General features: G+C 45.8%; 1 protein-coding gene and 1 non-coding gene across 6 annotated transcripts; both read right to left on the reverse strand.

Moving 5' to 3' along the window:
- Positions 1 to 60,426: 60,426 nt before the first annotated feature.
- RBM47 (RNA binding motif protein 47) lies at positions 60,427 to 226,004 on the reverse strand. Of its 5 annotated transcripts, XM_088450560.1 has the most exons (7): positions 225,912 to 226,004; positions 225,485 to 225,712; positions 126,916 to 127,115; positions 72,676 to 73,841; positions 66,962 to 67,168; positions 65,420 to 65,595; positions 60,427 to 60,780 (listed from the first exon to the last, which is right to left on the reverse strand). In XM_088450560.1, exons 4-7 carry the CDS (start codon positions 73,808 to 73,810, stop codon positions 60,541 to 60,543), a joined length of 1,758 nt encoding a protein of 585 aa, XP_088306686.1. In that variant the 5' UTR covers positions 73,811 to 73,841; positions 126,916 to 127,115; positions 225,485 to 225,712; positions 225,912 to 226,004; the 3' UTR covers positions 60,427 to 60,540. The 5 variants fall into 5 exon arrangements, with proteins under 5 accessions (XP_088306686.1, XP_088306688.1, XP_088306685.1 ...); XM_088450562.1 differs by lacking the exons at positions 126,916 to 127,115; positions 225,485 to 225,712; positions 225,912 to 226,004 and adding exons at positions 69,643 to 69,717; positions 113,955 to 114,036; XM_088450559.1 differs by lacking the exons at positions 126,916 to 127,115; positions 225,485 to 225,712; positions 225,912 to 226,004 and adding an exon at positions 113,955 to 114,036 and having other exon boundaries at positions 66,962 to 67,165.
- A 28,054-nt stretch (positions 226,005 to 254,058) lies between these two features.
- LOC148501376 (U5 spliceosomal RNA) lies at positions 254,059 to 254,174 on the reverse strand. Its single transcript, XR_015870051.1, has one exon. It is a non-coding gene; the product is annotated as a U5 spliceosomal RNA (small nuclear RNA).
- Positions 254,175 to 288,358: the final 34,184 nt, after the last annotated feature.

Below are 288,358 nucleotides of genomic sequence, written 5' to 3' on the forward strand. Positions count from 1 at the left end.
CAGTACATGCTGCTGTGTGCTAGGCTGCAGTGGGTCCATGGAGGCTGCTCCAACAGAGAAGACTGATATTAATGGGGGGCACAGGGCAGGGAAGGCTAAAAAAGCGGGGGCACTTGGCTGGGAAGTAGATTGGGGTGGCAAAGGGCAGGGAAGGTTGTTTTGGTCTGGGGGGGCAAAGGGCAGGGAAAGCCAGCTGGACTAGGGGAGAGGCAGGGCAGAGACGGCTGGCAGGCTGGCTAGACACAGGGGTGCCGCTGGGAAGACTTGCTGGATTAGGACAGGTAAAACAGGCTGGTTGGCTGGACTAGAAGGGGGATGGAGTGCAGGGAAGTCTGGCTGAACTGGGGGGGGTAGACAGGGAAGGAATGCTGGCTGGACTGGGGGGTGGGCAGGGAAGGATGGCTTTCTGGACTGGGGGGGGTAAACATGGAAGGATGGCTTGCTGGACTGGGGGGGTAGGCAGGGAAGGAAGGCTGGCTGCACTGGCGGGATGGGCGAAGGAAGGCTGGCTGCACTTGGGGAATGGGCAGGGAAACAAGGCTGGCTGCACTGGGGGGGGGGGCAGGAAAAGAAGGCTAGCTTCACTGGGGGGAGGGAGGTGGGCAGGGAAGGAAGGATGGCTGGGAAGGAGAAGGCTTAGGGAAGGCTGGCTGTAATCGAGTGGGGGCGCAAGACAGGGTCAACTGAAACAAACCTGAGAAAGGGGCCAGGGTGGCAGCAGCGAGTAATGCACCAGGTGGCAGGCACCAGGCTGAGAAAAAGAGCATTTGGCTGTGTTGCGGCATTAGAACTATGGAGCCAGCCGCGAGCCAATCATAGCTCGTGTAACGGCAGCCAATCAGGAGCAGCCGCTTCTGAATGGCTGCTGTTCTGCGAGCTGTGATTGGTTTGCGGCCAGCTGAATACTACTGAGCTGGCCGTGAGCCAATCACAGCTCGTGGGACAGCAGCCAATCAGGAGCGGCTTCTCCTGATTGCTGCCATTCCGCAAGCTTTGATTGGCTTGCGGCCGGCGCTATGTTAGTTGTTCAAATGCCGCAGCACTGATGCTCTTCCTCGCCGCTGCCACCCGGGCCCCATCTCTCTCTGGGCCCGGGACAGGAGGCCTGGCAGTTCCCCCCTGATGGCGGCCCTGTGGACCCCCCCCAGATCTGCACCTGACTGAGGGGTGCACCCATGCAGGTCGCAGTGCATCGCATACTATTTTTCTTTTTATAGGGAGTGTGGCCATGCTTCCACGATTAGGCCCTGTATCTAGGTTTAATACTAGGGGGCCTATTCATAAAGCAGTGAAAAGTCCTGTTTAGCTGAAACCAGTACTTTTCACTGCTTTTGGTGATTCATAGTGGGGGTTACCGTGGAGACTGTTATTCCCTCTCCAGCGGCACTCCCGCTCATGTATGAAACGCATCATAGGCAAACGTAGGGGGGGTATCCGTCTGCCTGGAAACCCCCCTCCCCAACACACACCATGACCACAATAGAAATAGTAATATAATAGAATTTTACTAGTGCTGCATGTTCTTCTCAGTATCACAAATTAATTAAATTAAATAATTAGCACCACCTGTGGATCTTTTAACATGTATCAGCCAGTAACAAATAACCTGTGCACCAACTAGGAGATCTGGAAAACATTCACTGTTAGGGATGTGCTGCTATAGAGCCCAATATGTACATATATGTCCAGGGCAGTGCTAGGTTATTCTGCTGCTCCCCCAGGCTCCCGGACTTGCTCTAATACTCAGGAATGGTTCTCACATCTAAAATAAAAACATTCAGCTCAGGCAGGATGGACCTACTGCCGCATTTAATGGCTTACTGTGATCACTGGTCCTCTATATGCTGGAATTATGACACACAATATACTTTGTATGACGCATATTAAAGCTGGTTAAGTGCTAATTCTACCCTTCTTATGGACTGGCCACACTCACTCTAAAATCAAGCATTTGGAACCCCCCTCTAGAAATCCTGCGTTTGCCACTGCGCATCACCATACTTTTGTATGGTGAGTGCAATTCACAGAAAGCTCGTCTTTCCGTTCCTCTCCTGCGTACAGATTTGCCATCTCAGGATGGCGTAACCAATACCGCAAGCCAAACAGAGCAGGGAAGTTGCACATTTCCTTGCACCCGGCACTGGCCCCGCCCCCTCTTACCCAGCGTCAATTGCAACAGGTCTGAAGGGCTTCGAAAGCACCCAAAGACGCCGGACATGTAAGTCTACATGAATGGCTAGTAAACATCACTATATATAGCATCAATGCGATATATAGCAATATTTTTCAGTAGCCACTTCATGTTCTACATGAATAGACCCCTAGAAGTAGTGATGAGCGGTTCGGATTCTGAGGAATCCGAACCGCTCCGAACAGGTGGAATCCGAGTCCACCCGAACGCAAGTTCGGGTGTTCCCGCCTGACTCGGATTCCACCTCGAGGCCGAACGTCACCCGTCCGGCGTCGGATTCTCGCGAGAGCCGAGTGACGTTCGGCCTCAATAAAAAGGCGCGGCGCCCGGCAGTCGGCGCCATTTCTCGCGTGACGCGTAGTTAGGTAGTTAGCTAGTGCGCTGTCTGTTCTAGTGTTAGATAGATTAGAGTAGGCAGTGCTCTGTGACTTTATTGGGCATAAGCCCTTGTGTGTGCTCCGTGACTGGGCATAATAAGCCCACTGTGTGTATGTGTACTCTACTACTCACTGTATTATACAAGCTCCGTGACAACTGACAGGGCATAGCCCACTGAGTGTATTATACAAGCTCCGTGACAGGGCATAGCCCACTGAGTATTATACAAGCTCCTTGACAGGGCATAGCCCACTGTGTCTATTATACAAGCTCTGTGACAGGGCATAGCCCACTGTGTCTATTATACAAGCTCCGTGACAGGGCATAAGCCCACTGAGTGTATTATACAAGCTCCGTGACAGGGCATAAGCCCACTGAGTATTATACAAGCTCCGTGACAGGGCATAGCCCACTGAGTGTATTATACAAGCTCCGTGACAGGGCATAGCCCACTGAGTATTATACAAGCTCCTTGACAGGGCATAGCCCACTGTGTCTATTATACAAGCTCTGTGACAGGGCATAGCCCACTGTGTCTATTATACAAGCTCCGTGACAGGGCATAGCCCACTGAGTGTATTATACAAGCTCCGTGACAGGGCATATGCCCACTGAGTATTATACAAGCTCCGTGACAGGGCATAGCCCACTGAGTGTATTATACAAGCTCCGTGACAGGGCATAGCCCACTGTGTCTATTATACAAGCTCCGTGACAGGGCATAGCCCACTGTGTCTATAATACAAGCTCCGTGACAGGGCATAGCCCACTGGGTCTATTATACAAGCTCCGTGACAGGGCATAGCCCACTGAGTGTATTATACAAGCTCCGTGACAGGGCATAGCCCACTGTGTCTATTATACAAGCTCCGTGACAGGGCATAGCCCACTGAGTGTATTATACAAGCTCCGTGACAGGGCATAGCCCACTGTGTCTATTATACAAGCTCCGTGACAGGGCATAAACCCACTGAGTATTATACAAGCTCCGTGACAGGGCATAGCCTACTGTGTCTATTATACAAGCTCCGTGACAGGGCATAGCCCACTGAGTGTATTATACAAGCTCCGTGACAGGGCATAGCCCACTGTGTCTATTATACAAGCTCCGTGACAGGGCATAAGCCCACTGAGTATTATACAAGCTCCGTGACAGGGCATAGCCCACTGTGTCTATTATACAAGCTCCGTGACAGGGCATAGCCCACTGGGTCTATTATACAAGCTCCGTGACAGGGCATAGCCCACTGAGTGTATTATACAAGCTCCGTGACAGGGCATAAGCCCACTGTTTCTATTATACAAGCTCCGTGACAGGGCATAGCCCACTGAGTGTATTATACAAGCTCCGTGACAGGGCATAGCCCACTGTGTCTATTATACAAGCTCCGTGACAGGGCATAAACCCACTGAGTATTATACAAGCTCCATGACAGGGCATAAGCCCACTGAGTATTATACAAGCTCCGTGACAGGGCATAAGCCCACTGTGTCTATTATGCAAGCTCCGTGACAGGGCATAGCCCACTGAGTGTATTATACAAGCTCCGTGACAGGGCATAAGCCCACTGAGTATTATACAAGCTCCGTGACAGGGCATAAGCCCACTGTGTCTATTATACAAGCTCTGTGACAGGGCATAAGCCCACTGTGTCTATTATACAAGCTCCGTGACAGGGCATAGCCCACTGAGTCTATTATACAAGCTCCGTGACAGGGCATAAGCCCACTGAGTATTATACAAGCTTCGTGACAGGGCATAGCCCACTGAGTGTATTATACAAGCTCCGTGACAGGGCATAGCCCACTGTGTCTATTATACAAGCTCCGTGACAGGGCATAAGCCCACTGAGTATTATACAAGCTCCGTGACAGGGCATAAGCCCACTGTGTCTATTATACAAGCTCTGTGACAGGGCATAAGCCCACTGTGTCTATTATACAAGCTCCGTGACAGGGCATAGCCCACTGAGTCTATTATACAAGCTCCGTGACAGGGCATAAGCCCACTGAGTATTATACAAGCTTCGTGACAGGGCATAGCCCACTGAGTGTATTATACAAGCTCCGTGACAGGGCATAGCCCACTGTGTCTATTATACAAGCTCCGTGACAGGGCATAGCCCACTGTGTCTATTATACAAGCTCCGTGACAGGGCATAGCCCACTGAGTGTATTATACAAGCTCCGTGACAGGGCATAGCCCACTGTGTCTATTATACAAGCTCCGTGACAGGGCATAAACCCACTGAGTATTATACAAGCTCCGTGACAGGGCATAGCCTACTGTGTCTATTATACAAGCTCCGTGACAGGGCATAGCCCACTGAGTGTATTATACAAGCTCCGTGACAGGGCATAAGCCCACTGAGTATTATACAAGCTCCGTGACAGGGCATAAGCCCACTGAGTATTATACAAGCTTCGTGACAGGGCATAGCCCACTGAGTGTATTATACAAGCTCCGTGACAGGGCATAGCCCACTGTGTCTATTATACAAGCTCCGTGACAGGGCATAAGCCCACTGAGTATTATACAAGCTCCGTGACAGGGCATAGCCCACTGAGTGTATTATACAAGCTCCGTGACAGGGCATAGCCCACTGTGTCTATTATACAAGCTCCGTGAAAGGGCATAGCCCACTGTGTGTATACAAGCTCTGTGACTCCAGTTCATAGTGATAAAGTAATATGGATCACGAGAATGAACTGAGAGGAGAGCAGAAACAACATGTAAATGCTAGCATTGCAGCGGCTGGAAGTCCATCACTTTTATCTAAAGCTGATGCTCAAGGGCGTAGAGGCTTTAAAACCTTAGGGAACCTGAAATCAAAAAATTTAGATTTTACAGGGGTAAAGACAAAAAAAAAACCTCTAAAGACTACTACTTTTGCAGAGAAACAGAAAATTGGCAACATACCATTCACCACACGTAGCGGCAAGGAAAGACTCAGGCTTTGCCCTTTATTTCTGAGTGGTGGTTCTGCAGCTGTCAGTGAGGCATCTTGTGCCTCTCGTGATGATAAAAGACCTTTTCAATCAGACTATAGAAGTGTGAAAAAATTTAAAACCAATAAGGCAGTCGAACAAACTGTGTTTTTTGAAACACAAATGTCAGAAATCCCTGAGGAGAGTCTAAGTGGGTCCACAAGTGGCATTTCTATGTGTAAGCCTGACCTTTCAGAGAAGCCGCCCTCCATAGTTTCTTTTCCATCTGTAGTTGTGGGGATGAGCAGTATTGCCGAGGACATAGAAATTGAGGATGCCACTGTGGAATTGCAAGAGGATGAGAGGAATATATGTGCAGCTGATGCTGGCACTAATGAGGATGTTGAGGATGAGGATATTATTTGTATAAGTCAGGCACCAGTGGAAGCAGCTCTTGGCCAAGATAAGAAGGCCATTGCCATGCCTGGGCATAGAACCAAGAAATCCACATCTTTTGTGTGGAATTACTTTTACCCAAACCCTGACAACGTTTGTCAAGCCATTTGTAGCCTCTGTGAGACCACAGTTAGTAGAGGTAGGGACGTTAAACATCTAGGAACCTCTACGCTATTACGTCATCTGCAGCGAGCTCATGACAGGTGTTTGATAACAGAAACTACTGCAAAAAAAATAACAACAAGCAGTCCAGCATTAGCTAGATGCCTTCTCTCTACTAAATCCCAGCACCTGCAATCTCCGCCGACAACACCTTCCTCCTCAATATCCTCAGGAATGATCAGTGGTAGTACAACATCCAATTTATTAGTGCTAAGTCACGGTGACTCCTCCAATTTCCAGGACACCTCAGAAGAAACTGAATCTTTGAGCGCTAGGCCTGCTGCTGCTGCTGCTGGTGGATCTTCATCCCAGAAGTGGACAAAGAAGACTACTAGTAGTATACCAAAAAAACAATTGACTGTTAAAGAATCTCTTGCAAGGGGAAGCAAGTATGACAGCTCTCACCCTGTCGCACAGCGGATCACTGACGCCATGACAGCTATGCTAATATTAGATCTGCGTCCAATATCCTCAATTAATGCAGTGGGATTTACACAGCTAGTTGAGGTCATGTGTCCCCGGTACCAAATTCCATCTCGGTTTCATTTTACCCGAAAAGCCATTCCTCGGCTGTACCAGGACGTTAAACAGAACCTAATTATTGGTCTGCAAAATGCTATTGTACCCACTGTCCACTTAACCACAGATATGTGGACAAGCGGTAGTGGACAAACTAAAGATTACATGACTGTGACAGCCCACTGGGTGGGTGAATCGCCTTCAGCAGCAGCAGTATCTAACAAACAACACCAGCTCATTCAGAGGCAGGCAACTCTGTGCATCACCGGATTCAATAAGAGGCATACCGCTGACAACCTCTTAGAAAAACTAAGAGATGTCATAGAAACATGGCTTACCCCACTTGGACTCTCCTCAGGATTTGTGATTTCTGACAATGCTACAAATATAGTGAAAGCATTACAGCTGGGTGAATTCCAACACATCCCCTGTTTTGCTCACACAATAAACTTAGTGGTGCAGGGTTTTTTAAAAAACGACAGGGGCGTTCAGGAGATGCTGTCTGTGGCCCGAAAAATTTCGGGACATTTTCGGCATTCAGCAACAGCGTGCAGGAGATTGCAGCACCTGCAAGAGCAGTTTAATTTGCCCTGCCATCAACTGAAGCAAGAAGTGGTAACGAGGTGGAACTCAACCCTGTATATGCTTCAGCGGATGGAGGAGCAGCAAAAAGCCATCCATAGCTATATGACAAGCCATGACATTGGGAGAGATGGGGGAATGTACCTTACCCCAGCACAGTGGAGAGTACTTTCTGTCTTGTGCAAGGTGCTCAAACCATTTGAAGTTGCCACTTGTGAAGTGAGTGCTGACACTGCTAGCTTGAATAAGGTGATTCCCCTGATTTCGCTTTTGGAAAAGCAGCTGGAGAAATTGAAGGATGATATTAAACAAAGTGATTCCGCAAAGTATGCTGGACTGATAGATCAAGTCCTTTGTTCGCTTCGCCAGGATCCACGGGTGGCCAAGATCTTGAAATCTGATCATTATATTTTAGCAACCATTCTTGATCCTAGGTTCAAGTCATATGCTGTGTCTTTCTTTACAACTGACCCAGATCTTAAAAGAACCAAAGCGCTCCTGGTGAGCAAGTTGGCAGCTGAAGTGACACATGGCACTACGATGACGTCTCCTCCTTCGGTTTCTGCAGCAGCAGCCAGAAAAAAATGCACCTTTTCCAAAAGACCCAGTGGTGATGCAGATAAGTCAAGTCAACATTTTGACATCTGGTCGGGTCTAAAAGATTTGCCCAACACCAGTGACACCTCTACCGCAACTCCATCTAATACGATTACCATCCAAAGAATGGTGGAGGATTATTTTCAGGACACCATACACGTAGACATGTCACAGAGTCCCTTCGAATATTGGAAGAAAAAAAAGGCAATTTGGAGACCCTTGTATAAACTGGCTTTGCATTATTTAAGCTGCCCACCCTCCAGTGTGTACTCGGAGAGAGTTTTCAGTACAGCCGGGAACCTTGTGAGTGAACGACGAAGGAGGCTACTTCCACAAAATGTAGAAAAAATGATGTTCATTAAAATGAACTGGAAATTTCACGAGGAAAACCTTTCCCACCAATCACATCACAGTACAGATACTTCTGTAATGGTAGATTCCAGCGGGGATGAACTGATATTGTGTGAGGAATCGGATGATGTACACACTGATGAGGGTGAGGATGGCAATGATGGTGACATCATGCCACTGTAGACCTGTTGCCTTTAGTAGATTGGAAGATTTTTTTGTGGGGGCCCAAACAAACCAAGCACTTCAGCCACAAAGTGGCAGTACCTGTCGCTGAAATGCTTTGTTTGTTAAAGTGTGCATGTCCTTTTTAAGATCCAACATAAAGGGTGGGTGGGAGGGCCCAAGGACAATTCCATCTAGCACTACCTTTCATTTCTGCCACTGCTGTGTGGCATAGTTTCATAGATGTGCTTTAAACTGTGGTGTCTGTGCCACTGCGCCGCTGCTCTGACGCTTGGTCACCAGTCAGCTCACTGCAACCTTTGGCCAATAATGGTGAAACCAATAATTTAAGCTGTGAGGTGGTCTAAATTAACTGTAAATGACTGGAAATTAATGTTATTGAGGTAAATAACACTCTAGGAAGAAAAAAAAGCCCAATTTATGTAATTTTAGCTTTTTTTGCCAATTTTGGCAAAAAATCCAAATCCAAATCCAAATCCAAATCCAAAGCCAGTCACCGCAGTTTGGCAAATCCAAATCCAAATCCAAAGCCGGATGACGAATTAGAACCAAATCCAAATCCAAATCCGGCAAAAATGGTCCGGCGCACATCCCTAATCCTAAGGGATATGCACTTTACAGAAGTTCCCTTTACTAAAATGCCCTTGGTTGGACCTCACTACATAAAGGGAACAGTTCACGAAAAAAAAATATTTATAGCTTGTTTACATTGGCAAATTAATTGGATGATAAAAGTAATAATAATAACAATAATCTCTTTCAACTGTGGGGAAAATAAAGTTTTTACTAAGAAGGTAGTAAAAGGACAGTTAATAAATGGTCACAAATCTGAAGCTTTGGTTTAGTTATCTTACATTACATTATGATGAAACTTTTTCGACATTGGCTTTGTTGACATAACAGATGAAGCGGAACTTAGCAGCACAGCCAGGAACAATTAGGAGTTTGAGTGACATGTGAAAACTATAGTTCCCATCTGCTGCCAACGTGGCATTTACAGGAAGTTTATAGCAAATGTATGCAGGGAGTATCAGTGAGTCGGGCATTTTGGTTATGATTTCACAGGAAAGGGGCCAACAACCAAATCATCAGGAATATATGTAACGCTTTTCTAATACAATAAAGTTACATACAGTGGTTTGAAGTGGGGGTATGGAAAAACTAAGGTTGTACTTATGCGCGTGTCAAAAAATGGGGGATGGGCACTCATCAGTGTAGTGTACCCTACCATAGTAACAGTTATACATATTATGCTACACAGTAGTAGTGCCCCTTATATAATGTGCACAATAGTAGCGCCCCCTATACAATGCCCACAGTAGTAGTGCCCCCTATACAATGCCCACAGTAGTAACGCCCCCTTTACAATGCCCACTGTAGTAGTGCCCCCTATACAATGCCCACAGTAGTAACGCCCCCTATACAATGCCCACTGTAGTAGTGCCCCCTATACAATGCCCACAGTAGTAGTGCCCCCTATACAATGCCCACAGTAGTAGTGCCCCCTATACAATGCCCACAGTAGTATTGTCCCCTATACAATGCTCACAGTAGTAGTGCCCCCTATACAATGTGCACAATAGTAGTGCCTCCTATACAATGCCCACAGTAGTATTGTCCCCTATACAATGCGCACAATAGTAGTTCCCCCTATACAATGCGCACAGTAGTATTGCCCCCTATACAATGCCAACAGTAGTAGTGCCCCTTATATGATGCTCATAGTAGTAGCATCCCCTATACAATGCGCACAATAGCAGTGCCCCTTATGCAATGCCCACAGTAGTATTGTCCCCTATAAAATGCCCACAGTAGTAGAGCCCCTATGCAATGCCCACAGTACTAGTACTCCTTATAGAATGCCCACATTAGTAGTGCCCTTTATACAATTAAACAGACTGCATTGTACCAGCGCCAGCAGCAGCTGCAGAGGGCACTTGTCCAAACAAAATTAAAGCCACAGGTGAAGAGGTGGGCATGGGGTGGAGGCAGACGGGGAAGCGGGTGCATAGGTGGGAAATAACAGCAGGTGGTTGAAGAGTCTGAGATAGGCGAGGATGCATGCTAGTAGCTGGGAGAGGACTGGAGGTGGGCGAGGACTAGATGCAGGAGAGGAGACGAGAGGGTAGAAGGGAGTGGACTGGAGGCAGGTGAAAAGGCAGGCAAGTAGGCAGGAGATGACTAAAGGCAGGTGAGAAGGCAGGAGGGTAGGTGGTAGAGGAGTGGATGGGGACAGGGAGACGGATGTGGAGGAGGCATGCTGGTAGGCAGGAGAGGACTGGAGGTGGGCAAGGACTAGATGCAGATGTGGAGACGAGTGGGTAGAAGGGAGTGGACTGGAGGCAGGTGAAAAGGCGGGTGAGTATGCAGGAGAGGACTAAAGGCAGGTGAGGAGACAGGAGGGTAGGTGGGAGAGGAGTGGATGGGGCAGTGAGACAGATGCGGAGTCTTGCTGGTAGGCAGGAGAGTACTGGAGGTAGGCAAGGACTAGATGCAGGTGTGGAGACGAGTGGGTAGAAGGGAGTGGACTGGAGGCAGGTGAAAAGGCAGGCAAGTAGGCAGGAGAGGACTAAAGGCAGGTGAGGAGGCGGCAGGGGTAGTTGGGAGAGGAGTGGATGGGCACAGGGAGACAGATGCGAAGGCATGCTAGTAGCTGGGAGAGGACTGGAGGTGGGCAAGGACTAGATGCAGGTGAGGAGACAAGTGGGTAGAAGGGAGTGGACTGGAGGCAGGTGAAAAGTCAGGCAAGTAGGCAGGAAAGGACTAAAGGCAGGTGAGGAGGCAGGAGGGTAGTTGGGAGAGAAGTGGATGGGGATAGGGAGTCAGATGCAGAGGCATGCTGGTAGGAAGGAGAGGACTGGAGGTGGGTGAGAATTGGAGGCAGGTTGGTGGGTAGAAGGGAGTGGACTGGAGGCAGGTAAGGAGGAGGTTGGGTAGGCAGGAGAGACTAGAGCAGGCATTAGGCAGTGAGAATGTGGGTGGGATATGACTGGATGGAAGCAGGGAGAAGGGCGAGGAGGCTTGCTAGTAGCTGGGAGAGGACTGGAGGTGGCAAGGACTAGATGCAGGTGTGGAGACGAGTGGGTAGAAGGGAGTGGACTAGAGGCAGGTGAATAGGTGGGTGAGTAGGCAGGAAAGGACTGGACGGGGACAAGCAGACAGGTGAGGAGGCTTGCTAGTAGGCAGTAGAGCACTGGGGGTGGGTGATGATTAGGGGCAGGTAAGGAGGAGGTGGGTATGAGGGAGTTCAGCTTGTAAAGTGAAAGTAAAAAAAAAGTCAAATTTCCAGATGCTACCTGTCTGGATTATTAACACTTCGGATAGTCCGGAAATCAGGTCCTCTGAGTAGTAATAATTACTCACCACAGTGTGTCAGACCTAAATTGCAGCTCCCTGTGCACTAATAAGCTAACGCCGGTGTCAAGTAGTGGCTACAGCTCCACCGTCTCTCGCTCGTGGCCATACTCCTTCTCCCCCCTCCCCCTGCAGCCATACTCCCCACTGCTCCTGGCTCTACTTCCTCCCCCCGTGGCTGTGGTCCCGAGTTGCGACCTCCCAATTCCCCCCCCCTTCATGGCTGTGCTCCCAAGTCCCGACACCCCCCCTCCCGCTCGCAGCAGTACACACTTGCGGAGGCAGGCAGTATAGCACAGGCCACCACCGCTATCAGGATGCAGGTAGCTGTGGCATGAGCAACTGGCTTTAGGGGCTGGGGCTTTACTACACTGACACTCTGACATGATAGCCTATGAGCAGTGTCAGTGTAGCGGGCGGAGGTATGTAGCTCTCCAGCTCAGCACTGAAGCCACTCCTCCTCAGCTCTGCTGTTCTATGGTTGAAAAAAATTGGTTTAGTGCTCGAAGTGCCGGTATGCCATACCATCGTATACCGGCACACGAAACATTATGGCTTCAATATGTTGGGGGAAACTTATCAAGCAGCAATTCAGTGAAAGCAACAAACTTGGGGGCTTATTCATCATTGAAGGCCATATGGCCTCCGATGATGGATTGCTCGCTGCGAGGGACACTTAAGTATCCAACTCGCAGGGGGGCAAACGTGACAAAGAGCGGTTGACAAAAAACGTGACAAAAAGCAGTTGTCCCCTCGGTTAGTATCGCAGCTACAGATGTATTACCTGCTCCCCGTCATCACGGCTACGCATGCGTGACCTCGGGTCACGCATGCGCACAGCCGACGGGGAGGTAGTGAGGAGGTGTCAGAGGAATCCGCTCGAATCCCTCTTCGCATCCGCGGAACTCCTTCCCACAGTAAGCAGAGGGGATCCGAGAAGAAGCGCTGTCCGAAGATGGAGCTTGTTCTCGGCAGCAAACTTCCTGAATACCAAGGGGGTCCTATCGGACCCCTGATGATGAAAGGCCTGGTAACTAGCGTTTCTGCATGGTTACCGGGCCGTTTGATGAATAGGCCCCTCGGTAAGTTACAAGCCTCAGGATTTATCATAGCCATATATAGCCAAAACTGACACTTTCAAACCAGATACATGGCAAATGGTCATCCTTATAAGTTAGAATACAAAACACCGGTAGCAGCATGATAGACCCAATGGGGAAACCAGAATTTCATAAATTTACCACATTGTCTTCAAATCTTTACTATCTCATGTCCTTCTGAGATTGTCAGCTCTCTTCACACCAGCAGGTATAGATTAAATGTATAGATGGTGCAGATACCATAATCAGACCAGCAAATACGTAATCCGTGTGGGGCAGTATTGCCTAATACTTTTGGGATGAAGCGGAAGAAAGCGATGCAGGAACATGGCATCTCCTGACCCCATAGCAAAAGTTGGGAAAGAGCCCATTTATGCTGATCCACCCTCTTCACTCAGTCACGGGGCTGGTATGGGCATAGTAAGGCCCCAAATGGACCATGAAGAGGGGTGCATGACCATTCAGTGGCCTTTGGGTCTTGTTCTGTAGTTTTAATGGCCCTGTTCTGCCCCTTTATCTTGTACTTCAATGAAAGTGCATTTTCAGGAGGATTCTGTAAAATGTAATCAAAAGCTTTGTTCACATACACAAACTAGCCACATGTGATAAAGGTCGTCCACATGTCACCTGATTCTCCTGATTCATGTATGCCATAAATGAGAAGTGTATCTGTATTTCTTGAAATTGGTGGTAATAAAGTGGAAGGAGGTTGGACAATGATATGATAGTTACACTTTGGCACAGTGCACGTTTGGAGATTTTCCCCTCACATTTGGAGACAGGTCTAGGTTGTGGAAACATCTCCTGGGATGTGCACCTCTAAATGCACTAGGTGGACTATACAGGACTCCAGTGCAACTGGTTTTGCGGTACATATAAAATGTGCCTCATAAATTTCCTTAGTGTATAAATAATTCTGAAATATAGTGATGATTTTACCATAGATGAGGTATGTTTACTTCCAACGCGACCACTGTAGTGAAAGATAGTAACCTTGGTAATTGCAAAAGTATTATTTAAGAAAACTGGTGATGTCAAGGATTGACAAAGCTAAGGATATATTTCACAGCTGTTTATACATTTATTCATACCTCTCATATATTATAGATATAGTATATATTGGGGGGTTTTCTTGTGGAAGGATGGTGGAGGTTGCAGGATAGATGGTGGAGGTTGCGGGATAGATGGTGGAAGTTGCAGGATAGATGGTGGAGTTTGCAGTATAGACAGTGGATGTAGCAGGATAGATGGTGGAGATTGCAGGATAGATGGTGGAGGTAGCAGGATAGATGGTGGAGGTAGCAGGATAGATGGTGGAGGTAGCAGGATAGATGGTGGAGTTTGCAGTATAGAGAGTGGATGTAGCAGGATAGATGGTGGAGGTAGCAGGGTAGATGGTGGAGGTAGCAGGATAGACAGTGGATGTACCAGGATAGATGGTGGAGGTAGCAGGATAGATGGTGGAGGTAGAAGGATAGATGGTGGAGGTAGAAGGATAGATGGTGGAGGTAGCAGGATAGATGGTGGAGGTAGCGGGATAGATGGTGGATGTAGCAGGATAGATGGTGGAGGTTGCAGGATAGATGGTGGAGGTAGCGGGATAGATGGTGGATGTAGCAGGATAGATGGTGGAGGTAGCGGGATAGATGGTGGAGGTAGCGGGATAGATGGTGGAGGTAGAGGGATAGATGGTGGAAGTTGCGGGATAGATGGTGGAGGTTGCAGGATAGATGGTGGGAGGTAGCGGGATAGATGGTGGAGGTAGCGGGATAGATGGTGGAGGTTGCGGGATAGCTGTTGACGGTTGTGGGCATGGATCTCCGCAGTGATAAGAGGTGTGGTGAGTCATGACAGATATGGAGGAGAAAGGAAACATTTTTTGTAATAGTTCTCTTGGGCACAAAAATCTACGTCACCCTGTTGTTTGTTGTTGCCGCTAATTTTCATGGCACACGTGGCATACTCTACTGCCAGAATAAAACAAAAAAAAAAATCCCACAAGTATAAAATCCCTGATAGAGGTTGCTTTCACCTACTTACCCCACTAAGCATAAGCTGGGGATGCCACTGTGGCCGGGAAGAAGTGGCGTCAAGAGTCGGTGGTGAACTCGACCAAGGTAAATTGCAGGGATGGGAGCTGACAGAATGTGCAAAGGAAGGAGAGAGAACGGAGAGAAAAAAGACACCCAGGCTGCGCCGGGCACAACTGTTAGTGCAGTATTTCTTTTAGTCAGCATTTTATGATAGTATCTTTCACAACATGGCATTATGGGCCTGATACAGAGTTGAAAGCAAATCAGCGATACCTGCTCCTGCATTGCATGTACCGAAATAAATGCACATATGCGGGGAGCTATTCAACTAGCCGCGATAAGCCACTTTTTCGCAATAAAACAGCTTATCGTGCACATTTGTATTAAACGGGCTATCCTATTAGCCGCAACTTTTTTGCTGGTGCAAATTCTCCATAAAATTTTCCACAAAAAGTTTTCACTACTTCCTGAGTAGGTGAAAAGTTGTGCAAAACCCCAATTTTGGGGCTAAAAATGTTGGGACTTGGGCCCTCATTCAGAGCCGTACGCTCTGAGCAGAGCGCACGCTCTGAATGAGGGCCGGGCTCCATTTTCATGGAGCGTCCTCCTGGACGCTCGTATAGCTGTGGGTCACCACCCACAGGCTATACGAGCGTGCTTTGTGATGGCCGCGATGGTCGAGACCATCGCGACCATCGAAATTGCGAGCCGGAGCCTGCGGTTGAGGTTTTCAACCGCAAGCTCCGGAGTGATTTTGGCTCTATCAGAGCCAAAATCACTCCCACTGACATCACTAGTGATGTCAGTGGGCCGGCTTCTGACGGGAGGCGTTCCCGTGGGAACGCCCCCATCAGGGAGGCACGCCCCCGGCACGCCCACCAAAGGGGGCGTGCTGTCAATCAACATTGACAGCACGCCCCCTTTGATCGGACACAACGAGCGAAGGACTTTCCTTCGCTCGTCGCGTCTGGCGCATGCGCACGACGGAGCTCCCTCCGTCGTGCGCATGCTCAGTGCATAACATCGACCCACTTGCGAGCGGACAGCCGCTCGCGAGTGGGTCTGAATCAGGCCCTTGGTTCAGGACCACTAGGACACCCTCCTTAATGACTAATTAGGCAAAAATAAAGTTTTTAATTAGCTTAATTTGGCCAATAATTACGTCATTTTTTGGGTGAAAAAGTGCAAAGTGCAGGAAAATGCTATATGAGTGGGACAGGTATACAGTATGTGGTTGCAGGGGTTGGCTGGCAACTTTCAGCCTGGAGGGCAAAACAAGCATTTGGCTCCTGCTTTTCTACCAGCAAACTGAGGGCCTGATTCAGACCCGCTCACGAGCGCTGAGCGCTCGCAAGCGGGTCGATGGTGCCCTAGTGCACATGCGCATGACGGAGGGAGCTCCGTCGTGCGCATGCGCGAGACCCAGATAGCGACAGCCAAGCTGTCGCTCCGGGTCTCGCACCAAAGGGGGCGTGCTGTCGATGTTGAGTGACAGCACGCCCCCTTTGGTGGGCATGCCGGGGGTGTGGCTGCCAGACGGAGGCATTCCCATGGGAACGCCTACCGTCTGGGTCCGGCCCCACTGACATCACTAGTGGGCCCCACTGACATCACTAGTGGGAGTGATTTTGGCTCTGATAGAGCCAAAATCACTCCAGGGCTTGCGGTCACCGAGACCCTACCGCAGGGTCTCGTCGCAAGCCCGATGGTCACGATGGTCTTGACCATCGCGACCATCATCATGGACGCTCGCATAAGCTGTGGGTGGTAACCCACAGCTATGCGAGCATCCAGGAGGACGCTCCAAAAAAAAACAAAAACGCCCTGATTCAGAGCGGGCGCTCGTTCAGAGCGTCCGGCTCTGAATCAGGCCCTGAGATGGAAAAATTAGTGTATCGAAAATCTTGCAGGAATGGTTTATGTGAGGTGGCTTTTGGCTTATGTAATGTGGGCGTGGTTTATGTAGTGTGGCTTTTGGCTTATGTAAAGTGGGCGTGGTTTATGTCATGTGGTCATGACTTTTGTAATGTGAGTGTGGTGTTAAGTAGCAATTTAAATCTAAAAAAAAAGACCTATAAACAAATAAAAAACCTGCCAGCCCCAACTGACAAAGTAGGGACTATTCTATTGTCTAACACATTTAAAATCAGACTCCAAGGGGTTCTAACACTTGACACTTCTGATCGTGTTAATGCTTTAAATTTAAAAGGGCAATTCCCTTATTAAAAATAATGCACTAGATTAAACCTCCCCCCCCCCATACACACACACACAAGCACACAACTCCATTATTAAAAAGTAAATGTCGCAATCCCGACCGCCGGCTTCCCGAATCCTCTATCCCGCCTAGGGTTAAATGACAGGCGTCTAAAATCTAGACGCCTGTCATTTTCCCGATGCCGGGAGACAGGAGCCCGGCATCCCGATCGAAGGGATGCCGGGCGCCGCAGGCGCACAGCCACGGGGGGGGGAGGGTTAGGTTTAGGTCACCCAGGGGGGACTTAGGGTTAGGCACCCCCCGGGAGGGTTGGGGTTAGGCTAGGGGGAGGGAGGGTTAGGGTTAGGCTAGGGCAGTGTTGGCTAACCTTGACACTCCAGCTGTTATGGAACTACATAACCCAGCATGCACTGCTACAGTTTTGCTATTAGGGCATGCTAAAACTGTGTCAGGGCATGCTGGGATATATAGTTCCACAACAGCTGGAGTGTCAAGGTTAGCCAACACTGGTCTAGGGGGAGGGAGGGTTAGGGTTAGGCACCTCCCCGGGGGACTTAGGTTTAGGCAGCGGGGAAGGGGGGCTTAGGGTTAGGCACTTAGAGGGGGGAGGTTAGGGTTAGGCACTTAGAGGGGGGACTTAGGGTTAGGCACCCCCAGGGAGGGTTAGGGTTAGTCTAGGGGGAGGGAGGGTTAGGCACCTCCCCGGGGGTACTTAGAGGGGGGAGGTTAGGGTTAGGCACCCCTAAGGAGGGTTAGGGTTAGGGGGGTTGGTTAGGTTAGTTTATACTTACCTTAGGGACGATCGGAATTTCCAGCGCTGTCGGGCTTCCGCTGCGGAGCTCTGCTCTTTTGTCGGGCTGCCACAGCCGGGAATCGAACTGCCGGTCATGCGGCAGCCGGGATCCCATACCGAATGCGTGCGCATTTGCACCAGCACCTGAAACAGGTGTATTTCACTTCACACTAGTCCATATGCACTCTCACTGCACTTTGCTTATGTGAGTGTTGGAGGATGAAAGATCGACAAGCAATAGGTCGACCAGGGCCGGCTCGAGGCATGTTCGACCAGTGCGGTCAAACAGGGGCGCCACCCCATAGAGAGCGAAACCCCTCACAACCATCCCAATTTCAGCGGGACAGTCGCGTTTTTCTGCCCCGCTGTTCCATCCGCGGGCCGAAGTGTCCCGCTGGTGGTCGGGAGGTTGGGCACCTCCTCCACCGCTGCTGTGCGGTGGTGTGGCCCTGGGGAAGAGGAATGGATGCCGCACGCATGCGCATGGCATCTATTCAGTGCAGGGAGACGGCTGGGGGCAGCCCAGCTACTGACGGAGTACTGGGCTCGCCCCCAGCCTGATGATAAATGGGAGGCGTGCCATACATGCACACCCCCAAATAGCGTCATTTAGGGGACGTGGCCTATGGTAATTTTTCAGGGTTATGGGCCGTCGGAGTCCCTGTCTGCACAGGGCGCAGCTCCTGCTGGAGCCAGCCCTGAGGTCGACCATTATTATGCCGATGCCCTGTCGACCTTTTGTACTTACATCCATGTCAACCTTTTCCGTGACAACCTTTTGTACCTGTCGATCATTTGCCCATGTCGACCTATTGACTGTCGACCATCTGGTGTAGACCTATTGACTGTCGACCGTTTTCCTGTTGATCGCGCCCTATGTGAGAGCACCCCGTTTTAGCTTAGATACACCTTAGTAGCAAGCGGAAATGTGACTGAAATATGTACAACTCTGTGCAACAGCATAAAATAAATAAGTGCAGAGCTTCCAACATGATCCATTGCAGTTGGTACACAGCTTGCGTATAAAGCTGATGTAATAATTTTTTTCAGCCTCAAACAATGAAAGCTGTACAGGACAGTGCATTAGGGAAATAAGAATAGACAATATACTGCCATTGTGTATAGAGTGAAATAGGTCCTGTTCTGCCAGAAAGTGCAATGAGAGGCTAAAGCAGTACAAGGATTGCAGATTATGTGACGCTTCATGTGGTCGCTACTGAACCGGAGATTAGAACAGGTGCAGCCTCTTACAATCTCATGTGTAATATGTGCAAACACAGGTGTGGTGAATGTCCTCAAACATCCTATTAGTTTTAACAAATCAGCAATATCCAAATAAAAGAGTATTTAAGTAACAGAAACCACTATATTATATTATATAATTTAAAATTTATGTTTCAAAAACATTTATAAAACTGGTTACATGCACCAATTGTACTCCTATGTGATATGTATTTCTTTCAAAATTGAAAGCAGATTAAGGGGGCAATACAATTAGCCACGAAGGGTGCGAGTTAAAAAAGCCGGCAATGGCACCGCAACTTACACCCCTCGTGACCCTTTCCCAACCCGACTTCGCTCAAGCAGCCAGTATATACCCTGCATGCAGGGTGCAAAGTTACTTGTTTCGATTTTTTATTTTGCTCCCAACTGAGAATCAGCCCCCACACGTACAACCATAATGATCCAGGAAGTGATAATTTGATCATCTGCCAATCTCTTCAATTAGTGCTTGTGTCAGGAACATATTTACCAATGGCAAACCCCCCTTTAAACCATATGATCAGTGTAGCATTTGCAGAGTTTGGATTGCAATGTGCATTGAAACTTCATTAGGCAGGAGCGGCAGTGTAAAGGTACGTCTTGTCTTTGCCTGAATACTTTGAAAAAGTATGACAGGCTATAGAGCTCTGATGGCTACATGCCAAGGTCTCTTTTAATACATAAGGAAAGAAGGGAGACCTTAAAGCGCACACTAGAATCTCTTGTCTCGTAATAGTGCTGGAAGTGGGTGTGACGTAGGTCATACTTGCCTACTTTCGAAAAAGCATTTCAGGGAGAATGTGAAAGTAACACCTACAGTATGAGCGTGGTGGTAAAGTGGGCGTGTACTGCTACATCTGAGAGGCGTGTCATAACACTGACTTACATCCAAATATAACCGAGCCCCAAACCAATTAGTAAGATCTACTTGTTGATGAAAACTAGGGATGTGCGCCGGACCATTTTTGCTGGATTTGGATTTGGTTCTAATTCGTTGTCCAGCTTTGGATTTGGATTTGCCAAACTGCGGTGACTGGCTTTGGATTTGTATTTGTAATTTTTTTTACAAAAATTGACAAAACAAGCTAAAATCACATAAATTGGTCCTTTTATTCTTCTTAGAGTATCATTAACCTCAATAACATTAATTTCCAGTAATTTATAGTCAATTTAGACCACCTCACAGCTTATAATATTGTTTTCCACATTATCGGCCAAAGGCTGCAGTGAGCTGGCTGGTTACTAAGCGACAAAGCAGAGGCACAGATACCACAATTTAAAGCACATCTATGACACATTGCCACACAGCAGTGGCAGAAATGAAAAGTAGTGCACCCACCCAGTTGGGTACGGCCAGCAGAATCACAGTACTTGTTTACATAGTGGGCTACGGCCCAAGGAGTCACAGTGCACAATCTTATTCACATTACACCGCACATAGTGCCCCCAATTCACATTACACCATAAAGTAGTGTCTCTTATTTGTTACAACACACAGCAGTGCCCCTTTTACACAATGCCTACAATAGTGCCCCTTTTACACAATGCCCACAATAGTGCCCCTTTTACACAATGCCCACAGTAGTGACCCTTTTACACAATGCGAACAGTAGTGACCCTTATACACAAAACCCGCAGCAGTAATGCCCCTTATACAATGCCCACAGTAGTAGTGCCACTTATACAATGCCCCCAGCAGTGGTGTCCCTTACACAATGGCCCCAGTAGTGGTGCCCCCTATGTAGTCCCCTTAGTAGTAGGGCCCCCTATGCAGTGCCGCCAGTAGTAGTATGCCCTCCAGTAGCAGTGCCCCCATTAGCAGGCCCCCAGTAGTAGTGCCCCCATTAGCAGGCCCCCAGTAGTAGTGCCCCCATTAGCAGGCCCCCAGTAGTAGTGCCCCAAGTAGTATGCCCCCCAGTAGTAGTGCCCCCATTAACATGCACCCAGTAGTAGTGCCCCCATTAACATGCCCCCAGTAGTAGTATGCCCCCCATTAGCAGGCCCCCAGTAGTAGTAGTACCCCCCCTTAGCAGGCCCCCAGTAGTAGTAGTGCCCCCATTAGTAGGCCCCCAGTAGTAGTATGCCCTCCCTTAGCAGGCCCCCAGTAGTTGTATGCCCCCCCTTAGCAGGCCCCAGTAGTAGTATGCCCCCCACTAGCAGGCCCCCAGTAGTAGTATGCCCCCACTTAGCACGCCCCCTGTAGTAGTATGTCCCCCAGCAATGCCCCCTTACACACACATTAAAAAAAATAAAAAAAAATAAACTTACCTGAATCCCCGCTCCCGCCACCGCCCGCTCTGCGCTGCTGTATAACACGCGGAGGGAGCCGGAAGACGGAGATCATGAGTGGGCTCCAACCGGCTCCCTCCGTGCAGCAGCTAATGAGAGTCTGTGTGACTCTCATTGGCTGCTATTACAAACACACAGCTGCCGCTGGCGGCTGTGTGTTTGTGTCTGTGTAGGGCAGACCGATATCACAGCAGTCTGCCCTACACTAGAGGAGCCCTGACGTCGGATTCTCTCGCGAGAATCCGACATCAGGAGGCTGCGGCTCGGCCTCGAACGGGGATCCCAGTCAGGCAGGGAACACCCGAACAGCGTTCGGGTGGACTCGGATCCCCAATGTTCGGAGCGGTTCGGATTCCACAGAATCCGAACCGCTCATTTCTAATGAAAACACACTGATACTTTTCAGAAAATACATGTAGCCATAGGGATCATTGGCCCTGATTCAGACCCGGATGCAAGTGGCCGGTCGCACGTTCGGCGTACGTGCAGAAAAATGTAAATTCAAGCGCTCGCTCGTAATTTCGTACGCAGCTAATCTTCCGCCCTATAGTCTCCCAACTCCTCCTCTAGCTAACGAGCGAGCCAAATTGCGACCGTACATCTCCAATTTTGCATGCAGGGAACGCTCGCACAAGTCCAAACCGGAAGTGGGTCTGTCAATTTTCGATTACCTGCTCGTTCATTCTGCATACATCCTTTAATCGTATCATGCCAATCAAGAGATCAATTAGCTTAATTGCTCTTCACATGTTTGTTTTTTTCATTTTCAATAAACTTTACTCTTGTCAGTGTTTGTTTTTTCACGCAGAATACGTACGGATTAAACAATGGTTTCCTTTATCCAAAATACATGTTTGTGTCATTTTTCATATTGTTTTCCGTGTTTTGTCTAACGCATATTTTACTTGTTTCATTTTTTGATTTAAATTAGCTAACGCATGTCACTGCATTAAGCCAATCATAACTCACATTAGATTTTTAAGCCTGTCGAACACATGACTCATACACTAACCAATAGAATGTTTCCTGTTAATTTTCCAAATACATTAGCCAATCAAAATAATTTTCTTGGCTTTATTAAAACTGTTTTTTCCTAAATCCACCATTGCCATCATGAGAGCCTCTACGTTCACCAGGTGGGAGCTTCTAGTACTGACGGAGGTAATGGACCGGCGGATAACCAGCCAGCCTCCCCCATCACCAACAGAGAGAAGCGATCCGCCTATGCGGAGGTTCGCCGCCACCTGCGCTCCTTCGGCTCACGCCGACAGATTGGCCAGCTGGAGCGCAGGTGGTCGGATCTTCAACGCCGCACGCCACGCTTGCTGGCATGTTTCAGACAGCGGATAGCTGAAAGTAAGTTTTTTTTTTTCACTTTCCTTTTTTATTTTGTGGCCCTATTTGCGTGTGCATGTTTTCCTTCTTGCCCTGTTTGTTTATTTACTACATATCTGCGTGTGCATGTTTTCCTTCTTGCCCTGTTTGTTTATTTACTACATATCTGCGTGTGCATGTTTTCCTTCTTGCCCTGTTTGTTTATTTACTACATATCTGCGTGTGCATGTTTTCCTTCTTGCCCTGTTTGTTTATTTACTACATATCTGCGTGTGCATGTTTTTTTTTTTTTTTCGGCTCTAAATATTTTTGGAGGATGTTTTCAAGTTTTTAAAAATTAATCCAACCTTAAATTGTTATCCATCATTTAGGGGCAGAGCGCAGAATACGCCATCATTGGCAGCGACGCCGTCGGCCACGTCCCCTATCCCCAACTCCCAGCCAATCCTCCTCTCCCCACCCTACCCCTAATTCACCCTCCAACCCAGCATGGCCAGACCCAGACGCCCCTCCCTCTAGTATACTTCCCATCCCTCAAAATTCCCCCTCCCCTCAACCCCGCCCCTCTCTCTTTTCATCACCCTCCCCTCCATCCACCCCTCTCTTTTCCACCCCCTCCCCCCCTTCAGAAATCACCCATCCTCCTACAGACCTGCATTGGCCTACCTCCGAGGAGGACGATGGTGGGGCTACAGGTCCAGGCGGCATTGTCAACGGTATGTTTCCCTTTTACCTTTTTTTTTTCAATTTTTGGGGGGGATGTTATCCTTTGCCTGTGCATTTTTAAAATTTGACTTTTTTTTAATGTTTGTTATATATATCTTGTTTTATATATGTCTATGATGTTTGGCCCTTACACATATCACACATGTCCAAACACTCATACTTGTATCTCTTGTTTACGGTACCCACCAAAGTAGTTATTCGGCGTATTTCTCATTTTTTACAATTTCTAGTTTTTGTAGTGTTCATTTCGAATTTACTTGGGCAAAGAATGTTGGCTTTGAATTGTAATGTTTGTCCAAATTGACACTTTTTGTAAAGTTGCATTTCCTTTGGCAGTTGTTTCTCAAACAAAATTACGTTTTTTTTTATTAAGAACCTCAATTTTTTAACCCACAGAGGACCAGAGGCGGCTGACGGAGGCAGCAGCGTGTGTGCAGAGCCTGAGGGGCCATGTTATAGGCATGCTGGTGGTCCTCGATCACATGGCAGGGATCCTGCGGCATTAATTTTTTCAGTTTTCAAAAATTTTGTCAGTTTTTCAAAAAAAAAAAAAAGTTTCGTTTGAAGTCTCATTCCTTCTCTGTAAATATTATATTGTTTAACCTTACCTAAGTTGACTATTGCAGCAAGTTTGGTAAAGTAATGTAACTCAGATTCTAGAAAGCTGAATTAGGTAAGCTGGCACATTCAACACCTAACAATAAAAATTGTTTTTTTTTTTTGTTTTTTTTTTTATTTAATTTATTTTTTGGGGGGTAAGGAAAATATTAAATGAAACCTGTTTAGGCCGAGAATCCAAAACATACTGATTCACCATAATACCTTGGGGTGTTTGATTTGAGCCACTAAGCATGGTAAAATACTGCACAATTTAAATCATTACTGGATTAGCCCTTAATCAAGTTTCCATTTTGGGAACCAGGTTACACTTGCATGTAATTTAGAATGGAAATGTTTTTTTTAACGTAACAAAAATTTATTTGATAAAAATTTAGAAACACAAAGTGAATAAGGACAATCAATACACACAGTGAAAACACTCTTCAAAAATCAGCCTACACCAAAAATATTAAAAAACAAAACAATCAAGAACTGTTTGACGAAGTAGCATGCCAACATGATTCCACAAATGAGTTGACGACAAATTTGGTCCCGAAGTTAAATCCAATGTGTCCACATGAAGTAATTTTTTACGAACAGGTAGTAGTCATGGTTTTCACGAAAAAAATTATGGAATAAAACACACAAACAAAACAAAAATTAAAATTGGTAATTACATTATTACATGTCTACATTGTGTCATCTAACTTCATGTGGGACAATAATTACCTGAAAAAACGGGCCACAACATCATCGTGTATGGCCCCCCCACATACAGACCTCCGACCAACCTCGGGGGGGCAATCCTCAGGCAAGGCATCCTCTGGCTGCATTGGGACACCACTCCTTATGGCGATGTTGTGAAATATCCCACACAGGACCACAATTTTCGAAACCATATCCGGCAAATACATGAGCTCGCCACCAGAGTGGTGGAGGCATCTGAATCGGCCTTTTAAAAGGCCGATACAGTGCTCCACCACTTGCCTGGTGGCTGTAAGTGTGGAATTATACTCACTTTGTGGCCCTGGTGTGGGAGCCAAAAAAGGAGTGAGCAGCCAGGGCGTGCAAGGGTAGCCACTGTCTCCTGTGAACAAGAAGTTACAAAATCAGGATCACTGTGTATCAAGCTTTGCATTGGTATTTAAAAAAAGGTCTCCACTTACCCAGAAGCCACGCATCACCAGCTTGTAGGTTGTTTAATTTATGCCAAATCCCTGATTGACGGATGACGAATGAGTCATGTGCACTCCCGGGTAATTTTGCATTCAGGGACAGGATCTGGAGGGAGGCATCACATACCACCATTACATTCAGTGAGTGATAGTGTTTTCGGTTCCGAAAAATGGCCTCCAGCCGTGCTGGAGGCTGAAGTGGTATGTGAGTACCATCCACAACCCCTATGATGTGTGGGAAGCCAGCAATTTGGTAAAAATTTGCCTTGGCCACACTAAGGGAACCCATATCCAAAGGCATTTTAATAAAATGATGGAGGTGCTTGAAAAGGGCCTCCATCACTGCCCTCAGGATCCTTGAAAAGGAGGATTGGGAGATTCCCGCAACTATTCCCACCGTGGTTTGAAAGGATCCTGAGGCACAGAAATGTAACACCGCCATAAATTGCGTAAGTGGTGGTATTGCTGTAGGACTGTCAATTTGCCGCTCAAGATCACTCTCTATTAATGAGAGAGTGTCTATGATGATTTGGGGCGGAAGACGGTAGCGCCTTAACACCTCATCATCGGGCATTCCAAAAAGGGTGACATGTGTTCTATATATCTGGGGCCAAGCACACCTACGATGCCTACGCCTGGGACGAGATTGAGGTTGGTCGGCTTCCGGCAGCATGGCCACAATAATACGACCAACATCAACCTGAAATGGTAAGAATTGTAGTTAAGGTAAAAAAAAAGTCAAAAAAATAGTTATCTTTACGATACAATCCAAAGATGCTTACATGCCGGGGTATTGTCATGATTTCAAAAACCTACATTTCAAAAGACCAAAAAAAGTTTAGAATTTGGGGTGGCCATTTTGTAATCTTGTTTTTTGAAAATGCACAAAAATAAAGGGGGTAAACACACATTTCGAACAATAGTAAACCTACATTGAGAGGACTTCCACAATTTGGCCCAAAAAAAACAACCAAGAATTTGAAAGCTAAATGGTTCGCATTTTTACAAGGGGAATCAAGCCTAAAAAAGTGCGCTAATTGGTTCGCATTTTTACAAGGGGAATTAAGCCTACAAAAGTGCGCTAAATGGTACGCATTTTAACAAGGGGAATTAAGCCTACAAAAGTGCGCTAATTGGTTCGCAATTTTACAAGGGGAATCAAGCCTACAAAAGTGCGCTAAATGGTTTGCATTTTTAACATCCCCAAAAACCCAGAAAAAAACCTTAATGACCCCAAAATATGCGAAGAACAATACATGAACATTTAACAAACAAGTTAAAAACAACTTACCAATACACGATAAATAAGTCACAGAACAAAAACGTCGTTGGGGCACAGCCAAAAAAAACCTACAAACAAAATTAAAAAAAAAAAATATTTTTTGCCCCCCCAAAAAAAGGAGATCCATATTTTACACAAGGATGACGGGAAAAAACTTACACAAAAAAAACACCACAACTAAAAGAACCACACCAAAAAATGCGAACGGAAAGTTATAACAAAAAAACGCCTCTAACACAATCCAAAAAACCTCCTCCAAACACAACTCCCTCCAACAATACACTCTGAACCATGTAACCTCCAACAAACAACACTCGCCACCTCGACTCGAGTCGACAAAAGCCATAAATAGTGTTTCTTTTCCCGCTCAAATTAAGGACGGATCATAGGAACGCACAATCAATGATGCGGCCGAATAATAAGGACGCATGTATAAATACGTCACGGAAAAAAACAAACGGTCTGGTGTAGTTCAAGTTTTTGCATGAAAAATGGCTACAGATCAGCCAAACAATGGCCAAGAGGCGGCCGGTAAGTATTTCTCACATTTCTAATCAAGGATTATTTTGAACCAGAATATAGTGAAAGATTGACATCTAAATTAAAATTAATTTAATGTAAATAGGTGTTGAGGATGACATGGAAGAGGCTGCTGGGCCCAGTATTCCGGCCAAAGCTGGCAAAAGAAAAGGCAGCCACAATTCACAAGAAAGGAGATGGAGGTTTTGGTTCAGAAGTGTGTGGACATCCTGCCACAGGCAGACAGGAATATGGGTGTAAGCCAGAAGTGGAGAATGTGGGAGGAGATAGCCAGTGCTGTCAATAGGGTGGGTGATTATGTCCGTCTAGCCCGGGATGTCAAACGCAGGTAAGTAAAAACTTCAAAAAACAAAAACAAAACAGGGTCAAATAATGCAGGAATAATGCCTACTTTTTCACCCACAGATGGCAAGACTTCAAATATCGCCTGAAGCAAAAACTGGCTGACAGGGCTAGGCATGCAAGGGGGACAGGTGGGGGTCCCACCCCTGTGTCATTGGAGCTGAATGATTTGGAAGAGCTGTCACAGGGGTATGTGGAGGTGTTTGGCGTGTCCAACATGGATACGGACATGCCAGACTTTGCGGCTCCTCATGTTGTCACAGGTAAATGTTGTGATGTAACCAACTCTGAAATGTTATTGTGACAATATGTAGATTCTAATGTTCCTCTTTTCTCTTTTTTCTCACAGAGACACAGGCGGATGAGTCTGCTCCAGAGGGGAGCCTTGGCTGCAGAATTTCTGCTGGCTCTGCAGGGGAGGAACCAGTACATCCGGCTGAGGACCCTGCAGAAGCCAGTCCAGGGCAATCCCCCTCGCAGGCAGTGGCACTCCTCACAGACCTCAATTTTAAATCTGATTACCATACGGAGATTCTGCAGAGGATGGACGCCAGTCTGCTACGGGTGGCTGAGGCCCTGGAGCAAAATGCTGCAGCCAACGTGACCATTGGTCAGGCCCTGGCTGAAAATACCAGGGCCAACATCAGAATAGCCAATGCCCTGGAGCAGCTCGTTCGCCAGCACATGGTGGAGCCGACCTCCCTTCCTGCCGGAACATCAGGATCCTCCACTTCGGGCACAACAACAGCCATTCCTCCAAATGTGCCTAGCCCTGTGCCTAGTCCAGAGACCACAACATCTGCCTCTGGACAGGCCAGCCAGAGGACATCCCGGACCCGGTCTGGCGCCCACCCTACCCCAGCCAAACGGGGAAAAAACGATGACAGCACTGGCTACTTTTCCCACACTCCTTCTGTGCTTGCCCCATATTCCTTTAGGGCCAAAACTTCCCTCTCCTTTCTTGTGAATTGTTTTTAATGTGTTTGTTTAAGTTGGCCAACACTGGTAATATGTTTTTCAGCTTTATTTACGTTATTATTGCCTAACACTGCCCAAAAAGTGTATTTGCAAAATGCACCCCAAAACTTGAAAAATTTGTGTCTGAAATTAAAACTTTGAAAAATGTTCTCCATTGTATTGTGACATTATTTAAAAAATGGTTTAGAGTTAATCCTGGCCCACAAGCCAAAAACGTCCTCCCAAAAATAAAAAAAAAGTGTTTTTTAAAAAAGGCTTCTTTAAGGAACACTGTAAAATTAAAAAAAAGATGCAAATTCTCCTTGCCAAAGCAAAATGGTAAAATACACACAAACATGATGACATTATTGTTACAATAGCACAAAACCAAAATCCCAAAATAAAAACATTCAAACAAATATACGCTAATTGATTGTGTTATCCTGAAATTAGCAGCTGAGATTTTCACCTGCGTACGGTTTTGTACTAACCCAAAAAACTCTTTTCAAAACACATTACAAGCTGGTTTTCAATTCAAAGTTGATTGTGTTTCTGACAAGCCGTGATAAATCGATGAAACATCGAGGAGGCCCGGACCGGAGGACAAGGCCATCGCCATTGTGGTCGAGTAATCCACACCCCAAGCTGTGCGAGCAAGTTGAACGGAAAGAGGATCAGCCAGTGACGTATGACTTGGTACGAACACATTTGACGTACGCATCTGAAAATTTATGTACGCCCCAAAAACGCCTCGCCACGCCTGCGTTTTTCCATCTCCACCCACGTCAACGCCCAAAAACGGCCTGTTCTGTCAATCACATTTGACATGTCACTTCCTGTTCGCTATTTGACGAACGAGACAAAAAAAACTTGCAATCTGCCGTACGCACATGCGCAGTGTAACACCGGCGCATGCGTGGTTTCACAACATCGGAACGCAACGAGCGTACTGATGCTAACGAACGGCTCTGAATGAGGTCCATTGTGCCTTATAACCAATGCAGGGAAATTATACTAATGATCCCATTTGAATGTATATATCTCTGTTTTTTTTTTACTATAACATCTTCTTAATAAGGTGCAATCAGGGAGATTGCTAGACTTTTCAGGGACTCAGGGAGATTGCTGCTAGTTCTGGGACTCTCGCTGACAATCAGGGGTAAATTTACTAAGATGGGAGTTCTATTTAAGAAGTGATGTTGCCCATAGCAACCAATCAGATTCTACTTTTCATTTATCTAGCACCTCTAGAACAGAGGTTCTCAAACTCGGTCCTCAGTACCCCAAACAATGCATGTTTTGTAGGTCTCCTCACAGAATCGCAAGTAAAATAATTATCTCCACCTGTGGAGCTTTTAAAATGTGTCAGTGAGTAATGTATACACCTGTGCCCCTGCTGGGTGGCCTGTAAAATGTGAACTATGTGGGGTCCTGAGGACCGAGTTTGAGAACCACTGTTCTAGAAGATAATACCAGGAATCTGAATGGTTGCTATGGGCAACATCACTTCTTAATAGAACTCCCATCTTAGTAAATTTACACCTCAGGGAGAGTTGGCAAGTATGACTTAGGGCTGTATTCAATTAGAAGCGAAAAGCCGAGATCCGCGAAAAAGTATCGCCAATTGCGACTTTTTGCCTGTCTGAAACTTATCTCTGTATTCAATTCCATCTGCATTTCGCGTACGCAGAAAGTCAATGCAATGTAATAGGCAAAACTTATTCGCCTCTGAATAGCAGGAGAAAAGAAGTACATTTTTTTTATTTTGGGGAGCAAAGGTGGGGAAACCACTCAGAACCCTCGGAACAGGTCCCCAAAGGATAACTGCATAAAAAAATCCCTAAAAATAAGTAAGGAACACCCCAAAAAGTAGTTTGAATTTGGGGTGAGAAAGTACATAAAAACATAAAAAGTAGCGAAATAGACTTTTTGGGGTCTGCAAGTATGGGTGAGGTGTTTTTTAGATTGCAGGTGCTTGCTTCAGGTGCATTTTTTTACGTTTTTTAAAACTTCACTTTAGCAACTTTAAAATATGCTAGCACCCATTTTCAAGTATCCCAAATTTGACAGGACTACTTATTTTCTCCAAAAAAATTGCTTAATGCTATTCTTCACCACTTGTGCAAAGATGCTAATTAGAGGCAATTGTACCCCAAACAGTTTAATTAGGGCTAATAGGGCACTACTACATTGATCCCCAATGTTTCAGCATCTTTTTGGGGGGTTCAGGCTGATTTCCCCGATTCTGACAACACTTTCCGCCTGTTCTGACTTCAAGTGTCGCAGTTTTTGCGTCTTTTGGAATTGAATAAGGCAAATAGCAGGAACTCGCACGATAAGTTTCCACGGGCTAAAATATGCAATGTAGGCAAAAAGTCCAGCAGGCGAAACTTTATCGCATACGCGAAACTAATTGAATACCGCCCTTAGATGGAATGTAGGTGTAGCTAGAAGATTTGGCGGGGCATGGGGCATTTCAGAGGTGTAATTTGGTGTAGATATTGGGTGGGGCTTATTTTGCTCAGATTTAGATTTTTCTTGCTGTTGGGAACATAGGGCCTGATTCAGACCCGCTCGCAAGCGCACAGTGCTCGCAAGCAGGTCGATAGTCCCCCACTGCATATGCGCACGCCGGAGCCAACTCCGGCGTGCACATGCGCGAGACCCGGCCAGCGACGGCCGCTCTGTCGCTACGGGTCTCGCACCAAAACTGGGCGGCTGTCGATTTTGATTGACAGCTCGCCCCGTTTTGGAGACGGGCAGATGGGGTGGCTGGCCAAACGGAGGCGTTCCCGAAGGAACGCCTGCCATTTGGGGGCGGCCTCAGTAGTGAGCTTCCGGCTCTATTAAAGCCGGAAGCTCACTGGGGCTTGCGATGGACAAGACCCTACCACAAGGGTCTTGTCGCAAGCTCAATGGTCGCGACCATCACCTGGCTGCTCGCAAAAGCTGTGGGTGGTCACCCACAGCTTGGCGAACGGCCAGGAGGCCGCTACAAAAAAAAAATACCGCCTTGATTCAGAGCGAGCGCTCTGAAAGAGCGTCCGGCTCTGAATCAGGGCCTTAGTACAGTATATTTTCAAACTCACTTTATGTAGATTGCTAAAAACCATCTCTTAACTAGCAGTATGGCAGCAGGTGTCTGACTAACTGGATGTCAAAGCATTGGGGAGGGTTGGGGATGCATGGAATTAAGGAGCTGATTCAGACCCGCTCGCTAGGATGCGAACGCTCGTAGCTGGCGATAGTTGCAATCTGCGCATGCGTATGCCAGTGCGAACGCTCGGGAAGCAATCTCTTATTGCGCATAGACAGCCCAGCAGAGTGAGTGACAGGAGAAGCCATTTGTGGGTGGTGACAGGGGCAGTCCACTAGAAACGGGGGAGTGGAGGTGCGTGCATAATTAAAAGACGACGTCATAGTACACGTTACCTGGTTGTATTTCACACTGAAGTGATCGCAGTGCTTGCGGCAGGGTATAGTCAACATCAAGCGTTGCGATCGTATCCGATGGTGCTCGATGTACCAATGTATTCATGCACTTCCAGGAGATGACGTGCGCAAGTGGGCGTCTTATGAATGGCTGGTGGGCGCTTACATACACAAAGTGAACGCACGCCAACACGATCGCCTGCCTTGCTGGGCGTGTGCTGGATTTGCATACGCAGGCTGCGAGCGAACGCATCTAGCGAGCAGGTCTGAATGAGCTCCCAAATGCTGATACAAAATGAGTGAGATGAATAAAGAGAAAAAGAGGAAGTTACAGAAAAGCCCAGTACCCCTGTTACTTCTAGGATCGTGCCTATGTGACCCTTACACAAGGGTGGGCTTGGGAATGTATGTGAATGTCACAGTGTTATCTTACCTGTTATTTTAATGTCATCTACTGTACAAAAGAGTGTCCCCTCCTGCACACTGCAGAACAATCCTGTAGTCTGCCCTTTTTGCGGCACTATTTGTCCTGCCTAGGTGTAACTCATTCTAGCTGTCACACTCACTGTCACAAAGTACACAATACAGATTTCTTTCCTCTTCAAAGGTCTGGAAAATTACTAGACCTTTAAACTTACTTTTTCAACTTTTCTGTTTTTCAAGCACAATGTCCTAAATTGACTTATTAAAAATAAACTGCAGGATCCACATTCCCGGTTTTTACTTTCACCTGTCTTATAAATTTCCAAAAAAATATGTAGAATTTACCTTCATAAACTGCATTAATGACCATGAGAATAAACCAATGGAAACTGAACCAGAGATCACATACAGGGCCTGGTTGTGAGTCACATGCAAAGTCAAAGCGGTTTTAGTTTTGTGCAACTGCGCATCCGAGGAAAAACCCCTATGGCACATATATTGCACAGTGTGTACGCACAGAGTCGCAGTTGCAATCGCGGCGCACACTTGGGTGTTGATTTGGAGGTGGCTAGAAATGTATGTAAACATGGTTCATTCAATGGGCGTGTTATGGGAGTGCTACAGGCGTGTCAGTGAAAGTGGCTGCATACACAACCCTACAACTGCGGGCATAGGATGCCATAGTCAGACAGAGAAACTGCACCTGCCATAAGGCTGGTGTAAGTTTCAATTGTGCGACAGATGGTGGCATATAAGGATGCACCAATCGGTATTATTGCATGTACGGAAGTTGAAAATGGGCATATCAGTCAGCCGCAGGGATGTACACAAGGGAAGGCATTTGTATCTGCTCTGATACTTGGGGTAATTAGCTTGGTAGACTAGTGTCAGTGGTGCAGTGATTTAGGTGCAGAATCAGATTCCACACATGGTATTCCAGTAAAACAAATGAACGTGGTGCTTTACTTCCAGCATAATCAGGAACAAACAGAAAATAATAATCGCCTAGCCCTTTCTTAGGGCACTAGCTCACTTCTTGAACCCTCTCTACAGAGGCAGCTACTCTGCATGAACGTTTCTCACAATCTCTGAGATTGTTGGTCCTCCCTGCCACATGCAGAACTGGACACTGGCCTCCTGGCCTGGTATAGCTTCCTTAGCTTGTTGGCTGCCACCTCTCACAGTCTGGCCTGCTTCCTTGCAGGTACCATAGCTCAGTCCCAGAGTTGGATAGCCTTCCCTGTATCTCACAGGTCTAGGCCCAGACCTCCTGGCCCTCACTGGCTTGCTAGCACAGTGAGCTCTGTCTGACTGGTCTGCATCAGTCCTCCCTGGACTGAGTTCACTCGGCAGCCCTTACACCTCTTCCCAGAATCCTTTTCTTCTCTGTGTGGGCGGATCTCTCCTGCTCCACACAGAATCTGCTGCTCACCAGTGCCATCTCTGGTGATACTGCCACACTGCATTTGCATTAGGTCGCAGATGGCCAACCGCCAATAGACGCTGCAGCCTGCTATTCTGCATCCACCTCTCGATCAGGCCCAAGTGCAGACTCTATGCGGGCCCACTCCTCTCTTTGCAGCGCAGTTACGAGTAGACTCTGGCATTGTGCCAAGGCTACTGCTCAAATGTGCCAATCTCCGGGGTAATGTCGGCAGCTCCATTTTCCTGGTGATTTGTGTAGTGCAGACTCAGGACTCCAAAGAACTAAGGGCCTGATTCAGAGCCGAACGCTCTGACCAGAGCGCTCGCTCTGAATCAGGGCCCTCCTCCCTCAACTTGGAGCGGCCTCATGGACGCTCGCATAGCTGTGGGTTACCACCCACAGCTATAGCGAGTGTCCATGATGATGGTCACGATGGTCAAGACCATCTCGACCATCGGGCTTGCGATGAGACCCTGCGGTAGGGTCTTGGTGACCGCAAGCCCTGGAGTGATTTTGGCTCTATCAGAGCCAAAATCACTCCCACTGACATCACTAGTGATGTCAGTGGGGCCGGACTCAGACGGTAGGCGTTCTCATGGGAACGCCTCCATCTGGCAGCCACGCCCCCGGCACACCCACCAAAGGGGGCGTGCTGTCACTCACCATCGACAGCACGCCCCCTTTGGTGCGAGACCCATAACGACGGCTTGGCCGTCGTTATTCGGGTCTCGCGCATGCGTATGACGGAGCTCCCTCCGTCGTGCGCATGCGCAATTCGGCACCATCGACCCGCTTGCGAGCGTCCTGCGCTCGTGAGCGGGTCTGAATCAGCCATAAGTATACTAAATGGGTGCAAGGTGTGTGGTGTGGGCCCCTGCGCACGGGATACGCCACTGGAGAGCAATTTTTAGATGTAGAAAATAAACATGAACATAAAAATTACAGTATAAACGGGAGGATTGGAGGGAGGGAGCAAAGTTGTGGCTCACGACAGGATCTGAGAATAGGTTATGTGTAGAGATGAGCGGGTTCGGATTCCAGAGTTCCGAACCCACCCGAATGTAGCATAACCGAGTCGGATACAAGCAGGCTCGGAGTTTCCCGCCTTACTCGGATCTCGAAACCGAGGCAAAACGATAAGAGTCTGAAATCTCGCGGTTCGCAAGCTTTCGTCTCTATGATCAATGTAGTATATAAGGGACCACGCAATGGACGCCATTTCACTTCGGCTGTGTAGACTGAACAGGGAGGATGGGTAGTGTAGCGCTGGGAGAGGTGCTGGTGCTATCTGCTGTGTCCTGGGCTGGTGATCCATTCTGGTCTCTGGTCACGGTGCTGTCACTGTCACTGTGCTGCCTGCTGATCCATTCTGGTCTCTGATCATGGTGCTGTCACTGTGCTTTCCGCTGGTCCATCTGGGCTGTCTGCTGTGTCCTGGGCTTGTGCTATGTCCATCTCTGGGCCCAAGTTGTGGACTCCAAAAAAAAAAGTAAAAAAACAAAAAAATCAAAGTGTCTTATATTTTTTTCTTCTGTGTGTGCTCGTGGGTGTTAGGCTTAACCGAAGTAGTGTACAAGAGCCAGCCAGCAATCCGCGTTGCAACCTTGTGCTGCCTGACCTACAGTCGTGCTCAAAATAAAAAACAATAAAAGTGTCTTATATTTTTTTCTTCTGTGTGTGCTCGTGGGTGTTAGGCTTAACCGCAGTAGCGTACAAGAGCCAGCCAGCAATGCGTGTTGCAACCTTGTGCTATCCAACTCCAGTCGTGATCAATTGGTGCTCTGGACCCAAGTTCTTCTGGAGCTGACAAAAAATTTAAATCATCATTTGTCTTTTTTTCTAATATTTTTCTGTGTGCGCACGACTGCACATGTGTGAATTTTTTAACCGTACCTTGGCTACACTATTGATGACCGTGACACTGCTTCAAGACTGCAGAAAATATGGAGGGCTGTCACATGACAGGAGAGCAAGGCCAAGAACCACATGTTGTAGCTTCAGCCAGCAGTGCAAGGCCGTCAACTTCCTCATCCTCTAGGAAGGCCCATGCCCCAGGGCTTAAGTCACGCCATCGATATGGTAAAGCAAGTTTTACTGGAGTTAAGAAAAAAAAATTGAAAGGATATTTGCCTTTAGATAAACAAAAAATTGGCAATATGCCATTCACTACACAAAGTGGAAAGGAAAGGATAAGGCATTGGCCTTTCTTTATGAAGACTGCTGATAGTCCTTCTGCTTGTAGTAGTAGTGGTGGTGGTCCAATTAAAAATGTGAAAGTTGTTAAGACAGCTTCAGGAAACCAAATGTGTGCCCTGAGAAATTGAAATCACAAATCCCCGAGGAGAGTGCAAGTGTGTCCGCGGTTGCCATGTGTGAGCCCGACCTAAATACTCGTGTACAGGAGGATCCTCCAAGTTCCAACATTTGTGTGCCCTCTGTAAATGTGGGGAAGGGCAGTCAACATCTTGCACACGTCATTGAGGATGCTTCTGTGGCGTTGCACATGGAGGAGGAGGATATTTTGGTAATTGAAGGTGCTAAGGATGATGAGGATGTTGGTGATGAAGATGTTGGTGATGAGGAAGTTGATGCCGAGGATGTCCTTTGTGTAAGTAAGGCAACAGCTGTTGCCCATGGTTTGAGAAAGCCAAAGCCCATTGTTGTCATTCCCATGACAAACGACAAAAAAATCTACTTCTCACGTGTGGAATTACTATATTTCCATCCCGATCCGGACAACGGTTGTCAAGCCATATGTGCCCGTTGCCATGCAAGAGTGAGTAGAGGAAGGGACCTAAACCACCTAGGAACCTTCTCCTTGTTACGTCACTTGGAGCGCATTCATCAAATATCAAAGTGTACGTCGCCAAGTTCCAAAACTCGAAACGTAACAAGTCCAGTGTCACCTACCTGCTCCCTCTCTGTGAGATCCAAGTGCCTTTGATCTCCAACACCAACACCTGCATCATCAACATCCTCATTCGTCATCGGGAGTAGTCCTGCTGCATCCAATGTTGGTATTCGAAGCATGATTGACTCCTCTCCTATCCGTGATTCCTCAGAAGGATCCTTGATGACTACGCCGGTTGCTGCTGCTGTTGCTGTCAGTGGATCTTCATCCCAGAAGGGGACCAGGAGGAAGACTACTTGTAGCGTATCCTCCATAAAACAATTAACTGTCAAACAATCGTTTGCAAGGGCAAACAAGTATGACAGCAATCACCCATTTGCACAGCAGATTACTGTTGCCATAACAGCTATGCTGGTATTAGATGTGCGTCCAGTATCCGCCATTACTGCAGTGGGTTTTCAATAGTTAATTAAGGTCCTGTGTCCTCGCTACCAGATTCCTTCTAGATTCCACTTCGCTAGAACAGCAATTCCAAGTCTATATAAGGACATTAAAAAAAACCTTATTAATGTCCTCAGAAATGCAGTTGTACCCACTGTCCACTTGACCACTGATATGTGGACAAGTGGGACAGGGCAAACTAAGGATTACATGACTGTGGCAGCCCACTGGGTAGGTGTATTGCCTACAACAGCAACAGCAGCAGCAACATCTCCCAAAAGACAGATGATACAGAGGCAGGCTACTCTTTGTATAACTGGTTTCACTAAGAGGCATACCACTGAGAACCTCTTAGAAAAACTCAGGGAAATCATTGCTAAATGGCTTACCCCACTTGGACTCTCCTCAGGATTTGTGATTTCAGACAATGCCACCAATATTGTTAGAGCATTACATGTGGGCAAATTCCAACAAGTCCCATGTTTTGCTCACACAATTAATTTGGTGGTGCAACTTTTTTTAAAAAGTGACAAGGTCGTGCAAGAGATGCTCTCGGTGGCCCGCAAAATATCCGGACATTTTAGACATTCGGCGACCGCTTGTCGAAGATTGCATGACTAGCAGGTACTGTTAAATTTGCCCTTCCATCAGCTGAAGCAAGAGGTAGTAACTCGGTGGAATTCTACCCTCTATATGCTTCAGCGGATGGAGGAACAGCAAAAGGCCATCCAGGCCTTTACAATGGACTATGACATAGGCCGTGGAGGGGGAATGCACCTTACTCAAATGCAGTGGAGAATAATTTCTGTGTTGTGCAAGGTTCTCAAGCCCTGTGAACTTGCCACACGTGAAGTTAGTTCAGACACTGCCAGCTGGAGTCAGGTCATTCCCCTCATCAGACTTTTGCAAAAACAGCTTGAGAAACTGAAGGAGGAGCTGAAACAGAGCGATTGCGCAAAGTATGTCGGACTGGTGGATCAAGCCCTTGATTCACTTCACCAGGATCCAAGAGTCGTCAATCTATTGAAATCTGAAAAATATATTTTGCCCATCATTCTGGATCCTAGGTTTAAGTCCTACCTTGTGAGTTTTTTTCCAACAAACCAAAATCTAAAACTATGCAAAGAGCTGCAGGTCGAAAAATTGTCAGCTGCAGCCGCATGTGAAACGCCATCATCTCCTCCTTCAGTTTCAACAGCTGCCAGGAAAAAACTCAATTTTCCTTACAAAATGCCTGCTGGTCATGCAGATCGTTCACCAAAAAATGGCATCTGGTCGGGCCTGAGAGAACTGCCTACTAGTGACATGTCTTCTATCGTGACTAAGTGTGATACGGTTTCCATTCATAGAATGGTGGAGGACTATTTCAGAGATAACATCCTAATAGACATGTCAGACAGTCCCTTTCAGTACTGGTAGGAAAAAGAGGCAATTTGGAGTCCCATACACAAACTGGCTTTGCATTACTTAAGTTGCCCACCTCCAGTATGTACTCCGAAAGAGTTTTCAGTGCAGCTAGCAACCTTGTCAGTGATCGGCGTAGGAGGTTACTTCCTCAAAAACTGGAAAAGATGATGTTCATTATAATGAATTACAAATTCCATGAGGAATACATCTACCAACAATTACATAAAAAAATGGCAGAGGCATCTATGGTGGATTCCAGTGGGGACGAATTAATATTGTGTGAAGGAGAGGATGTACACACTGACTGGGGATGACGAAGACTAGGACGAGGACAACTTGTAATGTAAAGCCAGTTTGTGTATGGGATCAGCTTGTTTTATGGGGGGTCCAAACAAAATAATCATTTCAGCCACAATTGGCAGTCCTTGTCACTGAAATGAGTGGTTTGTTAAACTGTCCTGTTTCGTATACAACATAGGGGTGGGTAGGAGGGCCCAAGGACTATTCCATCTTGCACCTTTTTCCTTTCCATTATGTACTGGTTGGGGCATTGCTGCCTGACATTTTAAATTAATGTTATGGTTGATTTAGGAACCAATGAATTGTTTTTAAATTAATTTATGATCAATTTAACAGCCAGGGGCTGCACCCAATGAATTGTATTGAAATTCATTTATGATCAATTTTAACAGCCAGGGGCTGCACCCAATGAATTGTTTTTAAATTACTTTATAATCGATTTAACAGCCAGGGGCTGCACCCAATGAATTGCTTTTAAATTAATTTATGATCAATTTAACAGCCAGGGGCTGCACCCAATGAATTGTGTTTTAATTAATTTATGATCGATTTTACACCTGGCTGTCACTGTCATCGGCGTAGCTGTGCAGGGGTGCTGTGCTGCTGTCTGTCAAGGGGCTGCATGAATATTGCAATGAAAACTTTTTTTTCAAGTTATTGGGTTACAAAAGTTTTTTTTTAAATCTTAAACATAGCAGAAATCTTATCCTAACAGCTAATAAAGTTATATGCTCTAAAAAACTAAAGCCTATATTTGTAAAAAACGAAAGCCTAATTCTGCCAAAAGAGAGACTGACACCACGGCTAAACATGAGTCACCTTCTGGATGTGAATTGTCTCATTTGCATGGGGGAAACCCAACCCTCAGATGAGATGGATCTCAGCCAGTGGACAACATTGAAATCACCATTAAAAAGTCACAATGGAAGACTACAGTGTGGAGAATCTATCTTAACAGTCAGGAGAGGCATCAGAGAACATGAAAAAAGATGCTCTAGGTGCTGAACTTCAAGGGATTTCTCCATCATGTTCTTTAGTGTGGAAAGGTTTCATTCACATGTTTTCTATAAAGCAGTTCAAAGTTACAGCCTTCAAAGTGTCTGGCTATGACACCCACCTTTGCCAGGAATTACCAAAGATTATTGCAAGCAAAGGATTCATCCGTCCGGAATCTGTCTGGGAATTCATGGATCATATTTCGCCTGAATGCACTAAGACATCCAGTGATTCTATCACTGTTTTGTAGTCCACTTTATTCCTACCTGAATCGTAAACTGAAATACGGAATAGTAAGCACAGACTTACTTAAGGAGGCCTTTGTTATTCCGCTGAATGCATGCCAACCAATACCTCCCAGACTACACCCACTGGGGGACCAGGTCTTGATAATGACCATCCCCATCTGTTGCTAGACCTTCTTCTTCCAAACCATCCATGCTGGACTTCCTGTCCAAAAAGGGTAAGCAGGGTGCAGAAAGAGGAGCTAGATGTCGCCAATGACATTTTTTTTTCTATCATAGATGATGTGGAGAGCTAAGAGCTTCAGATGTTGGAAGTACAGGGGCTCCCACCTATTTGGCTTCCCTCCAGAGAAAAGAGCTCTGTTCTTCAGGAAGTGTCTATGCCTGAGCTGATAGGTAGATAGTCTCTGTCTGTTGGTAAACACCCTTCATTAGATGGCAACCCAGAATAACAACAACTATAATAATGTGTCCACTGATAACCAGCCTGATCCCTTAACAGCAACATACCCCATATGGCCAACTCATAACATGACACCCAGTTTGCAGCCTTCTCTTCCTTATGACACTAATTCAGTCACCATGGTTGAGCCATGTGTGGTCCACCCAATTTTTGGCTTTCCACATTCTAACATTCACATATCTAAGAAGAAGTGGACAGTGGGAACAATGGCAATTTGAAGGCCACTAACTAACTCTGTTTTTTTGAATGTCCCTGTACAGGTTGGAAAAATTCCGTTATAGAACAGAAGGTTTGCAAAGAATTATTTAAGTCAATTGTCTATTTATTTTTGGAAAGCACGCTTCCTGGTCCCCTGCTGGGATGAAAAAAGCAACTCCCAGCAAGCAGGCATGGCGCTCAAGAAAGAATTCCCAAGAAAGACACAACGTAATACTTAAACGTTAGGTCTGGAATGTTCCGCTTGTTCACAATATATCTCATTTGGTTAAGTGGACAGTGGGAACAACGGCAGTTTGAAGTCCACTAACTAACTATGTTTTTTTTATGTCCCTCTACAGGTTGGGAAATGCCTTTATAGAAGATTTGTAAAGCATTATTTAAGTCAATTGTTTATTTAATTTTTTTAAAGCACGCTTCCTGGTCATCTTGTGAGGTGGTCAAAATTGACTGGAAACGAGTGGAAATAAATGTTATTGAGGTTATTAATACTGTAGGAACAAAAAAAGTCCCATATTATGCGATTTTAGATGTTTTTTTTATTTTTTTAAGAAAAAATCCAGATCCAAAACCAAAACACGGAGGTGAGGTTTTGGCAAAACCAATCCAGATCCAAAAGCAGGGGAGATCCAGATCCAAAAGCAAAACACGAGGGTCGGCGCACATCTCTAGTTATGTGTTAAATGGGAGGTGCACTGTGGATGGCAATTAGGTGTGTATGCAAGGTGTACTTCAAAGGGGGCTTGTACTGGCAGGGTCGGAAACAGAAATCTTGGGGCCATGTACTCTGATCGCTCTGGGGGCCCCACCTCATCACCGCTCCCAACCCCACCACCTTCGACCCCGTACCCACACATCCCTCCCCTGCATGTGTGCTGTGTGAAGCATGTTAATGTTAATTGAAAGATACACTATGGCTTGCCACACTGTCTCTGTCACTAACGATACAGGCTGTAGTTCTGCCGTCTCCTCCACGGTCTTCAGTGCTGTGGATGCCTCAGCAAGAGCGCCGAGAGGGGTGGAAGCGGGTACAATTTCCCCGCGCCCGGGCTTCCTGAGGGGTCCGATGCCGCCCCCCCCTCCCTCACAGCAGCCCAGCACACAGCGTGTGCTGAGCTGCAGTGGGAGACTGATTTTGGCTGCTGAGCAGCAGCCACAGCAGTCCCCTATGTCTGTGGGGGGGAGCGATCACACTGATCGTGCCCCCCCTGGCTTTGCGCCAGGCTGAGGGTGCTCAGAGCGCCCCCCTCGCCAGTTTTGCAATGCTGCTTCGCGGCGCTGAAAATCTTTTTCCCCTAAAAGGGGCATGGCCATGCCTCCCGTGATTAGGCCATGCCCTGTTACCCGGGTGCGCCGCGGCTCTTGGCGGGCCTGTGCCTCAGGTGTAGGAGGCATGGTGTCTGCAGTCAGCCATCCTCAGTCCCTCAGCACCTTTGTCAACCCTCAGTCCAATCACCTTTGTCAGCCCTCAGCCTCTCATCACCAACCTCAGCCCCATCATCTTTGTCAACCCTCAGCTTCTCATTACCATCCTCAGTCTCCATCACCTTCCTCAGCCCTCATTACCATACTCCGCCCCATCACCATCCTCTGCCCCCATCCCCAGTCCCCATCACCTTCCTATGCCCCCATCCCCATCCTTTATTATTATCATTTATTTATATAGCGCCAAAAGTGTTCCGCAGTGCCTTACAAAGTATATAAACAAATAGGTGACCAAAGACTTACAGTACAATACTATACAATACAATGCAATGCAGGACAAGGGGGATGCAGTCGGGATGCCAACGGTCTAAATGCCAACTGTCGGCATCCCGACTGTATAATCCCAGCAACTGTCTAATGACCGGTGTCGAAATCCCGACACCTGTCATTAGACCTACGCTGGGAGCCCAACACCCGGCTTACCGATTGGAGGTAAGCTGGACGCGGACAGCAGCGGGGGGATGGGCGTTGGGGGTGTCAAAACCGGATAATTGGCAAAGACAGAATCTGTTTGCAATCAGACGCACAATGCAATTCAGTGCTGTTTTCCCCGCATACATACATTTAAAAGCAATGGTCCCGTAACGCAAAAAGGATAATTATTACTTGTTTTAAACGCAATGTCAGTATATAAAGAAATGTTTTCTGTAACTATGGCTTAGTAAATGACAATTGAACTGTGTGTGGAACCGTACTGATCGACTCTGTTTTCACAGCGTTCCGGTGACATCAATATGAAGATCAGAACATGCGGCTAACCCTCTGGGTTATTATAGCTGAGTATAAAATGTGCAATATTTAGCCTATTTGGGTGTCTGTAGCTATGTTTGGTGTTAATCTGTTATTAGCTTAGCATGGTGTGTGGTTTGTAGTTTTCTAAGGATAATCATGGGTCTGTGTTGGCATGCAGTGGGTGATGTGTTGTCTGGTCTGTGCTTTTCATCTGCACTGTAGGGTACAGTGGTCTGTTGTCAGCATGCAGGAAAGGGATTGATTGTGGAGTTGTCGTGATATTTGTGGATGATTGATGCTGGTTGATTGAGACCCTCTGGTGTGTTCTGTGTTGCGGCCTTGCCATGTGTTCTGTGTTGGGGCCTTGCCATGTGTTCTGTGTTGCAGCCTTGCCATGTGTTCTGTGTTGGAGCCTTGCCATGTGTTCTGTGTTGGAGCCTTGCCATGTGTTCTGTGTTGGGGCCTTGCCATGTGTTCTGTGTTGCAGCCTTGCCATGTGTTCTGTGTTGGGGCCTTGCCATGTGTTCTGTGTTGCAGCCTTGCCATGTGTTCTGTGTTGGGGCCTTGCCATGTGTTCTGTGTTGGGGCCTTGCCATGTGTTCTGTGTTGGGGCCTTGCCATGTGCTTGAACGGTATCTCTGCTTGGGAGAGATGGGCTTGGAGTGTGTTGTATACTCATGAATGTGATCATAGGGTGGTGTCAGTGTTGTATCGTGGAGGTTGAATTGATGGCAGCTTTGAATGGTCGTGGGTGGTTGCCGTGTGGTGTTGTGTGAGTCAGATGGGTATGTTGTCTGCGGTTTGTCGGAGATGGCTTGCCTCCATGTGGGGTGAACAAGGGAAATTGTGATTCTGCCCAGTTGTGGTGTTGTGTGGGTCAGATAGGTATATTGTCTTTGTTGTGGTTGTATTTTGTCGATGGATGTATGATTTGCGGAGTAGCAGCTTGGTGCAGGATGAAGTTTGCCTTGGGATCATGAGGCTTGCAAACAAAGGAAAAACATGTGCTTCGGCCCTTCCCCCTCCCCACGGTCTAGTGACTACTGGATGAGGTCTGTAGTAGGATGGTATTGTTGTATATTGGAATCAGCTTGTGTGGTACATGTTGGAATATTAAATGGTGCAGTGTTTGCCTGATGTGTTGGCATATGATATCCAGCGTGCATATTTAATTAACTATGGCATTATGGGAGATTTCAATGAGGTAGCTTCATAATGGAGTTTGTTTGTAGACCATGCGGTTTGGACAATAGGGCAGGAAGCATTCCCAACCCCCCCTCACACACAAACAAACACACACACACACTCCATCACCAGCCATCTTGAACATGTGCTCTCAGCAGATATTGATATATCTCTCATTGTATTTTAATGTGTCTCTCTTTCTCTCTCTCTCTCTCTCTCTCTGTCTCATATTGCTCATTGTATTTTGATCTTTAATAACCGTTTCATGTATTTTAACTATACCTTATGACCTAATGTTTGTACAATTTATTTGCGCTCATTATTAGATCATAGCGTTGTAACATCTGTACTTTTACCTGAATAATAATCTTTAGCGCTTCGGAGCTATTCTTGGTCTTGGTATTTCATTAATAGTATAATCAAAATAGCGACATCTTGTGGTTTTAGAAGGTACAGGCAGGTTTTGTCTTAGAGGTTCTAGGCAGGTGAATCTTAGAGGTTTATAGGCAGGAATGTATTAAAAGGTTTATTTACAAATTTAACAGGGGATTAGGTTAGGAGCTCCCGGGAGGTTACGGTTAGGCTAGGAGATGGGAGGTTAGGGTTAGGCTGTGGGGAAGGGGGGGTTAGGTTTAGGCACTTAGAGGGGGGTTAGGGTTAGGTATTTGGGGGGGAAGGTTAGGGTTAGGCACTCATAAGGGAGGATTAGGGGGGAGGTTAGGTTAGTAAATAGAAAAAATACTTACCTGTCGGGATCTTCACTGCTGGGATTCCGCTGTTGGGATTTGAACCGCTGGCCATGCGGCTGGTGGTAAATCATACTGATTCCAGGACAAGGACATGGATAATATACATTGCTACATTAGCAACCATAACACCCACACAAGTAGCACAGCTTAAACAACCGAGTGTTAGGTGCCCTAGTGGGGAGTAAGAAGTAGATGAAAGTAAAGTAGAGAGAAGCACAAGAGGGTAGAGGGCCCTGCTTGTAAGAGCTTACATTCTAAAAGGGACGGGCAGACAAACATGTGTGACACAGGAGGTGGTAGACGGGGAGGAAGGAGCATATAGCAGCAAGTTAGGATGAGAGCTGGAAGGCTTTAATGAAGTAGTGGGTCTTGAGAGCCTGTTTGAATGATTATAGAGAGGTGGAGAGTCTGATGGTCAGAGGGAGATAGTTCCAAAGCAGCACGGGCAACATCTTGGAGGTGAGAGGAAGTAATCAGTTGGTATGAAAGGCGGCGTGCATTAGATGAACGAAGAGGGCGGACAATGTCAATTTATTGATAGGCCATAGTCCTTTTTGGGTTGAGAAATTTGTACAGTGGTTCCTAAATTGACACTTTGTAAGGTATCTGTTGTACTATCCCCTGCGCTACTGTTTATCTTTGTGTAAGCAATTCTTGTCCATTTCTCATTTAGTTTCCCAAATGTATGCCATTTTATCAACCCTTAATAATGGTCCTTCTTCATGAGATTAAACTATGTGGATTGCTATACCAGGGCCGAAACTAGGATTTCTGTCACCCGGGCAAGAAAGTAATTTGGCTCCTGAAAAGGGTGTGTGGTTTCGTGACAGTAATGCCCCATACACATTATGCCCACTAAGTAATGCCTCTTACAACACATTGTGCCATACAGTAATGCCCTTTTCACATTATACCACAGTAATGCCCATTATACATTATGCCAGTAATGTCCCTTACACATTACAGTATGCCACACAGTAATCCCCTTTACACATTATGCACCTCCAGCAGCCTCTTGCTCTCCCCCTCCAGCAGCCTCTCACCATCTCCATCTAGCAGCCTCTTACCTTTCCCCTCTCCCCCTCCATGACATTACTGTGTTGATTTGGAGCCGCACTGGCAGCCAGCCGTCCGCAGCTGATAGGGCTGCCGGTCCGTGAGCTCCTATTGGTTCGTGACCATTGCCACCTTAGAATGACTGCATCGCTGCGTCACTCTCTCAAGGGCTCTGTGGGCGGCTCCATATCAACAACTGCAGCAACCCAGGCACCCGGTCTACTCTGCACCCCCCCCTTCAAGTCCGTCGCCTGGGGCACGTACCCCCCTCCAATTGCGGCCTTGATATCATAGAATGTAAATAGTCTGAATGATTTCTGCCCACTCATAGAATCACCATTAGACAGATGACGCTATACTATAAATTAATCCATAAGGTAGGTAGTATCTCATTGGTAATATCACTCACTCTGCAGTTCTCATGTGCTTTAGATAAGACATTGAACCGGGCAGTAGGAGGGGTTGGATATGAGATGCCGGCGCTTGGGATCCCGGCGCTCAGAATCCCAATGCTGGCATCCCGACAGTTTTAGGATACCGACCTGACCGGACATAGTTTTTCGCATAAACTTGTTAGCAAGCTTGGAATCAGCCTTATCATAACATTTTTCGGTAGCTTCTATGAATTGGCAGTTTTTTCCCAAGAGTATTCAGCTGGCCTCTAAGAGTGTCAATTTGATTGAGTAGGTGCGAGGTGGAGGACTGGTTATGTTGGGTATGGAGGACACTATCTCCTGTGAGATCTGTTTTTTAATGTTTGAGACAATAGTGGCCTTATGGGTCTCCTAAATTATTCTGTGCCAGTGTAACATCTAAGATGTAGAGTGTCATCTTGTCACCACTAACAGGACTGAAGGGGAACTTTATCAAGGTTCAGTAGTGTCAAAGTCAAATAATCGGATATGATCGCTTTACAATTATTATCTGACGATATAGTTGTCTATGGTCGGATGACGTGTTACTAGGACGCTACTTTGCGTCGGTGCAATCCAATGCGCACACATGCGAATCCACCACATACATACACTGACGCACATTTTCACATACATACAGGCACATATTTGCTATTTCAATACACAGACGCACATATGCGAACGCATACATATAAAATGGTTCCCACACATTATAGTTAATAACCAGAATTATTAAAGCTATTGTTAGCTAATAATTATGATGTAATATGTACTTAAAAGAGATCTAAAGTTCAGAATACAATGGACATGTCATGTTTGGTATCATACTAAATCCTTGTTTATTTGCAGACATCCGTTTCTATCGGCAAAGAAGTCTCATCATGCGTCCGCTAGTTATGGATGATAGGGAGTTATTGTATAGAATGTTATAACTTGTATGCAGTGTTTAGCCAGTTTTAACCAGCTGTTCGACAGGAAGCTACACAATGTGACCGATGGAGGATTGAGCCATACCCCTGATGACACCGTATGAACTGACCAATGACCAGAAGCAAGAACCAATGAGAACCTATCAATTTGTCCCTTTGTTAACTCTGAAACCTGTAAGGTATATAGGCTGTGTCCTGACCTCAGTGTACACACATCTTCTTGCGACCGCAGACTTCTGGATTGATGACTGTATACTGGGACCAGTGCGCACGCGTATGTATCGGCTGTACTATTTTCATTGCTTTTTACTCTAATTGTGCTTTGGAACCACACGATTGGACTGGAAAGCAATTCTTTCTTAAGCGACTTGCGGCGCTAAATAACGACTTATAGGAATCAATAGTAGGAAAAAGACACCCGCGTGGTCTGTCCAGGAGAGAGGAACAAGGTGCAATTTGTATGAGTATTGCATGAACAAATGTCTGTTTTTTGAATATGGCCAGCTGAAAAGTAAAATAAGCTAAAATAGGCTCAGCACAGGGTTGAGAAAAGCCTTCGCAGCAAAGGGGTAAATACAAGCCCAAACACATAATTAATAACAATGTATACAGCTGGGTGCTGATTAGTGACAATTTTTTAATCTGGAGAACTGCTGCCTCAGAAAAGAGCGATTACCGTAACCCTCTACATCAGGGATGTCAAACTCAAAATACCAAGAGTGTGTGGGCCGCAAAAAAAAAAAAAGTATTCTATGCAATTTTAAAAGGTTTATTATTGCTAAAAACCAATGCAGTGCCCCCTGTATTAGTGCCCCTTATACAAAGTCAACCTGTATTAAGAGCCCCTTATGCAATGCCCCCTAAAGTTGTGCCCATTATGCAATGCCTCATGTATCAGAGCCCATTATGCAATGCCGCCTGTATTAGAGCCCCTTATGCAATGCCACTGTAGTTGTGCCCATTATGCAATGTCCCCTGTATAAGAGCCCCTTATGCAATGCCCCGTATTAGTCCCTTACGCAGTGCCCCCAGTAGTCCATTATACAGTGCCCATTATGCAATGCCCCTAGTAGTGCCCCTTATGTTGTGCCCCAAGTGATGCCCCTTATGCTGTGCCCCCTCCCAGTATAGAGCAGGCCCCACTTTCCTGTGCAGTACGTACCTTTCTTCACACTGGCCACTGGGCTCCGCTCCAGTCCATGCCATCAGCACTCCCACGTATACGCTGCCGCTCCTCTCATCGCGGCTAACATCATGACATCATCTGCGAACTGCATCACTGGGAACGTTGGCCTCTGAAGCGATCAGAGTCTTCTTTAGTCTCTGATTGCTTCAGAGACCATTGGGCCTGATTCAGACCCACTCGCAAGCGGCTGTCCGCTCGCAAGTGGGTCGATGGTGTACACTGCGCATGCGCACGACGGAGGGAGCTCCGTCGTGCGCATGCGCCAGACGCAACGAGCGAAGGACTTTCCTTCGCTCGTTGTGTCTGATCAAAGGGGGCGTGCTGTCGATGTTGATTGACAGCACGCCCCCTTTGGTGGGCGTGCCTCCCAGACGGGGGCGTTCCCAAGGGAACGCCTACTGTCGGAAGCCGGCCCACTGACATCACTAGTGATGTCAGTGGGAGTGATTTTGGCTCTGATAGAGCCAAAATCACTCCGGGCCTTGCGGTTGAGAAACTCAACCGCAGGCTCCGGCTTGCAGTGGCGATGGTTGCGATGGTCAAGACCATCGCGGCCATCAACCTGCATGCTCGTATAGGCTGTGGGTGGTGACCCACAGCTATACGAGCGTCCAGGAGGACGCTCCATAATTATGGAAGACGGCCCTCATTCAGAGCGTGCGCTCTGCTCAGAGCGTCCGGCTCTGAATGAGGGCCTTTGTTCACAGTTTAAATAGAGCACACACATATATTATGCGGGCCAGTCAGCCCTGAAAGGGGTGACTGGCCCGCATAATGTATGTATTTGGGCCCACACTGTTGGGCCGCATAAAATGTTTATAAGGGCCGCAAGTTTGACATGTCTGCTCTACATGTAACAGGATCTATTGAATAAAATAAGAGGCAATGTTATCCGGATTAATATCATTTATTAAATACTAATAATAACAATACTTGAAAATAAAAATATACACAACACATATTTGGTGTAAATTACAATTAAAAAATAATTGTACCAACTAAGGAGAGTAGAAAACTCAGAGCATGTATAAGCAAAATTAGTACATAGTGATTATGCATAATCGGTCGTCTGTATAGCGAGCTTTTGCAGTTAGTTGCAGGCTCTTACATATAATGGTTAGTAGCAAGTTCAACCACGCAATCCCAGGTATAACCCAAAATGTTATTATAAATAACTCTGTCCCAGCCTTGTAAATTTAAACTATAGTACTTCCAGCCGCTATCTCTGGTAGGCTCCTTTGGATCAGATACCGGTACTTTATGCTATTCATCCTATGGGCTGCACTATTAGGATCACAAGCAGCTGGGGCGATAAGAGACATTGCTGTAATTATTATATTTATTGGAGCCGGACGGGCAGCTACTGGGGGAGATGTACTAAGCTTTGGAGAGAGATGAAGTACCAATCAATCAGCTCCTAACTATCATTTTGCAGGCTGTGCTTGAAAAAGGAGTTAGGAACTGATTGGTTGGTACTTTCTCCACTTTATCTATCTCCAAGGTTTATGGTGGGTACACAGTACACACTGGGCGATATCACTGAGCGACTGCACGATTACGACATCGTAATCGTGCAATCGCTCAGTAATCGTGCACAAATCGTGCACTTTTATGTCGGATCGACCAGCGATGCGCACTCCCGCTGGTCGTTTCCGACATTGTCCATCGCCTGAACATGCAGCACAATCTGACGATGTCGTCAGGTTGTTGCATGTTCGGGAATGGGGGAGAGAGCCCGGCGCTGAACGATATCGTTAATGATATCGTTCAGCGGGTGTGCTCAATGTCATGAACGACATTGAGCACACACTGCCGGGGACACACTAGACGATATCGCTCAGGGAGCATATCGTCTAGTGTGTACGCACCTTTAGTACATCTACCCCTCTGTGATCCAAAACTGGGGTATTGATCTATTTCTCCTGTGGGCTGCAATATAGGCAGAAGCTGGGAGGTAACAAACATTGTTGCAATCTAAATATACCTTGAAGCTGGATGGGCAGCCATTATAAGCCAAGCACGCAGCTGGATGTAGTATATCTTGGATTTTCTCTGGGAGTCCTTGGACAGAGTTATACCTAATTACATTTTGGATCATACTAACCTGGGATATGTTGGCACACCAGGTCCAGCAGGGATCTAGGTTGCCTAATGGTTGATGCGGCACTGGAGACTCTCCAGTTGAATGTGGGCATGCTTGGATCAAGTGCATGGCTGGGAGAATCAGGGTTATGGCCAAATTCTGAAGCTGCAATATGTGCAATGTGTTCTCCGGGATACATTCTCCTCCCCTTTCCCCCTCCCCTCTCTGTACATAGTAAGAACATCCTATTTAAACATTTCCTCACAACAGCTACAGCAGTGATTCTGAGGCACCACTGTGTATTCCAAGCACTTGAAGAACTGGTTGTAGCAGTTTAGGCAGAAAAGTTCAAAACCATTTGTGTCACATGGATCCTATTTATGGATTCTGGTTAATGTAAAACTTTATATGATCAGTGGAAATTTTCAGCATTTGTGCTGTATCCTCTCTACTCCCATAATCCTTCATCCTGCGAGGGGGCAGGCGGTGGGAAGAGAAGCAATGATGTGGACGGCCCCCTTTAAGTCCAGGGTTGACCCTGATAATTACTGCACTGCAGATCACTGGCCAAGTGACATAGGCCCCTTTCCTCTGTCCACCGTAGTGTACGGTTATTACCATGTAAGGCCTGATTCAGAGTTGGTCGCAGTTGAGCAATTATCAGTAAATTGCGCATACGTTAAGGTACAGTACCATAGCCGCTCGCAGCGCAGACTTACTCGCTGTGTGACTGAGTCAGGCAGGGTTTTGGGGGAGGTGACGGGGAGTGGCCACTAAGAACGCAGGCGTGTCACCACCGTTTCGGGGGCATGTCACATCTTTCGACTGCAATCCCGTACACAAGAAATATGGCTCCAGCATCTCATTTTCCACGGCCATTCTGTGGGACATTTTACGCAGATGCTTGGATTTGCAAGGTCACAGGTGGCCGTCTATACACATCTCCCGGTGGCTGCAACATTTGACATTATACGAGTACAACTAAGGCCCATAGTTAATAAAACACATTGCATGCTTCATAAAATCACCACTCCGGGTGGCTCTGCAGCAGCGATACTAGCTGCAGGCTTCCATTCTATACACCCTGCTAGCCAGATGCAGTGACCTTGGTGCATAGACGGTGCCGGCCACAGAGCCCTGCACTCTGTACATTGGCACCACTCGCATACCCTAGGGATGGCCCTGTTTGTTGGTGTATGCTACCATCTGGGCTTAAGATCCTGCAAGTGGAATCTAATGTAATCAGGTAGAACCGTTCAGAATTTCTATAGTTTGATGATAACTCCGGAAGGAATGTCAGGAGCACACTTTTTCCAACATGTGTGATGTTCACTCTCACACTAAAGTATAATTCCAGCCCAAAGCATCTATTCTCCCTAACCAAAGGCACTTTCCCTTCTAAAGACAGTGTTTGCAGTTGCAGATGCACAGACCGGGAGACACTGAGAGGAGTGTAGAGCATGGCGAGCGGCCGCAACAAGAGACTGTGCAAAGTATTATTGCTGAAGTGGTGAGGTGACAGAAGCCATTGAGTACCTGCTGATGGTGCAATAAAGTGCCAGCTGAGACTGACAGTGTGTCAGCACTGGGAGCCATAGTTTAAGATCTGTGGAGACCGAGTAAAAGAGCGGTAGAAGGGAGGCATCCTTGATGAGCCGCAGTGCTAATGAGAATTGTTTAGCAGCTATTGACAACTGCTTGAGAGCTACTACAAACTGTGTTAAAGCTATTGTGAAAATATATGAGAGATACTGAGAATTATCAATATACTGAAAATTGCTAAGAGCTACTGAGATCTGCTATATTTCAAGTACTGTGTAATAATGACTTGTACAAGAGAAGTACTGAAGATAATTCTTATATATGGCAAGTGGAACTGTGTTTGTTGTGCCTTATCATTGGAAAGCCAAAGCTATTACTCTCTGGAATCAGGTTTAAACAGCATTAGATGTTAAGCTTATTGCTATTGCCAATTGTGGATTACAAATACAAATGTTATAGATCAGTGGTTGTCCAGCAACAGACTACTCCAAAGACAGAACATTGTGTGCACTTTAGAGTAAAATACTGAACAGTTTTGACATTTTTGCTAAATCTGTTATATAATAATCTGTGTTGGTTTTACTAAATATATGTAGTGAAACGATTAATGTGTGTTTAAACTAAAGTATATTGAGGCAACCAAGAAATTGCCCTTTCTTTTTTGTCATAGCTAAAGAGGTGCTGCAGCAGCAAAGATAATGAAACCTGTTTAACTTTTGGAAAGAGTTATTGCTCAATGGCAATTCACTACTGTATTGTTAACTATTGTGTTTGTATTGATGATATATTCCTTTTTGTGCTGCAATATCTAGTCATACATATGATGATCATATTATCATACAGAGTACAGTGACCTGCCCAGGATCTATAGCCTCCTTCCCACCTTTAAAAAATCTACTTAGTTATTCTATTTACCAGGCTGTAACATTATGTCATTTTACTGTGTGCATGGTGCTAGCCTACCTGCTACAGCCTGAGGTGGATAAAGCTTGTGGAGTCATTGCCAAAGGAGAAGGAAGCTCTGCTGGAGCTGCCATCTCAGCTGTAAGGTACTATCTACACCTAACTTATCTGTGCCCACTACAACACACAGGTTACCACAGATACATTTACTGAACTTGGCCAAAATATATATATTTTTTCATTTTGCACATCTCACTTCATAAAATATAAATTTGGAAATCCCCGAGGATACTACTAGATAATTAGAGCTGCATTTAGTACACAGAATACAATTACCAGTTATTTATATAGCGCACACATATTCCGCAGCGCTTTAAAGAGAATATTTGGCCATTCACATCAGTCCCTGCCCCAGTGGAGCTTACACTCTATATTCCCTATCACATGCAGACAGACATACACACTAGGGTTAATTTGTGTTGGGAGCCAGTATATTTTTGGTGTGTGGGAAGAAACCGGAGTACCCGGAGGAAACCCACGCAAGCACAGGGAGAATATACAAACTCCACACATTTAGGGCTATCATGGGAATTGAACCCACAACCTCAGTGCTGTGAGGCAGTAATGCTAACCATTACAGCGTCTGTGCTGTATAGTAAAACTATGTAACTGGGATCTTTAGAAAAAAAGACTGTCCTTGAAAAACCTGTTCAATAAGCAATTACGCATTTTACACATTTGTTTAATATTAACCTCTCTCTGGTAGCATGGAGATATAGAAGAGAGGTCCATTTCTGGAGTAGCTACCAAGTATTGCTGGCCTTTGGGCCCTGAAATCTACAACCTTACACACACCCCAGAGCTGGTCAGCATGGGTTAATCCTATATTTTAACAAGAGCAAAGGTATCACTGTCCATCCTAACCACACATGTATGGAGGACACTTTGGCAATACAATCCCGTTAGAACAATCAGAAGAATACCAACTGTACACACACTTCTGTCTGCAGACAGTATTTACCAACGTAATTGACAATGATCTGATTGTTTTTATCTGGCATTCTGGGCAATTTGAAGTAACACACGTTTCAATATTTTTGCCAGTTGCCTGATATTGGATGCGATATTGCATTGTGGGTGGCCAGCATAACGGATTATAAACCGCCATACTGTCACAGTCTTAAGGTGCCTACACACTTGACGATATTTTGCATGATTCGCCAGATTTCAACACATTGCAATGACAAATCGTGTAAAATATGTCCAAATTGTGAGTGACCACTCACGATAACTATGGCAATGCACGTATCAGCGGGTCGTCCGCTGTATCTTCAGATCTTGCCTACAGCAGGCAAGATCTGCCAATCTCGTACATGATGCACTGGATATTTTTAAGTATGCACGATAGATCATTGGTCAGATTGGACACTTTTAAGCACCTTATCGTGTCCTGGAGTGCCGGGGAGAGTTCAAGCGAAATCGTTCACGATATTGCATTGTGAGCACATCGTCGTCTAGTGTGTACCCACCTTTAGGATCATTACTCCTATAACAGTAAGCTAGCAATGCTCACTCAACTAAGCAGAAGCTGTGATAGAACACCAATTTGTTTGGTCAGAGTGTCGGAGTATTGCCTGCTCTGTAGGCTTAGCGCAAAGCTGGATAACCAAGCGACCCAGCATCACGATGTAACAATATATTGCTGTACACACTGCACGATCCATTGTACGACGGTGCGATATATTATCCCATCTGATGTGCAGCACCACCCATCATATGATGAATTGGGTAGTTTTCAGGGTACACACTATACAATGGTCGCTCCAGTCCGTCGCGGATAATATTTTGTATAGTGTGTACCCAGCTAGAGAGTCATCTGAGGGACCTTTCTTTTCCCATTTTGACCTGATGCACAAACTATGAAGTACTAAGCAGATATGTAGATATTGCACAATGAAGTCTCCTTAGAGGCCACATAACATTACCTGAACTATTTCAAATCTTCTTGGTTTTGAGTTAACTGAGGGCGGTGACTGCAGGACATATAAGCTGCCTCCTTTCATTCTGGCCATAGTTTGGATGGTGATGTAGACTAAAAAATGATCATAATACTATGTTGTTTTAAAGAATGCTTTATTTTTCTACACACTAGAAATACATAGCAAATATAGCAACAAGCTCACATTGAACATAAGGGCTTTTGGAAACACAAATACCTGTATCTGAAAAAGAGCGGGAAAAAAATAATAAAATTCTCCTAACAGTCAACACTCTGTGAAAACAAAATAAGGCACATAATATTTCCCCATTTCTCGTGTGCATTTTTGTTCTAAAGCAAAATAAGCTCACACTTCAAGTTTATATATACGTATACAAATACATTTTACTTCAGTAGTGTACATGAAATGGTTTTAGAGCAAGTGAAACTGCACCTTTAATCATATTTACTTAGAAGAGTTGTAGGTATCCATTTCAGAGAGTTTACAGAGGACAACAAATTAGCACATTTAATTCAGTTATATTGGAGAGGATCATGTCGTTCTCCAGCAGAGCCAGCCCTTTTTCAAAAGTTTCCTGGCTATTGTGCTTCTGTGATAATTTGCTTTGGTGCGGCTTCATGCCTTCAGCACAAGCCCACATCAGTAAGTACAGACTGTTCACACATGATCGCAGGAGGATTGTATGAACTGTATGTATCACCATAGGGATCAGTTACCCCTATCGCTTATAAAAATAACCATATTATAAGATATTTTTAAAAAATTAGATTTTTCGTGTAAGATTTTTTTTTTCCTATGCATTAAAGGATTCCTATCAAATGGGCTACCGAAGTACTGCCCACTGTTTCTAAGCCAGAAAATGAATGATAACAGAGAACAATACCTTACACTCAACTGCACAGAAAAATAGAAATATCAAATGTGGAGACATTTACATATATATTGTCAATGTCATACTCTCTCTTTTATGTAAGGCAATCTGACAATTCAGGTTTCCTGCTCATATAGGAGCTCTTGCCGACTCACACGCATTTTGCATTTGCTATTTTGACACATTTTACTTTGTGATTTAGGTGCACAGTTCACCCGACTCTACACGAGCCACATAATGGCCGATCCCCTTACTAAACAGGACAACAATGTGCTTATTTTACTGTTAAAACCCCTCTACTTATGAATCGCTAAGAACATGGCCCTGTATCTGCATTCTGTTCTGTAGATAGTAAACCTTAAGCAATAAATAATGCTGGTATGGAATTCCATACATAGTTTGCGTTACTAACCCAGGCATAATACCAACATGATCACAACCTCATTTCTTCACTTAACTTAGTATTACAAAATAATATTATCACTTTGATACACAAAATGCCACACAGCTAACTCCCTACTTATATACATCACAGCCTCTGGTCCATGTGGCCCATTACGCTGGGCGACATATGTGCGTTACTTCTTTTCCTATGCTCCTAATGTCCTCTCTGATGTGCATGTATAAAACTTGCACTAATAAAAGTAAAAAAAACTAACATTGGAATACCCTGTGGGTGCCAGTAGGAGTGCTTTGTGTTATTAGATTTTAAGGACACAGATAAATGTAAAACATTTAAAGATAGAAAAAAGGAACCAAAGGCTAGGCACATAGCAGGCATGCGTTCTCTCCAGCGTTGGAATCTACCCAGCTCCTAGTTTGCCGTAATATGGAGTAATAACACAGAATGAGCACAAGAATGTGATCAATATTAAAGATGCCTAAAGTATCGTGGTGCTCAGACAGGGGCATTTTAAGAGCGGAGGGGGCCCTTGTACAGACTCTGGGCCTGATTCAGAGCCGCTCGTAAGCGGCCGCTCGCTCGCTTCGAGCGATGTTCGCACATCTGCGCATGCGTATGGGTCGTTATGCGCATGCGCCAACCAGTCATTGCAGTCGGAAATCGTGCGCTCGCAAAACAGCGAGGGCCCGCTAATTTGAGTGATAGAATGAGGCGTTTGTGGGTGGTAACAGGGGAAGGTGCTTGAAAACGGGGAGTGGAGATCCGAACGCAGGCGTGCCAAACAGTCAAAACGGGCGTTTAATGGGAGTGCATAATTAACAAAGCAGCGTCATCGACCACGTCACTTGGTTGTCTTTTAACCTGAACTGCTCGCAGTGATGGCGGGAAGTAAAACCTACCAGAAGCACTGTGAGCAGTTCAGACGCCTTTCAATGTACTCGATTAATCTAATAAATAGTGGAGATGACGTATGATGCGAACGGCCAGGGGGCGTCTTTACAAAATAGCGAGCGTATGTTTCGTTCGCTCGCTCAGACATAGAGGCGTCAACATACCGCAAAGAGCGAGCGCTCAATTTAAATAGTTGGCCCCTTTTTCTGAATGACCGTTCGCAAATAGTGTCCGGCTCTGAATCAGGCCCTGTGTGCGGTCCCCCTCCTCTCTCCAACGGCAAAGCTGCACAGGTCTCCATTTTCCCGGGAATAGTAGTACTGCGCATGCGCAAGACACCAGGAAAATGGCCGCCACCATTCTCACAGTGATTTTGCTGCTCTGCAGTGCCCGGCTTGGCGTTCCAGAGCAGCACTACGGACAAGTAAGTATAAGACTATATGGGTGCAGGGTGTGCAATGTGGGCACAACCTGCACCCATTATAGATAGGCCCCTGTGCTCAGGATTCCCCCTGGTCACCTTTATAAATTGCTGCAGCAAAAAAACAAAAACAAAACAACACAGGTCTTTTAGGAGTCATAAAAGAGGTTACATATATGGCCATGTGCTAAATTGCACAAACATTCAGCAAGGAGCTAATTGTGGAGAAAAATAAATAAACATAAAAAAAGGATAATTCTATCATATTCAGTTTGTTACTTCAACACAGAATTATGGCACAACATGATGTGTTACTAAAGTGAAAAACATAGATACGAGAAAATGCTGCATTCACTCAAAATGTTAAAACATCTTAAATATTGTTCTAAAAGCCTTTAAACAGGCCATCAAAAAAAACAAAACACAACAAACAAACAACAGAAACACTGCAACAATATAATGACTTTTACTAACATAACAAAACCTGTCTTAGAACATTAAAATAAAATGGTATTAGCTCTGAGACAGGCAAAAATGCATGATATCTAAAATAAAACTATAAAGAAATACATCTGTACACAAACCCTATCTATGTCTTATGCCCTTCGCAATCAGAAGAGTGCAGCAACCCTACTGCTCAGCAATTGGTTGATGATATCACCCTTTTGGCAGACAAAAAGTCATAGTTATATTAAAAGCCCCCAACACCCATAGTATGCAATTTAAGAAACATGATATAAAAAGGGACTAAATAATCCAGTTTTAAGACTTCCCAGAATATAACTACTGGCAGCAAAGTAGTAAGAAAGGTCACTAAATATAATCACAAGCTGGAAAGAAATAGATTAATAAGACTTTAGGCCAATGGCTGCTGGTGTGCTATACCTCATACATCACAACTGGGACAGCTGGCCGGAGATATAAGAATGAGCAACCCCTGAGTTGTATACTGCATAGTAATCTTTTCTAAATATGTGTGTTGTTACTACTATTATACACTAGACACATAAATACATGTGTGCAGATATAAACACAAAATTATAAATAGGCACAAATGAATTATTTCCAAGATTTCAATTTGAAAGCCAAGTGCCTGGTGCACCTTTTCTTCTTTCATTACTTTTCTGCAAAGCTTAGAGATTTTACACCAAAGTTTACTAGACCTCAAGGGGGTCTTAGTAATAGAACAAACAACTTGTTTCAAATTCTACTGGCCATCAAAGCTCCCAATGGCGACTGCTTATAGGGTTCTGCCTGTTTCTTCCTAAATCTGCCTTGCAAAGAGCACATGGCACCAACATTTATCCTACATGAGGATAATACACTGTTTGCTTTCTCCAGTTATGCAGCAGAGCAGTAGGAGGAGCCTATGGCCCTGACTAAGTGGTGGATGCTGCTGGGAGGGGGTAGGAAAGCAAAGTAGGAAGCACCATTGTGTTAGTGTATCCACTGCGTGCCAGGGTGTCCACCAAGTGTCAGTGTGTGCACCGCGTGCCAGTGTGCCTACCATGTGCCAGTGTGTCCACCAAGTGTCAGTGTACCTGCCATGTGCCAGTGTGTCCACCGCGTGTCACTGTGTCCACCGTGTGTCAGTGTGTCCACCAAGTGTCAGTGTATCCACTGCGTGCCAGTGTGTCCACCGCGTGTCAGTGTACCCACCGCGTGTCAGTGTGTCCACCGTGTGTCAGTGTGTCCACTGTGTATCAGTGTATCCACCGTGTGTCAGTGTGTTCAATGCATGCCAGTGTGTCCACCGTGTGCCAGTGTGTCCACCACATGCCAGTGTACCCACAGCATGCAAATGTGCCCACCGATTGCCAAGTTAGTAGAACACATTATAGATGTGATTAATTTCAAGATTGTTACGCTAATCTATATGTAATATTCATATACAATTTTATATCAGCAAAATACTAGTGTTTACCAAGAGAATTTACGTCATATACTGAATACTCCACATAACTATTGTGCTTCATTGCTCTCCATCAGGCAGAAAATGGGATTGATTATTTTAGCTATTGTTATATCTGCCATTATGCTTGGTCAGCATAAGATTGGCATTATAGTTACCAGGCCCCAAACCCATATAAGCTTCTATAGCACAAGGAAAATATGGGAAAAGCAAGAATAGTTCCCTCTTATACCAGAAAAGTCATTAACCAAATTAATCATACTGTACATTATTGTGTATTTATGGTGTCAAATCTATTATTCACCCCTCTACAGTGCAGCCTTGTAACTGCATTTATTGGTGTGCCCTGGTATAAATCATTCCGACCCTGTATTTGGCCAGGATCTGGAGGTTCCCCCAGGCTGAGCATTGGGAGTGGTGTGTTACAGCTATTGCAGCGTTGTCATTATTTTTAGGGCTGTCTTGCTAAAGTAATATACCTACTAAACTATGAGCCATTTAGTCCATCCAATCCTAGGCAATAAACAGCCTCCTCCCAACTGCAGCATGACATCACTGTGTATGTAGAAGTGCTTTGCGGCAGAACATGCGCAAGAAACATTGCAGCTTAAGTTTATGTTCTAAGGATTCTGCTGACATCACACAGATAACCCATTGGCACTAATATTATTCTCTCATCACTGAGACTGTGTGTGAAATGTATTATAGCAGAAGCCATATTTTCCTAGTTGTTCCCAAGATGTTCCAGTATAGCTTTATAAATAATGTACCATCCAATAAAAATGTATATAATCTACATATATCTCTTAAATATGCAATATTTACTCTTTATGCTATAGCTGCTCATGTATGTAATTTTACATACATACACATTTAAGTATTAAGCATACAACAGGATACACACACTATATTATATAATGAAGAATGTGTACTTCTATATTTATAAAAAAAACAATAAAACAAAAACACACCTTTATACCACATATGTTGCCTATATATTATTAAGAAACTAAGCAACCAAACCACATAATATAAATCTACAAGGTTATAGCATAAAAATCCAAGGAGAAATGTATGAACAAATGTATATATCCTAAAAATAGCCTTTTTTTTTTTGCAGAAAAAATTCACATATATAAAATATTCTTCTAAGAATATATTTTTAGGTTTTTTTCTTCATAAATATTAAAGAGTTCCTTGAATATATCCCCTCTTGAGATGAGTCTTAGTATGTATGATAGATGTCATGCAATGGAACCTGGAAGGTTGCAGCAGGAAAAGCTTGAGGTATATAGCCAGCATATCCTCCATACATTGCTGCTGCAGCGGCGGCATTCTTCTGTAGTGTGGCTAATGTGGCTGTAGTAGGGGCCGCAATGGGGACGTAGCTTGCGCCATAAATCCCTGCAGCAGGAATCCTTTGCACATTTGGAGCCATGGTGTACACTGGCGTTATTGGACGGCCCTGGAAGTCAGAATTCAAAGGATTTCTTTATTTATACGTTAAAATAAATAAACAAAAGGCAAACAAATATATTAAAACATTGTTTCCATGACTGTTACCCCTCTCTGTCATGAGTTAAGAACTATATTAAAGCTCTAATGCTGGCCATACACTAGTGCGATTTCGGGCTGATTGCCCGATTTTCGATGCGTCGTACGGTTAATCGCGTCAAAATCGTGTAGCATCTTGGTAGAATATGAACCGATGCGCGTTCCCGCCATTCTTAAAACGTATCATATGATCAAATGTGCAGCCCATCATATCTATCGTAATTGTATGGAGAGCGTGTGTGTTAAAAAACACCAAATCGTGCCACCGGGACTGCCGAGGCGTTCAAGGGAAAACGTACGATGAATCGCACCCTACTACATCGTACTAGTGTATGGCCAGCATAAATCACTGATATCTAAAATGGTTCATCCATGTTGGCTCACAAAATTGGATGGATCCATCCTTCGTGCATGCTGAACTAATAGAGCCTATTAGTGCAATTTGGCAATGACCAGACAAATTGGTGAAGAATGGTTACCAGTTCAGGACTAATAGTTGTTACACACACTAATATTGACAGTAACATTAATATGTGTCTCTTTTATTGCTAGGAAAGAAACCTCTGTCAGTCAATCGCAGCGTAACATTTCCACACAGTTTAGCGGAATCCATAATGAATGTATGGGGAGCAGACAACCAAGGCTGAGAGCAGCTAATGAAGGGAATTTCACATTCACCATCACTAGGTGTAGTTTGCAATAACAGACACAGCTTGTTATTAGCTGGTATATCAGTTATCGCTAGTTCCAGGTTACACAGTAGGTCTCAGAGCTGGCAATAGAAAAGAACTATTGAAGTCTCCTCTGGTTCATCACAACATTAAAAATTGCCCCAACCTCCAGAAAGTACAGCCCCGTAGCCCATCCAGAGTGCTCACCCTGAGATTCTTCCTAGGGATGAGGAGCCCAGCAATCAGATTATTAGTTTTACTATTTTAAGGTGCGTACAAACGTAACGATTTTCTGGACGATTTGTCGTTAACGATCTCGTTGTCGTTAAGTCGTTCAAAAAATCGTCAGGGGCAAAACGATGAACGATAACTACCAATGCGCGCTCCCGTTTGTAGTTATCGTTCATCGCCCATTCTGACGATTTCAGCTAAGCACAGCCGTCATCGTTGATGAAATCATTGTGAAAATCGTTCATTTCATTACATAAATTCGTTCTATATTTCAAGGGAAAATCTGTAGGGAAATCGTTAACGAAAATCGTTAACTACACAAATCGTTACGTGTGTAGGCACCATTACATTGGGAAAAATAGTAGAAGGTGTTGCCTTCTCACACACATACCCTGTTGAGTCTGTTTGCAGCAGATAATACAAAAAGGCTAATTAGCCTGTTATTGTGGGAGGGGCGGAGCTCTAAATACTCTCCTGTTATTCTCTCTCGATTGGTAGCAATTGATTCTGGTCTTTCCTGATTGCTTCTGTTGTTTTCCTTCTACACTTGTCCCCATATACAAAGCGTTCCATTCATTAATTTACCTCCGTACCGTCAGCACTCGCACAATCGTTCAGTCATTCCCTTATATACACCTATACCCCATGTAACAGCTATCTAAACTGTCATTTTATAAAATATACATCACTGCAAAGCTGGAAATCCGCATACTAGCAGTAACCCACATGGAGCCAAAACTTAATGGTAGTCGGGATGGCCTCTTACAGGAACTTGTGTCCCGGTGGTTTAAATGAATGCATTAGAAAAGAGATAAAACATTCTTTAATGTAGTGTGGCGATGAAGATTAATTTTTTTTTTTTGGGGGGGGGGGGATTTATCTAGCTGCAAATCATAATAAATATGCCCCTTAATGTTAGGTATCCTGCCCCCTTGCCTTTTCTTCCATTTAAACAACTTGCTACTCAGTCTTCACTATGTAAATACTGCATTCTCACTTTATTCGGTTCTTTCATTCTGTTTGCACAATTAACATTAGACTAAAAATAAGGAAATAGCTGTTAAAATCAATTATGACATTTAATGGTCAACCTGGAACTTCTCACATTGATACACAATACCAATGCCTGGTCCTTCATTTCATTCTATCATCCCCCTGATTTACACCTCATTGACTATTCCTTAGTCATTCCTAATACCCCAATGAACCTTACTGCTTTGATTTAAGACCCTCAGTCCATCTTTTATTCAGTCTTACCACCTAATTAGGCCATCATTCATATGAGACTATACATTAATTCATTAATTCTAGTCACATATTCCTTCAGTTGCATCATAATATTATTTTTACTAAACACACACACACGCACGCACGCACGCACGCACGCACGCACGCACACATTTCCCTGGGAACTTGTTACATTTATGTCACTAATTTAATCCCATTATACGGGATGTAGTATAAATCCCCGGCTGTTGTGACGCCGGCGCTCAGAATGACAGGACTAGAATCCTGACACCAGTCAGAATCCCGGCACCAGCATCCCAACCGCAGGCATCCTGACGGTATGTATTGGGTTAATGGGAGGGTTAGGATTACAGTTAGGCATTGGGGTGGGGAGTAGTGTTAGGCACTAGGCGGGGGGCTTAACGGGGGGGTAGGTTTAGACTGCAGGGGGGAGGTTAGGCTCAGGCTGTGGGAGTGTAGGGTTAGGCTTAGGTGCAGGGTTAGGATACTTACCGACAGGTGTCCGCCCAATATACTGTAAAATGTCCATATTGTATGACAAGGGTTGGGTATGAAATCCTGTCTGTCGGGATGCCGCTGGTCAGAATACCGACAGCGGCATATCGACAGCCAGAATCCCGAAGAAACGCATGGCAAGTATTTTGCAACCCCTACCCTAACCCTTCCTCCCCAGTGCCTAATCCTGACTTCCCCCCCTAGTGCCTAAGCCTTACCTCCCCCTCCCCCACCCTAATCCTAACACTCTCTCCCCAGTGCCTAACCCTAAACCTCCCCCTAGTGCCTGACTCTAACCCCGCACCCTAATCTCTCCCTAACACCCCGATACTTATCTTTGAGATGCCGACGGTTGGGATACTGGTTCCGGGATCCCGACCTATCGTATTTTGGCGCCGGTATTAGACCGGGATGCCGACTACATCCCGTATCACAAAATGGTCTGAGCCTTTGGCTGGAGTTGCTCTGAACTCTAAAATAGACTTTTTGTATCAAACACCCAAGCAAGGCTCTTCATGTACTAAACCAGAGGTACACCAGTGAGTTACCTATTGTAGCTAATCACTAAACCCATGATACTACAAAAGTACTCTGTCTAAGGTTCATGCATCCCTGAATAATTTTTTGTTTTATTGTCATTTGGATCTCTCCATATATTATAATAATTAAAAATTCTTGCAAAGGTTTCACTGTTCCTATCACTTGCTATTTCACACACATGGTGTATACTTTTGTTCAGCTACATTTAGGGCCTGATTCAGAGCTGCTCGTAAGTGGCCGCTCGTTCGTTCCGAGCGATGTTTGCCTAACTGCGCATGCGTACGGATCGTAATACGCATGCGCGAACCAGTCAGTGCGGCCGAAAATCGTTTGTTCGCTAAATAGCGAATGCCTGCTATTTTGAGTGACATGAAGAGGCGTATGTGGGTGGTAACAGGGGAAGGTGCTTGAAAACGGGGAGTGGAGATCCGAACGCAGGCGTGCTTAAACGTCAAAACGGCCGTTTTATGGGTGTGCATAATTAATACAGCAGCGTCATTGACCACGTCACTGGGTTATTTTATAGTCAGAACTGCTCGCAAGATTGCAGTAGGAAAAACCAACCACAAGAATAGCGAGCAGTTCATACGCTGGCCGATGTACTCGATTAATCTAATAAATAGCGGACATGACGTAGGATGCGAGCGGCCAGGGGGCGTAGTTATCCAAAAAACGACCGCAAGTTTTGTTCGCTCGTTCAGACCTAGAGGCGTGAACAGACCGCAAAGAGCGAACGGTTCATTTGAATAGCCACCCCTTTTTTCTGAACGAACGACCGCAAATAGCGTCCGGCTCTGAATGAGGTCCTTAATTTAGAACTTTGGCAATTTAGCTCCACCCATTCCAGTTTTACTGTCAATTATGATCGTTTTCCGAAATACAAAACAGGCAACAGCCGAATAATATTTAAAACCTTTTGTTTAGTTCAGCTATAGGTTCAAATCAATTAGTTATTCCCCCCTGCACACAGTCTGATCCAGATCTCACCTCTAGCAGGAGTGGAATTCCATTGGCTGCACACTACATAGATATGCCAAGTGGACGAGAGGTAAACCAATGATCCTGCCCAGAGACTCTGATTGTGGTATAAACATAATCACAGCAGCCTGGCAGCATCCTCTATTTTCTTCTCAGGTGCAGCCATGCCGTGTGTGGCCCCAGTAACATACTGATTGGTGGATGGGGCTGGTCAGCAACCAATCTGATGTGAGTTGGACAAAACATCTTGCGATCAGCTCACATCCAATTCATTGCTGTCCTTAGGTAAGAGGGTGGTCCCACTACTCCGCCAACGCCGGCACCCATGGTTAGTTCACCCATATACAAATCATTACTAATTATACATTCCTTTAGCAAATGTATTACCTGAAATGGTGGAGGTGTTGACACCGATGGAAGGACTGCAGCACTTGCGGGATCAGTCTGCACAGCGATGGGATTGATCATGTGTTCCATCCCATGGATTTTACCCTCTTCCATCAACTTTGCAGCCGACGCAGCCTGAAACATGGAGTACTGGGTGCCAATGGTGGGAATGGCCACTGAAATGTAGAAGTTGATCAGTAACACGTCTCACTGTTGAGAATCGAGAATACTAATATGTATAAGGAAACATCCTATCAATTCATTAGGAAATAGTAACGTAATAATAAAATAAAATAAAAATACTAATACATGAGGCCCTTCAGTCATGTGATCTGTTTCCTAATAAATTCAAAGGATCTATTATCCTCGTTATACTGGTCCAGCACATAGAATGGTTACTTCCTCTGACATTTGTCACTATCTGGTTCCAGCCTGTTCATAGGGCAGAAATGGATGTAGTTCTGCAATTCCCACACATACATGTCGCTTACTCCTATACACACTATTATATAAAATATATATATATATTTTTTTTTTCTTTATAAAATAAAATTCTACGAGCTACAATCATTTTTCTTTGCCAAGTTTCTTTACTGTTACATTGTGTTAGTCTTAGCAGATAAGAAGGCATGAATGAGTGATTTGGGAAAAATAATCAAGTGACACAAGATGATTGATAAATCTCAGTTACAAAGAGAACTATGTGTATAGATTCTCAATGACAAACACAATCTGGGCTGATTTACGTAGCAGTGTTGGCACATTTGTATTAAGTATAGATTGTGGAGTGATTTGTGAAGCATACAGCTGTATGTATGGAAACGCGGCGCTCTCTATTCTAATCTACAATCAAATGTATCTGTATATAAGGACGGTCTATCTGTTTAGAGACAGGGGTCTTTTTACTGAGCCTTGGATGGAGCTAAAGTGAACGGAGATAAAGTACCAACCAACCAGCTGCTAACTGTCATTTTTCAAACACATCCTGTGAAATGGCAGTTAGGAGCTGATTGGCTGGTACTTATCTCCATTCACTTTAACTCCATCCATGACTTAGTAAATAGACCCCAAAATAAGTAAATTTACACATACTGGTTTGGTGCATGAATGGCTCATCTACCACACTTTAAGATGGCCAAAATTGGTGGCTGGTAGACAAGAAATAGTTATTTACCAACACTGGTCAAAGGTATTTGCTCGAACACAAAGGCAACCCTATAGCATTTAGCTTTTATCTGCCTGGTGAAAATTATAACTAGACTGCAAGAAAAATGTCTGACTCACTAAACTCTGGTTGTTGTAGAAGTGTTAATATAATTAGGGATTAGAGATTGTGCATGGATGTATGTATAATATGTGTGTTTGTGTGTGCATGTATGCGCGTGTGTGTGGGTAGAAGACTATCTTCAAAGATGTAGAAAAATGTATTTACTCCAATTTTTGTTCTTTCTCACTTTCACAGATGTCTTCCAATGTGTCTGCCCTGAATGGATAAATTCACTAGTTAGGGATCAGTGTACAATGTCAGATATTAAGACTAACCTGTACCAGGTTTAAGAGCAACTGGATTGACCGCTGGTAATTCCAGGTTGGGTACAAGTTCAAAGCCTTTTTCTTGCTGTTTACCCTTCCCTTCATGATATCTGCTATAAATGCCACGGCCAGCCGAATATCCCCCCAGGTACGTTCCCCTGGGACCAGGAGCTCTGTTGCCAGCTGCACCTCGCCCTCTGCCTCTTATGCTGCCTGCTTGTAATACCAACACAATACAATCAGAAACCACAAGCGATCACGACTAAAGATCCTATAGAGTATATACTGAGCAAAGGATCTGAGCTTCCATTTTGGGCAATGACGCACTTTAAAGAACAAAGTGCCAATGTTCTCTCAAGGTTGTCCATCAAATCTTTTCTTAATTGAAGCCCATCAATTAGGGCAATTTCTCAGTGCCCAATTCTCTGCAGCCTCCCAGGCCATTTCAGCATGTTGGCTTAGAATTTAGGCGCTCGGTCTATAGTATGTATATATTATGTGCAAGGTCAATATACATTTTAAAATATATCACTTCCAAAATGGAAACACAGCTGAAGGAATACGCAGTTTCAGTATGTGGCTTAAAGGTAGAGCTAAAATACAAGTGAAGTAGAGCTAAAGCTTGTGATATTTTTGAACAAATCAATAAATTAATTTTAAAAACAGCCATATCGTGAAAGAATGTAAGATATTTGAAATGTTCTGTTATATCCCAGTTATCTAGTGAAAAACACTTTTGGGGCTGCAAATGACCATTTTGTGGGCTTAACCAATGGTCACGAAAGTACATTTTATTTATTTGCTAAGAACTTCTTTGCCCCGGTTGTGTCAGTAGCTCCTAGTGCATTGATAAGCTGCAGTCAAACTGGTTGTTCTTGAAGGTAAGAGGAACGCAGGAGCACTGCAAATCCATGGTACACATACATTTCAAATATGTTGCATTCTGGCAAGATTAATGATTATACTTATATATGTGTGTATGTTACAAAGTACTCTTACATAGATGATCTTGTATTTTAGCTGAGATGTGATTTATGACTTCAGTACAGAAGCATGAGGTAGAAGTACATGCTAGGCATAAGCCCCTATAATCACGGTTGTTTTACTGACATGTCAGACGCAGAAATCAGGTGACAGGCAAGGATAAACTGATAAGGGAGAAATGACGTGCACTGTGACCAATGGCAGAACGTAATGAGAATGTTCATGTGACCTTGGTAAGGTTCTCTTATCAGCTCTGGTCACACAGGATGAGGACAGCAGAACCTTTTGTACAGTGTTCCTCATGTACTGAAGCCTAATGGCTCACCTCAACTGCAAAATCAAACTCAAGGGGGGCAGTAGTTTTGGAGCTGTTGAATGTGCCATGTATTACACATGGTACCGACTACATACAAGTATTCACATTTTAAGACATTTATACAGATGGGCAGCTCATGCTCCTTAGGCAGTGGTCCCCTGCCAACCACCGCTGGATCCCTGTGTTTTTCAGTTCTTCTGGTTGGAAAACTGGAGACTGAGAGAAAATCTTCCCATTGGCTGCTGGACATGCACATGACCCCACCTGCTACGAAATGTCACCAATACCACAAATTTTAATTTACCAGCATAAATAGATTGCTATTATGGTACATGCACTTTGATGATGTTAGTGACATGGGGGAGAAGTGGACAAGTACAGAAGTTGCCCTTAGCAACCAATCAGCTTCTAGCTATCATTTTATAGAATGTGCTTGATAAATGCTACCTTAAAGCTGACTGGTCGCTATGGCCAACTTCTCCACTCTTTACACAGTTTGGTACATCTCCCCTGTAATGTGGCAGGGAGAGGCTTGTTGGCATGATAAGTAGCTGCTCGTAGATGCTCTGTTCTTCAGTCCTCCAGCCAGTTGAATTGAAAAAACGCGGTGCTTTGACACAGATATCAATGCCTTTCGCATAGGGGCATCCAAACGTACAAGTACAGATGTGTCCTCATACATCTAGCCTCCTTGCGCGTTACACAACCCTTCTAGTCGCGCCATGCTGTGTCGTGATTCGGTAGCGCTGAGCGTCTTTTTCGTGCGACTTTTCCCTTCAAATGTGTCTTATTTGCACGACATACATATTTAATCTGCTGATTAACATGATATGCGACATACCTATATTCTGCATGCGAAATGCTACGCTGCAGTGTCAGCGGCACACAGAATATAGGCATGCCCCATATCATGTTAATCAGCAGAAGCTGTGTGTGCATCTTATTTGTACCACTGTGCGAATAAGACTCATTTGAAGGGAGAACGTTGCATGAAAAGACGTTCAGTACTACCGAGGCACACAACGCTCATGCGTTACGTGTAACGTGACTTGTAGCGCACGGAGGATAGATGTATGTGGATACACCTGGATATCACTGTCCGCTAAAGAGCAGGAGATGCCCAAAGGTGGATATCACAATTAACTCAACGTCAGTTTCCCTCACAAAGGTGAACGCCAGTCACATGGAGTCTTGCCATGAGCAGATGGGTCAATCCACAACACAAAAGGAAACATTTAGGATGCATAAAATAATTTAGAATAATTGTACGTTCAAAACATAAACTCAGTTGGTATTCTTACTGGCCGTTAGCTTTTGTGTTGTGAACATTCTACCAGGTAAAGGCTGATCTGGCCATGTGTATTTATTTATAGAGTATAGGGAGACCTACTGATTGACGTGTGACATCCCATTTGGAAGACTCTCTGATCAGTTTTCTCTGAACCATGTGACCACAGATTGGAGGCTGGGGGGAAAGACGAAAAAGCGTTCCAGCCATATAATTTGTGAATTTATACTAATTCTGTTACATCTTAAATTAATAATACACAAAAGAATTTAGTGGTTTAGAAATTATATTAGTCAAGATGAAACTGCACACTCGAGCGTTATGCCAGTTCTGCAACAGAACGTGACACAATTACAAGGAAAAGTGTTTATGAAGGTAAAATGAAAAGTCATCATATCTCATTCTGTTTTAATTATGCATGTTTTGAAAACTGCCCAAAAGAACACTCAATTGTTCTTCTGGGATTTTGTGCAACTTTTACAGTATACAGTATACTCTCCGTTTTGAGTTTGACAATAATAAAATAAGCTAAACTAAAATTAACCAAAGTGTCAGCGCCTTAATACACCTAGCTCTAAAGCAATGCCAACTAAGCGCTACCACATAAGTAAGAGAAACAAAATATTAGAAAGGTATCACATATACCAATACACAAGAATGCAATAAAACAAAGTTCACCCGACAGGGTATATAAACTCTTATATCTTCAGACTGATTTTCAGAAACAAGGATATCTTTCCATGTGGTAGCGCTTAGTGATATACCCTTGTTGTTATATCTATGTAGGGGTTCTCTAGGGACTCCATTCTATCACTACATAGCAGCAACCGAGTGAAGCGCAGGTCCCTAATAAATGTCTGCAATGCCAACTAAGCGCCTGATTCAGAGACGGACGGAATTGTAAAGCTGCACACAAGCAGCTTTGAAATTCCGTCCATCTTAATGCAAATGCAGAAGCAGGTGACCAGTAGTTGGTCCTTTGGTCAGGCTGCATGAGCTGAAGCTTCCTGTAGCCTGACTGGATGCTGGTCACTTCAAAGGCCAGGATGCTCCAGTTTCGGGGACCGGGGACCATCCACGCCCCCGTCCCCCCAAAAGCCACAGTATTTCAATCATGCTGCGGCTTGGGGGGTGTCTGCGAGCGTAAATTGCAGGACCCGTTCGGCACATGCGCAGAACGGGTCCTGCTCAGACGCAGACCCCTAACCATCGGAGATGTACGTTCATCAGATGAATGTACATTTCTGAATAAGTCCCTAAATGCAATAGATATGTGTGTGACTACAAAGGTATGATATGTATGAAACCAGAAATGAGGTACGGTATATAGAAATGGATTTGCTTGCTATGAAGAAGTTAAACCCATTTTCACATTTAAATGATGGTTCTAGAGAAAATGTTTATTTTATTTTCTGACATGGCGATTAGGCTGGGTAGTATAATTTGCTACTAAAAAAAATAAAACCATTTTCTGAATTCTTTTAGCTGCTACATTCTGGTCACAGTGCACTACATAACCAATGAGAGGCAGCAATAACGGAATGACTGGTCATGGCAGTAAAATGTGTGGATCATGTCACAACAATGTGCTTGAAAAGTATATTCTAGACTACACACATTCTGGAGATTTGTGCTCTTTAGAAACATTTGAGATGATCTTTATAAATTAGCAGAAGAAAAGAGGGAAAGATTTGTTAGACAAAAACAATTACCGCATATCAAGTTCTGATAGCATACAGCACCCAGTTATTGCCAAACTACACTTCCCATAATGCCCTGCCTCCCGCAGGGCGCCAGTCCCGGGAAATGAAGTTTAGTAAAAACCGAGGAGCATGACATAAGACATACCTGAGCAACACTACTATTATACACTGACCAGAACTTAACACAAACTCACATAACGAGATATGTGTATTTTATAAGTATATTTCTTATTATTATGCTTTGTTAAACAATGAGATAAATAATAAAATCGATGCAAAGTTAAAAAAAATGATGTTGCCCATAGCAACCACCTAGATTCTGTCATTCTACTTAAAGTAAAGAATTCTATTGATTGCTTTAGGCAATACCCTTTTTCCTGTCCAAATTTTCATAAATAGCCCCACTGGAGCCATACGTACAAATATATTGTAACCCCTAGCAACCAGATGTTTGCTTTAGCTTTCTTTTAAATAATTTTGTTTATTTACATTACATTTTTGCACAATTTTATTAATTGACCCCATAGATAATTACCATTTTGTTATATTACTTAAATTAATAATATAATAGTAATTATAGAATGCAATGAAAGATTTATTCTAGCATGTATCTATAATTAGGATTGGACTATCTAAAGCTAAAATATTTCTCACCACTCTTAAGGAGGAGATGTATCAAACCTTTGAGAAAAATATAGTGGAGAATTTGCCCATAACAACCAATCAGCTTATAACTGCCATTTTATAGACTATGCTAGATAAATGATAGGAAGAAGGTGGTTGCTATGGGCAATGTCTCCAATGTATCTCTCTTGAAGGTTTGATACATCTACCCCATAGAATTTAAAGCAGCAATCCTACATTTCTTTAAACAGCAAATGAAATACCTTTTATGCTGGATACACACTCGCAGATATATTGGCTACTCAATTGATTGGCCAATATATCGTGTGGCCGTCTACCAGTGTGTACTAGCAATATGACTGTGAACGACGTTGTCCACAGATATATCTTGTCGGCTCTGCTGCACAGCTGATGGCAGATATATCTGCAGATATACTGGGGAATCGTGCTACGTGTACGGGCGGTCGTACACTTGCAACAGAGACTGTGGGAAAGGGGGGGCAATGCGAATCCCGGCCAGCGGGACCCATGGCCACATGACAGATGATGGTTGGTCAGTGTGTATGAACAACCATCACCTGCAGATCAGTCGATCTGCAGATATATTTCTTAGGTGTGTACCCAGCTTTAAGCATGCATCAGTTAGCTATTAACTGTCCTACAACAAATCATTATCTCATTTTCAAATTCTCTCTGAAGGATATACAAGCATGGCTACCAGACACCTCTGTTTTTTATGGAATTGCTGCTTTATCTAGATAATACATAGTCCAATAAAAACATTAACACATTTGTTACATTTACCAACCTTTAACAAAGTAATCTCTGTTGGGGCCAATCAGGGCATTGTAAGGATATCCGTAATATGCCAGTGTGTAAGGATCACATGAGTAAACATAACTAGGCTGGGTGACTTCAGTGGGAGTAGCCGTTGCAGGTGCCCCTCCTTTAGCAGCTTTCTGGTAACGTGTGTATTGTTCCTTATCAACAGGCTTGGCCAACGTAACTTCTATACAAGATCCTTCAAGTTCAGCCCCATTGAGGTTCCTCATGGCCTGGACAGCATCATCCCGGCTGGTGAAATGCACAAAAGCATAATCACGTATTTTCTTAACCCGCTCAACACACCCAGGATTGTACTGTCCAAAGATCTTTTTAATTACATCCTCAGATGTTTCAATCATCAGATTTCTCACGTAAAGAATTTTGACGGTCTCCATTACATCTTCATCTACATCAATCTCTGGTTCCGCCCAGTCAACAGCTATCTGGTGGCCCCACAGCTGGATTCTTCCTGGCATCAGTTTCCTTCTGGCCATAGCAGCCGCTCGGTGGCTTTCATACTCTACAAAAGCAAAGCCTCGGTTTTTCATCTTATCAGCAGCACTAGCATAGACAATGACATCTAAAACCCCTTCTGTTACTTTAGAGATTTCTTCCAGAATCTCTTCTCTCTTCTTCATTTTCGGAATCCCCCCAATAAAAAGCCGACAGTTATCTACACTGCAGCAAACCCCTAAAAGTCTCCCAGGCCTGATTTCATAGTTATTAAGTTCTCTAACTGCCCTCTTGGCTTCATGCTTGAGTGTGTACATGACAAAGGCATAGCCTCGGTTCTTTCCATCAAAGTCCATCATCAGGCGCATTTCGTAGATCCTACCTACGCTTTCAAAGGCTGGAACAAGCTCATCCTCATACACATCACGGGGTATTTTGCCTACAAACACTTCACAGCCACGCGGAGGATGAAGCCCTTCCCATCCAGGTGGTGGACCTCCATATTTCCTCTGTCCATTTTCTTGGACCATTGCATAACCTGTACGTTCCATGAGTGCAATGAGAGCAGCCTCGTTTGGTGCACCAGCCACTCCTTCTGTGATCTTTGACGCCGACATGTTAGAAGGATCGTTACTCATCATAGCAATAGAATCCTCTGCTGTCATTATGCCAAAGTGATGCAGTACTTGCTGAAACCTATTAAAAGAATGGACATAAAGCATTAGAACATGCAATAATGCAGGGCACTGCTACAGAGTAAAATAATAACATTTCAAATAAATATTTCCTTTCCTTCTCCTTAAGCGGCTTCCCAGAACAAATTAGTCATGTAAAAACTTGGCTTAAATTAAACTACATGAAAAAGTAAATGAAGAAACAGCAGATACTCCAGTAGTCAGAAGAAAGACACTCCTTATCATGCAGTGACTTGCACAATATAAAGCAGAAAACCTTTACCCAACTGTTATAACAGGAACATACAAAACTTTTAAACTAGATCTTAATTCATCATAGTCTATATCTGAAACACATGGCTAAATAATGCAAAATGGGTATAAATATATATTCAGATATTTTTATATACACACCAGGTTAATTGAGCAAAGCTCCCTCCAAATAAAAACTAGCAGTGTCCTATATTTATATGTCTGAATTTCATACACATTTTGTAAAGATTAGTCATGAGTGTCACCAGGGGTAAATAGGCTACTAAGGACTTAATTTGTTCTATATATGTCACAGCGCTAATAAACATTCCACAGCAATTACTACTGTATACACATTGATATGTATGAAATACGTGTTACCAGTAATGCTAGCTTACATAAAGGCTGTCAGTTTTTATCTTTAAAAATCATATAAAAACTTGTTAACATTTCTCTATGACACCTGAAAGAATAGCATCAAACTCTACATACAGTTCCTCCACACTCTGGGGGTGATTCAAATGTTTTTTTAGGTCGTGATAATTAATGAGTGCCCAGTTTGCTATTCAATTGTTCTGGGCGCTCATTAATTATCGCCCTCTTCTATGAGACGAGATCTAGACGTGTAAAACGGCTAAACCCGTCTAAAATTCTGGTTAGGGCGCGCTAATTGCGGTTAGCACGCCCTAACCAAGATCACACATTTCTGTTCGCACCCTCCTGACTGCGTGCAGAAATGCCGGCTGCTATCGCTCCCTGACAGAGCAACAATTGAATTGCTCTGTCGGGCGTCTTAAAAAAAAAAAGCCACCGGCAAAACATTTGAATCGCCCCCAAGGTGTTTCTCCTGTGTCCTAAATGGAAAGTGCTGCCAGAAACCCTTAAAGGAAACCAGACATGATAGAGATAAATTGATGTCTATGCCATACCAGTTATGTTGTCCACAAGGACAGCAGTCATGTATGGCACAACGGATGTGGGCAGCATAAGTGGCACATGATAAAGCTCATTGGCTTTCACATCCTATTTTCCAAACAGTTTTCTTGCTTTGAGTTTCATTTAGAATGCAACAACATGCTCGTAAGACCACTCAGTCGTTTTATGCCCTGAGGCATTCCGTTATTTAGTGATGTTTGAGAGGATTTTTGAGTTATACTGTATATTATATAATGCTGCAAAGCGTGTGTCAAGCAGCTGCACAATAAAGAGCTACAGGGAAGCTCCACACCCTTCCACTCCTCACAGCTCTCACTGGCTGCCTGCTGGATACAGCTTCACTTTTCCCGCAGCCAGAGCTGTCAACGAATGGTGCCGATGACCCCATCAACCTGCAGTACACCCTCACTCACACAGCCCCCCTCCCCCCCGCAATCATGCCCCCCACTAGTGGCTTTGAGACACAGGATGCATGGGTCTGGAGAGAAAGAAGTCGGGGAAATGATGCTTGCGAGATACAGGGGGTGCATGAGGCTGGAGGGACACGGGGAACCATGAGGGTTGAAAGACACAATGGGGAAATGTGGTTGGAGAGGCACCAGTGGAAAGGGCAAGTGGTGGGGGAGATCAGGTAGGTTCAGAATGTAAAGAACATTGAGGAATGGGGCTGGTGAGACATACGGGGGATGAAGCTATCTGACAGTCACACTAGCCAGCAACCTGTCGAAAGACATATCAATAATACTAGTATTACATTATATATTACAAGAATGCATGTTTATTTCTGATTAGACTGACTGTGTGATGCTTAGTTCCAACTTTATTGCTTAATAAAGAGATGGATACTGCAATTTTCCATGATAATGTGACACTATGGTACTGTTATGTTGGAATCTATGTCATTTTACCAAGACAGTAAGCATTGTGACTCCCCCTTCTAATGGGAATTAACACAATAAGAAAAATGAGGTTCTGCCTACAAGCCACAAGAAATCTAAATGTCAAAAGAGCCATTAGCAGATCTTCTACTTATAGTCTATCCTATATTGTCACTCTGATTCCAAATTCAGGAACCATTGCAGTTCTGGAGCATAGTCTGAGTACGGAGTAAAGTGCCCAGTGACTGGTAGAGGATGGATGCTAACAATGTACAAGTTAAGGAATAAGGGGATTTCTATTATATTATTATACTGCTTTGAGTTTTACATTCAATGGCAGTGTTTTCCCAGTTCTGTGCTATTCTAGGGAACCATTACAATCTCCTTGATCTAGATTCCTACACAAATGCACACAGCAGATTTGGATCACCAGCAAACTGTTGTCAGACAGGTTCTACTGGCTTGAGGGCACAATTACTTTTTAATTTGTTTGTTCGAAAAAGGTTGTCATGGTGAGTGCCACATAACCCAAGTGCCAGCTCAAAAGCATAGGAAGTCCTAAGGTGTATAAGCCTTAATAATCTTTAAAGACTGTTTTGCAGAACTACGCAATACAGGGCAATACTTCCCACCAAGCAGATATTATACCAGTAACAAGAATCCCAAGTAGAAGAACGGGGGTTTCTTAGCAAGAAATGGTGACCTTCATGTCCAGCTGTTAATAAACTATAACTCCCAACATGTACTGCAAGCCTGACATTTGTCAGAAGCGATTCAAGGTAACAAATCCCTGCTGTTGTGCTCTGTTTGCGTATAGAATGGTATATAGACATATTTATCAGAGTGAGAGGTTGCATTATACAAGGAGGAAGTAGACCATGAATTATATACATACTTCCCTACTTTTTTTTTTTTAACGAAATTTATTTTGCATTTTACATAAGTTAAGGTACAACAATATGCGCATGGATAAGAGAGATATTTAGCATATTACACAGATAAAAATATAGGATAATAAAGTATCCAAAATACACATATAGCAAAAAGACCAATCTGAAAACAGATAAAACATAAAAAGATAAAAGATTGCCATACTTCCCTACTTTTGAAATAGCATTTCAGGGAGATTGTGAAAGCAACATCTATGAGCACGGCGGTAAAGTGGGCGTGTACTGCTACATCTGAGAGGCGTGTCATAAAATTGACTTACATCCACATGTAAATGATCCCCAAAGCAGTTAGTAAGATCTATTTGTTGATGAAAACACACTGATACTTTTCAGAAAATGCATTTAGCCATAGGGATCATTGTGCCTTATAACCAGTGCAGGGAAATTATACTAGTGAATGTACATATATGTGTTTTTTCTTTATATAACAGCTTCGTAATGGGGTAAGGTACAATCAGGGAGATTACTAGACTCTTCAGAGTCAGGGAGATTGCTACTATTTCAGGGAGTCTCCCTGACAATCAGGGAGAGTTGGCAAGTATGATTATATAATACATATGAAAAATCTTTAACAACTATAATAGGTCATTTTATGGAAACACCATATTTATTTTCCCTGTTTGGCCTATTCATGATCCCTTATGGGCCGTATTTTTTTGTAACATGTCCCAAGGAGGTCACCTAATATTCAGCAAACACAGAAAACTTAGGGGTCTAACACTGCTTAGTAAAAGCAGTGTTAGGTCACAGAGTGAAAAGGGATAAGGTGCCAGCCAATCAGTTCCAAACTGTCATCTCACAGGCTGTATTTGAAAAAATGACAGTTGGGAGCTGATTGGCTGGCACCTTATCCCTTTTTAATCTGTCTCCTAACACTGCTTAGTAAATAGAGCCATTAAGTTTTCTCAGTTTGCCAGGGGATTGCCAGTGGTTTCCGAAGCCCCACTACTTCCTATGGGAAGGAGGGCCGTCTTGTGTACAGTAATCTGATCGGATCCCTCAGTCACTGCGTGTTATGCGGCTGTGCGCATGTGTGAACTCAGGTCACACATGAGCAATGTGCTAGATCGGAAGGGGTAAGTAACACTGACACTTCGGTAGCAGTGTTAAGCTGGGTACACACTGATAGTGATATCGCCCGCTCGTTTAAAGGGCGATATATCAATAGCGTGGGTGTGTACAGAACAACGCCATTCACAGATATATTTGATCTGCTGTGCAGCACAGCAAATGGCTGTACACATGCTGCAGCACCCGGTGGTGATTGACAGTTCAACTGGATGGGCAATTTAAATGCCCGCCCATTTGAGCTGTGAAGCCCAGCACATCGGGCAGACGAATTGGTAAGTGTTTATACACTTGCCAATTGACAGATAGGTCGGTCTAGTATGTACCCAGTTGTAAGCACTGTGGGGATAGCTGCTTTTTAGCGGTGCAAAACAGAATCGCTCTGGTAGTTAGGTATCTACATCTGCAACTCGCGGCAAGTTGATTACTTAATTATCGGAGGCCAATAGGTCCCCGATAAAGTACAGGCCTCTTTATACCATATGAGAAAAGTAAAAGTTATTTAATAAGAGGTTTTTTTAAATACTACATTGTATCACAAAAACTAGCAATTTAATGATGTCTCAATACGCATTAATGGATGCAGCAAGTAGCTTTATTTTTTTATTATAAGATCTCACCTGATAATTCTGATTGCATGTGGCATAAAATCTCAGCGGTTTGTTTTTGAGAGGTCTATTGACACATCGTTAATAGGTGAACTCTGTTTAACCATATATATTGTCTCAAAAAAACATTGATACTTGGGCCCAAGAGCTTACTGTTAATTTGGTTTCTGAAAATTAGATATATTTCTCTTGCATGAACTTTGAACCCAGAACTGAAATTGTACATTTTAAACAATAAACGATAAATAAATGAGCTTAATCTTAAGTCACTTGTTGCCAAAAACAGCCCTGTTGCCTATGTATACAGCAACCTGCCTACCACATTGTCCATAAAGGTCATTCATTTATGGCCTTTAGTGCTGTTTTCCTTGTCTTGCCTATAAATGACCTATATTAGTTCTACTATCCAGTACATCATTAAAGGCAAAATATTCCATCCTCTTGACCCTACGGCAAAATATCCCAGTTCAAACTGGATTTTCCCTATATTACTCTGATTGAAAACCAGCAGAGCAATACCTCATGGCTATGCAGATTGCCTAATTACAGGACCTGAGTTTTACTGGAGGTAGTCATAGAATATTCTCACTATTAAATTGCAAAGATCGCACTGCAATGGTAAATCACCAACATATAAATACAATATTATATATAACAAAAATAATATATATTTCATTTGCCTTTTCATTTGAAAATAAAATATATATTTTTTATAATAAAGCCATTTCACTTAAGGTTAGGGAAACTAAACCAGCCCCAAACTCAACCCTACGTAAAACTTGCAAGAACACCTAAACGCCTAGACCAGAGGTTCCCAAACTCGGTCTTCAAGGCACCCTAAAGGTCCAGGTTTAAAGGATAACCATGCTTGGATACATGTGACTTAATTTAGTACCTCAATGAATCTGTTTAACCATCTGTGCTCTATCATGGATATCCTTAAAACCTGGAACGTTAGGGTGCCTTAAGGACCAAGTTTGTGAACCTCTGTCCTACACTGACACTAAAACTTTTGGTCTACATATAACAATGGTCATAGGGTGTCCAGGTAAAAAGGAGTTTGGGAAAATGTTTCTTTAGTCACTGACTTGGAGTCCATGGAGTTTTAATGTCATCTTAGGAGCACAACACTAATTATTAAAACTGAGGCTTATACTGTATTTTCCCATCTCATGCATGCACTCACATCTGACCTTTCCATCATACACCTTGCTCTGTAATAAGCAAAGTTACTGATTAATCTAAGGTACCAATGACTGACTCGTACAAATCAAGCATTTAACCAGCTGCTGATATCAGTGTGTATGTGGGGGGAGGGTTCAATCTTCATATCTGTATTTTTGTCACATCGACAGAACTGAGCTGCAAAGTGCGGCAATTTGTGAGTGACCTCTGATCTGCGCTGTTTGCATAACCCTTTTATAGGAATTGTGAAATAAAGGTTTACAGCGATTGTCAAGGAATATACAGATCGAGAACATTCATCGACTTCTGCACAGGGTTAGTGTAATAAAAATATTGAAATGTTTAACTAGGGTTTAGGGCGAAGCAGGAAGATCTTTGCACTTAGCACGATTTGGCAAAATTTATAGCATGTAATCATACTTGTCTAAAGGGTAGAATAATATTGCTAGGTCAGTGCAGGTGGATCTGTTACAGACACCTATCTTACAGACGTGTAAACTCTCATGACTGATAACCCTTTCACTGCCTCCCACAGAATGGTAGACACAAGCAGTACCATTCTAAAACATGCCCCAAATAAGAATGTACATTATAGGCATCCAATAAAAAGTAGTGTGTTACTGACAAGTATTGGTTTAGAATTCCCTAGCAAGGACAGCACTGAGTTATGATTTGTTAAGACAGATTTAACCCCTTTTAGCAAATGCAGTAGATGCCTAACACCTATTATTCCGCATCCAGAACAGTAAAAAATGAAGCAGTCCTGGGCTCATAAAGAAGAGCACTCAGTTTTTAAGCGTTCGGGGTTGATCAGTGGTTTCCCCGACACTGGGATCATAATGCAAGCACAATGTGAGCGAATTCTGAGTAACGGCGCGTCTGAGTGAGACTTCAATGGCAGAAAAGTCATGAAAACAAGCTCTTATTGGACATCACCCTGAACATGAGTTTTCTTACAACTTTAAATACTAGTTAAACTGTATGATCAATACTGCACACAAACAGTTAATGTTCCCATGAAAGAGACACTAATAGCGCTTTTATACCGAAATTCCAGGCCTGACCCAGAGGTTGGAACAGGGTTCCAATCCGGAAGATACCCGGAATTTCCCCCGCGCCAACCCAGGATATTCCAGAGTCAGTGCCATTCACACCGGAGCCGGGTCTGCAGAGACACGGCTTTTCCGGCATTGAAGTGGATGCTTGGAGAAGACGTCATCTCCAAGCGCCACTGAAGCCGGCCAATCGGCAGGCAAGCAGCACGATCCAGGTCACAGTGACCCGGATCGCGCTGTTTACACTGCAGGGTTTCACGGGTTATTCCCATGTTAAACCCTGCAAGTTACCTGGGTTGGATTGCCAGGTCACTCGACCCAGCAATCCAACCCTTTCCCTTTTTACACCAAGGAGCTACCCGGGTTAACCCTGCAATTGCAGAGTTAACCCGGGTTTTAGCTCTGGTGTAAAAAGGGTATAAGAATAGCCAGATTAATGACATGATTACTCCCGTCAGGGAAAAACATATTTGGGAATAATGGATGGATGGATAAATAAATGGACTTATATATACTTTGTCCCTCGCTTGCCCCCAATATATTTGGTCCCTAGGCAATCACCAGAGTTCATCTAATGACATTGTTGGACCTGCCTAAATCAGATCAGTAGCAGACTGGGAGTGCTGGTCCTTATAGTGCTTGCATTTTTGGAGGCTTCAGGTAAATTTGCTGTTAAATTAAAATTACCTGGATACATGCCCTATTAGAATCTGATTGGCTGCTTATCTCACTCCAAGGCTTGATACATCCTTCCCCCCAATACGGAGACACTCAGGGGGCCATATGGCTCCCGATGATGAAGTATTCACATCGCCGCGGGGGATACTTATCACCTGAGCAATTCATCATTACTCCGGTGTGGGACAGCTGCGCTGAAAAGCAGCTGTCCCCGTGAATAGTAAAATTTCTACAGAAGTAGCAGCGTTACTTACCTGTCCCCATCTTCTGCACATGTGTGACCTGACTTCACGCATGCGCAAAGCCGCTGGGGAGGCAGTGAGGAGACACTGGAGGGATCCCTCTTTGTATCCCCCAGAACACCTTCCCCTATGAAGGAGATGGTCTACGAGAACAAGCTCCATCTGAAAATGGTGATTGTACTCACAGGCGGACTCCAAAAACGTTAAGTTTTCAGAGTTTGCTGAATATCAGGTGGTCTTATCGGACTCCTGATGATGAATGGCCTGTTACCTTAAATATGAGGAAACTATAGAGTTTCCGCATATGTGACGGGTCATTTTAGTGATGAGGAATAGGACCCTCACCATTAGGACCATCCTATTAGTAAAAGTGCTGTGAGCGCTCCACTGCTCGTATTTTCCTGAAATATAGATAGAAGACCAGAGGCGGTTTAAGAGAGGAGGGGGCCTGTGTGCAGGCTCCAATCGGGCCCCCTCCTCTCCAGCGGTGCAGTAGACTCTGGTGTTGTGCAGTGTTCCCAGGACATCTCTACTGCGCATGCGCAAATCACCTAAAATAGCCACAATGGCCATATTCCCGGTGATTTCTGCAGCCAGCGCCGGGCCGACGGAGCGGTAAGTATATTTATATGGGTACAGGGGGTGCAGTGTGTGGGCCCCCTAGACCCAGGGGCCCATGTGCACCACACACCTTGCACCCATTACAGATACGCCCCTGAGGAGACAGTATTAATTAGGCCGCAGTGTGCACCTATTGTTACTTATTTAATAAGTACTGTATATTTATCGAACAACATCCACTTACTATTTATATTTACTTCCTACACCAGCTACTGTTTTGCATGTCATCTATAGGTTTTGTAAGCTGCTGAAGAACTACAAGTCCAAGAATACACTGGCAAGCAAAGGTATATTTATATTTCTGTCAGAGGGTAATTCTGCAGATTTACATTAGTTAAACAATATGCGAGCTATAAGTCACTTGGCAAAGAGGGACTTTTGGTTCTGAATAAAACAAGGGCCCTCATTCAGAGCCGTTCGCTATTTGCGGTCGTTCGTTTAAAAACAAGGGGTGGCTATTCAAATGATCCGTACGCACATTGCAGTCTGTTCACACCTCTAAGTCTGAACGAACGAGCAAAACATACGCTCGTTTATTTGTTAAAAACGCCCCCTGGCCGCTCGCACCATACGTCATGTCCGCTATTTATTAGATTAATCGAGTACATCGACCAGCGTATGAACTGCTCGCTATTCTTGTGGTTGGTGTTTGCTACCACAAATTTGCGAGCAGTTCTGGCTCTAAAATAACCCAGTGACGTGGTCATTGACGCTGCTGTTTTAAATATACACACCCATAAAACGCCCGTTTTGACCTTTAAGCACGCCTGCGTTCGGATCTCCACTCCCCATTTTCAAGCACCTTCCCCTGTTACCACCCACATACGCCTCATTCTGTCACTCAAAATAGCAGGCACTCGCTATATAGCGTACAAACGATTTTCGGCCGCACTGACTGGTTCGCGCATGCGTACTAAAAAGCGTACGCATGCGCAGATGTGCAAACATCGCTCGGAACGAGCGTACTGCCGCTAACGAGCGGCTCTGAATGAGGGCCAAGGTTTTATGTCCATACTTTCTACTCTACAAAAAACGGCCTGGTGATTTATATATTAATATCCCCTATAAATCACAGTGAACAAACATTATTCCAAATGATCTTTTCGGTTTATATGGTTGCAGGACTGTACTGAGCAGCTCAGCTGGGTCTGAGATCTCTCTCTTCATCTGTCAAACATTATAGTGTAACATTGCCTGGACTGTCCCCTGTTTGCTCTCTTCATTAACAGAGCCGACACTGACGTCAGTTACTTACGAATGTAAAGCAGACAGAAATACAATCAGTATGTTTAATACTGGATTCATAATGTAAAAAGGGGGCAAGTGTAGTACTAAAATGCTGTGATAAGTTTTTTATTATTTAGTCATAAAATCTTTATTGACATTTCTGCAATTGTGGTTATGAAGGTCAGCAAGTGCCAATATTTATTATGATTATTATTATTTTTACATAAAATGTGTCTAATGCAGTATTTTCAGTTATGTCTGTCCCGAGATGAAGCCCTTCTGCTTCCACATTACAGCCCATCCTAAACAAGACACAAAGGGCCTGATTCACTACGGATTGCAATACTAGGTACGCATGCAGTGCAACTGCGATAGCAAGGCACTCCACTGCGATCGCAATCCAAACTCAGCACTGCATAAGGACGCCCACTTTACCATACGCACATCTGTAATACTTAGCAGAATAGTGAAACCATCGGTACAATCGAGTACCATCGGACCCATATGCACACTTGCACGAGCCCTGAGCTCCCTCAGACCTATGAGGCTGCGTATGGCTTCGCAGTGGCTAATTTCTGCACACCCCTGAAACGGCGCGCGAACACACTGGCACACCTGCGTTCAGCCGACCATGCCCCCATTACCACCCAAAAAAGGCACTTCCTGTCAATCACTCTGCGATGAGTCTACGTAGTCACTGCGATCACAATCCCAATTGCAATAGCTAGATCGTGCACTGCGATGAATACGCATGTACAGAATGCAACAATCGGCCAATTACATGCGTTCCTCGATGAATCAGGCCCAAACTGACATTGCAGTAAAACTTCATATACTGTAGCATTTGACTTAATAAACAGAATAAAAAGAAAAGATCGGACGTTGTAATGAGAGTACAGAACATATCAGGCCATGCTACAATATTATTGCAGAATGCCATGCTAACAAACATTTAAATAGGCCAAACAGTGTTTGTGTTCAAACAGACACAAACACACAAACGGCTGTACAGTTTTGGAAACAAATCACAATAAATACAAATTTATTATACACAGCTACAACCCCAACAATGAGCTAAATGTAGTCACTATCCACAGAGTAGATCATTTGAAAGAATTGTGGGGGCAGGGCATCATTCTGACCCAAAGCAGGGACAGTATAGAAGAAAAGAAGGACAGGTGGGGCCGGTTGGAAACAGGTGGAAGGAATATAGGAGTTAGATATAGTGGTCAGACAACTACTTCTTCACCACACAGCAGTACTTGCATGACCTGAAAGCCTACAAGGCAGAACAGCCATGAATTTCTCCAACCTGCTGTGAAGCTGAAAGTGCGAGACGTTCCGACCACAACATCTAACAGTCTTAAAGGGCAGAGACAGGGGAGACATATAATGGGATTAGGCTGAAGAACAATGCATACATTGTCCCTCTTAACCCCTTCACTGAAAAGAAAGGTAAAGAAACTCTCTGCAGCACAAACTACTGTCCGGCCCTCCAATTGGTGCCAATGAGAAAAGAAACACCAAAAACTATTTACCATGGAAAAGATTTAGCCAAATTAAAGCAGAACTGAATCTAATTAAAAGATTAGAACGTTTACCCCACCTCAGATTAGACTGGTCTCCTATCCATCACGTAATCTTATCTGTTATAAAGTGCAACACCATGTAAAATCAATCGCCATAGACAAACACGTCTCGTGTACTCCATGTACCAGGCACTCCCCAGGATCCAAGGACCTTTCCTGGTCATGTATTCACCTGCCGCAGTCTGTTCTGCCAAACTGTATTATCGTTTTATACGTAGCCTGGGTACAGAAGTTTCTGCACACATACACAGGCGTTTCCATCTATGTACTGACCGAAGGAGCGTGGTCTCCTTACGCAAACATATGAGATTAATAATAAGAGATCAAGGGGCATATGTATCAAAGCTTGATGTGAGATAAAATTGTGAGATATAGATCACCAAACAATCAGCTTCTAGCTTACATTTTGCAGGCTGTGTTTAAGAAATCATAGTTTGGAACTGATTGGTTGGTGATATATATTTCACAATTTTATCTCACATCAAGCTTTGATACATATGGCCCATAATCTACTTCAGTCAGGATCTTGTGATTTAATATGTGCATATGTACAAGTACATTACAGTAATACGAGGATGGACATGGCCACCAAAGAATGCATCAGAAAGTTAATTATATGACTTGTTCGCCAGTTATAGTATATATTTTACATATAGTTTCCATACCTCTATGTACTATCCCGTTATGTAAGCACCACCTGAATTACAGAACTGCTTTCTCACTATGTCAGACAATTAACATATTACCTGTCTAGCAGGTTAACACATCAATGGATGAACTAGGGCAACAAGTATACAATTTAAGCAAGCTTTTCTATATAGTCACAAATAAAGTAATACAATGACGTTCATTAAATTAACTTAGGTTAAGTATTTAAAAGAACATGAAAGGTCAACTTGCATTTAAAAAAAATAATAATAATAATAATTTTATTGGTTTAATAGACCAAAGAAAGTAAAACAGCCTTATCAGAGCCTTGTGTGCCCATATTATAGTGCCTCCCATCGGCTTCAGGTCAATGTTTCAATAATGAAATCATTATATAAATTTATCAATACGGAACAGTCACTATGCTATTGATGAAGATTGCACAGTTGCACATAACAAAATCATTAAATGACAATGTAATCCTCTCTGGCCTCTCGGGTTCTCACTGTAGCAAGTAAACAATTACTGCTGGACTAAACACTCATACAAAATATTCCTATAACACATATCTGTTTTAGCAATAGGATATCATTAGTGATTGCATTTGTTTAAGCGTTTGTACGGTGAACATTATATGATTTATTAGTTAATATACTAAAAAAATAAAATGAACCAAATGTTATCATCCTTAATTACACCTAAATACATTGTTAGATTTTTTTTTTCCTTTTTTACCCCCTGACATAACTGTTTAAGGATTTACATGCTATGAAAGCTAATACAAGCTAACAAGAAGGATGCAGTTTGATAAAGTAAGTAACACACCTTATAATGTATAAACTTTTCCATACCTCTCAAGCCTTGCTGACAGGTCAGGAGTACGTACAAAACACCTTTGGTACAGAAGTCACTCTCAGTCACAAGATTTGCAGCTCATGCATATGTTTATTGGTCAGCAGCAAAGGCCCATTTACATTCCTTGAAAGGTATTTGCTCAGGGCACCTGAAAGGAGTCCAGGTGGGCGTGGCTTACAAAGAGGAGGCGGGGTTATCATCTGTAGGTCTGTGATGCTGGACAGCTCAAAAGCTCTTTCAAAATAAATGTGCAACTAAATGATTTTGTTTTGCTATTTTGGCAGAAACAAGAGCCACCAAATTTCCCACTGAGCATAGAATTTAGTATAAATATACCCTTTCAAGGCATAATAACTAGCAGCAGGGGAGTGATTTAAGTACAAACAACTTCACCTTAGCACAAGGCGTTGTGCAAACAGTCAGTGTTACCTAGTAGATAAGATAAAGCCTCCCATTGCTTGGCAGTGCAGTACTCTGAAATACATGGAGATTTAATGGAGAGAACTGTTTAGGAGAAACTATACCATCATTCTGAAAGTATGCAAATGCTATTGCCTGTCCCCTCAGCCTATTACTGACCCACAAATACTAACAAAATCACCGGAGCAATTCAACAATGCTTCGGTGCGGAGACAGCTGATCTGAAGCTCAGCTGACCCTGCGATCCCTATCACCTCTCCTCTGGTAGCGATCGAACTTAGCACTGGCGAGTCTGAATCGGCAGTGTTACCGCGCATGCAGGAATCAGCGCCATCCGAAAATGGTGAAGGTTCCTAATGTTGAGCTCCGAAAATGTTGTATATTCGTAGCTTGATGAATTTAGTTGCCCATACTAATGTACGGGGACAGTGAGCCAGATCGGGACTGAAAGTTAAGCAGGAGATATCCATGTTAATTTCACATACATTCGCAGAAATTAAAGGCCCCAACATACTACACGATATTGCTAATGATTTGGCCCATTCCGACGCATCGGAATGACAAATCGTTCATATCTTGCAGTGTGTATGCAGTACATCGTGTAGTGCGTGCTCCCATGGGTACGTCAGCCTCATCACCTGAATTTTTTGTACATGCACTAAAAATCGGGCAATACGGTTAACGATCCCAAGCAGCGCTTTGCGGCAGGGGCCGGCATATCGGGCACCGGATCGTCCAGTGTGTACGGACTGCCTGATATGTCGGCCAGTCGGCGCGGGGGTCATGGGTCGCATCGCTGGGTGCACAGTCGTTTAGTGTCTACCCGGCTTAAGGGATAATGAATAGACCCCTAAAAATCCATATTGTATCATTTTGCTGAATACTGCGTCCTTCTACAAGTTTTTCAAACTGGCAAACTACAGTAGAACCTTAATCTGCATATTGTATATATCAGTGATGCATGATACGTGGCCATAAGACCACATGTGGACCACCATGCGTTCACTTGCATCCCCCAGCTTTATGCTTTGATTTTGTACATTTGTTTGTTGTAGCTTGTAATGCTTGTTTAAAATAGCTGCTGATATATTATTACTGATGGGGGTCTCTTAACTTTATCAAATGTATTAATTTAATATACAACTGAAATTAGCAGCAAGGTGCAACCCTTTTGAAGGTTAGAGTATAGCCCAATCCGCTCCCCGATATATATCAGGTTCTCTGTCAATGATATACTGTATATGTATATATAAGTTCAATAATAATGTGCCTTATAAAATTAGAAATAAGCCAGAATGTGAGTAATAAGTGTAGTATGGTAATAAAATGAATGTGAGAGCCTAGATAAATAAGACAATTTATCATATAGCTCCTGGAACCTCCATGTCACACGTACTATAACAGCAGGGAAGTATACACCTGGACATTTCAACGTTTATAACGATCAATAACAGTTTACGATCCAATTGGCGTCATCACTCTCTGAAAATTATAATATCGTTTTTCATCTACATTTGAGAAGATTCTATCTGACAAAAGTTTTTAAAGGTTGAAGTAATTGGTGAATCTCCCAGCATTGGACATATATACACCAATAAATGACCAAACAGATGAAGACCGATCGTACAGGTCAGTTGTATCTATTGTTTGCAACTAGCTTTAGGTCTTGTAAATTCATGCAACCCAAATGTTGACTGAAATGCTCAGTATTAGGCCAAAATAGCGACAAATTATTGGATTCACAGCATCTCTAGTGTCAGGGAAAACATCTCAAAACTCATAAATGCTGTTTATATGTGTTCTAAATGCCAATCCATGTCATACTTGCCCACTCTCCTGGAACGGCCGCCACCCGCCCGCACACTCCCACACCTGGCATTCACTTTACCCCACGCGCAGGCGCCCACTTATACAATTCTTTGTGGAGCCAATGATGCGGTTGTGTCATTGAGGCCCCGCCCCCTGCTGCTCAATTCCTAGAATCTTAGCATCATGTAGCGGTGAGGGGCCATGATGACGCAATCACACAGTCACGGCCTCAGAGGAGGCAGCCAGGTTGTCAGCGAGTACAGTGCATGATATATACGGGGGCTAATTCTGAGTTGCAGGCAAAGTGGCTGTAGTGCTGGCAGCAGCGGAAGCCTGACTTACTACTTTATGCTAATGTGGTAATCCATTCAGCTAATGCGCAAACCCGTGCTGCCCAGTGATATTATGCCAATCACTGCAACCTTAGTATCTGCACTTGGCCCCAGCCCCATGCTAAGTGCAGGAGATCCGTCAGATACAGGCTTCCCTTCTCCATACACACAGCCCAGAGTCGCACGGAGCTTTTGTTACACACCCACAACACTCCCACATATCCAGGTGGTTGCGTATGATGGCATTGTCACCACCCAGTTCACACCCTGAAACGCCCTACTTCACGGAAAGACAGATAGGACCAAGTTCCATCCGACTCAGAATAGGATGGACTTATGTTAATGTGTGTAAATTTGCGTCTGCCAATTCGCTGTGTGCAAACACTCGCCATTTACATCCGTGTACAGAGATCCCTCAGACTCAGAAACTTCCCCATGGTGTGCAAAATAGTGTAGACGTCAGGAGCCAGCTAGTCAGAACAAGGAGCCGTGAGGAAATATGCATGCGCTGTAATAGACCACCTGCCTCCTAGGAATGGCCCATTACTGATATACATTTAATTAATTTTTTGAAAGTGCACCTGACATCCTCACACAATGGAGGCAGCCATTTTGTAAGAAGAACCATTTTGTCCCTCGTGCTTTACTGATGTCACTTATGTTCTAGTGAATTGACTGGCTGCATGCTTGTGAATATCACTTTAGCCCACAGAATGGCCTCATCTAGGTTTGTGAGTGGTGGGTCCACTTTTAGGTGCTGTATTCCTAGCTAGATAAAAGCATGGAGCCGTTCTCTGTGCTGCTCTTAACAAACAGTATAATAATGCATTTTTAAAAGCAACTCTCTCAGGTAAGTAAGAGAAAGTTAAAACAAAACTCTAATTATTCTGTAAGACTAAAAAAGTTCTACTTTTTGTTTCTGTAAATTGCATTATTATGGCTACTGGTTTCCCAGACACTGTTGAAACATATGGTATAAACTCAGATCAAATCCCTCTCTGGAACATTTGCTACAACATAAAGTAAATAAAAAACCTGCTTCAGCTCTGCTCTCAAAGAGGACGGAAAAGAGCATTAGTTCTCAATAGTAAAAGCTAATCAGTACATAACAACCATGTGGTCCTTGGACGCACTTAGGCAAAGTAAACAGCACACCTACACAAAACAGTAAAAATGAATTGAAAAAAATAAAAGAAAAAGAAACACCAACCGAAACTATCCTCGTGAAGCTACAATTTGTCAGTTCAGCGGGCAGTGCATCCAACCAGCGGGAGAAAAGGAAAGGGGTGTGATCAGCACTGTAATTAATAGCTGGGAGCCCCGCTGTGACCTAACAAAAATAAACGTGAATGATGGACAGTAGGAAAAGGGGCAGGAGCATTTGTGAATTGTTTTCTGTTTATCATTGAAGTCATCTGAAGCTCATTTTAAAGCCTGGTCCTTACCTATTATTGTAACATTTTAACTGTCTATGGAAACTGGGTCACACACACGCATCACTGAGTAGAAAAATCACTTATTTGTGTGTGTATGTTTGATATGTAATTTAGATTGTCCCGATGGATAATCTGTGTTAATGAATAATTAGATATTGAAGTATGTGTGCTGTAATTGTTTGATTTAGCTCAATGAATCCTGCACTGCGCATTGTGAAAACAGGCGTAATTACGTATACACACAACTCTGTATAGTCCGTGACTCCGCCAACATGCCCCGACTGAACTTAGCCTGTGGAAGAAGAACACCCCGTTAAAACCCAGTTACGACCCTTCAGTCGCAAGTGGAGAGGTGTTTGATGTACAGTACTTGTCGTGTAATTGCGTACACTTAGGTGCGGCACACCCGCGTGGTACTAAAGACAGGCGTCGAAAACTAACCATAACCATACGCCGGAAGACAGATGCCCGGCATACCGAACGAAGGTAAGCCGGGCGCCGGGTGCGGATAGCTGCGGGGGTGGGGAGGGTTAGGTTTAGGGCTCCCGGTGGGACTTAGAGTTAGGCACCCCCTCGGGAGGGTTGGGTTCAGGCTAGGGGAAGAGGGGGTTAGGGTTAGGCACCCCCGGGGGGAGGTTAGGGTTAGGCACCCCCCACCGGGACTTAGGTTTAGGGAGTGGAGAAGGGGGGGTTATGCACAAGGAGGGGGGATTAGGGTTAGGCACTTGGGGGGGAGGTTAGGGTTAGGTACCCCTAAGGGAGGGTTAGGGTTATGGGGTAGAATTAGGTTAGCGATACTTACCTTAGGGAGGATCGGGACCTTCACTCTTGCCATGTAGCCGGCGGTAATACCTACTACACCCAATAAAAAATTGTCATTAACAAAAAAGAAAACAAACAAAAAAAACCTCCAGTAAACACCACTTTTTATGTACAGTTTCCTAAATGTCACCCAATGTTTTCTAGTACAAACATGAGCATGTGCTAAATGTTATTGCACCCTAAGAAAACAGTTATGGGTGAAAGGGTGAAGCTGCGGCAGTATACACTGACCTAACACGGATACTTCATTTATGGAGCCAAGTAACGGACTATGATTCAGCAGCGATCACTACTGCGAATTCGCACAGAATGTAGCTGCCAAACTATGCTAATGCCTACCAAAGCACTGCCGACATAAAGCCAGTACCATTGACACACATCGACCACTCACGCAGCACACACATGCCTACTCTCCCGGAAGTCGCGGGAGGCTCCCGATTTTTCGGGTAACCCTCCGCACCCCCGGTACAGTCGGCATTTCTCCAGCATTCCTGCCCACTTCCTAGTGAAGTTGGCAGAAAGGGGAGAATTTCCGTGTCGATCGTGGGTCTCCGTGTAGGGGACAGGGCTTAATGACGCAATTCTTCATGAATGGTGACATTTGGCCATGCCCCCTATTTACATTTTAACCAATTGAGGCAATTTACATCGATGGGTGGGGGTTTAATTATGCAAACCATCAGGATCCGCCCCCCATCGCCTCTCTCCTGCTTCTCCTCTCCGAGCTTCTCCCGGGGAGAGAAAAACAAAGGTAGGCAAGTATGTGCCATGCAGCATTTACACCAGGTCTGACCAGCCACAGACACTGCAAGTCTCTTCGCACACAGTGGGCTCTCAAGATGTGCATGCAACAGCAGTGGCTAATTTATGCATTCCCAAGCAACGGCGTTCAAACGGACAGGCACGCCTGCGGTTTTCCGACCACCCCCCTGTCACCACACCCAAAAGCCACGCGCAATGAGGCTTATAAGCATACATAATGGCTAACAATCTCTCGATGTGCATACGTAGTTGCATTAGCAATCACTGCTGAATCAGGCCCTTTATACTTACTGAGTATACAGAGGGCCTCTAACACTGATGGGAAAGTATTACTGTACAGCTCATTCTTCTCACATACATATCAAAATATTAATCTCCCGATTGGCTCCACTGTTAACATTCAAATTTCCCACTTGTGGTTTACTGCAATTATTGTAGCACTGAGATATAACTGGTCACACAACAAGTGATTTGTATCCATGAACAAACAATATGGGGTCTATTTACTAAGCAGTGTTAGGAGACAGAGTGAAAAGTGATAAGAAAGTGATATGGTGCCAGCCAATCAGCTCCCAACTGTCATCTCACAGGCTGTGTTTGAAAAATGACAGTTGGGTACTGATTGGCTGGCACCTTATCACTTTTCACTCTGTCTCCTAACACTGCTTAGTAAATAGACCCCTAAGTTCCTTATATGGGATGGGTATGAAATTCTGACCCTGGAAGCTCAACTCTTCACTCCCGGGGTGGTGCCTAACCCTAAATTCCCCCCCAGGGGTGCCTAAGCCTAACCCCCCTTCCCGCACACTAACCCTCCTGGGGGGGTACCTGAACCTAACCTCTCCCTGGTCGTGCCTAACCCCCCTCTTCCAACCCTAAACCTACCACCCCCCCTCGCAGCTAACACTTATCTGGCTCCGGTGTCTTACGATCTGGATGCCGGCTGTCAGGATTCCGGCGTCGGAATTTTGGCCAAGCGACGCGATGCCGGCGTCAGTATATCCATGGCCGGCATCTCGTTTGCCGGTATATACACTACATCCCCCTTATAGATTACACAATTTCCTGCAGTGCCTTTTAGACACATGGAAGCTCTCACTTGCTTATCATGGAGCTGAAAGTATATATATATATACAAAAAACGTGCACTAACAAATGCACATACGCACTTGGTCATCATGGTGCACTTGCACCTGCCCTCTACTAGGTGCAGATACACGCCTCCTAACAGGCATATACTGGTTTATGTCCATATCTGCAAAGGCTGAATTTGCACGCACATGCCCTTCCTGAACCTTGCCTATGTGAGAACTCTGCATCACATCCACGTTTCGCCACTCCAGATGTGTGTAGAAGTGTAGATGCAATCAAAATGCCATGACTCTGCCCTGCCCATGCTTGCATGCTCCCATTTTTGGAACAGGCACAGTGCAAATTCACACAAGACATTTTAACCATGTCGACATAACTGTCAACATTCTGGTTTCAACATACTTGGCACAAGCAACTGCTGTAAATGTTTTCATTATATTGAAGTATTGAAGCTAGTAGTTGACATTGGGCCTAATTCTGAGTTGTACGTTACTGCATAGCCACAGGGAAGCGACTGTACAATACCGTACAACTAATAGGCTAATGCATCAGAAGGCATCTGGTGTAAATAGATGCCTCCTGACTGATCCGAGTGCTACGTCCTAAGATGCAGCATAGGATCTTCTGCGAGATTGCTCCTGGCAGCTCCGTAGTCGAGGTCAAGGAATCTAAATCGGAAGACGCAGACCCTGAAATGGAAGTAGGCCTTGCCCATTTCCTGCCCCCAAACGGCCGCTGCCTGTCAATCAGGCTGCGACTTTGGGGAACTGTGAGAGATCTTGCAGTAGAAGACCGGCGCATGCACAGTACAGATCCTGCGCATGGGCCGATCTTCTAACATCGGTGTAGTACGCAAAAAAAAAAAAAAAATTAGTTCACTTTGGTTTTAAAACCCCTCATTAAAGATCATTTTGATTTTTCACAGTATTTTAACACTAATGCAAAAAAAAACCAACCAAACAACTAAATATAAAATTGTGCAGGTAAAATTAGACGCAACTACAGTGTAACAACATTATGGCACATGAGCTGACCTTTATCCAGAAGATGCCTCTGAACCTGGGCCCCACAATCCCCACTGTGACATAAACAGTCTCTTAGTAGATGTATCATGAACACAGAATGATATATAGATATGGACAATACAGAATGTTTAGGATTTTCGAAATAAGGGGAATTTTCTGCAATTTGGAGAACTCTGTCTAAAATATACAGAATAAAATAATATTATTAAACGGTCTAGCAGTGCTCCTCACAGTACCTACAAAAGGAAACAATCAGTGCTCGTGTTTGTGTGTGTGACATTGTCACTGAGAAGCAGGAACTATTCACAGCTTGTCTGGATAGCAGATTTCCGGATCAGACATCCTATGACTGTAGTCACACAGCAACCACCTACAGTATTACACAATATAACCAGAAGCACTCCTAGATTTAGTTGCTGGCCAAGAAGATAATCTCTCAGTAGAAAAACAGCCCTGTTACCAAGGTGAGTTTGTGGTGTATTTGGCAAGTGTAAAATGGAAGTTATAGCGAAAAGTTATACAGGCAAGCATACAATTCCTCTACATTAAAGAGCTTCCTGTGACATTCGCAAATGTATATATTAAATGTGGCAATTATTGCTGTACCTGCATACATCAAGGGACATGATCATTTCAGGAACCAGTCAGAGAAGTCTGCAAGCTACTGGGTTATTTTTAGAAGCCAAAAAGTTGAGATTTAAAGGAGTTGGGTACCCTAGGTAGGTTTTAAAGGCAAGCAGGTGCCTGTTCCCATTTCCACTCCATGCTGAGCCATGCATCTAACATGCTACAGTGTCTCCATGGATCTTGGAGTACTACAACTCCCATCATGTCATGTATAGGGAATGTGATTCTTAACAGACTTTTTTTGAATGCTAAAATCTACTTTACTGCTATAATTATTAACTTGTAAGTTCTAAAGAAACGGATGGATTTACAGTGCATCACACAGCATTTCAGGTCCTACACAACTGGAATATGTATGTATTTTACCATAATCAGACACTTGCAGTAAACAGAATAAACATACGAGTTCATTATTTGAGAAACAGGCTTATAGCGTTTTACATAAATGTTTTCTGGGACAAAGGGCCTGATTCGGACCCGCTCGCTAGATGCATTCGCACGCAGCCGTCAGCTGCCAAAGGAGCTCACTCAGACCTGCTCGCAAGATGCGGCCGCTCGCTGGCAAAAAGGGTCCGGATATTCAAATTCCACGCTCGCACTGCGTGGCGTAAGGACGCCCTCTATGTCTTAGTGAGCTAGCTGCACTGAGCGCTCGCTAGTGTATAAAGACGCCCCATTTCCACTAGCAATACACGTCATCTCCTGGAATTGTAGGATTGATCGGTAACATTGAGAGCCATCGGAGCTGCTCGCAGCCCTTGAGGTAGCCTTACCCGCCGCAAGCACTGCGATCAGTGCTGGCTGAAATACATACAATGACGCTACTTTGCTAATTATGCACTCCCATTAAACTGCATTTTGACGGCCTGAAACGCCTGCGTCAGCAACACCACTCCCCCGTTTACAAGCACCTAACCCTGTTACCACCCACAAACGGCACTATCTGTCACTCAAAGTAGCGAGCAGTCTGTGTACTACAAGCGCACGATTCCAGATCAATAAGACTGGCTTGCGCACTAAGCAACAATCGCCTGGCAGCGAGCGATCACGCCTTAGCGAACGGCTCTGAATCAGGTCCAAAGTATGCAAATACCGCGATCGCATGGCAAGACAGCACGCCCACTATGTCTTGCCGTGCGTTCACGGTGTGTATTTAGACGCCCACCAGCCTGTCATAAGACACCAACTTTCCCTTAGTAATACACGTCAACTCCAGAAGTGTATTCAACAATCGGTAACATCGGACACATACGCAGCACTTGTGGCTGACCATACCCTACTGCAAGCACTGCGACGCTTGCTGTGTGTAATTCAGCCATGTGATATGTATTATGATGCTTCGTCTTAATTATGCATTCCCCTGAAATGGCGTTAAGACGCACAGACATGCCTGCGTTCGCACCACCACTCCCCCGTTTCCATCGACATCCCCGTCACCACATACAAATGGCTCGTTCTGTCACTCATTCTAGTGAGACGTCTATGAACAGGGTGCAAATGTTTCCCCATCGCATGGACTAGTCCGCACACGCGCACTGCGTCTTGTACGCATGCGCACATTGCAAACATCGGCAGGCTACGTGCGAACGCAGCCTAGAGAACGGGTCTGCATCAGGCCCAAAATTCACTAGTGCAGTGGTTCCCAAACTGTGCGCCACGGCACCCTGGGGTGCCTCGGGACACTTGCAGGGGTACCTTAGGTTGGTGGTCCAGCACCAAATCAAATTCTTTATGATCAATTTAATGTAAATATGTGGACAAACAGAAGCACAAACCTGTCCACCACCACATAACTGAGCCTAAGGATGACAGGGGAGCACAATTTACTTTACTACTTCACTGCATTTCTTTCTGAATTTCTCAATAACAAACTTTTGGCTTAGGGGTGCCATGAAAACAATGCTGATACTCTAGGGAGCCGTGATTCAAAAAAGTTTGGGAACCTCTGCATTAGTGAGTGGAACAAGTATTATGTTACGTTATATGGACAAGGCATTGGGAAGGTCACCCCCTCCCCCAGACACTTGAGGAGGCCTAGATACAACTCATAGGCAAGGTGCTACTGTCTTGGCACAGTATACCCAATGCCTGACAGATTTCTGGGCAGATGTCTCCTAGTCTTAGTGTGTGCAGACAGCAATGGAGTTAACAGTGGTAGATGTAGCCCGCCATAAATAAGGTAAAACTAGGGGCGTAATGATGGCGGGGCGAGTGGGACACTTGCCCTGGGATCCATGACAGGCCCAGCAGTGGGGTGCGCCGCCGGCAAGAGAAATGTACAATGTGGAGATGTGCTTCACACTGTTGCAGCCAAAACTGGGACCAAATGTGTGATCCCAGTGCCGGAAGTCCTTCAGCCTGTTGAGATGTGTTCCCAGCAAGACACATCAGCGGCGGGTGACATTTGGCGATGACCGTGAGCTGGGTGTAGCTCATTGCAGCGGCAATTTGAATTTTTGGCGCCGGCTGCGAGCCAATAACGGCTCACGGGTTAGCAGCCAAAAGAAAGCAGCAGGACAGTTCGTCGGTGGGTGAAGGAGAAGGATGTCACATGCAAAATCTCCAGGCAGCCGCGGCAGTCCCTGGCCAGGACGGGCCAGCGGCAGAAGAATGCAGCTGAGTTCCGGTGAGTGCTACAGTGGTGAGAAAGTAAAAGAACTAACAAAGCTCCCCACTGCAGCCACTCCCACGGCACAGGTAGGCCCTCTATGAGTTGTAGGATGGGTTTTTCTAATGGGTGGTTTGAAAAAATTAACATCAAGCAGAATCAAGCAAAATCTCATGGTGGCAATGCATTTTGTGGGGGCTACCGTACCTGTCAGAAAGGGCTAGCAGAAAAATAAATGTCCCCATCCACCTTAAAACAGCCACAGAACTGTGAAGCCTTTGTTGATTACCACTAAAACAGACGTTCAAGTAGGGAAGGGTTTCCACAGAAAACTGCTGTAAATATGTAAATTGACTTACGTTTATAGGAACTTTATATGATCTTGATGCAAGTGGGACATATGTCAGTATAAAGTGTATTTTGCATGAAATCGCACAGAAAGTGGGTACAGGGCAGGCATAGACAGACTAGCACAATTCTACCACTTATGCCCACCTGGAGAGACGGAACAGAGAAGAGCAGGGGTCAGTCTAACTTAGGCCGAGTACAACAAAGATATATAAGTCCGGTAGGAAGCATATGTTTTGCAACTGATACAGTGCAGGTGTATATGTTGTGGAAGCATCTAAAGTTTTGTATGTCTCTATATGTGTGCGGAATATGCTATTTTTCCGTACAGTACACACATTTTGATGACAACTCTGTATAAACCCCTAATATGTGTTAAGTATAGGAGAGCACCAAAGGCTTTCAACTTTTTGGTTTCGCTTAGTGTGATTGGAAGAGAGGGACACCCTTTAGGCCAAACAGCCAAACTGGTTAGTGTCAAAGAGTATAGCAGTCTTTGACCCTACATAATATGTACTAGACGCTATATATAAAGACATGCTAAGGCAATAGGAAGGAAACACCATACATTGCAGTATAAAACATGTTTCATCTGTTTCCTTAATGTGACTACTAACCAACCATATACTGTGATTTACTGTAAAGTGATGAAATAAAAACAATGACCGTATTATTGAGAAACTGAAGATTCTCTGCATAGCACAAATCAATCCCTGGAGAACAGACGAGATGATTACATTGGAACTTGTTTCCTTTCCACAGAATCAAAATAAAAGATTGTGACACCCTAGAAATTCGATATGCACCAATTCACCTGAATTCAGCCGCAGGATTTCCGCTTTGAGCGTGTGAATACGCCTCGGTCAGTCTTCCATTGTTTTTGCAGAGTGGAACTGGTCATATGCCCTTTTCACAAATGTACACTCTCTGCCCCTCTCCATCACTTTAAGGGGCTGATTCCAGAAAGCTATACCCTGCTTTTGCAAAAGTCTCCAGAACTAAGCTGTTGCGAACTTGGCCCTCTCCCTTTTGACTTCTCTACATAATTATGCTAATTGCTCACTGTAATTACTGTATGTAACAATTCATTTATGTAAAGTTGTGAAATGGTCTTTATCCGTTTGTACTTATGTAACGTGTTGCAGTATTCCCTTTGTACCGTGCTGCGGAAGCCTTATCGCTCCTTTTCCCATTGGCTACATGCACCACTATGTGAAAAATGAGATGAGGATGATAGACATAGAGCCGGATTCAATTAGAGCCAAAAAGCAGAGATCCACGATAAGCGCAATGTTTTCACCTCATTCGCCAGTTTTGAGGTGGAGCTATCGTGTACTTTCACACTGCGTGCTCCCGCTTTTCGCCCTATTCAATTGCAAAACAGGCGAAGACGCGGATGTGCGAATTGCGAAACTAGCGAAATGGACTTATTTTGTGGGGGATATCAGTCTGTACCCCCAAAAAAGCGTAAGGGACCATGGTAATCAATATAGAAATGTATTAATAGCTGTAATAAAAGTATTTTGGGTTCCCTAATTAAGTCAAATGGCTGTTATATGCACTTTTGCATTACCGTGAAAAAATTATATAAAGCAATTTCTTTGGTGAATAAAAAGTGTTGTAGTTAAATTGGGGGTATATGTAAATGGGTGCTAGTACATGTTTGTGTTTGAAAAGTGATTATTTAAAAATTGTTACAAAAACACCTGTCCCATCCATACAGCACCTCAAAATACCCGACCCAATACTTAACACCCATTTTCAAACACTTTTTACATTTTCACCCCAAAAATGACATTGCCTTTATAGGGGGTATTAAGATAATTTTTTCTTTTTTGTTTTTGCCTAATTAGTCATTAGGGGGGTGCCCGATGGGTTCTGAACCAAGGGCCCGATTCAGAGCCGCTCGCTAAGAAGCGCTCGCATGCAGACTGCCGATGTTTGCATTGTGCGCATGCGTACACATCGCAGTGCATGAACCAGTCTGAGTGAACGGGAAGCGCATGCTCGCTGCACATAGACTGCACAGCTGAGTGAGTGACAGGAGAAGCCATTTGTGGGTGGTGACAGGGGTTGGTCTATGAAAACGGGGGAGTGGAGGTGGGAACGCAGGCGTGCCTGAGCGTCTCAACGCCGTTTCAGAGGTGTGCATAATTAAGATGCAGCATCATAGTACACGTCACCTGGGTGAATTTTACACTGAAGTGCTCGCAGTAGGGTATGGTCAACCACAAGTGCTGCGTTCGCTTCCGCAAGCGGGCGTCTTAAGGCAGGCTAGTGGGCATCTGCATACACAGAACGATCGCACGCCAAGACATAGATGGCATGCTTATGCCTTGCCGTGCGATTGCCTGCCTTGCTGTCACATAGCCGAATTTGCATACTCATCTAGCGAGCGGGTCTGAATCGAGCCCCAAGTCCCCATATTTTTACTCAAAAATAGAGATTTTGCACTTCTTTTCTCCATTCTTTGGGTGCAGAAACTTTTTTGCCTACTTTTACCTATGGAAACGTCCTGGAATTGAATAGGGCGATACTTCGGAAACAGGTGAAAACCGAGGTTCGCGGCTTTTCGCCTCTAATTGAATACAGGCCTAAAACTGAATTTTGTGTTGCATCTTTGCCTGTCAGAGATGACCTACTAAGTGTTCAGCAGGGTTCTGGAGACATTTGTAATTTTCAGTTTAACATCTTGTTTTATACTTTTGTGTAATGACACACCAGTGATGGTACAGTACAATGTTTACATATCACAGGTGCAGATGGTGGTAGGGGTAAATTTAGGGGTTTTCCAATGTTAAAGACATTTCTGCAGATAACTTACTGTGCTTTCTGGTTACCATCAAACTGGTAGCATTGAACCCACATTCAGACAATACAATGGTTTTAAATTAATCCACAATGTAAGTAAATCCGCTAGAAATGTGTCCTATTGTATCTATCCCTTTATCTCACTCTGCAAAATGGAATATCGTGTTTGCACTACACTGCAGGTATCGTATTGCAGTTGTGCTGCCAATAGCAAAACTACACACTACACAAGGCTACTGAGCAGCCACAGAACTGGATAACACACCTGTAACAAGCCAAGCAAGGAGTAAAACCTACCAAAGTATTTATCCGCTCCCCTATTGTGGAGATATATTTCCATATCAGGGCTGTCTGGAAACAGTGAATGCCGTAGATCACTGCATCTGTTTATATTACAGCACTTAGACTATATGCACAAATCACAATGGGACTTCTCTGTGTACATGCTCCCTGGATAAACAGAGAATCAGTGCTTTGGAAAGTGCCAGGTGACAAGCAATACGTCAGTGCTGGGGGAGGTGTACATGGAAGAGGTAATGACATGAGGGCGCTGGGAAAACAGGAACACGAATGAGACAGGCAGGGTGAACGCAGTGAGTGAAAATCTGCAAACATATGTTCTGGTTTTGAGAGAAGGGTTTAATCAATGGGATCAGTATGCTGGGTCCCCATGTATACCGTGCTACAGATAAGTTATCATAAAGAAGATTACTCTCTCAGCCTTTGGAATACTGCAAATGGCTGACAATGTCCATCTGACACATACAGTACCACACAGAGAGATTCTGAGTTGCCAGAGAAGAGAACGCAGCCTGGTCTATTGGTTGTCTCCCATCTGTAAATGCTGCTACAAACTCCTTACCTCGTGTACATCTGTGCAGCCGAATGTGCAAGATCTGAGTGGTCCACATTTAGAGTCCGTGCACGATACAGGTTTGGTCCGTCCTTACACGCCACCATCAGTCGCACCATTGAAACTTGCACCAGATCTATGAATGCAGCCACTTGCACTGACGCGCCTGCGATACTGCTATAGCACGCCCACTGAACGGACCATTCTTGCATGTCACTGCCCGGGAACGCCCATCACTTTGGCACAACATTTCTGATACCGTCCACCTCGATCACAACAGCGCCCTTGTGCGCACGCCCTGTGTAACACGTGCTCCATAGGGTTTTTTAGAAATTTTCACACATGCGCAGATGCAAAAAACAATGTGCAAAACGATGCGAACATCAGAGATTGCATCAGGCCGGCAATGTGACTGTAATAATGTATGAAGGCAGGGACGGACAGGGGCTACTGAGCAGCCCTGGCAGTCCCCCTGTGCACCCGCAAAAGGGTCGTGACCTCGCAGCAAAAGGAAGCGCACGAGGCTGGCCTCGCGGCACCCCCAAGCCCCCCGTCCCCCCGTCTTTCGGTATCCCCGGCCGAGCAGAGCGACAGGAGGCGGAGCTGCTCAGCCGCGGTTTGACGCCAGACCGGCCCATCTGGCATTTGCCAGAAGTGCCAGATGGGCAGTCCGGCCCTGTATGAAGGTGTCAAAACTACTTAGCTGATTCAATAACATAAAAAGAAATAACTGTACACAGGACTCCCGTTACTATGAAGCAGAAAACAGTCCATAAATGCTGTACCTACAGTATGCTATTCCTTCTCCCATGTGGGACTAATGGCTGCGATGCACACAGAGATCCTGGCTACTTATGTGAAGTTAGAAGCATCAAAATTAAAAATTCTGGGGGGAAAAAAAAAAATTACACAAAAAAGTGAGGAAAAAGACAGTTTAGGAGCTCTATGTAAATATCTTGCTATATGTAAAACCGCTTAGGGTAGGTATACACTACACAATGTGTGTACCTAGCATTGTGCAGTGTGTACAGACAGCGCGATGTAGCGTTTGAACACACTGCGCCATGCTGTGTACAATGAAGCGTTGTGCCGTTCCATGCTGCATTTAGCAGCATGGTGTCGTTCATTACATCGTCCCGTCTGATGTGAGATGGGGTGATGTAATGAGTGACATACGTCAAAGCGTGATAGAGCGTACACACTATGCAATGTGAACGATATGTCATTCCAATTAGCTTCAAAATGACATATTGTCCATTATATCACCTATATTGTAGCCAGTCTTACTTATCCAGTCAATTCTATCTTTGATGGGTCTAATTATCAATATGGCTCAAAAAGGAAGACTTTCTACCTCCATCTACAGTATAGCAAAAACAAATATCTTTGCCAGGGCAGCTGAGCGTACTCATCGCTTCATCAGCCAGTCCAGACAGGTCACCCATGCACACTGCACAGGAAGCATTTATTTGGGTTTACAATTGCAGATTATATTGAAAAAAATCAACAACCTCCCTCTCTCTCTATTACTCAAAGAAGAAAAAATGCTTTATTTTAGTAAATAGGTGCAGACACATGCACAATAATGTCCAGCTGCACTCAATTCCACCACTTCAGTTCTGCCGCTGGTTACAGCACATCACTCATCTTTGCACCGTTATCAGGCTCTAGTGTCATTTTATGTGCAGGTTCTGTTTAGAACATACTCGTGTTTGGTATTCCCTATTTGTGCTGAATGACCATACTGTAGTGCATTATTATCCTGGAGACATGAGGCTGGGCACAGTTTTCGCAGCTCTACTTTCGGCTGTCCGGAGTATGCCACTCCTTAGTAGTTGTGTTTAAACAGAAAAAGAACTACAAAATATGATGAGAGCTTGCCATCAACTTCATCTTAGAAATCACATTGCACAAGTACACAATAAGTTATTTCGTCACAGACGTTGCACAAGCTGGATCATTAGTGATCTGTTGTCAGGTTGTGCAAACACATATATTTAGGCAGGTGAAATAAGGACAAAATAATCCTCACCCTCAATCCACCCAAACTCCACATTTGACAAAATCGGAACAGTTGGGGCATTCCTAATGTAGTGTTCTATAGGCAGGAGAGTAAAAGGACAGAGGTGTAGATTTAATATCTGCTAATTTATAATACGTAGCTTTTGATTCTGTAAATGGTTAAGAAACAAGAAGTGGGAGGGGTTACAAAATTATGCAATGTGAATTAGTCATAGAATAAATGGAACAGACACTGTTCTGCCCATATCAATAAGCATGTATACTAAGCTATCTAAAATACAGCTGAAGGGGGTGCTGCTAGCTGGCAATACATCAAATAGGCAGTCTCACTGAATGTACAGAACACACTTTACAAGCATAACCGCATCCAAAAAGATTAGGCAAGGACTCCATGTATGCTGGGAAACATCGAAGATCTACATGTAGTGCAACAGGATCATCTCCAAAGAAGAAGAAAACACCTTAACAACTGTAATTATGTGTGAGCAAGAGAAATACAGCATGAAAAATATAAATTGCAGAGCTTTTTGATTTATTTAATGCATTTAACATGTTATAAGTTATGAATTAATTAAGATATACAATGACTAGATCAGTAGATTTACTATGTCATAGTCTGGCCTCTGTAACAAAAGACACGGAGGGAGAAGGTGCCTGATGCACCTCTCAGGAGCTCTGCCTTGCAGGAAATGAGCCCAGGGACTGATCAGCTGACAAATAATTACAGCTCCAGCCCACAATCTGCTTCTCATGACCTCTGGAGTCAGCACTGAGAACACTGTCATCTGTAGCTGTCAGGAGAGGTGAACGTGGCTTGCCGTACAGGGCTGGTGGTTGAAACAAAATGAGAGCTAGACTGTACCTTTTTTTTTTTCTAAATCCTTTTAGCAGTTTTCTAAAATATAAAATAGCACATCCATTGGAAATAAGGGAGGTGACACGGGGAGTACAAAATGTTACTTTCAATGACAATATGTGACACGCAGATTAACATTCGTCATTGACGCAATACCTTGAATAAATTCTAATGTGTGTACTTCCAAAGTATATTATAAGCTGAGATAGCCACAATAATATGAGCTATCACCCACTACTTATCAATAATATATCACCAAGGCATTTGAGTGATACTGAATTGGCGATACAAGCTGGAGCGGTGATATGCGTATGTGTGACCCGGCTAGTCGATTCATATATGCACAATGGGACTGAAGGCCCAGACATGGGCTTTCAGTTCCACTAATAAAAACAATAATAGTTTAAAAATATCTAGTTTTTACAAAGAAATATTTAAAAAAAATATTCATGACTGGAAAAAATGCTTTATTCACGTAATTAAGAGTTGCTTTTTTTATTAATTTTTTCTGTCATTGCCATCCTGAGATGACGAAAACAGGACAAGGATTGTGATGGTCTTTGTACTGCAGCGATAGCAGTGCTGGGGCTGACGGTAACCCCTCATTATCTCTGCTGAAAACTTCTGGCTTCACCAGGGATAGTGCGAGTACACATTAGGCGATATATTAGACGATATGCCGCTCTGAGGCAAATTGGAACAACATATCATCCACATCACATAGTTCTCATCTGATGTGCTGCACGTCAGATGGGAAGATGTCATGAACGATGTACTTTGTGCACGCTCAACCGGAAGACCACAAGATATATTGGTCCAATATATCCTCGGAAGACATCACCTGAACTACCAGTGATCTACACAATGATTGCATAGTGTGTACAGGAGAAAAGATTATTACTGGATACAATACTCCGACATGTTTTATCGTGCCGTCGTTTGGAAGATAGCATAGTGTATATGCTCTATATCGTGTGTTCTGGGATAAAGGGAAATTAGAACGACCATCGCATCTTCCTGATGTGTACCTGGCCATAGAGTGTGTTGCCATTAAAAAAATTGAACCCTCAGAATTAACTTCCAGTACATTTGATAAAATGAATCTGATTTCTCTTCTCACAGGCAATGTATTGCAGCCTTTCCACGTAGTTCCCCATTATCTCTGTGACAATTAATAAAGCAGGGTACACACTATACAATCTATCGTCTGATATATTGTTTCCCTGTGGATCGGAATTATATATCGTACACATCGTATAGTGTGTACGCCCAATCCGTCGTTCATTAAATTGTCTTATCTGCTGTGCTGCACATCAGATGGGACTATTTCACGGCCAACGCTGTGTTGTTACATGCAGCATGTGATCATACATTGCGCCGGATTATGTAGTGTGTACGGCCACACAATGTAATGTTACATATCAGCCCCTCAGTCACTGACATATGTTAATAGAACTATAAAGGTGGCCAAGCACCTGCCATAGCTGCGAAGGTCCAGAAACTAACCAGATTGTCGTCCCACTGCAAGACAAATAAAACATATTGAGGTCGCTATGAGAGGCAGCCGTTTGGCTCAATCCCTTACAAGAAGACCTAATACATGTGGCTATCTGAAAGCTGGCCACAAACAGCGAGATACAGCCAGTTAATTTAATCTGCAGATCCCGTCACTCTAGGTGAGTGGCCAAATCGCTCATAGATCTGTTAATCTGGAATATAATCCAGATAACAGCATTGCACTGTGAAAGACCAATTTAGTTGTAGGAAAAAATGAGATAAAGAACTATGGCCCCCATTTATCAAGGAAGCATAACCCCTTTAGCACTCGCTTAAGGGTTTATGCCACCCTTTCTGGATTTAACAAACTAAGATTACCGCTATTTGTCACAGCATCGCTCTCGCTATCTTTTAGATTGCGAGAGTGATGCGGTCCCCATTCACGGCAATGGGGACCTGGCGCTGCCTTTCCGGCTTCATCCATCCAGACGGACCGTCGCACATGCACATTACACCGGCGCCCCATCGCTGGCAGCGTTAGGCTGGCAGCAGCCCAGCGGAGGACCTCCCAGAGAAGGAGGACTTCGCAGGACCTCGCCGGAGGGGTAAGTACTGATAAATACCAGTGGATTTTTCGTTTTTATCAGTGATACTAATGAATGGTATTTGCCTTTTGTTGATAAATGGGGGCCTAAGGGTTCTCTTGACACAGGTTCTCCTAACATAGTAGCTTTGTAAAAGTGATGGAATTTAGACATATTAAGACAAACTTAATTTTGCTTCATCCAGGTTTGAAAACTGAAAATGTACCTATTTAAACTTTTTTTTTGCTTTGTAAATTATATTTTTGGTGTGTGAAAGATTAATATACCCAAACCTTGAATTTCTATTTTGTGTAACTAATACTGATGTTTACTCACATTCTAATCTCTAAAATCTAGAATTGCGAATCTAAAGCATATAATGCTGGCATCAGTTTTAGAACTGCAAGAAAGTGAACCATGGAATCCTGATAAAAATTAGTTTATAATGGAATTACAGTCAGACAGATCATTTCACACTTATAAAATATCACAGATCGCCTGTCTTGCAATATTAACATTTAAAGGAATATTACACAGTAACAAACACACTAGAGGATGTGCTCACAATGCGATATCGTGAGCAATTTCCCTTGAACTCTCCCTGGCAGCTCCCAGGCTCTCCAGGACATGTTATGGTGCTAAAAAGTGTCCAATCTGACTAAAGATCAATTTGCAAAAAATCTATCTATTGCACCAAATAGTGTATGAGATTGGCAAATCTTACCTGCAGTAGGCAAGATCTGAAGATGCAATGTACGACCCACGGGTACGGGCATCGTTATCATGAGCGGACACTCACAATTTGGACATATTTTACACGATTTGTCGATCCGATGCATCGAAATCGGGCGAATCGTGTAAAATATCGTCTAGTGTGTAAGCACCATAATTGTACTATGAAAGAAATAAATTTTGTATTGTTGCTCTTGACAAACATATGCTTTGTTGAAGTGTATAATAATAATAAAATCAGGAAAGTATTTTAACATTTTGATAGCAGCGACCACTAGAGGCTCTGTTTATTGAGGACATTTAAATTCACTTCAGATATGAAGTCATAATAATGAATATATAGATGCAGATATACTATATAAAGACTCCGGACCTTATTCAGAGGCAGCCGTACGGTCTACGACCGCACAGCCGCCTCGATGTTTTGCCAGTGCGCATGCGCACGAGGGAGCCGGCTCCCTCGTGCGCATGCGTGAGACCCGCTACGACCAACAGCGCCGGTCGTAGCGGGTCTCTTTCCAAGGGGGTCGAGCTGTCGATGTTGATTGACAGCTCGCCCCGTTTGGAAGGCGGGCCGGGGGGGTGGCAGCCCAAATGGAGGCATTCCCACGGGAACGCCTGCCGTTTGGGGGAGACCCCACTGACATCACTAGTGATGTCAGTGGAGAGCTTCCGGCTCTGACAGAGCCAGAAGCTCTCCGGGGCTTACGACAAGTGAGACCCTACCCTAGGGTCTCGTCGTAAGCCCCGATGTTCGCGATGGTCTCTGACTATCGCGACCATCACCCGAGCGGTCGTTAGAGCTGTGGGTGTTAACCCACAGCCTAACGACCGCAACAGAGGCGGGCGGTCAGGATGCAAGTGGCCGCCCAGTTTCTGAGCGACCGCTTGCAACCTCCGACCGCCTCTGAATGAGGCCCTCAGACTCAGCATAGAGAAAGCCCGATGTCTGTGCTTTACTGAAATGATATACATAAAATAAATCATACATACTGTATATCCCTATACCGCCTCATACTTGCCTACTCTCCGGGAATGGCTGAAAGGCTCCCGAAAATCGTGCTTCATCACATCATCGTATCCCTACACTCGCTATACAATGCCTGTTGTTTCGGCACTCTATAGCGAGCAGAGGGAGCACGATGATGCCACGCCCCCTGTACAGACCCCTTTTCCGGCCATCACGCCCCCTCTGTGCTGACCTGGCTCCCCTTTCCCGGAGGACGGGGCGGCAAGTATGTTCCAATACACTGACTCGCCTTATTTTTCTACCAGAAATCAATATAGAAGGCATACACTAATCACCTCTGTATATTTACTCTTGGAAAATAGCCCCGACGGCCATGCTTAGTGTAAGAAACTGTCATGACACTTTATTTATTACCAGTTATTTATATAGCGCATGCATAGTCCACCGTGATTTAGAGAGAATATTTGTCCATTCAAATCAGTCCCACATGCTCACACACATACACAGGGTTCATTTTGTTGGGAGCCAATTAACCTACCAGTATATTTTAGGAGTGTGGGATGAAACCGGAGCACCCCCGGAGGAAACCCACGCAAGCACAGGGAGAATATACAAACTCCACACAGAAAGGGCCGTAGTGGGAGTTGAACCCATGACCTTAGTGCGGCACCTTGACTGCAGCAAGAGATCACTTTTTGAATAAACCAGCTTTGTAACATGTATAATTTTTTTTTTTAAATATATACTCTCCATATAAATGTAACTTAAAATGTTCAGATAATCTCAGACACCTAACATTAACTGTAGAATATGATAATTCACAGTCACAGCCATCTCTCCAGGTTCTACCCACTCAATTTACTCAACCTTTGATCATTGAAGGGATCAATGGAAAGGGCAATCAGCATAGCTTTTAAATCAGCTTAAGATAACAAATCAGACCAATAAATCAACAGTTTAAGTGGTACAAACATACAATACACAACATCAACTTCAACATTATTTTAAAAGGCTAACAATGACCAAATGAAATGATCCCTCAACTGGCAATAAAATATCCCGCAATTAATTGTTTCTAAAAAGGACTGAAAATGAAGTCTAACTTGCCTAAGTACACCTAGGCTTGTTGGATATAGACTGTACGCTTGTGAGCAGGGCCCTTTTATCTCTTTGTCTGTCTGTCTTTAGTCTCACTATATAAATAACTGTTAATAAATAAATAAATAATACATCATCCGTTTAATAACACCTATTATACGTTACTAGACAGTCTAGTACAGTGGTGGACAACTTATAGCCGCCACATGGGTTTTATGTGACCTTCCTAACTGGAGTCATGTCCTCCATTTGTCCTCTATGCATGGGTGAGAACAATTTGTACACATGAGAAGAGAGATAATTTAGTCACAGGAGCAAAGAGTTGATATTTAGGGGGAGAAGTACAGTATCGAGCTTTCTAAAAGTGGAGAAGTAAACAATTGGAGAAGTTACCCAAGCAACCAATCGGCTTCTATCTAGCATCTATCAAGTACATTCTGTAAATGATAGGTAGACGTTGATTGGTTGCTATGGGTAACTTCTTCATCCCTATATTTTAACTTGAAAATATGAGGTGTTTAGGATTCTTGTTACAGATTTATAACTATATACTAAACATATATAAAACAGTATGATAAGTTAAAACAATGCTATGCCTCAAATGTTAAATTTAAACCTTTAAATATTTATTGATGTTGTACAAGGCAGATAGAGATAACATTGAGATTGTGGCTGGGGTGGGGGGTAGTGTTTTCCCCTATATATAGTATATTTACCCGTAAAGGACACAATCAATGACTCTCTCTAAGTGGTCTGATCAATCCAATTGTCTGCGAAGGGTGGGAGTTGCCGTTGCGTTAAAACGCCGGCAACGGCACCTGATCTGTCTTAAAACTTTGGCTATCTTCAGGTGCTACAGCCATCCCCATTCAATGCATTACAAGGTAATTGGGTTTCGACAGAAGTAGCGCAAATAGGTTTTCAACCAATGGACTCACTTACTACAAGGAAAGGCGGATGTAGCTTTTTATAAGCAGTTTCTAATGGGCTACTTGGATGTATTATGAGGAGGTCTCATTGACTGTTGTTGGTTTGTTTATAGATGGTTTGTTTGTATATAGGGGAACACTTGCCTGTAATAAATAGAAATCACTACATTCGGGGGAATATTGCAGCTGTTTCAGTTAAGTACATTTTTGGTTCGCAAAGATGTTCCATGACCACTCAGTCACTAAGAGTTTAGATTGCTCTCTCTATCTCTATCCTAATGGTAGCTAGATTATTATTATTATCCTTTATTTATATGGCGCCACAAGGGTTCCGCAGCGCCTTACAAAGTACAGAAACAAATGAGCACACAAGACAACAGTTATTAACAGTACAGATAATGCAGGACAAGTACAAGATTTATAAACAATGCTGCATAACACCTAAATAAGCAACAGGGTGTCAGTAACACAGTTTTAGGTGCCATTGTAAATGAAAGTAAAAGTAAGGCAAGAAGAAGCACGTGAGGGAAGAGGGCCATGCTCGCAAGAGTTTACATTCTACGGGGAGGGTCAGACAGAAAGGGGTGACACAGATGGGCTAGATAGTGAGGAAGGAGCATAGAGTAGTGGGTTAGGATGAGCGCTGGAAAGCGTTGAGGAAGAAATGGGTCTTGAGAGCCCATTTGAAGATTAAGAGCCAGGAAGCCAAGTGATGGAGGAATTTTGAACGAAGGCCAGGGAGACAAAAAAAGGCAGCTACTCGAAGAAGTTGGAAGAGGCAAATGTCATTAGTGTCGAATAGAAAGAATGAGATGGAGGGTTCAGAAGGTAAGACTTGGTAGGAGTGACCCAAGGATAGCAGGATCCCAAGACCACCACCCTGGAAACCTCCAGGCCAGGGTGTGTGAGAGAATGTGAGGCCCCCAAAATGAGATAGCTGCAGGAGCAGTGGTGTCAGATGGGTAAATCCAGGGTTTGCTAGATGTAAAGTTATGGGTTTTTGGCCATTAAGGAGAGCATTGTTGGTAACTCCATTAACCTCAATGCATTTAACTTGCACTAAATGCACTGACAAAAGGAAGAAACTGTGAGGCAATTGCAATGTACCAAGCCTGGGCGCAAGTAAAAACCCCAGTGTGTATACGGATGTTGTAAACAGTCCCAATGAGACCTTTTTACATGCTTAGTACTAATGTTAAAAGCTATTTAAACATGAGTGGGTGTAAGACCAACCTTCTTCCTTAGTTTAGCCGCAGTGCTGGCAAAAACTGGCAAATCAATGACGTTTGCTACTGTAAAATGGCAGCGTTCAGTTGGGAGTAGCTTGTGGTTGGCGACTGGCACTTACACCAATCTGGTTTTTGACATGGGCTATGAGAAGAACTGGATTGGCTCTAGCTATATTTGGAAGAGAGAGAGAAAGAGAGAGACAGAGAATACACATGTCTAGTACAGATGTATAAATTAACTTCCTTATTTTTGAGATTCACTTCAGTATCACAAATAAGCAGTTTCATTTCCAAACCCTAGCTTCCTCTTCAGGAGACATTTTTTTTCCCAAGACTCATATTATGCACTTTATCTTTTAAAAAATCAAAGGTCAAGCAAAATACTGTAAATGACATTATTTGCAGCTGGCTATTACAATCTTACCCAAAACAACAAGTTGAACTACTACTGAATGGTAAGCGATAGCAAGGCCAAAAAGAGGAAAAAAAAACATAAAATCCCACACAAAGTAAACGCGCAAGAAGCCATTATCTATAAATGGTTAATGGTACATCTGTTGAGCAATGTTTTTTCCCCAATTCTCATCAAAAACATAATACAGTAAAATAACCGGGTTGGCCATTAAAAGGACAGCAGACAATGAGTATATAGCCTAGTACTATATACAGGCCCCTAACTTTCAGGGTTAGTTGGATTTTGCAGGATTTGTTGATGACAGATTCCATTATCCCTACTTTCCAATACTGTTTCTGTGCGGGAAGCAGTGACCAGGTCTGTGTAATAGTCTGTGCTCAGTGATGAGTGGAATAGACCTGCTCCTACTCACTTGCTGCCACTAACATACATGGCAATAGGGCTGGCTTTCTATCGCCGCTAATTGCTGCAAAACATAAATACCAATAGCCATAATTTATCAACGCGATCTAGCTGAGGCAGCTGAGCCATACTGGGCTGCGTCAGTTGTACTGTCCCAGAGTGGTAAGGGTTCATTTACTACATTGCTGGGTCAGGTCTTGGAGAATATGTTTCAGGCATGATACAGCTAGTCGGCTTGGGCTTTCAGTTCCACGTTGTGAGTGGTAATAAAAAAATATATATTTTTTTTAAAATGTTGAGAAATGCTTTAAAAAAATATTAAAAATATAAAAATTATTTTTAAATAATTCCTACTTGTAAAAAAAAATGCTCTATTTAAATAACAAAGATTTTTGTTTATTGATTGTCTTCTGCTATCACCATCCTGAGATAACCACTTGCATTATAGCACCTTGATGTCCTATCTGCAAAAACACCCATTGCCAGAGATACATTTTCATTGTTTAATAAATAAATGTGTTGTTTCCATGTCTCCTGAAATGGAGACGGCACAACCTGCCATGCCAGCACACCTAGATTAGTGCTGTGTCTCAGTGCTGCCTTGGTGGCTGTATTCACTATGGAGGACACAACCTTTCAGTGAGCTGGCCACACCCCTAGCGGCTACTGCCCGGGGGCCAGTGCAGTAATTACAACCTAGTTATGACTCTTCTATGAGTTATTAATAGTTACATCGAAAAATAATAATTTAGGGCTTATTCAGGCTTCAGAGGCCACAATTTAAAAACCCTGCATTCTGTTATCTAAACAGATCATGTTATGCTCGCTGGCCAAAATTATGAAAGTATCATGCTGTACCCTATGTATGTAACACATATAGAACCCCAAAGCATAATTATTATTTATTATTACCAGTTATTTATATAGCGCACACATATTCCGCAGCGCTTTACAGAGAATATTTGGCCATTCACATCAGTCCCTGCCCCAGTGGAGCTTACAATCTATATTCCCTATCACATACACACTAGGGTTAATTTTTGCTGGGAGCCAATTAACCTACCAGTATATTTTTGGAGTGTGGGAGGAAACCGGAGTACCCGGAGGAAACCCACGCAAGCACAGGGAGAATATACAAACTCCGCACAGTTAGGGCCATGGTGGGAATTGAACCCACGACCTCAGTGCTGTGAGGCAGTAACGCTAACCATAATGGGGCCTATTAGTAAGCATGCAACACGATGATACACGGACAGGATGAAAAATGTAATGACATTTATAAGGAAGTGAATGCATTTTATGATGTACCTTTCCTTGTACATTGACCTTCTAGTTGCTCAAGCAAAACACATGTAAACACGCACACACACACACCACAGTGACCTTTTAAAGCAACAGCGCCGACGCCGTTAAGTAGTGGAGCGTAAGCGCAGCAGCTGGCGTAATTGGGGCACAAACGCTGCAGCGTTGAGAGAGACCAATGGAACCACACCTCACATACATTTGCTACCTCTGTATATTTACACATTTGACTTAAAAGGTTTTGCAGAAAGATGACAAAAAACCCAGACCATTTAAATATACTTTCATACTTTAAACAGAACATGTGCAAAGAATGAATTATATCAATGGCAATAGTAAAAGTCCAGATAAAAGCTACTTACACTACACTGTGCTCCATTCCTGTTGATGAGAAGTGCTCTCTTCTTTATTACAATCATGTGTGTGATTCTATAGACTAGAGATCTATTGCACTGTATTCTAGAAGAGCAGCCACAGGAAGGATCCCCATGCATGCAGCAAACCAGAGAACTCCCACCTTCATGTCAGAGAGCCCCACAGAGTTTCTCTTTCACATCCCCCCTTTGTATCCCAGCCTAAGTTTCTGATCCCAGGTGAAGGGATCAGCCTAGATAAGATCAGTGAGATTGCAACGTCAGTTACAAGATGTACACAAGATCAGACCTACCTGCTGGCTGCTCTGTGTTTAGGTCTTCATTTATATTGTTCTCATGCAAACGATAGGACAATGTGTTTGCAGTTGCAGAAAGGGGAAGCTGTCAGGGCTCTCCGCATTGTTTCCAAAATCAGGAATTGTTGAATTGAAACTAGCCCTGAGGCCAATAGGGCAAGTATGTTTTGTACATGGCCTTGAACACAAGATACTCAGTGGGAGATACAGACAAAAAAAAAGTAACAAGCTGGCTGATTTCACAGCAGTACATTGTTTAACCCTTGTCAGCTCGAATTAAACAGCCAACATATTCATCCTCATAGCATAGATGCTGTGGGGGAACATTTATTACTTGAAAGTTACTTTGAAGTTTCTACTCTTCTCAAATGCTGTTAAAGATCTCTGTGATGATATAGTGATTTTAGGAAAAGTATGATTAGAAATTATGTTTCACACATGGGAGCGCCAAGAGGGGGTATGTGTATTAGGGACCCATTGCTGGCCCCATAATGCCAGTGTGGCACAGCCATGCCCAGGTTGTTGTGAGCACTCTCCCTACAGTGGGTAGGACATACATATTCAAGATCTGGTGTGGCTATAACCCCTTAGTACATGTTACATATCACCCTTTTGTAGGGATGGCCAACAAATGGTTCACCACTGATGATGCCATGAGTGATGCAATGGCAAGAAACCACTAATAGAAAAGCATTGATGGTTTGAACCGTCAGTCAGCAACACAAGGGAGGACAGTTGACAGCAGCGGGCCAATCAAAAGCTGGGCTAAGGGACAGACAATGGAAGGGCGGGGCTAAGGAACGTGCGACATAGGTAATAATAACATTTCTGCATCACCATCAAAATTGTCATCGATGCAGAGAAACGTCAGACCTCCATAATCGATGGCAAAACATCGTCTGTCGGCAGAAAACCATCAATGTTTGCCAGTCATCGATTGTCGATGTCCATCCCTACCCCTTTGTGTCACATTGCGTATTAAAACTGAAAATGCAGAATTTTGGAGCAGCAATGATGAACGTTCCTCTGCTAGAGGGCTTATGGTCAACAGAACTGCAGAGAATAGTGACATTCAGCAAATACCTTTTCTTTCATGTGTAACTATTACCAGTAGAACAAGATTGGGTACATGGGTTTGTTTGTTTTCACGTGTGCCTATTTCCCTACCAACTAATGGGCTAACAATGCAATTCAATGATAACACAAGCCAGGTCCTCCTTATATATAACATATGTTATAGGTAGAGTTATGTATCATGAGGGTGGATGTAAGTAATTATATTGTTATACATTATGGCACATTTCTGGCAGAGTGAACAGAAAGAGAGATGAATGGTGCCAACACATAAAAAATATGAGATATGGTAAGAACTTACCCTTGTTATCTCTATTTCTACGAAGTCCATAGGGTTCCACAGGATACCTTGGGGTATAGGTGTGACGTCAGTCGCAGGGCACCAAAGAGTTAAGCTTTCAGCCTCCCAGGATGCACTAGGTCCCCCTCCTATACCCCGCCCCCGGGCCAAGGCACCTCAGTTAGTTACCAAGCCATAGGCCGGAGGAGGAGAAGGAAGAGAGAGAAGAAAGATCTGGACACATACAAGAATCACATTCTCACCAGAGGGAGACGGAAAACCGGTGACCAGAGCAAAGCCCATCTGCAGCACAGGTGCGACAGGGCGGGAGTCCTGTGGAACCCTATGGACTTCGTAGAAATAGAGATAACAAGGGTAAGTTCTTACCATATCTCATATTTTCTACTTCAGGGTCCATAGGGTATCCACAGGATACCTTGGGGATGTCCCAAAGCAGTATCCTTTAAGGGTGGGGACGCTCCTGTGCAGAAAGGAGAATCCGCCGCCCGAAGGAAGCATCCTGAGAGGCGAAGGTGTCAAACCTGTAATACCTCACGAAGGTATGGACAGAAGACCACGTAGCAGCCTTGCAGATCTGAACTGCCGAGGCACCACGTCGAGCTGCCCACGAAGGACCCACAGACCTAGTGGAATGAGCCTTCAGAGAAGGAGGGACCGGTAGGCCTTCATGAAGATAAGCTTCAGAAATAGCCATACGGATCCAGGCTGCCAAAGTTTGCTTTGAAGCAGGCCAACCCTTTTTACGGAAGCCATAGAGGACAAACAAAGCGTCCGACTTCCTAAACGAAGAAGTGCGGTCAACATAAGTCCTTAAGGCCCGCACAACATCCAAAGAGGCCTCACCCACGGAAAGACCCGGTGAGTTAAAGGCCGGAACAACTATTTCCTCGTTAACATGAAACTGGGAAACAACTTTGGGAAGAAACTCGGGCCGAGTGCGGAGCACTGCCCTGTTCCCATGAAAAACCAAGAAAGGGGGTCTACAAGAAAGAGCCCCTAACTCAGAAACACGTCTGGCCGAAGCAATGGCCAGAAGGAAAACAGTCTTAGCTGTTAGCCATTTAATATCCACTGAGCCCAGTGGTTCAAACGGCGGTCCTTGGAGAGCCCTCAGGACCACAGCCAAATCCCAAGGCGCCACAGGTGGAACAAAGGGCGGCTGAATACGGAGAACACCTTGCATAAAGGTGCGCACATCCGGGATTGTAGCAATCCTACGGTGAAACCAGACAGATAGGGCCGAAACCTGTACCTTCAAAGAAGCAAGGCGAAGCCCATGATCTAGTCCCGCTTGGAGGAAGGCGAGAATCCGAGACAGACGAAACTCCCGCGGTGCATAACCTCTCGGTCGACACCACTGGAAGAACGTATGCCACACGCGATGGTATATCCTCGCGGAAGACGGTTTCCGAGCTCGTAACATGGTACGCACCACAGAGCTGGAAAACCCCCGGGACCTCAGCATGGCCGTCTCAACAGCCACGCCGTCAAAGACAGCCGAGTCAGGTCCGGGTGAAGGCAAGGACCCTTAGACAGAAGGTCCGGTCGTAGCGGCAACCGCAGAGGACTGTCCACGGACAGACCCTGAAGGTGTGAGAACCAGTGCCGTCTGGGCCACGCGGGAGCTATCAACAGGAGCGTCCCTCCTTCCTGTTTGAATTTCCGGATTACCCGTGGAAGAAGGGAGACCGGAGGGAACAGGTATGCGAACCGGAACGTCCACCGGACGGACAGAGCATCCACCAGAGACGCCCCTTCGTCTCTTGTGCGAGACCCGTACACCGGCAACTTGTTGTTGTGCCGGGACGCCATGAGGTCGATTTCTGGAAGACCCCACCTGTCCACCAGTAGTTGAAAAACGTCCGGGTGCAGGGACCATTCCCCTGGATGAACGTCCTGGCGACTTAGAAAGTCCGCCTCCCAATTTAGCACTCCCTGGATGAAGACCGCTGATATGGCCGGAAGATTGCGCTCCGCACAAACCAGGATCCGAGAGACCTCTACGAGAGCCGCCCGACTGTGAGTTCCTCCTTGCCTGTTTATGTAGGCCACGGTGGTAGCGTTGTCCTACTGGACCTGCACCGGGTGACCCTGGAGAAACCGCTGTGCCTGCAGGAGAGCATTGAAGACCGCACGGAGTTCCAAGATATTTATTGGAAGCTCCGCTTCTGTCGGCGTCCACCTGCCCTGGAACAAGTGTGGACCCGAAACTGCTCCCCAGCCCCGAAGACTGGCGTCCGTTGTCAACAGGACCCAATTTGGAACCCAGAACGGACGTCCCTTGTTGAGGTGGGTCGTCTTTAACCACCACGCAAGGGACAGGCGAACCTCCGGGGTGAGCACAATCGTCTGGAACTTCAGAGACTGAGGCAGCCCGTTCCACTTGGACAGGATCAGGTGCTGCAGAGGTCTGGAGTGAAACTGGGCGTATTCCACCATGTCGAACACCGACACCATGGAGCCCAGTAACCTCATCGCCGCGTGTAAGGACACCCGGCGGCTGTGTAGACAACTGCGCACCCTTGACTGTAAAGCAGAGATCTTGTCCTCCGTCACGAAGATCCTTTGCTGTCCCGAGTCCAATAAGGCTACAAGATGCAGAATCCTCCGAGACGGGATTAGAGTGGACTTCTGCCAGTTGATTAGCCAGCCGTGCCGTTGCAGCAGTGCAATGGTCAGGTCCAAGTGGTGTAACAGGAGCTCTGGAGATCCTGCCACCAATAACAGGTCGTCCAAGTACGGCAACATGCGGACTCCTTGCAGCCGCAGAGAAGCCGCCATGACCGCCATCACCTTGGTGAAAACACGTGGTGCTGTCGCCAGGCCAAAAGGTAACGCCCGAAACTGGAAGTGGTCGCTGCGGATTGCAAACCGAAGGAACTCTTGATGGCGCAAAAGAATAGGGACATGCAGGTAAGCGTCCTGTATGTCCAATGACACCATGTAGTCCCCAGGTTCCAGCGCCAGAATGATGGACCGTAGGGTCTCCATCCGAAACTTCTGGACCCGCAAAGACTTGTTGAGTGCTTTGAGGCTGAGAATCGGACGATAGGACCCATTGGGTTTCTGTACCAAAAATAGATTTGAATAGAAACCCTGGCCCCTCTGGGAGAATGGAACAGGCACTATAACTCCAGCCTGGAGCATAGTGTGCAATACCTTCCGCAGCTCCGTAGCCTTGTTCCGGTCTGATGGTAGACCCGTGGTGAAGAATCGAGCCGGGGGTCTGTGCCGGAAGGAGAGGGCGTACCCGTGGGAGACCACCTCCAGAACCCAAGTGTCTGTCGTAGTGAACGACCAACACCGGGAGAACTGCAGCAGGGGTCCTCCCACCCTGGGATCCCCCAAAGGGAGGCCCGGACCGTCAGGCCGCAGGCTTGTCATCTGGCTTGGGGCCGGACGTCTGGTACTCCATGCCTGTTTCCGGGGCTTGACCGATTTCTTAGGGCCAGCCTGTCGAGGAAACGACTGTGGTTTGGGCCTGCCCTGGGCCCTAGATGACCGAAAGGACGATGGTCCAGAACCAGAAGGAGCAGCGGCCGACGGGAGACAAGCAGATTTGGCTGCCGCCAGCGTGGCCACAATCTTATCCAGATCCGGACCGAAGAGAACTTCTCCGGTAAACGGCAACGCTTCCAGACCTTTCTTGGAATCTGCGTCCGCCTTCCAGGATCGCAGCCACAAGGTGCGACGAGCAGCTACCGCTGCTGAAGAAGTTCTAGACACCAGAGTACTAATGTCTAAAGCCGCCTCGTTGATGTAGGTGGCCGAATCACGGAGATTGCCAATCAACTCCGCCTGTTCGGCCGGACAGTCGGATTCAAAAGAAGCCTCTAATGAATCCGTCCAGCGCTCCATCGCTGTGGCAACCCAGCAAATGGCCATAGCCGGCCGTGCTGCCCCCCCTGCAAGGGAATAAGCGGACTTCAGGCAGATTTCTACCTTGCGGTCCGTAGCATCCTTAAGGGAGGACATGGATGGCATCGGCAATGTGGCACTACGGACAAGACGGGTCACGTGAGAATCCACCTGTGGAGGGGATTCCCACTTAGCAAAATAATTATCCGCGAACGGATAAGCCACCGCCAGGCGTCTCTGCGGCTGGTATCTTTTGCCAGGTTGTTTCCACGCCTCCTCTAAATGGTCCACCAACTGACCCGAAAGAGGAAAGACTGTGGCATCGCCCTTCACATCTTTGAAAAAGGCATACTTAGATTTAGCCGCTGGGGGAACTTCGTCCTGAATCACCCGAATAAGTCCAGGAATATATACTTTGGACTTAGCATCAGCGTCCTTAGTATGGAGAGGTTCCTGATCGTAAGGATCCAGAATCTCCCCATCATCAGACGTCCCTTCGTCATCCTCATAAGGAGCGGACAGAGACGCCACCGGCCTTTTATGAGGCCGCATCACAGACTCCCCTTGCAACACATCCGACAAGTGCTGTACAGAACTCGTCAGGGAGTTAACCCACGCTGGCTCCTGAGAACCTGGGAGCGGGGAAATAGGGAGACTGTGGGGTACCACCAATTGTCGTGGGAACCCCTGCATGGGTGACGACACCACAGACTGCTGGGACAAACCCATCGGAGTAAACGTGGGCTGCGGAGCTAACTGGCCCACTAAAGCTGTTAACGCCTGAGCGAAACAAGCCCAGGGCGGCTCCTGTACCGGTGCTGTAACCGTAATAGGCCGCGCCATGGACAAACACTGCCGGCAAAGGCCCTCCGCGCTACCCTCCCCCTCCGCTAACGGTACTTTGCACGTGGTACACTGTAGCCGGAGGGGAAAATCACTTTCAGACATGATGGCACCACGTATGTGACCTCTCTCACCAATTAAGTATTAAATAGGCGAGAGACCACCCTGCAGCACCGCACTGCAAGGGCTTTAGCAGAAAGAACAGGGACAGTAATAAAGCTGACAGTTTTGAGAAGATACAGTTACAGGCAGCAGCGCTAGCACAGTCACATACAATGCAGAGAAATAACAATTCCTGCACTAACAGCGCTGATCACTCAACTACACAGACACAGGGCCTGGTAGGACACAGCGCTGCATACACAGACCTGAGCCACAGCGGAGGAGAGGTATGCGGGGGGACCCAGACCACGATGCTTCCTTCCAGGCTTCCAGCAGCGTTCACCATGCGTTGCAGAGAAGATGGCCGCCGAGGAGCAGAGAGAAGCTGGCCTGGGGGAGGAGCGCTGACACAGGACCAGTCAGCACAGTGCAGAGAGGGCTGTGTGCAGCGGGGGAGGCGCCGGCTGTGAGACAGGGAAGGCGCGCTCCCCTGGCATGCATTTAACCCCTGGGACGCCGCAGCGCTACCGCTCTGCTGCGGTCCGCTGTCCCAGGGGGTAGTGGAAAGCGCAGGTTCAGTACCTGGCTCCACGCTGCAGCCAGTCCCCAGGGAGCCCCCTGCCTGGGGACTTAGGACCATGTGACCAGCGGGGACCCACTGCGGGACCCCGCTGCTTACCTTTGTCCCCCTTGGATCCGGCCATGGTCCGGAACATCTGGGGTCACCGCTAGCTGTGACCCCAGATGCTCACCAGCATCCCCGGATCGGTACCGGCGTTCTGGTACCGGCGGGGGTGTAGGGAAGACAGCATGGACGTCAGGACTGACTGTCCATGCTGTACATCCAGATGTGCAGCCACAGCTGCACTGAAGAAAGCTTCAGGGGCTCTTCTAGCCCCCACTCCGACAGGTGCACCCGACGCCGGCCGGGCACCAAACTAAACTGGGGTGCCTTGGCCCGGGGGCGGGGTATAGGAGGGGGACCTAGTGCATCCTGGGAGGCTGAAAGCTTAACTCTTTGGTGCCCTGCGACTGACGTCACACCTATACCCCAAGGTATCCTGTGGATACCCTATGGAGCCTGAAGTAGAAATCGCATTAATGTTTAGCATACTCCAAGTGCACTTTGGAGATATTGGGGCTTTGATGGCATGAATTTCATTACTGTGCCTCACCCTCCCCTGTAGTTGCCCCTTGGACTTCCCCTTTGTGTCCAAGGTCCAAAATGTGGACAGCTACTATTTCATTTCCGTCATTTGATGCACAATGCCAGGGCTAACATGAAGGCCAACTTTCAATACGTTTTTGTCCTCTCTGCTGGAGAAACTCCTCATGCCTAGCATGGCAACTTGCTGCAGGGAGGTAGCAATTATGTATTTTATATTATTCATTTGGATAATAGGCAGCCCTTCAAATATATTAATGCCAAATAATGGTTTTACTTATTTACTTAGTAACAGTTATTTATATAGCGCACACATATTACACAACACTTTACAGAGAATACATCAGTCATTCACATCCGCCCCTGCCTCAGTGGAGCTGACAGTACATATTCCTTACCATATGTATTCATACACACACTAAGGGGTAAATTTACTAAAGTGAGAGTTTTTAGAAGTGAGTTTTAGAAGTGATGTTGCCCATGGCAACCAATCAGACTCTACTTAACAATTAACTAGCACCTTCTAGAAGATAATAGCTATAATCTGATTGGTTGCTATGGGCAACATAACTTTTAAAACTCACTTCTAAAAACTCTTACTTTAGTAAATTTACCCCTAAGAGTTAATTTTTGTCAGAAGCCAATTACCCTAAAAATATATTATGGCGTTGTGGGAAACTGGAGCAAAACATGAAAACACACAAACTCCACATTGATAAGGCCCTGGCTGGATTTAAACCCATGACCCCAGTGATTTGATGCGGCAAAGCTAACCATTGTGCTACCATGCTGCCAAAATGGCAGCTTTATAAAGGTATCAGGGAATCCACCAAATCATCTAGAGCATGGGACTAACTACCATAGGTACAAGGGGTGCAGCTGCTATGGGGCCCAGAGCGGGGGCTCATCTTCCTTGCCAAAGTTACATGTGTTATATACTGTACATTTTTCACCGTTGGATGGTACATAGGGGGCCTTACAAACTTTTGCTATGGGGCCTTCAAATACCTAGTTACATCCCTGGTCTAGAGCACAGGTAATTAATATTTCTTATTTTATCTAACTTAAGTCCCTGAAGAATACATTTTGAGTTTTTGGTGAAATTAATCTTTGAGAAAATTGTAATATTATATTTATATTTTAAGGGAGGGCTAGTGACTTACGGCTAAGTTGTTAACTAGGATGTCCTATTCTTTTGTAAATATGGTTATTTACAAAAGACCATGGGCTGATTCAGACCCACTCGCGAACGGCTGTCCGCTCGCAAGTGGGTCGATGGTGTGCACTGTGCATGCGCACGACGGAGGGAGCTCCGTCGTGCGCATGCGCGAGACGCAACGAGCGAAGGACTTTCCTTAGCTCGTTGTGTCTGATCAAAGGGGGCGTGCTGTCGATGTTGATTGACAGCACGCCCCCTTTGGTGGGCGTGCCTCCCAGACGGAGGCGTTCCCAAGGGAACGCCTAACGTCAGAAGCCGGCCCCACTGACATCACTAGTGATGTCAGTGGGAGTGATTTTGGCTCTGATAGAGCCAAAATCACTCCGGGCCTTGCGGCTGAGAAACTCAACCGCAGGCTTCAGCTCGCAGTGGCGATGGTCGCGATGGTCAAGACCATCGCGACCATCATCCTGCACGCTCGTATATGCTGTGGGTGGTGACCCACAGCTATACGAGCGTCCAGGAGGACGCTCCATAATTATGGAGGTGGGCCCTGATTCAGAGCGAGCGCTCTGGTCAGAGCGTCCGGCTCTGAATCAGGGCCCATATTCCATGCAGGAATTGCTGTGTCCTGTGACCTTTATAATTATTAAAATATAAAAGTATCATAATATTCTGTTTTATGTAAACACTGAATGCCGGGAATGCTATTTGCACCTGTTTCGTGTTAAATGTTTTGTTCTAATGTTCAGAAACAGAATTCACTGAACAAAGTAATGAAACCTTGTTGTACTAGGGACGTGTCTTTCTGGTCTTTTTACCCTTTTTTGTTAGTCTATTTTCTAGCAATGATTATTCCTCTCACCCTGTTACTTCAGAAAACAAGTCTGGTAATGGAATGCCCTTCAAACTCACGGTCGATTGCTTCTAGTAAATGTTTCACTAGACACTAAACAACCCCTGTGTTCCACCCTCAGTGCAAACATTGCATGAAGGATGAAAAATAATATTCAGGAACAGTCACACAGAACCTTGGAGGTGGTAAAGACACAGAAGGTACAATCTGTGAGAATATTAAGGCAATCATTCTTTGTTATTACATTCATTCCAATGTTATCGTGCATGAAATTCAAGATTGCCATAAATCAAGCATTGTTTTTTTCTGGAAATGAATATTTTATCAACATGTACTATATATCATAGATTAGGCCTGACACCCATATTATTTCAAATCTAGATGAAATGCTTAAGAAGCTGAATGAATTGACCTATATGCAGTTTTGATGGTTATTCTATAATTGTGTAAAAATATAATTGAATGGATAGAAGTTATGTAGAATCCTCATTGCTGCATATTGCAGCAATAAGGATTCTTTTTATGGGGGGGTAATGTAACAATTGAAATCGCTCTGACACAAGGTCCGATAAGAGATTGTCCTGGTGTTCAGTAAGAAGTAAAGGGATCGTTTTGGACCCGGTCACACTATCCAGCAGCACATGAGCAATGCAAAGAAGACACAATGCTAATCGGGATCTCCTCCTGCAATTTTCATATATATTAAGGACATGTGGTCTTGATATATAGGCCCTTATGTGCCCCCACACTAATCTAAAGGAGCATATAAAAGAAATATGCTGTCCTATCTGGACCGCAGATTAAGGGTCGTGTCACACCACAGTAACTGAATGCTATGCATGGTGTGCCTTCCCAGCTGGGAAAGTGCAGTGTTCAATAGTTTAAACCAGTGGTTCTCAAACTCTGTCCTCAGGATCCCCAAACAGTTCACATTTTCCAGGTCACCCATCAGGTGAACAGGTCATTACTCACTGACACATTTTTTTTTTAAATCCACAGGTGGAGCCAACTCTTTCACTTGTGATTCTGTGAGGAGACCTGGAACACATGCACTGTTTGGGGTCCTGTGATTTAAACTGTAGTGAAGGAGGAAAGCTCTTCCCTGTCTGAGAATCAGCTCTGAAGATGCTGGAAAAGTGCAGTGTTCTTTCATGGCATACCCCCAACTGTCCCTATTGCGGCAGTTCTGATTTGCGGGGACTGCCCTACGATAGACACCTTTGCCCAATTAGTGGAAAGTTGTGCTATTTTTTGGTAGGGGCTGAGGGTGGCCGAACACTTCAGAAGCGCCAAGCACACCAACTATGAACTTTACGAGGGAAAACATGCAATGTGCTGGAAACGCCATTCCGCATCCACTCCACTCCAAATTTAGGAATGATTGTCGGGTTTCCATGCCCTAAGCCTGAGCATCATTTTCTGCACCCCACTGTTCCATTTCAATTAATTATTTTCTTAGGTTTTACGATTATGGTCCGAGCTTCTCACTGTATTCAGTTTTCACCTCCTGCTCACTCGGAATGTCTGCCGGTTTTAAGTGGGTGGGGCTAGAACAACCTGTAGCCAATTAAATCATCAGAATGTTTGCAGCAGTAGAAGATGGAGGGGAGATTGATGTGATTGTACTGGATAAAACCAGGCTTGGTGGAAAAGCTACATGAAACAAAACTCACAATCCAATTTTTGGAGATTTTATTACTTTACTTATGGCTGCAATTAAAAATGCATTTTTAACATATATAATTTAAATTATTATCGTCATACAATATTATATTAACATAAAAATATAAATAATAAATGTGACGAGTACAGGAACCAACATTACATAGTATGGCAACATATTTTTTAGGGTCCAATCCACAAGTTAAAAAGCTATGCTTTAACTAGAAATTCAATGTCCTGTATTTCATAGTTGCATACACTTCGGGAATATATTAGAGACCTCCCAGGCTCTTGAGAGAGTGGGAATTCCTCCCAGAACGCACTTACCTTCCGCAATGTGAGCTGTGACATGGCGTAACCCAGTGGCGTAAGTTCATACCAGACGCCTGGAGGCAAGTTATAATTTGGTGCCCCCCCGTCACAGTGTGCAATTGACACTGTGAAATTTGCATGCAGACAGGCCACAGATAGACGAAGGCAGCAGCTGATAGTCTGACATGGAGCTCTCCACTAGTGTATGGTGGCTTCTTAGGTGCTGAAAAGGGGTGCCATGTATTAGGTGGCCATGACGTTACACTCTGGGTGCACAGTTACAGCCCTAAGTGGGGAGAATATGTTGTGGACAATGGAGAAGGTGCCCCCTTCAGAGCTGGAGCCCGGCGGCAGGCGCCTCCGTTGTCTCCCATAGTTCTGCCCCTGGCGTAACCTGAGTGAGTCATCATGTATTGAGTTATCTATTCACTGGCACTCACTGAGATGAGTGGGCTTGATGATGGGATTATTTTACCATTTGATGAAACGCATTGTATCATGAAGCCACACCCACTTATTTCACTACCCTGCTACCTCATCCCTTAGAAGGGAGGTAGGAAAAGTAGACCAGCATAATTTTTCAGCACCTGTCATACAGAGGAAGAATTACAATACTGTGGAGTATATATAGAAAGAGATTAGTCATGTTTTTGAGCTATTGTTAGATGATAGAGAAAAGGTGTGCCTGGCAGTAAAGAACAACTGTGAGGATTGGCTTGTGAATTAATGCCATTTTGTACTTTGGAAACAGGCCTACACCTAGAATGACAAGCCAGTAACATTCCTACACCTACATGAAGATAAACCAGAAATAGCTACACACAGCACTCACTGGTGCCAGTGCCATAACAATTCCTGCTCTAAATCTGCCAAAGTTTAAATGCACATTAAAGCAGAGGTGGGCAATAGGTGGCTCAGCAGCTGTTGTCGAACTACACATCTCAGCATACCCTGTCAGAGTATTGCTATTTGGTCATGCTAAAATGGTTGCAGGGCATGATGGGATGTGTAGTTCAACAGCAGCATGACGGACACTTATTGCGCACCTTTGCATTACAGGATGAAACAAACAAGAATCTCATTCTGACTACCCAGAATAAACCTAGGCACCGTCCAAAGGTTAAACCACTAATTTGCCTTTTGGATACATATTTGTTAAACCATGACTTAATACATTATCAACTATTCATACTGTGCAGCCAAGAAACCTGCAAAGTGGGTAAAAGGTTATGTTCTAGGAACCCAGTACGTGAGGAATACAAGAAGGCACTTTTCAGAGGTCCGTATACCTGATTAAAGTCACAGTTCATGGTCAGCATACCTGTTGGCTGGCGGAGAGCAGGACTGGAGGCTGCGGTACAGTAGCTCCTGTGCTTCCTGGCTGATTTTCTCAAGTCTACAGAACTGTATTGCTCAAGAGCTCCAGGGTATCAGAGGATTCCAGTGTTTGCTTAGCGCTGAGTGAGGAGGTGCTGTCACCACACAGCTTTACCTGACGGACCTTTGTACTACCTGGGATGCCTACAAAATAAAATAAACGTTCCTTAGAAGTACAATTCAATCTACAAGTAAAATTCAAGCACTGTGCCCATTAGCGTGTATTTAGTAACACTTACAGACATGAATCTAAACAGTTCCATACTCTGAGAACAGATCTATTCATTATCACTACATTTCTACAAAAGCAGGTGAAAATGTACATTTATCAGGCCACTCAACAAAAAGGTAAGGCAGGAGATATTACAGATATCACCTGCTTACCTTTCACTTCCCATGTGGCCGGCTGTCCCCATAGACTAGCATGGGGACCTAAGGTCACGAAGGCGCACTAGCACTGCAGAGTCGACTCGGCAGTGCTAAGTATCACAGGATACAGGAGGGAGGCATTGATTGATGTGCCCCTGCTGCAGCGGCTGTGATACATGGCGCTGATCCCTGGGGAGCTTACCTTCCTGGCAGACTACAGGCAATATTAAAAATAAGTTTAAAAGGTACAGTTGGCAGAGCTGGCAACTGGAGGGTGCTGCATGCTGCCTCTGAATCTGTTTTACAAAAAAATGACATTGTACTAGGCCAGTCTAGTGGTGGCCACGGGTCAAACCAGCAGCAGCCACCGCTGTCAGTCACCTCACTGGTCTCCTCACCCTGCCACGTGCGCTCAGGCTGCCAGTCAAACTGCCAGCACTGACATGTGCTTCTTTTGAAATGAATCACCCCTGTGGAGCTTGCCCCCTGGCCTGCTCTTCATTACCTTAGCTACTCTTCTTCCTTTCAGAGACGAGGAGCAGGGCTGCTGGGCTGAGAAGAATCAGTCAGATTTCACTTCATTTTCGGTGCTCCTATCTACAAGATGTATGACCGGTCAGTGGCACCGACTGTTCCGACAGCTGCAGCTATCGATTTCGACAGCTGTTGTTGCCGTATGCACAGCATTGTCCCTGGCTGCAGCGACTGTGCTTTGGGCTGTGCATGGGAGATCTTGCGATGCTGCTGAGTTTTTGTGCATGCCCACTGGAGCTGGCCAGGAGGTGTCACAGCGCAGCAGCACTAGACTGATGCACTATGGGATCTGGCAGGGTTCGCTGGAGGTGGGTGTTTTCACTCCCTCACTGATAATTAGGGTTATGTTTTATCTGGCCCCCCCTCTGCTATTTTTGGTCTGCCCAACTGCGCAACCGCCACTGGAACCAACCAATCAGCTCCCAATGGTCTTTTTCCAAACGCAGCCTGTAAGATGACAGTTAAGCTGGGTACACATTAGACGACCTGTGTACCCAGCCGACCAACGATGATACAGACGACATATCGTGCGGTCATTTGACACCACATGATCTGATGAACAGTCGTGCGATATGTCATTCACCACCCAAATCCACAAGCATGGGGTCATTCAGCAAACTGACAAATTGAGCAGCATGTTTTGGTCAATCTGTCGATGTGATGAACAACCCTGCTGGTACACATTTGCCGATGTGGACGATATGTTGGAAGGATCTGCTGGACTGGGCAACATATCGTCTAATGTGTACCTACCTTTAGGCACTGATTGGTTGGTACTTTATCTCTCTCCATTTTATCTCAATCCAAGCTTTGATAAATGTCCGCCGTACTGTCACACACACAATGACTGCAGGACCGACGATGACAGTGCAAGTAACTGTCATATGCTATCATATCATATTGATTTATGTTGTTTGGTTATGGTCAATGGGCACAGGGCATACTTGTCTACCCCCCCGAAAATCGGGTGCCACCCCTGACCTCCCGGGAAGGCAGGCAATCCTCCGGGCTGCCGCCCACCCCTCCTATCCCCCCACAATAACCCCTGCAACCCCCGCAGCGGGGGGCGGTGACGCGATTCACGTCATTTTGGCCCTGCCCCCTGCTTCACAATGCCTATATTATCAGCATTGTGTAGCGGGGGCGGGGCCAAAGTTACGCGATCACGTGGCCCCGCCACGCCATGCCCACAAGTGCCTTTCACCCCCCCCCCCCCTTGTCCCGGCCACGCACCCCCCCCCCATCTGGCCGATCTGGCAGCTCCCTCCCGGAAGGAGCAGCCAGAAAGTCGACAGGTATGGCACAGGGAGCTCAGCAAGCCTTGCTCACAGGCTCTCTAACTTCTTAAATGCTTCTGCTGCTAGTCGTCTATCAAATTCCCTACCAGTCATGAGTACACTCTCCTTAACCTTCTAATCTTTAAATGCTCTCTGAAAACCAGTCTCTTTGCTACTCACATTGGTACCCCCTCACTACTGTCACAGTCTCCACATTCAGCCCTTACTACTCTTTTTCTTGTCATCGTTTTGTATTTTATCTGCTTTGTATATATTTGGTTTTCTCAATTGTCCAGCATGGCAGACAAATTGATGATGATGATGATGATAATAAAAGTAATAATAAAAATAATAAAATTTATAATAAAATATAATCTTTCTGTGTGACCGTTAAAGTTATATACATACAAAGAAAAAAGGGAATCAATTGTATTACGGGTGCACTCCAACCCTAAAACACCCCAAAGGACCGCTGTCTCGGTAAGAGCGCTTCTTTGCGATAGAGGGACTTCCTGTATGACCCAATAGCCCCTTTGGTATCCTTCTGCGAGCACGCCGCAGGGGGTGCTGGGAGGGATCTGATTGGATCCCTCTCACAGCACTCTCCCGTTAGAAGCCCATAGGCTTCTATGGGGTAAAGCCATCAGGAAGCGGGGGGGATCCATCAGGAAGATGGTGTTACCCATCGCAACCAAGTCCCGGGGCTTGGTGCATATGAGAAATGCGGTCAAATACCCATTTTGGGTGTTTGACCGCATTTCTCCCTTTGCTGCATCCCGCCCACTATGTCTTCAACAGCACTGCAAAAGGGTACATTTGTGCCCCATAGCAGCTGATCCGCCCCCTCCCTCATGGCACCCTCCACGGCACCCCTGCTGACATTGGCAGCACGTCCAACTCAAAATCAGTCCCTTCATGTCCTTCCAAGTAAGAAGTAATTGGGAAGTTGAGATTACTGTATGCTGTTTTAACCAACTTAAATGTGTTGTGTCAGTTTGAGTATGCAAAAGGGCGCTAGTGCAAGTTGCACAAGACTAGTTCAAACTTTTTTTATTATTATTATTATAAAATGTAATTTCCTGTGTCTCTTATCCATTAAAATACAATCCTGCTTTCATCCCTACCCATCACCATTTAACTAAGATACATGCTAGGGGCCCCTTTATCAAAGTAATTCTGTCCTTAAAACATGACCATGAACAAAACATTACGAGTCATCAAAATATGCAGCAATATAAAGGTTTCAGGGGGTCACCCCAAATGTTGGTAAATATTAACCCCCATAATGAGAGCAGAACTCTCAAATTTGAGAATTGATGTAAATTGTAATTTTGGCTGCCAGGTCACAGAGCCAACAGTATAACGGTTGTATAAAGTTCAATCTATGACACATTTCTGCATTGCTAGTTATTTGCACAATCCTGCATAAGAAGCTACATTCTTCTCACAAATTTACTTAAAATGTAATGGGAAGTCTCCCTCGAGCTCTGGGTGGGCACAATGCCCCCTGCAAATACCCTTTGTTCTGACACATTTGTTTCTTCACACTACATCATTTCATACCAGGCACCCAGGCATTTGTTTACCTCTCTCCATTGCTAGTCCTGTCTCCCCATCTGAACTCCCTGTACCCCCTATAAAACACCACAAAAAATTGGATCATGAGTTCAATACTGGATTTCTATGTTTCTAAAGGCGCACATCCACATGCTGATAATACTTAGCGATTGCACGTGCAATTGCTCAGCAATCGTGCACAAATCGTGCACTTTTATGTCAGAAACAACCAGCGATGTGCGCTCCCGCTGGTCGTTTCCGTCATCAATCATCGGGTGAACATGCCAGTCAATCTGTCAATAATGACAGATTGGGCATGTTCACAGATGATGGAGGGCGCCTACACTGAACGATCAATCGTTCAGTGTAGGCACAGCACAGACTGTGAAACGACTGCACGATTACAATGTCGTAATCGTGCAGTTGTTTTTTGGTCTGCTAGTGGATGTGCGGCAGTACTGTGTCTTCCTGAGAATGTACTGTAAAAAGGTTTACATTTACATTCACATTTGCATTGATTCATATTCCATTTTGGTATAGATTTGCATTGTTGTGTTGCTTTAATAATCTCTGTTTGTAATGAACCAAATTAAAGAATCATAGTATATATATATATATCTATACTAGGGGTGAGCGGGTTCGGTTTTACCCGGATCTTTTTATTGGCTGTCGCCGAACATGTGTTTTGGATAGCGAATGAAATCGAGCCAAAGTTGCGGTAAAGTGGCGATAAGAACCGAGTAAAACCGAACCCGCTCACCCCTAATCTATACACACATATACATACGAGGTATGTCTATAAAATAACGAGACTGTGATTCCACCTGGTAAACAAAGCAGTCAGAACCGGTTCTAATTGCATACGTAGTAACCTTGAACTTGTCTGGACCTGCATGACAAGCAGCAACACTCTATGATGTTCGGTTGACTGTGAGTCGCCATTTAATTTGGTTGTGTTTTCCGTAGAGTGCCGAAAAAATGCCAAGTTTAAAAGTTGAACAACGTGTCAATTTGAAATATTTAGTAACATTTTTTCGATATCAAGGGAGTAATTTTGCAAGAATGGGTTCCAGAAGGCACAACAGGTAACCAGCATTATTATTTTTGGAAAAGCTGAGAGAGAGTCAGAAAGAAACGGCCCCAACTGTGGAAAAATGGTTTCATTCATCACCAGGACAATGCGCCTGCTCACACAGCACTTTCTGTGACGCAGTTTTGGACAGACAATCACATTACTACACTTGAACATCCTCCATATTCGCCCAATTTAGCACCTTGCGACTTTTATCTTTTCCCAAAAGTTAAATCAGTGCTTAAAGGGACACATTTTGAATCAGTTGATGCTGTAAAGAAGAAAACGGCAGATATGTTGAAACAAGTAACAGAAATGGATTTGCTCCATGCCTTCCACCAGTGGGAAACAAGACTACAGCGATGTATTAGTGCAAATGGGGAGTATATTGAAGGGGACAAACATTACATTTGTAATACCAATAAATAAAAGATGAGTTATTTAATCAGTCTCGTTATTTAATAGACATACCTAGTGTATATATATATATATATATATATATATATATAATGTGACAAGAAATCACATATACTGGATGAAAGTCCAACACTCTTTATGCCAGAAGTTTAATTAATTAGATGACAACTGATGGAGGCAACACCTGAACTGAATCTTTCAGTCCTACTGCTTTTTGCTCTGCCAAACCTGAGATATCTGGGCATTACACATTCACATTCATCCACATTCAGTGGAATTATGCTGACCCTGCCACACTATATATGCTTCTGAAACCCTCAAATTTACTAAGAAGTTAGTTTAGCTGAGATCGAGTTGGCCGATGGTTAAGCAGATCGAGATATTTCCCCCGAGTAGCAAGTTTAGATAGAGATTACTCACCCGAGTTTGCAGTGTTTTCTCTCTGCCAAACTCTCCCAAACAAGCAGCCTGCACATATCAGTGAGCTATGTGAAGGCTGCTTGTGTGTTGTACCTGTAAAAAAAGGTATATATTTAAAAAAAAAATTACGTAGGGTCCCCCCTCAAAAAAAAACAGCTTGATCTGCCCCAGACTGCTCAGCCAGTCCTGGTTCCTAAAAATATGATGTAAAAATGTAGTAGGGTTACCCCATATTTTAGGAACCAGCATTGGGATGCTGAGCCTGTACTGGTTTTAAAAATAAGGGGGAAAAAATGCTTAGGGGTCCCCCTATTATTAAAACCAGCACCGGACTCAAATCTGGACGGGGTGTAATGCCACAGCCAGGGGAACCTATCACCGATCTCCCCAGCCAAAACATTATCACCCCAAGCTGGTCATCCCAAGCCGGGTTATATCAGGGGAGACCAATAAAGGGGCCCCCCCTCTCCCGAGCACCCCAGGCTTAGGCTGAAGCCTGGGGCTCTTCCCCGTATCTCTGGGCTGTGGGTACTGGGGTAATAATAGTGTAAATAGTAAGAAACTATTGTTTTTCACCATGGAACTACAGGTACCAGCATGCCTGCCCTTTAGCACTTGTGGAACTAAAAGTGCCAGCAGGTGACCGGCACCCGTACCCCCGCTGTAAAAAAAATAGTTAAAAAACCACAACACACACATTGTAGAAAGTATAACTTAATTACATACACCTGCCTACCTACCCCACTCACACATACTTACCTGTTGCCCGATGATCAGTCCACTTCTGCAAGTAGAAATCCAATGAGAATACCTGTGAAAAAAGATGCTATACTCACCACCATCCTGGCGCCGACCTCCGTAGCATCCCCGGGTCTTGGCAAGAAAACAAACCGGCACCAAGACCATACACTGCTGACCAGCTCCTGACTGACTGACCAGCCCACATGGGAACTGTGAGGAGCCAGAGCCAATCAGCGGCCGCTCTACAGTTAACGGCCGCTGATTGGCTGCCGGCTCCTGATAGTTCACAAGTGTGCTGAGCAGTCAGGAGCCGGATAGCGGTGTATGTGGTCACACACATACATCGCTAATTTAAGTGTATGGTCCGGGTGCCATTTTTATATATATAGTGTTGCTATGACAACCCACTGAGTCCGGAATGATGTCATCATTGGAGGACAGAGAGGCCGTGCGCGCGGCACTGCCTCCACCTGCCAGCCCTGGCCTGCCACAGCGTGCAGCATGGAGAACATTATTTAAAGGTAAGAAACCTAGCTGTATCTTCTTATTTGTTATTTCTATATTTGTGCAACGCCAACCTTGACAAAAGGGTCTTGCATGGCCCTGAAATGTCGGCATCTTTAGGCATGCAATAAATTATCCATTTGAACTTTCAAGTCCGCGAGGGTCGCTGTTTCTTTGCCAGTATATCCAATTACTTCACAGAGGGCAACCCGGCAGGATTACCTGATTAATGGAGTGCTAGTTCTACACTATATACAGTCAGGTCCATAAATATTGGCACATTGACAGAATTTTCATATTTTGGCCTCTATTCACCACCACAATGGCTTTGAAATGAAACAAACAAGATGTGCTTTAACTGCAGACTTTCAGATTTAATTTGAGGGTAATTACATCCAAATCAGGTGAACGGTGTAGGAATTACAACGGTTTCTATATGTGCCTCCCACTTTTTAAAGGGCCAAAAGTAAAGGGACAAACTAACCAATCCTAAATCTAACTTTCACTTTTTAATACTTTGTTGCAAATCCTTTGCAGGCAATTACAGCCTGAAGTCTGGAACGCATAGACATCACCAGAAGCTGGGTTTCATCCCTGGTGATGCTCTGCCAGGCCTCTACTGCAAATGTCTTCAGTTCCTGCTTGTTCTTGGGACATTTTGTCTTCATCGAGTGGAATGCATGCTCAATCGGATTCAGGTCAGGGGATTGACTTGGCCATTGTATAACATTCCACTTTTTAGCCTTAAAAAACTCTTTGGTTGCTTTTGCAGTATGCTTCGGGTCATTGTCCATCTGGACTGTGAAGCGCCGTCCAATGAGTTCTGAAGCATTTGACTGAATATGAGCATATAATATTGCCTGAAACACTTCAGAATTCATTCTGCTGCTTTTGTCAGCAGTCACATCATCAATAAATACAAGGGAACCAGTTCCATTGGCAGCCATACATGCCCACGCCATGACACTACCACCACCATGCTTCACTGATGAGGTGGTATGTTTTGGATCATGAGCAGTTCCTTTCCTTCTCTTCCCATCACTCTGGTACAAGTTGATCTTTGTCTCATCTGTCCATAGGATGTTGTTCCAGAACTGTAATGTCTTTTTTAGATGTTGTTTGGCAAACTCTAATCTGGTGTTCCTGTTTTTGTGGCTCACCAATGGTTTGCATCTTGTGGTGAACCCTCTATATTCACTCTTATGAAGTCTTCTCTTGATTGTTGACTTTGACACATATACATCTACCTCCTGGAGAGTGTTCTTGATTTGGCCAACTGTTGTGAATGGGTTTTTCTTCACCAGGGAAATAATTCTTCTGTCATCCACCACAGTTGTTTTCTGTGGTTTTCCGGGTCTTTTTGGTGTTGCTGAGCTCTCCGGTGCGTTCTTTCTTTTTAAGAATGTTCCAAACAGTTGATTTGGCCACACCTAATGTTTTTGCTATCTATCTGATGGGTTTGTTTTGATTTTTCAGCCTAATGATGGCTTGCTTCACTGATAGTGACAGCTCTTTGGATCTCATATTGAGAGTTGACAGCAACTGATTCCAAATGCAAATGTCACACCTAGTATCAACTCCAGACCTTTTACCTGCTTCATTGATAATGAAATAACGAGGGAATAGCCCACACCTGTCCATGAAATAGCTTTTGAATTGATAGTCCCATTACTTTTGGCCCCTTAAAAAGTGGGAGGCACATATAGAAACCGTTGTAATTCCTACACCGTTCACCTGATTTGGATGTAATTACCCTCAAATTAAATCAGAAAGTCTGCAGTTAAAGCACAGCTTGTTTGTTTCATTTCAAAGCCATTGTGGTGGTGAATAGAGGCCAAAATCTGAAAATTCTGTCAATGTCCCAATATTTATGGACCTGACTGTATATATATATAAATATATATATATATATATATATATATATATATATATATATATACACGGAACTTGTCAAAAGTCTGAGCACAACCCCTGAAATCGAAAAGAAGCTTGTTTATCATACATTCTGCTACTTGTGTATGAATGGAGTATGATCAAAATAAAAATAACTAAATATATTATTTCCGAACCGATGCAACCCGGAAAATTTATAAAAATATGTAAAAAAAAAATTAATATACTATAATAATGGCCACAGTAGCCGGAATAAAAACTCCACTTAAGGTGCCCACACACATACCGATGTGCTCACGATACGATTTTTTGGCCAATTTCCTCATGAACTTTCACGGGAGCTCCCTTGCCGTCGTGATCGCGATTTTGGAAAAAAGACACCCAATCTGTTTTACGATCTCATGATCTATCGGATCGTAAGCATCGTGAGATTGGCCATAACAAATCGTGAGTTTAAAAAAAAAAAACCAGACTCTTGACTATTGGTGGGAAAATTAAATAGTCAAAACAATGGGAGGGGCTATCTAGGGAGTATAAAAAGCAAGCACCCTTTAAACTCTGTGTACATTCTGCTCTGCTACTAGATGAGGCTAGGTGTATTCCTGTTGAATCCAGTACATTGCTACTGTGCTCTTTGTATTTGGCTTGCCTTTTACAAAGTGTATTCTACCTGCAAGTGTCAGCTACCTACCTGCATTCTATCCTGTTCCTGAATTCTGTACTGATGCGTCCCTATCAGTATAGAGTGTTGGTCGCTGAAGCTGGGGTCCGGGAGATTAGGAAGAGGGCCCAGCGAAGAAGGACGAGAGCATGCTGGACCAAGGAGTGGCTTCTACAAAGGGATACCCGCTCTCACATGTCCCTGCTGATGGAGATCAAGGAGAACAACCCGGATGACTATCGGAACTACCTGCGCATGGATCACGCCACCTTCCAAGAATTGCTGCATCTGGTGACCCCCCACATCCAGAGACAGGACACAAGGTGGCGGAGGGCAATCCCTGCTGAAGACAGACTGGTGGCTACCCTAAGGTACCTGGCTACAGGAAGGTCATTTGAAGACCTGAAGTTTGGGACACTCATCTCACCTCAGTCCTTGGGCATCATCATTCCGGAGACCTGAAAAGCCATCGTAAAAGTGCTACAGTACCAGTATTGCAAGGTAAGTTAAAAAAAAACACCACACATTGGTTTCTTGTTTAAAGAAATTTTTTTTTTTTAATTTTTACTCAACATAAAGCAAAAAATAGCCTTCATTTAGTACATATGTGCACTGACTTGCAGGCAACTGAAAGTGTGCACTAAACTGTGTGCAATATACTTTTTTTGTAACAAGTTCACAAAAGAACATTATCACCAAATTTTATGAATCCAAATAGGTAGCCGGCTGTATGTGATAGGGTGGGTCAGACGCCAGTTTGAACAGGCCAATACAAACATGGCACAAGTATACATTGTGGCCCCGGCTTCCAGCAATGTGTACTTCTGCGATGTGCGTAGTGACCTTGTCCAAATGGCGTCATCACCACCCTATCCCATGCAGCAAGCACCTATTAGAATTCATAAAATTTGGTGACATTAAAAGCAAGAAAAAATTTACATCTCTGTATATTGGGGCGATTCATCCGCTGCATCCAGCAGAGCATTATACAAGGTCTTGCTGGTGCTTGGTGGGGAATTAATATCTAACTGGGCAGGGGGGGGGGGACATACCTATTTGGGGCAGGGGAAAATAGCATTGGATCTGCAATGTATGTCGAATTTGTGAGATTTTTGCTCATACAGCGACTCAACAGGTCGTGGGTTGACCTTAGAAAATTTCTTTGGATATCTGTATCCAGATTTCTCAATGTGCTGTTCACATGAGCTGTGAAATCATCTACTGCATCTGGGGGTTTCTGCAGCAGCCGTTCTGCGTTTTGGAAAAAATTGTCCTCACGTTCTGTAATATTCTCCTTTCTCCCTTGTTTTTTTTTCTTTTTTGGGGGTTGTTGAGAAGATGAGGGTCCAGGTGGAAGTGGAGTTTCCACTTGTGTGGTATTCTCCGGCTCACTGTCACCACCGAGCAGACTGAGGTCTGGTGTGGATGATAAATCAGGGTGTTGGGTGGGAGTCTATATAGGAAAAAAAGATATAAAAAAATATTATAGTCATGTTTTAACCCCTTTTTTACTATTTTTACAGTTTCCTAACACCGTGGAGGAGTGGACCAGCATCGCGGAAGATTTTGAACAACGTTGGAATTTCCCTAACTGCGGAGGAGCCATCGATGGGAAACACATCCGCATCAACCCACCTGCCAACACCGGATCATATTACTACAACTACAAAGGATTCTTCAGCATCGTTCTCATGGCAGTGGTGAATGCCAACTATGAATTTCTGTTTGTGGATGTCGGCAAGAATGGGCGTGCTTCGGATGGTGGGTCCTTCAAAGAGACGGCTTTCTACCAGAGACTCGCCAACAAAACCCTCAACTTGCCCTCACTGGACCAGACAAAGCACAGCCTAAATTACGTTTTCGTTGCAGACGAGGCTTTTGCATTACATGAACATGTGATGAAGCCATTTGCACACAGGGGCCTGACCAGAGAGAAAAGGATCTACAACTACCGTCTATCCCGGGCACGGCGCATTGTGTAAAATGGGTTTGGAATAATGAGCAACCGCTTCTGCATTTTCCACACCACCATCAATCTACATGTGGAGAAGATAGACTGGGTCGTGATGGCGTGCTGTGTGCTGCACAACTTTCTGCGAAGAAAATCTACTCAACGAGGACCAGTCCCAGCTAGACCAGAAGATGTAGGACTCCTGGAGGACATTGAACATTTGACATGTGTGTCTGCACCACCAACTACAACGACATCCACCGCACGTGCCAAAGAAGTGAGGGAGGAGTACATGACCTATTTCAATGGACCAGGTGCTGTACCATGGCAGGAGGACTATCTGTGAACTACTGATAAATTGGACAATTTGGATTTAACAACAAAAACATTAAGGATTTTGGTTTAAACTGTGTCACTACTTACCAAGACTTCTGCAACCTCCTCTTCTCCCTCACGCTCAGACATCAAGAAGATAGATTCCCTTTGAGGCTCTTGTTCACTGATGAATTACATCATTTGGTAGTACCACAGCGCAGGAGTATATATTTCATCTGTGCCCGCTCCTGATTTTTTGGAGTCATCCACCTTCTTTTTTTCTTTGATGTACACTGTCCTGAGATTTTGAATCTTTTGCCGTACAGTTTTCAGGTCTGCATCAGATATGTATTTTTTCGTATACACTAAAAGTTCCTCTAGTGCGGCCAACTTGTGCGACTTATTGTGGTACTTCCGAGAACTGATCTTCCACAGACACTCTGTCGAGTGCAGGATTTCAATGAATCCTGTAACGAATTCACGTTCAGAATCCATGGACATTAACTATGAATAAGAAAAAAAAGGACATTTAAATATTTCTGTATATAGTTTTGTTAAATGTAATGTTGTTATAGTTCACATTTTTAATGTTTTAATATTTTCTTTTTTACAGGTTTTTAAAGGTTTGTTATGCTATTCTAAACGTGTTTTCTTTTACAGGAATGTCATGTGTTCATTGCTTGGTAATATAATGTTTTTCTTTGTTTGACAGTATGGGTTTTCCACCTTTGGGCCTGTCGTTGTGGTAGAACTACAGATCCCAGGATGCCCTAAAAACAGTTTCAAAGGTGGGTGGCAGGTCATCCTGGGATCTGTAGTTCCACAACAGCTGGAGACCGAAAGGTAGAAGACCCCCAGCTTTAAATAATGTGTGTTTTTAAATGTAATGTATGGTGATTATTTTGTAAAATACGTGTTTATTTATTTTTTTGTTATATTACACACATTGGTGGACAGTGGGGGAGCTTAATGCATGACCCAGCCACCACCCGCCTCAATACGGCGGGCGGTGGCTGGGTCATGCATTTATTACCTGGGGGCACACATTGGTGGGCAGTGGGGGAGCTTAATGCATGACCGACTCAGCCACCGCCCGCCTCAATACGGCGGGCGGTGGCTGGGTCATGCATTTATTACCTGGGGGCACACATTGGTGGGCAGTGGGGGAGCTTAATGCATGACCGACTCAGCCACCGCCCGCCTCAATACGGCGGGCGGTGGCTGAGTCATGCATTTATTACCTGGGGGCACACATTGGTGGGCAGTGGGGGAGCTTAATGCATGACCGACTCAGCCACCGCCCGCCTCAATACGGCGGGCGGTGGCTGGGTCATGCATTTATTACCTGGGGGCACAAATTGGTGGGCATTGGGGAGCACATATTGGTGGTCAGTGTGGTTGTATTTAAACTGTACCAATACTCACCAAAAATTGTCCAAAACAAGAATCCAGTGTGCAGGCTCCTCAATGTGCGACTGTCTTGCTCCATACACGATGCTGCACAAGATGGCAATGGGGCGTGTCCAGGCTTCTGTCAGTCAAATTCCGCATTGTGTGATGAATCGTACAATTCATCATGAGGGAAAAAACCCTCACGATCGGCTTCTATCGTGTTCATGGTTGGCTAATCTGCCCTACAGCACGGCAGACCAGAAGATGCGATATACGGCGAGCGGGGACGCGCATCGGCATCGTGTTCGTGAGTATAAACTCACGATTTGTACTTTTTTTACCCGATTCGTCTTCACGATTCGCCGAAATCAGCCAAATCGTGTAAAATGTCGCTATGTGTGTGGGCACCTTTATACACATAATAATGCTACACACATGCAGTACACACACACACCACCACATATATACATACACAGTACACACAGTACATATACAGTACACACACCATTCATACATTACAGTATACACACATTAATCGATGCTACTTATCAAGTAGCCATTATAGAACACTTTACACAGTACCCGGCTTTATGAGGCAGCAGCAAACGTAGCAAAAAGGTACGCATGGGCTAAGAAGCATAAGGATTGGACTGAGGAACAGTGGAAGAGGGTGCTTTGGACCTACAAATCGAAACGTGTACTTTTTGGCTCGCATCGCCGGGCTTTTGTGCATCGTCGTCCAGGTGAGCGCTTTCTCCCAGACTGTGTAGCGCCAACAGTTAAGCATGGAGGAGGCAATGTGATGGTTTGAGGATGTTTCGCGGGCAACCAAGTTGGTGACTTAGTCAGAATCGACAGAATAATGGATCAAAAGGTGAACAACATATTAGTGCTTCATGCGATTCCCTCCGGAAGGCGACTTGTGGGTCAGAACTTCGTTTTTCAACAAGATAACGATCCAAAACATACGTCCAAGTTGTGCACTAATTATTTGCAAAAGAAACAAGACGCTCAAGTCGTAACAAAAATAGAATGGCCACCTCAATAACCAGATGTTTCACCCATCGAGCTTTTGTGGGAAGACACGGAAGTCCGCAAACAGATGCCTACCAACACTGAGGGCCTCTGGGAGGCTCTTCAAAGCTGCTGGAGTTGAATGGATCGCCAAAAGCTGGAAAAATTTGTAAATACAATTTGTAAATAGGATGCCATAGATATGCAAAGCGCTTATCAAAGCTAGGGTCGTCACTTCAATGAAAGCAGACTACACAAAACTATCTAAATAAACTTGCCTAAAAGTCAAACAAGTATTTTTTTTTGTTTGCTTATTGTTCAAACAGTTGTTTATTTTGTAAACAAAGCCAATAAAACAGGTTTTATTTTGTTAAGGAGCATACACACTAGACGATATGCTCCCTGAGAGATATCGTCTAGTGTGTCCATGGCAGGGTGTGCTCAATGTCGTTCATGACATTGAGCACACCCGCTGAACGATATCATTAACAATATCATTTAGCACCGGGCTCTCTCCCCCATTCCCCAACATGCAGCAACCTGACAATATCGTCAGATTGGCCTGCATGTTTACCCGATGAACGATAAAGACGTACGGCCTGCGGGAACGCGCATTGTTCGCCGTTATCGTTCATCACTTAGGTAAAAAAATGGACGATAAAGTGAACGATATCGTTATCGTTCAGTCGTCCACTTTAATCGCCCAGTGTGTACGCACCATTACTGTGCAGTTAAATTGAAAATCCCTTCAAATATACTGGCGTGCTCAGACTTTTGACAAGTACTGTATATATATATATATATATATATATATATATATATATATATATATATATATATAGGCCCATTTTTATTTGAAATCCATGGGCTAAGTCATCATATATTAGCACCGGTACCAGCAACTCACAGGCTATTATATAGTGTTAAAAAACGTCAGAGGTCATTTACACAAATGTTTGGGGAAAATAAAAATGCCTGAAGGTTATCATTCACTTTAACGTGTTTGCCAAGAACGTTTCATGCACTGCACTATTACAAATACATGATGCATGAGAAACTGGGCGTGTTGTGTTCTAATGCTGGGTACACACTTGGCGATATATATGTCACTCATTCTATCGCTGAGCGAAATATGTATCATGAGTGCATCGGTCCTGTGTACACCCAATATGTCTGTGAACAATGTCGTTCACAGACATTATGGAGACCCACCGCCCGCCTGTACACTTGATGCAGGGACCGTCGACCCTGAAGTATCAACTGCCCGCTCAGCTGAGATGTCAGCCAAGACACATCGAGTGGCCGATTGGTAAGTGTGTATAGCTTACCAATCGGCCACTCTGATGATTGTCAAAGTGTGTACCCAGCATAATATTTTATCACACTGGTCATGCATTTAGTAATATGTGAAAAGCAAAAAACCTTGGTTCTCCTTTTTCAGCTTATTTATACTTAAGAAATTCAATGATAGGGCATATTATACATGAAACATTGATTTATTACAAAGCAATATATGTTTTTGCGCGCTTCCAAGAAGTAGTGTTCTAAAGTTACTCATTCACTCAAGGGCAATCAAGAATTCCACTGTTGCCACCAGGGGCGCTATGCTACTACAGTATGCATGGCAGAGCCAGACTTACATGGGGCCCTATGCAGCATACTTGTTTAGGGCACATTCCACCTGTCCATTTGAAATAAAAAACAAAAACATAACAAAAACAACACCTAAAAATAGGTTACAGTTATCCGGACATCTCCGTGCCCTCTGGGCCCTAGGTGGGCATTTTCACCTGCTTTAGTAGAAATTAAGTGTCCGGGTGATTCATCAAAAAGGTAAAGCAGGAGATATCTGTAACTTTCACTTGTGATGTGGCCTGCTGTCCCCATACACTGGTATGGGACAGGAATTCATCAAGCACCGAAAATACAATATTTTACAAAGCTTGACTGCGGGAGCATTCGCCATTTTCAGATAGCGTTTGCTTCCGCTCGCAGCTCACACCCCACTTTTTCCCTATAGAAAGGAGTCCCGGATTGTGAGGAGAGATCCTTTTGTATCTCTCCACCCCTGTCCAGTTCTTCCGCCGGATGTCAGTGCTTTGTGCGCATGCGTGAACTTGGATCAGCTGTCTCCGCGCCGGAACAATGATAATTTTTTTCCGGCGCTCGCAGCGAGTTAGTATGTTAATTATGGAACCACAATAATTAACATAATGATTAGACCCCATAAAGAGGCTATAATTCCATTTCAATAACTCTTTATAACTTGTGCTCATGAGCTGAGAGATTGCAGGCCAGTAAAAGAGAAGTGTAGCTGATGTCACAGCTATCTCTTCTTGTTTATTTAAAGTGAGGAAATATTTATTGGTGATTTTCCTTTGTCACACCGTGCTGTAGTGTGAAGAACTCATGGATATGAGTCAGCTGAAGGCGGCAGGGGTTTCGGTAAAAATAGCACGTTGATAAAAAGTCTGCTGAATCCGCAATTTTTTTCCTGGCTTTTATCAGCGAAATGTCGCGTGCTTTCCTTTTGTCGATTAAATTTTGTCAAGATAACAAAAAATGTGAAACAACAAGTACAATGTTTGTAATAATCAAATCCTTAACATAAGTGTTTGCTTTGTGCAAGCTGTTAAGGCCATTGATAAACACATAGTAACTCAAGACTAAATGTACCTTTTTGTTTTTCATATGTACAATTAACCTCTTACTGTAGGTTCCAGAGCTGTTTGCCAGAGCTGCACCTACAGGACCCTGAATGCTCTGGAATAGCCTTCGATGCTCCCTGTGGTAGATGCAGACATTACAGGACCACTGTATGCCCCAGCACTGAGGAAAATGGGGTTTAACTTTTTCTGGTTAATTTAAATGACGGCCACAAGACTGGAGATTAATGCTGGGTACACACTGCATTATATTGATCGGCCAATATATTGTGTGTGTGTCGGCCAGTGTGTACCAGCGATATGTCTTTGAATGACGTTTTTCACAGATATATTGCGTCGGCAGTGGTGCACAGCCAATGCCAGATATATCTGCTCATCGTGCTGTGTGTACGGGTGTACACTTGCTGCAGAGGCCACAGGGGTGGGGGACGCAACTTCCGGCCAGCAGGACCCGCGGGCAGTTTTAGGTGTGTACCCAGCTTAAGAGGAGGCCCCCAGAACTTCCAAAACTGCCAAAGTTTAGGGAAAGTTAGGGAGACTAGACTATTTGTGTTTATCAAGTATCTACATTTAGTAAATGTCAGTGTGTTATGCTGGGTACACACCGACAGATACATTGGTCGATCAATTGATCGGCCAATGTATCTGCTGCCCGTCGGCCAGTGTGTATCCGCAATATGTTGGTGAACGTCGCTGTTCACTGACATATCGCATTGGCTGTGCTGCACAACCGATGGACAGATATTTTTGCAGATATATCTGTCAGGTGTGTACCCACCTTTAGACCTCAGAGGACAACATAATCATCTTATCATTCAGATAAAATAATAAAACAATAGCAAAGACAAGATTGGTTATTTTATCTCTACAAAGAACAGAAATGTGGTTTAATCACAATATACAATGAGCTTACTATCTGCCTGATTGAAAGTTATACAGAGTCATTGTATATGTAGAGAAGTACCTGAAACTGCAATGACAAGAATACTCTTTATTGCAGGTTGTATAGACAGTGTGCACTGGGGCAATGAAAGTGGCCTGTTCTGATGAATCACGTTTTCTTTTACATCATGTTGATGGCCGGTGTGTGTACATTGTTTACCTGGGGATGAGACGGCACCAGGATGTACTATGGAAAGAAGACAAGCCGGCAGAAGCAGTGTGATACTCTGGGCAATGCTCTGCTGGCAAAGCCTGGGCCCTGACATTCATGAGGATGTTACTTTGGATTCGGTATGGAATCCCGGCTGCCGCATGGCCGGCAGTTCGATTCCCGGCAGCGGCAGTCCGACAGATCAGCAGAGCCCGGTAGCGGAAGCCCAACAGCGCTGGAAATCCTGATCGTCCCTAAGGTAAGTATAAACTAACCTAACCCCCTAACCCTCCTTAGGGGTGCCTAACCTTAACCTCCCCCCAAGTGCCTAACCCTAATCCCCCCTCTAAGTGCCTAACCCTAACGCCCCCTTTCCCCGCTGCCTAAACCTGTCCCCCGGGGGGATGCCTAACCCTAAGTCCCCCCTGGGGGTGCCTAACCCTAACCCTCCCTCCCCCTAGCCTAACCCTAACCCTCCCGGGGGGGTTCCTAACACTAAGTCCCCCTCTCGGGTGCCCTAAACCTAACCCTCCCCCCCCCGCGGCTGTCCGCTCGCTGCGCCCGGCATCCCTTCGAACGCGCCTGTCTCCCAGCGTCGGGGAAATGACAGGCGTCTAGATATAGACGCCCGGCATTTCACGGCTGCCGGTATTAAGGCAGCCGGTTTCCCGATTGTATACCGTTACTTTGACACGTACCACCTACCTAACATTGTTGCAGACCAATTACCCCCCTTCATGGCATGATATTCCCTGATGGCAGTGGACTCTTTCAGCAGGATAAAGCGCCTGGCCACACTGCGAAGATTGTTCAGGAATGGTTTGAGGAACATGACAAAGATTTCAATGTGTTGTCTTGGCCTCCAAATACCCCAGATCTCAATCTGATCGAGCATCTGCGGGATGTGCTGAAAAAACAAGTCCGAGCCATGGAGGCCCCACCTCTCAACTTACAGGATATTAAGGATCTGCTGCTAACATCTTGGTACCAGATATCACAGGACTCCTTCAGAGGTTGTGTGGAGTCCATGCCTCGATGGGTCAGAGCTGTTTTGGTGGTACACAATATTATACAGGTGGTTTTAATATTATGGCTGATGGGTGCATATAAAAAGAAATGCAGGTAGAACCTCCTCACACAAAACTATTTATGGCTGTACGCATACCATACAAAGAAAGAAATGAAGCGGACCCTATAAAATCATATCATATCACACTTTATGACCATGATATGGAGGTAAGCTTGTGCTTTATCTCACATTGCCTCCTAGTAATACAAGGTTGTGTTACGTCAAGGCACGGACTTTCACCAAGCTGTAAAACCCTGGGTCACATTCATGTACTTTTGCTGATACAGACACTTCTCCTGCAGAGAGCAGCAGCTTATTGTCATTTTCACATAAATGTTATATTTGGAATTCTACAGTAAACGAAAATGAGCTACAGGAGCAGAACATTGCACAAATAATATGTTTGGCTCCTATCTACATGTCTACATGTGTCTCAGCTTGGAGGAACTATTTTCTGCTACTTAGTACTCAGTGGCCTGTTCACATCAGTACTAAATAAAGCAAATTCACAAATTCAGTGCTTAGACGTCTCTTGAAGATGCATTCAGTCGGTCAGTCAACATTACTTTCTGGCCAGTGTAAGTAAACAAGGCCTCCAATATATGTCCATTGGAAAATGAATGCAGACTTCTCATAAGCAGACAAAGGGAATGATGCAAAAAAAAAAAGAAGGAAAATAAGCAAAACGTAAGAAAAAATATGCAAATATACAAATTGATATACAGTATGTCTACATCAGATTGATTCAGCTTGATTTGACCCGAAACAGGTAGTCCCAATTGATCATCACCGACAGACCCAGATTGGAACTGCATGGAGATATCCTGGGCAGTGACAGGGGTGGTGGCTCGAGGCGGTGGGCATGTCGGGGGTGTCACGGTGTCAGGGATTAAGTCAGAAGACACAGTTCTCTGACCCCGGTGGACAAATTCTGACAGACATTCTGAGCATCCATATGGTTGCTCAAAAGTCAGATGGTGCGGCTGATGTCCGCTCCATGGTGCATAGCACCATGGGTTAGAGTTGCAGCCGGTGGGCTTCTCAATAGACAGCCCATCAGATGTAGCATTAGCATAATTTTGCAGTAGCAGCTGAGACAAGAGTCCAAGGACCAAAGCTGATCACACAGTCTATGATTTGGTCCTCCGACATAAATATCAACTAAATGGATCTTTGGCTAATTTGACCAGATATATAGGAGCAAATAAACATGTATGCAGGGTACATTACTCTTTAGAAGCTGCCTCTTCAATGCACTATGATCATACGTATAAAAGAAGATAACATTAAATAGCGTAATACAGTTTTGAGGTATAAGTAACCCAGATGTGTGTGTATATTTTCGCACATCTATGGGAGGCAAAGCTGATAGATATGGTTGTATGGTTGGTAAGACAACCAGAGGGTTTGCAGGAAACAGAATGTGACCTATTCAGCAGAGACTGGACCAATAGATTTATCACCTTTGAAGATCTTTCATCTGATGAGGGTAAAGTTTGATCAGACTATGCAGGTGTCTTTAATCTACAAGGAGCGGCTTCAGGTCAATTCCACTTGAATGGACCCATTTGCCAAACAAAATCTCCAGACCAGCATTAACATGATACAAAATCAGTAGTGCTGAAAGTCACCAATTCTACAGTGTCTTAAGGAGGATCAAAATAAATTCAATTGTACCATATTGCTCAAAACTGAAAATCAGCTCAGATGACAGCCCCCACTGGTGCGTATGTGAGAAGAATATGAGCTGACTGAGATGTAGCAAGATGACCTATTTACTTTATAGTTTATTCCAGAGCTTGAACAACTTGATTTGTGCAATATATACCTGTATCTTTGGGCAGGTTGGGTATGTTATGCCGGCAGTCGGGATCCTGGTTGTTAGAATCCCTACACCGGCAACCCGACAGGGCTAGCATACCGACACTTGTTGTTCGGTATGCTAACCCTCCCCCTCTCCCTACCCTAACCCTATCCCTCCGTCTTTGGTGCCTAACCCTAACCTCCCCCTAGTGTCTGAACCTAACCTCCCCCTTCCTGCACACCCTAAATCTATCCCTTCCACTTTAGTGCCTAACCCTAACCTCCCCCCTAGTGACTAACCATAACCTTTAAATCTAACCCTCCCCCCACCCCTCTACTAACCTTCGGTATCCCGGTGGTTCGGGATGCCGGCGTCGGTATTGAGAGGCGTCAGGATTCTGGCGCTGGTAATATCAGCGCCGGCATCGCGGACGCCGGGATATTGACTGTATCCCCTTTGGGCATTTGCACCAACAATGTAATCAAATGACAGGACTGAGTGTGCGTTGGCGCTAATCTGCTCTAATTGATTTCAAGTAATTTAGGTCATAAAATAATTCAATGTATCAACAGCTCCTAAAGTAATTAAACAGTTTGTGTACTTCAATGATTATTGACTACTCCAATACAGAAGAATGGTCTTTGTACATGGTAGCAATTGCATTCCAATATTCTATTTATTAGGATGCAGGCTTGTTCCAACACAGAAATCCCATCTACAGCAGCATTCAACCACAATCAAATACAAACTAAGGGCCATATTCAATTGCCGGCGAAAAGCTGTTATCGGCGATACTTTTTCGCCGATGAAGTCATTTTCGACGCTTTCCAGTTATCCCCGTATTCAATTGTTCTGACTTTTCGTCGGTGCGAAAAGTCAATGCATCGGGACCTGCGAAAAAGTATCACCTATGAATAGGTGGCGAGAAAAAGTGCAGAATTGGGGTTTGGGGGTACAAACTTCCAAAAACCACCCTGCACCCCTTGGTATTGTGTCAAAATTTTTTTTAAAAGTACCAGGGGACACCCCAAAAAACTACTTTCGTTTTGGAAGTGAAAAAAACAAGTTTGCAGATGGTTGCGGCAGATAGATTTTTCAAGTTTTTTTAAAGTTCACATTACCCACTTTAAAATATGCTTGCACCCATTTTCAGGCACCCCAAATTTAATGGGACTACTTATTTTTTCCCAAAAAACTTGCTAAATCCTATTCTTCACCACTTTTTCAAAGACGCAAAATAGCAGCTAATCAGACCATTTAAACATCCCAAATACTTGCAGCAGGGTTATTCAGGGGGTACCCATAGTGAACCCCCATGTCAGACCATCTTTTTGGGGGTGTCAGCCTGATTTTCCCAAAAATGACAGCACTTTTCGCTCATTTCATTTTTGCTGGGTCCCGTTTTTGCAGATTTGGAATTGAATACGGAGATACGCCGGGACGAGCGCGATACATTTTCACTCTGAAAAGCGGCAATGACGTCAAAAAGTCCGGCAATATGGCCCTAAGGGGTAAATTTACTAAGAATCGAGTTTGGGTAAGATTACAATCTCACGTGAGTTTAGGCATGTTTTTCAACTTGCAAATTTACTAAAGACAAACTCGAGTGAGATTGGAAGAGAGTTCTCTCTTTTCACTGTTAAAACTCGTGTGAGATAGCAAACTCGAACAAAACTCACCATCGGCCAAACTAGGAAGTACTTTTCATGAAAAAGATGCAACTCGGGAATTTAAGATTCGAGTTTACAATCTCGGGTGAGATTGTAGCAAACTCACTGAACATTGGAGTTTCAAATAGACCACCTCCAGAGCTGCAAGTTTGCCAGAAACATACACAGATCAGTGTGATTTGTGTATGTTTCTCCCTGTATACCTAATGTAAAGGTTTTTTTTTTTTTTTAATGACGTAGGGTCCCCCCCCCCCCAAAAGCCATAACCAGCCCCGGACTTCTCAGCCAGTCCTGGTTCCAAAAATTACGGAGAACAAAACGAGTAGGGTTCCACCATAATTTAGGAACCAGCACCAGGCTGCAAGGCCAGTCCTGGTTTTAAATATAGGGGAAAAGATGCGTAGGGGTCCCCCTATATTTAAAACCAGCACCGGATCCAAACCGACCAGGGTGTAATGCCACAGCCAGGAGACCCTATTCCCGGGTCTCCAGGGCCAAAGCATTCTCACCCCAAGGCAACTGATGGTGTGTCAATAATAATGTCCTCTTTATTGGTCAAACAAGGTGTTGGCTCAACCTGACCAGAGGCGCAGAGTCTAACCCACTTGGTGGTCTTCACCAGTGACACCTCCTATTGGGATTTGGGTTTCGCCGCACCAAGTGAGCAGGTCGCGGCCCTCTGGTCAGATACCTGGGAGTCACGAGAAGATCGGGAGAATAGCGGGAATGAATACGCAGGATAATGAATGTAATGAGTACTGTGAGTTCATACACTGGACTACAACGAAGGGAACTTGAAATTTGAGAACACAGGAGATCCCAGCAAGGGATTGCACTAGAGAGTATCTCTGATGATCCGGACACAGGACTGTATAGAAGAGCAGCACTAGGATTCAGTACACGAATGCTGTACTGAGTACACATGCTGGTGACCCAGACGCAGGCACAGGTACAGGAGAATGACACTTGGAATCAGTACACAAATGCTGTACTAAGGGCCTGATTCAGAGCCGCTCGTAAGCGGCCGCTCGTTCGTTCCGAGCGATGTTTGCACAACTGCGCATGCGTACGGATCGTAATACGCATGCGCGAACCAGTCAGTGCGGCCGAAAATCGCTTGTTCGCTAAATAGCGAATGCCTGCTATTTTGAGTGACAGGAGGAGGCGTATGTGGGTGGTAACAGGGGAAGGTGCTTGAAAACGGGGAGTGGAGATCAGAACGCAGGCGTGCTTAAAGGTCAAAACGGGCGTTTTATGGGTGTGCATAATTAATACAGCAACGTCATTGACCACGTCACTGGGTTATTTTATAGTCAGAACTGCTCGCAAGATTGTGGTAGGAAAAACCAACCACAAGAATAGCGAGCAGTTCATACGCTGGTCGATGTACTCGATTAATCTAATAAATAGCGGACATGACGTAGGATGCAAGCGGCCCAGGGGGCGTAGTTTTAAAAAAAAAGCGACCGCAAGTTTTGTTTGCTCGTTCAGACCTAGAGGCGTGAACAGACCGCAAAGAGTGAACGGTTAATTTGAATAGCCACCCCTTTTTTCAGAACGAGCGAGCGCAAATAGCGTCCGGCTCTGAATCAGGGCCTAAGTACACAAGCTCGTGATTCAGGCGCAGGCACTGACACAGGAGAATAACACTTGGAATCAGTACACTGAAGCTAAACTGAGTACACACACTGATTATTCACAGGTACAGGAGAATGACACTTGGAATCAGTACACTGAAGCTAAACTGAGTACACACACTGATGATTCAGGCGCAGGCACAGGTACAGGAGAATGACACTTGGAATCAGTACACTGAAGCTAAACTGAGTACACACACTGATGATTCAGACGCAGGCACAGGCACAGGAGAATGACACTTGGAATCAGTACACTGAAGCTAAACTGAGTACACACACTGATGATTCAGGCGCAGGCACAGGTACAGGAGAATGACACTTGGAATCAGTACACTGAAGCTAAACTGAGTACACACACTGATGATTCAGGCGCAGGCACAGGAGAATGACACTTGGAATCAGTACACTGAAGCTAAACTGAGTATACACGCTGCTGATTCAGACGCAGGCACAGGTACAGGAGAATGACACTTGGAATCAGTACACTGAAGCTAAACTGAGTACACACACTGGTGATTCAGGCGCAGGCACAGGAGAATGACACTTGGAATCAGTACACTGAAGCTAAACTGAGTATACACGCTGCTGATTCAGACGCAGGCACAGGTACAGGAGAATGACACTTGGAATCAGTACACTGAAGCTAAACTGAGTACACACACTGATGATTCAGGCGCAGGCACAGGAGAATGACACTTGGAATCAGTACACTGAAGCTAAACTGAGTATACACGCTGCTGATTCAGACGCAGGCACAGGTACAGGAGAATGACACTTGGAATCAGTACACTGAAGCTAAACTGAGTACACACACTGGTGATTCAGACACAGGCACAGGAGAATGACACTTGGAATCAGTACACTGAAGCTAAACTGAGTACACACACTGGTGATTCAGATGCAGGCACAGGAGATTTATAACTAGAGATTCAGCACACACACAGGTGGTGAATTAAACACTGGAGAAGTCTGACGTTGATTAGTGCTGAAGAGTTAGCATATTGACAAGTACAGAAGGAATCACTGGAGAAGTCTGATGCTGACTAGCACTGGTAGGAGTCACTAGAAATAGATAGTAATTAAACGACTAATTATGATGCGCTCCACTCAGAGGAGGGTTTCAATTGCCTGACATAAAAAATTATTACCATGCAATTCATTTAAATAGGGTGTTGGATTGGACCAGGAGCCGGACGATTAAGCAATGGGTGGAATTGGAAGGAATACACACCCAGCAATATCCCGAAATTTTCCCATGGCTTCCGACCTTGCCGAAGCTTCCTTATGCGCACCCGACTATCACCCCGACTCTTTCGGTTTGGGGAGCTTTATGCCGCATACCCGACATCTCCTCAGTATTTGGTCCCCTAACTTCATTTTTAGCCAATGCTGACTTTTCCCCTGGTATGACTCTTTCACACTTTTCGGAGTGGGCGGTTGAGGGGCTCTTTAGGGTAGGCCAACTGATGACTTCCAGAGGTGTGAAACAGTTCTCAGATATTAAGACTAAATGGAATATCCCACAAAAAGATTTCTGGAAGTTTTTACAGATCAGACACTATCTCCAATCGGGGTCTAGGCTTGCACAGGCTTCTAGGGAGATGACACAATTCGAAAAGACCTGTGTAGCTCCTTTAAATCCTACGCATACAATATCCACTATATACAAATTATTACAACATCAATGTTCTCAGACCCTTCCCCACTACACAGCTTGGAAAAGAGACCTAAATTTAAATTTATCATACAAAGATTGGGAAAACATATTTCTTAAGGCCCATAGTAGCTCTGTTTGTGTTCAGACAAGACAGACCCAATACAAGATACTGATGCGTTGGTACAGACATCCTACTTCATTGTCACAATATAAAAAATCACTGCTTCGCCACTTAGGTAACGCTGCTCGAGCATCGAAACCCACTCTGTGGAGGTCATCTGTCCCCCATACTCGCAAGACATGGTTCTCTAGATTAGAGTATTATATGTTAATGGAGGAACTTTTTATTTCTTCAATAGATAAACGGTCTGTTTTTATGTCAACCTGGTACCCCTGGTTTGAATATAAATTAACAAATACATATACCAATTATATTTCTACATGTGCTGACGCAAACTGACTTGTAATGTAATAAAACATACAATCTCTCGATATTTTTATAAAGATGTCCTTTAAGGTAAATTACCCCCCCCCCTTTTTTTTCTATTTTTTCCCTTACCCACTTATTCTTTCTTAGCTTCTTTTGATCTTACGTTCAGAAACTTGATGTGAATACTATTTTGAATGTCTCTTTATTTGCATATTGTTATGTACAGTAATGCTATTTTATCTCGCTGTGCCGAGACTTGATATAATGTTGTGTAAACAGCATGTTTTTCTATCAAGACTGAATGGAAATTGTTATGTTTTATTATTCTAATAAAAACAGAATTTACAAAAAAAAGAAATAGATAGTAAAAAGCCAGGAGCAAATCCAGACTCTAGGATATAACATTGGTAGGAAGGAACGTGGAAGCTGGAAAGCTGCAACAGCTAGAATTCACTGGAGTTAGCTTCCTGTTCCTGGAGTCAGACTAAATACCCTTAGGTAGTAATCCATTGGAGGTTAATGTCAGCTGACAGCAACCAATGCTACCATTGGGTAAAGGGCTCATCAGGTGATGTAGACTGTCATGGCTGTGTCCATGACGGTAACCTCCGAAGCCAAATCACGGAGCAATGAATGGGTGTCCTAGCAGACCCTGGGGAGAATACGGGAAGGGAAAGCCAGCGCAGTGGTGAGTATCGGTTGATCCCAGGCCGCATCGTGACAGGCAGCAATTTGTTTTCAGACAAACCAGGTTTATATTGCTTTACAATAAATTGTCACTTTAAATCTGTGGCTACAATGCCAAAATCTCACCACTGCCCACATCTCGCCACCAAGTTTTTACCCATTTGACAATATCAGCCTGTGTGGCAAGCATATATCAGATTACCGTCGCTATACAAGAACATGCCTCTATAAGAACATTCTGCAGATATCATTTATGTCTTACAGTTAAATAAAAACAAACAAACAAACAGATATTATCTTTATAAGTCTAGCTAGCACTAGACTGATTAAAGCCAGTGTCCAGTTGGCTGGTACTGAGCTGAATCCAGCATACAAACAATATGTGCCATCTTTGTTCTCAAATCTATAATGTGGTTTAGCAATATTGCATGTGACTGTATTAAGTTCTTCCCCAAACAAACCATTGTTTGTAAAAGCATACAAGTAAGAGGATTACCAAATCACAGCTTGCATAATCTGTCAGCTTCCAATGAGAACATAAGGGAAATAAAATGTTCAAATCACGCCACATGATCACATTGTGGGTTGTCTATCTTGTGGTTGGAGATACTATCAGCAGCTACATAATGTGCAGACACAGCCTGTGTTCCAAGTGACCCACACTCTCTGCAAGCACGTTCCATTCATACATAACATATACTGTAGTAGGGAATTTGTGCCGAACATTGAATAATCTTAGCACATATAAAAAAAAAAAAAAAGTTAGAATAAAAGATAGCCCCCCCGGCACCGCCTACCTCTGCCGCATTACACCCTCCCCTCGCCCCGCAGTGCCGTCCTGGCAGCCACCTTCTGGTGGGGGCAGCCCAAAGGTTGGTAAGTAAAATAAGAATATTGACATAAGGTTAACAAATGGATACATCATTTTCTCAGGTTGATATAATGGACCTGATTCAGAGGTGGACGCAACATCCATGTCGATCGCTGTAGAGTGATTTTTAGGTACTGCGCATGCGCCAAAGCCGCACTACGTATGCTCCACGTTGGGTTAGAGATAGCGGTCGCATATTGAGTTACAGATAGTAAGCGCTTGCGGGAGGTAACGGGGAGGGGGCCAGCTGCAGATACACAGGCGTGTCGGGACAGATCTCTAGTGTGCCCTAGTGAGCCTCTGTGCCTTTGTATGCAGCTGCAGAGGCCCCGGAATCTTAAGTGAGACGAACATTCTGAGAGAGCATAGGGGCGCTCAGATTTCAATGTGCGACCAATGTTACAGATATTTTATCTTTTGTACGCAAGCGGAGGATGAGAGAAGCAGGAGTGTTAGTAGTCTGTTGTCATTTGGCCAGCGCTACCAATTGTCTGGTCTGTCATGGGCTATGATGTCTCATTCAAATGCCACACTCACACTCAGAGGTGAGGATTCTGCTTCCAGAAAGGGTACCACGTAGAGTACCCCAAGGGCAAACGCCAGCCCTGGATATTATGGTTGGACTCCCAGTATCAGTGTGTCACTGCTTTGGGACATCAAATAAGGCTGCACCCAACTGAATGTATTGCATATTTACAATATGGAAACATTATACAATACTGCAAAGGAGGCCTGACAGGAAATAAATAAGCCTCCTCTTCCACCTCTCCCAGGTCAGATTCCCCCACACCTCTTGGGCAATACCAAGCTCCCAGTGGCCCTGTTCTAACCTAGTGAAACCTTGATTGAAAGTCATATTAAGGATCTATTTGACCCTTTACACATGGACCCAATTTCAGGAACCTATTTATTCAATTTTACCTATTGTGGGAATTACACTTAGCGATATTAAGATTAAAATATATTTGCATAAATAATTTATGTGTCTGAAAAAGTTACAACCTGCATAGGTTTCAGCATAACGTATCAGTGTTGCTTTGCCAATCTTATTTGTTGCAAATTAACTAATTTCAATGCGCCAAAAAAATGGTAATGTCAAAATCCAGCGTAAAATCCAACTGATATACTGTAGATTGAAGTACAAAAATAAATAAAAACTTTTTTGAGGAGTAAGAAGGTCGGAGTCATGTGAGGAATAGCAATTTTTCAATTTGTCACCCCAATAAAAATGTACACTTTCTCCACTGCAGGCTATAAAGCAGGAAGGAGCACGGGAATACTTACTTTCTAGATTTGTGACTTGCAAAATAGGCTGTTAGGGTCACAAAACATTCCTAATTAATAAATACCCAGCAATTACGCACACCTTCTATGATGCACATGTTCTAAAGGTAAATGTTTCATAGAATAAAAATAACAAACCAATTATCTGCTGTTCAAAGAATTACAATTCTAATTAAATACTTATGCAAATGAAGCCATAATTAATAATGTTGTTAATATCCATTGGAATATTTGATTATATTAATTTACGTAACCATGTTGTACCATTTTACCCTCTCCATAATCAGCATTATATATAAAATTAAATAAAAAGTATAAAATAAACGAACGTCTCCCTGCACCTGTCAGTGTTTGATGGATCCCTAAATTAATATACTGTAGTTATTATTCCTATTTATTTCTTATACAGGAATACTTAATAATGATTAGGCTATGTTACAAAGCTTGGTCAGGTCATGGTATAGATTAACCATTTGCAGACTGTCTGGGGCCCCCTCCACAAGGTTGTTACCCAAGGGCCCCCAAAAACCTTAATCCGGCCCTGTTCTTACCGCATAATTCCCCGAGAGGGCCCCAATACGATATTTCCTAGTGTCCCCTGCATGCACAGTAGGACTCCCGGGTCATAAACCCGGAAGTCCTCACACCGCAAAGAACAGCTCTTATTGGAAGAGCTGTCCTTTGTCGTTTAATCACATAAATGCTGCTATGTATGAGGTAAGTGGCGGGATGTATCACCTTCCAAATGTGGTGCTTGATGCGTCCCGACCAAAATCACTAAAAATGTGCCAGAATGCCAAATATATTCCTCCAACCTCCAGGCCTATCCCTAATTATTTGCACTTTAAAGACTTCTACACACAGGTGCATTAAACCCATGTGCACTGCGAACATAGTATGCGGGTAACATAAAAATTAGGAACTTTGTCACAGGACTCAATGGCGTAATGCACAAACATAAGGCCTCATAACTAAATGTGGGCGCTCGTTAGAGCATATCTATTTCATACGTATCTACCATCTATTTTTTTTTCCCCTCTAGGAGATTCCGGAAGGGAAGGCAAAGGTTAGACGTGCAGTAGGCATAAATAATGACATCATCGCTGCCCTGCTCCCCCTCCATTGCTCAGTTCTGTGATTTGCAGCATCAGGGTACAACAACGCATTTCACCACAAATTGCGTCATCAAACTCCTAGACTACTGCTACACTGGGGAAGTGGAGCAATCCGAGAGGCTGGTCTGATCTCCCTGGAGAGCGACAATGATATTCTGGAAGTGTAGGCAAGTAGGATGTATACTTTCTGCACTTTCTTGTTCTGCGCGATAGAGTGTACATGGATATATATGTACAGTAGAGTCCCATTTTGACACATCGCCAGGTCCCCCTCAGTAAAGGGCCCCTTGATTTATTGTCTCTACATAGTGGTGTAAATATCACCAGTCATTTAAAAACAGACTTTTGACCTAATTTTTCCTACAGAAAATAAAAAAGATAGAGGCCCTGATTCAGAGCCAGACGCTCTGACAGACCGCTCGCTCTGGATCAGAGCCGGCCTTCTTGTTTTTTAGAGCGGCCGCAGCTATAGCGAGCGGCCAGGAAGATGGTCGTGATGGTCAAGACCATCGCGACCATCGGGCTTGCGACAAGACCCTTGTGGTAGGGTCTCGTTGCCGCAAGCCCCAGAGAGAAATCTCTCCCACTGACATCACTCATGATGTCAGTGGGGCCGGCCCCAAACGGAGGCGTTCACATGGGAACGCCTCCGTTTGGGCAGCCACTCCCCCGGCCCGCCCACCAAAGGGGGCGTGCTGTCACTCACCATCGACAGCACACCCCCTTTGTAGCGAGACCCATAGCGAAGGCTTGCCCGTCGCTATCCGGGTCTCGCGCATGCGCACGACGGAGCCACCTCGACCCGCGATCGTGTAAAATATGGACAAATTGAGAGTAAATCGTGAGTCCCCACTCACGATACGATGTGCGTCCCCGCTGGTTGCACATCGCATCGTCAGATCTGCCGTGCAGTAGGGCAGATCTGACAATCTGGGACACAATGCACTGGAAGAAAAAAAAAAAAGTTAACATGCAAGATAAATCTTAAGTCAAATTGGATGCTTTTTACTCCAAATAGTGTGTAGGAATGCCGGGGAGCTGCCAGAGGAGAGTTCAAGGGAAATCATACACGATGTCGGATCGTGAGCACATCGCTATGTGTGTGGGCACCATAAACCCTTTGCTTTTGCTGACTTTGCCTCTGTATGCAGACATCACTGCTCTCTCCCAGGAGCCTATTCATCAACACTAATGGCCCGGTAACCATGCAGAAACGATAATTTCCGCATATTTTAGTTACCGGGCCTTGCATCATCAGGGGTCCGAAAAGGACCCCTGATATTCAGCAAAACTGAGAGTTTTTGGAGTTTACTTACGAGAATAAGCGCCATCTTCCAGTGCCGTAACCAGACTTTGTGCCAGAAAGAGCTATCAAAAGTAGCAGTGTGGGGGCGTGGCCTGGCCGGTAATTGAGGTGGACGTGCGGCACCTGAGCTCTGGCTGTTGCGGGTCTCATACCGCCCCCCCCCCCCCCTGGCCTCATGGGGAAGGGCCAGGTAATAAATGAAGGGGCCAGGAGATGCTGGGGATAAAATAAGAGGACGCTACAAGTGAGAATGGTTATAAACAGATAATTGAAAGGCTCGAACAGCGCCCCCCCCCCCCCCTGCCCTGCGGTGGCACAGTTCGCACTACCCTAGTTACGGCCCTGCCATCTTCAGGCAGCGCTTGTTCTCGGATGATGAATTACTCCGGTGTAAACTATCCCCTGCTGTGAGATGGATACTTAAGTATCCTTCGCAGCGAGTTCAATACTTCATCATAGGAGGCCATACGGCCTCTGATGATGAATAGGCCCCCCCCAGTCTCCTCACTCACAAACATAACAAAAACACAGCACTACCGCGCAGCTCCGGAAACACATGCATCACAAAGCACGTCCTTGTACAGGCACTTAAATCAACCAGCATCGGGAGAGGACAGTTACCCGCGTACTGCCGGGAGTTGTAGTTTGGCGTAGGCAGTGGAGCTTATCGCTACAGTACACTGAATCTTGCTCTAGGACTACAGAGACCGTGATAACAGCTCACAGGACCCTACTCGCACCTAATAGGGTTGAGCTTAGTGTATGCATCCTGCTATTCCCTGTATTTCAGTGTATGCTCCCTGCTATTCCTTGTACTATATACACACACCACTGCAAATATTCTGTAGGTATAAACCAAGAAAATAAGACAAGGATGAAAAACAAAGATACATATCAAACGCCGCAAACTTTGCTCCACCAGGCTGCTCTATGTACATACATGAGCACACACATATAGTGACTACAACATCAGACTCCACCCAAATACAGAAATAGGGGTCTCGATTCAATTCAACGCGAATTGAATAGCACCAGGAGGGAGCTCCTGGAGCAATTCAATTCTGCTCGCTGTTTTCTCAGAGAATGCCGGTTCTCGCGGCCCTCGTGCCTTAAACATTGTGTTCAGTCGCGAGAACCTCCTACTAAACTGCCCGTCGAAATCTTGTTTCCGTGGCGCTAAGGGCAGAAAACAGCATCGTGCCAGGAGTTTTGTCGGATTTCTGTTTGCACCCCAGGAGGGATGCGAGAAGAAATCCTTTAGCCGGGGTTAACAGCGCGCTGAATTTAATAGCTCCAGGAGATCCCTCACGGCGCTATTCAAATCATCTAATGCAGCAAATATCATGAAACAACTAAATTGCATTAAGTTTAGCACAATAGGTGCAGTATGAGTTCGGTATGGGATGCCGGCAGTCGGGATCCCGGCTGTCAGAATCCCGACGCCGTGATACTGACAGGGCTAGCATACAGACACTTGTTGGTTCGGTATGCTAACACTCCCCTCCTCCCTACCCTAACGAACAACATCAAAATGTTCTTAGAAAAAAAAAAAAAAACATCCAGACTTCAGTAGGATATAAATAGCTGCACATTTAAGTTTGTTTTGTTTAGTCCTATTATTAGAGGAGGTGTCAATAGTATGCACTGATTGGCAAATATGGTTAAAAAAAAAAGTATGCAGTCATTTTCCCTAAACTTTATCCTCTAGTGCACAGGTTCTCAAACTCGGTCCTCAGGACCCCAAACAGTGCATGTTTTCCAGGTCTCCTCACAGAATCACAAAGGGAAATAATCAGCTCCACCTGTGGATCTTTTAAAATGTTTCAAATGAATATGTGAGTAATGAATACACCTGTTCACCTGCTGTTTGACCTGCAACACGTGACCTGTGTGGGGTCCTGAGGACCAAGTTTGAGAACCACTGCTCTAGTGAGTCAGACATGTTACATACAGGTGCATCCAACATAGTAATTACCTCACTGCTTCTGTTCATTACAGGGGGCTTCAATCTTCCTGAGCATTCAGCTGCCTGGCTCTGATGCATTCCTCCCTCCCATGAGGCTGCTGCTGATCTCCTCCACGGGTCAGACAAGCATGTGATGAGCTCCACCAATCAGAGCTCAGAACATGCCAGCCCTGACCTTTTGTGCCAAGCTTCATGGGACTCAGGGCCTAATTCAGACCCCCTCGCGAGCGCAGAGCACTCGCAAGCGGGTTGATGTTGGCCCAGTGCGCATGCGCACAATGGAGGCGGCCCTGTCGTGCGCATGCGCGAGACCCGGATAGCGACGGGCAAACCGTCGCTCCGGTTCTCGCGCCAAAGGGGGCGTGCTGTCGATGTTGAGTGACAGCACGCCCCCTTTGGTGGGCGTGCCGGGGGTGTGCCTACCCAGATGGAGGCGTTCCCATGGGAACGCCTACCGTCTGGGGCCGGCCGCACTGACATCACTTGTGATGATAGAGCCGAAAGCACTCCAGGGCTTGCGGCAACGATACCCAACCACAAGGGTCTCGTCGCAAGCCCGATGGTCACGATGGTCTTGACCATCGCGACAATCTTCCTGGCCGCTCGCTATAGCTGTGGGTGGTCTTCCTGGCCGCTCTAAAAATTAAGAAGGACGGCCCTGATTCAGAGAGAGCGCTCTGTCAGAGCGTCCGGCTCTGAATCAGGGCCTCAGCTCCAGTGTGTTCCTGGCGCCTCTCTGAAATGTTTGGGGGATAGACGAGATGTCCCCTTGCCCCCCCCTTCCCCCTTTCCGACGCCTATGCTGCCTCACCATCAGAACTCGACAGCCAGGTCCAGGAAGTCTGTGTCTGACGATGCTGACCCTAGGCTCTGCACGCCTCTGTAAAATGGAACAACAAGTCCCCGTTTTGAAGAACGGTCCTTTTGTCTGCCCCTCATACGACGCAGCATGTCACTCGTGGTGCAGCTAAGGGGGTACTGTGATGGATCACGCAGGGAATGGGCCCTGTGCATGCGCAGTCTCCAAGAATTGGAGATGTACGCAAACCATTGGACCAGAGTGGCCTCTCATTGTAAGTGGTTTGGCATAGTGAGCTGATCGTGAATGGGCAATGTGTGATATGTATTGCCAGGGTCCAGGGAGAAATCCTGCCGCTTAGGGTCAGGAGCATGGTTGGTACCAGGCTGAGGGTGAGTGGTGGCACTGCCCCCAGGCTTCTGCCTTAGGAAAGTACAAGGTTCTGCCTGTACCTGGGATTGCTGCTAATTTACTACTTATAACATTTATTAGCAACAGAGATAATGTTGCCCACACTTTATTACATTTTGCTTAGACAAGTCGACCATATATACAGTGTACTATACATGATCAAAATCCAGTCCTATTGGAAATGATTGTTAATGTGATAAGAGTGATAAGCCCTCTATGCCCTGAGCAGTTAGATCCTTACACAGATGTTTATTGCCTTAATTAACTTGAATGAATACACAAACAACTGAAGTGGAATCAAAATTGAACAAAGATTTATTAAATTACAATCTCTTTGGTGGCGAAGAAAAAAGCATTGCTTCCCAAGCTCTAGCCCACGATAAACTAGTAAATGAGGCTACCTGAAGGCCTCTGACGCAACCTGAGTTACGATAGGCTACACCCCCCTTTATTTGGCTTAGTACTACTGAGCCCCACCTCTAGGAAGAAGCCCAGGTCCCCCCTTAAGGGCAGAGACAACTTGCCCCGGGAAAGGAAGGCGCCCCGCAACTACCACTTGCGCCCTGTTGGGCCGCTGAGAAGCAATGCTTTTCCGCCTCACAATATAACTGAAAAGAAGTTGAATAACTAAAACAGTACATCAAACAATTGGGTAGGGATGGGTGTGAATTTGCAAGACTCAAAGAGGAAGTGAACCTTGCTTCCTTTCCTTAAGTATGGGAGCTAAGACCCTCCCTACCAAAACCTGTCATAGGCTGTTAACCAGCCTAAACCTGTCAATCACAAGGCAGATTGACACAAAAATGCCGACTGAACTTCGCTAACCCCCATAATCAGAGGCTTATGTAGCATCAGGCATATACTGCCTTCAGCTACCTAAAACAAACTAAATCATAATAAACATCACCACTGTTTGGAGGAGTTATATGATGCAGAGGGGCCACACCAAACACGAATGTATGAGGAGCGTTGCCATTATTCCGGCACAGTAAGGTGCAGACGGGTTGCTGTTCTGGTATACAACAGATATAATATTTATATGGTGTTGTTGTAAGATTTAGCTCTATCTACTGTATCTAGCTATCTATCTATCTATCTAATATCTAACTATCTATCTATCTCATATCTATCTATCTATCTATCTATCTATCTATCTATGTATCTATCTATTATCTATAGATCTATCTATCTATCTATCTATCTATCTATCTATCTGTCTGTCTTACTAAATAACTTAACAAATTGTGCAAAAGTTACATTGTAATAGCTAAGAAAGTAAATTATGCAAATAAAAACAACCGCCTCATGGTGAAATATACATATTTCTAAATGTATGTATTAATATTAGGGCATGTCTTTTGCTGGAAATACATTAATTACAATTATGTGGGCGATCTACTTAATATCGGTGGATCGCCCAGGTAAGTGTACTGAGTATTTGCACAACGGATCAAAAATATAGTCCAGCATGTCCGTCCGATATAATATTTTTGGAGTTGCGAGTCAGCTGTATCGGACAGTGTATGCACTGCCGCAGGAGACCAATGGACATTTCCCCTGTATACCCTGAAATATCTCACAGTGAGCGGGATGTACTAAGCATCGGGTGCATCCTGAGGTTCATTACCGCGGTATGTACCTAGAATATCGCAAAGGACAGCTCAATAAGAGCTGTCCTTTGCAAAGCCCCCAGACAAAGGGATTTCTGGGTTTAACACTCAGAAGTCTCACGCCGACCGCGGGGGTGCGGGGCGATGGGAGGGGTCCGATTGGAATCCTCTCAGGGAGAGCGCCCCAATAGAAGCCCATAGGCTTCTATTGGGTAGGACGAAGGATGCATTCCGGTGCTTTGTACATATGGGGTATGTGGAAAACCCCCCCGAAAACCCTATTTTCGTGAATTTTACCGCATTTACCCCTTTAGTACATCCCGCCCAGTCTATGTCCATGATATCTGCTGGGTGTCTGGCTGTCAGTCTGGCAGGCATTTTATCTGACAGTGTATGCCCAGCATTATATATAAATATTTACAGATTCTTCTTTCTTTGATATTTTGCTGGTGTCATATTTGTTTTTAAATAATACTATTCCCCCCCCCCCCCAATGCAACGTGTCTTTATGTACGCATGATCATTGTGCAATGTATAATACACTTGGCAAATACACAAACCTCACCAACATTCAGAAAAACCTGTTCTCTTTTGTAAGCATGCATTCGTTTCTGCTAAAAAACACTCCCTCCTATCTTTTTTTGTACAACAGCTTCAACTTTGCACTGATTCAAACTATTTTTACCACATTCTCCTTGTTACAGACATAGGGGCTGATTCACAGTTCAGAGCAAAGCCTAAATAAAGTAAAACCATGTTGCACTGCAGGTGGAGTAGATTTAGAATGTGCCAAGAGATTTGGGGGTACATTTACTAAGATTCGTGTTGATCCGAGATTGCTATCTCAGGTGAAAAAAAAACAACTTTTTTTGCAATTCGAGAATTTACTATCATTAAAGTTGGGTGATTTGTTCATCTTTTGGGGTTGAAATCGGGTGATTTAATGCCGCAAATTCGGCCATTTTTTTTTCAATAGAAATGTATTTACCATTGGCTCAAATCGGAAGTACTTTTCACTAATTTCTGCCTAAATCGGGAATTTACCATTATTCGTTTTGCTATATTCGCCCATTTTACAGCCAAATCAGGGAGTCAATAGAAGTTTCAAATGCACCACCTCCTGATCTGCGAGTAGCCATCAAGCATACACAAATCAGTATGATTTGTGAATGTTTACTAATGATTCGTGTGTTTTGGGGGGTCCCCACCTCCCCTGAGAACCTTGGCTTGGCCGGCTTGGGGTGAGAATACTTTGGCCCTGGAGACCCGATAATAGGGTCTACGGGCTGTGGCATTACACCCCGGTCGGTTTGGGTCCGGTGCTGGTTTTAAATATAGGGGGACCCCTACGCATTTTCTTTCCCCCTATATTTAAAACCAGCACTGGCCCTGCAGCCAGGTGCTGGTTTTTAAATTACAGGGGAACCCTACTTGTAAAGTCCCCCTGTAATTTTAGGAACCAGGACTGGCTGAGCAGTCCGGGGCTGGTTGGCCTTTTGGGGGATGACCCAACGTCAATTTTTTGCAAAAAATGAACCCTTAAAATAAAAACAAACAAGCAGCCTGCACATATTTCACTGATATGTGCAGGCTGCTTCTTAGGGAGAGTAAGTCGGGCAGGGAACTCGGGGCTTCACCACGGACAGGATCGATCAAATACACCATCAAACAAAACGATCCTGTAAAAACCAGGAGCTTGGTAAATTCCCGATTTTTTAAGTGAAAAAAAGGTCCGTTTTTGATTGATCCTATCCGAACTGAAAAATGGGACAAATCGGGACCAACACAAATTTTTGTAAGTTTACCCCTTGGAGTTGGGAGAGTCGTGTCCTAGCAGAACTCTAAATTGCAGTGTAAAGGTGCGTACACATGAGACGATGTGCGCCCTGAACGAACATCGTCCCATGTGTCCCGGCAGGAGTGTGCTCAGTGTTCTTAATGACACTGAGCACACACACTGAACGAAATGAAGATCGATTTCGTTCAATGCCGGGCTCCCTCCCTCATCCCCGAACATGTCCAACCTGACAATATCGTCAGGTTGGACAGGAGGTTCGGGCGATGAACGAAAACTACAAACGGCCAACGGGAGCGCACATTTGTAGTTTTCGTTCATCGTTTTGGGGCAAATAAAATGTCCAGTATTTGTGGGCTACATGTAAAAGCAGCCAGTATTTACCCTGCATGTAAAAATATAGTCAGGTGCATAAATATTGGAACATTGACAGAATTTTCATATTTTGGCCTCTATTCACCACCACAATGGCTTTGAAATGAAACAAACAAGATGTGCTTTAACTGCAGACTTTCAGATTTAATTTGAGGGTAATTACATCCAAATCAGGTGAAAAGTGTAGGAATTACAATGGTTTCTATATGTGCCTCCCACTTTTTAAGGGGCCAAAAGTAATGGGACTATCAACTCGAAAGCTATTTCATGGACAGGTGTGGGCTATTCCCTCGTTAATTCATTATCAATTAAGCAGGTAAAAGGTCTGGAATTGATTCTAGGTGTGACATTTGCATTTGGAATCAGTTGCTGTCGACTCTCAATATGAGATCCAAAGAGCTGTCACTATCAGTGAAGCAAGCCATCATTAGGCTGAAAAATCAAAACAAACCCATCAGAGAGATAGCAAAAACATTAGGTGTGGCCAAAACAACTTTTTGGAACATTCTTAAAAAGAAAGAATGCACTGGAGAGCTCAGCAACACCAAAAGACCTGGAAGACCACGGAAAACAACTGTGGTGGATGACAGAAGAATTATTTCCCTGGTGAAGAAAAACCCCTTCACAACAGTTGGCCAAATCAAGAACACTCTCCAGGAGGTAAGTGTATATGTGTCAAAGTCAACAATCAAGAGAAGACTTCACAAGAGAGAATATAGAGGGTTCACCACAAGATGTAAACCATTGGTGAACCTCAAAAACAGGAAGAACAGATTAGAGTTTGCCAAACAACATCTAAAAAAGCCATTACAGTTCTGGAACAACATCCTATGGACAGATGAGACAAAGATCAACTTGTACCAGAGTGATGGGAAGAGAAGAGTATGGAGAAGGAAAGGAGCTGCTCATGATCCAAAACATATTACCTCATCAGTGAAGCATGGTGGTGGTAGTGTCATGGCGTGGGTATGTATGGCTGCCAATGGAACTGCTTCCCTTGTATTTATTGATGATGTGACTGCTAACAAAAGCAGCAAAATTAATTCTGAAGTGTTTCGGGCAATATTATATGCTCATATTCAGTCAAATGCTTCAGAACTCATTGGACGGCGCTTCACAGTGCAGATGGACAATGACCCGAAGCATACTGCAAAAGCAACCAAAGAGTTTTTTAAGGCTAAAAAGTGGAATGTTATGCAATGGCCAAGTCAATCCCCTGACCTGAATCCGATTGAGCATGCATTTCACTTGATGAAGACAAAACTGAAGGGAAAATGCCCCAAGAACAAGCAGGAACTGAAGACATTTGCAGTAGAGGCCTGGCAGAGCATCACCAGGGATGAAACCCAGCGTCTGGTGATGTCTATGCATTCCAGACTTCAGGCTGTAATTGCCTGCAAAGGATTTGCAACAAAGTATTAAAAACTGAAAGTTAGATTTAGGATTGTTTAGTTTGTCCCATTACTTTTGGCCCCTTAAAAAGTGGGAGGCACATATAGAAACCGTTGTAATTCCTACACCGTTCACCTGATTTGGATGTAACTACCCTCAAATTAAATCTGAAAGTCTGCAGTTAAAGCACATCTTGTTTGTTTCATTTCAAAGCCATTGTGGTGGTGAATAGAGGCCAAAATATGAAAATTCTGTCAATGTCCCAATATTTATGCACCTGACTGTATTTGCATGTTTGCATTGCAAGATGGATTATAAAGGTGCAAAGCTGCTTTTTTTTCTTTTTGCTCCCAACTCCAAATCAACCCCATAATCCCAAAGGCAGTGCAAAAAATGTTTCACTTACAGGAGTATATTTACTAAAGTGAGAGAATTTAGAAGTGGAGATGTTGCCCAGAGCATCCAATCACATTCTACTTAACATTGAACTAGCACATTCTACAAGATAATAGCTAGAATCTGATTGGTTGCTATGGGCAACATCTCCGCTTATAAAAACTCTCACTTTAGTACCTTTACCCCATAGTGTAAGCCTTAGTGCATAAAAGATGATTCGATCACCAATATTCTTTAAGCGCAAACAAAGTGACAGGTACAGTAACTGCCCAGATAATAATGTGGACCATTGTCAGAAATACAAAAGTTTTTGCCAGCCATTTAATTTCACTCTATACAACAACCAGGGCCGTAGATAGGGTAATGCAGCCGAAGCCATCGCACAGGGCACCACAGGTCAGGGGGCGCTGTTTGGTCCTGTCAAATTTCTATTTATTATCATTCTCACTTGTAGCTTCCTCTTATTTAATCCCCAGCATCTCCTGGCCTCCCCTATCTCTTCCCTGGTTCTTCCCCATGAAACCATTCCCCTTTTTTGGGTGCATATGTCCCTTTGAAAAATGAGGGGTGCGCCAATGCTCTTTCTGGCACAGGGCACCAAAAAGTCTAGTTACGGCTCTGGTTACCGCCAGCGATAACACAGCAATTGTCGGCAGTAACTGGTGCCTGAGATTTTGCATGGCAAAACCTATTTAACAAATATCACAGTGGAAACAGATGAAAATCATAAAATAAATGCTTTATTCTTTAAATAACGTATATATTTTTAAAATGTGTACAGGTTCAGACTTCAGAATCGCAGCAATAAAGATACCAAATTTAAAAATAGCCTTTTTGCAGGAGAAATGGGCCTATTGACTAATAATCCTTTTTTTGCTTTCTGCCTTAGTGATGTCACTATTTCATGAAAAATTGATAGTCTGCATTCTCATGAATACTGGTAAAGCATACAAGTGAGCCTGCCCTGTGTAATACCCCTTTCAGACATTATACCTGGGAAATACATGGGTCTATCAACCCGGAGATTTCCCGGGTCTCAGTCTGACCCTGGTACAGAGCAGGGACTTCGACCAGGGTCGTTTCTATTCACAATTCACATATAGCAAAAACCCGGATTGATGCACATACTGTATGTGTGAAAGGGGTATAAATAGGTGGCCCACTGTATGGAAAATACAGAGCTTCAAGATTTTAATGGGGTTGGAACATACATTTATGATGGCCGAAAACAGTGGAAAAATATTCTCCAATTTTATGCGCCAGTGTGCCTCCCTTTTGCTCTTAGTGCATTACTTTCTATTTTATGTTAGCCTAAAGATGCAGTCTGGTCAAAGCACTGTCTGCCTGTAACAAGGCCAATGCAGTTTAGCTGATCAGCTGTGACGTGAATCGGTAAATATCGTGTGAAATCATGGTGACTATTGGCATATGTTTATTTCAAGTTGAAAAATGTGTTTCATTTAGCCTGTAAAGCTCTGTGATTCATCCAATCACATTTGCCCTGGCATTTCCCCTTTTATTATTTTAAATACAAGATGTGTACATGAGCCTAGCTAGGTATGCTTACATACCCCCTGTGTCCAGTGTCACCACAGGCTTCCAGTCACGCTCCCTCTTTATCTGCATCCTGACCATTACTGTGCATGTGACCACCCACTCAACTTCCTCTATTACCGTATGCTCAAACACGTGCACCCATCACCTACATGAATCGTCTGTCCCATTCTGGTAATAAGTCATCATCATCATTATCTCTTATTATTCCTAAGATACCTCAACTCCGCAGCACAGGACAGAGTTACAAGTCATACAAAATGCACACATACACTATAGAAAGGACATACAAGGTTGAAAAGGGATATACAGATATGTTACAGAGGGTAGATAGGGCTTTGTTGGGTAGAGCTTACAATCATATAAACTACGCTAGTGGTCTAACTAAATCCAGCCAGCAATGGAACATCAGGATCACCTCACTATGTTATTGCCATTATACAATACACACACAGTTGGGAACACACAAATCTCTGGAGCCAGGTCACCTACATTTTTTCAAGAGGAGTTATCATCATTAATTAATTTATTACAGAAGACACTACATACATTTCATGTTATTTTTTTCTCTCCAAACTGTATAATTTTAGTTTTTTTAATTGTCCCCCCATTTACTCTTCTCAATACAAGCAATCATTCCCTAGGGTCCATTTATCAAAAATCGCAATTGCAATGTGATCTGGGCACAGTATGTGCACCCATTAACGCATGGCAGCATGCGATTTCACCTCCAGCATGTGTCAAATTGCACATGTAGGGGCAGGGGCTCCAAAAGGATCCTGTGAAGAGACTGCCCATAGGCATCAGATGGCATTAGCTGTGGGAGCCAAGCTACAGAGTGCAAAACATTCCAGAGCTTGGTAAATCCAACAGCATTGCATCCCCTAGAGAAACCTCTGGGGGTTGTAGCTGGTGTCGGAAATTAAGGGATACTACATTTTTGCGGGTATCCCCCCCAAAAAAACGGGTGATTTCGTGGAATATGCCTCAAAATATTTAATGATAAATAGGCCTCCTAGAGAGATAAGGCAGATTCCTAAAACATTTCAGTAATTTAAAAAAAGCAGGGGTCTATTTACCAAAGTGAAGACATCTTAATTACTGCATCTGCTGTCGCCATCTTGAGACGGCAATAGCATAAAAGTACAGGTACAGGCTGTTGTTCTTCTTAAATATGTGGTAACTAGCTTCCCCATGCCTTGTATCTGCCGAAAACGGTTTATTAAATAGACTGCAGTCCTGCAGGCTTCCATAAACCACCGGCCATCATAAATGTGTGCCGATTCATTAATATACTGTACAGTCTCCCTCCAGTTCTGCTCATACCTCCTGGCTAATGTCACTGATACCCATTAGCTAAATAAAAGGAGGCAAATTCGGCAGCATCCCAGCATCTTATAATCTGGGGAGAGGCTATAACATTTTTTTCACCCAGCCGTCTGAAGAAAACAATATTGCATGGTTCAACAAAACGGGATATAGTTACCATCCTGGTGGTCGGGATGCCAGGACTCAGAATACCGATGCCGGGATCCTGACAGCAGTTGGAATCCCGGCGCCAGAATCCTGACCACCAGCATCCCGACGGTAAGTATAGGGTTAGAAGGAGTGTTAGGTTTAAGGATAGAGGTAAGGGTTAAGCACTAGGGGAGGGGGGGCTTAGGTTTAGGCTACAGGTGGGAGGTTTAGGGTTAGGCTGCTGGAGGGGAGGATTAGAGTTAGGCTTCGGGAAAGGTGGGTTAGGCTTAGAGGGACAGTTAGGGGTTAGGGTTAGGACACTTACCTAATTAGGTCGGTGTCAGATGCCACTTTCGGTATTCTGACCGCCGGCATCCCAACCACCGGGATCTCATACCCAACCCAACAAAACATGTCTAGTTATCTATAATAACGATTGCTTTAGGTACAGGGCTGGTGCAAGCCCTTAGGAGACCATAAATGGTGCCCCTCCCCTCCCAAGAGATCCCAACTGCCACGTTCTTTGAGCCTACTCCCCCACTGCTCCTTACCTTAGTAGGTAAGATGGTGCAGTGTCCTTGGCTCCTCAGACTGGGAGTGTGGTGCTTGGCTGTTGTATCATAGTCAAGTATGCCACAATCACAGGGTAGCGCTGACATTGGGATGGACATCGATATTCGATGGTTCTTAACCATCAATGATTTCTGAAGGTAATGTTTTCTCCATTTGATCACAGCTTTACGTTGCTCGCTGCCATCGAATGGTGTGGAAGCTATGATAATCTTATGCTCTAATACAGCTTTCAAAATCTGTCCCAGCCACATTGAGACCACAGATCTTTTACATGCGCCAATGGGTTTCTAACGCATGTGCAAACCATCATGATGGTTTTACCATGGAGTGGTTGGGATATGATGGTAACTAACCATTGCATCATGTGATTTGATGCCAAGCCCAACTACCATTCGATGACGGGCTTCCAATGTCCATCCCTACACTGACATGAAGGAACATAAATCAAAACTTTTTAGGTACAAGACTACCTGCTGCTTCTCCTTCATGTCAGTGATAACTGCAGAGGGTCCCCTGCTGGTAGCACCGGCCCTGTTTAAATATAGTACAACCATGCAGCTGTATGATACAGTATTTGAGAGGTTCATTTTTAAGGTATGGGATTAAAATGAGTAAATTGCTGGATATAGGATGAGATATCCCCATATAGAGTGAGCAAAATGAATGCGTTCATTTGTAATTTATACTCTTCTAATTTGCCAACTAGGTTATGAATATAGGCAAGACTAAAATAAGCTGTGGACCACCCAGGCAGTGAAAAAGTTAAGTCCCTAAACTTTTCTTTGTGGAAATTCCTTAGTGTATTACTGCATAGCACCAGAGAGGTGTGACAAGGATCAAAAGATTAAAAATCATTTCATTTAACTTTCTTTGTCAACCTCTACATAATAGACTTTGTTTTCTCTGCCAGGGGTCCTGCTGCCAAAGTAAATCACTGGTATAGCCTCATATTATAGCACTCGTACATATTGCTAAAAGCAGGTACAAACAACAACAGGTTACAGGTACAAAAAACAAATAATGATTTGTCCTTGTTACCTCTTCTGGCTGTATATCCGATACAGAGCTCTTTATCTACAATCATGTCAATTGATTGTAGATAAAATGATTTAAGAAAAGAAAGGAAAATATAACAATGTGATTATAATCAAAGTTTATATTTATTGAGAAAATTTTTCAAAGTGTGATCAATTCTGTATAAGGTTATTGTAAGTAATCATCGTAGAAAAAAAGACTTGAAGGGCTTGATTCAGAGGTGCACGCTGTAGCCGCTCCCGCTGCGCCTACTTGCGGTGCTGTGGCGGTGATAATATGCAAATACTAGTTTCAGCCTTCCCCTTGTGACCCAGCGGGTGCCGGAATGTGCAAGCCCTGAGACGCCCGCTTTCAATGCCCGTGCACACTGCAACACCGCCGGTGGTTCTGATCAATCCAGCATTAGCGCACTAACGCATGCACCATCGACACTTGCACCAGCCCTATAGCAGGTGCAGTGCCTCCGTCTGAATATGGCATCTGTGGCTGCAGGACTTTCACTAATACGCCCACGGCACTCCCATAACATGTTCAGGACACTCCCATAACACGCCCACTACAATCCCATAACATGCCCACGACACTCCCATAACACGCCCACGACACTCCCACAACACGCCCACAATACTCCCATAACATGCCTATGACACTCCCATTAACACGCCCATGACACACCCACGACACTCACATAACACGCCCACTACACTCCCATAACACGCCCATGACACTCACATAACACGCCCATAACACTTCCATAACACACCCACTACACTCCCATAACACGCCCACACTTCCATAACACGCCCACTACACTCCCATAACACCACACTTCCATAACACGCCCACTACACTCCCATAACACTACACTCCCATAACACGCCCACTACACTCCCATAACACCACACTTCCATAACACGCCCACTACACTCCCATAACACTACACTCCCACGCCACAGATAACTTTTTTTGTTGCATTCTCTACAGGCCACCTTCCAATCACCACCCATAAACGCCCATGATTTTCACTTGAAAGTGTTGTTATCAGGGGTCCCGTCGCAACAGCGCATTTGCGCGCACACACAGGGTAACAAATGCGTTGTAGGGATTTCCAGATTATTGTGCGCATGTGCACTAGTAAATCGACTATGTGAACATCAGCATTGCGTGCAATTAGCGTGCGCCTCCGAAGCAGACCTTAAATCCACATTTGTATTAAATATACTAATGCTAAAGTGTTTAGGTTACTACTGCGCTGGTGTCCTTTTATTTGTATATATATTCTCACGGGGCATTAAAGTATACATTTCAGCCTGACAAAGAGGACAATAACAAGGGAAACACCTATATTTTACACATTCTACATAAAGGGAAAATCTCCCAGGGATGGCTGTGGTCTGATTACACTGTGTGACATCAAGAATCAAACCTTTAAAAGGTAATCTATCCTGGAATTTCTGTTTCCTCCTGCATGGCATTTTCATGTAATCTGGTGTTCTGGGGATTAGACGTGTCCGTGTTACGTGTTATTTTGCTAACTAACGGGATAAAGAGGTCTACAAGTGTCAGATGTGGCGCTGTGGCGAAAGCATGCCTACCTCCACTGAGATTGGATGCAAACAGCTATGGTGTGTATATATAAGACACTGAGGGGAAATTAGAGTCGCTGACATTCCTTTTGCAGCTCTATTGTAAAATATAAACTGGGACTGGACGTTTAATCTCCCCATAACATTATGTACAATTGAGGACATATGCCACATGCTAGGACAATACTCTACATGGATATTATATAAAACAAAAGCTGAAACGGCAAAGCATAGCATGTCAGTTAGTTTGCTCTATATAAATATACTCCGCAGTGCTCAGAGTGGTGTAGCCTTGGTACACAAGGTGTATGGTCGCTCATGTCATGAGTTAGCAACTGGAGGGGCATGTCCACAGCAACATGGGGGCATAGTTATGCCTCCCAGACAGGCTTGGCCCTCCAGAGAGGTCCGGGTACTTTTTTTACCCACCCCGCTCTCTGTGCCAATGAGTCTAACCCCCTCTACACAATGCAGACAGGCCACAGTGTTATGATTCCCCTCCTTACTTCATGGGAACCAGCTGTGTGCCTGAGGGGCCTACTCATCAACACTAAAATAATGTTTTAAGGACAGTTTCCTTAATTACCATTATTTTAGTATTCATGAAGTACCGTATCACTGATATCTCCTGGTTAAGTCCCCCTGCGTTAATTTCCACACTCCCCATACATTAGTATGGGAACATAGAATTTATGGTATTCATCAAATTCTGAAAATTATGTATTTTCTTTGATGGAGTTACTATTCGCCACTGTGAGGTGGCGAATAGCAGGTGACACCTACTTCCAGCTGGTGAGGTCCCCCGGCGTCTTCCTCCGGCGCTCTGGTCCGTCCTCTGGCTCCGGTGGCTGCTCGGACACTGTGTTCTCCCGCCAGAACACAATAAAGTTTAGAAAAAAATGTACAGTGTTCTGCTGGGAGACCACGTGTCAGAACAGCCACCGATGCTGGAGGCGCTGCAGCGGGCAGGTAAGTGTGGGACAGGGGGGAGAGTTTCGGAGGAGGTTCAGACACACAGAAATTTACCGCAGCTGGAATCTGTGCTGCGCATGCGCTGTTACATTCGTATAACCAGCGTATGTGTAGCACTACCTACAGCTGCGGTAAGTTAGAGTAGAGAGGGAAAACTATTTCCCGAAAAGCTGTCATCGCAAAAATGACAGCTTTTCGGAATAGATACTTAAGGAGAGGAGGAATGATAAACTCCTCTGGTAATTAGGTAGAACTCTAGCGTTCCCGCTAGGCTGTTTTAGCGGGGCGCGGCGCCCTCCTTCTGAAGGGCAAAAAGCACCCTGCCCTCCTGAAGGTCGCAGTGTCCCGCGGGTGGGGAAATGTGCGGTGACCCGGTCACTGCTTGAGAATAGATGCCGGACACATGTGCCCGGCATCTATTCTCCCTGTCGGCAGTGCTTGGGGGCTGCCCGGCGTGTCCCTAAGGGGCGGGCACGCCCCCAAGAGTAACGAAAAGGGGACGCGACTTATAGACACGCCCCCTTTTCAATGGCCACGCCCCCTTTTCGGGCGCACGCCTTCGCGCCTGCCGCTGGCGCTAGAGTGAACACAACAACTCCATGCGAGTTCTGAACCTAATTACCTCCAGAGAATTTTAAGTTATGATGACTAGGCCCCTGAATCTTACTTCATTAACAGAAGGTATAGAATTTATTGGCAGGCCCCGTTATGCATCAGGGAGCTACACAGTTTTTGTGGTCCCACAGATATTCTCTATTATGGGATACAATATAAACAGTAAGTGCAATCAGCTGTTGGAAGAAAGCTTACCTACAGAATTGTGTTGTACCTCTTCCAACACTTACCGTAACTTTCAAAAGCTGGTGGGGAAGTCTGGTCACCTCGAAGTCACAGTGTACGCTCAGATTTATTTTGTTACAGACTGTAGCATTTATTTACCTTACATTAAAAAGTTTGATGTGTAATTAAAGATTAGGATCTTTCTTCTATAAAATGTATTGTTTTAACTGATGACTAATACAGCTTTTACACCTAAATTCCGGTTCTGACCCGGAATTTAGGCGGTGCCGACCCAGTACTTTCCCTAGCCGGCACCGCTCACACTGGAGCCGGGTCTGCAGAGACACGGCTTTTCCGGCGTTGAAGTGGATGCTTGGAGATGACGTCATCTCCAAGCGCCACTGAAGCCGGCTAATCGGCAGGTATGCGGCACGATCAAGGTCACCGTGACCCGGATCATGCCGTTTACACAGCAGGGTTTCACGGGTTATTCCCGTGTTAAACGCTGCAAGTTACCTGGGTTGGATTGCCGGGTCACTTGACCTGGCAATCCAACCCTTTCCCCTTTTACACCTAGGAGCTACCCGGGTTAACCCTGCAATAACCCAGGTTTTAGCTCTGGTGTAAAAGGGCTATAAGATTAAGAGTAATATGTAGCCCGTTTAAAACTGGGTACACACTAGGTCAACAGCTACTGCTGACCTATCTGATGATTGGTAAGTGCATACACACTTACTAATTGTCTGCCCGATGTGCTGGGCTTGACGTCACAACTAGGTGCCCAGTTCAGATATAAAGTACCAACCAATCAGCTCCTGTCACTTTGCAGGCTGTGTTTGAAAACTGACAGGAGCTATTTGGTTGATACTTTATCTCCATCCACTTTAGCGCTCTCCAAGGCTTAGTACATAGACCCCTTAATGCGGTAGGCTGTCTAGTTTATAAAATGGCAGGCCTTGTTGGGCTACCATATTCTCCCTACACACAGGAAGCATTTAAATCAAGACTGAAAAAATGTGGGGAAAAAAAATGTATTTTAATTTCAAGTGCATTTTTTTTTGTCACAAACTACACATAGATTCCTGCTCTTTACTCTGTTGGAAAGGTGGATTATTGGTGAAACAAAAGTATTTATTTGTGGTGTTTATAAGATGTGAACAAAACCATGTTTGCTTTTGGTTCACTTACTTAAAATTGCAATAAAAAAACAACAACTTTTTTTGGACTTTTGGGTTACATTTTTTTTGACATGTTAGAAAGAGTAAACAAGACTAATGGTATTTTCTGAAAAATACAAAGTCTTCTGAAAAAAAAAAATTCTAATTTGTGTGGGTACATAAAATGACCTCAGCACAACAGTTAGAAAACCCTCTGGTAATCTCGGGAATTGTGTAGCGGGACATGGGCTGCGATGACGCAATCACAGTCACGCCCCCTGCTCCAATCCCAATCACGCGTTACGACCCTCGCCACACCCCCACTGTGTCGACCTGGCTGCATCCTCCCGGAGTGGGCAGCCAGATTGTCCGCAAGTATGGTTTAAAGTCATAATTCTGACATGGTTAAAACACTTTAAGTAACATTATTATCGCGGCAGCATTCTCGGTAGACCTTACGCTGGCGAACTTTTGACTGTCAACAGGGTTATAGTGCGTACACACAGGACGATCGACAACGATAACGATATCGTTGTACGATCTCCCGAGTGTGCTGGATGATCGATATTAATCATCCAGCACACCAACAACTCACCGACTATAGCGATCGATATCGACCAGGTTGGCCTGCATGCACGGGCGATGGACGATATCGATATCGTCCATAAGTACCCGCGCATCGCAGGTCGTTGAGCACCAAAAAAATATGAGATATGGTAAGAACTTACCCTTGTTATCTCTATTTCTACGAAGTCCATAGGGTTCCACAGGATACCTTGGGGGTATAGGTGTGACGTCAGTCGCAGGGCACCAAAGAGTTAAGCTTTCAGCCTCCCAGGATGCACTAGGTCCCCCTCCTATACCCCGCCCCCGGGCCAAGGCACCTCAGTTAGTTACCAAGCCATAGGCAGGAGGAGGAGAAGGAAGAGAGAGAACAAAGATCTGGACACATACAAGAATCACATTCTCACCAGAGGGAGACGGAAAACCGGTGACCAGAGCAAAGCCCATCTGCAGCACAGGTGCGACAGGGCGGGAGTCCTGTGGAACCCTATGGACTTCGTAGAAATAGAGATAACAAGGGTAAGTTCTTACCATATCTCATATTTTCTACTTCAGGGTCCATAGGGTATCCACAGGATACCTTGGGGATGTCCCAAAGCAGTATCCTTTAAGGGTGGGGACGCTCCTGTGCAGAAAGGAGAATCCGCCGCCCGAAGGAAGCATCCTGAGAGGCGAAGGTGTCAAACCTGTAATACCTCACGAAGGTATGGACAGAAGACCACGTAGCAGCCTTGCAGATCTGAACTGCCGAGGCACCACGTCGAGCTGCCCACGAAGGACCCACAGACCTAGTGGAATGAGCCTTCAGAGAAGGAGGGACCGGTAGGCCTTCATGAAGATAAGCTTCAGAAATAGCCATACGGATCCAGGCTGCCAAAGTTTGCTTTGAAGCAGGCCAACCCTTTTTACGGAAGCCATAGAGGACAAACAAAGCGTCCGACTTCCTAAACAAAGAAGTGCGGTCAACATAAGTCCTTAAGGCCCGCACAACATCCAAAGAGGCCTCACCCACGGAAAGACCCGGTGAGTTAAAGGCCGGAACAACTATTTCCTCGTTAACATGAAACTGGGAAACAACTTTGGGAAGAAACTCGGGCCGAGTGCGGAGCACTGCCCTGTTCCCATAAAAAACCAAGAAAGGGGGTCTACAAGAAAGAGCCCCTAACTCAGAAACACGTCTGGCCGAAGCAATGGCCAGAAGGAAAACAGTCTTAGCTGTTAGCCATTTAAGATCCACTGAGCCCAGTGGTTCAAACGGCGGTCCTTGGAGAGCCCTCAGGACCACAGCCAAATCCCAAGGCGCCACAGGTGGAACAAAGGGCGGCTGAATGCGGAGAACACCCTGCATAAAGGTGCGCACATCCGGGATTGTAGCAATCCTACGGTGAAACCAGACAGATAGGGCCGAAACCTGTATCTTCAAAGAAGCAAGGCGAAGCCCATGATCTAGTCCCGCTTGCAGGAAGGCGAGAATCCGAGACAGACGAAACTCCCGCGGTGCATAACCTCTCGGTCGACACCACTGGAAGAACGTATGCCACACGCGATGGTATATCCTCGCGGAAGACGGTTTCCGAGCTCGTAACATGGTACGCACCACAGAGCTGGAAAACCCCCGGGACCTCAGCATGGTCGTCTCAACAGCCACGCCGTCAAAGACAGCCGAGTCAGGTCCGGGTGAAGGCAAGGACCCTGAGACAGAAGGTCCGGTCGTAGCGGCAACCGCAGAGGACTGTCCACGGACAGACCCTGAAGGTCTGAGAACCAGTGCCGTCTGGGCCACGCGGGAGCTATCAACAGGAGCGTCCCTCCTTCCTGTTTGAATTTCCGGATTACCCGTGGAAGAAGGGAGACCGGAGGGAACAGGTATGCGAACCGGAACGTCCACCGGACGGACAGAGCATCCACCAGAGACGCCCCTTCGTCTCTTGTGCGAGACCCGTACACCGGCAACTTGTTGTTGTGCCGGGACGCCATGAGGTCGATTTCTGGAAGACCCCACCTGTCCACCAGTAGTTGAAAAACGTCCGGGTGCAGGGACCATTCCCCCGGATGAACGTCCTGGCGACTTAGAAAGTCCGCCTCCCAATTTAGCACTCCCGGGATGAAGACCGCTGATATGGCCGGAAGATTGCGCTCCGCCCAAACCAGGATCCGAGAGACCTCTACGAGAGCCGCCCGACTGCGAGTTCCTCCTTGCCTGTTTATGTAGGCCACGGTGGTAGCGTTGTCCGATTGGACCTGCACCGGGCGACCCTGGAGAAACCGCTGTGCCTGCTGGAGAGCATTGAAGACCGCACGGAGTTCCAAGATATTTATTGGAAGCTCCGCTTCTGTAGGCGTCCACCTGCCCTGGAACAAGTGTGGACCCGAAACTGCTCCCCAGCCCCGAAGACTGGCGTCCGTTGTCAACAGGACCCAATTTGGAACCCAGAACGGACGTCCCTTGTTGAGGTGGGTCGTCTGTAACCACCACGCAAGGGACAGGCGAACCTCCTGGGTGAGCACAATCGTCTGGGACTTCAGAGACTGAGGCAGCCCGTTCCACTTGGACAGGATCAGGTGCTGCAGAGGTCTGGAGTGAAACTGGGCGTATTCCACCATGTCGAACACCGACACCATGGAGCCCAGTAACCTCATCGCCGAGTGTAAGGACACCCGGCGGCTGTGCAGGCAACTGCGCACCCTTGACTGTAAAGCAGAGATCTTGTCCTCCGTCACGAAGATCCTTTGCTGTCCCGAGTCCAATAAGGCTCCAAGATGCAGAATCCTCCGAGACGGGATTAGAGTGGACTTCTGCCAGTTGATTAGCCAGCCGTGCCGTTGCAGCAGTGCAATGGTCAGGTCCAAGTGGCGTAACAGGAGCTCTGGAGATCCTGCCACCAATAACAGGTCGTCCAAATACGGCAACATGCGGACTCCCTGCAGCCGCAGAGAAGCCGCCATGACCGCCATAGCGTCCTGTATGTCCAATGACACCATGTAGTCCCCAGGTTCCAGCGCCAGAATGATGGACCGTAGGGTCTCCATCCGAAACTTCGGGACCCGCAAAGACTTGTTGAGTGCTTTGAGGTTGAGAATCGGACGATATGACCCATTGGGTTTCTGTACCAAAAATAGATTTGAATAGAAACCCTGGCCCCTCTGGGAGAATGGAACAGGCACTATAACTCCAGCCTGGAGCATAGTGTGCAATACCTTCCGCAGCTCCGTAGCCTTGTTCCGGTCTGATGGTAGACCCGTGGTGAAGAATCGAGCCGGGGGTCTGTGCCGGAAGGAGAGGGCGTACCCGTGAGAGACCACCTCCAGAACCCAAGTGTCTGTCGTAGTGAACGACCAACACCGGGAGAACTGCAGCAGGCGGCCTCCCACCCTGGGATCCCCCAAGGGGAGACCCGGACCGTCAGGCCGCAGGCTTGTCATCTGGCTTGGGAGCCGGACGTCTGGTACTCCATGCCTGTTTCCGGGGCTTGACCGATTTCTTAGGGCCAGCCTGTCGAGGAAACGACTGTGGTTTGGGCCTGCCCTGGGCCCTAGATGACCGAAAGGACGATGGTCCAGAACCAGAAGGAGCAGCGGCCGACGGGAGACAAGCAGATTTGGCTGCCGCCAGCGTGGCCACAATCTTATCCAGATCCGGACCGAAGAGAACTTCTCCGGTAAACGGCAACGCTTCCAGACCTTTCTTGGATCTGCGTCCGCCTTCCAGGATCGCAGCCACAAGGTGCGACGAGCAGCTACCGCTGCTGAAGAAATTCTAGACACCAGAGTACTAATGTCTAGAGCCGCCTCGTTGATGTAGGTGGCCGAATCACGGAGATTGCCAATCAACTCCGCCTGTTCGGCCGGACAGTCGGATTCAAAAGAAGCCTCTAATGAATCCGCCCAGCGCTCCATCGCTCTGGCAACCCAGCAAATGGCCATAGCCGGCCGTGCTGCCCCCCCTGCAAGGGAATAAGCGGACTTCAGGCAGATTTCTACCTTGCGGTCCGTAGCATCCTTAAGGGAGGACATGGATGGCATCGGCAATGTGGCACTACGGACAAGACGGGTCACGTGAGAATCCACCTGTGGAGGGGATTCACACTTAGCAAAATAATTATCCGCGAACGGATAAGCCACCGCCAGGCGTCTCTGCGGCTGGTATCTTTTGCCAGGTTGTTTCCACGCCTCCTCTAAATGGTCCACCAACTGACCCGAAAGAGGAAAGACTGTGGCATCGCCCTTCACATCTTTGAAAAAGGCATACTTAGATTTAGCCGCTGGGGGAACTTCGTCCTCAATCACCAAGGCTGTGCGGACCGCCCGAATAAGTCCAGGAATATATACTTTGGACTTAGCATCAGCGTCCTTAGTATGGAAAGGTTCCTGATCGTAAGGATCCAGAATCTCCCCATCATCAGACGTCCCTTCGTCATCCTCATAAGGAGCGGACAGAGACGCCACCGGCCTTTTATGAGGCCGCATCACAGACTCCCCTTGCAACACATCCGACAAGTGCTGTACAGAACTCGTCAGGGAGTTAACCCACGCTGGCTCCTGAGAACCCGGGAGCGGGGAAATAGGGAGACTGTGGGGTACCACCAATTGTCGTGGGAACCCCTGCATGGGTGACGACACCACAGACTGCTGGGACAAACCCATCGGAGTAAACGCGGGCTGCGGAGCTAACTGGCCCACTAAAGCTGTTAACGCCTGAGCGAAACAAGCCCAGGGCGGCTCCTGTACCGGTGCTGTAACCGTAATAGGCCGCGCCATGGACAAACACTGCCGGCAAAGGCCCTCCGCGCTACCCTCCCCCTCCGCTAACGGTACTTTGCACGTGGTACACTGTAGCCGGAGGGGAAAATCACTTTCAGACATGATGGCACCACGTATGTGACCTCTCTCACCAATTAAGTATTAAATAGGCGAGAGACCACCCTGCAGCACCGCACCGCAAGGGCTTTAGCAGAAAGAACAGGGACAGTAATAAAGCTGACAGTTTAGAGAAGAAAAGTTACAGGCAGCGCTAGCACAGTCACATACAATGCAGAGAAATAACAATTCCTGCACTAACAGCGCTGATCACTCAACTACACAGACACAGGGCCTGGTAGGACACAGCGCTGCATACACAGACCTGAGCCACAGCGGAGGAGAGGTATGCGGGGGGACCCAGACCACGATGCTTCCTTCCAGACTTCCAGCAGCGTTCACCATGCGTTGCAGAGAAGATGGCCGCCGAGGAGCAGAGAGAAGCTGGCCTGGGGGAGGAGCGCTGACACAGGACCAGTCAGCACAGTGCAGAGAGGGCTGTGTGCAGCGGGGGAGGCGCCGGCTGTGAGACAGGGAAGGCGCGCTCCCCTGGCATGCATTTAACCCCTGGGACGCCGCAGCGCTACCGCTCTGCTGCGGTCCGCTGTCCCAGGGGGTAGTGGAAGCGCAGGTTGGTCGCCTGGCTCCACGCTGCAGCCAGTCCCCAGGGAGCCCCCTGCCTGGGGACTTAGGACCATGTGATCAGCGGGGACCCACCGCGGGACCCCGCTGCTTACCTCTGTCCCCCTTGAATCCGGCCATGGTCCGGAGCATCTGGGGTCACCGCTAGCTGTGACCCCAGACGCCCACCAGCATCCCCGGATCAGTACCGGCGTTCTGGTACCGGCGGGGTGTAGGGAAGACAGCATGGACGTCAGGACTGACTGTCCATGCTGTTCATCCAGATGTGCAGCCACAGCTGCATGAAGAAAAAGCTTCAGGGGCTCTTCTAGCCCCCACTCCAACAGGTGCACCCGACTCCGGCCGGGCACCAAACTAAACTGAGGTGCCTTGGCCCGGGGGCGGGGTATAGGAGGGGGACCTAGTGCATCCTGGGAGGCTGAAAGCTTAACTCTTTGGTGCCCTGCGACTGACGTCACACCTATACCCCCAAGGTATCCTGTGGATACCCTATGGACCCTGAAGTAGAAATGCACGATATGAATGATAACGATATGAATCGCACCGTGTGTACGCAACTTAACTCTCGACATATCATACCAAACCCATTTCGCCAGTTATTCCAGTAAGTTGATGTAACCAACATAATCCAAAAATATTTATATAACGAAACTCACCGCTGATAAAAAGATGATTTATTTTACATAGATATTATTGGAGCATAGGTAAGTAACCTGAGGCACTCCAGATATTGTAGAACTATATGTCCCAGTAATACCTGCCAGCTCAGGATGGCAGGGCATGCTTGAACTTGTAGTTGATCTAGAGCACAGGTTCTCAAACTCAGCCCTCAGGACCCCCCAAACAGTACATGTTTTCCAAGTCTCTTCACGTAATTAAGTAAAATAATTACCTCCACCTGTGGATCTTTTAAAATGTGTCATTGAGTAATGAATACACCTGTGCACCTGCCTGGTGACCTGGAAAACATGATCTGTGTAGGGTCCTGAGTTTGAGAACCACTGATCTAGAGGGCCACCCTGTATTTTGAGTAGCTGACAGACCCCTTAAATATTTAAAAGACAGGGTTTTATTTTTGTTAATTAGTCACAAGGCTGTGGCACAAATGTGATACAGCTCCGGCTACTAATCGTTTATTTTATTCATTCCACATTGTTTCTTGTATGACGCATCTTGAAGTTGCAGGATCAGGATGATTTCATGTTACGGGAGCTCATGGCTCATCATTGAACTCTGCCTTCACATTCCTCCTAGTGACACTAAATGGGTTCAGTAGGGTTGAGGGGGATGTGGAATGGAAGCAAATGGCCAAATGCCTGAAAACTGGCCACAATTCAGGGAGTAAAACAAATGGTTAATAAGGAGATCTTAGTGCTCCATTGAGTCTGCTGTGTCACTGAACCCTCCTATCTCAAGAACACAAAGCTCACATTGTGCAAAATAGGATACTGAGAAGATGCCCCTGATCTTGGCAAGGTCTAGGTGTACTCAGAACCTAGCTATTAAAGAAATACTAAAACAAAAAGATATTCATACTGCCTGAGAACTGTCAAGTGGGCTTTCCCACAGCAAACTTATCCCTCTACTGAGTCCATTACTAGACTCTTGCACATAAAGGGAAATGACACCCGTGAAACAAGTTTGGCTAAAAGCAGCCCCCAGTAACCTGTGATCGTTGTTGTGATACAGTTTCCTCATTACCCCCAGATCATTCTAATTTTACATCTTCATTCATTGTGAAAACAGTTAAAGCCCCAAATCGTCAAAGTGCTGCTACAGGGATGATTTGTTATAGCTGTTTTATTTCATGGCAATACAAAATCTCTCATTAGTTTATCAGCAAAGTATCGCCAGGGCAGCTGAGCGTTACTTAGGTACTGCAGCGATATTGGCCTAGAGCGAGTAACTTGCCACTTTGCTGTGCCGGTCTCTGCAGTTATGTGCTTGCATGAAACCATCCTATTAAATTTGGGTAGGTTAAAAAAAGGCCCATTGCCTGCAAAAATACCTGATTTCTCCAAACATAGGGACATTTTTGTTACTCTAAGTCTAAGGGGTATATTTACTAAAGTGCAGGATTTTTGAAATGGAGATGTTGCCCATAGCAATCAATCACCTAAGTGTCAGTGAAGCCTTGGTTAGAAGCTAGTTTTAATTAACCTTACCCAATGCTTATATACAATGCTTATTTAATAGAAAGCAGTAAATTATTTCACTAGAATCCAATGATGTCACCAGCTCCTAGTTTAGTTATATACTGTATTCTCATTATTACTGGAGTATATAGTATCAGTAATGTGCAGTGAGGTGAATGGCTGGGGGGGCACTGGCTAGTTACAGAGTAGATTTGCATATATATATGAACCCAAGAGAGGAGCATGTCAGGGAGGACTGCACTATGTTGTACATTGTGCACATACTGGCATATGCCACAGGGGCGCAACCCTTAGTAAAAGTGACCGCACTGCTACTGGTAGGCGCAATGCACACTGGCCGGAGTTTGGAGAGCTGTGAGTGTGCCTACCACTTACAGTACATCATTCAGTGCCCAGCCAGCTCGGCACACAGCCAGGCAGCCACCAGTGATATGACACAAAACAGTAAGTGGTAATAAGAACATAAGAACAGACACTTGGGGTTTGTGGAATACCAGTATATAGGGTCTAATACTAAGGACCTGGAGAGAGCAGTCCTAACTAACAGGATCCAAAATCCCAAATCCCAAGCTGTACTTCCATAATGGGTCCCTGCCAAGTGCTGTAGTGAGTGACTCTGTCCGACCATCTCCCTCCACCAGCTCCAGTCACTACCAGGCAATGTATCCAACCAGCATCCACAGGGGATCAGTTCTCACAGTGCAAACAGTCAAAATACACCCCCCCCCCCACACACACACGGGTATTTTTAAAATTGATCATATCTTATGACGCAAACCATAGAAATATCTTTGCGCATGTCGGAAAAGGGAGCATGGCTGACCCCCACAGTTAAAAAAGAAATAAAAATACAATGGCCACCACGTTAAAAAATACAAAAACATACAACAATGGCCCCAACAGTAAAGAAAAAAAAAATGACCTGACCTGTTGGCAGCACTGTAGAGGAAAGCTTTCAGTCCCTCCCTCTTCCTCAACCGCGGACACCCTCAGAGATGCAGAGGCTGGCTGAGGCTGCACTGTGCAGACCGGACAACGCCGGCGGGTGGCTGCGTGGCCTATGATGTGACGTCGACGCATCTCAATATTTCATGGCATGGGCATCGCCTGAGCCGATTGGCACAGCCCAGTGCTGTCTTGACCCGAAGACTGCCGGCACTGCAGTTGCCGCCAGTTGCTCTGCTCCCCTGTTCTCCTGTGGCCAGTGTCAGCAGGTGATGGAGCGCCCCATGCAACTGCACCCTCGCCCGTCCCAAGAAATTACCCTGCTGATCATCAGAAGTGTCCATCAACGCTATAACACCTGCCTCACCTCTCGTCTCTCCCTGTATTTGAAGAGGAGCACCACACATTTTGCGAGTTATGACTGTAAAAATTATTAGAATACAAAGAAGATATTTCTAAGTTATAAATATCTTCTTTGTATTACTCCATTCATTTTTATGGTCAAAACTCTGGCTCTTCCTCCCCTGACTGCACGTCACTTTATAGTACATATTGTCTATGACTTCATCAATGTAAGTACCATGATGGCCGTGCAGGTGATTAGTGTTGTAGTCACACTGCTTCACACTATCTGGAATACAGTGACTCGCTTGGGGGAAGCTGCAATACCCCATTCACTGGAGTTCATTTTGGCACTTAGGCCTTTATTTATCACAATCCGCATCTAAGACACTGGTGGGGTGTAATAATATCGCCCCAAATTCACATTGCGATATTTGAATACATCACAAGAATGTATCAAATATCGCATGCAGGGACAGAGCTTACGAGAAAGCTGTTAGAGCAGGAGTCGGGGAAACGGGGGAAAGCCTGCATAACGCCATCTGAGGATGGTGTTATTATCACAGGGCTTTCCCTGGTACTTTTCATTTTTATTAAACCTGAGCAGATCATGTTTCCAGTTACAAGTATGAGAAATGCGGTCTGCTTACTAAAATCAGGGGCGCCGAGAGGGGAGGGGGATAGTGGGTTCTAATTTCCCGGGCCCAGGCTTGCTGGAGGGGCCCGGAGCCACCCCCTCCCTCTTACATCACAGTAGCCCATCACACGCTGCTGTGTGCTGGGCTGCACAGGGACACTGCCCAGCCTCCTATGACTGTGAGGGGTTCACACTGATCTGCCCACCACTGGCTATACCCTGGGCTGAGGGGCTCACAGCGCCCCCCTCCCCAGCACAGGGCACTGCAAATTTATTTATTTTTTCCCTTTCCTAAGGGGGCGTGGCCACACCTCCTGTGTTTAGGTCACTCCTCCTTTCACCCGGGCCTGGCGCAGTTGTCGGTGCGCCTGACTAAAATAATGCGAATCAAAGGCTTGGAGTAGTTTATTTTACAAAAGTGCTCCAAAAGCCCTTTTAATACATTCATGTGAAACTAAAATACTGTGAAACGTTTTTTCACTTTTTTTGTAAAAGAATGATAAATAGGGCTTTCTGTAACCATATGGATGGTGGGTTGAACATGATATTTCTCTTATGAACTCCTCCAGACTGTATATACATATATATATATATATATATAATTCATTGGTCTGTTTGTTTATTTCTGTGTTTGTTTGTTTGTTCAGTTATGCATTCAGACAACCAGTGTTCACAAATACGCCCGATGTCGGACACTGGGGACTCAGTTTTAGAAAGTTCCCGGGTCCCCGGGGATGCGCTGTGCTGTGGCCAATCCCTGACAGCTGGCTGCAGCACAATGTGTCCCCCTGAGAAGAACACGACGCTGTCTGTTAGAGCAGCCAATGAGAGTCTGACTCTCATTGGCTGCTGCTGTGGAAAGCCGTGCTGGAATCAAGTGTCTGATTCCAGCATCGGTACAGCATCCGTGCCCGGCGCTGGGACAGTGTGTTTGTTCCCAGCGCCGGGTAAGCCACCGCGGCGGGTACCTGGTGAAGGGACCACCTGGTCCCTTCCTCCACCGTTGGCGGTAAAGTGGCGGAGGACGACGCTTGGCTCCGGGCGCAAGCTGAGCGGAGCTCGCTGCCCGGAAGCCAAGCAGCGGCGGCGGTTGTTTGGCACAGGCCGCGAGCCACTTGGCTCGGGGTCCAGCAGCCAATAGGAGGCAGACGCGACAAGCCAATCGCGGCTCGCCGCATTATAGCCCCGCCCACTCGCGACATCTTGAATAGACGCCACTGAGCGGGAAAGTTTAGTGCGGCGGAGGGGAGGAGTGAAGACCTCCCGAAGATAAGTGAAGAGAAGAGCAAGAGGCCAGAAGATGGCGTGATCAAGAAGGAAGAGGCGGCGCCGCTGGCCAGGACGGGGCAGCGGCAGAAGAATGAAGCTGGGGACCAAAGAGGACTGCAGGTGTGGAAAGGAAAAGAGCTATCGAAGCTCCCCCCGCAGCCTCTTCCACCGTACGGGTAGGCGGCCTTGGGTCACCGTTATTTACCCCTCCCTAGACCACCAGGGTTGTTGGGCACTAGGCCCGTGGGATAAATTCAGGCAATAAGCCTGTGGGTATATAGGTGGGCATAAGGCCCGGGCTACATAGGGGGCATTAGGCCCAATTGAAGGTGTGAGTGACCTGGGCATTAGGCCCAGGTCACTAATAGGTGGGCCAATACTGGGGGCAAAGCATAGGGGGGGATTACTACTGGGGGGAAATGCAAAGGGGGACTACTAGGGGTAATGCGTAGGGGGATTACTACTAGGGGTAATGCATAGGGGGATTATTACTAGTGGTAATGCATAGGGGGAATTATTACTAGGGGTAATGCATAGGGGGATTACTACTGGGGGCAATGCATAGGGGGTCAACTACTGGGGGCAATGCATAGGGGGGACTACTACTGGGGACAATGCATAGGGGGACTACTACTGGGGGCAATGCATAGAGGGACTAAAGGGCATTAATGTGCTGCACAATGGGTAAAGGGCATTAATGTGCGGTATAACACGTAAAGGCCGGGCATGGCTGTGTGGCATCATTTGTAAGGGCGTTTACTGCATGGCATAATGTGTAAAGACCGGGCATTAATGTGCGGCATAATGTTTAAAAACCGGGCATAGCTGTGGCAAAATGTGTAAAGACAGGGCACTGCTGTGTGGCATAATGTGTAAAGGGCATTAATGTGCGGCATAACGTGTAAAGGCCGGGCATGGCTGTGTGGCATCATTTGTAAGGGGTTAGGGGAGGTCTGAGAGGCATATGGGGAGGTCTAAAGCATAAATTATGATGGGACCCAGAAATGGTTAGGTAGGACCCCATTTTTTTTAAAGTGGAGGGTCCCTGGGACCCACATATTTTGTCACTCACCGCATTCACTGACACCCCTACACCGATTGGGATGAAACCAATGCGAGGTGGTCCAGTTGGCTCCTGGCCAGGTTTTAGGGGGTTAGGGTCCCAGTCTCATTGGTATCCGCTGGGCAGAACTTTGACCCGAGGAGCCTGTTCTCAGCCTTCCACTGGATGGATTTGGACGAAAACTTCACAGAGTGGTAACACCTGATCCCAGAAGACATACTAGAGGCTTGAGGTCCCAGTCAGACCTCCCATTGGTGTACGCTGAGCAGAACCTTGACCCGGGGACACTGGGCAGAACTTTGACCAGGGAGACCGTTATGGGTCTTCCAGTGGATGGATATGGAGAAAAACTTCACAGAGTTGTGGCAATTGGCTGGGGATGCCTAATGGAGTGGTTGGGGTCCCGGTCAGACCTCACAACGGAGTGCGCCTGGCAGAACCTTGACCCAGGGAGCCTGTTCTGGGCCTTCCACTGGATGGGTTTGGACAATATCACATAATAAAACTTAATAACTTGAAGATTTAAACCCAGATGATGCCGGGTACTTCAACTAGTAGATAGATATATAGATAAATGTAACACCCCCTAGGGAATGGTATTTGTAAATACACCCCTCTCAGTGTTAAAGCTTGCTTCCTGTTGTAGATATTGCATTCCTGGGACCCTGGGATCAGTTTTCAGGTAAAGGAGGGGCTGGAGAGATAGACACGCAGGGGTGGGGAGACTGGATGTGTAGCTAGCAGATAAGAGAAAGGATGGGGGAGGAAGAACAAAGGAATAGAGAAGAAGAATTTGGGAGAGAGCAGACATTTTTCGGGAGAGTTAGAGCTGGAAGCAGAAATGTAGCCCTCGTGCTCCCCTGGCAGGGGGAGATTGGCGGGGTCGTGGTGACTGCCACGATGCCCATCTAACGCCAAAGGAGAAATAGGTCTGGAGTGAGACCACTGAGATAAAGTCTGTGAGAGACCACAGAGAAAGAGCTGGAAGGTTGCAGTGTGAGCCGCTCAGTGAAGTGTTCAGCACCCATGAGAGGGGTAAGAGACGCAAGTATATATGTTGGAAGAGATGGGGAAGAGGAATTTCCCAGGAGCTTTTACTGTTAAGGTACCAGAGGAGTCCCTTATACATAAAAGCCTCCAGCAGCCATTCTAGGGGAGGTCACTGTGGTTGCAGTGTGACTGTAGGAGCCATCCCTATAGGATAGGGATGGGTTGCAGCTGAGAGTTTGATAGCTGCAATAGAAAAGTCTGTATATTGCTGTCCCATGTGAAAGAGAAGGGGAGCAGAGAGAGGCAGACTGGGTATGAGACACTCTGTATATTGTCTTAGAAGAGACAAAGGAGAGGCAGAGTGCAAACGAAGTTATGTGAGATGTGTGTGAAGATGTGGGACTACAGGCACCAGCCAGCGAAGGGCTAGGTGGACCTGCACGTATGAAGTGGAGAACTACAGGCACCAGCCAGCATAGGGACAGGTGGACCTGCAAGTATGAAGTGGAGAACTACAGGCACCAGCCAGCGAAGGGCTAGGTGGACCTGCACATATGAAGTGGAGAACTACAGGCACCAGCCAGCAAAGGGCCAGGTGGTGCAAAGCATTCATTGTGACTGTGCTTAAAGACTGTGCTGGTGAAGAAGAGTGTGATGTAATGTAACCATATCCATAAGATTGTCCTACACCATCTGACATGCCAAGTATATGAGCTGGAGGGAGAGGAGAAGCTGCTGTAACCATATTCTTGTCCTGTAAAGTCATGTGCAGGAGGAGAGAAATAAATTGGTTTATTTTTATAAGAGGTCTGGCGCCCAAGTTATAAAAGAACTGTTGCTGCATGTGTCTATCTATACCTGTATCTATATGTGTGACTGTTATAAAGCCTGCATGGGCAGGGACCCCCTTCTCAGGTATTGCCCACACCCTGGAGAGCTAGCCTGAGGCAATAGGAGGTGTATCACTCCAAATGCATCTTTGTATCACAATGCACACTGAAGGGGGGTTACATAGATAAACACATACATACTGTACATACATACATATGTCATCCAAATCCATCCAGTCTGGAGACGTTCGTAAGGGAAATGTCATGGTCACCCAGTGTGACACTTGTGTGTTCTCGACATGACATGTCTACAGAATGTTCGTCACACATTGTTGCTTTGTTTATACTTAAACACAGGTAAAATCACTGAAGGATCTCATGCTTAGGTTAAGTTGTGCTGATTGAAATAAATAAATAAAACAGATACAAAATTAAAAGTAAGACTAATATGAATAAAATATGAAAATGTGTAAAATCTACATATATGACTATGAAACAGTTAAGTAATTACTAATACCCCTTTCATGCCAAAATCCCAGATCCAAAACGGGTTATTAAATACTGTTTCAACCCATGTCACAGCTGCTCAGACCCCTTTCACACTGCACCTTGGACCCAGGTTATTTCCAGGTCGTCCCTGTTCACACTGTGCCCGTGTCTGCCCTGGATGTCACTCCCTTAAGGCAGGCTCTGCTTTCAAAGCCAATCAGCAGATTTTAAACTTAACCCGGGTTGAATAGCCCGGGTCCCCTTTTTCAGACTGCTGCTCATCTGGGTTGGTCCTGGGTTCGACCCTGGTCGTGATCGGGGTCGAAGTACCGGGACACGCGACCCTGGTTGACCCTTTCACGTCAAGCCAGGACACGGGTTGCCCTGGCAATATCCTGGGTCAGAAGCTTGGAGTGAAATGGGTATTAGATGTTTTGCAGATCTTGTGAGGTAGTTTAGTGTAAACTATTTTGCCCTCTCAGTGGCAACCAGTGGCAGCCATGCTGTTGCCTGAACTCATATTAATAGCGTTGCTGGAGTGGAGGTTGGGACTTTTGTGCGTACTGGGAAAAGGGGACGTGGCTTCAAGGGAAATGCCTTGCCCATGAGCCACATTGCCATTTGCCACACCATTTTCGGCATGCTGGGGGCATTCCCAGTGCTCTGGAAGCTGATGGGCATGCCCCAATCCCTTTCTCCAGTGAATAGGCACACAGCATCTATTTACCACTTACTCAGATGAGCAGAGCAGCGGGTGAGCGGAATAGCGTCCCACCCATCCCTAATGTGTATGTGGGTACAAGTGATAGGGAACATAGGTTGTAAACTCTGCTGGGGCAGGGACTGATGTGAATGGCTAAATATTATCTGTAAAGCGCTGCGGAATATGTGTGCGCTCTAATTAAATCACTGGTAATAAATAAATAGTAAATACTGAAGACAGTGCAGCTTCTCAATTCACTAGAAACTTGTTACAATAATGAGGGATGAGGCACACAGTACAGCATGCCTCCATATTGTAATTAGCTCCTGGCGAATGGATTGGCTAAATATTGGTTAACCAAAAAAGAGCTGTAATTTTGTAATTAGTGGTCCTAGAATAGTGGTCCTAGAGTGTAAGATATACCTCCCAACAGTCCCGATTCTGGCTGGATAGTCCCACGCATGAGAACTCCTTTGGCGGTGCATTGTAATGTTAGGACGTATGGTAAGGGGTATTTATAAAAGGGCCAAGAGTCCTACTGCCAGCAACAGGGCTCACTATAGCATTGCCCTATTGTATTGTAGCACTGTCCTATTGAATTGTAATGTTAGGACGCATGGCATACTCTCCTGGGAGTCGGGGGAGGCTCCCCGATTTTTCGGGTAACCCCCCGCACCCCCGAAAGAGTAGGCAAATCTCCCGCATACCGCCCACTTCCTAGTGAAGTGGGCAGGATGGGAGATGTTCTGAGAAATGTGCAGGTCCGTAGAGGGGGCGGAGCTAAATTATGCGATTTGCATCATTTAGCCCCAACCCCTCACGACGGACCCGCAAATTGTGGGGTTTTCCTGTAAAGGGGGCGAGAACTAATGACAGCTATAGTCTGGCCTCACCCCTCGAAGATGAGAGCAGCAGTTCTCCGGTGGCTCCCGGAAAGATGCCCAACAAAGTATGTAACTATGACGTATGGTAAGGGGCAATTATAAAAGGGCTAAGAGTCCTTGTGCAAGCAATAGGGCTCACTACAGAATTGCCCTATACATTTAAGAGGTAAACACATGCTTTGGGAAGCCTATTTAAAATGCGTCTCAGGATGGCATTAAGAGGCAATGGGATTGTATTAGCCGCAGGTTCAAATCCCGACAAGGAGAGACCGACAGGCTGAAATCCCGATAGGCTGAGGTAAGTACCCTCCCCCCCCCCTAACTAGCTTTTAGGGGTGCCTAACCCTAACCTCTCCCCCTAGTGCCTAACCCTATCCTCCCCTCATTAGTGCCTAAACCTAACCCCCCTCCCCGCTCCATAAACCTATCCCTCCCGGGGGGGTGCCAAACTCTAACCTCCCCCCGGGGGTGCCTAACCCTAACCCCCCTTCCCCTAGCCTAACCCTAACCCTCCCCGGGGGTTGCCTAACCCTGAGTCCCGCCGGGTTGCCCTAAACCTAACCCTTCCCCCGTTGTTAACAGAACGGGCGCTTGTACTTACCTCGTTCGGGCCTGCAGCGTTCTGTATTCTGGCGTCGGGATTATGACAGGCGTCGGTATCTTGACGCCTGTCATAAGTCCTTAGCCGGCATACCAGCGTCGGGATTGTGCCCGCGGGTCATATAACTAAATCCCCATTAAGAGAACAAAAGCATTAAAAATGCTTTTCTTAAACAATTTATAGTAGCCCAATGTGAGTTTTCAATTTCATTGCGCTTGTACGGCTGGGCTCAGCTCCTTTGCAGGAATGGCACACCGCTTCTTGTTGGCATCGCAAGTTTTCACTCACACCCCAATAGAGGTGCAAGGGAAGACGTGCAATGTCGGCACCAACGCAAATAACTGAAATATGCGCAGTCATGCTGCCGAATAGAGTTACTCCCAAAGACAGATAAAAGAACAGCTTTGTCAGTGTACCAACAATAATAAGAAAAGCTTTAAACAAATATAAGAAATAACCAAACAGTAGAAGATATACAAAACCAAAGCCAATGTAATAGCCTGCAAATTGCAAGCATTGGCGATTACCCACTGAGAGTCTAACCGATCTTTTAAAGAGGCAATTATTTAAATGGTAAAACCAACCTGGTTTTGCTTTTGTTTTAAAACATCGGGCAGACACGCCGGGAACTTGCCCCATTTACCCCACAATTGTAAACATTACTCCTAGAAATACACAATAAGGACAAAGATGATGGACATGGAGGAAAAAAATATGGGAAGGGAGGCTAGAACAGGTGGCAACTGTCTCACGAGTGGTAGTGAATAACTAACACAGAAGGGAAAACATAAGACTATAACACCTCCCAGAAAACAAACATTACATAATAATACAAATCTTCTAGGCTGAACCATAGCAACTGGTTATAAGGATATTAAAACTAAATCCAGTTACATATCCTTGTGAGTCTCTCAATGATGCAGTCTTGTAACCAAGATCCCTGTAAGTTCAACACTACTACAATATGTAGACAAAAGTGATTGGACACTGATAGCAAATAGATCAACAAGATTTTATTGACGTCAGTACTTTGTACATCCACCACGTGCAGTGATTACTGCAGACACCTTTCTTGGCAAACAATCCACAAGTTCCTGGACAACAGCAGGTGGTATGTTGTGCCATTCCGCCTTAAGTAGAGTGACCAACTGTGACACTGAAGAAAGTTGAGTCGATCTAGAACATACCCATCGCTTCAATTCGTCCCAGAGGGTCTCAATGGGGTTAAGATCTGGACTCTGAGCTGGCCAGTCCATCCAGGTTACCGAATTTTCTGTATACCAGTCCAGTGTCGCCCTGAAAACATGACAGGTGGCATTGTCGTACTGATAAAAACATTTGTTGTTTACGCAGAACTGCAAGTGTATGGGTCTCCCTATGAAGTGTTCTTGTCGAATCCACCACATTAGTGTCCATTTGGAACTCGTGTGCAATGGTATGCATGGTATACATTTAGCTTGCGCTGGGTTGTCTAATCACTTTTGTCTACATAGTGTACTTTGGAAACCATTGATGGAGAGAACTTATGCCAACATCAGACATGGGGGCACCAAAAGATCAAAGTATCCCCACAGAAGTAAAATACAAGAAGATGATTTGTTATATTCATCAGAGGATCATGTATTTCACCATCCCTCTTTTGGCTTTAATTTCTCAATATGCCAACATTGTTTCCATTTTGCTGAACCCTCTGCATTAAAGTACCTGCTTCTGCTCATTTCTGTTCTGTATCTGCTTAGAGTGGATGTTTCTGGCAAAGCTGGATTCACACTAATCCATATCGTTCTGACACATATCGGGAACGATATATCTACCACATCGCCCAGAGTGTACGCACTATTGGGCGTTCACGAGCATCATTGGTCGCATCTTTTGATCTGCTGCATGCACGGCAGATCAGACAGAAGATCCCCTTTTTTGGGGGGGACAGTGGTCTGGCTCCTACACTTTCATCCTGGCGCCTAGATTTTAGAAAAATGTGTCAAGCCCTGGACTAGAGTGTACCCAGCATTACTTTGCAGAAAAGATAAGCCAGCACCTGATTATCATTACTATTACTACTCTTCTTTAGTGACTATTCTGTAAGGGTACTTGCCTTCCTACAAGGTGAGAAGAACATACATGAAAAATAAGTATGTGGCCGAAGAGGGACAACCTAATTATGGTGAACATGCTGACAGCAAAACAACAAAGAGCATTGAGGCCAGTTTGTTAAGTGTCTTTAGTGTAAAAGTGTTCTATATAGATTTGTTTGCTTTTTCTTTTTTTGCATCACACTATTTACCATCATTGGAATATTGGTGTAAAACGCAGAAATGCCAGTATTATTCTGGAGGTGCCAGCTGCTGTTAAAGTGCTGAAGGTACTTGTCTCCTGACAAAATGGATGTACAACTTTCTTCGTCATATAAGACTCAACAATTGTCTGTTACTCTTTCATTTTAAGACAATTCAAAAAAAATATTTAACTGGTCTCTACTTTCCCAGTTTATACATGTATCCAATTGTTAGTAAATAGGGTGAGTTGTCATCCCCGCAGAACATCTAGGAACTCGGTTTAATAATTAAACAAAAAGGCCACCTCTCGGCGAGAAAACAATGGTTTTTGTGTGTATATTTTTATGACATCACTTTTTAGTGAAAAAAAAAGTGGGACAGAGTACAAATGTTGCAAAACCAAATATAATAAACTATGCTGCCAGAAGCATTGTTCCTGACAAGGTGACCTTAACACAGAGGCCTTCAAGAGGATTCAACTGCTAAAGGAGATTGGCCCATAATGCAAAACAGAACAAAACATAGTGCAAATTAAGCGAATGCACAGTAAATGAAAACTGATGATATGCAATATATTTTCTGAAGTGCAGCTTTAAGACACCTGTCACCTACACACAAACGTATCAGCTTTGGAAAATTACACTCCTGCAGAATCCTGGGGGAGAATCCAGGTGGAAAGTATGTGGAGCATGGTGACAGGATTGTGGCATCATGTCCCCATCCCCACTGTTATGATTTGCAGCATTGTAGAACAGAGGGTGTTGCCACATTGACTCAAGTGTACACGTACCATGTAATTAAGCCCGCCGGCGGCCGGACCACCCACTTCATTGGGGAAGCGGGCAGCATCTGGGGGCTGGCCTACTCTCTCAGAGGTTCTGGAGCCAGGTGATCGTAGACTTGGATTCCGGATTTTAGATATGTTTTCCGATTTGTGAAATTATTAGGGGTTATTCAATATGGGAGCAAAACTCAGTTTTAGCGTTAATATCGCACCTATGATGTCATTATCGCAAGTTTTAGTTTTACACCGTATTAAATTTCAAAAAGTTTTCGCAGGTTCGAAAAGTCTTTGATAAAAAACGGGGATAGCTTTTCACCATTGAATAGGTGTCGAAAAAAAGTGCAGAATTGGGGTTTAGGGGTGCAGGCTTAAAAAAAATAGCCTGCACCCCTGGGAATGACATTTAAAAAAGAACTGTGTCAAAAAAAGTTTTTTAAAAAAATAGGGACACCCCAAAAAATTAATTAAAAAATTGGGGTGAAAAAAAAATGGGAAAAAATTGTTTAACAATAGGGAAATAGGTTCAGGGCTATTCTGCAAGCATGCGGCAGGTGTTTTCTAGAATAGAATTATAGCGGCAGGTGCACAAATGCAGAATTTTAAAAAAATTACTTTAGGGACACCAAAATATGCTAGTACCCATTTTCATGTACCCCAAATTTGATGGGACCACTTAAAAAAACGAAGTGTTGCTCTTCTGCAACACTTCTTCAATGTCGAGAAAAAATACCTGCTGCGGCTATTTAAATCCCCGACTTTCATTTAAATGCTAAAACGGGGGTACCCATAGTGATCCTCCATGTTTTTACAACTTTAGGGGGGTCCTACAATTTTTTTAAGGAAAATTTCATAACTTTACGCAAATCCCACTTCGCAGGCTCCCGTTTTCGTTAGTCTCATATTGAATACGGGGATAAGCGGGCGCGCGCCCAATACTTTATCCCAGGTAAAAGCTCCGATATGAAACTTAAACTTCGACAGCGAAGTTTACGTTTCATATTGAATTCCCCTCTATGTGTGACCTTTGGCCATTTCTGTGTTTGTGAATGTTTAAGATACTGCACATATGTAAAAATAGTTTGGAATCCCCACTATTCTCAAAGCAGCCACACCTACATAATAGATTTTGTTTTCACGTAAATCACTTTCACAATGGCCTTTTACTGTCTCAGTCATTGTTCAAGTTCTATTTCCATTGCTAGCAGCACCGGAAGCTAGAATTACATAGAGGTCACGCTCACACCTGGGAATACTCAGGGTATCAGCAGAAGTGGCTTCTTATGCTATGCTGCCAATGTTACTCGCACGTGTTACAGTTTAGTCATACAACTGATAATGTAATGGCACAGAAGCCTTTTGGTTTGTGGAAGACCTGCTGACACATCCAATTAAATCTATACTTCCTGAAGACAGTGTAATAAAGGGCACTGAAACGTTGATATGTTGCACTGCTTGGTGCATTATTGGAACTGAGTGACGCACTTTCATGCTGTATTTCCTGCACAGTTGCTCATTTCACTGGCGCTCCAGATAGCGGTAATCACTGATCTATAAAATAGCTGGTACTTTATATAATAATAGCTTACCACATGTGCCTAACAGATATCACAGTTAAGCTGGGTACATACTACAGTATACAATATATTGGCCGATCTTGTATTCCGTGACGTATATTGTGCGCCACCAACTTCGCATCTGATGGGCTGTATATAAGACGGTACGATGCCATGGACATTGTTACATTACGTATGTAACGATATATCGTGTCGCCATACGGCGGTTCGTTTAGTGTGTACAGTGATGCGATGTATATCGTTACATTGCCATGTCGCTGGGTCATCACATCGCTGAGGTGTGTACCCAACGTTATTTTGAAATCAACAATAGAAAAAAAATTAGTGAAGCAAGAGGAACACTGAAATATGAAATGTCTAAAACACATAGAGCTTTGGCGTTCTAGTTTACTCTCCAAATCATGACCATGAGTCACATGATTACCCAGCACCACATGAATAGTCTACTCTGTGAGAATGTCTAGGTCAAGCATTGTGAACAGTATACACAGAAAAGATTATTACAGTGCGTAGCACTGCACGGTGTTCGCTTTATGTCTATGTTTATCTACAGAATGACTTTTCTTTAAACAGCAAGTTAAGTACATTTTAAGCATGCAACTGATAGTCCGTGTTCTTAATGATCCCCCTACAGATCATTAACTCCTTTTCAATAACTCCCTGGAGAGAAACCATTATGGCTGCCACAGACTCACAGCTTTCAGCATATCATGTGATAGCAGAGGAGGGAGAAGGAGGGGAGGGTGTTGCAGCGGATAGAGGGTGTTGCAGTGGATAGAACCGGCATAAAACACATTGGCGATGATTCAATTTTTTTTTATGTTGTAGTAATTAGTGGACGCCCAATGTTGCAATTCAATTGTTTGGAGTGCCCATTAAGTATCGCACCCTTCGCGGTTAATTAGACCGGGTTTAGCCGCGTAAAATGGCTAAACCCATCTAAAGTCTAGATTAGGACACCCAATTATCGCACATTTTTGCTCGCCTCCTCAAGAGGGGGCGAGCAGAAATGCCGGTGCCAGTAGCTGTTCATGCCCTAATGGAGCAACAATTTAATTGCTCCGTTGGGTGCCTGGCACTACCAGCCACCGGCTAAAACAACTGAATCGCCCCCATTGGGGCTGATACAGAGTCGAGCGCATATTGGCCATAATTTCTCCCGGATTTAATGCACAGAACTAAATGCATACATTTGTACAAATTGATAAAAAGATAAAAAGATAATTTAAATTTTTTAAACTTCAGATCTATCTATCTGCTCATATACTGTATACAGTGCATCCGGAAAGTGTTCACAGCACTTCACTTTTTCCACATTTTATTATGTTACAGCCTTATTCCAAAATGGAATAGATTAATTTTTGTCCTCAATATTCTACCCACAATACCCCATAATGACAACATGTAAAAAGTTTTTTTGAGATTTTTGCAAATTTAATAAAAAAAAAAAATAAGAAATCACATGGACATGAAGTATTCACAACCTTTGCTCAATACTTTGTTGATGCACCTTTGGCAGCAAATGTAGCCTCAAGTCTTTTTGAAGATGATGCCACAAGCTTGGCACACCTATCTTTCGGCAGTTTCACCCATTCCTCTTTGCAGCACTTCTCAAGCTCCATCAGGTTGGATGGGAAGCGTCGGTGCACAGCCATTTTCAGATCTCTCCAGAGATGTTCAATCGGATTCAAGTCTGGGCTCTGGCTGGGCTAAAAGATGAACCGTCACTCCAATCTGAGGGCAAGAGCGCTCTGGAGCAGGTTTTCATCCAGGATGTCTCTGTACATTGCTGCATTCATCTTTCCCTCTATCCTGACTAGTCTCCCAGTTCCTGCCGCTGAAAAACATCCCCACAGCATGATGCTGCCACCACCATGCTTCACTGTAGGGATGGTACTGGTAATGAGCGGTGCCTGGTTTCCTCCAAACTTAATGCCTGGCATTCACGCCAAAGAGTTCAATCATTGTCTCATCAGACCAGAGGATTTTCTTTCTCATGGTATGAGAGTCCTTCAGGTGCATTTTGGCAAACTTCAGGCAGGCTGCCATGTGCTCTCTACTAAGGAGTGGCTTCCGTCTGGCCACTCTACCATACAGGCCTGATTGGTGGATTGCTGCAGAGATGGTTGTCCTTCTGGAAGGTTCTCCTCTCTCCACAGAGGAATGCTGTAGCTCTGACAGAGTGACCATCGGGTTCTTGGTCACCTCCCTGACTAGGGCCCTTGTCCCACGATCTCTCAGTTTAGACGGTCAGCCAACTCTAGGAACTTCTTTCATTTACGCATGATGGAGGCCACTGTGCTCATTGGGACCTTCAAAGCAGCAGATATTTTTCTGTAACCTCCACCAGATTTGTGCCTTGAGACAATCCTGTCTCTGAGGTCTACAGACAATTCCTTGGACTTCATGCTTGGTTTGTGCTCTGACATGCACTGTCAAGTGTAAGACCTTATAAAGACAGGTGTATGCCTTTCAAAATCATGTCCAAACAACTGAATTTACCATAGGTAGACTCCAATTAAGCTGTAGGAACATCTCAAGGATGATCAGTGGAAAAAGGATACACCTGAACTCAATTTTGATCTTCATGGGAAAGGCTGTGAATACTTATGTACATGTGATTTTTTTTTTATTATTATTATTATTACATTTGCAAAAATCTCAAAAAAACTTTTTACATGTTGTCATTATGGGGTATTATGTGTAGAATTTTAAAGACAAAAATTAATCAATTCCATTTTGGAATAAGGCTATAACATAACAAAATGTGGAAAAAGTGAAGCGCTGTGAATACTTTCCAGATGCACTGTATATCTATCTATCTATCTATCTATATATATATATATATATATATATAGTGGCAAGGTTACGGTAAGGATGCCGACTCCTGGGTAGACGGGTTAAATTTCACAAAGGGTTCAATTAGTAGCATACCAGTCCAAAGCCTTGGTACAAGTATCCACAGCTAGTTTTATTAGCAAGATTAAAAATAAATCATAAAAAAATAAATCCTAGCCTGTCCAACTATAACTAAACAAAATGATTCTCACTTTCCTAGATCTAGCACCCCTCTCACAAAACAAAAGTATTAGCACAGTACTTACAGCCAGTTATTACAATGTCTCTCAAGAGGCCTGCTGCCTGTTCCCCAGGTAGTGAGAGACTGCGACTAGCAACTAACACACCTTTTATTAGCCTCTCACAGGTGCTCTGACAATGTTGCCAATTATCTCCTGTCCACCATACAGGAGCCAGGGACCTAGGGCACACATAGTTCCCATTTACAACTTTTCATCTGCATTGGCCAGTTGACTTCCTAGGCTCAAATGTAAAATTTTGCAAAGTCAAGAACCTTCTTATTATTCTCCTATTGCTCGCTTAATTTTCAGACATCCTGGATAGTTTTGCACACAGAAAAAATGGGATTTTGGTACCTACCTGTAAATCCTTTTCTCTGATTCCACAGGGGACACTGGAGGTGCTTACGCTGGGGTATAGAGACGTGGATAGCTGGAGTTGGCACTTTAAAATTTAGAAGTGTGAAGCTCCTCCCCCTCTATGCCCCACCAGCCCTCAGTTTAGAAAATGAAGACCAAGAGGAGGTGGAGAACAAGCGGAGTGAAAAGGAGAGAAGAACACACAATAACTGAATCATACAACATACAGAACAAAACCGAACAGGCAGGCATAGAGCGCAGAGGTGGGCGTCCAGTGTCCCCTGTGGAATCAGAGAAAAGGATTTACCGGTAGGTACCAAAATCCCATTTTCTCTTTCATCCACTAGGGGACACTGGAGGTGCTTACGCTGGGGACGTCCCAAAGTTATCCCCACGGGCGGGAGTGCTCTGTGGCGCCTGCAGAACAAGGCGGCCAAAACGGGACGCCGAAGAGGCAGACGTATCAAATTTGTAAAACTTGACAAACGTGTGAACTGAAGACCAAGTGGCCGCACGACACAATTGTGACGTAGATGCTCCTCTACCGGCCGCCCATGACGCACCCACAGAACGTGTGGAATGAGCCGAAATTGATGAAGGAGGCCGACGGTTAGCACTAACATAAGCTTGATGAATAGTCAGCCGGATCCAACGTGCTAAAGTCTGCTTAGACGCTAGCCAACCCCTCCGAACCGCATCATAGAGGACAAAAAGCGACTCCGACTTACGAAGGGAAGCAGTCCTGTCAACATAGATGCGGAGAGCCCTAACCACATCCAAGGTAGAAGAACCAGAGTCCTCCACCAACGATGGTACCACAATAGGCTGATTGATATGGAAAGCCGACACGACCTTAGGAAGGAAGGCGGCTATCGTCTGGAGTTCCGCTCTATCCCTATCCGCATGAAACACTAGGAAAGGAGGTTTATAAGAAAGAGCCCCAAATTCCGAAACCCTACGAGCCGAAGCGAGAGCCAGGAGGATTACCGTCTTCCAAGATAGGTACTTAAGATCAACCTCCTCCAAAGGTTCAAACATGGGCGACTGAAGGAACAGAAGAACTAGATTAAGATCCCATGGATCAATTGGATGTACAAAAGGAGGTTGCACGCGCAAGACCCCTTGAAGAAACGTCTGCACCTCAGGAATGAGGGCCAATTTTCTTTGAAAGAAAATGGAAAGGGCAGAAACCTGCACCTTTAAGGTTCCCAGACGAAGGCCAGAATCCAGACCCGTCTGAAGGAAAAGCAGAAACCGGGATAAGCGAAAGGTCCTAGACGGAAGATCCCGATTGGAACACAATGAGATATAAGCACGCCAGATGCGATGAAAATGCGCAGCCGAAACTGGCTTCCTGGCGCGTAGCATGGTGGGAATAACCGCGTCTGGGATACCTCTACGTCTTAGGATATCGGTTTCAAGAACCACCCCGTTAAACGTAGCTGCGCTAAGTTGGGGTGTATGAAAGGGCCCTGCTGTAGAAGATCCGGGCGCAGAGGAAGGGGCCACGGATCGTCTGATAATAGGGACCGAAGGTCCGAGAACCAACTTCTCCGAGGCCAGTTCGGGGCCACGAGAATTACCGAGGCTGACTCCTATTTTATTCTTTTTAGAAGACGAGGAAGAAGTGGAATCGGAGGGAAAAGGTAAACGAAGTCTTAGGTCTACGGACTTGTCAGAGCGTCTACTGCTTCCGCCTGCGGATCTCGAGTTCTTGACACGTATACTGGAAGCTGACGATTCAATCGTGACGCCATGAGATCCACCTGAGGACATCCCCATCGACGTATCAGCGCGTTGAACACGTCTGGATGGAGCTTCCATTCCCCGGGATGGACATCCTGTCGACTTAGGTAATCTGCTTCCCAGTTGTCCACACCAGGAATGAATACCGCTGACAGGATTATTGACTGATTCTCGGCCCACCGGAGGATCCGAGTTACCTCTCGCCTAGCCATGCGACTCCGAGTCCCTCCTTGGCGATTGATGTGACAGCCGTCGCGTTGTCGGACTGAACTTTTACCGGACGAGCCTTTAGCAACTCTGTTGCCTCTATCAGAGCATTGTAAATCGCTCTGAGTTCCAACACATTTATGGGTCACTTCTGGTCTAGAGGGGACCATCGACCCTGAAAGTGATAATCGAGGACTACTGCGCCCCATCCTCGAAGGCTGGCATCCGTGGTTATGATGATCCAGTCCCACATTCCGAACAGTTTTCCCGCTAACAGATTGCTGGATTGTGTCCACCAAAGAAGGGCTACTCTGGTAACCGGGCTCAGACGGATCTGTCGATGTAGGAACAGATGAGACCCCGACCCCTGTGCTAACAGGTCCAGCTGAAACACCCTGGAGTGGAACCGGGCGAACTGTAGTGCGTCGAAAGCAGCTACCATTTTCCCCAAGAGACATAGACAAAGAAGCATTGACACAGTCTTTGTTTTGAGGACCAGCTGAACTAACACTCGGATATCCTTGGCCTTGTCTGTTGGAAGAAAAATCCTCTGAGAATTCGTATCCAATATCATGCCCAGAAATAAAAGTTTCTGGGACGGATTGAGATTCGACTTCTTGAAGTTGATTATCCAACCATGTTGGATTAGAATGTGATATGTCAGTAAGGCATGATCTGATAGAAGAGGCACTGATGGAGCCTTGAGTAACAGATCGTCCAAATAAGGTATTATGTTTACTCCTGATGACCGAAGGAGAACGATCATGACTGACATGAGTTTGGTGAAGATTCGGGGAGCCGAGGATAACCCGAACGGTAATGCCCGCCATTGATAATGATCCTTCAAAATGGCGAAACGCAGAAAAGCCTGGTGTGGTTCCCAAATGGGAACATGGAGATATGCGTCCTTGATATCCAGGGATAATAGGAACTCCCCTGGTTCCAAGCTCGCTATTACTGACTTTAGAGACTCCATCTTGAAACAATACATCTTCAGATACCGGTTCAAAGACTTTAGGTTTAAGATGGGCCTGACCGAGCTATCCGGCTTGGGTACTACAAACAGGTTTGAGTAAAACCCCATACCTCGTTGAAGTTCCGGAACTGGAACTATCACAGAAGATACTACTAGAGACTGAATAGCCTCCTGTAGAACCTTGGCTCTTTCTGCCTGTATTGGCAGACTTGTAGTGAAGAACCGAGGTGGAGGGGAAGTCTCGAAATCTATTCGGTACCCCAGGGTAATTAGTCTTCGGATCCATGGTTCTGTAGAAGTCTGGCTCCAAACTTGTTGAAATCTTTGCAGGTGGCCTCCCACTGCAATGGTCCCAGGTGGGACGGAAGACCGTCATGCCACTTGTTTCTCAGCTGGTTTAGGCTCTGGTCTACGAGCAACCGTGTGTGGACGACCTCTACCTCTGCCACCTCTTGGTTGCGTGGGCGCACCTCTGGTCCTACCACGAAAGGAATTTGGCGGCCGAAAGGAATTAAACGAAGGTCCCGTGTAAATTCTTCTGGGAGCCGGTGCAGCTGACGGGAGGAAGGAAGACTTACCCCCTGTGGCTTGGGATATCCATTTGTCTAATTCCGGCCCGAACAGCATGTCGCCAGTGAATGGTAGACTTTACACCGCACTCTTGGATTCTGCGTCCGCTTGCCAAGCGCGTAGCCAGAGGGCTCTGCGGGCCGAAATCGCCGAAGCAGATATGCGAGCACTAATCTGACTGATATCCTTTGAAGCTTCTCCCATGTAAACTGCAGATTCACGGATGTGTTCTGCTAGTAGACCTAACTCTGCTCTGGAATTACCTGAGTCCAATCCTGTAATCAATTGATCGGCCCAGGAAACCACAGCCTTGTTAACCCAAGTGGTAACAAGTGTGGGCCTGAGTTGAGCACCCGCTGCTGTATAAATAGATCTTAGCGTTGTCTCCAATGCAACCTCCAATTCCCCTTCTTCGGTATGCTCCATAGTAAGGAATTCTTCCTCCGACTCCTCTGACTGGAGAACAGTCGTCAGAGTACGCTTCGGTCTCTGGTAGGAAGTGGAGGGTGCGGATGCCGCAGTGCCCATAGCCTGTACCAAGGTGTCTAGAGACTTAGTTAGCCCCGCCACCCAGGAAGGTTGAGACTTACGTGCCTCAGCGAACTCTGACGTTAAGTCTGACATAACTCCTACCATGTCAGCGGCCCATGGCGGAGCAACTGAGTCAGGAATAGCCATCGGTGGATCAATTGTTATACAAGCATCACATAACGTGGACCCAGTGGCATGCGGCTTAGATAGTTTGTGGTTACATTTAGAACAGACAAACATCTTTTGAGCCGCTTTTGTTTTGTTCGACATGGATAAACAACAGTCACCCAGACACAATAGACACAGCAGTGATTTGAAATAAAACAGAAGGCTGGTTGGGACACAGAGGAAGAGGTACCCCCTCCCACAGATTAGATTCCCTGCACTGACACCCCAGTGTTACTCACAGCCTCTTGCTAGGGATGTAGACAGGAGAATCAGCCTTCGGCCTGTGCCTGCACACTACCTGTAGTGGAGAGATGCAGGCAAACAACAGGTTAAACGCAGCCCCCCACGCTGCTGTAACAGCCACTGCCGCGTTATTTAGACCAGGGAGCCCGCGCTATTAGGCTCCGCCCCCTTTCTCCTCAAGTCCGAGGGACTGTAAAATGGCCACCACGCTGCAGTTATCACCTCCCCCCTGCGCTAGCCCCGCTGAGAAGGAGCCGCTAGCTGCGCTCATCAGCGGGGAGAGGGGAGAAGCATAATCATTGAGTAGCGCTTATAGCGCTCTCTGAAGCCAGCGCTGGCGGTGGGGCAGGAGTCGGGGAAAGTGCAAGTGACCTGTACTCACTGCGCTCCCCTCTGGACGGCTCTTCTGATCAGCACTTCTCCTCCCTGCTTCCTGGAGGCATTCTGTGCTGTGTGTGTGTGCGGCAGTAAGGAGCTGTCAGATGCTTTTGGTGAAGCACTGCACACTCCTTCCTGTAACCCAGGAGGTTAACAGGGTGCCAGTAACCCGGACCCCACCTTCATAGAGGTGGCGAAGGGTACTTGAAAAATAATGTAAAAGATGTTTTAAAATAATAAAACAAACAATAAATAATAGTGTAAAATAAAAGAAATAAATTAGGTGACCTGCTGGAGCACAGCAGATTGTGACCAGCTCCGACGGCACATTTTCTAAACTAAGGGCTGGTGGGGCATAGAGGGGGAGGAGCTTCACACTTCTAAAGTTTAAAGTGCCAGCTCCAGCTATCCACGCCTCTATACCCCAGCGTAAGCACCTCCAGTGTCCCCTAGTGGATGAAAGAGAAAGAGACATTACATGCACTAATACATGTAAGCAAATAAACTATCACACAAACATTCAAACCTAATGTACAATTCTGAATCAATAGACAAAATTGAACATTTGCCAACAGTTTCTAATTCTGTTGGAAAGTTCCAATTTCTAATGATTTCTCCCTAGAGATGTCTTGTATTTTCCTATATTGATCAACTGCATAGTTCACATCTTACTTTTCTGTATAGTAGTGATCGGCATCGAAGGTCTATGGTTTTAAAACATAGGTATAACACCACCGATGGTTAGCCATCGATGGCGCATGTGCAGTCCTCAGCCATAGGACCTCCGCCGCCGATGTTTACTACCATTGATGGTGTGGCATTGATGCTGCACCATCAATGACAAAAAAAAACATTTGTCATCAACCATAGACCATCAATAGTCGCAAAACATCAGTGGGGGCCATCCATGCTATATAGTGAAAAATAGTTTTACTGCCTATTTTTCTTTTATGTACTTTAATATTTATTACTGTAACTAAATTATATTATTTATAACTAAATTCAGTGAATATATGCTTAAACGCGCTACATCCCGAGAGGGATAGTATGCCTTAATGTTGGTGATAATGAAAACCGCACTAATGTGTTACACATCTTACAGTGCAAACCCCACATTTTCCATACATCACTACACTATAGCGTCTTAGCACGAAGTAGGAAGAGAAAACATGAGCTGTACTTATTTTACACTAACATTTTTTTCCTTTATACTTGGACAAAATCCACAGCAAGACCTTATCTGTGATGTTTCCACAGAGCAGTCTATTTTTTCCTTCCAATACCAGGCTCTGCGTGATACCAGCAGCCGCTGTCCATGAATTTCTCTTTATAGGTTCTGAAATATTTATAAAACTTACCAGTTCCCTAATAGGACAAACCTAGAAGGGTATAAACTATGTGTATTTGCAAAATAAAAGGAGGAAAATCTTATTGTTGGGAAATGCCCAAATTAAATACTGATTTGCATAGGGAAGTATTTCTATTTAAATATCTCACAGCCTGATATACTATAAACTTGCCAGATACATTCAGTTCCAGGATATATCTTACTATCTCTGCTGCAAGGCTGGCTCTAAAAAAACCGATGAGGCCTATTTATCAAATGGACCAACAAGACTGATGCTTTATGGTCGCTTATTGTAGCAATAAAAAAAACAATCATCATCATCGTCATCGGATAGCAAGAAATGATCAGGGCAGCTGAGCGATACCCTTGTGCTGTGGTGATGCTGGCCTGGGGAGGTACGGGTGACCTATCCGGGGATACAGGGCCTGATTCAGCAAGGAACGCAGTTGCTTATACACATGCAATCCGTCGATTGTTGCGCACTGCACATGCATATGCATCGCAGTGCGCTTGCGCGAAATAGCCACTGTGATCGGGACAGCGAACGCAGAGGATACGCAGACCCATGGCACAGTGATTGACAGGAAGTGCCGTTTGTGGGTGGTGACAGGGGGTGGTCGGGCAAACGCAGGTGTGCCAGTGGATTTACATGGGCGTGCATAAATTAGCCACTGCGATACCAGATGCCGCCTTAGGCATCATAGCGTGCGCTGAAGTAAGCAATTCCTGAGTAAGGTCTGGGCTTCATTAATTGTCTGATGTTACCGACTGTTTCTCTATGTTGACCAAGTATACGGATGTGAGTAAGGGGAAGTGGGCGTCCTTATGACAGGCTGTGATCGCAATGAAAATGCAAACATTTAGATATCACCGCTGATATTAGCAACTGTGTTGCGTGCGTATAATCAGAATAGCGAACCGTAGTGAATCAGGCCCACAATTCAATGATTTTGATTCCCTCCTATGCTGCATGTAATAAACACGGCACGGGGGTAGTGGAGTCAGGCCGACCCTAGGCACAAAATGGATCGCTGCCCCTCAATTCTATTATTTTTATAAAACTATTAAGATATAAGCCCTTATTTGTCAATGGGCAGTATAATAATAAAACCATAAGCCACTTACTGGGGGCAGGACGGCACTCTGACGCTCTTGGCATTACTGTCACTGACTGTAATAAAACAAGCTGATACCTGGTTTGAGTCTGTCAGTCCTAAATTTCCCAGTAACAAAAAAATATTTCCAGTGTATTGTGCCCTATGCCATCTTGAGAAGTGTAGATGGGTCACATACCCCACTGCATCTGTAACCCAGTCATAGAGATGCTGAATAACTGGGCAAAGTACCTGCCACGCCTGCCCGCTGATGGCCCAGCCCCCAAGGCCCAAGTGCATGCTGATTGTTCCATTTCCCTACAAAATATTTACACTGTAAAGCACTGTACCCCATCTTTAGTGGATTGTGGGCCGTTAGGACATGCAAAGACAGTCATTAAACAAGCATCCAAGTGCTGCCCACAGCAAGTGCCAACCAAAAGCATTCTCCAAAGCAAGGATTTAACTGATGTGTTGTCCATTTTAACATCAAGCACATGCCAATTTTTACCTGCAGTCTACAAAAATATCCACAAGTTATATCACAAAAAACAAGAGATATGGTAAGAACTTACCTTTGTTATCTCTGTTTCTACGAAGTCCATAGGGTCCACAGGGTGACCTTGGGGTATAGCTGGATCCTGGATCCTCGGGCACCACGGAGTTAAAGCTTTTAGCTGCTCCCAGGATGCACTTGGGTCCAACCTCCCCTATACCCCGCCCCCGAGCCACAGGCACCTCAGTTGGTAAGCAGCCCAGGCCGGAGGAGGAGACGAAACAGAGAGAAGGAAGACTGGAACACACAAGAACCATACTCACAGAAATGGGAGACGGAAAACCGGTGACCAGTCACAGAGCCCATATGAAGCCAGGTGCGTCAGGGCGGGTGCCCTGTGGACCCTATGGACTTCGTAGAAACAGAGATAACAAAGGTAAGTTCTTACCATATCTCTTGTTTTCTACTTCAGGGTCCATAGGGGTCCACAGGGTGACCTTGGGGATGTCCCAAAGCAGTCCAACTAAGGGCGGGGACGCTCCTGTGCTGATAGGAGAACCCGGCGCCCAAAGGATGCATCCTGAGAGGCAAAGGTGTCAAACGCATAGAACCTCAAAAAGGTCTGAATGGAAGACCAGGTGGCCGCCTTACAGAGCTGAACAGCAGAGGCGCCACGGCTAGCAGCCCAAGAAGGGCCCACGGACCGAGTGGAATGAGCCTTAACAGAGGCTGGAACAGGTAAACCCTCCTGCATATAAGCCTCAATAATAACAGAACGAAGCCAACGGGCTAGAGTCTGTTTGTTGGCAGGCCAACCCCTCTTGTGAAAACCAAAGAGGATAAACAAAGAATCCGACTTCCTCACAGAACTAGTCCGGTCCACATAAACCTGGAGTGCCCGGACAACGTCTAAGGAAGTCTCCCCAGCCGAAAGATCAGGTGACTGAAAGGCTGGTACAACAATTTCCTGATTAATGTGGAACCTGGAAACCACCTTAGGCAGGAAATCAGGACGAGTGCGAAGCACCGCTCTGTCCTGATGAAAAATCAGAAAAGGGGGACGACAAGAAAGCGCCCCCAAATCTGAAACCCTCCTGGCAGAAGCAATTGCCAAGAGGAAAACAGTTTTAAAAGTTAGCCACTTGAGCTCCACTGACTCCAAGGGCTCAAAAGGAGGACCCTGTAAGGCCCTAAGAACCACCGCCAAATCCCACGGGGCCACAGGTGGCACAAAGGGAGGCTGGATTCTCAAAACACCCTGGAAAAAGGTGTGTACGTCCGGCATAGCAGCGATCCTGCGCTGGAACCACACCGACAGACCAGACACGTGTACCTTCAGTGAAGAAAGACGTAATCCTAAATCCAAACCGGACTGAAGGAAAGCCAGAATACGCGAAACTCGGAACACCTGGGGATCATAGTTTCTGGCCTCGCACCACTGAAAGTAAGTGTGCCACACTCTGTGATAGATCCTCGCGGAAGCAGGCTTGCGCGCCCTCAGCATGGTGGTAATAACGGAGCTAGAAAAGCCCCGAGACCTCAGGACGGCTGTCTCAAGAGCCACGCCGTCAAAGATAGTCGACCCAGATCCGGGTGAAGACAGGGCCCCTGAGACAACAGGTCCCGCCGTTGAGGTAGGAGGTACGGAGCGTCGATGGACAGGCTCCGCAGATCGGAGTACCACGGCCTTCTGGGCCACGCTGGGGCCACCAGGATCAGTGTGCCTCCGTCCTGTTTGAACTTGCGCAGGACCCGAGGCAGCAGAGATATCGGAGGGAACAAGTAAGCCAGTTGAAACAGCCATTTCACCGACAGCGCGTCTATCAGACTTGCGCCTGCGTCCCTTGTCCTTGACCCGTACACAGGCAGCTTGTGATTGTAACGGGACGCCATCAGGTCCAGTTCTGGCAGCCCCCACTTGTCCACGAGTAGTTGGAATACCTCTGGATGAAGCGACCATTCCCCGGGATGCACATCGTAACGGCTGAGGAAGTCTGCCTCCCAATTGAGGACTCCTGGGATGAAAACTGCCGAGAGAGCTGGAAGATAGCGCTCCGCCCAAGCCAGGACGCGGGACACCTCCGACATCGCAGCTCGACTGCGAGTCCCTCCCTGGTGATTGATGTACGCCACCGTGGTGGCGTTGTCTGACTGCACCTGAACGGCCCTTCCGTGAAGAGCGGTGCCGGACGACTGCAGGGCTCTGTATACTGCCCGCAGTTCCAGGATGTTGATGGGAAGAATCGCTTCCTTCGCCGACCAACGACCCTGAAGTGACAAGGAGCCTGTCACCGCCCCCCAACCCCGGAGACTGGCATCTGTCGTGAGCAGAACCCATTCCGGGATCCAAAAGGGGCGCCCCTCCAGGAGATGCGCTGTCTGCAGCCACCAGGCTAGGGACAGACGCACCTCCGAGGACAACACCAGCATCTGAGAGCGGATCCTGTGTGGCAATCCGTTCCATTCTGAAAGAATCAGCCCCTGCAGGGGCCTGGAATGGAACTGGGCAAACTCCACCATGTCGAATGCCGACACCATGGACCCCAAAACTCTCATCGCTGAGTGCACCGACACTCTGCCACTGCTCAGACAACTGTGAATCCGCAGCTGTAAGGAGGAGACCTTCTCTGGAGTCAGAAAAATCCGTTGCTGACGAGAGTCCAGCAGGGCCCCCAAATGAACCATCCGTTGTGATGGAATGAGGGAGGATTTCTTCCAGTTGATCAACCAGCCGTGCGCCTGTAGACAAGCGACCGTCAGGTGGAGATGCTGGATCAGTACCTCCGGGGAGCTTGCCAGCAAGAGGAGGTCGTCTAGATACGGTAGCAACCGTATCCCCTGGCTCCGAAGGTGAGCCGCCATGACCGCCATCACCTTGGTAAATACCCTTGGTGCCGTGGAGAGACCAAAGGGTAGAGCCCTGAATTGGTAGTGGTTGTGGAGAATAGCAAACCGCAGAAACCGTTGGTGCGATGTTGCTATAGGCACATGGAGGTAGGCGTCCTGGATATCCAGGGAGACCATATAATCCCCCGGTTCCATCGCCAGTATGATGGAACGCAAAGTTTCCATCCTGAATTTGGGAACCCTGAGAAACCTGTTCAGGGACTTCAAATTGAGGATGGGGCGATGAGAGCCATTGGGTTTCTGCACCAGAAACAGCGTAGAGTAATACCCCATCCCACGTTGAGACTGTGGTACGGGTATAATGACCCCCGCCGTCAGCAAGGCCTCTATGGCTTCCTGAACCTGCAAGGCCTTGGTTTTGTCCTGAGAAGGACTTGTGCAAAAAAACTGGCAAGGCGGCCTGTGCCGAAAAGACAGGGCGTACCCCTGGGAGACCACTTCTCGCACCCAGGCATCCGTGGTGGTATTGTGCCAGCACTGGGCGAATTGAAGAAGTCGGCCTCCCACTCTGGGGTCCCCCAGAGGGAGGCCCGTCCCATCACGCAGAAGGCTTATCTTCTGGCTTGGAAAAAGGGCGCATAGCACTCCAGGCTTGCTTCTTTGGCTTTGAGGCGGTCTTGGGTGCGGACTGCCTCGGGAAGGACTGACCCTTTGCCTTGCCCTGAACCCGAAAGGAACGAAACGCCGAGCTCCGGACCTTAGCAGGTGTAGTAGCTGAAGGGAGGAAGGCTGACTTGGATTTTGCCAGGGTATCTACTATTTTGTCCAGGTCCGGACCAAATAGTAATTCCCCATTAAAAGGTAAGGCCTCCAAGCCTTTCTTTGAATCCGCGTCTGCTCTCCAAGACCGCAACCACAAGGATCTACGAGCAGACACTGCTGCCGACGAAACCCTAGAGGTCAACAGGCTAGCATCCAAAGATGCTTCTCCAATGTAGGAGGCGGCATCTCTCATCTGTCCTAACAACGCCCTCTGGACGTCCGGAGATTCATCCGTAAACGTGTCCTCCAAGGCGTTGGCCCACCCCTCAATGGCCTTGGCCACCCAGGAGATGGCCATGGACGGCCGGGCTACAGCCCCTGAGAGAGAATAAATAGACTTTAGACAAGTCTCCACCTTCCTGTCCGTAGGATCCTTCAGCGAGGATATAGACGGCAATGGCAAAGTAGCACTCCTGATGAGGCGTGTTACATGGGAATCGACTGCAGGCGGAGTTTCCCATTTCTTACAATGCGCTTCCGGGAATGGATAATTGGACGCCAAGCGTTTCTGTGGCAGGAAACGCTTACTGGGCGTCTGCCAGGCCACCGCCATGTGATCAGTCAACTGATCAGACAAGGGGAACGCTGTAGAAGTAACCTTAGCCTTTTTAAAACTAGGATACCTTGACTTGGGAGCGGGTGCCTCATCCTCAATCAGAAGAATAGCCCGCACCGCCTTAACCAGAGCCCGCACATTGATGGAAGACTTAGTGTCTACCTCCTGGACTGAGGCATCTGAGGCTGAGTCATCCTGTACCTCACCATCATCCGAGAACCCCTCAGAATCCGAAAGATGCGCAGCCTGTGCCATGACTGAGCGTTTAGATGCCCTGGAGGGCACGTCACTGCGCAACATCGACTGAAAAGCCGAAGATGCTGCCGCCAAATCTTGGACAGTGTGGGAAAGCGCATCCACCCAGGGTGGAGGAGCTGTCACAGGAGCCTGAAACGGCACCACAGCCGGCTGTGCCACAGGGGTGGACTGAATATACATTGGCAACCCCGCATAGGGACCAACAGGCTGAGACCCCGGGGGAGTCTGCAATAATTGTGGGACACCCGGGGAATGGGGGATGGCAGGCTGGGGCAACGCCCTAGTAGGGGCGGCAGTCGGGACCGACAGACGGTCCGCGATGGACACCAGCACCTGGGAAAACATCGCCCATGGTGGCTCCTGCGAAATGGGAGGTTTAGACGTACCAGGGACCGCCTGGCACCGTCCGCACAGGCCGTCCTGTGACAAATCCTCCCTATCCACTCCTGCAGAACAGCGCCTGCAGGAGAACAATACCGGAGCCCCGGAGTGCTCAATCTCCTCCTCAGACATGACTTAGGAAGAAAACGTGCGCACTCACCAGTGTGCTGAACAACAGCCCACAATATGGCACCGTGTAGCACACAACTGTATGTGACGGACCTCACAAATACGTGATCTATATAGGTGAGGTCAGTAGAAACACCCTTCCCCCGCACACCTGTAGGGCTTGTAGGAGAAGGAAAGGGATAGGTACAGGCTGACAGTAAGTAGAAAAAAGACACAGACAGGCAGCACTAGCAAAAGTCACATACCATGCAGGAAGATATACTCACTGCACCTTTCCACTACAATCAACCTCCCAGATTCAGTGTCTGGGAGGGCTATAGCGCTGTGTACACTGTCCTTGTCGGGGGAGAGGTACACAGGGGGACCGGTCCGCGTGCTCCCTGAGAGTATCCACGCTGCCACAGAGAAAATGGCCGCTGGAGACCTCAGAGGAGGAGTGGCCGAGTAGCTGCAGCTCAGCGACGCCAGACTCCGAGCTGAAAGGCGCGCTGAGCTGAGGGGAGGAGCCGCTGACAGGGAAGGCTTCCTCCCCTGGCTAGCATATTAACCCCCGGGTTGCCGGCATCCCGCTTGCCGCGATATTAACCCTGGTGGTCTAGTGGTCTGGCGGGGTATGCCTCCGCTGGAGGGGGAGCCCGCCGCCACCGCTAGCGCCCCCGGTCTGTCCCCTAGACCGGGGGCATGGGACTGCATTTAAAAGGAACCCGCGCACCGCCGCTAATCAGCGGTGCGCGGCTTACCTGATCTCCCCGGCGTCTTCCGGCAGCAGTCCCGGGGGAAACCAGAGTCCGGCTAGTACAGACTCTGGCTTCCCCCGCCGCGATCCCCAGTTCAGTGCTGGCGTCGCGGCGCCAGCAGGGAGAAGGAGCGGCAGCGTGGGCGTCTGTACAGACAGCCCAGCGCTGCCGCTCTGGAGAACAAAACTAGTGTAAAAATAAATTTAACCTAGTTGAATAAAAAGCTTTAGGGGGCTGCTCCTGCAGCCCCCCCCGCAGGGTGACCCGACTCCGGCCGGGCACCATCTAAAACTGAGGTGCCTGTGGCTCGGGGGCGGGGTATAGGGGAGGTTGGACCCAAGTGCATCCTGGGAGCAGCTAAAAGCTTTAACTCCGTGGTGCCCGAGGATCCAGGATCCAGCTATACCCCAAGGTCACCCTGTGGACCCCTATGGACCCTGAAGTAGAAATATGCTGTATCTCAAAGCCTGGATGATAAAGGGCACATTTAGCATAGTCCATTTTATGGTCATTGTCTGACAAGTTTTACTAGTTTCCAGTAGACATTTGAACAATCATGTTTAGATATTGATCAGGTTTGGGTATGTTTTTACTCTCACTGCTACAGTTAGCTGCAAAATCAGGTATAACATAATTGTAGCATGTACGTTTAGTTTGGGTAATTGTTTTTTTCCCAGGCCTACTACTCATTAGCCTTTAAATGTAAACAAAAGAATAATATTTTTTTTGTAGCTATGCCTGCTTGTCTTACACCTGGGCTGTAGGTGAGCTGCTAAAGGCTTTATCAGCCTCACAAAATTGCAGCCATATGTTATGGTGTGAACATAATAGCGCGCCTCCCAACTGCCCCAAAATAGATGGCACAGTCCCACATTGAGGGATCCGCTCTGCCATCCCACCAGGGACTACCTTTGCCCTGTAGACTGGAGTGTTAGAAGGTATGTCACTTTCACTCCGGCTCTGCTTAGCAGAACAGTGGTGAACTGGTGCTGCGCAGTAATAAAAAGATGTTTTGTAGGGAGGAGGTAAGAGGCAGCCTAGCTGTACTAGGCACCTTTCATTACGGGGCCATGCCTCCTTTTGAAGATTGTCTCAATTGGTAGAACCCCAATGTTAAGAGGTTTGTTAAAGTATTACTGATGTCTATACACACTGTAAGCTGCTTTTTTGTAAGCTGATGGCGATAATCATTGGAATGCAATCTATCACTTCATGAGCACCTAGTGACATTACTGAAGCATGAAACAGGAGGACACAATTCATTGACAGGTTAGATTCTCATGAATACTAGTTCAGCAACACAATGGCTGCCTCCAGAGTATGCACATTTTTAGTTGATGTAGGGCAGTGTTGGCTAACCTTGACACTCCAGCTGTTATGGAACTACATAACCCAGCATGCACTGCTACAGTTTTGCTATTTTTTGCATGCTAAAACTGTGGCAGGGCATGCTGGGATATATAGTTCCACAACAGCTGGAGTGTCAAGGTTAGCCAACACTGATGTAGGGCCTGATTCAGACTTGTACACTATGCCGATAATTTTTGCAGTTGGGCGATTATCGGTAAACTGCGCATGTATCTAAGTCACACTGCGCATACGGCATGGCACATTACCATAATCACTCGCTGCAACTTCTTTACTCGCAGTATGATAGCCAGGCAGGGAGCATTTGGGGGAGGTAATGGGGTGTGACAGCAAAGAACGGAGGTGTGTCGCAACCCTTCCGGGAGCGTGTTACACCCTATGGGCCAAATGTAATAGGGTGAGAGTTTAGAAAAGTGAGAGTTTCTGACACTTTTTAAACTTTGCCAATGTAATAGAGTCCAAAAACAAAGTAACAGAGTGAACTTGCATGTTTTTTCAGACTTAAAAAACTCTCACAATTTAAAATCTCATTGAGATGTTTTCCCATTTTGAAGATAAAACTCAACCAATGTGAGAGTTTGCTGCTAAACTCTCACATTTTCTAAACTCTCACCCTATTACATTTGGCCCTATGTCTGTGATCCCATACACAATAAACATGGCTCCGGCGTCTCACTACATGCGGCCATTCTGCGTGACCAGAGGGTTACGCAGGAGGCCAATTATTGCAGCCTCTGCGACCGATGCCGCGTCTTTGTACTCAGATGCTCTTGGATTTGCAAAGCCGCAGATGGGCGACTAAATGCATTCCTCAGCGACTGCGAGATTGGCATATTTTCGCAAAGCAGCTGCGTGCAGCATCGCAGCAGCAGCGGCGGCATTAATGTACATCTCTGATCAGACCCATAGTGCATCTTGCATCAATAAAAAAAAAACATTGGTATAATAATAATATAAAATAATTTCTACTTATATACACAAAGTACTTCACCTTTAAGCTAAATTGTGAAAGTCTCATCTGTAACTTAGATTTCAGTTTTCCTTGTAATACAGGTTATGTCAGGAAACCCTGACACCTGCACTCAGCACTGCATCCTGGTACATGCAGGATGTTACATTCTTAAATCACTGCTCCTACTCTCACCTTACAAAATAAAGAAAAAGCCATTTACAGACAGCTGAAAGTTATAGTTGTATTACCAAAAAAAATAAAACTATTTGGCTGGAAAATTTGGCAAACTTCAAACTTGAGGTGTGTGTCCCCAGTCCTAACAGCAGCCTGCCATAAAATGAACTGACCATCACTATAAAATCTGCTGAATGCTAAATGCATAGAGTTGTACGGACCTGGGCATGATTCAGCAGCGAACAAAATTGCAATCACGGACGCATATTGGTCGATTGATCACTACTGCGCATACCTATAAGCCGCGCTGCGCGTGTGCGCTGCGAATGCACTGCGATTACGCACGCACAGAGGAATCCATCGCAGAGTGAGTGACAGGCTGGGAGCGTTTTGGGGGTGGTGACAAAGGAGTTGTCGAGAGAAACGCAGGAGTGTATGTGCGTTGGAACGCCATTGCATGGGCATGCATATATTAGCCACTGCGATTGCATACACAGCTGGAGTACTCACTGCGAGCGAGGAGACTTGCAGTTTCTGCGGTTGGTCAGACCTGGTATAAATTTTGCGTGACGGGCCGATGGTACCGATGTATACGCAGGAGTGCAATGTAGTACGGATAGAGAAAGCAGCAGTGGACGTCTCTCTGCCGGCTAAGCTGTGGCAGGCATTAGCATACAATCGCAGCTCCGTTCCGTGCAAATTCGCAGCTGCGTAAGCAATATCGATCCTTACTGAAGCAGGCCCCGAGGAAGCAAAAGTGTAAACGAGAGATAATAACGCTGGGACTTTGGGCTTGATTCAGACCCGCTCGCGCTGAGCGATCGCAAGTGGGTTCGATGTTGGCCCAGTGCGCATGCGCACGATGGAGGCGGCTCAGTCGTGCGCATGCGTGAGACCCGGACAGCGACGGGCAAGCCGTCGCTCCAGGTCTCACTACAAAAGGGGCGTGCTGTCGATGTTGAGTGACAGCACGCCCCCTTTGGTGGGCGGGCCGGGGGCGTGGCTGCCCAGACGGAGGCGTTCCCATGGGAAGCAGTAAACCTCAAAGACGTAAAATTACTAGTTGGATATTTGCTAAGTCGCCAATGATCGATTGCCACTTTTACCGAGTTTTAAAGTGGCAACAAATATAAATGCTAAACCATTCTGTTGCCACTTTAAAACGATCAATATAGCCCAACATTAAATACTGTATACCCCAAAGTGGCTGATGCAGAGCTGGAAATAAAATGGACATATATTTCCCTTCACACCCCCGGTTACAAAATGCGTATGGAACTGCATTGTCGTGCTAGTATGCATTCATCTACTGGGCATGCACAGTTCGAACATACTATATGATCTGCTAACGTGCGTACATTCAGCTCTGCACAGGCACCAAATACTCAGCTGCAAATTCGTTCAATTCTGACTCAAACCATTCCCTGTTTAAATAGAACTCCAAGGATGACACAAACCTAGCATTCATTGGTGGGAATACAAGCAGGATTCTATTATATTGGTCCTGACAATAGTTCCTAGACAACTAAGCTAGATCACTTACCAGGAGAAACAGAAGAACTCCCTGTTATTGAATCAAACCAGTAAAAGACGCCTCCAGTGGATGACTAAACTGGTTTAATGACTGAGAGAAAAATGCCAGCACAAGGGTAAGACATAAGCTGGTCTCTCAGAATGGCTGGGAGGCTCTCAAAAATCAGGTGGCACTCCTGGCTGCCCGGACTAGTGGGCAAGTTTCCCAAGTGAAGTGGGCGGTACAGGTGGCCGGTGACGCAGTTCACTTTTAATCGTGTCATTGTGCTGGAAAGTGCGACATTGTCTAGCAGGGGTGGGGCCACGATGATGTAACCGTGTCACCATGCCCCCCCTCTGAAAGGATATTTATGATGCCCACTAAAGGCAGTGCACCCCTGGTGGTGTAATCATCACTGGCTCCCTTCTGTCATCTCTAGGCCCCTCTGTAAATGACAGCCTTCCGGCCTGGGAATGTTTTATGTGATTTATGGGCTACCTCCACATGGTGTTCAGAATGGTGTGAGGCCAATGCAGGACATTTCCGCAACAGTCAGGGGAGTCCTTAGATGTCACATCACTAGGTTAGTCACAGTGGCATAGCTACACTAAGGAGTATATTCTAAAGTTAGAGATTTTAGAAGTGGAGATGTTGCCCATAGCACCCAATCAGATTCTAGCTATTATCTTCTAGTTAAATGTTAAGTAGAATCTGATTGGTTGCTATGGGCAACATCTCCACTTCCAAAAACTCTCACTTTAGTAAATATAGCCCTAATTCTAGGGTATGCAGTGCACACGGGTCCCTGAGCCCACACCGCACACCCTGCACCCATTGAATTCACGAACATTGTTCTAGTGATTTTTTCAGCACCATATTTTAGAATAACCAGTAAAGTGGCATCACCTTAATTTCTACTGGGGGGGTTAGGTGGAAAGACGCAAATTGTTAACAGGCCCCTTCTTTTGTTAAAACGCCCATGGACAATCATAGGGCCGAATTCAATTCAGTGCTATGTTGAATAGCCCGCGAGAGGGAGCTCCCGCAGCTATTCAATACACCGCGCTGTTTGGCTAAAGGATTTCTTCTCACACCCCCTGGGGATGCGAGGAGAAATCCGACAAAAGTGCCAGCCGCGCCCGGCACTTTAGTCAAAGAATGCCGGTTACCGCGCCTTAACACCCAGGTTAAGTCGCTAGAACCAGCATTCTCTCACTTAACCAATTCCTGACCAGGCAAACAGCGCGTTGTATTGAATAACTGCGGGAGCTCCCTCCCCTGGCTATTCAACATCGCACTGAATTGAATTTGGCCCATAGTGGTCAGCAGGTACATGGAAAAGGTCTCATCTGCCAGCCTGCATAAATATATCCAGATTCCATTCAGAATTACTTATCGATTGCTATTACAGGATTTAGGGGGTCTATTTACTAAGCATAGGATGGATATAAATGGAGATAAAGTACCAGTCAATCAGCTCCTAACTGCCATGCTACAGGCTGTGTTTGAAAAATGACAGTTAGGAGCTGACTGGCTGGTACTTTATCTCCGTTCACTTTATCTCCAACCAAGTCTTAGTAAATAGACTCTCTAGTTCGGCACTACAAAACCAGTGGAAGTGTAGCTATGTATCTGAACAATATGCTTTAATTGAAGTCTAACTTCAATTTTAACTGTGGTGTTTTAAATAGAGCTGTGCAGTTTGGTTCTCCAGAAATCCGAATTCACCCGAATTTCATGAATCCGGACAGATCAGAGTCGCAGTTCGGCTCAGGAGGAGATCTGGATAAATCCGAGTTGTGCTTCTAATCTTTCAGCGGTTCAGGTTTTGGATTGCCAAAATTATATGATTTTAGCTGTATTTAAAAACGTCTTATCAATTTAATAAAAATATAAAAAAATCCAGAACCAAAACCAAACTAAACTAAAACACGAAGATGAATCCATATCCAAAACACGGGGGTCAGCGCACATCTCTACCTTTTAAAACACAGTACATTTCATTAACAAGTATAATTGGTTTTTAAGTAATATTTTCAATCTTGAACTATTAATCTCTTTCAATGTTTATATGTTAACGTGTATTTAACAGTTGAAATTCTTTGCCCTTATGCCAAGCCTCTTCCTTGCCAGAAAACTGTTCACTATTATGCACCGTGTTACTACTTGAGGGCATGTGAAGTAGTGGTCAGGAGCAATTACATTCATATGTGACATCCATATTTTACTTGATTTCTGTCCAGCTGTAAACATAATGGGGTCTATTTACTAAGCCTTGGATGGAGATAAAGGGAGCGGAGATAATCAGCCAGCCAATCTGCTCCTAACTGCCATGTCACAGGCTGTGCTGGAAAAATGTCAGTTAGGAGCTGTTTGGCTGGTACTTTATCTCCGTTCACTTTATATCCATCCAGGGCTTAGTAAATAGACCCCAATATCTTTAACACGGTACATGTGAGCCAGCCTTACAGTCTATGGTCTGCTTGCACCAGATTAATCACAGAAAAGTGACCAAAAGTGATTCAATCCATGCGCAATGCCGATGTTCACAAAGTGATTGATAATTTGCAACTGCGCATGCACACAAATGTTTAAAGACTCCTATAACGCACATGTCACACAGAGAGTACATACACAGGTGCTGTTGTGATCAGGGCAGAAAGTATCAGAACGGTGGCTGAAAAGCGATGGGCTTTCCGGGACGGTGGCTGGGTGGTGGCTAGTAGCGCATGTAAAATTGGTTCTCTCAGTGGGCATGTTATTGGAGTGTTGCGGGTGTGTCAATGCAAGTGGCTGCATTGCTGTGGTCAGACTTAGACGCTGCACCTGCCATAGGGTTGATGCAATATTTCGATGGTGCAACCGATGGTGACGTACGGTATAAGGATGGTATTAGAACACTCAACAACACTAAAAGTGTACGTCTCAGTCCTTGCGCAATTGGCCGCACAAATGTGCACAAGGGAAGGAGTTTGCATGCCATCTGCATACACTCGCAGATTGGAGAGCGCCAATATACACTGCTGCATTTGCTTTTGCATGCGACTCAGAATAGGACCCAAACCTGGTCCCATTGACCTCCTACTATAGAAAACATTGTTCTACAAAAGCATTTTATTTACATTAATCTTTTCGGGGGCTTGAAAAATTGGGTAATTTTTTTTTTATGGTTATGGCGGTGTTCCCCACTAATTAAATCAGTTATTTATGCAGCATTAAGGTGTAATAAATAGCCCTGTTCTAATAACGACCCGTTCTCTGGTGCATACTGCTGCATTTTGATTTGATAAATAGGTCACTCAGTAGGTAAAGAAAACATACCACATGGGACTGAGGGACTGATTCAGAGATGGGCGCAACGCCGATGTTTAGGCGTTTGAGCGATTATCGGTGGTCTACGCATGCGCCCAAGTCACATTGCACATGCGTCAAGTTATATTACCGATGTTACTTGCAGTGAGGATTTACTCGTAAAGTGATTGACAGGCAGGGATCGTTTGTGGGCGGCAAAGGGTGGGGGTATGGCGATTCAAATGCAGGCTTGTGGCGGCCGTGTTCTGGGCGAGATTTCTGCCTGCGACTGCGATCCCGTACGCAGTAAAAATGTCTCCAGCGTCTTAGTTCTGGCAACCATTCTGCATAACCATAAAGGTTACTCAGAAGTCCGATAATCGACTGATCTGCCACCGAGTTGCATCTATGTACACAGGGCCTGATTCAGAACGCTGCGCACTCGCAAGCGGGTCGATGGTCCCCCTCTGCGCATGCGCACGCCGGAGCCGGCTCTGGCATGCGCGAGACCCGGCCAGCGATGGGCGCTCCGTCGCTACGGGTCTCGCACCAAAGCGGGGCAGCTGTCGATGGTGATTGACAGCTTGCCCCGTTTTGTAGGCGGGCAGGGGGGGTGGCTGGGCAAACGGAAGCGTTCCTGCAGGAACGCCTGCCGTTTGTGGGCGGCCCTACTGACATCACTCGTGATGTCAGTAGGTGGACTTCCTGCTCTATTAGAGCAGGAAGTCCACTGGGGCTTGCGACCACGAGACCCTACCGCAAGCCTGATGGTCGCAATGGTCTTGACCATCGTGACCATCACCTGGGCGTTCGCATAAGCTGTGGGTGGTCACCCACAGCTATGAGAGCGGCCAGGAGGCCATCTTTAAAAAAAAAGAAGGGACGCCCTGATTCAGAGCGAGCGCTCTCAAAGAGCGTCCGGACTCTGAATCAGGCCCACAGTCTCTTGGATTTGCAAAGCTGCTGGTGGGTGTCTCAATATATATCCCGGCGGCTGCGACTTTTGCACATTTTCGCACTGCCTCTGTGTACGAATTCACAGCTGCTGCAGCATTAGTGCACATCTCTGATTCTGGCCCCGAATTACATACCTCATTGGACTGAAATGCAGAAAAATACAGAGTACTGCTCATGAAAACATACATTCCCCAATATTTAGATATTAGAGAGTATGAAATGAAGAAGCGATTGATACTGGGGGCCTATTCATCACACCTAAACTTTCTCTGGAGGTAATTAGGTTTAAAACTTGCATGGAGTTCTACCTAATTACCGGAGGAATTCATCATTCCTCCTCTCCATAACTATCTATGTCGAAAAGCTGTCATTTTTGTAATGACAGCTTTTCGGGAAATAGATAGTTATCATCTCTACTCTACCTTACCGCAGCTGTAATCAGTGCTGTGCATACGCTGTTACATCTGTAAAATCAGCGCATGTGCAGCACTACCTACAGCTGCGGTAATTTTGTGTGAACCCCCTTCCGCTCACCTCCCCCCCCCGTCCCCGACTTACCTGCCTGCGCAGCCGCCTCAGGCTCCGTCTGCTATGCTGACACGTGTTCTCCCGGCAGAACATAGTACAGTTTAGACAAAAAAATTTTTTTTAGCAAAACTTTATTGTGTTCTTTTGGGAGAACACAGTGTCGGAGCAGCCACTGGAGCCAGAGGAGAGTCCAGAGTGATGGAGGGAGACGCCGGGGGACCTGCCCAGCTGGAAGCAGGTAAGTGTTACCTACTATACGCCACCTCCCAGCGGCGTATGGTAACACCATCAAATTCTGAAAATACATAATTTTCGGAATTTGATGAATAGCATAATTTCCATATCCCCACACTAATGTATGGGGAGTGTGGAAATTAAAGCAGGGGGACTTAACCAGGAGATATCAGTGATATCTCCTGTGTTAAGTGTCTTCATGAATACTAAAATAATGGTAATTAAGGAAAATGTCCTTAAAAACGTTATTTTAATGTTGATGAATAGGCCCCTGTATTAGTTATTTAACACTTAACTAAAATGTCACACCTGCAACAAGATAAGAACATATGGTGAAGAGGAAAGATCTATAATGATGACCTCCTTAAGGTGTATAATCTTTGCTAATTTATGACAACTACTTTATAGTCGACAGCAAGCAGATCAACTCTCTTCCATATTACAGGTGCTCTAGAGGACCAGTCTGTCCTGCATATTGGAATGTATGCTCCAAGCGTACACCTGACCATCTGCACTCATCATTTGCATAAGACCCTCAGGTACAAATGTTACAAGCAATGCTCTCATGGTATTTGTGTACAGTGGATATGAAGCATGTGTATATGTGCACTGAGTAATGTAATGATAGTTGTAGAAACAGATGGTAAATACTACACACAGCATGAGAGGGGTACACCTACCAACTCCATGAAAACAGCTAAATTGGTGAATTTTTTTAATAATGAACTTAATAGGCTTCAGATGCCAAAATGCTAAATATCTAGCGTTAGCAGCATAGCCATGTGACAAGTGAATGTGATGCGTGGAGGATGGAGAATAATGCATAATATATGAGAACATAGTTGTAGAATGTCAAGTTGTTGCTTGACAGGTGAATCAATGCAGGAGAACAACGAACTCTGGAGACCATCTATCTACATGATATGACCACTGCCTATGTTGGTTATAAAACTTCTTAGCATTTAAAACAACACATTAAAGGGGTAGGAAAGCCCACATTAGCACATTTATTGCAAATCGGCCGGAGGACTGGACAGCAGCAAGTCGGCCCAGGATTGGTGTAATGGGTTTATATTTTATTCTGGGATGAAATCTTCAGCTAAGTTATCTTCTGCTGCTGTTCGGTCGCCCAGCTGCTTTGCGATAAATGTTGTGATACCGCCAGCGATTTGCTATCCTGTTAAATCAATGTAACCTTATATATACAAAATAATCCATATTTGAGACTACATACAGAGCAACAGAAGTTTTAATTAATCGACGATCAGTTGTTAAAAATAGGGACAATTCTGGGATAGACTTTTCAAGAGACAGGTCGCTTATACTAGAAAATATGCAACAGGTATAACACCATCATTCCTGAAAATAATATCAAAATATAAGATATTTAGACTAGTTCTTATAAAGATTAAATGAATTTAAATTCAGCATAAAGATTAATGAACGTTGCTATTGACGAGTGCAAAGCATATAGCTCTATTTTAGTGTTTAGTGGTACAAATTATTGGTGTCCCTATATGTGTGTGTGTGTGGGGTGGATCACAATAATTCCATCTATCAATAGTTAGACTCCTTGCAGTTAAAACATTCTATTTTAATTAATTTTGAACAGTAACAAGGCAATACCAAAAAGAAAATATTTAACTTCCAGTATTATTTAACCACCTAGTTAGAGACGAGAGAGCAATACCATCTTGCACGTTACTGATTATGGTCACTGATACTTTGTAATAACTAGGTTTACTTAAGGGCAAAACTTACCTGGTTGTAGGTGTCTCCTCCAGCTCAAGCCGTTTCCCTGTAATGCTCTGTACAACTACTCGGTGCCAGGAGATGTTTCAATGTGGCTCAAAAACTACTGTATCTCCTACTTTCTCTTAGACTCTCAGGAGGAGCGCCGGGCACCTCCTGTCGTTAGTAGCAACAGAACTCTCCAGCCTTAACTGGCGCTGCAGTCTTCGTCCTCTGTCACTTATGTTCCCCTGAGCACTGTAAAAATGCACAGCAGAGAAACTCACAATTAGCAGATCCCCACTAATCTCAAATGCTCACTGCCCAAAAGCTGCACATTCCAATATATTAAATAGGGGCTCAGAAGCATACTTTTAATGCAAAAAAAAAAAAAAGACCTGACTAGACACAAAACATTAAAGGTATGTGAGCCCTCCCAAGGCACACAAATACCCACGCTGCTTTAGTTAAATAAAGGAAAAAGTTATATACGCAGCATAGCACAAAGGGTTGACTGGGGCTGTCTTATCAGTTTCACTCTGTTCACTCACAGTGAAAGCCTGTCTCTAGCTGGTATACACCCTGCTCTTAAACTCACCAAACCAGAATCTTACTCCCAACTAACACAAGCAACTTCCCGCACATACAAACTGAAATTTTATCCGGCTCTGTGAGCTCTTACTGGCCATGGGCCAGTACAGCATTCCTCTCCAGATACCTTTACTACAATGGAAAAACTGGTCTTTTGCATGGTGCATTCAGTTGGGTTTGCCTTAGCCACTGACACAGTATAGCTGAGAGAGGGACTTCCACTTTGGAAAATGTGTGAGAAGGGAGTTTCAGCTCCTCATACGAAAGACAGGTTTGTTTTGTCGGTTTTTCCTTTTCCTTCCAGGCACCTGTTTCATGGCTCCAGTCTCAGAAATGATCAAACTCCCACAATCTGTTCATCTGAGCTGAAAGAACAGGACACTTCACTGCAAAAGCCTTGCCTGTAAATAATAGGTAAAGCTTATGCAGGTTGCACAGCCAGGATTCAGGACTGCAGAGGGATATTTATCAAACCTTCCAATGATGACAAGAGGAGATGGTACCCATAGCAACCAATCAGATGTTAGCTATCATTTCATAGAATGTGCTAGATCAGTGGTTCCCAAACTTTTTCGAATCATGGCGCCCTGGAGTATCAGAATTTTTTCCACAGCACCCCTTGGCCAAAAGTTTCTTATTGAGAAATTCAGCGAAAATTGAATGAAGTAAACTGTTCTTATATGTCACCCTTAGGTTCAGTGGTTGGCAGGGCTGTGCTTCTTTCTGTCCAAATATTTTTTGATTGGCAGCCATTAGCACTGGTTTTGCCTACCACACTGATGAACAATCATTTTATTTGGTACTGGACCACCAACCCGAGGCACCCTTGCAAGTGCCTTGAGGCACCCCAGGGTGTCACAGCACCCACTTTGGGAACCACTGGGCTAGATAAATAGCTATAATCTGATTGGTTGCTATCGGCAACAAGCCAACTTCTCTCATATATGCCAGTTACATGGAGTACACTTTGAGAAGCATCATGAGGTAGATGTATTAAGCTTTGGATAAAGATAAAGTGGAAAGAGATAAAGTACCAACCAATCAGCTCCTGTCATTTTTCAAACACAGCCTGTAAAATGACAGTTAGGAGCTGATTGGTTGGTGCTTTCTCTCTCTCCAAAGCTTAGTACATTTACCCCCCTATCCACTGTAATCCATGCCCATCAGAGCATACATGTGTTAAAGTATCAAACATTTTAATTAAAATAGGAAATAGAGAGAGAGAGAGAGAGAGAGAGAGAGAAAGAGAGAGAGAGACAACAGTAGACAAAACCAGTTTTGCCACTGCCAAGCCTCTTTTTAACCTTGCCCTGCTCTGTGCTCTGCACTAGTCCTACCTTACCAGCACAGTAAAGGCATACAGATATCTGTCAGGGGTTAAAGAAGTCACAAATCTCATGGTGTACTTAAGGAAAACACACACAGTTTACAGTAAATACTGTCGGTTATTGGGTGACATAACGGATGAGCACAATAGAAGCCACCTAAAACAAAAATACTTGCAGAACAATTTTCTGGTAACAGGGTATCACTGAGCTTAATGCTGGTCTCAGTCACTACTCGGTTTATTTCACAGAATGATAATATTTGCCCACATAGACATAATAAAGGGATAAAGTGTAAAGGGATAAAAATAAAAACAAAGCAAAACAGTATGAGCTTACAGAAAACACACATTCCAATAAGCAGTCTGTTCATTTGCCAAGTGAAATGATAAGTAAGAGGTCAATAATTTTTAACTGTTATATGTACTGGGGATGCAGTTAAAATACAGACGGCCAGGACGTCGTCTGTTGAAATCCCGGCGTCGGAATCCCGACCCGGGATTTAACATAGGCGGCGAAATCCCAACGCCAGTCCACAGACCGGGGTTAGGGTACTGGGTGGGGAGGGTTAAGATTAGGGTGCAAGAAGGGAGGGTTAGGGGGAGAAGGGGGAGAGTTAACATACTTACCTGACCCCTGTCGGGATCCCCAGCATTGGGATGCAGCTGTCTGCATTTTGACAGCAGGCATCCCGACTGCCGGGATTTCATACCCTACCTATGTACTGATATCACAGGAGCTAAACTGCACACACCTGCAACTTCTGAAATTGAAAGAGCTTAAGTCCCCCTCTTTGCACTTGAAGATAACGTTGTTATTGGTTCATGCTCCAGAATGTTGTTCTCATTGAATTATGGAGGGCAAAATGGGCATTTAATGTTGACAGTCACTGACTGCTACATCATAGCCCAGGGCTGACCAGCAGGGAGAAATCAGTTCTACACATGTGCCAAACTGATTTCCTATCTAATATGCCGGGGCATGAAGGGCATGGTCAGTACAAGCCCACCTGATGGCGGCTGCATCCCATGTGACTGCGCCAGGCACTCTAAGTAATTAGACAGCTGCCTTGCAATTTCATTTGAGTTTAGCTGTACTCCTGATCAGTTCTGCTGATTCCTGGTGTTTGACTTCAGCTTGTTCTTTGGCTCTGATCCTGTGCTGCCTGCCCTGACCTTGGAGTGTTCCTGACAATTCTTCTGGCTCAGCCTTAGATACATTTCTGCTACTTTATCAGTTATTTCTCTGGGTTTTTCAGTAGTTGTCACCACTTGACAATGGAGGGCTTCAATACATAGTAACAATCATTATTGTGTGGATGAGAATTTAAAGAAAAAGATAGAACAAAAAGACATAGGACTCTATTCATTATGTTAATTATCAGGGGACCCCGATAATTAACATACTAACTCAACGCGAGCGCCGGAGCAATTCATCATTGCTTCGGCGCGAAGATAGCCAATCCGAAGATCAACGGTCTCCCTGAAGTGCTTCACTGCTCATTTTGAATCTTTTCACTGATCCTTTCGAAGCAGTGACACTAGTGTGCCTGTGTGACCTACAGGTCACCCATGCGCACAAGAGCCCAGGCGTCCGGTGGAAGGAGCCGGACAGGGGCCGAGGGATCTGATAGGATTTCTCTTTGCAGCCCGGGACTCCTTCCTATAGAGAAGGAGCGGGTTGTGAGAGCACACGCCATCTGAAGATGGCGAATGTTCCCGCAGTCAAACTCAGAAAATATTCTATTTTTGGAGCTTGATTAATTTAGGTCCCTATACTAGTGTATGGGGAATCGGGCCATTCTGGGAGAGAAAGGTAAGCAGGAGATATCTGTAATATCTCCTGCATTACCTTTTTGATGAATGGTCTGAAAACTTAATTTCTACAAAAGCAATTGAAAATGTTAATTGTCACCTGCTTTTGTAGAAATTAAGTAATGATGAATAGAAGCCATTATGCATTAACAAATGACGTTTGATTGGGGATTTGGAAGACTATGAGCTAGAAAATTAATAGAGTTGTTATACATTTGAAAGGGTGGAAATACACAGATATGTAACAAATTCAACCTATACAAAATCATTCTGAAGACATTTCTATTGTTTCCAGTGATTATAGTTCCACATGGAGTCAGATATGGAATCATCATTGGAGGAACCTATGGGGGCTGCGGTTGCTGTCGGAAATGGAGGGACCTTGGCAGATATTGGAGGCCTCTTCCTCCTTCCTACATCCGAGTGATACTAGTTTGCGGGCCCCTTAGAGTGAATTAGACTTCTGAGATGAGGGCTCCCTTTGCACCCAATTAAAAAATGAATGTATTTGATTTCCAAGTGGACTTTATTAGAGCATTGACTTTGAAAAGGTTCCTTGATTTAAAAGCTTCCGGTGTTAAAAAAAAAATCACCCTGGAAAATTATAGTCATGATGATGCTCATATTCTGCCTGACACACCATGTGATTCTGATACATGTCTAATGATGTCACATTATGTTTGCATAAGAAACATAAGGATGGCTCTATTTTTGACCATCATTTAAGGGTGAGGCGACCGAGGTATTTCAAAAAGCTGATGAGCAAGATTTAAGTGCATTCAGTGGGACTTTTGATAAATGCCTACAAACTATTGTGCTGCATATACAGTAATCTATCTAAAAACGAGTTTAAAGTTCTTAATACCCTTTAAAACAGAAGTGTTACGGTTGTAAAGCAAGCAAATATGGGAAATAAAGAATTTGTGATTAGTGGTGAATTAGTGGTGAAGGTGAATTATATTAAAAACGGCTTATAACAGCTTAAGCATCTTTTACATGATGATTTTGTAAATAATATTATTAATAAGGGGGGCATAAATACATATAGTATAAGAACCCCTTAACTGCTAATGTATGTTATCTCCTTTACAGAAATTGCCAAACAATCCACCTAATTCCCAGGTACAGCCGTGGACACTGAACAGGGGCTTCAAGCCGTGTCACAGCGGCTTGAACCCCATTTACACCACAGGCTGGACCTGGGATATTGCCTGGGCTTACCTCTGCTGGCGCTTGGAGATGACATCTAGGACTGCGGCTCTCCCTATGCAGTGAACAGGACCGAGGTCGGACGACCCGGGTTACTTGTTCACACTGCCATGTAACACGGGTCCTTCTCGGACTAACCCAGGTAGCTAGCCAGGTTGGATTCCTGGTTCTCTGGACCCCGGTTAACCCTTTTACACTGAGCCACGACCCAGGTTCACCCAGCAGTAACACCTGTTTTTCTGATTTTGCGGCAGTGTAAAAGGGGGTAAAAGCTCTATTTCTAATCTCTGATTAGAGGGGATATGCTGATACATTCTTCTAGCTTGCTGTATAAGGTTCAAAATGATTACTAAATAATTTTGAAAGTATGATTTAAATAAATATAGATGGGATGCCATGGATGTGTCCTCTCTGTGTTTCATTATGGATCATGTTGATGGTTTGGAGGCAGCGCATTTGTCACTGAACTATTGAAATTACAACTCAATCTTCTTAGTTTAGAATCTATAGAATATATTCTTATTCACAATATATTTAATAGAACAGAGGTACTGCTATGGGCAGTCATTTTGCTCTTTCCTATGCAGGACTCTTTATGGAATTATGGGGGCAGAAATATGTTTTTATAATGCTGATCCACATGCTGATTTTATTACATATAAATTATAGATTATATAAATATGGTGTGGCGTAGCATGGAGGAGCTTTTATGCTAAAATGTATTTGAATTTAAGGTTCACTGTGAAACAAATAAAAATGCCATGCCTTCAGCAGCATGGCATTGCTCATGATATCCCCAGATTGGGCTGCATGTACAGCTGACTGAGGATATCGTTAATGATCCACAAGAGCGCGAATCGTTGGTCATTCGGATGATATGAATGATATATAATTGAACGATAACGTTATCGTTCACTTTTATCGTCAAGTGTGTGCGCGGCATTATGCCCGTTGCTTCCAGTATTCTTCCTCTCGTCTTTCATTTTGCTGTATTTTTCAAAAGCTGCTACATTTATACAGCGAACCACGCCAGGTGTTGTGCCTCTATCCTACCAGTGACTTTGTGTTTCTATTGGACATCTTAACAAGCCTGAACCAGCTTTCCGGTAACAAAATTGGATCTCTCTTTGGAAATATTCCTTTGCAATCAACAACCATCCACACCATGGACATCTGTGGGCTCCGAGTGCAGCATATAGACTGTATGCCAATAGGACAATCCCTTTACTGGTGATAAGGACTTGGTAACTATACTTGTATTGGACATGTGACGTCCTTATATACTGAGACCAAAACTTACATTACTATCCGGAAGCATCTACTGGAACAGGCATTGTTTATATGTATTGATTCATTGGAAGAGGCCAATTGCATATTACTTTTCATGCTTATTTCATTGTTCTATTTTTAGTGGTACAATTATAATTGTCATTTTATTGATTTATATTAAAGTGTTTATTACATGCATATTTATGTACTATCTTTGACACACATCTATTGCAGCGCTGCTATTCTTTATAGTGTTTATATGTTGTTTAGGGTTTGACTACCCCTACATCTAGCAGCTGCTTAGTTAAACAGACCATCCCAGCGCCTGTATTCCCAATTTTCACTTCTGAAATTAATCGTTTTTATATGCTTGACTTACTTCAGGGGTTCACAGTTACGGTATTGCATCTGCTGAGATTGTAAACATTTCCCCCCCCTCTCAATGCATCTTGCCTCCATAGTGGACTTGTATAGGAAATCAGATTCATTCATTTGACAAGACCACTATTCACTAACCTGGATAATGGCTCAAGCCCTAGCATATGAATTGGCTTTGCATGTAATTTATTATTAGTGTTGTGATCAGACCTGCATTTTACCTGACCTAGTTGGTTTAAGGCTGTTTCTGTTGTGTTATGAGTTTATTGTATTCATTTTGCATTTCCGATAATATTTTGTAATACAAGGGTTGTCATATGCAGGAATGTAATGTCAGCAGATATGGGTGTAATGGCCCCTTAACGATGCTTCGTAAAGTTTGTAAGGGGTGGAATGTAATGCAGACAAGGCTGGTTTTTATTTGCTAGTACATGTTCAATTTAATTGTAAATTTCTTTGGGAGCTGTTTAATTGTAGGTCATCAGCTCTTTTTAGGTCTATTATGGCCGGTGGTTACACACAGCGGCCAGGGAGCAGATTGAGCTGGGACAGACACCGGCGGCGGGGGGAGGACTGCAATTCTGAGTGGGGGATCCCAACAGGATACCATAGGGAAGGAGCGGGTTGCGGGAGCAAACACCATGTGAAGAAATGGTAAATGCTCCTGCAATGAAGCTCCTAAAATATTATATTTTTGGAGTTTGATGAATTTAGGTCCCCATCAGCGGGATGAGGGGGGCTGCTGCTGCCGCCGCCAAGAAGGAGAAAAAAAAACACTCACCGGTTACTTGCCAGGTCCCAGCGCCTGCACAATTGATCTGACAGGCACTGAGACTGGTGCATGAGCACTAGCGGCGCATATCATCGGCTTCCAATGTTTGCAGCCCCTAGGAGCCAGGTAGGGCATGGACTGCACTGACTACACTGAGGTGATGGATTTTAAAATCTGCCACTGGTCACCATTGTATGGGGACAGAATTCATCTTCAGATGGCGAGTGCTCTCGCTACCAACTCCTTCCCCATGCGAAGGATTCCCAGATCACGAAAAGGGATCCGGATTTCGGATCCCTCCACCTCTGTCCGGAGCCTTCCACCGGACATCGAGGCTCTTGTGCGAATGCGTGACCTGTAGGTCACGCATGCACAATTGTCTCGCTGCTCCGGATTTCGGATCAGCTGTCTCCACGCCGGAGCAATGATGAATTGCTAAGACGCTTGTGGCGAGTTAGTATGTTGATTATCGGGGTCCATTAATGAAAATGGGATTTTGGTGCCTACCGGTAAATCCTTTTCTCTGATTCCACAGGGGACACTGGAGGTTGCTTACGCTGGGGTATAGAGGCGTGGATAACTGGAGCTGGCACTTTAAATAATTTAGAAGTGTGAAGCTCCTCCCCCTCTATGCCCCATCAGCCCTCAGTTTACAAAATGAATACCGAGAGGAGATGGAGAACAAGCAGAGTAAAAGGGAGAGAAGAACACACAATAATCAAAACATACAACATACTGAACAAACCGAACAGGCAAGCAGAGAGCGCTGAGGTGGGCGTCCAGTGTCCCCTGTGGAATCAGAGAAAAAGATTTACCGGTAGGTACCAAAATCCCATTTTCTCTTTCATCCACTAGGGGACACTGGAGGTTGCTTACGCTGGGGAAGTCCCAAAGTTCTCCCCACGGGCGGGAGCGCTCTGCGGAACCTGTAGAACAAGGCGGCCAAAACGTGATGCCGAAGCAGCAAACGTGTCAAATCTGTAAAATTCTACAAACGTGTGAACAGAAGACCAAGTGGCCGCACAACACAAGTGTGACGTGGAGGCACCCCTACCGGTCCCCCATGACGCACCCACCGAACGTGTGGAATGAGCCGAAGTGGACGAAGGAGGCCGATGGTCAGCACTAACATAAGCCTGATGAATAGTCAGAGTGATCCAACGTGCCAATGTCTGCTTAGACGCTGGCCAACCCTTCCAAACAGCATCATAGAGGACAAAAAGCGACTGACTACGGAGGGACGCTGTCCTGGCAACATAGATGCGGAGAGCTCTAACCACAACAAAGGTAGAATAATCACCCGAGTCCCCCACCAATGACGGAACCACCATAGGCTGGTTGAAATGGAAAGCTGACACAACCTTGGGAAGGAAGGCGGCTACCGTCCGGAGTTCCGTCCTATCAGTATGAAACACAAGGTAAGTGGCTTATAGGACAGAACACCCAATTCCGAAACTCTACGAGCCGAAGCTAGAGCCAGAAGGATGACCGTCTTCCAAGACAAACACTTAAGATCAACCTCTTCCAAAAGGTTCGAACATGGCCGACTGAAGGAACAGAAGCACTAAGGTCAAGTACCAAGGAGCTACCGGAGGTACTAAAGGAGGCTGCACATGCAAGACCTCCTGAAGAAACGTCTGCACCTCAGGAAGGAGGGCCAATTTGCGTTGAAAGAAAATGGAAAGGGCAGAGACCTGCCCCTTTCAAAGTTCCAAGGCGAAGGCCAGAATCCAATCCCTATCTGGAGGAGAAAAAAAAAAAAACAGAAACCAGAACAAACGAAAAATCCTAGACGGAAGACCCCGACTGGAACACCACGATATATAAGAACGCCAGATACGATGATAATGCGCAGCCGAAAACTGGCTTCCTGGCGCGCAGCATGGTGGTAATAACCGAGTCTGGGATACCTCTACGTCTGAAGATATTGGTTTCAAGAGTCACCCCATTAAACGCAGCTGCGTTAAGTTGGGGTGGACGAAAGTACCCTGCTGTAGAAGATCCGGCAGCAGAGTAAGGGGCCATGGGTCGTCTACCAATAGGGACCGAAGGTCAGAGAACTAACTTTTCCGAGGCCAGTTTGGAGCCACTAGAATGACAGAGGCCGACTTGTGTTTTATTCTTTTAAGACGACAAGGCATGTATACTGGGACGCCATGAGGTCCCCTTGAGGACACTCCCATCGACGAATAAACGCGTTGAACACGTCTGGATGAAGCTTCCATTCCCCGAGATGGATGTCTTGGCAATTTAGATAATCTGCTTCCCAGTTGTCCATACCCGGGATGAATACTGCTGACAGGATTACCGACTTATTTTCGGCCCACCGGAGAATCTGAGTTACTTCTCGCATGGCCATACGACTTTGAGTCCTACCTGTCGGTAGATGTAAGCGACGGCCATTGCATTGTCAGACTGAACTCTCTCCGGACGAGACTTTAGAAGCTCTGTTGCTTCTATCAGAGCTTATAAATTGCTCTGTTCCAACACATTTATGGGCCACTTCTGTTCCAGTGGGGACCATCGACCTTGAACGAGATAATCGAGGACTACTGCTCCGCATCCCTGAAGGCTGGCATCCGTTGTTACGATGATCCAGCCCCACACTTCGAATCTTCGGCCCGCTAAAAGATTGTTGGATTGCGTCCACCAGAGGAGAGCCACTCTGGTAACCGGGTTCAGACGGATCTGTTGATGTCGAAGCAGATGAGATCCTGAGCCTTGTGAAAGGAGGTCCAGTTGAAATATTCAGGAGTGGAAATGTCCGAACTGTAGTGCCTCGAAATCAGCTACCATTTTGTCCAAGAGACGCAAACAAAGAAGTAGGGAAACCTTCCTTGGTCTGAGGGCCAACTGAACTAACAACCGGAAATCCCGGGCTTTGTCTATCGGAAGGAAAACCCTGTGTCGTATCCAAGATCATGCCCAGAAACAGGAGTTTCTGGGATGGAATGAGATGTGATTTCTTGAAATTGATTATCCAACTGTGTTGGATTAAAGTGTGATATGTCAGTAACTCATGGTCTGAGAGAAGGGTTACCGATGTAGCCTTGAGTAATAGGTCGTCCAAATAAGGGATTATGTTCACCTCCATTGACCAAAGGAGAGCAATCATGACTGACATGAGTCTTGTGAAGATGCGGGGAGCCGAGGATAACCCGAACGGCAATGCTCAAAATTGGTAGAGATCCTGCAGTATAGCAAACCGCAGGAAGGCTTGATGCGGTTCCCAAATGGGAACATGCAGATAGGCATCCTTGATATCCAGGGATAATAGGAACTCCCCTGGTTCCAAGCTCGCAATGACGGACATAAGAGAATCCCTTTTGAAACAATACATCTTCAGATATAGGTTTAAAGACCAGAGGTTTAAGATGGGCCTGACCGAATCCTCTGGTTTGGGCACTACAAACAGGTTTGAGTAAACCCCCATACCTCATTGATGCTCCGAAACCAGAACTAGCACAAATACTATTAGAGACTGGATAGCCTCCTGTAGAACCCTGGCCTTGTCTGCAGGTATTGGCAGACTCGTAGTGTAGAGCCGAGGTGGAGGGGGATTTCGAAGTCTATACGATAGCCCAGGGAAATTGGTCTGCGAATCCACGGTACTGAAGAGGTTTGGTTCCAAACTTGTTAACATTTTTGCAAGCGGGCTCCCACCGCAGGGGACCCCAGGTGGGACGGAAGACTGTCATGCCACCTATTCTTCAGCAGGTTTAGGCTCCTGTCGACATGCAACAGTGTGCGGTCGACCTCTACCTCTGCGCCTCTTGCTTGCGTGGGAGCACCTCTGGCTCTACCACAAAAGTAATGTGGCGCAGGAAAGTAATGAAACGAAGGTCCAGTGTAAGATCTTCTGGGAGCCGGAGCAGTAGATGGGAGGAAAGAAGACTTACCTCCCCGTGGCTTGGGATATCCATTCGTCCAATTCCAGGCCAAAAAGCATGTCACCAGTGAATGGTGAACCCTCCTCCGCACACTTGGATTATGCGTCCGATTGACAAGCGCGCAACCAGATGGCTCTGCGGCCCGATTAGTAGACGCAGAAATACTGATAATCAATATCCTTAGAAGCTTCTCCCAGGTAAACTGCAGTCTCACGAATGTGTTCTGCTAGTAGGTAATTCCCAGAGCAGAATTACGTCAAAGTCCAATGTAATCAACTGGTCAGCCCAGCAAACCACAGCCTTGTTAACCCAGGCGGTAAAAAGGGTGGGTCTAAGTTGAGCTCCCGCTGCAGTATAGATAGATCTTAGTGTTGTCTCCAACTTATGATCCGAAGGGTCTTTTAGTACAGTAGCTCCCGGTACTGGAAATGCTGTTTTCTTAGAGACAGCCTTCTGTACCAGGGATGTAGCCATATAGATGTGCAGGAGTCCAGCCTTCTGTAGCCTAGCAGCTGCACTCTGCCTTCAGGAGGGAGAGAATGCAGGCATGAAGTACAGACATTGGCAAGCACGCTGTTTTTAACAGCCCTGTGCCTTAGCAGTGGAGAGAGACCGCGCTGTGTAGGCTCCGCCCCCTTTTTTTATCAAGGCTGCCGTCCAAAATGGAGGAGCTCACTCCTGATAGCCCCGCTATGCGCGCTCCCCCGTCCCTCTGCAGCCCTTAGCGGCGAGCAAGTACTGAGGACAGTGTATGCCCCCGCCAGAAGCAGTAATACACACTGGGCGGTCGGCGGGAGGGGGGGTCAGAGCGGGGGAATGCGCAGCCATACTGACTGCTTCCTCGGAGGCTCTCACAGCTGCAGCACACACTCTTCTCAGTGCTGTGATAACGCTGGGCAGCGGCGGGGGTCGGAGTCGGGGGATGCGCAGCTGGTTACTCACTGCGTGTCCCCTTAGAAGTCTCTCTGCAGCAGTCTTCAGCACTTTCTTTTTTCTGTTAGAAATGTGCTGTGGCGGTAAGGAGCTGTCAGTGCTTTTGTAATAAGCACTGTGCACTCCTTCCTGTTCTACTAAGAGAGGTGGCGAAGGGTACCTAATATAGTGTAAAAGATACATAAAAATAATAAAACCTAAATAAAAAACAATGTAATGCTGGAGCACAGCATAATGTGACCAGCTCCTAGTAGGCACATTTTCTAAACTGAGGGCTGATGGGGCATAGAGGGGGAGGAGCTTCACACTTCTAAATTATTTAAAGTGCCGGCTCCAGTTATCCACGCCTCTATACCCCAACGTAAGCAACCTCCAGTGTCCCCTAGTGGATGAAAGAGAAAGACCCTTGTTTGAGCTTCAAGATGTCAGTTATAGGATGAGACAAAAGGGAGTAGGAGATAAAGTCAGGTAAATAAAAATTAGTAATGCAGGTGATGATGCAGTGAACCTCCTGCCATAGTGGAGCTATCTTAGACAATGCCACAAAACAAGAGACATGGGACTTCATTCAGAGGCGGTCGTTAGATGCAAGCGGTCGCACAGAATCAGGGCGGCCGCTTGCATCCTGAACGGCCGCCTCCTTGTCGATCGTTAGGCTGTGGGTTACCACCCACAGCTAAACGACCGACCAGGTTGATGGTCGCAATGGTGACCATCGGGGCTTACGACCAGACCCTAGGGTAGGGTCTGGGCACTCGTAAGCCCCAGGGAGCTTCCTGCTCTGATGGACATCACTGATGATGTCAGTGCGGCCGCCCACAAAACGGTAGGCGCTCGTAAAGGAACGCCTCCGTTTTGGAAACCACCTCCCCGGCCCGCCTACCAAACGGGGGCAGCTGTCGATCAACATCGACAGCCGCCCCTGTGGTAGCGAGTTCCGGAGCGACAGAGTTTCGGCGCTCGCGACCGACTCTGAATGAGGTCCATGGTGCCCTAATAAGAATGATGTCAGCCAGAGCCGGCCCTAGGCATAGGCATTCTAAGCTAATGCCTAGGGCATCTGGAATGCCTAAGGGCATTCCACGGCTCTGCAGCTGCCACCGCGATCGGAGCTCAGCTCAGTTCCGATCCAGCAGCGCATCGGTCAGGTGGGAGCCAGGTCAGAATGAGCTTCTGCATAGAAGCTCATTCTGACTACAAAGGACAAGGAAGATGGCCGCTGCTGCTAGAGGCCGGGAATGCTGTGCAAACTCGGCCGCGGCCACTCCTCCCATCACCCTTTGCGGAGCAGAGCCGTGACAACTCACGGCTCTGCCTCCATTTTCTCGGCCCGCCGCCCAGCGCCATCGGACTAGGCAGGCACCACTTCACCTGGCACTGCAGGCAGTAACTGCACAGCCCAGGACTTCAGGACAGCCCCGTCGACTCCCACTCCAGCCTGGCTGACCAGAGACAAACAACAAGAAGGGTCTCGGTAAAATAGCTCAGGCTGGGAGAGGGGCAGCGCTGGGGCACTCACATATGCATTCTGTATATGTGTGTATAATATATATATATATATATGTCTGTGTGTATATATATATATACACTGTATATTTATGTATATGTGTGTATATATTATGTGTATATATATATATATATATATATATATAGTCCAATATACTGCACTCACACCTTAAAAAGTTATATGTTCAGGGTGCTCTCCAAACCCTTGGGTTCCAAAATATAAGAAATATCTGTGAATTTCTCAGATGAAGGCACTCACTTAAAAATTATTGATTTTATTGAGACATTTTTCTTCAAAAAACTTTTAGACGTTAAAGTCAGACACCATATTTGGTTGTTTATTCATTTGTAGATCTATAAACTTGTGATTTGAAAGACACTAGTCTTGAAAAAGGTCATAAATTGGACCGAAACGTCGACACAACCAAATATGGTGTCTGACTTTAACGTCTAAAAGTTTTTTGAAGAAAAATGTCTCAATAAAATCAATAATTTTTAAGTGAGTGCCTTCATCTGAGAAATTCACAGATATTTCTTATATATATATATATATATATATATATATATATATATATATATATATATTCATATAGTATGTGTATCTATATATACTATATATATATATGTGATATAAATTATGTGTGTATATATTATGTGTATATATATATATATATATATATATATATATATTAATGTTTTGTATGTATGTATATATATATGATCTATATATTAATGTGTGTGTATTTATAAAATATATATATATATATATTAATGTGTTTGTGTGTGTGTGTATATATATATATATATATATATATATAAATAGGTACAGAATAGTTCGGCACTCGCCAATGGGAAATGCAATGTGCCTGGGTGCCAGTTCAACAAAAGAGCACATGTATATGGGAAAAACGAAGGGCACTCCACAGGTCTCAGCAGCAGCAGTAAAACAAACCAGACAGAGCAAGTAGTATATGCCAACGTGCGCTGAAACATTGGCACAAACCTGTGGAGTGCCCTCCATTTTTCCTATATATATATATATATATATATATATATATATATATATAGTTATAGTTATATATATATATATATAGTTATATACACACACACACACACTTCCTTGTGTCTGGTCTTCTGCTGGGTACACATTTAACAATATATATATTATAATATATATATTAAGATATTATATAATATATATAATAGCATATAACATAGTAACATCGGCCGTTCACTTGAATTCAATTCACAGAAATATCGCTGCACAGCTGATGACAGATAGATCTGGTCATCGTGCGTTGTCTACGGCTGGTCTACCACCTGCCTGTACACTTGCTGTAGAAGCCGGCAGGTAGGGGGTCGCGATGCGACCCCTGGCCAGGGGGACCGGAGAAGATGGTTGTTCACTGTGCATGAAGAACCATAATCTGCAGATATATCTTTCAGCTGTGTACCCACTTTAAAATTGGTGGTGCGATTATCTGCTAAGGGGCACCTGCCAAATTTTGCCTAGGGCAGCAAATTGGCTAGGGCCGGCTCTGATGTCAGCACAGTTTTGAGATATCAGAGAAAATAGAATTAAGTTTTTTGTGGGTAAGGTACCGATAATAGACCATCTGGGCAGTCCCGTTGAACCTGGCACAGATAGAAGTCTTAGAGGGGAATTCAAATGGTTCCGTTAATTTAAAGGGTGTAAAAAAGGGTGGTAGCCTCTAGCTTTAAGGCCTGGGGTTACTCAATTCTTTAGAAAGGCATAAGCTGCCTATTGTTTTATGGATTCGAAAATGTATCATGACCAACATAGACAACTACAATGTCCTTAGAGATCTTTCCCCAAAATAAATATACAGTGAGTGGTGTTATAAGATCACAGCTTTTATTTACTAAACATATAAATGAATGGGTAAGCGAGAATGCATTGCATCGCCCAGCTCAATAGAGCTAACAAATGGGAGCCGGATCTACACCTGAGAAGCAAAGGACCCACCCATGCTTAATTGGCTTAGTACTGATGGACCCAACCTTCCAGGTCCACTTTTAAGGGAAGAGACAACTCGCCTTTGGGAAAAGGAAGGTGGCCCGCAACTACCTTTTGCTCCACAGTAGCCGTTGAGAAGTAACGTTTTCCCACCCAGCTACACCTCCTTGGCAAAGTACCACTCACCTTGCCAAAGTACTCCAATCCAAAACGCGTTGGTGTTGAGTGCTCCTAAGACCTACTTCTATTTACCTGGATTGAGCTACCAACAAGGAACTCCACTTTGCTTTTTCCACTCCCCGGGCTGTGAGAAGAGATTTTTCTGTGGATGTTTTCTAACAAGTCACCATATGGTAATAAATTTAGTTCTCACCATTTTGGGGAAATGTTATCATTATACATGTACTTTTTATGTGGTGCATTTTTATAGCACTTTTATGAATAAATGTATGTTCTTAAGGTAATGCATTATTTATGTGCTTTTTTGTTTGTATATTTTTGGAGATTCCAGTCTGTGCCTCTTACCTCATCCATAGAGTGAATTTTACTTATTGATGGTTATTTGGGCCCAAAGTCTCTACTCTAATACCACACCATGATTGTTCAACACTATTACATGTGCATATGAGAAAAGAGATTCCTAAGAGTTATTGAGGAACACTTCTTGGAAGATTTTTTTTAAAACATTCAGTGCCCGTAGTTCACTTAGTCACTTGGGAACTATTGAAGATACATCTTTTGGAAGGAGGAGTGACACCTTTCAATGTCTATATTTCACCTCCAGTAGGTGAGTGTGTAACACTCTTAGGAGATTTACATCTGAAGTACAACAGGATGACACTATTTTCTGTAGCCTCCTTTTTTGCATATACTACATGGTGATATTATGTAAAGCAGACTAGATCATTTTCAGCTGGAAGACACCAAGTATCAAGATTACTGTTAAGTTAAGCACAGCATTTTTTGACCTTCCCAATCTTTTTGCATACATCAATTTCAGTCACAGGAGAAATCTGAAATGGTGGGTGAGGCATCTTATGGTGTCTCAGTGAATGGACGGGTACTGCAGTTAGCCTATATTTCCACCAGTATCTGCACCAAATAATTATAACTGCAGAATGTTCAAGGACCTAAGTCACTGACTTGGATGGTGTAAAGAGTACACGGGCTGACAACTCAGATGCACCGCTGGCACAGGAGAGCAATACTTGTGTTGTACTCGGATGGTGTACAGAGTACACGGACTGAGAACCCAGACGCACCGCTGGCACAGGACAGCGCCACTTGTGTTGTACTCGGATGGTGTACAGAGTACCCGGGCTGAGAACCCAGATGCACCGCTGGCACAGGAGAGCAACACTTGTGTTGTACCCAGATGGTTTACAGAGTACACGGGCTGAGAACCCAGACGCACCGCTGGCACAGGACAGCAGCACTTGTGCTGTACTCGGATGTTGTACCGAGTATACTTATAATGATTCTAATACAGGACAAGCACCGGAGTAGTGCTCCAATAATCTGTACTGGATGATGTTCCGAGAACAGACTGAAGATCCAAGCGCAGGGCAAACACTGAAATGAGGCAATAGTACTCAGTACTCAGGTGATGTACTGAGTGCACACTGGAAATCCTGACGCAGGGCGAGCACCAGAGTAGTACTCAGGAAATCTGTACTGGATGATGTTCTGAGAACAGACTGGAGATCCAAGCGCAGCACAAAAACTGGAATGAGCCACTAGGACTCAGTACTCAGGTGATACACTGGGAAATAACGCTGGGTAAAATCACTGGAAGATTGCACGTGCAGCCTGGAACAAAGCAATAGCAACCGTCAAGGAAATAGTGAGGTTGATCAGGCAACTTCCTGTTACCTGGAGTCCTGTTTATACCCCCAAGTAGCTGTCCATTGGAGGAGAGAGTCGGCTGAGAACTGACACGGCTACCATTGGATAAGGATCCTATCAGGTGATACAGCCAAGATGGCTGCGCCCATAACCACCGCCGCAGGAACTCCGATATGGAGGACTGCGTGGAAGTCACCTGGGCCCCGGGGAGAATACTCAGCGCGCCACCCACCGCCGCACTTGACGTCTCACTGTGCTCGCTAGTGAGGGGAAGCCGGCACTGCGGTAAGTAACAGCCGATCCCAGGCTGAATCCTGACACTATTACATTATGCCCTTGGTTTGAAAATTCAAGTGCCAAGTGTAGGTTGGAAGTACCATCAATAAGCACTTTACTTAAGTCATTACATGTGTGAACATGCTGTATCCAGTAAGGTATACAGCATCTATAGAAGAGTAGGATCATCCATTCTATATATTAACTAGTAAGATTATGATTATGATGCCGGCGGTCGCTATGCCGACTACAGAATCCCGGCGAGGGTTAATTAAACTACTCCGGGAGACCGGCGTCCGGCATCCCAGGGGGTGCTTAGGGTTAGGCACCCCCCTCCCGGAGGTTAGGTTTAGGCTAGGTTCGGAAGGGGGGTTAGGGTTAGGCACCCCCCCGGGGGATTTAGGTTTAGATGGCGGGGAAAGGGCGGGTTTAGTTTAGGCACTTAGAGGGGGGATTAGGGTTAGGCACAGGGGGGGAGGTTAGGGTTAGGCACCCTAAAGGAGGGTTAGGGGGTAGATTAGGTTAGGAAATACTAACCTTTCGGACGATCGGGATTCCCTTCCATGCGGCTGACGGTGTAACATACCGATTCCGTAAGAACATATGGTGAAAAGATAATGCATTATTACAGAGTTCTTCTAATTATTAACTACTGCAAAAATGACAGCTATAGTAACCCCAGCTAGCCGAATGCAAGCAGTCTAAACTGAAATTCAGACTAGCTAGCGTTGCTGGCAAACCCAACCACATTACAAATTCTTCAGCACTGACATATTTGTAAATAAATGACACAGAATTTTAGCAGGAAGTACCAAAGCCAAATACACCAGACCAGCATCACAACATTATTCTTGTTTTCCTGAAATCCACTCAAACCAGTTTGTCAAATTATCAGAAGACACTCCAAATAATAGGGCATAGATGTGAAGCAAAGACAATCACCTGGATACAATCAGTTCGAACTGCGACACCCAATATGTTATATGTAGCTAGTGGACGGAAAAAGGTGCGCTAAAAGTATGGTTCCTGATTCGGCACAATTAACCTTTTATTTCTGCATATTTATTTTATACTTACAGCACTTATATGGGCAGCAGCTGGCTGAAGTAAGTATACACAAATGCTGGTAAAATGTGCAAACGTTTGTTGCTAATGAGGAAATATTCCACTGAACAATTTAAAAAACTGAATTCATATTCAGTTTAAATTAACACACTGCCCAACAGGGACTGTCCCTGGCTGCTCACCCACTGTGCTCCTATAGTGGGTGGGACTTGTTCCAGGTGGGTGGAATGATTACAGGTAGGCTGGCAGCCAAGTACAGATGTCACTTCAGACAGTGACCAGTATCTGCGACTGCTGAAGAAAGAGGAAATTATATATTATATACTAACTAGCTTGGAGCCTCATTTATCAAGGATCGCTTTTGCAGCGCGATCAGGGCATGCCAGTAACGCCCTTGATCACATTGCAAAATGCGATCCTATCAGCTGGATGTATTATCCGGGACATGCATCCCTGCGATGTCTCCGGAGGGCAGTCGGGGCTGCTGCGCATGCGTAGTCCCGCGGACAGCACATGAGCGGCTCTCATTGCCGGCGGAGGGTTCCGTAAGATCCCTCCGCCGGCTGATACGCGGTAAGTTGCCATAGACTACAGCGGCTAACGCTATCTTCAGATGGCATACATCCGGGGGATACTTAGTATTTGAGGTAAACCCCCGAAAACACGTGTTTTCGGGGATTTTACCTCAAATATTGAATGATAAATGGACCCCTTGGTCTATTACGGGCATATTTATCAAAGAATATTTGTAGGATAATCGCCAAAAATGGGGGCACCAGAAAAAAGCACTGGTACTGGGTGTGACGCCCCCTGACTGCAGAACCTCATGATATCATGCCGCAGGGGGTGGGACTGCCAGTGCACGGAAGAATAACAGTACCCCGAGCATCGTCAGGGCTGTATAGGCTGCGGTGTCCATGTCCACCACCCAGATGTATGTAGGGGGATCACCATATCTCCTGCAATCCCCTGTATTCAAATGCAAAAGCAGGCCCCATAAATTTCTATAGGGGCAGCTAAAATGCAGAATATACCAAGCTCAGGAACTTGGTCCCAGTAGCTAACGTCTTTCTTCAGATGACATTAGCCATGTACTGCATAATTTATTGGGAGAGGGATCCATAGGCTCGTGCATTTGTGGTCTGCTGACCGCACATGCACAGTGCAGCCAGCAGCCAAACGAGAAAGTAAAGTCACTTTAATTTACATATTACAGGGACGGGTTCCAATTGGAGCCCGTTCCTGGATGTGTTTAATTGTACATACCGGAGTTCTTAATGACTTATTGCCACAATAAACATCAATAAGAAATTATAATTATCAGATCTCAGCCGGGATAATTAATAAATATGCCCCTAAATGTTGACAGCAGCACTTGCTGTAACTTAGGGCCTGATTCAGCTTCGGGAATAGAGTGAGATATAGGGGCCTATTCATCATGTTAATTATCGGGGTCCGATAATTAACATCCTAACTCACCACGGCTGCCGGTGCATTTCACCATTGCTCCGGTGCGGTGACAGCTGATGGGATATCAGCTGCCCCCGCAAGCGGCATCACTGCTCCTTTTCGAACCAGTGAATCTTTTCACTGCTCCTATCGGAGCAGGGCCTGGAGTGCAAATGCACGACCTACAGGTCACGCATGCGCACAAGAGCCCTGACGTCCAGCGGAAGGAGCCGGACAGGGACAGAGGGATCTGAAAGGATCCCTCTTGGGAACCCGGACCTTCTTCCCATAGGGAAGGAGCGGGTTGCGATGCCAGAGCAGGAGCATTCACCATCTCGCGGTCACGCTCCAAAAATATTATATTTTGTGAGCTTGATGAATACTGTCCCCATACAAGTGTATGGGGACAGCGGGCCATTCCGCAAAAGGAAGGTAAGCAGGAGATATCTGTGATACTAGTGTATGGGGACAGCGGACCATTCTGGGAGAGGAAGGTAAGCAGCAGATATCTGTGATACTAGTGTATGGGGACAGCGGGCCATTCTGGGAGAAGAAGGTAAGGAGGAGAGATCTGTGATACTAGTGTATGGGGACAGCGGGCCATTCTGGGAGAGGAAGGTAAGTAGGAGATATCTGTGATACTAGTGTATGGGGACAGCGGGCCATTCTGGGAGAGGAAGGTAAGTAGGAGATATCTGTTATACTAGTGTATGGGGACAGCGGGCCTTCTGGGAGAGGAAGGTAAGGAGGAGAGATCTGTGATACTAGTGTATGGGGACAGCGGGCCATTCCGCAAAAGGAAGGTAAGTAGGAGATATCTGTTATACTAGTGTATGGGGACAGCGGGCCATTCCGGGAGAGGAAGGTAAGTAGGAGATATCTGTGATACTAGTGTATGGGGACAGCGGGCCATTCCGCAAAAGGAAGGTAAGCAGGAGATATCTGTGATACTAGTGTATGGGGACAGCGGACCATTCTGGGAGAGGAAGGTAAGCAGCAGATATCTGTGATACTAGTGTATGGGGACAGCGGGCCATTCTGGGAGAGGAAGGTAAGGAGGAGAGATCTGTGATACTAGTGTATGGGGACAGCGGGCCATTCTGGGAGAGGAAGGTAAGTAGGAGATATCTGTGATACTAGTGTATGGGGACAGCGGGCCATTCTGGGAGAGGAAGGTAAGTAGGAAATAACAAGAGATATGGTAAGAACTTACCTTTGTTATATCTGTTTCTACGAAATCCATAGGGTCCACAGGGTGACCTTGGGGTATAGTTGGATCCTGGATCCTCGGGCACCACGGAGTTAAAGCTTTTAGCTGCTCCCAGGATGCACTTGGGTCCATCCTCCTCTATACCCCGCCCCCGAGCCACAGGCACCTCAGTTGGTAAGCAGCCCAGGCCGGAGGAGGAGACGAAACAGAGAGAAGGAAGACTGGAACACACAAGAACCATACTCACAGAAATGGGAGACGGAATACCGGTGACCAGTCACAGAGCCCATATGAAGCCAGGTGCGTCAGGGCGGGTGCCCTGTGGACCCTATGGACTTTGTAGAAACAGAGATAACAAAGGTAAGTTCTTACCATATCTCTTGCTTTCTACTTCAGGGTCCATAGGGGTCCACAGGGTGACCTTGGGGATGTCCCAAAGCAGTCCAACTAAGGGCGGGGACGCTTCTGTGCTGATAGGAGAACATGGCTTCCTGAACCTGCAAGGCCTCGGTTTTGTCCTGAGAAGGACTCGTGCAAAAAAACTGGCGAGGCGGCCTGTGCCGAAAAGACAGGGCGTACCCCTGGGAGACCACTTCTCGCACCCAGGCATCCGTGGTGGTATTGAGCCAGCACTGGGCGAATTGAAGAAGTCGGCCTCCCACTCTGGGGTCCCCCAGAGGGAGGCCCATCCCATCATGCAGAAGGCTTATCTTCTTGCTTGGAAGAAGGGCGCCTAGCACTCCAGGCTTGCTTCTTTGGCTTTGAGGCGGTCTTGGTTGCGGACTGCCTCGGGAAGGACTGACCCTTTGCCTTGCCCTGAACCCGAAAGGAGCGAAAGGCCGAGCTCCGGACCTTAGCAGGTGTCGTAGCTGAAGGGAGGAAGGCTGACTTGGACTTTGCCAGGGTATCTACTATTTTGTCCAGGTCCGACCAAATAGTAACTCTCCATTAAAAGGTAAGGCCTCCAAGCCTTTCTTTGAATCAGCGTCTGCTCTCCAAGACCCCAACCACAAGGATCTGCGAGCAGACACTGCCGCCGCCGAAACCCTAGAGGTCAGCAGGCTAGCATCCAAAGATGCTTCTCCAATGTAGGAAGCGGCATCTCTCATCTGTCCTAACAACGCCCTATGGACATCCGGAGCTTCATCCGGAAACGTATCCTCCAAGGCGTTGCCCAACCCTCAATGGCCTTGGCCACCCAGGAGATGGCCATGGACGGCCGGGCTACAGCCCCTGAGAGAGAATAAATAGACTTTAGACAAGTCTCCACCTTCCTGTCCGTAGAATCCTTCAGCGAGGATATAGACGGCAACGGCAAAGTAGCACTCCTGATGAGGCGTGTTACATGGGAATCAACCGCAGGCGGAGTTTCCCATTTCTTACAATGCGCCTCCGGAAACGGATAATTGGACGCCAACCGCTTCTGTGGCAGGAATCGCTTACTGGGCGTCTGCCAGGCCACCGCCATGTGATCCGTCAACTGATCAGACAAGGGAAACGCTGCAGAGGTAACCTTAGCTTTTTTAAAACTAGGATACCTCGACTTGGGAGCGGGTGCCTCATCCTCAATCAGAAGAATGGCCCGCACCGCCCTAACCAGAGCCCGCACATTGATGGAAGACTTAGTGTCTACCTCCTGGACTGAGGCATCTGAGGCATCCTGCACCTCACCATCATCCGAGGACCCCTCAGAGTCCGAAAACTGCGCAGCCTGCGCCATAACTGTGCGTTTAGATGCCCTGGAGGGCAAGTCACTGCGCAACATCGACTGAAAAGCCGAAGATGCTGCCACCAAATCTTGGACAGTGTGGGAAAGCGCATCCACCCAGGGTGGAGGAGCTGCCACAGGAGCCTGAAACGGCACCACAGCCTGCTGCGCCACAGGGGTGGACTGTATATACATTGGCAACCCCGCATAGGGACCAACAGTCTGAGACCCCGGAGGAGTCTGCAATAATTGTGGGACACCCGGGGAATGGGGGATGGTAGGCTGGGGCAACGCCCTAGTAGGGACGGCAGTCGGGACCGACAGACGGTCCGCGATGGACACCAGCACCTGGGAAAACATCGCCCATGGTGGCTTCTGCGACATAAGAGGTTTAGACGCTCCAGGGATCGCCTGGCACCGTCCGCACAGGCCGTCCTGCGACAAATCCTCCCTATCCACTCCTGCAGAACAGCGCCAGCAGGAGAACAATACCGGAGCCACGGAGTGCTCAATCTCCTCCTCAGACATGACAGATTATATAGTTAAATATACAGTTATGACATAGGAAGAAAAACTTGCGCACTCACCAGTGTGCTGGACAACAGCCCACAATATGGTACTGTGTAGCACACCACTGTATGTGACGGACCTCACAAATACATGATTTATATAGGCGAGGTCTGTAGAAACGTCCCTCCCCCGCACACCTGTAGGGCTTGTAGGAGAAGGAAAGGGATAGGTATAGGCTGCCAGTAAGTAGAAATTAGCACAGACAGGCAGCACTAGCAAAAGTCACATACCATGCAGAGAAGTATACTCACTGCACCTTTCCACTACAATCAACCTGCCCAGATTCAGTGTCTGGGAGGGCTATAGTGCTGTGTACACTGTCCTTGTCGGGGGAGAGGTACACAGGGGGACCGGTCCGCGTGCTCCCTGAAGATCTGCGCTGCCACAGAGAAAATGGCTGCTGGAGACCTCAGAGGAGGAGTGGCCCGAGTATCTGCAGCTCAGCGACGCCAGACTACGTGCTGGGAGGAGCCGCTAGACAGGGAAGGCTTCCTCCCCTGGCTAGCATATTAACCCCCAAGGTTGCCGGCATCCCGCTTGCCGCTTTATTCACCCTGGTGGTCTAGTGGTCTGGCGGGGTATGCCTCCACTGGAGGGGGAGCCCGCCGCCACCGCTAGTGCCCCCGGTCTGTACCCTAGAACCGGGGGCATGGGACTGCATTTAGGAGGAACCCGCGCACAGCCGCTAATCAGCGATGCGCGGCTTACCTTGCTCTCCCCGGCGTTTCCAGCAGTCCCGGGAGAAACCAGAGTCCGGCTAGTACAGACTGGCTTCTGCAGCCCCCCCACCCCCGCAGGGTGACCCGACTCCGGCCGGGCACCATCTTAAACTGAGGTGCCTGTGACTCGGGGGCGGGGTATAGAGGATGGACCCAAGTGCATCCTGGGAGCAGCTAAAAGCTTTAACTCCGTGGTGCCCGAGGATCCAGGATCCAGCTATACCCCAAGGTCACCCTGTGGACCCCTATGGACCCTGAAGTAGAAATCTGTGATACTAGTGTATGGGGACATCGGGCCATTCCGCAAGATGAAAGTAAGCAGGAGAATCTGTGATACTAGTGTATGGGGACAGCGGGCCATTCCAGGAGAGGAAGCTAAGCAGGAGATATCTGTGATACTAGTGTATGGGGACATCGGGCCATTACGCAAGAAGAAGGTAAGCAGGAGATATCTGTGATATTTCCTGCTTTACCCTCTTGATGAATTCCCCGATAACTTAATTTTCACAATTGCAGGTGAAAATGTGCATTTTCACCTGCTTTTGTGAAAATTAAGTGATGATGAATAGGCCCCTTAGCAAGTAACTGTGCATCTTTGTAAAAATGGGAATTAGGTACTTACCGGTAAATCCTTTCCTCTGATTCCACAGGGGACACTGGAGGTGCTTACGCTGGGGTATAGAGGCTTGGATAACTGGAGCTGGCACTTTAAATAATTCAGAAGTGTGAAGCTCCTCCCCCTCTATTCCCCACCTGCCCTCAGTTTAGAAAATGAAGACCGAGAGGAGATGGAGAACAACCAGAGTGAAAGGAAGAGAATATCACACAACAACAACACAACAACAAAACCATACAACATATGGAACAAACTGAACAGACAGGCGAAGAGCGCTGAGGTGGGCGTCCAGTGTCCCCTGTGGAATCAGAGAAAAGGATTTACCGGTAAGTACCAAAATCCCATTTACTCTTTCATCCACTAGGGGACACTGGAGGTGCTTACGCTGGGGACGTCCCAAAGTTTTCCCCACGGGCGGGAGCGCTCTGAGGAACCTGCAGTACAAGGCGGCAAAACATGATGCTGAAGCCGCAAATGTATCAATCTATAAAACTTCACAAAAGTGAGCACCGATGACCAAGTGGTCGCACGGTACAATAGTAAAGTTGAGACACCCCTACGTGCCTCCCACGACGTACCCACAGAACGTGTGGAATGAGCAGACACGGACATAGGAGGCGGACGATCGTTGCTGAGAAGAGCTTGACAGATTGTCAGTCTAAGCCAACATGCCAATCCTGTTTGGATGCTGGCCAACCCTTCCGAAAAGCCTTATAAAAAAGAAGGACAACTAAGACTCGTGTAAGGATGTCGTCCAAGCAACAGAGGCGAAGAGCTCTAACCACAACTAGGGTAGAAGAAACACCAGAGTCCCCTACCAAAGAAGGTACCACAATAGGCTGATTTGTGTGGAAAATAGACACAACTGTAGGTAGGAAAGTAGCTTGCGTCCTCAGTTCCGCCCTAGCATCATGAAACACAAAGCCTATAAGACAGAGCCCCCAATTCAAACTCCCACGAGCTGTAGCTAAAGCCTGGAGGAGGACCGTCTTCCAAGACAATACTTAATATCAACCTCTTGGGGAGGTTCACACATGGAAGACTGAAGAAACTAAAAAAAAAATACCAAGACTCAGGGAGCCATAGGTGGTACAAAAGGTGGCTGCACCCGCAACACCCCCTGAAGAATGACTGAATCGCCGGTAGGAGGCCCAACCTGCATTGAAAGAAAATAGAAAGAGCAGAAATTTGCACTTTTAATGATCCTAGGCAAAGACTAGAATCTAATTCTGTTTGGAGAGAAGTAAAAACAGGAGAATACAACACCCCTAACGGAAGGCCCCAACTGTAACACCCTATGCCAGTGTTGGCTAACCTTGACACTCCAGCTGTTATGGAACTACATAACCCAGCATGCACTGCTACAGTTTTGCTATTAGGGCATGCTAAAACTGTGGCACGGCATGCTGGGATATATAGTTCCACAACAGCTGGCGTGTCAAGGTTAGCCAACACTGCCCTATGCAATGATAATGCGCAGCCGAAACCGGTTTCCTGGCGCGAAGCATGGTGGGAATACCCGAGTCTGGGATGCCCTTCCGTCTTAAGATATCGGATTCAAGAGCCACCACGTTGCACGCAGTTGTGCTAAGTTGGGGTGGACTAAAGGACCCTGCTGCAGAAGGACCGGACGAAGAGGAAGTGGCCCGGATCGACTGGCAAGAAGGACCGAAGAACCAACTCCTCCTAGGCCAGGTCGGTGCCACGAGAATGACGAAGGCCGACTCATGTTTTATTTGTTTTAGTAGACGAGGAATTAGTGGAATCGGAGGAAACAGGTAAACCATGTCGTAGGTCCATGGACTTGTTAGGGCGTGAACAGCCTCTGCCTGCGGATCCAGAGTTCTTGACACGTATCTTGGTCACTGATGTTTGATCGAGATGCCCTGAGGTCCGCTTAAAGACGACCCCAGTGCATGAAACGCGTGTGGGTGAAGCTTCCATTCCCTAGAATGGATATCCTGGCGACTTAGGTAATCTGCTTTCCAGTTGTCCACTCCCAGGATGAATACTGCCGACAAGATTACTTGACTGACTCTCGTCCCACTAGAGAATCTGAGATACTTCTCTCATTGCATTGCGACTACGATTGCCGGTCCGGCGGTAGATGTAAGCATCGGCCATCGCGTTGTCTGACAGAACTCGTACCGGAAGAGACCTTAGAAACTGCGCTGCGTCTAGCAGAGCATGGGAAACTGCTCCGAGGTCCAACATTTATGGGCCACCGTCTTTTCTGTAGGGATCACCAATGAAAGTGATAGTCGAGGACAACAGCTCCCCATCCTCGGAGGCTGGCCCTGTCGTATCCACCAAAGGAGTGCCACCCTGGTTGCCGGGGCCAAATGGATCAGTTGATATAGATGCAGGCGAGACCCTGACCCCTGTGTTAGCAGGGCCAGCTTGAACACTCGGGAGTGGAATCGTCCATATTGTAGTGCCTTGAAAGCAGCTAACATTTTCCCCAAGAGACGAAGACCAAGAAGCAAGGACACCCGCTTTGATCCGAGGGCTAGCTGAAAGAGCGACTGGATAGTCCGGGCCTGGTCTTCCGGAAGGAAAATCCTCTGTAATGTCGTATCTAGGACCATCCCCAGAACTGGAGTCTTTCGGACGGACTCAGATTGGGTAACTAGAAATTGATGATGTCAGTAAGTCATGGTCCAAGAGAAGTGATTTAGATGGAGCCTTGAATAACTGGTCGTCATGACAGACATAATCTTAGTGAAAACACGGGGAGCCAAGGATAACCCGAACGGCCACGCCCGAAACTGATCGTGAGTTTGCAAAATAGCATAATGCAGGAAAGCCTGATGCGGTTCCCAATTTGGGACATGGTGATGCACATCATTTATATACAGAGAAATGAGGAATTCTGCCGGTTCTAAGCTTGCAATGACAGACTGAAGTGACCCCCATAGTGAAATGCTACAGCTTAAGATATTGGTTGAAGACTTTAGGTTTAATAGGGGCCTTGTCCGTGGACACCGGCCGACTCGTATAAAAGAACCGATGTGGAGTGGAAAGCTCGAAAGCTATTCGGAACCGCACGGAAAGCAAGGTCCCATCGCAGGAGATCCCAGGTGGGATGGGAGACAGTCAGCCACCTGTTGGTCGACTGGTCTTTGATCCTGTCGACGTATAACTGTTTGTGGGCGACCTCTTCCACTGCCACCCCTAATGTGTGATGGGGTACCTCTGGCCCTTTAACGAAAGGGATGGGCACGAAAGGAATGAAATGAGGGACCTGTAAGTCCTCCTGCGAAGCATTCAAAGAGAAGAGAGAAGACTTACTTGTCTTGGGATATCCATTTGTCCAGTTCTGGACTAAAAAGCATATCACCTGTGAACCGTAGACCCTCAACAGCCCGTTTGGATTCTGCATCCACCTGCCAAGAAAGTAAGCAGAGAACTCTGCGGGCAGAAATAGCAGAAACGGACATACGAGCACTGATCTGTCTCTCTGGAAACCCTGGTCATTTTAAAACCCATTAAGCTGGGGCATGCAAATATTGAGACAAAACTCAGTTTTGCTTTTCTCTACGGAAATCTTTAGTAAAAGGCAAACAAATTGTGCGTTCCAAAGAAAAGCCAGAGCATGTAAACTGCTGACTCACTGAGAGTTCTGCTAGTAATCGTAACTCTGGAAGTATCCAAGCCCGTAATCAACTGGTCCACCCAGCAAATTACAGCAAAGATAACCAAAGCGATAACAGGCGTAGGTCTAAATTGGGCTCCTGCTGCAGTGTAAATTGGATCGCAGTGTTGTTCCAACTTACTAGCAGAAGAGTTCCAAATTAACGTAACCTGGCGAAGGAAGAGTTTTCTACTGGAGGATGTGTTTCCCAATGTTCCATCATGGATGATGGAAATGGATAGCCGAAAGGGAAACGACATGGATTTGGAGCCGCTTATCCAGTCGTTTCCAGGCCACAGAAAGCTGTTCTAGAAGCTCTAGCTGAGCTGCAGGGACTACTTCCTCAGGTACATTAAGGATCTGCCTGACCGCTAGAATTAAAAAGGCTCCACTCCCTGAGAGGCAGATTCTAAGTACTGTGGCGCAGAGCTGTGAGGGGTTCCTCATTTGACTAGAGGACAGTCGGCAGAGGATGCTTAGAGCAGGCTTATGATAGGCAGTAGAGGACAATGTAGAAGCGGTACACAATCTGTACCAGTCCAGATAGTTGGTTAAATCCTATTAGTCGTCAATTCGGACATCACAGCCGCCATAACTCCTGCCATGTCAGCGGCCCATGCAGGAGTAGGTGAGACGGCAATAGCCACAGAGGATTATAATGGTATCTATAGTGGGAGGAAACCAAAACCCGGAGGAAACCCACGCAAGCAAAGCAAGAACACACAAACTCCACACCCCAGGGCGTAGTGCACCGTCTGCGCTGCCCCTTCGGTTACTAAACAAGCATCACATAGCGTGGTGCCAGCAGCATTTGGCTTAATTTGTTGTCATATTTGGAACAAACATTTTCTGATAAGCCATAGTCCAGACATAGGTATATACACACAGCCACTCACGCAGAATCAGACTCTATGAATAAACAGAGACAGAATACAGAGACAGAAGGCTAGTGGGAAACAGGAGTTCACACAACTCCTCCCAATAATTCAGGTTCCCTGCACTTTGTACACCCCAGTGTTATCTTCACAGCCTCTTTTGGAAAGGATCCTGTAGAATGGATGTGTGCTAGGAGAATCAATCCTTCTGCCCACACTGTGTGGCTTCTGCACTCTCCTGTAATGAGGAGAGTTGCAGGTAGTGTGTTAAAAACGGCAGCCACGCTGTTGTAACAGCCGCTAGCCGCATATAGTGAGAGAGCCCGCCTGGTCCGCCCCTGAAGCATGCAATATGGCTGCTTAACGTTATAACTTTTCCCCTCTGACTGCCCCGCTACTTGCCGCTCTACTAGCGGGGGAAGGGGCACCTGTGTAACGCTGGCTGCGGCACCTGTCAGCTCCTCTACAGCCTGAGATGTTGTAAACTAACGGGGAGAGGGGAGACTTGTTAGATAGGGAGCATAGCGCTGCTCTAACCAGCGTTGTAGGAAGAAAACCCGCGCTGCTAAGCTCCGCCCCGTCTTCTTCCAGGCTTGCCGCGCTAACCTGGCTGCCCACCGTCTAACGGGGGAACACAGCGCTCACAGACTCCTTCAATTTGTGATGTTAGAGATGTGCTGTGGCGATAAAGGAGCTGTCAGAGCTTTTTCAATAAGCCATGTGCACTCCTTCCTGTTCTTCTAAGAACAGGGCGCCAAGTACCCGGACCCCACCTTTAGAGAGGTGGCGAAGGGTACTTAGTAAATGTAAAAGATGTAGGAAAATAAATAAATGTCCTAAATAAAAGAAAACAACAAACATATGTGTTGCTGGAGCACAGCAAATTGTGACCAGCTCCGATGGCACATTTTCTAAACTGAGGGCAGGTGGGGAATAGAGGGGGAGGAGCTTCGCACTTCTGAATTATTTAAAGTGCCAGCTCCAGTTATCCACGCCTCTATACCCCAGCGTAAGCACCTCCAGTGTCCCCTAGTGGATGAAAGAGAAACCATGTTGCACTGCAGGTGGGGCAGATTTAAAATGTGCAGAGAGATTTAGTTTTGGGAGGGATTTGTCCAAACTGAAATTTACATTGCAGTGTAAAAAGTTGTCCAGCAGGTGTGGCTTACATGCAAAAGCAGCCAGTATTTACCCTACATGACAAAAAAATGTATGTATTTGCACCCCTTGCATTGCAACATGGTGTGTCCAGGTTCACAGTTACTTGCTATATCTTACTCTATTCCCAAAGCTGAATCAGGCCCTTAGACCGTAGTGCAGTCATAATGTAGCAAAGCTTGCTGTAAATATCTCTCGCTGAAAGCAGCAAATGTCAGCGGTTTTGGAGGCATGACCTTTGTGTCTGCAACATTCATGTGACCTAAGTATTAACTAAAGACACTGGTGTAATTTATGATTACTTTGCCCTATAACTAAATTTGGAAGAGAGCACTGCTCAGCCCCTACCACTCCTGAAGGCCCATCTATTGGTAAAATCACACTGCACACCCACAATGTGCTCCACATCACTAATACCCACAGCGCCGTAGCAGGCCTTTTCTGTGATCTGTGCTGGCCACGCCTCCTGATCACATAACATCACGCGGACAGGGCCGGGCTGGCAGTACCAGGAATTACTGCACTGCCAGTAGCATCCATCAGGATACTCCAGGGGGCTGTAAGAGCCAGATGCAGGGGCCATGGGTGAGCGGTGGTGCCGCCCACAGGTCGCTGCGCTCTGTGTGGTCGCACCGCTTGCACACCCCTAATTACAGCCCTGAATACCCAACAATTCTACCTCCAAAAAAAATATTCCTCCCTGCTGTGATATGCTACGATCATAAATTTTAATTTTCGGGGGGCATATCACAATTTTTGATAAGTATGCCCCTAATTATGTTGCAAGTAATATGTTGTAAAAAAGTGGCTTCACTGATATAGAATCACTCTTGTGATGTGCCCAAGGCAGATCTTGTTGTATCCTTCCACAGTTCTGGCAGATGGTCTTCAGCGGGCCTCTACCACTGGATTCCCCTGATGGGCCCTCCATGCCCCAGTCCGACACTGCACAGCCGGCAGGCTACCATTAATGATAGGCCGTTGCTGTGATGATGTCCTGCCTATTTCTGGTTGTTGTCATTGCTTTGTACTGTACTTGCACTACACTTTGTTACAACTATTTAGCCATTAATGGTAGTGCACTACACCTAACCATAGCATTGCTGCACAGCTGTAAATGACCAGAACTAGTCTTGTTTACTAGTGTGGATTGAACATGCTCCCCCGGTAGTTAGAACAGACAAATTGGCGAAGGGCTGTGTGTGTTTCTGGCAGGTTCTGTTCAGCAGTGCAGTGATCAATTATCAAGGAAATCTGGTAGTGGTGGGAGATGAGGCTTGGAGTTTCTTTTCAGGTCACCGCAAACAAGGAACTACAGGCATCCATTCTTACTGACAGCAGCTCTTGGGGGCAGGCCGGCATGATTTTTTTTTAGAGCCATGTAAACTAGTCTTGTACCTGAAGTCTAATCAGTCCGACCTTTAAGTCTGGTGACTCAAACGTGATACTGAGTCATGCACAATAACACAGTTTAAGAAACAGCATGCAGTGATTAACCATTTAACTACACATCAACGCCTACACATCAAGTTCTCTAATAAAATTATGTTTGATGGCAATGTGCTTTGCTCTGACATGGTGCTTCGTACTAATAAACAAAGTCTATAGCGCCTTTATTGTCGCATGGGTTGTTGAGAGCTTCTTTAGGGTTTAAAACTTTTAGTTCGCTTAAAGTACTTTTAATCCACAGTGTGGTTTTTTTTTGCTGTTTCAGTTAAAGCCATATACTCTGCCTTTGTTGAAGATAGAACAACTGTTGGTTGTTTCTTACTTGGCCATCTTATCGCTGCACCTGCTAATATTAACTAGGTATCCAGTATAAGCAGGGGCGGATTAAGGCTTGTGGGAGCCCTGGGGTAACTAATTTGTGGGGGCCCCCACCAAGCCACACAGAGCCTCGGCGGGCTCACACCAACCCTATGTGGGCAGGGGCAAACCCAGGATTTTCTGCGGGTTCTAATATAGCCCCTGACTAAAAACTGCCTGCGAACAGTGGAAATAGACTGCTGGGCCTTTGCATTTGTCTGTATTATGTAACCTTTATATAAATATATGTACCCAGAGTGATTAACATCATGATACCTGCTCCGATGCCCTCCTTAGAGGGATAGGCATCCCCACAATATACCAACACGAAAGGCGGCACTCGGAGGCTTTTAGTATAGGTGAATCAATGCAGTGGGTAAGCAATCTTGGGGTAACAATCAGGATACACAAACAAGTGAATAGTGCAAACAAAAACTAACCCTCCGGACATTCAGTCTCCGTCACCACCCACATGGCGGCTCAGGTTCAAGTCAGCGGACTTCCGGTCACATGCAAAAACACACTCCCGGCACCTGCATGAACGTCCCCGTCCAGCGCTCAGGGGTTATGTCGCAAAAATACATACCTAGTGTAACCAAGGAAACCAAACAAATAATGTCAATATAATGCAGAATACACGTATTTATGCATAAATACTTAAATACATGATGAATTAATTAATGAAAAAATACTAAGTACTAATAAATTACATAAAGTGCATCAATATTATATCATGAATGAAAGTGTTGTATCAAAACCTACTTGTCAAAAAATATTTTTCTTTAAGAAAGATTTTTTAAATATGATTAAATGTGCTAAGGAAGTAAAAAACACATGACTAATATAAGAACTATGAATGTAACGGCTACCAAAACTTTAAGTGCTATAGTTAAATATTGCAGATAGTCACCAGCAACTAATGTATTCCCACATTTTTTTTAACCAGTGTTAAAAGCTATATTTTACCTGAAAAATATATTAAGGAGTAACATACCCATAACTTCGCTCTAGTCACAGGCTAACTGGGTGCTATAAAAGCAACTACAAAAATCTTGCTATAAACTAAAGCATAAGAAAAGTACTGAACATCAGAGAAAACACCTCACTACTTTATGGTGTTTTTATGCTTAAAAAAGGCTAGATAGACGACCATTTTATAAATAACAACTAAGACCCAGGGACTCATTAAGGCCTCTGGGATACAAAGTGTCAAAGCAAAATATCCAAGAGGCTTCAAGCTGCAATAATTTCTTGGATCTATTTCTATCTCACAGAGATGGAGGAACATGGTCAATGACCTTGTATTGTAGTCTCGCGATACCATGCTTAACTTTGGCAAAATGTCTCGCAACAGGTTGGTCACTGTCACTGTCTTTTAAAATGTGTCAGCGAGTAATGACTACACCTGAGCACCTGCCTGGTGACCTAGAAAATGTGAACTGTTTGGGGTCCTGAGAACCGAGTTTGAGAACCACTGTCCTAGAAGAGTCACTTTTTTTCTCTGTAACCTGTAACCAAATTTTGCTTCCAGTACTCTTAAAGGAGCAGCCTAATGGTACGTATCCATTTGCTAATAGAGGAACGACAATATGAGATATGGTAAGAACTTACCCTTGTTATCTCTATTTCTACGAAGTCCATAGGGTTCCACAGGATACCTTGGGGTATAGGTGTGACGTCAGTCGCAGGGCACCAAAGAGTTAAGCTTTCAGCCTCCCAGGATGCACTAGGTCCCCCTCCTATACCCCGCCCCCGAGCCAAGGCACCTCAGTTAGTTACCAAGCCATAGGCCGGAGGAGGAGAAGGAAGAGAGAGAACAAAGATCTGGACACATACAAGAATCACATTCTCACCAGAGGGAGACGGAAAACCGGTGACCAGAGCAAAGCCCATCTGCAGCACAGGTGCGACAGGGCGGGAGTCCTGTGGAACCCTATGGACTTCGTAGAAATAGAGATAACAAGGGTAAGTTCTTACCATATCTCATATTTTCTACTTCAGGGTCCATAGGGTATCCACAGGATACCTTGGGGATGTCCCAAAGCAGTATCCTTTAAGGGTGGGGACGCTCCTGTGCAGAAAGGAGAATCCGCCGCCCGAAGGAAGCATCCTGAGAGGCGAAGGTGTCAAACCTGTAATACCTCACGAAGGTATGGACAGAAGACCACGTAGCAGCCTTGCAGATCTGAACTGCCGAGGCACCACGTCGAGCTGCCCACGAAGGACCCACAGACCTAGTGGAATGAGCCTTCAGAGAAGGAGGGACCGGTAGGCCTTCATGAAGATAAGCTTCAGAAATAGCCATATGGATCCAGGCTGCCAAAGTTTGCTTTGAAGCAGGCCAACCCTTTTTACGGAAGCCAAAGAGGACAAACAAAGCGTCCGACTTCCTAAACGAAGAAGTGCGGTCAACATAAGTCCTTAAGGCCCGCACAACATCCAAAGAGGCCTCACCCACGGAAAGACCCGGTGAGTTAAAGGCCGGAACAACTATTTCCTCGTTAATATGAAACTGGGAAACAACTTTGGGAAGAAACTCGGGCCGAGTGCGGAGCACTGCCCTGTTCCCATAAAAAACCAAGAAAGGGGGTCTACAAGAAAGAGCCCCTAACTCAGAAACACGTCTGGCCGAAGCAATGGCCAGAAGGAAAACAGTCTTAGCTGTTAGCCATTTAAGATCCACTGAGCCCAGTGGTTCAAACGGCGGTCCTTGGAGAGCCCTCAGGACCACAGCCAAATCCCAAGGCGCCACAGGTGAAACAAAGGGCGGCTGAATGCGGAGAACACCCTGCATAAAGGTGCGCACATCCGGGATTGTAGCAATCCTACGGTGAAACCAGACAGATAGGGCCGAAACCTGTACCTTCAAAGAAGCAAGGCGAAGCCCATGATCTAGTCCCGCTTGCAGGAAGGCGAGAATCCGAGACAGACGAAACTCCCGCGGTGCATAACCTCTCGGTCGACACCACTGGAAGAACGTATGCCACACGCGATGGTATATCCTCGCGGAAGACGGTTTCCGAGCTCGTAACATGGTCCGCACCACAGAGCTGGAAAACCCCCGGGACCTCAGCATGGCCGTCTCAACAGCCACGCCGTCAAAGACAGCCGAGTCAGGTCCGGGTGAAGGCAAGGACCCTGAGACAGAAGGTCCGGTCGTAGCGGCAACCGCAGAGGAATGTCCACGGACAGACCCTGAAGGTCTGAGAACCAGTGCCGTCTGGGCCACGCAGGAGCTATCAACAGGAGCGTCCCTCCTTCCTGTTTGAATTTCCGGATTACCCGTGGAAGAAGGGAGACCGGAGGGAACAGGTATGCGAACCGGAACGTCCACCGGACGGACAGAGCATCCACCAGAGACGCCCCTTCGTCTCTTGTGCGAGACCCGTACACCGGCAACTTGTTGTTGTGCCGGGACGCCATGAGGTCGATTTCTGGAAGACCCCACCTGTCCACCAGTAGTTGAAAAACGTCCGGGTGCAGGGACCATTCCCCCGGATGAACGTCCTGGCGACTTAGAAAGTCCGCCTCCCAATTGAGCACTCCCGGGATGAAGACCGCTGATATGGCCGGAAGATTGCGCTCCGCCCAAACCAGGATCCGAGAGACCTCTACGAGAGCCGCCCGACTGCGAGTTCCTCCTTGCCTGTTTATGTAGGCCACGGTGGTAGCGTTGTCCGACTGGACCTGCACCGGGCGACCCTGGAGAAACCGCTGTGCCTGCTGGAGAGCATTGAAGACCGCACGGAGTTCCAAGATATTTATTGGAAGCTCCGCTTCTGTCGGCGTCCACCTGCCCTGGAACAAGTGTGGACCCGAAACTGCTCCCCAGCCCCGAAGACTGGCGTCCGTTGTCAACAGGACCCAATTTGGAACCCAGAACGGACGTCCCTTGTTGAGGTGGGTCGTCTGTAACCACCACGTAAGGGACAGGCGAACCTCCTGGGTGAGCACAATCGTCTGGGACTTCAGAGACTGAGTCAGCCCGTTCCACTTGGACAGGATCAGGTGCTGCAGAGGTCTGGAGTGAAACTGGGCGTATTCCACCATGTCGAACACCGACACCATGGAGCCCAGTAACCTCATCGCCGAGTGTAAGGACACCCGGCGGCTGTGCAGACAACTGCGCACCCTTGACTGTAAAGCAGAGATCTTGTCCTCCGTCACGAAGATCCTTTGCTGTCCCGAGTCCAATAAGGCTCCAAGATGCAGAATCCTCCGAGACGGGATTAGAGTGGACTTCTGCCAGTTGATTAGCCAGCCGTGCCGTTGCAGCAGTGCAATGGTCAGGTCCAAGTGGCGTAACAGGAGCTCTGGAGATCCTGCCACCAATAAAAGGTCGTCCAAATACGGCAACATGCGGACTCCCTGCAGCCGCAGAGAAGCCGCCATGACCGCCATCACCTTGGTGAAAACACGTGGTGCTGTTGCCAGGCCAAAAGGTAACGCCCGAAACTGGAAGTGGTCGCTGCTGATTGCAAACCTGAGGAACTGTTGATGGCGCCAAAGAATAGGGACATGCAGGTAAGCGTCCTGTATGTCCAATGACACCAAGTAGTCCCCAGGTTCCAGCGCCAGAATGATGGACCGTAGGGTCTCCATCCGAAACTTCGGGACCCGCAAAGACTTGTTGAGTGCTTTGAGGTTGAGAATCGGACGATATGACCCATTGGGTTTCTGTACCAAAAATAGATTTGAATAGAAACCCTGGCCCCTCTGGGAGAATGGAACCGCCACTATAACTCCAGCCTGGAGCATAGTGTGCAATACCTTCCGCAGCTCCGTAGCCTTGTTCCGGTCTGATGGGAGACCCGTGGTGAAGAAGCGAGCCGGGGGTCTGTGCCGGAAGGAGAGGGCGTATCCGTGGGAAACCACCTCCAGCACCCAAGTGTCTGTCGTAGTGGTCGACCAACACTGGGCGAACTGTAGCAGGCGGCCTCCCACCCTGGGATCCCCCAAAGGGAGGCCCGGACCGTCAGGCCGCAGGCTTGTCATCTGGCTTGGGGGCCGGACGTCTGGTACTCCATGCCTGCTTCCGGGGCTTGACCGATTTCTTAGGGCCAGCCTGTCGAGGAAACGACTGTGGTTTGGGCCTGCCCTGGGCCCTAGATGACCGAAAGGACGATGGTCCCGAACCAGAAGGAGCAGCGGCCGACGGGAGACAGGCAGATTTGGCTGCCGCCAGCGTGACCACAATCTTATCCAGATCCGGACCGAAGAGAACTTCTCCGGTAAACGGCAACGCTTCCAGACCTTTCTTGGAATCTGCGTCCGCCTTCCAGGATCGCAGCCACAAGGTGCGACGAGCAGCTACCGCTGCTGAAGAAATTCTAGACACCAGAGTACTAATGTCTAGAGCCGCCTCGTTGATGTAGGTGGCCGAATCACGGAGATTGCCAATCAACTCCGCCTGATCGGCCGGACAGTCGGATTCAAAAGAAGCCTCTAATGAATCCGCCCAGCGCTCCATCGCTCTGGCAACCCAGCAAATGGCCATAGCCGGCCGTGCTGCCCCCCCTGCAAGGGAATAAGCGGACTTCAGGCAGATTTCTACCTTGCGGTCCGTAGCATCCTTAAGGGAGGACATGGATGGCATCGGCAATGTGGCACTACGGACAAGACGGGTCACGTGAGAATCCACCTGTGGAGGGGATTCCCACTTCGCAAAATAATTATCCGCGAACGGATAAGCCACCGCCAGGCGTCTCTGCGGCTGGTATCTTTTGCCAGGTTGTTTCCACGCCTCCTCTAAATGGTCCACCAACTGACCCGAAAGAGGAAAGACTGTGGCATCGCCCTTCACATCTTTGAAAAAGGCATACTTAGATTTAGCCGCTGGGGGAACTTCGTCCTCAATCACCAAGGCTGTGCGGACCGCCCGAATAAGTCCAGGAATATATACTTTGGACTTAGCATCAGCGTCCTTAGTATGGAGAGGTTCCTGATCGTAAGGATCTAGAATCTCCCCATCATCAGACGTCCCTTCGTCATCCTCATAAGGAGCGGACAGAGACGCCACCGGCCTTTTATGAGACCGCATCACAGACTCCCCTTGCAACACATCCGACAAGTGCTGTACAGAACTCGTCAGGGAGTTAACCCACGCTGGCTCCTGAGAACCCGGGAGCGGGGAAATAGGGAGACTGTGGGGTACCACCAATTGTCGTGGGAACCCCTGCATGGGTGACGACACCACAGACTGCTGGGACAAACCCATCGGAGTAAACGCGGGCTGCGGAGCTAACTGGCCCACTAAAGCTGTTAACGCCTGAGCGAAACAAGCCCAGGGCGGCTCCTGTACCGGTGCTGTAACCGTAATAGGCCGCGCCATGGACAAACACTGCCGGCAAAGGCCCTCCGCGCTACCCTCCCCCTCCGCTAACGGTACTTTGCACGTGGTACACTGTAGCCGGAGGGGAAAATCACTTTCAGACATGATGGCACCACGTATGTGACCTCTCTCACCAATTAAGTATTAAATAGGCGAGAGACCACCCTGCAGCACCGCACCGCAAGGGCTTTAGCAGAAAGAACAGGGACAGTAATAAAGCTGACAGTTTAGAGAAGAAAAGATTACAGGCAGCAGCGCTAGCACAGTCACATACAATGCAGAAAAATAACAATTCCTGCACTAACAGCGCTGATCACTCAACTACACAGACACAGGGCCTGGTAGGACACAACGCTGCATACACAGACCTGACCACAGCGGAGGAGAGGTATGCGGGGGGACCCAGACCACGATGCTTCCTTCCAGCGCTTCCAGCAGCGTTCACCATGCGTTCTGGAGAAGATGGCCGCCGAGGAGCAGAGAGGAGGCTGGCCTGGGGGAGGAGCGCTGCCACAGGACCAGTCGGCAGCATGCAGAGAGAGCTGTGTGCAGCGGGGGAGGCGCCGGCTGTGAGACAGGGAAGGCGCGCTCCCCTGGCATGCATTTAACCCCTGGGACGCCGCAGCGCTACCGCTCTGCTGCGGTCCGCTGTCCCAGGGGGTAGTGGAAGCGCAGGTTGGTCGCCTGGCTCCACGCTGCAGCCAGTCCCCAGGGAGCCCCCTGCCTGGGGACTTAGGACCATGTGATCAGCGGGGACCCACCGCGGGACCCCGCTGCTTACCTCTGTCCCCCTTGAATCCGGCCATGGTCCGGAGCATCTGGGGTCACCGCTAGCTGTGACCCCAGACGCCCACCAGCATCCCCGGATCAGTACCGGCGTTCTGGTACCGGCGGGGTGTAGGGAAGACAGCATGGACGTCAGGACTGACTGTCCATGCTGTTCATCCAGTTGTGCAGCCACAGCTGCATGAAGAATAAGCTTCAGGGGCTCTTCTAGCCCCCACTCCAACAGGTGCACCCGACTCCGGCCGGGCACCAAACTAAACTGAGGTGCCTTGGCTCGGGGGCGGGGTATAGGAGGGGGACCTAGTGCATCCTGGGAGGCTGAAAGCTTAACTCTTTGGTGCCCTGCGACTGACGTCACACCTATACCCCAAGGTATCCTGTGGATACCCTATGGACCCTGAACTAGAAAGTACGATTACAACATTGTAATCGTATAGTCGTTCCTCTGCTGTGCCTGCACTGAACGACATATCGTTTAGTGTAGGCACCCTACATCATTCCCGAACATGCCCAATCTGTCATTATCGGCAGATTGACTGGAATGTCCAGGCGATGATAGATGTCGGAAACGACCAGTGGGAGCGCACATAGCTGGTCGTTTCCGAAATTATACTGCACGATTTATGCACGATTAATGAGCGATTGAACGATTACGATGACATAATCATTCAATCGCTCATTTATATCGGCAAGTGGATACGCACCTGTAGGATGCGCACACAGGAGATGTAAAATATTATTTTGAATTAATCTGTATTACTGCTAACACCCCGAAAGTAAATAGAAGGTGGATTCCCTTAGGTGTCCCCAGCACCAGCATCCCCCCTTCTGTGTCCCCAGCAGCCTCCCTACTCTGTCCCCAAACAGCAGCCCCCCTCCCCACTCTGTCGCCAGCAGCCCCCCCCCCCCCCTGTCCCCACCCAGCAGCCCCCATCTCCACTCTGTCCACACCAGCAGCCCTCCTTCTCTGTCTCTAGCAGCCGCCCCCCCCACCCGTCAGTGTCCGGCAGCCCCCCTTCTTCTCTTTCTCCATCAGACTCCCCTTCTCTGTCCCCCCCCCCCCATCTCAGTCACCAGAAGCCATCCTTCTCTGTCTCCAGCAGCCTCCCCTTCTCGGTGCCAGGCAGCCTCCCCCCTTCTCAGTCCCCAGCAGCCCCCCTTTTCAGTGTCCAGCAGCCGACCTCCTCTGTCCCCGACAGCCCCTCCTTTCCTGTCCCCAGCAGTCCCCCCCTTCTCTGTGCCCACACTTGCCTTCTTCTTGCTGCGCACGCGGGCCGCCTCACGCGAAACGGCTCTTCACCTGCGCGGCGTGACGTCATGACGTTGCGCGCGCCGGGTCTTTAAAAAAAAAAAAAAACTTTATTGAAAGACGCCAAAGGGAGGGTGAGGGTGAACAGCGGCTGCCGGCAGCAGTAACAGCGGAGAACTCAGCAGCAGCTGCAGGGAGAGCTTCTCGATCTGCTGAGTGGGTTGCGCCGGCCCTGCAGCCTACTATATAACTCGTGGCCCTTGGATAGGGAATACCGTTTCCCAACAGTTTAGTTTGTATTATGCTGCAAGTTATTATTATAGATATGTATATGACTATACTCTTTACCAGACTCGGTTTTGTTTTGATTTATATGTATGGCTTTTATTATCTCTGTTTATATGAAACTTCAATAAAAATAGAATAAAAAAAATATATATATATATATATACATAGTCAAGTCTTCAATAGGCAAACTACCAAATAAATAAAATCAGACATGTTAACATATAAACAAAAGTGTATGATAAAAGCAAAAACTGCTATTAATTAGTTGTGTCCACGTGACCTGAACACAATTGCTGGAGATATAAAACATCAAATCTATCTATCACACACCCACCATTATACTCCCATCCCAGCTCCTGCCACTCTGTACCTGCTCTAGGACACAATCTCACTCCAGGAGCACAGATCAGCTTCTCCAGCAGCAGCGGGATGTAGTTAATATCCCTACGATCGTGATGATGGCTGCCGAAATCCCAGCGCTAGAATCCTGATCACCGAGAGAACACCAGCGCCCGAATCTCTACATGACTGGGGATGCCGACAGAGAAATCCTGGCAGCCGGCATCCCGATCGTAAGGAGACCGGGGCAAGGTAGGTATCAGCAGCGGGAGAGGAGGGTTGGGTTTAGGCACCCCAGGAGGACTTAGGCTGCGGGAGAGTGGTTAGGGTTAGTCTCCAAACGGGGGGTTAGGTTCAGGCACCACCGGGGGGAAGTAAGGTTTAGGCACTAAGGGTGGGAGGGTTAGAGTTAGGCACTAAGGAGGGAGGGTTAGCATGCCGGGTAGGGAGAGTTAGTATAAGGGTACAAAAAAGGAGGGGTAGGGGGTAAATAGGACAGGGGAACATTACTTACCGCTCTCCTGTCGGGATTTTAATCATCGGGATGTCACTGTTTGTGTACTTATAGCCGGCATCCCCTCCGTCTGTATTTCATACCGATTCCACAACAGCACTTGGCACAGAGCTTCAGTCTTACACTGTCCCAGTTAATCTAGCTACTCCTAAGGATTCCCATTCCCGGGCATCTGTAGACAGGGCTGGCCCCAGGTCTACTTGCACCCTGTGCGATAATTTTTGGATTGCCCTCCCCCCACACCTTCCAATAACAAAAAACACACATTGCCTCCCACAGAGACAAAAACACACATATTCCCCCTTACATCTAACTGTCATACATTCCCCCCCTCACCCCACAATGTAACACATTACAGGCCAGGAAGAAAATAAAGGAAATAAGGGGTGGAATTAGATGTGTGCAAAAACAAGATGTAGATAAAATATCAGAGCTTCAGAAAATATGTCAAGTTTCATAAAAATACAAACATTATGCAGGGGCGTAACTAGATATTTGAAGGCCCCATAGCAAAAGTTTGTAAGTGCCCCTATGTACGACCCAATAGTGAAAAATGTATATAACACATATAAGTTTGACAAGCAATATGGGCTCCCCTCAGCTCTGGGCCCCATAGCACCTGCACCCTTTGCACCTATGGTAGTTACGCCTATGATATTATACCTAAGGACCACTTCAATCACATACAATTACATACAATCAAACAATTGAATAAGCTTTGCACAGATGTGTCACACCAGAATGAGGAGAGAGTTTATCATCATAGTGCCCCCAGTATCCATTATTCCACATTGTAGTGTTCCCAGTAAATAATATGCTACACCAGTTTACATTGTGCCACATACCGACTTACCGGAGGGCAGGGTGCTTTTTGCCCTTTATAAATAGGACTGGGTGCGGTGCCCCTCTAAAACAGCCTAGCGGAAATGCTATATATAGATATATATATGTATATATTCAAGGCATGCTATATTGTCCTATATGTGTGTGTATGGGGCGAAAATGCGTAATTTAGCCCTGCTACTGTTTGCCGTGACGGGGGTGGGGCTAAAAGACATGGGAACCCTGCTCAGCTGTGTCTCCTCTCTGGGCATCGCCCGGAGAGTAGATAATAAAAATTAGTAAGTATGGCCCGCACATTATACCAAACTGCAATGCCCACACATATCACACTGTAGTGCTCACACATTATACCACATTGTAGTGTCCTCACATAACCACACAGTAGTGTCCCCCACATTATGCCACACTATGGTGTCCATACATTATACTACAGTATAATACCCTCACCCCACACACACACACACACATTATGCCACACTGCAGAAACCTCACATTCTAAATTCTAGTGATCTCTGATCCCACAGCACAGTCTCATGGGTGTTATTATTACCCAGTAGTGCATTGCATTGCCCCCAGTAGCTGCCTGCAGTCAAAACAGCCTTGATGACTGACCCGGCAAGCAGCTGCACTGCAGCATCAGATTGTGGGCCAGATGTATTTACCGAGGCGAAGCAGGAAGCACTACCGATGAGATGTATTAACATCTCATCGGCCGCATCGGGGGAGTGTTAACTTCCCTCTCCTGCGATCCCTGCGTGAGTACACATCACATCAGCCTAGTGCTGATGCGCTGTATCTCAGTCCCGTCCGGCTCCACTGAGCATGCACGGAATCTCGCAAGTATCGTGAGATCCCGCAGGCAGCCCTGGAGCCAGCAGCCACCGCAGCAGGGACAGCACTGGAATAGGGCATCACCAGGCTGTAGCTGTCTATAGCAACAGTTGCAGTAGGTGGAACGGTCAGGCAAACTGTTCATACATAGCCCTGCCTATCAGCGCTGCTATCATGTAGATATTGGCGCCGAAAATGAAGGGCGCATAGCGCCCCTGTCATTTTACAGCCCTGCCCCCCCATTCATGCATGGTGGAGAAGCGGTATCAGCGCACAACGTGGCGGTTAATACATCTCCCCTTGTGTATCTATCACTGGGTCTGCAGGGTGTAGCAAGAGGCCAGCGGAGCGTAAAGGTGACAACGCCTCTCCAGCCCAGTTTTGTCCCGTAATGCATATCCCCGCTTACCGCATTGTGCCGCCCTGCGTATCACCTTCGGTAAAACATGACATGATGCCACTGTAGAAAATGTACTGACTTAGCCAACAGTAACTCTGAAAAATATTTTAAAAATTGTTATTAACAATTAATGACTGGTAGTTCTCTTTTATTTCAGAAAACTTGTATGAAATGAGTTTCCACCTAACTTCATCTAAAGTACAGAGACAGTCTTGAATGATGAATTTATTGGTGGTTTAGAGCAAAAGTGTAAAAGGTAATTATGAACTGATTTAAGTGAGCAGATGATTTGCTGATGCTTTGCCAAATAATTCAAGTAGGTTTTTTAATGAAGGAGTGGAAATTTTAATGAGTTTGTTTCAAAGGGAAATTAATGTGCTATTATTAAATGAGGAGACTTAATCTTTCAAGTGAGTGGCCTCAAATAAAATTCAAACACCCTTCGGCCCCAATTTCTGCTAATTGCTGGTGCTACATACAGTATTTTGTGTAAACTACAGAATATCAGGATACAGGTTAGAAAGACAGAATTGTCCTTTTCCTTTTGAATTATCCATCTCTCTCTCTGGTGTACCTGTATAGATGGACTATTCTATTCACTTCTAAAGTGGAGGTCAAAGCATATTGGATGCGGGATCGGTATGGAATACGTCCGGTGGTTCTAATCCCGAAAGCGGAAGACCTGCAGTGAAGATCCTGACAGGTAAGTATTTTTTCTATCTGCTAACCTAACCCCCCCCTAACCTCCTTTAGGGGTGCCTAACCTCCCCCCTAAGTGCCTAACCCTAACCCCCCTGTAAGTGCAAGTGCCTAACCCCCCTGTAAGTGCTTAAACCTAACCCCCCCTTCCCCGCAGCCTAAAACTAAGTCTCCTGGGGGGGTGCCTAACCCTAACCTCCCCCCAGGGGTGCCTAACCCCCCCTTCTCCTAACCTAACCCTCCTGGGGGGGTGCCTAACCCTAAGTCCCCCATGGAAGCCCCTAACCCTCCCTCCCCACGCGGATAGTACGCGCCCGGCTTACCTTTGATCTGTATGCCGGGCGTCGGGCTTCCGGTATAGGTAAAATTACAGGTGTTGGGATTTCGACGCCTGCCATTAGACCCTTGCTGGGATTAGACCGTCGGCATCGGCCACCGATTGGATGCACAGTGCAACAAACCTTGGTTCACCTGGAAATTCTCATCAGTAACCTCAAAGTATAACATATTCTCCACAGTGAGAAGATACCTCATCAAATCACAATGTGCAGAGAGGAGCTGCAATGTGCTAATGTGTAAACATCATAAGACAATCCAACCTTCTAACAGCCTCCCTTTCATTAAATGTGAGGAGGATGAAGTACGACAGCAGTCATCCTGAAGCAAAACGTATAACTGAGGCCTTGACTGCTATGTTGGTGTTAGACGTGCGTCCGGTATCCGCCATTAGTGCAGTGGGATTTAGACAATTGATGGAGGTAGTGTGTCCCCGGTTCCAAATCCCGTCTAGATTCCACTTCACTAGGCAGGCGATACCGAGACTGTACAGAAACGTCAGAAAAAGTGTCCTCAGTGTCCTGAAAAATGTGGTTGTACCCAATGTCCACTTAACCACGGACATGTGGACAAGTGGAACAGGGCAGACTAAGGACTATATGACTGTGACAGCCCACTGGGTAGATGTATTACCTTACGCAGCAACAACAGCAGCGTCACCAGTAGCAGCATCTCAGAAACGCCAGCTCGTTCCAAGGCAGGCTACGCTGTGTATCACCGGTTTCAGTAAGAGGCACACCGCCGACAACCTCTTAGAGAAACTGAGGGAAATCATCGCCCAGTGGCTTACCCCACTTAGACTCTCCTGGGGATTTGTGATATCTGACAACGCCACCAATATTGTGCGGGCATTACATCTGGGCAAATTCCAGCACGTCCCATGTTTTGCTCACACAATAAACTTGGTGGTGCAGAATTTTCTGAAAAGCGACAGGGGCGTGCAGGAGACGCTTTGGGTGGCCCGAAAAATTTCTGGCCACTTTCGCCATTCAGCGACCGCGTGCCGAAGACTGGAGCGCCAGCAAACACTCTTGAACCTGCCTCGCCATCACCTGAAGCAAGAGGTTGTGACGCGGTGGAACTCAACCCTCTATATGCTTCAGAGGATGGAGGAGCAGCAAAAGGCCATTCAAGTCTATACATCCACCTATGACATAAGCAAAGGAGGGGGTATGCACCTGACTCAAGCGCAGTGGAGAATGATTTCCGTGTTGTGCAAGGTTCTCCAACCCTTCGAACTTGCCACACGTGAAGTCAGTTCAGACACTGCCAGCTTGAGTCAGGTCATTCCCCTCATCAGGCTTTTGCAGAAGCAGCTGGAGAAAGTGAAGGAGGAGCTAAGACGGAGCGATTCCGCTCGGCATGTGGGACTTGTGGATGAAGCCCTTCATTCGCTTTGCCAGGATTCCAGGGTGGTCAATCTGTTGAAATCAGACCACTACATTTTGGCCACCGTGCTCGATCCTAGGTTTAAAGCCTATGTGGTGTCTCTCTTTCCGGCCGACACAAGCCTGCAGAGGTGCAAAGACCTGCTGGTGAAAACACTGTCAGCTGAAGCGGAAAGTGACACGTCAACAGCTCCTTCTTCATTTTCTCCTGCAACTGGGGCTGCCAGGAAAAAACTTATGTATCCTAAGCAACCCGCTGGCGGTGATGCAGGGCAGGCAGGACCAAGTTTGGACATCTGGTCCGGACTGAAGGACCTGGCAACAATTTCTGACATGTCTACTGTCACTGCATATGATACTGTCACCATTGACAGAATGGTGGAGGATTACATCGGTGACAGCATCCAAGTAGGCATGTCAGACAGTCCATACCTGTACTGGCAGGAAAAAGAGGCAATTTGGAGGGCCCTGTACAGACTGGCTCTATTTTACCTGAGTTGCCCCCCCTCCAGTGTGTACTCCGAAAGAGTGTTTAGTGCAGCCGGGAACCTTGTCAGCGAAAGGCGTAGGAGGCTGCTTCCACAAAATGTGGAGAAGATGATGTTCATAAAAATGAATTACCAACTCTTCCAGGGAGACCAGCCTCCAGAACGTACAGAGGGACCTGTGGTGGTGGATTCCAGCGGGGACGAGTTAATAGTCTGTGAGGATGAGGATGTACACAACACTGAAGAGGGTGAGGAATCGGTGGATGAGGAGGATGAGGACGACATCTTGCCTCCGTAGAGCCAGTTTGTGCAGGGACAGATTAATTGCCAGCTTGTTTTGTGGGGGCCCAAACGAATCAATCATTTCAGCCACAGTCGTGTGGCAGACCCTGGCACTGAAATGATTGGTTAAAGTGTGCATGTCCTGTTTATACAACATAAGAGTGGGTGGGAGGGCCCAAGGACAATTCCATCTTGCACTTCTTTTTTTTCTTTGCATTATGTACAGTTTGGGGCCTAGTTTTTCAAACTGCCATCCTGTCTGCCACTGCAGTGCCACTCCTAGATGGGCCACGTGTTTGTGCCGCCCACTCGTGTCGCTTAGCATAGCCTTTTGGACATAAAAACACTATTGTGAGGTGTTCAGAATAGACTGGAAATTAGTGGAAATTAAGGTTATTGAGGTTAATAATAGCATAGGAGCAGAAAATCCAACACATTCTGTGATTTTAGCTGTTTTTATTCTTTTTAAAAAAAAAAATACAGATCCAAAACACGGAAGGGTGGTTTTGGCAAAACCAATCCAGATCCAAAACACGAACAAAGATCCAAAACACGAAAAGTGGCCGGTGCACACCCCTAAATTTAACACACGTGGACTTAACCAGGAGATATCACTGATATCTCCTGTGCTAAGTTTGTAAATGAATACTAAAATAACGGTAATTAAGGAAAATGTCCTTAAGACCGTTATTTTAGTGTTGATGAATAGGCCCCTAAGTCACTATTTTTTACAAATGGAAAAGGGTTAGTAAATAGGCTATGCTACAAATTATTACTGCTATGATATAAATTATTCCTGTTAGCACAAACAGCTTATCTTTTTGTTTATAAATAGACAACTTTGGCCCTCATTCAGAGCCGTACGCTCTGAGCAGAGCGCACGCTCTGAATGAGGGCCGGCCTCCATTTTCATGGAGCGTCCTCCTGGACGCTCGTATAGCTGTGGGTCACCACCCACAGGCTATACGAGCATGCATTGTGATGGTCGCGATGGTCGAGACCATCGCGACCATCGAATTTGCGAGCCGGAGCCTGCGGTTGAGGTTTTCAACCGCAAGCTCCGGAGTGATTTTGGCTCTATCAGAGCCAAAATCACTCCCACTGACATCACTAGTGATGTCAGTGGGCCGGCTTCTGATGGGAGGCGTTCCCGTGGGAACGCCCCCGTCAGGGAGGCACGCCCACCAAAGGGGGCGTGCTGTCAATCAACATTGACAGCACGCCCCCTTTGATCGGACACAACGAGAGAAGGACTTTCCTTCGCTCGTCGCGTCTGGCGCATGCGCACGACGCAGCTCCCTCCGTCGTGCGCATGCTCAGTCCATAACATCGACCCACTTGCGAGCGGACAGCCGCTCGCGAGTGGGTCTGAATCAGGCCCATTAATAGCAATGCAGTTTTTTCATGGTAATTTCCTTTTTTTTCCCTTGTGGTTAAACAGGTGTGCTGCTTTTAACACACCCTTAAAATTCATTTGCTGCTATGTACTTTGGGGCTGATTCAGCGTGCAATGCTGAACGCAGATTCCCGATTATCTGGAATCTACGCACGCGCAGGACCCATTCTGTGAGTGCAGAATGTGTCCTGCCTAGTCACACCCAGCTGCTTCGATGCCTCTGCCTGATTTACAGGCAGAGGCATTTAAGGGTTGGTGCAGGGGCCGGCCCAGCGTTCCCGGAAATGGGGGCGTGTCCGTCCCAATTTCCGGGAGTAGCAAGGCCAGGGACTGCGTTGACAGGTGCAGTGTCCTGGCCTCGCAAGCTGGCCAGCCTGCACCGCCCACCATCGCGACCATCGATGGTCGCGATGGTGATCCCAGCCTGTGACCTTGGCCCTCATTCAGAGCTGCTCGTTAGCGGCAGTACGCTCGTTCCGAGCGATGTTTGCACATCTGCGCATGCGTACGGTTTTTAGTACGCATGCGCGAACCAGTCAGTGCGGCCGAAAATCGTTGGTACGCAATATAGCGAGTGCCTGCTATTTTGAATGACAGAATGAGGCGTATGTGGGTGGTAACAGGGGAAGGTGCTTGAAAACGGGGAGTGGAGATCCGAACGCAGGCGTGCTTAAAGGTCAAAACGGGCGTTTTATGGGTGTGTATATTTAAAACAGCAGCGTCATTGTTCACGTCACTGGGTTATTTTATAGCCAGAACTGCTCGCAAATTTGTGGTAGCAAACACCAACCACAAGAATAGCGAGCAGTTCATACGCTGGTCGATGTACTCGATTAATCTAATAAATAGCGGACATGACGTAGGATGCGAGCGGCCAGGGGGCGTTTTTAACAAATAAACGAGCGTATGTTTTGCTCGCTCGTTCAGACTTAGAGGTGTGAACAGACTACAATGTGCGTACGGATCATTTGAATAGCCACCCCTTGTTTTTAAACGAACGACCGCAAATAGCGAACGGCTCTGAATGAGGGCCTTTGTTCAAAGTGCTGGGATCGCAAATGCAGCATGGGGTGTCATACACCTCCTGCTGCATTTGCATATTAGCAAGGACGGAATTGCAAAGCTGCCTACATGCAGCTTTGCAGTTTTGATCCTTGCTGAATCACCTGCTATGTACGTAATGAGCATTGCCATAGACTACACTGTATTTTCAAAACTGGCAAAAACTGAAGATACCAAGAATATAAAAATGGTTTAGTTCTAATTGTAGCTTATACATTATCATACTTATGCTGGGTATGGCAGAACTAATAATAGATCAAGATGCCAAATAATTTTACGAGTAATTTATATTAAATAGGAAGATCACAGTAAAATAATAGATATAAAACTGCACTTCACAACACTGTATCATACCATAATGGTTTGTACTTGGACTGATATAGAATATAAATGACTATGGGCCTGATTCACTACAGATCGCTATTGCGATCACCACTGCGATTACGCATGTAGCCCCGCTGCAAAAATATGCTAATAAATGCTATCGCAATGCCGTCGCACAGCCAGCATAGAGACGCCCACTACCGCTATCTTACGTCCATAATGCCTTGCAGTCCTGTGTAATCATCGGTAACATCGGCCCCTCACGCAGAATTACATCAGGTCTGACCTTACTCAGAAATTGCTAACCTCATTGTACACGGTGAGTACTCAAGCTGAGTATGCTGTCACAGTGAATAATTTATGCACGCCCATGAAATGGCGTTCACATGGCCTAGCACACCTGCGTTTCGCCGACCACCTCACGTCACCACCCCCAAATGCTCACTGCCTGTCAATCACTGGTCTGTGTGATCGCACTGTGATTGAAGTGATGCCTTCGCACAAGTGCACTGCGATGCATGCGCAGTACGCAACAATCGGCCGTATGCGTACGCTTTAGCAGTTGCGATCCATGCTGTATCAGGCCCCATATTAGGTAACCAATCTTAATTGTCCACATACAGTATGAGCCATCAATAGCACATTTGTAGAGAATGATCTGTCCCGTTAGAGCCTCACCAAACAAGTTTAAAGAATCAATAACAGTCCGCTCGTCCACATCCAGATCTCCAGGTCTATAGCGGTGTGAGCCATGTCAGGCTATGGCAATCCTGTGAGCGACTGATGAATAACTGGAATAGCAGTTCCACAGGCAATAATTAAGTCAGCTTGCGACATCCCCACACAGCGCTATAAGGTGAATACTCGGCGCATACAACAGACCTCCATCTTATTCCATTGGTGGCTATTTTGCGGAGTGCGCCAGGCAGAACTTTGACCCAGGGAACTTGTTCTGGTCCTTCCAATGGACGATATTGTCAGGATGCAGCCTCTGGTCGGCCGCTACCCACCTCCGCGCCAGCGTCCTTGGGTTTAGGTGTTCAGTCGCTGGGAGTGGAGGTGAGTGGTGGATGAGTATTCTCCCCAGGGTCTGCTAGGGCTTCCATGTGTGTGTCCTGGTTCCCGTGGTAGCGGGCATGGGCGTAGCCATGTTGGTCCATATCACCTGACTAGTCTCTTCCAATGGTAGCCCTGCGGTCACTCAGCTGATCCTCTGATCCAATGACCAGCTACCTAGGGGTATTTAGTCTCACTCCAGGAGCAGAAAGTTGCTGTTCAACTTCACTTCCCTAGTGCCTGTGATACCTTGTTTGTTCTTGGTTCGAGTTATATTTGCGACCAGAGACTACTCACTGTATATTCTTATTAGTGCTACTTCGAGCAAGCATACGTCTGGTTTCCATTGACAGTCCGGTGTCCTATCTATGTCCGGACGTCCAGCTTCATATTTCCATGTTTGCCCACGTATACTTCATACTTCTGTGGCAGGACTCTCAGCTACAGTATTATCTAGGCATCTCCTAAAAGAGCTCCAAGTCTGGATACCCGTGTGTGCTACTATCTTTTTCTTGAGTTTGTTTAGTTTTACTACCAGCTACCTCCGCTTGTGTTCTCCCAGTAACAGGATTAATTTCCACTCTCAGAACTTCAACCAGTATAAGTTTCCAGTGTCTTTGCCCCATGCTCTCCGTGTGTCTGGATCCACAGTGCAGTCAGGGCCTATTTCAGACCCGCTTGCGAGCGCTGAGCGCTCACAAGCGGGTCGATGTTGGCCAAGTGCGCATGCACATGATGGAGGCGGCTCCGTCGTGCGCATGCGCACGACCCGAATAACGACGGCCAAGCCGTCGTTATGGGTCTTGCACCAAAGGCGGCGTGCTGTCGATGGTGAGTGACAGCACGCCCCCTTTGGTGGGCGTTCCGGGGGCGTGGCTGCCCAGATGGAGGCGTTACCATGGGAACGCCTACCATCTGGGAACGGCCCCACTGACATCACAAGTGATGTCAGTGGGAGTGCTTTTGGCTCTGATAGAGCCAAAAACACTCCAGGGCTTGCGGCAACGAGACCCTACCGCAAGGGTCTCGTCGCAAGCCCGATGGTCGCGATGGTCTTGACCATCGCGACCATCATTTTGGCCACTCGCTATAGCTGTGGGTGGTCACCCACAGCTATGCAAGCGGCCAGGAGGCCGCTCTTAAATTCAGAGGGACGGCCCTGATTCAGAGCGAGCGCTCTGTCAGAGCGTTCGGCTCTGAATCAGGGCCTCAGTACACGTCTGGACCCACAGTGCACTCAATACACTAAATTGTGCCTGGATTCACAGAGCACTAGTATACTAAATTGCGTCTGGATTCACAGTGCACACAGGGCCTGATTCAGACCCGTACGCGAGTGCATAGTGCTCGCAAGCGGGTTGATGGTCGGCCAGTGCGCACGCGAGCCCCGTAGCGAGTGAGAACTTCACTTGCTCCGGGGCTCGCTACAAAACGGGGCGGCTGTCGATGTTGATCGACAGCTCGCCCCGTTTTGTAGGCAGGGAGGGGGGGTGGCTGGACAAACGGAGGCGTTCCCAAAGGAACGCCTGACGTTTGTGGGCGGCCCTACTGACAAAATTTGTGATGTCAGTAGTGAACTTCCTGCTCTATTAGAGCAGGAAGTTCACTCGGGCTTGCAGGAACCGAGACCGTACCACAAGACCCTACCACAAAAGCTGTGGGTGGTCACCCATAGCTATGCAAGTTGCCTGGAGACGGATTTATTTATTTATTTTAAATCCGCCCTGATTCAGAGTGAGCGCACGCAAATAGCAAGTGCCTCTGAATCAGGCCCTCATTACTCTATTTGTGTTTGGATTCACAGCGCACTCAGGGCCTGATTCAGCAAGAGCCGCAATTGCAAAGCTGCATACAGACAGCTTTGCATTACGTATCCGAGCTGCGTTGTCCAACGCAGCATCGGATACTCTGCGGACCATCGGCTGGCTCTGTGACCCATGGGGTCCCACAGCCGCCCGCCGCAGATTAGAGAAAGAGGCCAGAAAATCTCTGTCAGCCGACGGAGATCCTGGCCTCTTCCCTCCCCCCCAACAGTGGCGACACACCTCCATTTCGGGAAACGGAGGCCATCGATGCCCCCTCCCCGCCCACAAACACAAGCAGACTGTCAATCTCTGACAGTTTGCGTGCGGAATCACAGACCTGTCCTGCACATGCACAAAACGGGTCATGCGTCTGCACAGATTCCCGATCATTGGGAATCTGCGTTCAGCAGTGCACGCTGAATTAGGCCCTCAGTACTCAATCCTAAGTCTGGATCCACTGTGTACTTACCCATCTTCAGGAGACTGGATTTACAGTGTAACTATTTCACCACCTAGCGCCTGGATCCCCGTTGCCCTTTTTGCTCCAGTCTATGGCCCGTATTAAATATTGAAGTGAAAAGTCCGTGCTGGGGGATCACTGTGGGCACCCCCGTTTAGCCCTGCAGAATGTGTCCTGCATTGTTACATAGCCACGACAGGTGTTTTTTCCCCACATTGAAGAAGTGATGCAGAAGAGCACTTAGGTTTTTTTTTACATTTTTAAAAGTGGTGTTATCAAATTTGGGGTACATGAAAATGGGTACTAGTATATTTTTAAATCCCTAAACTAATGTTTAAAAAATTCAGCAAAAATGCACATGCCGGTAATAGCCTATTCTAGAAAACACCTGCCACATATCTACAGAATACCCCTAAACCTATTTTGCTATTTTTAAACACTGTTCCCCATTTTCCTTTTTTTTCCCCAAACCTAAAATAATTTTTTTGGGGTGCCCCTATTTTTTTTTTAAACTTTTTTTTATACAGTTCATTTTTAGGGGCTAATCCCAGGGATGCAGGCTGTTTTTTTAAGCCTGCACCCTAAAACCCCAATTCTGCACTTTTTTTCGCCATGTAAAACATAGTGAAAAGTTATCCCTGTTTTTTTCAAAGACTTTTCGAATCTGCGAAAAGTCTTTGAAATTGAATATGGGGATAATTGAAATAGGCGAAAATTACGTCATCGGCGATAAATTGCCGACTTTTTGCAGCCTAATTGAATACCCCCCTGTGTCTGGATTCCCAGAGCACCATTCTAAGTTCAGCTTCATTGCACCTCCGTACACTATCTGTCAGAGTTCAGCCGGGGATCGGCCGTCCCTTACCGTCCGCCGGCTTCCTCTGACTTCCTGGGCAGTCGGGCGGCGACGTGGGAGGTGCTGAGCATTCTCCCTGATGCTGGTGTCTCGGGCGGCCTGGTGCGCGGGGATCGGAGTCCCTGTCATGGGCGCCGCCATGACGCTTCCTTTTCAGACTGTCCTTCCTTCCCTGACAGTCTGGACGGTCAGCTGACGCTGTGGACCAATCAGTGGGCTTCCAGGGATATATATCCGTCTCCTGTGTATCAGGTAGTTGCCTGAACAACCATTGTCACTGCTAGTGTTACTAGTGGTCTCTCGTTCCAGGTTCCTTTTCTTCCAGTGATCTATTCCTGTGTACAGCTATATCGTTTATCTCACCAGTGCTTTACCACCTCAGCCTGTGTGCAGCTATATCATCCATCTCACCAGTGCTTTACTACCTCAGCCTGTGTGCAGCTATATCGTCCATTTCACCAGTGCTTAACCACCTCAGCCTGTGTGCAGCTATATCATCAGTGTTTAACCACCTCAGCCTGTGTGCAGCTATATCATCAGTGCTTTACCACCTCAGCCTGTGTGCAGCTATATCATTCATCTCACCAGTGCTTTACCACCCCAGCCTGTGTGCAGTATACCTCCATTCCACCAGTGTGTTACCACCGCCGCCTGTGTGCAGTATACTATCCATTTCGCCAGTGCTTTACCGTCACAGCCTGAGTGTAGTTATACGTACCAAAATCTCCAGCGTTATAATCTCTGGCTGGCTCCAGTACTACTACCCACCTCGTTACTGGACTCTGTGGTCCCTACCTACGTGTTACAGTATTGCACCGTGGTGCACTCTTTCTGACCGGCAACCCAGTAGAGTGTGTCCGCAGTACACACTTCCTTGTACCTCAAGTACAGTGTCCCTACGTGCCCCTTACTGGCACCGACCCTTTGGGCCACGAGTGTTCGTCTCTCCTTTTTCCCGCAGGCTTTGGTCACCTAGTCAAAGGACCGCGACCTGCTTACGAGGTGCAGCTCAAGCCCATATCCAGATTGGTGGGGTCACTGGTGAACACCATCTCGTGGGTTAGATTCCGCACCTTTGACTAGGTCTCGCCAACGACCAAGACCCGTGGATGCGGAGGTCGTACATTCAGGCCCCTCGCCTCCGTTTCCTCCCGCAGCCTCAGGCCTCAGCTTCCAGAAAACCGCCCCCCAGCGTGACACTATCCTGCATCTAGGTTTCCACCTGTGTATTGGTTACTGATATACTTCTAGTGCCTCTCTGGTGTTTTACTGAGTTTGTGTTCTTCTGTTTTTTTCCCACTAGTGCCGGATACCTGACCAAAGGGCTGCAACCTGCTTACCGGGTGCAGGTTAAACCCAAATCCCACCTGGAGGGGTCACTGGTGAACACCTCCAGTTAAGTTAGACTCCGCACCTTTGGTCATGTCTCGTCAACATCCGGTACCAGTGGACGAGGAAGGCATATACTGTACACAGGTCCTTCACCTACCATACTCTGCAATCCCCTGGTCTGTGACTCCTACCCCCGGCTTTTGTCCTCCATCTGAGGAATCCCAGTATCCGAATCGTGACAGACATCACATAATAAAACTTTATAACTTGAAGATTTAAACCCGGGCAATGTCGGGTACTTCAACTAGTGACGTTTCAAAATAAACAGGGCCGGATTAAGGCTTCTGGGGGCACTGGGGCAACTAAGTTGTGGGGGCCCCCTCCAAGCCACATGGCGCCTGTGCCTACCCTACTGCCCCACCCCCATCCCCCGCAGCCACAAGGCATCTGTGACTTTCTGGTCCCGCACCCCCCCCCTCCAGCCCCATATGGAGCCTCTCTTACCTTAAGTGTCCTGGCCAGAAGAGCTGCTCCTCAGCGTCACGGACATGTGTCACAAGACGCTGATGAGGGGACTCTGAGCCGCTCTGAGTCTGTGCTGCATACAGCAACACTCTGCATACAATAGAACAGCCGCGGCTTCTGAGCCCGGCCACCATCCGGGAACAGGTGCCGCTGGACACCTGTTCTCAGCAGGGTCACATCGACCCTGTGCGGGGGTCCCTCTATGTGTGGGCGCCCAGGGACGACCACCCCTGTCGCCCCACCCCCCTTAATCCGGCCCTGAAAATAAATGACAGAAATCATCTGGTATAAAGAAACTTTATATGTGTATCCCAACCATTGTTCATGTGAGTTGGGTACGCTCTATTACAAATTTATTTTGGGTATTACATGTGATGTATATACAGTAAAAGAAACCTTTATGTGTATTTCCCACACACTCCTTAAGTGAGTTTTCGGGACGCCTACCCATATATCTAGTGATGGCGAGGCTCTATTCTTTAATATGCGTCTAACCATATGAGCACCATTCCCACTTTTTTTGTACACTAGGGGGACATTCTTATTTTAAAATTAACATTACTTCACATTGGTTCCCTGTTTTCATTTTTATGTTTCATACTTCTACTCTCGTCCTGGAGTAACCTGGAATAAGTGGAAGGAGTTATGTGAAGGTATCGGGAATACAACAAGCGTTAATGTCTGGATTGGTTTTGGTTTGAATCATTTATTTGGCATTTAAGTGTCTGTATCGCCTTTGATCCTCTCCTTTATCATTGTAACGGTAAAGAGAACAATAAAAACAACTAAATAATTATGCATCAATTTAAAGTACAATTGAATCTGTGTTTGGATGTTCAAATTAGCAATGTCAGGTTCATTGTAAAAGAAAATGTGTTACTGAAAAAGACTCTTAAGAGGAAGTTATGAGATTTGTCTAGATCTGGGACTAAAGTTTGGTCATAAAAGTTATAGGAAGTGAAAATGATTAATGCACAGCAAGCATCACAATCTAGTACCACAAAAACTACATAATATAAGGAAAGATGCTATATTTTATAGAGGTATGCATTTATTTTAGACAGATATTCTTAAGGTTTGATACATTTATAGTATACATATTTTGTATTGTTTTAATTTCCTCCAGAAGTCCGGGGGGTAGATAGTGTTCCTTGTTCAGTGTTTTATGCTACTAAACTATTGATGAGCTATGCAACTGTCTAGGTTCACCTAAAAGTGATAGCTGATGGTTACCCTTCCTAATCCTGAACATAGAGCAGGAAATATTTGAATGATATGATATGTTCATGCACATCATGGCACCTTACGTATACGAATGCATATGCCTATTAAATGTATTAATTGATATGTATAACTGATAATCTGTCCCCAGGTAGTCCAGTGGGGATCAGGGAGTGTCCAGTGATGACAGAATGCAGTAGGATTATTTAAAGGATTGGGGGCTGGTTTACCTTCCTGGAGCCCATTGTGTAAAAATTTTATAAAACAAGGGGCTCTATTTACTACAATCCGCATTTTGAATGCAGGTTGGGAGTGTGATATTACCAACTGAATTCGCACTGCAAATTCAGGCAATATCACAGGGATTTACTAAAAAATCCCTTGCAGGGACAGAACTTACGATAAAGCTCTGTCCCTGCGAATCCCCTCCGCACACTAATCACGGTATTTTTGCAAAAAATACCGTGACAAGTGCCCCTGTCGCTAAGCCCTGCCACCCGCGATCGCGACCCCCCTTAATTGCACTTACCTGCAGTGATCGGGGCTCCGGTGATGTCCTCCATGGCTCCGGTCAGCTGACATCCCAACCTGCACTGGGACCCGGTCACCTGATGACCGGGTCCCAGTGCATGATGGGAGACCAGCTGACTGGAGGGAGGACATCACCAGAGCCATGATCTCCGGTCCCTGAACTCAGGTAAGTTTTTTTTCTTTTTCACTATATATATTTTTTTTTAGCAGTGATCAGCGTGTGGTCTGTTTAGACCACACAGCCGATCACTGGGGCCGGCTCCAGGTTCTGCTCTGCCTGTTAGAACAGAGCAGGAGTCTGGTAACCAGGGGAGACCCTCCAGGTGGCATTATTATCACAGGTCTTCCCCCGGTATTTTTTTCACAAATTATTTTTAGTAACTTTGGCCAGATCACATTTCCCATTTCCCCTATATGGGCCAATGAATAGCATTAGTAATATAAGGGATGTAGTGACACTACCCCTGCCCAGAATGTAGTGACATTACCGCTGCCCGGAAAGCCGGCCGTTGGAATCCCATCAGTGGAAGGATGACCCAGGTGTATAAATAGGCGTCGAAATCCTGATGCCTATCTTTAGCCCAACGACGATATCTCGACATCCAGCAATCCGAATGAAGGTAAGCGGGGATAGATAGCTCTTAGCTGCGGGGGGGGAGAGGGTTAGGTTTAGGCATCCCTGGGGGGACTTAGGGTTAGGCACCCCCTCAGAGGGTTAGGGTTAAACTAGGGGGAGAGGAGGTTGGGGTTTGGCATCCCCAGGGGGGGTTAGGTTCAGGCACCCCCCTGGAGGGTTAGGATTAGGCTGCGGGAAGGGTAGATTAGGGTTAGACACCACCGGGGGGGGAGGTTAGGGTTAGGCACCACTAAGGGAGGGATAGGGTGAGGGGGGGAGAGGGGAGGGATAGGGTGCCCCTGCCAGGATATGTTGTCATCGGGCTTCCGGCGTCAGTACGAGAACCGGTGGCTATTCAGCCATCGTTCGGTATTTCATACCGATTCCCTAATATAATCCTGCTGGTTCTTGTAAAATCTCTTGGCTCTTTGCGCTCCTGTGAAATACCTGTCACTGCTGTGTTCATATGACCAAAAGATCAAAGCACATGCTGGAATCCTTCTCCTAGCTGTCCTGTGTTGAGCCTAGTATCATGTCAGCGGAATTGGTATGTATGACCGCCGTACCTCAGCCCAGCGGATGAAATCCCGACACCGGAAGGCCGGCAGCTGAAGATCCTGACTGAGGTGAGTAACTACCTTAACCTTCCCCCCTAACCCTCCTTTAGGGGTGCCTCCCCCCTAGTGCCTAACCTCCCCCCAGGGGTGCCTAAACCTAACCCCCCCATCCCCGCACCCTAAACCTAACCCTTCCGGGGGGTGCCTAGCCCTAACCTCCCCCCAGGGGTGCCTGACCCTAACCCCCATTCCCCTAGCCTAACCCTCCTGGGGGGGTGCCTAACCCTAAGTCCCCCCAGGGGACCCTAACCCCCCACCCCTCCCATGGCTATTTGCTCCCGACACCCGCCTTACCTATGATCAGTATGCCGGGCGTCAGGATTTTGGCATGGGGCTAATGATTGGCGTTGGTATTTAGACGCCTATAATTAGTCTTGTGCCGGGATTTCACTGTTGGGAAGCTGGCAGTCAGCATTTTGACCGCCAGCTTCCTGACTACATACAGTGTCAGCATTCTGTCAGCTATCCAGCAATCCTGATCCAAAATAAGTAGTCAGGAAAAGTTCAGCCACAGTAACGTAAAGTAAAGAGTTGCTTCAGCAGTTGCATATTGCCCAAGAAGCTGAAGTTGTGTCACATACCCATGAAGGCTTCTGGTGGTGGCAGTTATACTCTCCTTTAACAGATACCTCATTCATGTGCAGTTTACACTAGCCGTCAGTCCCCTGCCTGTTCCTGGTAGATGAGAGAACAGGTGAACTGTACCAGTTGTCCTGTTAATAGCGTTTAGCAGAATTCCTCAGTGGGATTCTAATCAATTGTGGGAGAGGTTCATTCTGACTTTTAAGCAGAGGAGAATGGAAGCATATCCATACCTCCTGTTTGCTTATTTGCTGCTATCTGCATTTTTTTTATCTATAATATGCTATATAACCACAGGGTACAGGGACCTGTTATGTGATCATGGGACACATCAGTGACGTGTGGTGAGGTCAATGGCTGGGGAGGCACACATATCTTTTTTGTATTATTCTAATCGTTTTTATATCAAAACTCTGGAGCATGACAGGGAGTATGGTAGGGGAGGGAGTATGACAGGTGAGGCTCTGCCTCCGCTGACCGCACATCCCTGGAACACATGTAGCCTAACCTCAAAACTTAACATAGAACCTTGACTAGGCAAAAGACTTGGTATGATCAGTGTGCCCATGCTAGAGTAGGCTACTTTTAGTGAACAATGGACCTGATTCAGAGAGATGGACACAATGCCAATGTTGGAGAGGGGGAAATCATCATCTCATGCTTTGAAAATGGGTTTATTGACATCATGATGCTGTCACAGTTATGCACAAGGCACAGCGTTGTTGGCAGCCAGGAACGGCAAGAGTAGAGAACTGGGGAAATGTATTGGTCCTTGGATGTGCCATTCAGCTGCCAGCACAATACAAGAGCTCTGTGATACTGGTACAAGAGGTAAGATATTAAATACTGCATTGTGGTGTCTTGTGTTACTCCATACTGTTAGGGGCAATGAAAAAATGCAAATGTTTCCGGACATTGTAAACAGTAACATGGGCTCCGGTAATATGTTTGTATTCCACAAAGAAAGAAAAGAAAACTCTTTTTGTTGGGGGCACAAACTTGTTACATCTGTTAAAAAATGGTATTTTAATATTATATATCAACAAATATCAATGACATTATAACAACAAAACACAAATGGACGGAGACAACGCAGAACATATAAAATAATGTATCACACTGAGTGGTCCTCTAATCCTCACTCAAAGGTAGCGTAATGGTAACCTGCTACAAATGTTTCATACACTAAATAAGCTAGTAGATGTAATAGAGTGCCTAATTGGAACTCAACATTCATTTGCTAGTATTATGTTACATATGCATATATGTTACTTTGAATGTTGATTTCCAATTAGGTACTCTATTACATGTAATAGCTTATTTAGTGTATGAAACAATTGTAACAGGTTACCATTACGCTACCTTTGAGTGCTGAGTTCAAATCAGGCACTCTATTATATCCACTAGCAAATTAAGTATATTAAATATTAAACAAGTGTGGGATTTCTCCCTGTTACTTATGATCCGATTGTCATCTACTGTATGCATAGTATACTGTGGGATACTGTCTAATTAATTACCAAACCTGGTGTGTTAATACATAGAAGCTGTCAATTAAGTACTTGAGATCACTTGATCTATTATTTTTTTTATATTGATTATACTATGGTGGATGATTTCAGACTTTAGGTGGATTCTTTTGACTTTTTTTCACGCTCTCATCGGCACAGATTGACCGACAGCAGAAGCACTACAAGGGAATTGGTATCTGTCCTTATATGTACTCTCATCAAGTCTCCTCTGCACGACGTCTGAGAGGCAATGAGAATTGACAGCAGATGCGTGACATTACTGATTCCCTCTTTTCATAACATCTGCAATCTATCTTTATAAGAACTATTTTTCCTACTATTATAACTACTACTGAGGAGGGGAACACTCATCGAGATCTTTTGATGCATAATAGCAGATGACTTAACAGCAGTATCTTGTTCCTCAGACTTAGCAGTTCTTTTAAACCACACTTATCTTTTTTCTGTTCTATTTCTATAAATGTACACCACCCAATGAATAAAGTCTGTAAGATTCCCTAAATGTACTTTACTTATGTATAACAGTTATATACTTTTCATCATCTATCCATCGGTTAATCACACGATCTCAATATCCTCAGGGTCTTAAATTTACATATGATGAAATTTATTCATGACCATCTAATGTGAGGATTAGTGGACCACTCGGTGTGATACATTATTTTATATGTTCTAAGTTGTATCTGTCCATTTGTGTTTTGTTGTTATAATGTCATTGATATTTGTTGATATATAATATTAAAATACCATTTTTTAACAGATGTAACAAGTTTGTGCCCCCAACAAAAAGAGTTTTCTTTTCTTTCTTTGTGGTATATTGATATTTTACTCTAGGGGAGCACCGCCAACTTTATTTACTGATGGCATATATTTAACTGATATTTGCATACTGATGAAAAATATTTTTGATCTTTTGCCTCATGATTTGAGATTATGGCTAATAATATGACAGTGTAAAGCCTGTGCGGAGACACTATCTCTTTTCTGACTAATATGTTTGTATTGTAAAATGTTATTTAATATGGAAGTTACATTTTGTTTACTTGTACTGTATTTCATAATACCAGATAAACCACTGTGGGAAGCAAGTACAGTATGTTTTCTTAACACACAGTGTTTTCAATAGACCCACTGCTGAACTAAAACAATTTCGATACACCGTGGTCACTGAAGTGCTGAGAAGAGAAACCCTAGAATGAACACAACATGTGATGCAGCCTTATTCATGTCCTATAGAACTGGGTCATGTAGACCCTGAACATGCAGCAGTGAAACAAAAGGCCAGTAAAGAATGTGTGCAGAATGGCAGACACAAGGCAGTAAGAGGGGCGCTCTGGAATATTTATAGTGACCTATATGACTGGAAAAGCCCATTCAGATATCAGTAGGATTTGCAAACAACCAAGTGGCCAAATTGCATAGATGAGTCAGTTAAGCAAAGTGTTTTACTTCCCTCCAGCTCCAGCACAACCAATGGCATGATCAATGCCAGGGGAGGTCATTAGTTGACAGATGAGTTCTCCAATTCTTCAAAAATGTTATATTGTTATGAATGTAAAAGCCTAGGTCCTTAGTCAGAATTGCATGCAACCATGTAATGTGGACAGACCAATTTTTCA

The sequence above is a fragment of the Taudactylus pleione genome, unplaced genomic scaffold (genome assembly GCF_031769625.1).
Source record: "Taudactylus pleione unplaced genomic scaffold, aTauple2 ptg000519l, whole genome shotgun sequence".
Lineage (NCBI taxonomy): Eukaryota > Metazoa > Chordata > Amphibia > Anura > Myobatrachidae > Taudactylus > Taudactylus pleione.

What these genes read in the sequence shown, in the direction of transcription:
- RBM47 (XM_088450562.1), bottom strand. An exon ending in CAGAGATTACTTTGTTAAAG is followed by an intron (nt 69,718 to 72,675) that starts GTTGGTAAATGT and finishes CTTTCCCCCCAG; the next exon opens with CCTCCAATCTGTGGTCACAT. An exon ending in TGCTCTTAAACCTGGTACAG is followed by an intron (nt 65,596 to 66,961) that starts GTTAGTCTTAAT and finishes TCTACATTTCAG; the next exon opens with TGGCCATTCCCACCATTGGC.